At 42.8% G+C, this 288,358-nt stretch overlaps 3 protein-coding genes across 11 annotated transcripts in view; 1 reads left to right on the top strand and 2 right to left on the bottom strand.

Moving 5' to 3' along the window:
• LOC137372936 (sterol O-acyltransferase 1-like) overlaps positions 1-11,407 on the bottom strand; it is a 107,767-nt gene extending 96,360 nt beyond the window's left edge. For 2 of the 3 annotated variants that reach the window (XR_010975530.1, XM_068037447.1), the window contains exons 1-2: positions 11,291-11,395; positions 10,540-10,671 (exon numbers count right to left, since the gene is read on the bottom strand). Coding sequence is in view for 2 of the 3 variants with exons in the window: in XM_068037447.1 (XP_067893548.1) it covers positions 10,540-10,660 (121 nt within the window). In the remaining variant the exon portion in view is untranslated. Of the gene's footprint in view, positions 1-10,539; positions 10,672-11,290 lie in introns of all 3 variants that reach the window. The other variant, XM_068037448.1, reaches the window with a different exon arrangement.
• Positions 11,408-72,294: 60,887 nt separating this feature from the next.
• On the top strand, positions 72,295-198,057 carry abl2 (c-abl oncogene 2, non-receptor tyrosine kinase). 7 transcript variants are annotated; one of them, XM_068037445.1, is made up of 13 exons: positions 72,295-72,914; positions 160,227-160,397; positions 169,479-169,774; positions 180,577-180,849; positions 183,505-183,589; positions 184,513-184,690; positions 184,927-185,111; positions 186,796-186,948; positions 189,493-189,582; positions 190,262-190,423; positions 191,524-191,757; positions 192,046-193,493; positions 197,455-197,535. In XM_068037445.1, exons 1-12 carry the CDS (start codon positions 72,743-72,745, stop codon positions 193,236-193,238), a joined length of 3,192 nt encoding a protein of 1,063 aa, XP_067893546.1. In that variant the 5' UTR covers positions 72,295-72,742; the 3' UTR covers positions 193,239-193,493; positions 197,455-197,535. The 7 variants fall into 7 exon arrangements, with proteins under 7 accessions (XP_067893546.1, XP_067893545.1, XP_067893542.1 ...); XM_068037444.1 differs by having other exon boundaries at positions 191,521-191,757; XM_068037441.1 differs by having other exon boundaries at positions 191,524-193,493.
• A 49,033-nt stretch (positions 198,058-247,090) lies between these two features.
• On the bottom strand, positions 247,091-274,526 carry tor3a (torsin family 3, member A). The gene is made up of 6 exons (XM_068037438.1): positions 274,254-274,526; positions 270,550-270,672; positions 269,223-269,488; positions 268,131-268,306; positions 252,106-252,230; positions 247,091-251,502 (listed from the first exon to the last, which is right to left on the bottom strand). The coding sequence occupies exons 1-6, from the start codon at positions 274,420-274,422 to the stop codon at positions 251,255-251,257; spliced, it is 1,107 nt and encodes a 368-aa protein (XP_067893539.1). The 5' UTR covers positions 274,423-274,526; the 3' UTR covers positions 247,091-251,254.
• Between the last annotated feature and the right edge of the window lie 13,832 nt (positions 274,527-288,358).

Here is a 288,358-nt window from a genome sequence, read left to right as displayed (position 1 = left end):
AATGACAGAGATTTATGAAAAATGCTTTTGCTCTCCACGGTCCAATTAATAGCTCAGCTGGCAATGGGCACAGACCAGAAACATTTGGCCAGTAGCTCCACTATGTGTTGAATTTACTGATCTCAGCTGGGGTGGCAACTGGGTCCAATAATCTGGCAAAGGGGGGGGGGGGGGGGGGGGGGGGGGGAGAGACTAACGTGTTGGAGGTGGTTAATGGTGGGGGAGGAGGAAAATCAGCCTGATTTCATGTTTCCAAGGATAGAGATTCCACTTTGGACACAATAGAAAAATTGCATCCAAAGCGTTAAAACCAAGTTTCTGCTAAAATCTGCATAATCACAAACGCAAAGTTCCATCCGCCACCTGCCAGTAACCTGACCAAAAATAAAAATCACTGAAAAAACTTTATAAACCAAGTACAACCATTTAATAGCTTCACTGGTGGACAACTCATTAGTTTCAAAGTCAATTAAGTATTTTTTGATGCGAGAAAAGTTTTTTTAAAAACATGCCTAGCGCCCGTGCCAAGAAAACATTAAGAACCTTCCCAAAGAATCTTGCAATTTTGACCCAAGGATGAAGTCAGTTTTGTGGGCAGGGCCTAAATCAGGCGAACTGAATGTTGAACCAGAATTCATACATTCAAAATTTCTCGATACTTTGTGCTTGTTCGGTCGATGCTGCGTGGGTTGCACTGACACTACTAAACTCTAACCAGGAGCAACATCAAGAGAGGACAGCAACAGGCTCAACTGTGATAATTCACTCACTTAGGATAATACATGAAGACCAATGACCACCTTTGTATGTGACTGCATCAAGCTGCACGTAGACCCTGGTATACAAATATCAAGCGTTGCTAAGTGCTGAGGATCTATTTGTCCCTAGTGTTACAAAGGATGGGTCCGGCCATGTTGCGTGGAACACTCCATTCAATTGGGCCTTGCCGTACCACCTGTCCCTTGTGGAAAAGTTTGCACAGAAAAACACATTTGACCACAAGTCCATCAGGCAGCTATCCACACGTAAAGTCCTCAAGGTCCTGCGGGAAAAGGAGAAGGTGGATCCTGTCGGATAGTTCTCAAGCAGACTGTCAAACTCATTTGGCAGAATGTCTTGTCGTCAGAACTTTCAAACAAGCACGAAAACATAGCTTGACTGGTGGTGAGAAAGGCCCTCCCAGTCAGATCCTTGCTGCACACTGCCCTCGGGGCGGCTGCAGTGGGGAAGAGACTGTCGCCCACCTCCTTCTGGAATGTGCCTTTGCAAAGGAAGTCTAGAAAGAGATGCAATGGTTTTTGTTGAGGTTCATCCTGAGCAGCTTCATAATACAGGGCTCAGTACTCTATGGACTGCTCCAAGGGATGAACACTGAAATAAACATCAACTGTTGCTCAAAGACCATCAACTCGGTGAAACACGCACTTTGATCTGCCTGAAACCTGCTTGCCTGCCATTGTCAAGAGCAGTCTACGACCTAGTGTTGCAGACTGGCACATTCCAAGGTCCAAGACTACGTGCTGAGCAACACAGTAAAATTTAGGGCAGCCATCCCAAAGGCTTAATGGGAAAAGTCCACTGTAAGGCCCTCGTCATTGTATACTCAGGGGCTGTAACCTGTAAAACCCCTCAGGCTGTACGCACCAGAGAAAGTTTGACATGGAATGTAAATGTATGTTGTAAATATAACCTGTAAACGCAAGTGTAGTGGGGCACCTCAAATTATATTGAAAGAAACTGATCTGTATGGCACTATGTAACATCAAATTTGAACTGTTAACTAATGTATTTCCACAAATTTTAATAAAGTCTATTTTTTTAAAAAAACACATTGGCAAGGTACCAGCGAACCCAACACAAGGCCTGCTGGTTTGGAGTGGGGAAAAGGTAGTAATCTGGGAAATCAAATCCAATTAAGTCAACAAAACTACAAGTTAGAATTCAAGTGCACAAACATATGGGCAAAGTCCATCATATCCAATTGCAAAAGCAACCAAGAGACAAAACAGAATTCTCTGTTTCTAGGATTCTCTGGGAAGCTTGGGAGGAGATTGCAGAGCCTTTGTCCATGATCTTTATGTCGTCATTGTCGACAGGAATAGTGCCGGAAGACTGGAGGATTGCAAATGTTGTCCCCTTGTTCAAGAAGGGGAATAGAGACAGCCCTGGTAATTATAGACCTGTGAGCCTTACTTCGGTTGTGGGTAAAATGTTGGAAAAGGTTATAAGAGACAGGATTTATAATCATCTTGAAAAGAATAAGTACATTAGAGATAGTCAGCACGGTTTTGTGACGGGTAGGTCGTGCCTCACAAACCTTATTGAGTTTTTCGAGAAGGTGACCAAACAGGTGGATGAGGGTAAAGCAGTGGATGTGGTGTATATGGATTTCAGTAAGGCGTTTGATAAGGTTCCCCACGGTAGGCTATTGCAGAAAATACGCAAGTATGGGGTTGAAGGTGATTTAGAGCTTTGGATCAGAAATTGGCTAGCTGAAAGAAGACAGAGGGTGGTGGTTGATGGCAAATGTTCATCCTGGAGTTTAGTTACTAGTGGTGTACCGCAAGGATCTGTTTTGGGGCCACTGCTGTTTGTCATTTTTATAAATGACCTGGAAGAGGGTGTAGAAGGGTGGGTTAGTAAATTTGCAGATGACACTAAGGTCGGTGGAGTTGTGGATAGTGCCGAAGGATGTTGTCGGGTACAGAGAGACATAGATAGGCTGCAGAGCTGGGCTGAGAGATGGCAAATGGAGTTTAATGCGGAAAAGTGTGAGGTGATTCACTTTGGAAGGAGTAACAGGAATGCAGAGTACTGGGCTAATGGGAGGATTCTTGGTACTGTAGATGAACAGAGAGATCTTGGTGTCCAGGTGCATAAATCCCTGAAGGTTGCTAACCAGGTTAATAGGGCTGTTAAGAAGGCATATGGTGTGTTAGCTTTTATTAGTAGGGGGGTCGAGTTTCGGAGCCACGAGGTCATGCTGCAGCTGTACAAAACTCTGGTGAGACCGCACCTGGAGTATTGCATGCAGTTCTGGTCACCGCATTATAGGAAGGATGTGGAAGCTATGGAAAGGGTGCAGAGGAGATTTACTAGGATGTTGCCTGGTATGGAGGGAAGGTCTTACGAGGAAAGGCTGAGGGACTTGAGGTTGTTTTCGTTGGAGAGAAGGAGGAGAGGTGACTTAATAGAGACATATAAGATAATCAAAGGGTTAGATAGGGTGGATAGTGAGCGTCTTTTTCCTCGGATGGTGATGGCAAACACGAGGGGACATAGCTTCAAGTTGAGGGGTGATAAATATCGGACAGATGTGAGAGGTAGTTTCTTTACTCAGAGAGTAGTAAGGGCGTGGAACGCCCTGCCTGCAGCAGTAGTAGATTCGCCAACTTTAAGGGCATTTAAGTGGACATTGGATAGACACATGGATGAAAATGGAATAGTGTAGGTCAGATGGTTTCACAGGTCGGCGCAACATCGAGGGCCGAAGGGCCTGTACTGCGCTGTAATGTTCTAAATTCTAAAATTCTAAATTCTTGAATGGTATCAACTTGGGAGAAAAATACATAAGGGATATAAACATAGAATGTTTACAGATGCACTATGAGTTGAAAGACTGCTCATTTCAAAAAGGAAGCCACTGCACAACGAAATACCTTGTTCAGTGGTAAAAGTCCAAAACCATTTTAAAAGTCTCTAAATAGATTTTTAAATTATGCACATTTTTATTCTGTAAAGACAAGGAGAAGTGACTGACCACTCGTAAGGTTGGCTTGTTATCTAATGACAATATTGATAAAATTAATTAAAATATAAAGAATTTAAATATCTACTTTGGTCTGTTTGAATAGGCCAGAAAAGTGCTGGAAAAGGAACAAAAGCCAGACTTTTCTATACTAGGGCATCTAACAGCATCTGGCATCAGTCACACTTGTCCTGCACCTTCAGCTCAAAAAAAAAGTTTACCCATGACGTTGCTGAAAGTACGAGCTGGTAATTGCACATTGAGGGAAACAAGGCATCTAGGACCTGAGAGAACAGAGCAACCAATAGGTTATCTCCCCAATGAGGTTTAAGGATTGGAAAATAAGCACAGTAAGAATGGAGATGGAGGGTGAATCCAATGTCAAACCAGGTACATAAAGAGAAATAAAGAGCAGGAAGGAAAGACTGGATTGAGAGAGACAAAAGGAATTGAAATTTTAAAGCTTTTGATATTTTTAACATCTCCAAGAAATTCAAGACCTGAATGACAGATTCCACACTTGTAATCGTTCATTTTTGGTACCCGAGAGGTTGATTGGCAGTCAAGAGCACTCATCACGCAGGTGAAATCAGAGCCTAATGCCAGACTGGATTGATATGCGAGCGAAGAGATCAAAAAGTCAACCTGGCTCTCAGCTGAAATGTACCTTTGAAACTTGACACAAGTCAAAATATAAACATCAAGAATCACATTACATTGATCAAGTCACTGAATATCTCAGAACACTATTAAAAGGGGAAAGGTTAACACCAAAGGTTGGAAGGAATGGGGAAGGGAAGTGATGAAGAAGTGACTGAACACAATTCAAGAATATTTAGGGGACTCTGAATAAGCAGCAACAAGTTTATAGTGCCTTTCACATAGGAAAATGTCCCAATGTGGTTCACAAAGTGAAATCAGACATGAATTGGTGCCAAGTTAAAGGGGAAGATATTCAAAAGGATGACTCAAAACTTGGTCTAAGAGATAGATCTTAAGGGGATTGAAAAGGGCTTGCAGTTTAGGGAGGGAATTCCAGAATATAGGGCTGACACAGCTGAAGGTAATTCCGTCAATGGTTTGGTGAAGGGAATGAGGGATGCACAAGCGACCAGATTTGGAGAAATGCAGAGTTCTTGGAGTGCAGTACAGTTGAAAGTGGGTACAGAGATAGGGAGGGGTGAGGCCATGAATGGATTTGAACATTAGAGGGAAAATGTTGGATTGGAGGTGTTGGGGAACCAGGGCCAATGCAGGTCAATGAACTGAGGATGATGGATGAATGGGACTTGGCATGGATGAGGACATGGTTGCAGAGTTTAGGATAAGCTGAATTTTGTGGATGGGGAAAGATGGGAGGCTCACAAGGATAACACCGGTACAGCTGAATCTTGAGATAACAAAGTAATGGACAGGAATGAATGTATGGGAAAGAGAAACAAACAGAAGTGGTTTTGGAAGAGAGTTCCAGAGGGCAAAAACATAGATACTGAAATTATCCACTGTGAACAAGTTAGCTAAGGCCTTTCATTAAACCTGAAATCAGGTACGAGGGACCTCAATGGAGTACATTAATCCCCTGCAAAAGGAGTACAGACTTATGGGCTGGAATGGCAGGTTAAAGCAAGAGCTAAACAAATGTAAACCTAATAATCGATGTTATACTATAGTAAACTCTACATCTGATAGCAGTGATTAAAATTTCCTAGTCATAGCCACAGAGCTTTTACTAAAATCCCCCTCCACACACTAAACACTCACATTGAGAGAAACACATATACAGGTCATAGAGAATAACAGAAAAGGATTCATTGGCTCGTACAATATAAATTCACTGCTTTGCTGAAAGCATGAATGACATCCGACAGCAGGATTTCAAGCTCTTTAACTGCTGCCAAGTTTTGCTTACACAAAAGCTTTGAAATAAAATTACTTTTCGCACAATTTAGTGAAATTGCTGGTGCAATTATTAAATAATGAGAATAATCTGATGGAGTCTCATCTGAAACATTAACCCCAACTTTCATTCACAGCTGCTGATTGACGTGCTGCACATGTCAATTTCCAGTTTTACAGTACGTATGAAAATAGATTCAACACTGCAGAATAAAATGGTAGATCATGTGAAGCTGCCTGTAACAGGCAAGAAAGAAATGATTTACTGAAGAAAACAAATTTTGTAAATAGTTCAGAAAAAAAATGAAATCACTCCTGTCCTGATGGTTTGGGCGAGGGGGTGAAATGTTCCAGCAGTGGCTCAGTGGAGGATCAAATTACCGTGCAAGCCACAAGCAAGAACAGAAATCTCACTGGAGATGTTATTCAACAGAAACCACATTGCGCAAAATGGCCAGTCCTAGGAGAGCAACAAGGTTCCGCAAAACATCAATTCCAGAATTTAAAACATAGACCAGGGCTCTCAACCAGCAATCCACCAAATGAAGGTTGCAAGGGGTGCACCAAAACTTCCAGATAGTTTCTAAAATGATTTTGCATTGACTTCTTACTGCATTGAATTATCACCAGGGGTATTACTGTCAATGATGAGGTTCCTTAGAACTGATCATCTTTCTGTGAACAGGTGTGGGGCTTAAAAGATTGAAAACCCCGTCAAGGAATGACAAATGTCTCAGATAGATTTTAGCGTGTGTGTATGTAGAAGAGACAAAGCAGTCCAACTGCGCAGAAGCAGCCTACCGCCCAGGTGGAAGACAGACACAATATTGCTGGTCCAGCTGTTCCTTTGCCTTTCAGCATTCTATGATGCTGAGAGAGACTGACGTTGGGGAACAACCAATGTCACTCTTGTAACCATCTTATTAAATAAAATGATTAATTGATGAATGTGGCAGAGCAATGCAGAGAGAATCAGCAAGCATCTTACTTTGACACTTGTAACGATGATTTCCACGTGTGTTTTTGTGACACTTCATTTTAATGCTATACACTAGCCAAATGCCCATTAAATGATTTGCCAATCAGCCTGTGTAATGCAGTGGCAACCTGCCTGGCTTTAAATAGGATTTGTAATGCCAGGGTATTGATTTTGTAGTGACAGCTCGACAAACATCACAGTGTGATCTGTTTGATCTCTCTGTTTCATCTGAAAGAATAGCATCACATTTCCTGATATTATGAAGATGGATCCCTGGTTAAACAAGCAACATGTTAAAATATGAAACAAGTTTCAGCTTTAAAGCTACAAACCACCCCTTCAAATTGTCAATCCTATTTTTGTATCGCCCTGTTTGGTTCTCAAACTAACACTAATTATTGAAATGTTCGGTTCGACTGGTTTGGGATTTCAACAGGTTTTCAGATGCATGCAGCAGAATCCCAATTTATTCTGAGACTACTGCAAGGCGCGAGATTTTAATATTTATCCAATTGGGGTATGAAGATTCCATAGTCATATGATAGTTATCAACCATTTTAAAAGGTGCAGATTACTAATACACAAAATGTCAGGGTTTTTTTCAACACTGGTGCAGCTCTGATTAGAAAGACGAGTGCATTTATTAAATATTAGCTGCTTTCTTGCCATATTTCCAGTAAATAAACCATTAAAAATCCTGCCAAACACTAACAAAACCTTTTACTTCTCAAATTTACAAGTAAAATTTGAAACCATACAGCTGATAAATATGGCTAAATGATTGTGCTGCAGATTAAACACTCCTCTCCAATGTCTACATCTTGATCTCAACATGCCAGAATTAACCAAATCTTTGCTTAACTTGTGCATTGTCTGCAAATAAAGTCAGTTATTTAGCTCTAATGTTGGAGATTCGGGTGCCTGGCATGAGCAATGTTCCAAAATTATCAATAATTAACACCAATATTCTGGGTCACTCTCTTCATATTTGAGATATTTGGTGAGCTGTGTGGGATTTCTATGCATTTGTACCAAAATTGTATATCTGCCCTTTGTAAACAAATTCATGGTATGTTACATGAAGTACTGAGGCAGTCTGCCTTCCAAATGAACTGTTCAAAGGATGCACTCAGATTGCACAAAAGTGATGTATCCCCTTTCACAGAATCAGTGCAAAAGACCACCAATAACTCCATCATGTCTGAGGCAGCTCTTTGTTCAAAATAATAACTAATTATAATACATAAAAAATCTGCTAGGAACACCAGCAGTGGTTATGTTACTGGACTAATAATCCAGAGGCCTGGACGAATGATCTGGAGACATGAGTTCAAATCCCTCTATGGCAGCTAAGCAATTAAAATTCAATTAAATAAATCTGGAATAAAAAACTAGTCTCAGTAAAGTGGAGTTGAGGCCAAGATGAGATCAGCCATGATCGTATTGAATGGTGGAGCAGGTTCCAGGGGCTGAATTGCCTACTCCTGCTCCTAGTTCTTATGTTCTTATATAATAGTGACCATGAAACTACCGGATTGTTGTAAAAGCCCATTTAGTTCACTAATGTTCTTTAGGGAAGGAAATCTGCTGTCTTTATCTAGTCTGGGTCTATATGCTACTCCAGACCCACAGTATAGAAACATCGAAAATAGAATCAGGAGTAGGCCACACAGCCCCTAAGGCCCGCTCCGCCATTCAAAAAAAGATCATGGCTGATCATCTAATTCAGTACACTGTTACGGCTTTCTCCCCATATCCCTTGATCCCTCTGGCATTAATATACCTACCTCCTTCTTGAATATATTTAACGACTTGGCCTCCACTGCCTTCTGCAGTAGAGAATTCCACATGTTTACCACCCTGAGTGAAGAAATTTCTCATCTCGGTTCTAAATGGCATATCCCATATTCTGAGACTGTGACCCCTGGTTCTGGACTCCCCAGCCATCGGGATATCCTCCCTGCATCTAGCCTGTTTAATCCTGTTAGAATTTTATAGGTTTCTACAAGATCCGCTCTCATTCTTCTAAACTCTCATGAATATAGGCCTAGTCGACCCAATCTCTCCTCATACGTCAATCCTGCCATTCCAGGAATCAGTCTAGTAAATTTTCTTTGCGCTCCCTCCATGGCAAGAACATCCTTCCTCAGACAAGGAGACCAAAACTGCACACATTACTCCGGATGTGGTCTCACCAAGACCCTATATAATTGCAGTAAGACATCCTTGCTCCTATACTCAAACCCTCTTGCAATGAAGGCCAACATACCAGTCGCCTTCCTAACTGCCTGCTGCACCTGAATGCTTGCTTTCAGCGACTGGTGTACAAGGACACCCAGATCTCGTTACACCTCCCCCTTTCCCAATCTATCACCATTCAGATATTAATCTACTTTTGTTTTTACAACCAAAGTGGATAACTTCACATTTATCCACGTTAAGGAACTGCCTGAAGAGGTGGTAGAGGCAGGAACCCTCACAACATTTTAGAAAGCATTTTGATGAGCACTTGAAACACCATAGCATACAAGGCTATGGGGCAAGTGCAGGAAAATGGGATTAGAATAGCTGGGTGGCCGGCGCAGACACGATGGACCAAAGTGCCTGTTTCTGTGCTGTATAACTATGACTCTATGAGGGGTCCATGGAAGTTTTAAACAACACAGGAGGGCAGCCTCGGAAGCAAAAAGATTGAGAACCCCTGCCACAGACCACACCAGTACCCAAGTTTTTATAAACTTACTAGCCTATTCCAGAATATAAGAAAACAAAAATGACTGGGTCTCGACAGAGTCCCTTTCCACTAGATGTGGAAGAATACTTAAGTTTCTAACTGAAGTCTGGACCCTGATATCACTAACTAGAATTTGTATTTAAAACTTTGCTTAATTTTTTTTTTATTTGTTTCATAGATTGTGGGTGTCGCTGGCAAGACCAGTATTTGTTGCCCATCCCTAATTGCCCTCGAGAAGGGCAATACCAATGTTATCCAATGTTAGCCACTGTAACTAATGAGAATTCAGATATTTATTAAATAAATGCAATTAACCATAAGTACAGAGTTGTTGAGCGCATGATCGATACTCAGTCACAATGTTAAGCATGCATACTTTAACCATTTTGTGTATTTATTTATTTAGAGATACAGCACTGAAACAGGCCCTTCGGCCCACCGAGTCTGTGCCAACCATCAACCACCCATTTATACTAATCCTACATTCCTACCACATCCCCACCTTTCCTATGTTCCCCTACCACCTACCTATACTAGGGGCAATTTATAATGGCCAATTTACCTATCAACCTGCAAGTTTTTTTGGCTGTGGGAGGAAACCGGAGCACACGGCGAAAACCCACGCAGACACAGGGAGAACTTGCAAACTCTGCACAGGCAGTACCCAGAATCGAACCCGGGTCGCTGGAGCTGTGAAGCTGCGGTGCTAACCACTGTTCATATCCTAAAACTCAAAGCGGTGCTTCTTGATCATGGAGTGCTAAGCTTCCTTGGTTGATGATGGAAATATACACATGAAGTACTTATAGCTGTATTTTGCATATACATACAAGGTGTTTCCTACTAAAATTAGTGCGTGGCTAAAACGATGTTGCCCGAGTAACTTCCATTGAACACTGGTCCCGACCCAGGTGGTTTGATAAACAACTGATCTTCACTCTCGCCAAAATCGTGTGAAATATTTCTACGGATGGTTGTCAACTGCACCAGAATCTGGTGCCTACCTCACCAAATCTTCTGAACCAAACGAAAACACCTTTCCCTTTGGCACCACTTCGCATTTTTCTTTAAGTTTATAGGGTTTGCTATAATCGCAATGTGATGACAATGAATTTGAAGCTAACCGCCTCCATTATGCAACAACGTGTACCGGAGGCGAGGGAGGAAAAGGGACTAACTCACCATTACTGACAGATCGGACGTACCCATCCCTGGGTTCCTCAGAGCTTCTCGCACTGTCTTCATCCAAGGATTTCGCGGTGATACGCCGGCCCCTAAGCGCCATTCCTGTACCACTCGCCATTAGCTTCCTGCCTAGGGGAGAAGAAAGAGAACCAGAAAAATCACCGACAGAGCAAAGACACAGAAAATCAGGCAATCGAGCTTAAAGCTTTAACCGAACTAACAGTTCGCACTCGGCATGTAAAAAACGCAAAACTGGTGTGCCGTGGATACTTAAAATAATTAAGCCTGGTTAAATATTAGAATGTTATGTTTCATCCAAAAATATGAAACCGCAAAGTTCAGACAATTTTAGAAACAGATTCAAATATGACGTGGAAAGAGAAGTTAGTGGAGAGTTTCTACTGATTAACAGCTGAGCAAAAGCAAGCCCACTGGCTCTGGCCAGGCAGAAGCTCTTTGCCGCTGGGTCGGAGAATCGCAGGATACGAGGGATATCTGGAGCCGGCGGGGGAGGAAGGGGAGACAGAGGTGGGGTGGGGAACGCAAGAGAGTTTAGATGACGGAAGCTGCCCAGGTCCGGCGAGAGCAACAACAGTAGCAGCAGCCCCGCTCCTTGCTCTATCCGATACAATGTCGCGGCTACAATGTTAGAAAAGCATCGGCTGGCGGACATCCCCCACATATAAATGGCAGGCGGGTAAACTGCGGAAAGTACAGAGGAAATGAGTCAAAGAGCTGCTTTCCTCACCTTTCCCTTCCTCTGCTCACCTGCTCTGATACTTGTTATAAATGTTGTTGCTGCAATTCTCAGCCTTGGGAAAGAGAACGTGACCGGCAGCGTGCGCGTGCTAATGCACCCGGGGTGGGGGGGGGGGAGGGGAGGTGAGTCAATGCGCGTACTCCTGTCTAGTGCGCGTGCTAATGCACCCGGGGTGGTGGTGGGGGGGGGGGGGGAGGGGAGGTGAGTCAATGCGCGTACTCCTGTCTAGTGCGCGTGCTAATGCACGTGCTCCTGCCTCATGCGCGCGCGGTCCCGGGCCTCTCATGTGACGAGAGCGGCCTGCAGGCGCGCGCACACGAGTAGCCAGTCTATCTGCTGGTAACCTCGTCTCCGCAGTCAGCTGCAACTGTGTGAAGAAGGCAGCGGAAAGATTTCAGCACCGATTGATTGACTCATTCACTGTATGTCGAGCTGAATCACAACAGAACAGGAATAAGGAAGAGATAAAACAGCAAAAAAAAAAAGCAGGGGAAAAATGACATGAGTTAGCTGTTTATCTGAATAATACATTAAAAAATAGTTTCCTTCTCTTTGTTGCATGAATTTTCTGATGATAGGTCACAGACCTGAAATGTGAACTCTGTTTCATTCTCCACGGGTGCTATCTGACCTGCTGAGTGTTTCCAGCATTTCTTATGGAGTTCTGATAAAAGATCATCAACCTGAAACGTTAACTTTGTTTCTCTCTCCACAGATGCTGCCTGACCTGCTGAGTATTTCCAGCATATATTTTTTTTGTTTTTATTATTTATATAATCAATCAGAACTCGTTTTTTTACAATTACTATTCTTCCCTTTGATGACTCTTAAAAGGGTTTAGGCAACCTTACAGCACCTCACCAAAGGAATTAATGAATGGAATAAAAACAGAAAATGCTGGAAATGCTTAACAGAGCAGGCAGCATCTGTCATCGACCTTAAACATCAATTCTGTTTCTCCACAGATGCTGCCTGACCTGCTGAGTATTTCCGGCATTTGCTGCTTTTATTTTAGATTTCCTGCATTCACAGAATTTTGCTTTTGAATGAATGAATGAGCAGAGAACCAGTACTTGACAGCACAGTAAGCAACATGGTCCCAAAGTGTTGGCATTTAAGGTCCAACAACTGTCAAGAGGGGGAATCCCTTGTACATATCTAATCTTTCTGGTCCATCAGGAGGCTGGAATTCCTGTGCCGGGTAGAGTTCCTATATCTGACAGAAAACTAGGGGCCTTGACCTGGTAAATCCAAGAAAGGATCAGGTGACCCTCGGCTACGTAAACTTCATAGATGAGTCTTCAACTTCCTAATCTGTTGAACTAATCCTGAAATGATAAGAATCTGGAAGGGCAGTAAAAAATCTGCATTGCATTCATCATGTGAACACATGCCGTTACAGTCACTTATAGAGCCGTCTTTCCCCTGTTGCAGAAGAGATTGCAGTCACGAGGGAGAGGGAGGGAACTGAAGATGGTCCTCTACAGGTTTCACTTGACACCTGCAGAGGAGGGAGTGCTGGAGATTAGTGCCCTCCCTAACCATTGGAGATGGGAAGATTGGGACCTCCCAGCTACCTGATGATGCAATTAAACTTCAGAGACCCACATGTCACACAATACCCAGTCCATGTTGATTCAATTTCAGCAGCGAGTGAAATATGATCATCTTTGTACTGTTAATTGGCAACATTCTTGTCTTACCAATACTAATTCATATATTTTTTTTCTCCACCGGAGCCCTCACACGTGCATTAGCAATCAGTGGACCTTGCAGATGACGAGCCCTCAGAGGAGCTGATTCCTTCTGAGGGTGAACCATTACAAACTCATGCTTACCATGCACCAGCACAGACATTCGCACTTCAGTGGGACCAATTATATAGATAGTTGGGTTTTCACCTGGTGACTGACAGTTCACAAGTAAATCAGAACAGACAGTGGGACAGGGACAGCAGTGGAGAGTCTGTGTCAGGAGGCAGGGGCTGTGAAAATTAATCAAAGCAATCAAATCAATCCCTACAGCTGTTCACCATGGCCATGCAGACTCTGGATGCCAAAATGCCGAGCCCCCTAGGCCATACAGTGTATCATTGATATGCACCAAACTGCTCTCCAGCAGAGTAGTAGAAGTGAAATGTGGTCGTCCCATAAGAGGGATGCTGGTGAGTTGGAACTCCATTCAATGCTCCACCTTTCACTATTGCCACCCCAGTCAGTACCTTCAGATACTTTTCTCCTGATGACCAAGTCTGTTCCTGAAGAGATGCTGATGGAGCAGTCTTTGGCAGGGCCCTCATGGACTCCAAAACCAACAGCATCTCAATAGTCAGCACATGGATCTGAGCAATCTGCCTCTACCTCTGCTCAAGTCACAAAGGTTACACCATGTAGTGGTTGGCATCCTTCCATCTACAAAAGATGATGGACACGCAGCAAACAATCCATTTAAGTGGGGTGTCTTGGTGCATCTTTGCTGATGGCTGTGAAGGCCAATCCTTGAGAAGCAGATTCTGCCACAAGTGCTGCACTTGAAGCTGCCAAGTGATGATGTGAGTTGTTGTTTTTGACGTTGGCGCCTGTGGCGAAGCTGCTGTAGCAATTGGTCATCGTGGTAGTGCACACCAGTCCACAGGATGTGTCGCTATTTCCCTCTTTCACCAGCTAATGATTCCCAGGTGCGATAGTCAACATTTAGGGCCTTCATGTCATGCTTACAAGCATCCTTAAAGCGAAGCTTTGGGCGCCCGTCTGGCACCAGCTACCTCACCATACAGAAGGTCTTTGGGTGTGTGGCTGTCTTCCATCCTGCAGATGTATCTGACCCACCAAAACCACCTCTGTTTGATTAATGCCAACACACATGGGAAATCTGCCTTTGAGAGGACTGCTGCATTTGTGATTTTGTCCTGCCAGGATATACCCACAATGCACCGCAGACAGTGAAGATGGAAATTGTTGAGCTTCTTTTCCTGGTAGCTGTAAGTTGCCCGTGTTTCACATCCATACAGCAAGGTGCTGAGAACACAGGCGTAATAAACCGTCAGCTTGGTCCTAAGGGTTAGCTTGGTGTTATCCCATGTGCGTTTCATGGGTTGGCCAAAGATGGTAGCTGCTTTCCCTATGTGTGTATCGAGCTCTGCATCAAAGGACAGATTGTCTGTCACGGTGGACCCAAGGTAGCAGAATTTGTTAACAGCTTCCAGTTAGGTATTATTTAGTGTGATCAGGGGCAGAGATGCGATACCTTGTCCCATGACTACAGTTTTCTTGACACTTATAGTCAAAGAGAACAAGTTACAGGCATGGAAGAAACAGTGCATGAGTCCATGTAGCTGAGTTTCTGGGCTGGATTTTTGCAGGAGGCAGGGCTCCAGGTGCCGGGCCAAAAAGCCAGGGGGAACCCCACCTGTGCATTTTTTCAGCCCCCTGAAATGATCCTCCAGTCTTTTGCTGTCAAAGTTTAAGGAGGCGGAATCCTTTAAAGACTTCATAGAAAATGGGATCCCGCCCCCAAGAGCTGCTGGCCAATCAAAGGGCCGCAGCTCAGCAGTATCAGCAGCGCCACCAGGAGCAGAGGCCACTGCCGGTACTGCAGAGCCCTCGGACCCAGGCCCAGCACTGGAACCTCGGAGAAGATTAGATTTTTAGATTAGAGATACAGCACTGAAACAGGCCCTTCGGCCCACCGAGTCTGTGCCGAACATCAACCACCCATTTATACTAATCCTACACTAATCCCATATTCCTACCAAACATCCCCACCTATCCCTATATTTCCCTACCACCTACCTATACTAGTGACAATTTATAATGGCAAATTTACCTATCAACCTGCAAGTCGTTTGGCTTGTGGGAGGAAACCGGAGCACCCGGAGAAAACCCACGCAAACACAGGGAGAACTTGCAAACTCCACACAGGCAGTACCCGGAATCGAACCCTGGTCCCTGGAGCGGTGCTAACCACTGCGCCACTGTGCCGCCCCTTGAGGTAGGTGAGGTCACCAGGGCCAGTCTGGAAGGCCCCGGTGCGTTGCGTTGCGGTGAGGTGGGGTGGGGGACTAGGCGATTGGTCCAGGGGGAGGTGGGTCCCAGGGGGTACAGTTGTTCCCGGTGGGGGTCCTCCATGGGCTACAAATTGCCCATGAAGGAGGGAACCTCCTCCCCCCAAGCCCACAGGGAGGGCGACTCATTTTGCAAGGTGTTCTCCCTGCGTGGCAGAGACCCCTCCACCCCATCACTGGTAAGATCCCAACGGCAGCGGGAAGAGGCCCTTAAGTGGCCGTTAATAGGCCACTTAAGGGCCTCAATTGGCCTCTGGGCAGCAGGCCATCATTGGCTTACCCCGCCCCTGGGAATCCCAGCTTTGAGTTCCATAGCGGGCGATTCTGCCATGATTCTCCGGCAACCACCCCCCCACAACCCCCACCACAAAACCCACCGTTGGCATGAGAACAAGATCCAGCCCTCTGTGTGAGTGACTAGTGCTCTGTCATCAGCATAGAGGAGTTCTCTGATCAGGATGCGGTGTGTTTTTGTCTTCGCTTTCAGCCTCAATAGATTGTACAGCTTGCTGTATGACCTAGTGTGCAGGTAGACCCCTTCCATATCTGCAGGGAAGGTGACGGTCAGGAGCATGGAGAAGAAGATGCCAGACAGAGTGAGGTCTGGATCACAACGCCGTTTCACTCCATTCTTCATGAGCACCATGAAAAAGCGGTCAGAAAAGAGTCAAGCTTTGTAGTTGCACATGTGTGTATGAGAGAATGTTATGTTTTTCCATTTCCGTTGTTTAGTAGAATCACATAAAATTTATTACTTTGCATCATTTTCCCATGTTGCCCATTCTTGATTGCTGAGTAACAACCTGTCTTTTCAGCTGCTTGTTCGTGAATGCAGAGAAATGAACAGGGACCAATGGGAGGATGTGCAATGTCTGGATGATTGGTTACAGGACTGTTTTGTGTCAGTGGGATTTGGGAGAATGGCCATTTGATGTGATCATTACATCAGTCCAGTGGTGGTAACTAGCTGAACTTTAAAGCTATAAGGGAATCACTGGGATCCTGGACAGCAATGTGAGCTGCTGGTGCTGCATTGGAGGATCACCATCTTCATCTCCTTGTCCTCCTCCTCTACTTCTGCTTTTTTCTTGTCCTCTTCCTCCTCGGATTCCTCCATAGATGATGGGTGCCTTGTTCCTCCTGCAGCTCCAATCCTTTCTGCTGCGTAATGTTGTATAAGGGTGCAGTTCACTATGATCATTCTGGAGACCCTGGCTGGCAAGTACTGGAGGACATGTCCAGAACTGTCCAGGCACCTGAAGTGCGCCTTGAGCATGCCGATCGCTTGCTCAATCACATATTTGGTTATCATATGGCTTCTGTTGTACTGCTCTTGGGATTTATTGGTTAGGTTTCTCATGGCTGCAGTCAACTGTGTTTGAAGGGGGTATCCTTTGTCTCCTAGTATCCCTGCTTGCATGTCCAAAGAGGTTGGGGAGCTTGGATTTCTGCAGGATGAAACCATCAAAGCAGTCCCCGGGGTATCTGGCATGTGCCTGTATAAATCTTTTCTTGTGGTTGCACACCAGCTGAACATTGATGGAATGGAACCCTTTGTGGTTTACGAATACTCCTGATTGATCTGGGGGCAGGTGGATTACTATTTGCATGCAGTCAATGATGCCCTGCACCTGTGGAAAAAACAGCCAGAGACGCAAACCTGAACACCTCATTCTGATTAGCGTCATCACTGGTAAAGTTGACACAATTGCCAGCCCTGGCAAACAACCCATCAGTGACCTGTCTAATGCATTTATATGCAGCTGACTGGGAGATGCTGGATATTTCTCAGTAGCATCCTGGAAGGAACTGCAAGCAAAAATTTGAGGGCAGTAGTCACTTTCACAGACATTGGTAATGTGTAACCACCAAGTCCAGCAGGGTGCAGGTCTTATAGGAAACTACAGATGTCTGTCACCACCTGATGTGACAACCTCAGCATCCAGAAGCATTGCTGTTCCAAGGGGTCGAGGAAACAGCCTCTGCCTGTACACCCTGTTGCGCAGATGGTGCTTCTTGCAACCTCGGTCTCTCTGCTGTTCCCTTCTCTGCTGTCCCCTTCTCTGCTTCCCCCTTCTCTGCTGCCCCCTTCTCTGCTGCCCCCTTCTCTGCTGCCCCCTTCTCTGCTGCCCCCTTCTCTGCTGCCCCCTTCTCTGCTGCCCCCTTCTCTGCTGCCCCCTTCTCTGCTGCCCCATTCTCTGCTGTACCCCTCTCTGCTGTCCCCTTCTCTGCTGCCCTCTTCTCTGCTGCCCTCTTCTCTGCTGCCCCCTTCTCTGCTGCCCCCTTCTCTGCTGCCCCCTTCTCTGCTGCCCCCTTCTCTGCTGAACTCCTGCACGTCTCTCCACAGGAGGCTGTTGCTGCTGATGAGTCTTGTTGGCCCTCATCTGGGGTCAAATCTAAGGCAGCTTGATCTGATTCTTAATGCCTCCAAAGTGCAGAAATGAACTCTCACCACAAGCACGCTCAATAAATATTTTTCCAGAGGTTGGTAAGAAGGCTGCATTTGGTGGTGCTGCAACTGCAGAGGGTGCACTTCCCGCCCATGCATAGTTGTAGTGCCTGTTTTTTTCCCCAAAAAATATACTTTATTCATAAAAATCTGCAAAAAAAATGCATTACAAAATATTTCAAAACAGCACCAAGTTGACATTCCAAAAAGTGCAAAGGAAATCAGTTTTCTTCGATACAGGAGTAAGTTGCCTCACAACCCTTCCATTCCATTTTACATGCCATGTACATTTTACAGCAAACCCATATCTGGTGTATACAGCCCGAAGGGTTTCCCATGGGTCCAGTCCCTCATTTCACTTTGGTGGGAGGACCTTACACAGTGGACTTCCTCCATTGAGCCTTTGCGGCGTTTGCCCCTAGCTTTACTGCATCCCTCAGCACTTAGTCCTGGACCTTGGAATGTGCCAGTCTGCAACACTCGGCCGTGGACAACTCTTTGTGCTGAAAGACCAGCAAGTTCCGGGCAGACCTAAAAGCGTCTTTCACTGAATTGATGGTCCTCCAGCAGCAGTTGATGTTTATCTCGGTGTGCGTCCCTGGGAACAGCCCGTAGAGCACAGACTCCTGTGTTACAGAGCTGCTTGGGATGAACCTCAACAAAATCCATTGCATCTCTTTCCACACCCATTTTGCAAAGACACATTCCAGAAGGAGGTGGGCAACTGTCTGTTCCCCATCGCAGGCACCTCGAGGGCAGTGTGTGGAGGGGACGAGACTCCGAGCGTGCAGGAAGGATCTGAAGAGGAGGGCCCTTCTCGCCACCAGCCAAGCTACGTCTTGGTGCTTGTTTGAAAGTTCTGGTGATGAGACATTCCGCCAAATGACTTTGGCAGTCTGCTCAGGGAACCATCTGACCGGATCCACCATCTCCTTTTCCTGTAGGGCCTTGAGGTTATTCTGTGCAGACCACTACCTGATGGATTGGTGGTCAAAGGTGTTTTCCCGACAGAAACTTTTCCACGAAGGATAGGTGGTACGGCACAGTTCAACTGGATGGAGCGTTCCACGGCAATGTGACCAGACCTATCCTTCGTAACACCGGGGACAGATAGAACTTCAGTAGGTAGTGACACTTGGTGTTTGTATACTGGGGCTCTACGCACAGCTTGACGCAGCCGCACAGGATGAGGGCGACGTTGGGTACATTTTTCCCGCCCTTATCCAGAGGTTTGAACATCGTGTTCCTCCAGACCCAGTTGATTTTGCATCTCCAGATAAAGCGGAAAATGGCTCGGGTGACCGCTGCAGTGCAGGAGTGGGGTATGGGCCAGACCTGCGCCACATACAGCAACAACATGAGTGCCTCACACCTGATGACCAGGTTCTTACCCACAATGGAGAGAGATCACTGCTCCCACATGCTCAGTTTATGGTGTACCCTGGCCGCTCGCTCTTTCCAGGTTTTGGCACATGCCCCAGCCCTTACAAACCATATCCCCAGCACCTTCAGGTAGTCTGACCTGACGGTGAAGGGGACAAAGGATTGGTCGGCCCAGTTCCCAAAGAACATGTCCTCACTCTTGCTGTGGTTGGCTTTGGCTCCTGAGGCCAGTTCGAACTGGTCGCAGATGCTCATCAGTCTGCGAACGGACAGCGGATCCAAGCAGAAGATGGCGACGTCATCCATTTTACAGGGAGGTTTCTACCTGAGTGCCTCCACTGCCTGGGATTGTCACCCCTCTTATGCCTGCATCCTTCCTAATGGACTCAGAAAAGGGTTCAATACAGCAAACAAACAAGACCGGGGAAAGAGGACAGCCCTGTCTGACTCTAGGTTGGTTCGGGAAACTTACTGATTCCCACCCATTGATTGAGACTGCGCTACTGATGTTTGTGTAGAGCAGTTTGACCCAATTGCAGATTCCCTCCCCAAACCCCATTTTGGAAAGCACGTCCATCATGTAGGTGTGCGATATCCTATCAAAAGCCTTCTCCTGGTCCAAGCTGATGAGGCAGGTGTCCACCCTCCTGTCCCGTACATAGGCGATCGTATCCCTGAGTAGCTCGAGACTATCAGAGATCTTCCTGCTGGGTACAGTGCAGGTCTGGTCAGGGTGAATCACCAACTCCAGAGCAGACTTGACTCAACTGGCGATGACTTTGGACAGAATCTAGTAGTCAACATTAAGCAGTGAGATGGGCCGCTAATTTCTGATTTCCACCCTCTCCACCTTCCGCTTGTAGGTGAGGGTGATGATGCCTTTCCTCATGGATTCTGACGTGCCGCCGGCCAGGAGCATACTCTCGTATACTTCCAGCAGGTCTGGGCCAACCCAGTCCCACAGGGTCGAATACAACTCAACCGGTAAGCTGTCACTTCCGGGAGTTCTACTTGTCTCAAAGGACCTGACGGTGTTTGTCAGCTCATCCAGAGTTAGCAGTTTGTTCAGACACTCCCTCATGTTGTCATCTAAGACCTCTGAGATAGATGACAGGAAGGACTGGGAAGCTGTGCTGTCCGTGGGCTTCATGTCGTACAGCCCAGCATAAAAGGATTTGATGATCCTTAGTATGTCGGACAGTGAAGACGTTACCGAACTCAACGGAGCGGACTCTAGACTGAAAGATGATTTTGGAGGCCTCCGTGGCAAAGAGCGAGGCCTGCTGGCTCTTCACCTCTTGGAGATTCTCCTTGACCTCGACCCCCATTGACTGCAGCCGGAGCAGATTTTGCATTCTTTTCTGGAGTCGGGACATTTCCCTCTGTCTCTCCCTTGCTCTCTGCACACCTTTGAAGATAAGGAACCCTTGATCGCCTCCCACAAGTGAACTGGAGACTCAAAGGGGGGTTTCACGGATCTCCAACCTTTGTGATCCCTTTTGAGTTCCTCAACCTTCTCTGGGGTTAGCAGAGTAGCATTGAGCTTCCATCTCCCCTGCCAACCTGTTGGTCATCCTGTAAGTGACGGTCGGCCAGTAAGAGGCAGTGGTCAGAGAAGAACACCAGCTTGACGTCGGTGGATCTGACCGTGGCAGCACGGGACACAAACAGGAAGTCAATCCTGGAACAGGCAGACCCATCCGATCTTGACCAGATGTATCTATGCTGCGCTCCGTCTGCAGGTTTGCTGAAGACGTCATGCAGCTTGGCATCTTTTACTGTTTCCATTAGGAATCTGGACGTAGCGTCCAGTTTGCTGTCGTCACTCCCGGATCGTCCAGCTGCATCATTGATGCAGTTGAAGTCACTGCCTAGGATGACCGGCCTGGACGTCACCAGCAGCAGTGGGAGCTGCTGGAAGACGGTCAGCCGCTTGCTGCATTGAACTGGGGCGTACACGTTTATCAACTGGAGCGGAGCATTGTTGTACATTACATCTGTTACGATGAGGCAATCGCCCACCACCTCCTTAATTTCAGATATGGTGAAGTTACCTCCCTGCAGCAGAATACCCAGACCGGAGGAACGGGAATCATTACCCCCTGACCAGATCGATGGCCCGTGGAACCACTACTGCAACCATGGCCTATAGATGCTGAGGTGTGGTATTCCACACTCCTGCAGAAACAGTAGGTTGGCTTTGAACTTGGTGAGGTATTCCAAGGTTGCATGGTGGATTTAATGCTACACCAGCTGTTTCACGTTCGTTGGGCTCAGAAACTCCTCCTGGTTTCTCATGCAGGATTTGTTCTGCTGGCGTGATATCGGGGGGCGGGGTGGGTCTTGTAGGCAGCAAGGCTTGGGCTATACTCTGCTGTTGGTGTCTTTCCCCTCTGTACCTCCTCCAAGACATCACTGCTCCTGGCTTCCCGGAGCTGGAGTGTGCCAGACGCTTCTTTGTTCTGTGTCCCGGAGCTGTGACGCGCTGGGCATGTTGCTACATTCGGCGCTTTGGGTTTGGGGCATGCTGGGCCCATCACAGCTTCCAGTGCTTCAGAGCTGGGGGGCTTTATCTTCCAGCTCCTTTGAGTTCTGTCGCTTCTTTTGCAGGTGCCGTCGTTCCGGCCCTTCCTCGTCCAGTGAGGAGCAGCTGCCGTAGTCTGTCTCAGACGGTAGCCTCCTCTTGCCACTGGTTTGGGTGGTGGCATGTTCCTTTTTTGGAGGTTTCTTCTTTGTAGTTTTCCTTTGAACCACTTGCCACTGACCTGTTTGTCCATCTGCTGCCTCCTCCTCCATTGATTCTGTCTGTAGAGGAGGGGTTTCCGGGCACGGGGTAGATGTTGGGTCGCTGGTTGCAGCTGCCTCCCCTTTCTTCTCCTTCTCAGGTAGACTTTCCTCGTTGTGGAGAGGGTTGCTTGTCTCCTTCCCAACACCAGACGCATTCGCCGTTCCTTCTCCCAGCCTTTCCTTGGACCTTGCTGCCTGAGCATAACTGAGGCAGCGTGTGGGGCAGGTTTTGTCGAGGTGGCCTGTCTCACCGCACAGGTTGCAACACTTACTCTGCTTACAGTCCTTGGTCTGATGGCCTTCCTTCTTGCAGACAACTGTGCTGCAGTTGGCTGCCACATGACCAGATTTGCCACAGGTGCGACAAACTCTGGGCTGCCCCGCTAGACCAAGAAGCCTCAGCTGCCCCCGATAGCGAAGCTGGAGGGAGGATGGATGATGGCTCCATTGGCATCGACCTTCAAGGTCGCCTTGACCTGCCGCTTGCTGGTCCAAATCCCAAACAGGTCCTTGACATCAGTGCTGCTGCTGGCCACCTCGACGTATCCAGCGAGGAAGGTGAGTACATCCATGACAAGAACATGGGGGATATAGAGGTGAATAGTCACCACCCAGTCAGCGTGAAGGGCGGCTCCACTGTGAGGATCGACAGCGGCGCCTGGTTTCCCTTCTCCTTGAACACATTCAGGAACATGATGCATCCCGCCACATTCTTAAACGTCACGTCGAAGTATCCACTGCTGGGGAAGTCCTGCAGGCAGAAGATGTCCACTGCTTGGAATCCACAGCAAAATAGTTGTAGTGTCTGTATTAATGATATAGCCCACGTACCTTAATATACCACATACCACAAAGGATGCTTAATCCCCAATAGTACTCTTTTCCCCAACCCCATTACGTTTACTGGACTGGATTTTAAGGAGCCCTCATCGTCGGGATCCATGGCGGGGGGAGCCTGAAGATGGCCCCGGATGAGGCCAGCCACAGACCTCGACACAGCAGGGCCCGGCCTGATGCGGCGGCGGGGCGCCATGGTGCCACCCGCCCCACCCCACCCGGCTGCTCGGCAACGGGCGTACAATGACCATATGCAAATAAAGTAAATAAATAGATTTGCATGTATTTACCATTAATCTTGATGTCCCATTGCAATCTTCAGCCCAGCGGCTGCACTCCTGTGCCTTCGGATCCCTGTCTGGGAAAACGAGGCACAACGCTGGTGGGGAGGGTGAAAGAGGTAAATTTGTCAGTAGGGGGGTGGGGTGGGAAGGGTTGTAGTTTAAAGTTTGTGCAGTTTGGGAGGGGAGCAGGTCAGATGGTAAAGTTAAGTGTTTTGGGGGGAAAGGGCAAATAATTAATTTAATTATTATGGGGGGGTGGGAGAGAGGCAAAAGAAATGTATTTATTTAATTTCATTAAATCTTTCTTTAAATATGCGGGCAGGGTTAACAGCCCTTTAAAAATGGCATCAGCGCCTATGCACAGGCAGCTGTGCCATTGCCTGGGATGGACATCCTGCCCCCTCCACATGCTTGTGGGGGGGGAGGGGAGTGCCCCACCCTGGCTATTTAAATGAGGCACAGCGTCTGGAACCGCGGCAGCTCTTTGGCGTGCGGGCGGGCTGCCACTTCTATCACCTGCCGCTTATTTCGGCAGCAGGATTATAAAATTCAGCCTACTATGTTTAATCCTCATTAATCTATATTCTGTTATACCATAACATACTCTGCTTAATACCCATTAATATACTTTCGACTGTATCAATACATTCTATTCTTAATTCTCATAAACCTATAATTAACATATCCGTTTCACATTTTATTTCCTCCTCAATTTCCTGTCATAAAAATTGCTTAGGCGAGCTGGTAAGAAACCTGTATCCCACTCAAATGGCACATTCTGTATGGTTTGTGGTACTGTAATTGATTAATACATAATAATTGATCCAATTTGGCATCTGATCACTGTTCGAGATACATATAATAAAAACACTACAGTAAGGTTTTACGCCCCCTGATATATACTAAATCAATCGAGAAAACTGCGCGTGTGCGGGCAGATGCAGTGTGAGCAGTTGCACATGTGCAAATATGTGCATTCGCAAAGACACCTTCACTTCGGAATCTAGAGATACGGTGAGGTAAGAAAGCAGCTGTGAGTATTGACTATTTGTTGCTGTTTTAATCAGGCCCATGAGTTGACATCTATTCACAGAATCACAGAATCGTTACAGTGCAGAAGGAGGCCATTCGGCCCATTGTATCCACACCAGCTCTCTGACAGAATAACTCCCTCAGTTCCATTCCCCTGCCTTCTCCCTATAACCCTGCACATTCTTCCTTTTCATATAACTGTCTAATTCCCTTTTGACTGCTTCAATTGAACCTACCTCCACCACGTTCTCAGGCAGCGCATTCCAGGGTTTACCACTCGCTATGTGAAAAAGTATTTCCTCATGTCACTTTTGCTTCTCTTACCAAATACTTGAAATCTGTGCCCTCTCATTCCCGATCCTTTCACGAGTGGGAACTGTTTCTCCCTATCTACTCTGTCCAAACCTCTCATGATTTTGAATACCTCTATCAAATCACCTCTCAACCTTCTCTTCTCCAAGGAAAACAGTCCTAACTTCTCCAATCTATCTTCATAACTGAAATTCCTCATCTCTGAAACCATTCTCGTGAATCTTTTCTGTATTCTCTCCAATGCCCTCATGTCTTTCCTCAAGTGCACTGCCCAGAATTAGACGCAATACTCCAGCTGAGGCCGAACTAGTGTCTTATACAAGTTTAACATAACTTCCTTGCACTTGTGCTCTATGCCCCTATTAATAAAGCCCAGGATACTGTATGCTTTATTAACCGCTCTCTCAACCTGTCCTGCCACCTTCAATGACTTATGCACATATACACCTAAGTCCTCTGCTCCTGCATCCCCTTTAGAATTGTATCCTTTATTCTATATTTTCTCTCCACGTCCTTCCTACCAAAATGAATCACTTCACATTTCTCTACATTGAACTTCATCTGCCACCTGTCTGCCCATTCCACCAACTTGTCTATGTCCTTTTGATGTTCTACACTATCCTCCTCACAGTTCACAATGCTTCCAAGTTTTGTATCATCTGCAAACTTTGAAATTGTGCCCTGTACACCAAGGTCTAGGTCATTAATAGATATCAGGAAAAGCAAGAGTCCCAACACTTATCCCTGGGGAACTCCACTACAAACCTTCCGCCAGCACAAAAAACATCCATTAACCACTACTCTTTGTCTCCTGTCACTCAGCCAATTTTGTATCCATGTTGCTACCGTCCCTTTTATTCCATGAGCTACAAGTTTGCTCACAAGTCTGTCCTTACCTTAGTTTCAATGGCAAGTTTCAGGAAGCCCAGGAAACCTGTGCATGCACATTAAACTTAAATGCCAGTTAAAATATCGCTGCATTTCAGTGAATTAAATATTTAAACTGCTAACTCCCCCTCTCCAAAGCAGGTTACACACACATAGCTGAACTTGGCACTGTTATTCCTGGAAGAGGGCACGTTGTTGCCGTCTTCCAGATGTGTTGACATTTTCGCTGACTTTAACCATTCACCCAGCCCTAAACCCACACGCTCCTCAATGTCAAAATTTCCCCCATCAAGTGTGCATGAAAAAAGCAAGACCTCCACTGATGCTTCTGTAGATAAGGAACCTGTAGAATCTGCTACTGAGCCACACACAACAGAAGGGCAAAGGTTCTGTCCTGAGATGGTTATCTCGTTTTAGAAACTGAAAATGGCCTCAGTACTACTTGTCTATGCAGAAGAAAAACAGCCATCTCTTGCTGGAAAGTACTCATAGGCACATCAGGTCAAAGAGAGGACAGTTAAATGACAACTTACATTCATATAATGATTTTAACACAGAAAAATATTCAGAGGCTCTTCACAGAAGCACAACAAAAAAATGGACACTTATGGATCTGAGGTTTACTGAGAATGGAGCAGAGCAGAGCAGCCAAGAGAGCATCGAATTGTTGAGTCTTTTGATAACAGAGATTGAATAAGAGTTTTAGCTGCAGAAAGGCTGAGGCAGGGGTGGAGGCAGACAATGTTACAGAAGAGGAAGTAGGCAGTCTTTGTCATGGAGAAGAAAAGGGGCCTGAAAGTCAGCAAAGGATTGAATTGAATGCTGAGGATGCCAAATGTCTGGTTCAATCTGAACCAGAGGGGAAAGAGTCAGTGGCAAGTATACAAAGCATGTGGTGGAGGTCAAGGATGATGGCTTTGGTCTTCTCATTATTTAGCTGAAGGAAATTGCGACTTATCTAAGACTGGATGTCAACAGTGGAGGAGCCAAGAAAGGTGGTGAAGAAAGAAAGCTGGGTGTCATCATCATATAGGTGGAACCTGAGCCTATGTCTGCGGATGTTGCTATGGTCGGGGGTAGCGGGGGGTGGTGTGGGTAGCAGATAGATGAGGAAGAGGAAGGGGTCAAAGATCAATTCTTGGAGAATTCCCAAGGAGCTGTCACAGGGTTGGGAAGGGAAATTGTTGCTACTGCTAGTTAAGTAAGAATGGAACCAAGCAAAGTAATCCTACCAAGCTTGATAACGGAGGACAGGCATCAAAGGAGGATGATGTGATTGACCCAGTCAAAGGTAGCGGGAGGAAGATTTTGAAATTATGAGGGGAAAACAAGGCAGGAAAGTCAGCCTGTCACTAGGCATCCATCAATGAAGCTTTGAGTCTGTCAGGTGGTAGGTGAGATTGGCTAGAGGTAACTCTCCAAATGGGATTCCTGATTCAGGAGAACAGGGGAAAATGGTGTGAGGAAGAAAAGATTATTTATTTTTATTTATTTAGAGATACAGCACTGAAACAGGCCCTTCGGCCCACCGAGTCTGTGCCGACCAACAACCACCCATTTATACTAATCCTACAGTAATCCCATATTCCCTACCACCTACCTACACTAGGGGCAATTTGCAATGGCCAATTTACCTATCACCCTTGCTCATTATTTTCCCAAAAGATTCAATGTGTAACAAGAACAGAGTGAACAAGAACAGAATGATTAGACAGGGTTCACAGATCACACAGCTAGTATCCTGTTGTGTATGACTCATGAATGGTATCCTGTTGTATAGAAAATTACACGTGGAGCACTGCAGCTGAAACTGATCTCTAGTGACCTTTCAATTTCACATGACACAAACAGTAGGATTAGGAAACTGTGTAATAAGTTTTGCATAAACTACTACCTAACTGCAGAACACCTAACATCAAGCTGAAAATGTTTGACCTTCAAAAATTAAAGTGAAGTGATACATGTCTTTCAATTAAACTCTATTTAAATATATCATATTGTATATAACTCTATTAACAAACTACTTTTTCAATAAATTACACCACAACAAGCAATATGCATCTTGCTCAATATTGTTTGCTGAATTCCGTGATGGCTTATGAAAGGTACTGTCTACCACTCCTTCAATAGCTCAGTGAGTACCAGGTGCCAGGTATAAATTTACTTCGTGCTAAATTAGGTAATCTCAGACCAGGTGGCAGTAGGGACCAGTATAATCTGCCCGAATGATTTTCTGTTCCCTAATCTAAATCCAATCAGGATTTCTACTGCTGATCGCTTGCAGCTACTCCTGCTGGAAGTGCATTTGGTTGGACATCAGCTGAAGGCTAGGGTTCAGCTATGATACATCCACTCTGATCAAATGCTCAGATGACACTAGCACTCAAGAATTACACCTTAATAATGATGACTCAGTGGAGGTAATGGTTATTCCCAAGTCCCTAGGGAACAGTACTTCAGGAAGGAGTCAATACCTGAAGGAGAGGATGGAAGGAAACAAAATTGAAAAAATATTTGTCACCAGTGTAGATTAAGCATCTAGATTAGATTTTATACCCAGCCTGTGTTGAGACATCTGATCTTAGTTCAGGCAGCAATTGAGGACTAGATGCCCCATGCAGTCAAATAACCTGCCAACACTCGTGTTCTAAGGCTTACACATTAAGAATGGTCACTAGCTTGACAACTACTTGTGGAACAATACCCCCATAAGAAGCTTCAGGAGATAAGGCAAGAAAATTTGGAGGAAAGCAAGGGAAAGGGAAAATTGGACTATTCTCATGTAACTGAGTAAATGGTCCTGTGCCTTTCTGATTGTAAAACAGGTTTTTTCCCATCCCTCATTACTCACAAATAATATGTATCACAGGTGAATCACATTAAAGCAGGAAAAAACATATCTTTAAAAGATAGAGAATGCTACTTCTCCAAAAAATACATAAGATGATTTAAAAATGATCAAAAATGAGTAATGCAGATCCTGTATGGACTGTCTAGAATAGAACGTTCAACAATAGAGCTGAACTTCCTCAATGAAAATGGGAAAGTTCATGTTTTTCACTATAGTATGTAAGCTGCTCTAAAGATTGCATTCTCAGAAATTACAAAGCTGCATGTTCCTGTAATTTCATCACTGGGTCAATATTTACATAGAATTTATAATTTTTCATTAAAAGTTTTTCATTTCATTTCATTCAACAAATAAAAATGTTCATTTACACTCTTCTTAGGGTTTCTTATAAAATGCAGAGCTCCTTCAAGAAATTTGCTGTTGATCGATAAAATAAATAACTGTGTAAATTTACTTGCTCACCCTTGCCAGCAGGATTTCCTGTTCTTGCATTGCTGAAGTTTGGCCCATATGTTGATGGTATCACCTGAATAAAGGCTGACGGACCCTCTTTCTCTTGGCTGCAGATCAAACAACTTCTACCAAAGATCACCGCCACAGAGATTAACGCTGCGAATGTTTGGCGCATCTGAATTGAAATTGTTTTAAAGTCATGGACTCTGTGGTGCAATGGATTAGAACACAACTATTTTACTTCTAGGATCTGTCAATGAGTCGCCTGGAGGGGGCATCAGGCTCATGTGGGTCCTTTGCCTGAGAACCTGGATAAAACAGTTGTTGATGAGTAAACTTGATATGCAACAGTGCATTCAACATCTAAAATGTCAAAGAAGGTGACATGATGAATGGTGCTAGCTGGAGGCCAAACATGAGAACACATACTTATTAATCCAGAGCTGATTGAGTTTCATTGTCCCATCAACTGGTGGAGCCACTATCTGGCAGGGTACAGTGTGTGTCCATGCTGTGATCAGGTGGACTTTTTAGTGAATTGCTCTCCTCACCATGCCATGAGGAACTACTAGGGCCTGCTGTCCATTCAGGTAAAACAGTTGCTGAAAAATTGGTTAGTGATTCTCTTCCTGTTTAGGGTTATTAAGGTAATTGGGGCTTTCTTTGGGGTCGAGGAGGCTGTAAGATAACACAGCTCCCTGATGGAAGTTTGGAACTAAGTCAACTCCCTGTGGCTACCTTGATTTCTGAAACGGGCAAGTTTGCAGTATTCCAGGGCACTGGTCTCCAGCTCAGTGGGAGTGCCATCAATTGATTCCTCACTTATGTGTCAAATGGTAGCCAGAGTATCTCCAGCAATTGTTTCTCTTCCTGTCACCACAACATTACCTCCAGAGCTCCAGAAGGATTAATCCTTGACCCTGGCTCCTTAGCAGTATCATCCAAAGACATGGCATGAGCTTCCACATGTTCACCGACACCCAGCTCTACCTCTCTCCACTCCTCCAGTGCCTCTGTTCTGTCATACTGCTTATCTAAGATGTAATCTTAGATAAGCCGCAATGTTCTCCAGTTAAATATTGGGAAGACTGAAGCCATTGTCTTCGGCCCCTACCACAAACTTGGTATCCTTGTCACTGATTACATACCCCCAACCCGGCCTCAGGTTGAACCAGACAGTACCCTCTGTGTCCAATTTGACCCCGAGCCGCAGCTTCCAACCCTATTTCCTCTCCATCACAATGACTGCCTACTTCCACGTCTATAAAGTTGCCCACTGACTCAGCCAATCTGCTACTGAATCTGTCATGCAGACATTTGTCACCTCTAAACTCAACTATTCCAAACAGCCTTCCATCCTCCATGGTCTGTAAACTTCAGCTCATCCAAACTCTGCAGCCTGCTGTCCTATTTTGCAAGAAGTCCCATTCACCCTTCAGTCCTTCCTTTTCTGACCTACATTGGCACCTGGTCATCCAATGCATCAAATTTAAAATTCTAATAATTGTATTTATATCTCTAAATGACTTGAACCTTATGTCTGTACCACCACTGTTCCTCAATCTCTGGCCTCTTGTACATTCTTCCCTCCATTCACTCCACCATAAGCAGTTGTGCTTTTGGCTGCCGAAGCCCCTTGCTCTGGAATTCCTTTCCTAAACCTCTTTGCCTGTTAACCTTCCCTTCCTCCTTTAAGATCATCTCTTACCAAGCTTTTGGTCACATCTCCTAATATATCCCTGTCTGGCTCAGTGTCCATTTTTGTTTGATTATTCCTCTGTGAAGAGTTTCTGGATGTTTTTCTATGTAGACGCAATACATGAAAGCAAGTTGTTGTTGTTACTATTGATATTGATTAACCAGTTTCTTTCAGTAATAGGAGTCAGAGAGGTCGCCCTGTCACTGGGGATTGGAATTTGACCCACTCAGCAATAATTAATCAGACAAGCCAATACCGAAACAGGTAAGGTGGTCCTTTCTGCACAAGCACAGGAAAGTCCTGCTGTATGTCCACGAGAGTCCACCCTTTGAATAAACTGCGCTATTTTAGCTGGTTAAAATCTAGCAGTGGCCTTGTGGACACTTGGGAGTTCCTAAGCTTTGCAAACCTGCCTTTAACCTCTCTTGGTAATCTTTATGGGTAAGTGGGATGTGCCCTATAGGGAGATAGTATGCACTCCATATTTGTTAAATCTACAAGTGCAGATTTCTCAGAAGTTCAGAATGGTTCAGAGACTCTAAAGTATGATGATGAGTTCTCTCACCTGGCTGACCAAAAAAATCTTTGGGATTTGGGTGGATCTGCACCCAGGAAGAACTGGGTGAGACCACCTAAAACATATTCACAATTAGCAGCAAAGAGATATTTCTGTTCCATTAATCTAGAATGAATTAGAGCCCTGGTACTGGAGACGAAAGGACTGCTTTAATTGATTGCCGGAATTATACTGCACCACAACAGGAGTTAGTGCCGAACAATGGCATCTAGTGGTTATGTTGTGTATGACAACTGACATTGAAGCTGTGCATAAGAACCTGCAGTTAAATTTAAATGATTTTGAATGATCCCTGAAAAATGCAGGTGACACTGGACCAACAATGGTAAAAGACTAACTCCCAAGTGAGTGTCTGACTGCATTTTGAATTCTCATAACACCCTTGTCCCTTATACCTTGCCTGGGAGATTGTTTCAAACATTTATCATGGTTTGTGTAAATAAATAATTTCGAGTATCTATGTTGAATTCACGTTGAACTCAGTTAAATTCATGTCCACTGGTCCAACTGACCTAACTTACTATGAAGTAATATCCTGTGTTTGCATTGTCCATATTACATTGCACAATCTCTGTCTTAACAAAATCTATTAAATTGCTCGGTCACTGGCAAATCATATAAATTTGTGGAAACCTGATGTTTAGCTGAGAGCCTATTACAACTGAGTCAGGAGATTTAACTCACTCAGAACCCATTCATTTATTCAAAGTTAAACTCGGGGCCCAAGGAAAAAGTGGATCGTTCTTTGTTACAGAAGCAGAATATCACTATATTTCAACAATTCTATTTTTTTGTTAGGAAAATGCAGCTTCCTTTTACTTTGCAGTGGCGCAGGAGTTGATGCACTTCCAGAAAACCACATCAACACCCAATGCAGAACTGGCAAAATTCCAACAATGGAAAAGCCAAGCTACCCCTCCAGAAACCCTCTCTGCTCAGCATGATTTTTGCCAGATTTTCCAATTCACCTACAATTCAATGGTGACATCCTCATTCTGAACAAGCAGCTTCTTTTTAAATACAAGTACAAACACTTAGCATTTACAGATAAAATACAGAAAGAGAAATAAGGAGGGAAAGAAAGATTGGATTGGGAGAAAAAAGTGAGAAAAACAGTTAAAATTGAAAAAAATCTCAAACAGTTTACTACGTGAAAGAATGAGACTGCACAATTTAAATTGTTCCCTTTCTTGACTGGACAGGTTGTTTGACATTGCAGGAACATAAATCTTGTAATTAATAAGTTGTCAAGAATGAGCTCTAACATTCTACGGTGAACTTACTTGATGATTAATATGCAAAATAGATGTAGAGAAAACTGAATCATAGAATGTTGAATGGTTACAGCACAGAAAGGAGCCATTCTGACTGTCGTATCAATGCCAGCTCTCTGCAAGAGCAACTCAGCTAGTCCCACACCCCTGCATTTTCCCCATATCCCTGCAAATTTTCTCTCTTCAAGTGCTTATCCAATTCCATTTTGAAAGCCACAATTGAATCTGCCTCCAACACAATCTTAGACAGTGCATTTTAAATCCGAGCCATTCGCTAGCTAAACTAGGTTTTCCACGTGTCGCTATTGGCTCTTTTGCCAATCACCTTAAATCGGTGTCCTCTGATTATTGACCCTTCTGCCAATGGGAACAGTTTCTCTCCATCTGCTCTGTCTAGACCTCTCATGATTTTGAGCACCTCTATCAAATCTCCTCTCAACCTTTTTTTCTGTAAGGCAAGCAACCCCAGCTTCGCCAATTTAGCCATGTACCTGAAGCCCCTCATCCCTGAATGATTTTCGTAAATCTTCTCTGTACCCTCCTCAATGCCTTCATATCACTCTGAATCAGTCTACCATTGGTGGCTATGCCACATATGTCATTCCTGAAGTCACATACAACATTGTTACTCAACACAAGTAGTTTTAAATGTGAGGTCACACATATGGTTGCGTTCCTCATGATGTGAAGGATTGCATCATCACATTATCCCTCCCACTGAAGGTGAGTGAATTTGTCCTCTCAGATCCACAGACTCATCTCATACAGCAATATCAATTTTGTGAATATTTATACCCACTCAATTGAAATGCCTGCCTATTAGAGACTCCCTGGTCTCTCGAGCACTTAGAGCCAAATTACACTCAGCTTCCTTTCCCTGATCATCATGTGACTGATGCCCAGCTTCCCCATCAGAAACTTCATCATCATCTGATGACACATCGCGCTGACTTTGATCATCCTCCAGGGCCTCTCCATTTTCAATCACCAGGTTATGCAAGGCACATCAGACGACACTGATTCTTTAAACACTTGATGATGCATACTGCAGTGCTTCACCAGAGCGGTCAAGACACCTAAATCTCATCTTTAGTAGGCCTATAGTTTGTTCGATTGTCACTCTGGTGGCCGCACGGCTCTCGTTGTATCGTTCCTCCGCATTACCCCTTGGATTCCTCACTGGTGTCATGAGCCAAATCTTCAGAGGATAACCCTGTCGCCAAGTATCCATCCCTCCATTCTGTCAGGAGGACTGAAAAGTGCAGGCACCTGGGAGTTTCTGAGAATGAAACATCATGACAACTCCCAGGGTAACATGTGCACATCTGCATGATTATCTTCCGATGATCACAGACGAGCTGAATGTTCATTGAATGGAATCCCTTGCGGTTCATGAATGCCCCCGATTGGCCTGCTGGTGCTCTAAGGGCCACATGAGTACAATCTATCACGTCCTGTACCATTAGGAAACCAGATATAGTGCTGAAACCTCTGGCTCTCTCAGCCTGACTAGTGTTGTCCGTCTTGAAGGTGATGAAATGGTTAGCACGTTGGAACAATGCATCAGTCACAACGTTTATGCAGTGGTGCACTGCTGCTTGTGAGACACTGCACAAGTCTGCCGCTGAGGCTTGGAAGGAGCCACACACATAGAAGTTAAGAGTTATTGTAACCTTTAGAGTGACCGGCATTGGATGGCCACCGATACACAAAGAGATGTGACAGTCTCCCGTGACAGCCACAGTCTTCTTCTGCACTGGCGTTCTGACAGCTGCAGGTAGCTCAGACGCGGTTGGTATGCCCTTCCTGCTGGGTAGGCACGTCTCCTGACATGTGTTCGCTCCCGGGTGACTCTGCCACCTGCTCTCCCTCCAACATTACAAGGATGCACTGGGGCAGCTTTTGCACGTTCCCCCGCCCATTTGGCCTTCTGTCCCTCATTGAGTCACAGTCCTCCTCATCTGATGATCCACCTCCAGAGTGAACAATTCCCATTGTTGTACAGCAGACCAGATGCTTTGACCACAGGTATTAGCTTCCAGCTGTTAGGACTGGCTTACGAAAGCCCTTTCCTTTCACCCAATAACTCAGAGTCGATGGGTCCCGATCAGCAGTGCATAACATTCAGATGAACCCTCCTGCACAAGCTGCAAGTGACACCCCTTGTTAGGACACAAAAATAACATCTGAATTACTAAAGAGCAAAAATAAAAATTGTACCTCCAACTCCCTCATTTATCAATGCCTGCTGCCCTTTTGAACCTGCCGGGTTCCCGAGATGCCCCACAACCCAATTTATGGCCGTAAAATCAGACTGCATGCGTAAAATTGCTGTCAATTGCTTTTTCAAGTACCTTAATGAGCTTTCAATTGCTTGTAATCGGGCGGCGAGCGCAGACTTGATCTCGCCCGACTTCCTACGCTGGTTAAATGGCGTCTGCGCGTAATGACGCTGGGGACCTGGCCCAACGTCATCATGCTCCATTTTACCTTCCAGACGCCTCCGATGGGGCCCAATTCCTGATGGAAAATTCCCGCCAATGTCTCCTTTTGTGGCTCGGTGTCATACTTTGTTTTATAATACGCCTGTGAAGAGCCTTGGGATGTTTTATTACGTTAAAGGCGCTATATAAATTTAAGTTGTTGTTGGATATGCTGTTGGAATTAGATGAAGGGAAAAGGGAGGAGGCTCATATGGCGCATAAATGTTGGAATGGACCAGTTGGGCCGAATGGTCTGTATCTGTAGACTCTATGTAATTCTATATAATTTTAGTTTTCTGGTATGCTTTGCATTAAAACAGAATAAATGGCAAGTTTGTAACAGTTCATCACTCTGAGCACCTAAAGCTGCCCTTGAATCCCCAGTCAGTTTGGCTACACCTCATTCCTTTTGTATTCAGTGAGACTGAACCCTTACAAAATTTTCCTTTGGTTAGAAGGCCTGCCTCCCATGTTTTCATTCATAGTAAATATTTTATTTAAAATTTTCTTCTGGTGAACTTTTATGCTCACCAAAAAAAGTACTGGGGTTGAGCAATTGAACACACTTATTCCATTCTTAGCCTCCAGCTCTCCCAGATCAGCTAGTTGCTCCCTCTGCTCCCTTTATGCTCACCCAACAATGCATTGAGTTAGCTGCTCCCGGGTGAGGTGGTGCCCTCAGTTAAGAAGGGAAAAATTAGCCAAGGTTCCTGCGCTTGATCAGTATCCAGCACCAACTGCATGAAATGTGGCATTGAGTGACAGCAGGATTGTGTGCAGCTGAGATGTTCTTGTAGTTGATTCGCCTGCTGAATAGTCACTGTCAAGACTCACATGTGACCTGTAATCACCTGATTAAGGTACCAGAGAGGAACTAGTGCTCAGAAACTATCAACTGGTTTGGGATGGCGGGGATGGTGGTGGTGGGGGGAGATGCATGGCATTAGGGGAAGAGAAAACTGGTGAGAAAAAAATCTCAGTGTATAAAATAAGGTAACTTTATTGTTGTTGGTCAATTGTTATTTGGATTTACAGCCACAGGGTGTTAAACATTAGCAGGACCAGTAAAATACAAATAATCACTGAGGACATGTAACAGGACTTTTGAATACACATTGATGGACTCAATAGACTGAATAGTTTTTGAAGAAGGGTCCACACCTGAAATGTGAACTTGTCGATTCTCTCTACAGATGCCGACTGACCTGTTGTCTATTTCCAGCATTTTCTATTGTTGTTTTTAAGTTTTGATAGTGAGTTTGAATGACATACCGAGCTTTATTCAACCTTAAAGCATAATTTTTTTTGTCTTTGGATGAACTGAACAATTTTCATTTGCATTTCAAAATATCGAGATTAGGTATCGTTGTATGGCATTAATCTTTCCAACTTGATTCGGTCACAGCTAGCCTACTTTCCACAAAAACCTTTTTAACCTTCTAATTACACTATCTTCCTTGTTGATCCTCATAACCTCTGATCTGACCACAACAGGTCCAACTGAATACTTACAGTTGTTCAACAGCCACCATGGACCAAAAGGCAGCACCGCAAATTTCCCCAAAGCTCATTAATGCTGATGTTTAGCAATTGTTCTGAAAGCATTGGCTTTGTGTTTTTTTCAATAATGCCCATTATGAATCCAACTGCTGTACAAACATGACTGATAGTCAGCATAATTGCACTGGTTATTTTTTAAAGGATCACTCCAGGGAAATAACAATAATTATACCATTCAGCCTTACCTGAGTATTTTGCAATTGCTTAGGAAAAAATGATCCTTTTGAAATTATATGAGTGTTAGATAATGAGTCTTGAATGAGTAATGTCAGTGCAGTACCAGGATGACTATAGTTGATCCATGCAAAGCAGGATAGTTTTCAAGGTTCAATCCCTGGGCAGTACTGAGTTAGCGAGACAGTACCTGCAGGCCAGGGAGGGAAAAATTCATGCTCTTGATCAGTAATCAGCACCCACTATGTGCACACGTTGTGACAGCAGATGAGGGCAAGGTACGGCTGTGATTTCCTTGTGGTTGACCAGCCTGCTAAACAGTCACTGTCATGACTTAAACTTGAACAGTAACCACACTACAATGAGACAGTATAATGAGGTGCGCAGCTGCACTACTGACCTCAGCACTGAGTAGAGCACAAACTTTACCTCCATGCTTGTCTCCTCCTCTGTCAAAGGTGCTGATTCATGCCAGATATAGTTTGACAGGTGCCAGCAGCTATCTGGTACATCAACAAAATAGCCCTCTTCATATGTGAGGCTAGATTAGACAGAAGAACTCTTCAACCTATTTGATCTCATTCTTCCAGACTACCAGCCATACCGTCTTCCCATTACAACTTTTTTGTGTCTATTTGCACTTGTTATTTGAACAAAAGACTGCACCTCTGACAATACAGCATACCTCACTATTGCACAGACTGTTACAATTTGGATGCACTCCAGATATCTTTTCTCATGTCCAGTGATTGCAAAAGTAGCTTCCACAGGCAAGCCCACTGTTCTTATGAACTGATAATTCATTTTATACAATATCAGGCAAAGAGGGCCACTGTGTGAGGCAGTGCAAATTACAGGTAAGCCCCATGAAATCCTAATTGTTCCAACTGATGAAAAACAACATTCTGGCAGGCTGTATATATTAGGCTATAAGCCTCAAATTAGGTTTATTCAGAAATGAAATTAAACAGAAGCAAATTTGCTTCAAGCCATACACGATCCTGATTTGGAACTATATCACCGTTCCTTCACTGTCACTGCGAACTCCCTAACAGCACTGTTGGTGTACCGATGCACCAAGGACTGCAGCAGTTCAAGAAGGCAGCTCACCACCGCCTTCTCAAGGGCAATTAGGGATGGGCAATAGAGGTTGGCCAAGCCAGTGATGTCCACATCCCATGGACGAATAAAAAAAGCAAAACACGTCATATTTAATAAGATGGTAAGTCACATAACTCAGTGCCTTCCAAAACAATAAAATTTCAAAAGCTTTAACTGTTCTTTGCAGTACAGTACACTCTTCGCATATTGATGAAATGCTTTTACATGACAAAAACATTTGCCTCCACCCACGCAAACTATTGAACTAGTAAAAAGCCCCAATATACATTTCCCTGTCAAGCTTTGACAGTGGACCTATCAATCAACATTTCCCCAGACACTGGGCGGGATTTTCATTTGATTGAGAGGGCAGGATCTGGGGCGGGCGGTTGCTTAAACCTGCCCCTTGAGTCGGTACACTGGTTTCCCGATGCGAAACAAATATGTTCCAAGTTTAAAAGGCTCTGCCCAGAGCCAGAAGAGCTAACCTGCCTGACATCGCTAAATGGCCAGTTAAGCCACTTAACAAGCTTGTTGTCAGCTTGATAAGTGCCAGTTTAGAAGTCTCATTAGGAGGCACGGGATCCACACAAGGTCCAAACCACAACAGGGAGAAGGGGGTGCAAACAAAGTGGGAAGCCACTTAGAACGGTGGGACAGCAGCAAGAGGTTCCATCAAAGAGGGAAGGCTCAGAAAAGGCCCTCAATCACAGGCAGCCAGTCCCACAGAGCCAGGAGAATTATCTGTCACATTTCCTCACTCTTGACAAGAACATTTTGGAGGGATAGCAGGCTTTGGCAGGGTGCGGGGTGGGGGGGGGGGGGGGGTGGTGGGTGTTGGACAGGCCTCTCTGATTAGGGGCCTCATTTTTTTTTCCAAAATATACTTTATTCATAAAAATCTAAAAAATACATGACAAAACAGTTCTAAACAGCCCCAAATCAAAAAATACAAACAGTGCAAAGGAGGTCAGTTTCCTTCAATACAGGTGCAATGAGTTGCCTCACTACCCTTTCATTTCATTTTTCATGCCATATACAATTTACAGCAAATGAAAATTTTCCCGATACAGTTCGAGGGGTTTTCCATGGATCCAGTCCCTCAGTTCAGCTTGGTGGGGGGACCTTACACTGTGGTCTTTCCCCATTGAGCCTTCGCTGCGGCTGCCCCAAGCTTTAGTGCGTCCCTCAGCACATAGGCCTGGACCTTGGAATGTGCCAGTCTGCAACTTTCGGTCATGGACAACTCTTTGTGCTGGAAGACCAGCAAGTTTCGGGCAGACCAAAGGGCGTCTTTCACCGAATTGATAGTCCTCCAGCAGCAGTTGATGTTTATCTCGGTGTGCGTCCCTGGGAACAGCCCGTAGAGCACAGACTCCTGTGTTACAGAGCTGCTTGCGATGAACCTCGACAAAAACCACTGCATCTCTTTCCACACCTGCTTTGCAAAGACACATTCCAGGAGGAGGTGGGCAACTGTCTCTTCCCCACCACAGCCACCGCGAGGGCATTGTGCGGAGGGGGTGAGACTTCGGGCGTGCAGGAAGGATCTGACAGGGAGGGCTTTTCTCACCACCAGCCAAACTACATCTTGGTGCTTGTTTGAAAGTTCTGGTGATGAGGCATTCTGCCAAATGACTTTGGCGATCTGCTCGGGGAACCATCCGACAGGATCCACCATCTTCTTTTCCCGTAGGGCCTTGAGGACATTCCGTGCAGACCACTGCCTGATGGATTGGTGGTCAAAGGTGTTTTTCCGCAGAAACTGCTCCACGAAGGATAGGTGGTACGGCACGGTCCAACTGCATAGAGCGTTCCGCGGCAATGTGACCAGGCCCATCCTTCGCAACACCGGGGACAGATAGAACCTCAGCACATAGTGACACTTGGAGTTTGCGTAATGGAGGTCTACACACAGCTTAATGCAGCCGCACATGAAGGTTGTCATCAGGATGAGGGCGACATTGGGTACATTTTTCCCGCCCTTATCCAGAGGTTTGAACATAGTGTCCCTCCGGACCCAGTCCATTTTGGATCCCCAGATGAAGCGGAAAATGGCTCGGGTGACCGCCACAGAGCAGGAGTGGGGTATGGGCCAGACTTGCACCACGTACAGCAACAACGTGAGCGCCTCACACCTGATGACCAGGTTCTTACCCACAATGGAGAGAGATCGCTGCTCCCACATGCTCAGCTTGTGTTGTACCTTGGCTACTCGCTCCTCCCAGATTTTGGTGCACGCCCTGGCCCTTCCGAACCATATCACCAGCACCTTCAGGTAGTCTGACCTGACGGTGAAGGGGACAAAGGATCGGTCAGCCCAGTTCCCAAAGAACATGGCCTCGCTCTTGCAGTGGTTAACTTTGGCTCCCGAGGCCAGTTCAAACTGGTTGCAGATGTTCATCAGTCTGCGCACAGACAGCGGATCCGAGCAGAAAACGGCGATGTCATCCATGTACAGGGAGGTTTTAACCTGAGTGCCTGATTAGTGGCCTCATGGGTGTATGAGTGAGGTGGATTAGGCAGGCTAAACATTCACCTGGTATATTCAGTTACCAGTCCTGACTGTCTTGCAGCCATGTCTCAGTAATGGTTGCCGTGTCGTACCCTCAATTTCCACCTGTAATTCATTCCCATTTGTTTCTTATACTAGGTCAAAGAGGCAAGTTTTAAAAAATAATGTAAGGAGAAAAGAGAGGTAGAGAGGCAGAACAGTTTAGGGAAGGAATTACAGAGATTAGGGCTTTGGCAGCTGAAGGCCTGGCTGCCAATCGTGGTGTGATTAAAATGGGGGATGTGCAAGAGGCCTGAATTCAAGGAAAGCAGATATCTCAGAAGGTTGCAGGGCTGAAGGAGGTTTCAGAGAGAAGGTAGGGTAAGGCTATGGAGGGGTTTGAAAACAAGAATGGGGATTTTTAAAACGAGGTGTTGCTGGGAAACAATGTAGGTCAAGGAGTTGTTATGAAGTTGCTTCTATTTTTTAAAAATAAATTTGTGGATTCGTGTGTTAAAATTGTGGCGATGGATTCATTAGAGAACTAAAATAATTCCATCGATGTTGGACTTTGTTTATTTTTAAGAAGAGGTCACTGGAAGGACACTTGAGGTCTTGTTTGAAAACAACCTTTAGTGGAAGTCACATGCCTTAAGCCCACTAAACAGAAACCTTGGTGACTTGGTGGAGATGTTTACAAAGAAGTGACATGTCATGATATATGAGGATCAGGAGGTTCAGACATGCTGTTTGGTTTCGCTTCGGAGATATTGTTTTGGTTCAGTTGGGAGTGTGGACTGTGTTTGAAAGCAGTTGGAGATCAACCTGCCAAGAGAAAAATACCCAGCTTATCCCCTTCCTCTTGTCTCTGTGAAATGCTGAGTTTTTCCTGAGGAGCTGCTGGAAAGCTTGCCAGATTAATTCTCGATGCCCCCTGAAAAGAACTGCTCCAGAAAAGATCCCAGTGACCCATCTACATGTACCCGGATGCCAAACTGTATGCCACTTCATGACACAACGTATCTCCTCTGTTTTCTTCAAGAATTAAGTATTTGGCCAAAATATTCTTTTTTTGGTTTCTTTTTGTAAAAGAGCTCTGCAGAGAAAATCTCTTTATTTTTCAGTTAACCGGTGTGTGTATGTTTTTGTGAGGGGCAAAGGTGAAAAGGGAACTTTCATATTTCAATCTGTGTGTTAACACTTTGCTTCATTACTTGACAAGTTTTGTTTGATAATAAACTGATAATTTTGTTGTTCATTAAAGAAACCTGGTTGGTGTATGTTATTTGGGGATAAAGAGTAGAGTATATGAACTGGGTAAACATTTAAATATATGTTGTGACCTGTGGAATGTCAGAGAGACTTCCAAGCCTGTTTGTGAAGAACACACTAAGACTTGGATGCTTTAGTGGAGATGGTTTATTGCTTACCACAAAAGCTTACTTCTACACTCCTAACACCCACAGCTAATGCTGACTGGCTCTTCTTTATATATACACACATTTGAATACAGTTAACTAATTAACACCCAATACCTGTTCATTTTGAACCTATTATTTTGAACTACCAGGTATTAATCATCCATTAGCAGAACTTCAGACCCTAACAGATTTCCCTTTTTCTTAAAATTAAATACAAATATATAAGAAAAAAAACAATGATACATTTTTCTGTATCTTACATTATCATTAACTTTCAACAGCACCAGCCATTAACATGCTGTATATTCCCCCTTAAAAAAAAATCTTGTTTCGAGAAAAAGTGATCTTATCATAAAAGAAGTCCACATTTTCCCAACTTATAACACAAGATGGCCCTCTTCAAGGACATCCAACAATTTATTCAAATGAGCACCTCTCTTGGTAAAACAATCGACAACTGATAACTTGCGCGACCCATTTTATCTTGGAAATTTCTTTTCTTTCCAACATTTCTTTTATACTCGCGAGATCAATCCTCAACCTCTTCTCCATGACACTTTCTGTTGAATGGACATTGTCCCAGAGAGAATGATTATCATTATAGCATTCTATAGGAAAACATTTCTCCGATTGCCCCTCATACCTTCCTTTAAAATACTCGATAAATACATACCCATATCTATCAGTGCAATTGTCTCAGCAGCTCAGGTACTTTTAACTATCCTCTTTATTTTCTTTGATTCCCAGGCTAACTGACAACATTTATCCTTTCATCCCACCAAAAATATAATGAACCCTGCTGCGTTCAAATAACCATCAGGAAGATTAGCGTGTGAGGCGTCACTAAAAATAACCAATTTCATTTCTTCTGGGTCACCCAATTCTGGAAACTTGAATGTACATTTATCAAAACTCAATCTCTTCAATGCCTTATTTGCTTTCAGCACTTCCCCAACAGTAGCATGTTTCAGCATGGTGCTCAGTTCTAATACATTGTAGCAAACATCCAGCCTAGTTTGTGTGCCCAACCAGTTTAAGTGCCCAATTTAGCTCCTTAACTGGTCTCCTCTCTTCCTTGGTCGCAGAGTCTTCCTTTTGTGAGGATCTGGCCCGATTTATTGGGATCCTATTAACACACTCTAGGTAAGACTGTTGATTTAGGGTTACCCCCAATTGAGTCTGCCTAATATTCAACCCTATATATTAAAAGCTCTGGAAGCCAGACTTCAAATTTTAAATTCCTGCAGAACTTTATCTAGCACAAATTTCTCAAATGCCTCAGCTCCTCCCCACAGAAAATCATCCACATGCATCAAGAAAATGCCCACTAGTTTTTCTTCATCGTACCAATAAAACATTGCCGGATCCACTTTTAGCTGAATACAACCAGCTTTTAGTAGAACAGACCTAACTGAAAGATACCACACCCTGGATGCATCATTTAGCCCATGAACACACTTGTTCAGCTTTCATAATTTCCCTTCTATATCTCCAGCTTCTTTTGGTAGCTTTTCTCCATTCACTAGCCCCTTCTGGCATATATGTCACTCCAGTCCCAACTTTCGATAGTTGACCTTTGGGATAAATGGCCTTATCTGGATCGTCACCATCACTTTGTCCATTCTCGGACAGCACATTGTCTGCCACAATCTGTTGCTCGCAAAGGTCTGATGTATGTGCATGTGAAGTACACGGTGCATCATCAGTGTCCATCATTTGTTCAGCTCCTGTCAATGTATAATCAGTGTCAATAAGCCTCGAGGAATGTAATCTAATGGTTTGGCTGCCATGTTGCAAACTCACTGTTTTGTCATCAGTGCCTATAACCTTTCCTGGGCCTCTCCATTCTTTCTGCCCTTCTCTTTTGTAATACACCATATCTCCGGTATCAAAATTCTTATCTGATGTCCTGATCCGATACCTCAAAGCTCTCCTGATTTTTTCCTGAAACCTCTGCTTTAATAAATGCGCTTCTCCCTGCATGCATTGCATTCAAATGTTCTGCAAAAATTGAACTAATTGTAGTCCCCTCTAAAGCTGGGGTGGGGGAGGGGGGGGGTGATGATCCCACATTACCAAAGGTATTTTCGGATTCCTGCCATAAACTAAACTAATTGATATGGGAGATAGCCCCCAACCATTTGAAGTGAGTTTTTCACATGTACTACCCATGCCAGAGTAGTTGTCAATTTACAATTTGGTTGGTCGGCTAAAATTTTTCAAAGCATTTAGTCAATCACGGCATGATTTCTCACAAATCCCATTACGAAAAGGACTTTCTGCTGCCGTGTGCATTGCTACAATATTCATATTTTCACACATACTCCTGAACTCATCATTGGCAAATTCCCCTTCATTGTTAGTTAGAAACCTAGCCAGTGCCCCCAGTCCTGTTCCTATCCACCTTTCCATTATCTTGTCCACTATTACTTTTTTGTCTTTACCATAAATTACCGTCAACAGACAGAATCTAGTCGCTACGTCTATAAAGTGTAGAAGAAAAATGTTTTTTTCTTTATCCCACACCTTCTAGTCTATCACTATGGTTTCATTAAAGTCCCTTGTTAATGGGAGACTCACTATGGGTCGCGATGGCATCTTCCTGTATTTTTTTTTTATACAGAGATCACATTTTTCACTGATATCTTCGATAAGATTAGTGTAGTCATCATCTATTACCCCTGCCTCTTTTAACAGAATCTTCAACCTATGACAAGTTGGATGTACAAACTGTGGATGTAATTTTTAAATAATTTGCCTTTTCTTTAATGCCATTAATACTTCTTTAACATCTTGCTCAGAGATGTTAGATCTCACTAAAGGAACACAATAATGTCCCAACTGTGTAAACTGCAAAGCTACAGATTTCCCAAAGACAATCACCTTATTATGTTCCATATCCAATTTCATCTGAGCATTTTTCATAGACGGTTTACTTAACAGCAAAGGTATTTCACTGGATACTACTACTGGATAATAAAATGGTTTACCCCTGCTATTTTACATGGAATTACCACTCTTTATAGTGATTTCAACGTGTTGTCACCCCAAATCTGAAACAGGTAGAACTGTCATATTCTTTGACCTTACTTCGGTCTTCCTTACTTAAAGAATCCATGTAACATCTTTTCCAGTCTACTCCACATACTGTGGACGTACACCCACTGTCTAGTACAGCTCAATTGAATGAATCTGCGACTAGCCACTCTATCAGACTGAAGCTTCTTTTGACCAGTACAATTCCTTCTGATTGATCAGTAGTGTTATCCTTGCCTTTTGCGTCATGTGTCATCTCACAAACCCTGTTATTCCTTTTTGGATAATGCAACGCATAGTGATACTTTAAGTCACATCGGAAGCACCTGTTGACCACCCCTTGGTTATTCCTGGGGTTCATCCTTCTACCATAATTGCCCAATTCCTGATGTCTGTTATAACTGCCAAAAGGGTCTCTATCCTCATTTGTTTTGTGTGTGATTCTCCTTTTGTATTGACGTTTGGGCTCCATATTTGAACAGTCTCGAAATGCTGCTAGCATTGTACCAAGAGCCCATTTGCACCATGAAAGCAGCTGGAAAGAAATGTTATCCCAAAAATTTTTTTTAGGGCATCAGGCATTGGATCAAAAAGTATATCTCTTGCTTTTAATCTAACTCCAGTGAATACCAAGTTCCTCCATGTTTGATATCCTGGCACAATCCAACAATTTGAAGGCAAGTACTGATCCAGGGATTTCCAAGCAGAATCGCTGCAACCTTGCTTATAGTCGGTTAAACTTCATAATATATTCTTCTATGGAAGAAACATCAATTTTTCTAAATTTATCAAAGACCAGCCATGCCTCATAGGCACTCAATAAGTCATCTTTCATATAAATTTTATCCATAAATTTCAAGAGTTTGTCCAAACCTTCCTCATCATCCAAATGATGAGCCTTTACCTCGGAGAACACTTTGCGCCTGATCTTGCTTCTGGCGGGAAGTGAAAGTGCAAGGGCTATTCCTTGCTTCCTTTTTGGTAAAGACGTAACCCGTGTCCACAGATCAACTTCATCCTTCCATTGTGTGTAAGATTCAGCTTCACAAAACAGTGGTGGAAAATCATATCCAGACACCTTACACATGGTTTCAGTCATTTTTTTCAAAAGAAAAACTCCATTTACAGCCTTCTCAAAAAAAAATTAACTCCAATACTAACCTCCTGTCTGAAAACAAATCTCAGTTTCCAATCTTCACTTTCAGGCAACCATCCTCTGCTACCAATGTTAGAGAGTTCCAAGCCTGTTAGTGAAGAAGACACTGAGAGTAGAATGCTTTGGTAGAGATTGCTTACAACAGAGCTTACTTCTACACTCCAGTGCTGGCTGGCTCTTCTTTATATATTCACACCTTTGAATACAATTAACTAATTAACACGCAACACCTGTTCACCCTATTATCTTGAACAACCAGGTATTTATTATCCATTAACAGAACTTCAGGCGCTAACATGGAGAAGTCGAACTGGAAAAGACAGTGCATCCCTCCCACCTTGGTCATAACAGAGCACAAGGGTGATGGATGAACGGGACCTTGTGCGAGTTACAACATGGGCAGCAGAATTTTGGATGACCTGAAGTTTATGAATGCAGGTATTGCCAATAGAAAGGTCATGAGTGACCTTTCCTCCATTATAAGGTCAGCAGTTGGGATTTTCTTTGATGATTCTATGCTACTCAACTTTATTCAGATCTCATTTGATAATGAAGTAGCTCATGCCAGTCTACCGCATAGACACCATCCAGGCTTGTGCTGACATTCATGCCAGGTAATGACCATCTCGAACAAGTTAAAGCCCAGCTGTCTTCATGACTTTCATTGGCATTACTATTGGTGAGACACCCACCAGCAACACCTTTGATGGGAGAGGGGTGCTAAGGATTCACCAGAAGCTGAACTGGATCAGCCACGTCAACACTGTGCCTAAAAGAGCAGGACACAGTCTGGATATTCTGCATTGAGTAGCCCTTCCAACCTTCCCACCAGCTACAAGGCTTAAGTCAGGGGTGCGATTAGAGTACAACTTTTTATGTGTATGAGGATCTCACAAGAGCACTTACTCATTGGAAGCAGGTAGAAGCAAAACCCTGGAACTTGGTTCATGTATTGCCAATAGAAACTTTGTCATTGTGTTTAAATAGTTTGCTCATTGTTGCTAGGCCAAACATCTGCTGCTCTTTGCAGGAGCGTGTCATTATTCTGTTCAAAGACCAGGTCCAACAGTTGCGCATGCATGACTGTGGTGACATTTCTGTGCATTGGTCAGGTCCTAACATCGATATCCCCTGTACGGAGCTAGCTTTTGGATCCAGTCTTTACAATTTGCATCGTGACATGGATGTACTCTGTATCTTGCTTAATCGTGTTATTTGTTTATTCTGCTGCTGGCAGAAAAGAGAAAAAACATGAAAGTTTTTCTTCTGTCCTAACTCTTGCAGTCTGTTGCCAACATTTTTCTCTCACCTTCTTCCCTCTGGCTATTTCAATTACTGTTTCTGTCTAGCTTGCGCCTTATATTTGTAACTCTGTCTCACTGTGTTGGGCTCACTTGTTCTGTCTCAAACATTCAGAGATTCATTTGTAAGACAGGGAGACTGTCAGGTTCCAAGTATTCTGGACAGATGCATTCGAAGGAACAAAATACCAGCTAAAAGAGAATCAGGAAGAAGGTAGGCAAGAACAAAATAGAGCAGCAACTGAGTTTCAAGAGAAGGAGCCATGTTAAGTGAGTATTTGGCCAGATAGCTAACCAAAGAGTCGGTAGGGCACATGGAGAATAGTTGGGCAGAAAAGCCAGAAAGCAGACGAGAAAAGCAGAGATCTGGTTCCGAGAAGCCCAGAGGCTTTGAAGTTGGCTCCACCTAGATGCAGCAGAGGGTGCTAGAAAGAAAAATAGTAAGTTTAACACATACCTCAGCCTGTTTGGTTAATCAGGAGCCCTGTGGACAAATACTGTAAAATTGTGCTGCAGCTACGATGGGGCAGAAATTAAATTAATGTGGGATAAATTGTAACAAAGTACAGGATTAGTCCCAGTTCTAAACTAGAAAAATAGAAAAAGTTTAAAACACATTAGGCCTAATCTTCCAGAAAAAATACTGATGAATTCACGACGCATGCTGTTATTAATGCACAAATTGGGCCAATCAAGCTTTCTAGCCCATAAAGGAAACAATACAAACTGTTGATTCTCATTCCTGCTGATAGTAAGTTCTTCTTAAAGATTTCAAAACTTCAAATTTAATTTTACCTTTCATTTTCCTTTCTGTCTTTTTTGCTTCATTCTTAATCCAATCTTTCTTTCTCTTAATCGTTTGGTAGTACAGAACTTGAGTATTTCTGAAAACAGAAACACTTTGTTGAAGCTTTTTGTCTTGCACACATCAGGACAATTCACAAGAATACCAATGTAAGGGAAAGCAACAAATTTATACTGTATGAGAGTGCTGATTGATTGGCAAGTGGACTCTGATTGGAAGATTGGAAGAGGCATTGCCATGGAGAATGCACCAGTCTATGGTGACTGATAGTTAACTACCAAACTTTGTTTGAAATGTAAACCAGGCAACTTGAATCTGATTGGTCAAGGCATTGCCCTGAGGAATGAACCAGCGAATGGCTGTCACTTATTTTGTTTAACTGAAACAGGTGCAATGTGTGTATATGTTCTTTCTGTCTGCAAAGAACAGGGCCCTGAGTATTAATATATGTAGCTTCCAGTACGTGCAAATGTGCCACACTGCGAGCCCGACTGACAATCTTAAATTGGTTGTCAGCGTAATTCTTAGCACATTTTCTTTCTCTCTTTAATTCTCTTTTCATATGACTCTAGTCATTTGACTCTAGTTCACCCACTCTCATTCACCCTTCTTTTCTGCCATTTCTCTATTTCTTTCTCCATCCCTAAATCTCATTAGGTAAGGATTTACACTGTTGGTCCCACCATTCACTTTGGTCCCAAGTACCTCATTGCTCCCATTACCAGCTTGCACTTCTAACAAGTTACTCCCCAATTCAAACTGAAGGGTGCAGGAAAATGTCTAACTAATGGTATACATGAGAGAATCTGGAATTATATAACTTTCTTCCCTGATATTTGGAGCTTGTTTAATACTCAAAATAGGCCTGTTGCAAACTCTGCTTAACCTTCTAAGTGGGGTAATTGCTTTATTTTCTGTTTTCCAACTTTCTCCCCATGTGTTCTGAAGGTGCTGAATCTTGCTAGGGTAGGGTTTCAATAGCACTGGTTGTCACTCATGTACCATATCCAAATAAACATTGGCTAGCACCGCAGCCTCACAGCTCCAGCGACCCGGGTTCAATTCTGGGTACTGCCTGTGTGGAGTTTGCAAGTTCTCCCTGTGTCTGCGTGGGTTTCCTCCGGGTGCTCCGGTTTCCTCCCACAAGCCAAAAGACTTGCAGGTTGATAGGTAAATTGGCCATTAGCAATTGCCCCTAGTATAAGTAGGTGGTAGGGAAATATAGGGACAGGTGGGGATGTGGTAGGAATATGGAATTAGTGTAGGATTAGTATAAATGGGTGGTTGATGGTCGGCACAGACTCGGTGGGCCGAAGGGCCTGTTTCAGTGCTGTATCTCTAAAAAAAAAAAAAAATATGGGAGCCTGGACAGTGACTGTCAGGTATGGCACCACAGTCAAGCACAATCTTGTTTTACTTCCCTGTTTATTTAATCTTTTGGAGAAGTGAGGCTTTATTCCAAATGAGCACTTAAGAGCCTTCGCTGGCACAGATGCTGACTCACTGATTTCTCTCAATTTCTAAAAATGCCTACTGCTACAAAAACATAAAAGATTAATGGTGCAGGTAATGGCTCAGCCTGAGAACTAAATTCTTCGTGTCAATTTCTAAGCAAATTGTCACTGCTTCAGCCAACCAATTCTCCTTGATTCAAGAACCCTGGCTGATTTGTCTGACCATTCTGCAGCCCAGAAGTACTGAAGCCGATTTCAGAACTCCAGCTGCTGCTCTCTGTTGAGATGTGCTAACTCATTCCATACCAGGAATCTGAATGAGAAACAGAAAGTGCTGGAAATACTCAGCAGGTCAGGCAGCATCTGTGGAGAGAGAAGCAGAGTTAATGTTTCAGGTTTGTGACCTTTCATCAGAACTGGCAAAGGTTAGAAAAGAATTAGGTTTTAAGTAAGTGCATGGGGGGTGGGGAGGGGGGTTGCTGTTGGTGGGGAAGAGAACAAAAGGTAAGGTGTGTGACAGGGCAGAGGGCAGAAGAGATTAAATAACAAAGCTGTCCTGGTACAAAGGCGAAGAGTTTGTTAATGCTTGTGGTGAAAGACAAAGCATTAGTCCAGAGAAAGTGTTAATAGCGGAATAATGAGCAGCTCTGTCTACATGAAAAACAGGCACATGGTTAAAAAATAAAATAAAAAATATAAAAAATTTTTAAAAGGCCAGTTATGCTCTGAAATTATTGAACTCAATATTCAGTCCGCAAGGCTGTAGAGTACATAATCAAAAGGTCTGGTGCTGCTTCTCAAGCTTGCGTTGATGTTCACTGGAACACTGCAGCAGGCCAAGGACAGAAATGTGGGCATGAGAGCGGGGGGGTGGGGGGGGTGGGTGGAGAGGGGAGTGTTGAAATGGCAAGCGACTGGAAGCTCGGGGTCATGCTTTCAGACTGAACGGAAGTGGTCCGTAAAGCGGTCACCCAATCTGCATTTTGTCTCTCCAATGTAGAGGCGATCGTGAGCAGCTAATACAGTATACTAAATTGAAGGAAGTACATGTAAATGTACTTCACCTGTAAGGAGTGTTTGGGGCCTTGGATGGTGAGGAGAGAGGAGGTAAAAGGGCAGGTATTACACCTCCTGCGATTGCATGGGAAGGTGCCATGGGAAGGGGACGAGGTGTTGGGGGTGATGGAGGAGTGGACCAGGATGTCGCAAAGGAAACAATCCCTTCGGAATGCTGGCAGGGTAGAGGAAGGGAAGATGTGTTTGGTGGTGGCATCACGCTGGAGGTGGCGGAAATGGCGGAGGATGATCCTTTGGATGTGGAGGCTGGTGGATGGAAAGTGAGGACAAGGGAAACTCTGTTAAGGTTCTGGGAGGGAGGGGAAGGGGTAAGGGCAGAAGTGCGAGAAATAGGTTGGACACGGTTGAGGGCCCTGTCAGGGGGTGCAGGGGTGGGGGCAGTGGTGGGAATCCTCGGTTGAGGAAAAAGGAAGACATGTCAGAAGTGCTGTTGTGGAAGGTTGCATCATCAGAATAGATGTGTTGGAGATGGAGAAACTGGGATCGGAATGTTGCACCTTCTAGGTCTTTACAGTTTAGCGTTACACCAGACAATGCCTTCATCCACTGTGCTGTCAGAAGTGACACTGACACCATTAGATCTACTTCAATGAAAACTTACACCCTGGTGACAATTCATTGCACACCAGAAATGGGAATCTGATGAATCCCACCCTCCTGCTTGTAGTTCTGACTGCTGCATTGTAGCACAATTAATGATGTGCTTTTTCCCTTATCATTAGATTTGCCTATCACCATCATCATCATTGGCAATCCCTCATGTTGAGGATGATTCTTCCTTGTGGATGGCTGGGTGGAAGTGAGATATCAGTGTTGGCTGTGGGTTTGCAATTTTTCTTTTTCATTCATGGGATGTGGGTGTCGCTGGCCAGGCCAGCATTTATTGCCCATCCCTAATTGCCCTTGAGAAGGTGGCAGTGAGCTGCCAACTGAGTGGCTTGCTAGGCCATTTCAGAGGGCATGTAAGAGTCAACCACATTGCTGTGGGTCTGGAGTCACATGTAGGCCAGACCAGGTAAGGACAGCAGATTTCCTTCCCTAAAGGACATTAGTGAACCAGATGGGTTTTTACAACAATCGACAATGGTTTCATGGCCAGCATTAGACTAGCTTTTTAATTCCAGATTTATTAATTGAATTCAAATTCCACTTTCTGCTGTGGTGGGATTTGAACCCATGTCCCCAGAGCAATACCCTGGGACTCTGGGTTACTAGTCCAGTGACAATACCACTACGCCACCGCCTCCCCTATAAGCCGTATCTTAGCCTTCCAGGCTCTCCCACAGTAAGGCCAATGGTTGTCACCCGGTAGAGGTGGTGACGAATTGTTGTCTTGAACAATTGCTCTCTCTTTCTGCCTCTCTCGCTATTCTCTGTCAGTAGCTCCTCTTGTTGATTGGAAGGTCTTGACATTATTTTTGATGATGGATTGCCATTTTGGTGATGATTGAGCATCTACTTCCCATGTGTTGATGTTAATAGAGCAGACCTTCATGGAGGCTTTGAAATTGTCTTTGAAATGTTTCCTTTGGCCCTCATGTGAATGGGCTTGCTGGCATAGCTCTGAGTACAACACCTGTTTGGGCAGTCTTGAGTCAGGCATTCTGACAACATATGTCATCCATCTAAGCTGATGTGAGATTATCATGGCCTCTATACTTGGCATGTCTGTGTCTTGGAGAACGCTCATGTTTGTTCTTTTGTCCTCCCACTAGATTTGATAGATCCTTCTAAGACAGTTTTTTTTAATTAGAGATACAGCACTGAAACAGGCCCTTCGGCCCACCGAGTCTGTGCCGACCATCAACCACCCATTTACACTAATCCTACACTAATCCCATATTCCTACCAAACATCCCCATCTGTCCCTATATTTCCCTACCACCTACCTATACTAGTGACAATTTATAATGGCCAATTTACCTACCAACACCAACAGTGTTGATGATGTTTTAGGGCCTTGATATGGTGTCTAAGTTGTCCAAGCTTCAAACACTGCAGAGAAGCATGGAGAGAACAACTGCCCGATAGACTTTGAGTTTAGTGTCGGGTCTGATATAGCAATTCTCAAAAACTTGAGTACATAATTTACCGTAGGCTAAGCTAGCACATTGGATTCAGTGGTGTGCCTCTTCATTAATGTCAGCTTTTTAGAGTGGATAGCTTCCAAGTTATGTGAAGTGAGGGACATTTTCCAACACTTCACCATGAATCTCAAATGAAGACATTGGATTTGATACATTTGGTATGGATTGGTACAGGACTTTGGTCTTCCTGGTGTTCAGGGCAAGTCCCATGCTCTCGAAGGCTTCAGTGAATATGTCAACCCTCTGCTGTAGTTCTTCTTCAGAGTCAGCACTAACTTATGCATCATCAGCACACCGTATTTCTATTACAGAAGTGGTTGTTATCTTGGTTTTTGTCTTCACCTGGTTGAGGTTGAAGAGTTTACCATCAGAACAATAAGTTATTACTACACCTGGTGGGGAGTCTATCAGTAGTAAGTTGCAGCATTTCTGCAAGAAAGGTTGAAAATAGTGTTGGTGTAATGACACACCCCTGTTTGACACTTGTTTTGACAGGAAAGTGGTTTGTTGTGGAGCCTTTGCATAGTACTGTTATTTGCATATGGTCATGTAGGAAATGGATGATGTTTGTGAACATAGCTGGGCATCCATGTTGCTGTATCACCATCCAAAGGGCAGTACAATTCACCGGGGTGAAGGTTTTTGTGAAATCTAAGAAATCCATGTACAAAGGGATGTTCTGCTCTCTGCACTTTTCCTGAAGGTGCCGCACTGTGAAGATCATGTCACTTGTTCCTCTAGTGAGTTGGAAGCCACCAAGGGACTCTGGAAGGACCTCCTCTGCAATTGGCGAGAGGCGATTAAGAAGTAACCTAGTTACGACTTTGACAACAGTTATAAGCAATGCTATACCCCTGTAGTTGCTACATTTTGATTTGTCTCCTTTCTTGAAGATTGTTATCATGGCATCGCTAAGGTCACTTGGCGTTTCTTCATTCTGCCAGAGCTTCACAAATAGAGCATGTATCCGAGAGATCAGTATGGCTCCTCTGTGTTTCAGTACTTCTGCAGGGATATTGTCAGGACCAGAAGCTATGTTGTTTTTCATCTGGTTGACAGCAGTTATCACTTCGACGAGCTTTGGATCATCGTTTAGCTCACTACTGATTGTATGTTGTGAGAGGTTCTCCAGTATGTCCACTGTGGAGTTCTGATTGAGTAATTCTACAAAGTGCCCTTTCCATTGGGTGTTGATACTGTCTGTGTCCTTGAGGAGAGTCTTGCCATCTCTGGATCTTATCGGTGTTGGTCTGTGTGTTGACAGTCCATAGATCTGTTTGGTTGCCTTGAAAAAGATGCACGTGTCATGCATGTCAGCGAGGAGTTGAATTTCTCAGCCTTCTCTGTCCACCATTTGTTCTTCAAATCGAGGGTTCTTCTTTGGACTTCCACTTTGGCTGTCTGGTGGATGAGCATCTTTTCTGTTGCTCATGGGAATAACAGTTTGGAATACTGTCTGTTTACTGTTGATGAGTTTACATATTTCTGTATTGCTCTCATCAAACCAATCTTGGAGTCTTTTAGTGGTATGTCAGAGGACTTCTTGCCATGTATGAGCAATGATGGATTTCGATGATGGATTTCAACTTGGATGTTGCTTGATGAGGTGATCATATTTCCTGGAGCTTCCAATTGATTTGTTCTTGAAATTTCTTGAGCTTGGTGTCTATGGACATGCCAGAGATCTCAAACTTTCTCCATACCTCTGGCAGCTATCCATTCCTTTTTTGGGGCTGTCTCAAGTGCTGATACTGAGCAAATGAGTCAGTGGTCTGTCAAGCATTCATCAGCCATAACCATAGCACATGTAATATGCACACCTATTTGATCCCTGGTCCTATCACATTGTCAATTAAGTGCCAGTGCTTCATTCTTGGATGTTGCCAAGATGTCTTGAAACTTTTTTTTGGCATAAAAGGTTGTTAGTGACCACAAGATAGTGTTCAGCACACAGGGTAAGGAGGCATACACCATTAGGATTGGACTTTCCAATTCCATGCTTTCCAGTGGTGTTCGGCCAAAGGGCATGATTATCCCCACTCTGGCATTGAAATCACAGAGAAGTATGATCTTTGAATGTGATGGTACAGCTGCAAGAGTTGTGTCTAGATTTAGCTGCACTTTTTAATTAAAACTGGAAGACATTGTTTCGATGTGAATGTGGAGAAAGAAATATATTGTGCAAATATGAAGCTGTCTATCATGTTATGAAGATGCTTCTATATTTTTTGTTCAGTATTTTTTGAGGACTCATTTAAATAGAGATGGATTCATTGGAAGGCTGAAGATTTCATAAATGCTGAACTTTGCTTTGTTGTTGACAGTTCACTGAAAGGACACTGAGATGTTGTTTAGAAACAACCTTTGCTGGAAATCATGTGCTTTGGGCTCAGTAAACAACAGAAATATTGGTGACATGGGGAAGTTGTTTACAGAGAAGCCACATGTCAAGGTTTATGGAGTACAAGACGTTGCCTTTCTGTTTGAGGTTTGGATATTGTTTACAGTTCATAGAGACATAGAGTCACTTACGGCACAGAAGGAGACCATTCCACCCTTCGGCTCTCCACTGAGCTGTGCAATTAGTTCCACTCCCTGGCTCGATCCCTGTAGCCCTACAAGTCGATTTCTCTCAGGTGGCCATCCAACTTCCTCTTGAAGTCATTGATTGTTTCCACTTCCAACAGCCTTGTGAGCAACGAGTTCCAGGTCATTACCACAGACTACGTAAAATATGCTTCCTCATATTCTTTCTGCATCTTTTGCCCAAAACCCTCAATCTATGTCATTGGGGTGTGAACTGTTTTGAAGACAGTTGGTGTTTTGCCTGCCAACTCACCTCTTTCTCTACCTTTATGACGAAACCCTGCAAAGATCCAGGGAGGGAGAGCTAAATTCCTTGCTGCTGCATCTCTCCTGAGAAGCTGAAAAAAAACTGCCAGATTAATTCTCAATGCTGCCTAAAAAGAACTGCTTTAGAAAAGATCCCAGTGACTCATCTCCGTATACCCGGAAGCCAGACCAAAAGGACCAACTGACTTCCTTCCATATCTTCTCTTTTTACTTTTAGACAGTATTTGGCCAAAGTATTTTTTTTGCAACAGACGTCGAGAGAGAGAATTTCTGTATTTTTTTCAGTATGTGTGTGTGTGTATGAGTGTGTGTGTAGGGAATTTTAAAAGGGAACTTTCATATTTCAATCTGTGTGTTAATGCTTTGCTTCATTACTGGATAAGTCTTGTTTGATAATAAACTGATAATTTTATTGTTTATTAAAGAAACCTGGTTGGTGTATTTTATTCTGGGATAAAGAGTAGAATATATGATTGACCGCATCAGTAATTGGGTAAACATTTAAATATATGTTGTGACCTGTGGAGAAGTGCAACTAGAAAAGACAGTGCACACTTCCCTCCTCAGTCATAACATATAACTTGGGGCTCTATGTGGGATAACCCAAAGCCGACGAAGTGCAATTGTAAGTGGGATAATAACAATTGAAAAGGGAAAAGGAAAACACCAGGTTTCTTGTACATTATGTTACAAGGAGGTGAGGACGGGGTCTAGGACTCCTCTCTCAGCTTTTTCCTGGTTTGGCCGTAACAGGGTTTAATTTTTAAAACACCGTGTTTTCAGCTTTCCCTCAGTGAATCCTTGCTCACTGCTCTCTAATTGTAATAGCAAAGAAATCAACCAGACAGGTTTTCTCAGATTTAAACAAGAAAGGTGTAAGTTTATTGACCTTAAAACTCTAACACAGTTAAAACCACTAAGAATACAAAACGCGACCATGCTACCATTCACAGGTGATAAACATAGACACAAATAGAGACAGAAAAAGAGAAAGAATCAAAGGGGAAAGGTTTGAAGCAGTAGATGAAATTTAGTTACTGGTTCTGGACTGAATGTATAGTCTTTGATTGAAGTTAAGTCTTGCAGTTCTCATTGGGGCCCACTGCACACTTTCAAACTTGTTTTGCTGGTCTTCTGTCTTGGGGCTTAGGTTACATCCGTGGGTCCCTGGAACTTTGCGTGAGAGAGATGGAGAGAGAGAGAGAGGTGCTGTCCTCTTGAAGTCCCAAACTGTTCTGTGTCAGGCACAATTCAAAAAACTCCCGGGTTGGCCAGCAGGTTAGTCAGGTGACTAGCTCCTTGTTTACAGCAGCCTCACCTGGGAGATTTGTGGATTCCTTCAAGCTCACCAGACACTCAGTGGGGGGATGTTGGGTCAATGACTCTCAATGTCTCTTGATCATCACAATGGATAATATCCATCTGGCTAATTGAATCAGGGAATACTCCCATTGTCTTCTTCATGCAACTGTCTTTTAGAATGCAAATGTGCAGCCACGTTTTCAGCCATTGTCGTTGTCTTTTTAAACAAGTTATTTCAAGTCCAGTAACAGCTAAAAAATAATGTTCCATATGACAAAATTAATATGTCTCATTTTGGCAGGTGTGGTTTCCGTCACAATTAGAGTAAAGCTTACACTACCAGAGTGGCTACTTTTGATGTAAGTGTGTTTGTGCAGCAGCCTGGAATAAATTATGAGTCTTCAAAGGCATGGTCCACTGATGAGGTGTCAAGTGTGGTGGAGCACTTGAAATTCGAGATTAGACCGAAAGCTATGCAGGCTGAAATTGAGAAACTAGAGGCCAGACAGCTGGAGATTGAAGTGAAAGAACCAGAGGGACAAGCAGAATAGGAAGAAGCCAAGATAACACTGGCAGATATTCAGTTGGACAAGAAGAAGTTCGAGCTAGAATTTCAGACAAGGGAAAAGGAAAAAGTAAGGATATTCCGAAGGGAGCAAGCAGAGTGGCAGGAGAGAAAGGGCAAGAGAAAGAGAGGAAAAGGATACAGAAAGGGAATACTAGATTATAAGGCTGGAACTAGAGAAAAAAATGGATGCCCTTGACCCAATGAAAATTTGGGTGGGGAAAGACCTGTCTCCGGCCCAGGATCCCATGGAAATCTGTTTACATTTTTGCAAACCCTCCTGAAGCTTGAGGAAAGGGATATAGAGGCATTTTCATTCCTTTTGAAAAGATAGACAGATGAAGTGGCCAAAGGAAAGCTGAACACTGCTTATGCAAATCAGGTTGATGGCAGAGCTCATGAAGTTTACGCCATGCTTTCTGAGAAGGCTTCTGCAGATTATGAGATGGCAAAAAAGGCTATTCTCACTGCTTATGAATTGGTCCCTGAAGCATACAGGCAGAAATGTCAGAACCTCCGGAGACAGTCTGAGCAGACCTGTATAGAATTTGAGAGGGTAAAGCAAATTATTTGCTCATTGGATACGGGCACTAAAGGTAGAGGCCATGTATGAGAATGTTACTGGAATAATTCTCATGGAAGAATTTAAAAATTCACTCCCTCCATTAGTAAGAACGCACATAGAGAACCAGAGTATTTCAACAGCCAGACAGGCAGCCAAAATCGCGAATGATTACAAACTTGTTTACAAGCCCAAAGCCTTTGTCCATCACCCCCATAAACCCAAGAAGGATAGAAGGTGGGAGAGTGAAAGGAAGGCAAGTAGCCGGGGACAAGAAGGGACAGCTGGGAACACTTCAAGATCTCCTCTTCAGGCCAGAAAGGAAGATGCTGAGGGTGGAAGTGAGGTACGAAAGCCTAAGTGTTACAATTGCCATCAGATGGGACACCTCCGTGCAGAATGATGGCAGTTGAGAGGTAAACTCATGGGACTCATTGGGGTACACAAGGCCAATTCAGAGAAAGGAGCCCTGACTAAGATTACGACAGATCAGGCTGTAGCTCTGACTACAACTTGAAGGCCAAGTACAAAAACCACTGTGAGTGTGGGGGACGTGAACAAGATACCTGCGAGTTACAGGGAATTATTGTCAAAAGGAAAAGTAACTCCTTATCCCTCAAGTGAGGCAGGTAAACCGATAGTTTTACTTAGGGATATAGGAGCCACCCAAATTTTTTGCTGGGGACTTTTCCACCAGAGAGCACACTGAATGCCAAAGTTTTAATGAATAGTATCAGCGGGAATATATACCTGTACCTTTGCATCGGGTGCACCTGGAATGAGACCTAATGTCTGGAAATATAACCGTAGGAGTTTATTTTCATGGGATGTGGGCGTCACTGGCTATGCCAGCATTTATTGCCCATCCCTAATTGCCCTTGAGAAGGAGGTGGTGAGCTGCCTTCTTGAACCTCTGCAGTCCATGTGAGGTAGGTACACCCACAGTGCTGTTAGGAAGGGAGGTCCAGGATTTTGACCCAGTGACAGTGAAGGAACGGCGATATAGTTCCAAGTTAGGATGGTGTGTGACTTGGATGGGAACTTGCAGGTGGTGATGTTCCCATGCATCTGTTGCTCTTGTCCTTCGAGGTGGTAGAGGTCGCGGGTTTGGAAGGTGCTGTCGAAGGAGCCTTGGTGCGTTGCTGCAGTGAATCTTGTAGATGGTACACACTGCTGCCACTGTGCGTCGGTGGTGGAGGGAGTGAATGTTTGTGGATGGTGTGCCAATCAAGCGGGTTACTTTGTTCTGGATCGTGTTGATCTTCTTGAGTGTTGCTGGAGCTGCACCCATCCAGGCAAGTGGAAAGTATTCTATCACACTCCTGACTTGTACCTCGTAGATGGTGAACAGGCTTTGGGGAGTCAGGAGGTGAGTTACTCGCCTCAGGATTCCGAGCCTCTGACCTGCTCTTGTAGCCATGGTATATGGCTACTCCAGTTCAGTTTCTGGTCAATGGTAGCCCTTAGGACGTTGATAGTGGGGGATTCAGCGATGGTAATGCCATCAAATGTCAAGGGGAGATGGTTAGATTCTCTCTTGTTGGAGATGGTCATTGCCTGGCACTTGTGTGGCGCAAATGTTACTTGCCACTTATCAGCCCAAGCCTGTATATTGTCCAGGTCTTGCTGCATTTCTACACGGACTGCTTCAGTAATTGAGGAGTTGCGAATGGTGCGAAACATTGTGCAATCATCAGCGAACATCCCCACTTCTGACCTTATGATTGAAGGAAGGTCATTGATGAAGCAGCTGAAGATGGTTGGACCTAGGACACTACCCTGAGGAACTCCTGCAGTGATGTCCTGGAGCTCAGATGATTGACCTCCAACAACCACAGCCATCTTCATTTGCGCTAGGTATGACTCCAACCATCAGAGAGTTTTCCCCCGGATTCCCATTGACTTCAGTTTTGCTAGGGCTCCTTGATGCCATACTCGGTCAAATGCTGCCTTGATGTCAAGGGCAGTCACTCTCACCTCACCACTTGAGTTCAGCTCTTTTGTCCATGTTTGAGTCAAGGCTGTAATGAGGTCAGGAGCTGAGTGGCCCTGGCGGAACCCAAACTGAGCAGGTTATTGCTAAGCAAGTGCTGCTTGATGGCACTGTTGATGACACCTTCCATCACTTTACTGATGATTGGGAGTAGGCTGATGGGGCAGTAATTGGCCGGGTTGGACTTGTCCTGCTTTTTGTGTACAGGACATACCTGGGCAATTTTCCACATTGCCGGGCAGATGCCAGTGTTATAGCTATACTGGAACAGCTTGGCTAGGGGCGCAGCAAGTTCTGGAGCACAGTTCTTCAATACTATTGCCGGAATATTGTCAGGACCCATAGCCTTTGCAGTATCCAGTGCTTCAGTCGTTTCTTGATATCACGCGGAGTGAATTGAATTGGCTGAAGACTAGCATCTGTAATGCTGGGGAATTCAGGAGGGGGCCAAGATGAACCATCAACTCGGCACTTCTGGCTGAAGATTGTTGCAAATGCTTCAGCCTTATCTTTCGCACTGATGTGCTGGGCTCCCCCATCATTGAGTATGGGGATATTTGTGGAGCCACCTCCTCCAATTAGTTGTTTAATTGTCCATCACCATTCACGGCTGGATGTGGCAGGACTGCAGAGCTTAGATCTGATCCGTTGGTTATGGGATCGCTTAGCTCTGTCTATTGCATGCTGCTTATGCAGTTTGGCATGCAAGTAGTCCTGGGTTGTAGCTTCACCAGGTTTTTAAAATTTTATTTAGAGATACAGCACTGAAACAGGCCCTTCGGCCCACCGAGTCTGTGCTGACCATCAACCACCCATTTATACTAATCCGACACTAATCCCATATTCCTACCACATCCCCACTTGTCCCTCTGTTCCCCTACCACCTACCTATACTAGGGGCAATTGATAATGGCCAATTTACCTATCAACCTGCAAGTCTTTTGGTGGTGGGAGGAAACCGGAGCACCCGGCGAAAACCCATGCAGACACAGGGAGAACTTGCAAACTCCACACAGGCAGTACCCAGAATTGAACCCGGGTCGCTGGAGCTGTGAGGTTGCGGTGCTAACCACTGCACCACTGTGCCTCATTTTGAGGTATGCCTGGTGCTGCTCCTGGCATGCCCTCCTGCACTCTTCATTGAACCAGGGTTGGTCTCCTGGCTTGATGGTAATGGTAGAGTGGGGAATATGCTGGGCCATGAGGTTACAGATTGTGGTTGAGTACAATTCTGCTGCTGCTGATGGCCCAGAGCGCCTCATGGATGCCCAGTTTTGCATTGCTAGATCTGTTCAAAATCTATCCCATTTAGCACGGTGATAGTGCCACATAACACGATGGACAGTATCCTCAATGTGAAGGCGGGACTTCGTCTCCACAAGGACTGTGCGGTGGTTACTCCTACCAATACAGTCATGAATGGAAGCATCTGCGGCAGGCAGATTGGTGAGGACAAGGTCAAGTGTTTTTCCCTCATGTTGGTTCCCTCACCACCTGCTGCAGACCCAGTCTAGCAGCCATGTCCTTTAGTACTCGGCCAGCTCGGTCAGTAGTGGTGCTACCGAGCCACTCTTGGTGATTGACATTGAAGTCCCCCACTCAGAGTACATTTTGTGCCCTTACCACCCTCAGTGCTTCCTCCAAATGGTGTTCAACATGGAGGAATACTGACTCATCAGCTGAGGGAGGTGGTAATCAGTAGGAGGTTACCTTGCCCATGTTTGACCTGATGCCATGAGACTTCATGGGGTCCGGAATCGATGTTGAGGACTCCCAGGGCAACTCCCTCCCTACTGTAGACTACTGTCCCGCCACCTCTGCTGGGTCTGTCCTGCCGGTGGGACAGGACATACCCAGGGATAGTGATTGCAGTGTCTGGGACATTGTCTGTAAGTTGTCCATAGTTTGCCTGTGGACAGAGTTGACCTACTCCTGGGGAATGATTTGGTTGGAGTAAAGGTAGTAGCTTCTCCAGTAGTCTCAGAAAAACCAAGTGAAGTTAAAGAGACAGAATAGTTGCAGGAAAAGGTTCCAGGAATTTTTCCTTCATGTGTCATGACCTGAGCGATGGCTAAATAAGTTCCATTGTCAGAGGCCAAATTGGCACCACAGATAGCCGAATATCTGAAACTTTCTTTGGGGATTTGGATAATCCAAAGGAAATGTTCAGTAAGTCTTCTCTGATCAAGGCTCAGCAAGCTGATCCAGAGTAAAGTGGCACAATTGCCTCTAACTGAAGCTGAGGCAAACGGAGTTCCAGAAGGCTAATGTATTAAAGTTGGGATTCTGATGAGGAAATGGAGACCTCATCACAGACCTGCAGATGAAGAATGGATGGTTGTTCATCAGATAGTGGTACCACCCAAGTATTGTCAGGAAATATTAAGGATAGCCCAAGAAATTCCTACAGAGGGACATGTGGGGATCTGAAAGACCCAATCACATATAAGTTAACGTTTTTACTGGCCAGGTCTTTCCAAGGATGTGGTACAGTTTTGTACGACATGCCATACGTGCCAAATGGTGGGAAAACCACAACCTGCCATAAAACCAGCACCTCTAATTCCCTTACCATTTTTTGGGGAAACATTTAGTGGGGGATTGGTAGATTTTGTAGGACCTTTACCGAAAACAAAAGCGGGGCACCAATATATACTCACTATCATGGATATGGCTACTCGGTTCCCAGAGGCCATTCCTTGAGAACAATTTCTGCTAAGGTAGTGGTAGAGAAATTAACCCAGTTCTTCACTCGATATGGATTACCAATTGAGTTTCAGTTGGATCAAGGTTCCAATTTTATTCCTAAAATGTTCCAGGAAGTTATGAATAATTTAGGTATAACACAGTTAAAGTCTTCAGCATACCATCCACAGATACAAAGAGCTTTATTTATTTTTATTTTATTTAGAGATACAGCACTGAAACAGGCCCTTCGGCCCACCGAGTCTGTGCCGACCATCAACCACCCATTTATACTAACCCTACAATAATCCCATATTCCCTATCACCTCCCTACACTCGGGGCAATTTACAACGGCCAATTTACATATCATCTGCAAGTCTTTGGATGTGGGAGGAAACCGGAGCACCCGGCGAAAACCCACGCAGACACAGGGAGAACTTGCAAACTCCACACAGACAGTACCCAGAATCAAACCCGGGTCCCTGGAGTTATGAGGCTGCGGTGCTAACCACTGCACCACTGTGCCGCCCATAAGAAAGGTATCATCAAACCCTCAAAACGATGATCGAGGCATACTGTTATGAATATCCCTATGATTGGGATAAAGGACTTGAATTTCTTTTTTAATATATAATATAACATAAAATAAAAATAAGAAATGCTGGAAATACTCAGCAGGTCTGGCAGCATCTGTGGAGAGAGAAGCAGAGTTAATGTTTCAGGTCAGTGACCCTTCTTCAGAACCTTCAGAACCCAAGTTTTGAAGAAGGGTCACTGACCTGAAATGTTAACTCTGCTTCTCTTTCCACAGATGCTGCCAGACTTGCTGAGTATTTCCAGCATTTCTTGTTTTTGTTTCAGATTTCCCGCATCCGCATTATTTTGCTTTTATTTTAGTATCGAATTTCTTTTGTTTGCCACTAGGGATTCACCTAATGAGTCTACCGGTTTTAGACCTTTTGAATTAGTTTATGGACATGAGGTCAGAGGTCCTCTAAAACTAATCATAATAGAGGGATGAATCTTCTGTGCGAGATGATGTATCCATGTTCCAGGAGCATCTCACGAGAGCCTGCAAAATGGCTCAGGAAGCTTGCCAAACAACAATGAAGAAATGGGCAGACAAGCATGCCAAGACCCAAACATTTCAACCAGGGGATGAGGTATTAGTATTACTGCCTATACAGGGTGAACCACCAAAAGTATGGTTCAGAGGTCCAAATAAAGTGGTCAAAAGAATTGGTAAAGTAAATTTTGATTTAGATTTGATTTAGAGATACAGCACTGAAACAGGCCCTTCGGCCCACCGAGTCTGTGCCGACCATTAACCATCCATTTATTACTAATCCTACACTAATCCCATATTCCTACTACATCCTCCTGCAAGTCTTTTGGCTGTGGGAGGAAACCGGAGCACCTGGAGGAAACCCACACAGACACAGGGAGAACTTGTAAACTCCACACAGGCAGTACCCAGAATTGAACCCGGGTCGCTGGAGCTGTGAGGCTGCGGTGCTAACCACTGCGCCATTGTGCCGCCCCAGATGGCCAGAAAAAGAATCGCTGTGTCATATCAATATGTTGAAACAATATCATCACCGGGAGGAGGATAAGCAAGCACAGGTATGTCAGGTAGTAAACATGGAAACATAGAAAATAGGAGCAGGAGTAGGCCATTTGGCCCTGTGAGTCTGCTCCGCCATTCATTATGATCATGACTGATCATCCAACTCAGTAACCTGTTCCTGCTTTTCCCCCATATCCTTTGATCCCTTTTGACCCAAGAGCTATATCTAACTCCTTCTTGAAAACATACAATGTTTTGGCCTCAGTAGTGGGGACAGTGAAGGATGAAAGGGAGAAAGGGATAGTGAGGATGAGGCAGAAGGCAACCTGGACAATTTTCAAATTGAACCTCCTACCATCCGGTTAGCTAATACTGAATTGTTAGAGAGATTGGACACTATGCTTTCATATTTAGATGCAGAACAATGAGAAGATCTAACAAGGCAACTCTCAGCATTTAAAGAAGTCTGTAGGGACAAACCAGGATGTACAACTTTAGCCACACATGATGTCAATGTAGGGGAATCCTTTCCTATAAAACAGCATCCTTATCGCTTAAGTCCAGAGAAACAGGTGCAGGTAAAAGCAGACATCCAATACATGCTGGAAAACCACCTAATTGAACCCAGTCAAAGCAGCTGGAGTTCCCCAGTCGTGTTATTGACTTAACCTGACAGTTCAACTAGATTCTGCATGGACTACAGAAAGGTTATTGCAGTATCAAAGGCAGACTGCTGCCCAATTCCACGCTTGGAAGTCTGTATTGATTAGAGTGGGCAATGCCACGTTTCTTACAAAAATAGATTTGTTAAAGGGATACTGGCAAGTTCCTTTAGCACCCCGAGCTAAATAAAAATTTTGGCCTTTGTCACACCAGTCTTTTCCTATGCCGAGTGATGCCATTTGGGCTAAAAAATGCCCCAGTCACTTTTCAGAGACTAATGAACCACATGGTAGCCAGTTTTCCTAACTGTGTGGTTTATCATGATGATGTGCTGGTATACAGTGACACTTGGAAGGACTTGGAACAACAAATAGTTCTGTTTAGAAATTTACCATCAGCTGAGTTGGTGATAAACCTTGCCAAAAGTGAATTTGCAAAAGTGAAAGTAACCTACCTTGGGCATAGAGTAGGGCAAAGATATGTATTGCCAAGAACAGCAAAAGTACAAGCATTGGTGGAGTTCCCTACCACTAAGACTAAGCGTGAAATCATGAGGTTTTTGGGGATGTGTAGTTTCTACCACAAGTTTCTATCTAATTTTAGTACTGACAGATTTGCTACAAAAAAAAAAGAAAACCAAGGTAGTGTGGTCAGGGGACTGCCAACCAACTTTTTAGAGGTTGAGAGCCATTTTGATTAATGAACTAGTGTTAACTACTCCAAATTTCACGAAGCCCTTCAAGGTAGCAATTGATGCTAGTGACCCAGGGATCGGTGCAGTCCTGTTACAAGATGATGAATCAGGCACAGAAAGGGCCACTGGGATACTTTTCCAAAAAGCTAAATTGACACCAAAAAAGATATTCAACAGCCGAAAAAGAAACCCTGGGCTTATGACTAGCTCTTAAGTATTTTGAAGTCTATGTCTGCCACGACTACAGAGAAACACTGGTATATACTGATCATAACCCCCTAGCCTTTGTGGAAGAATTTAAAAACCAGAATGCCAGACTATTCTGATAGAGTTTACTATTGCAACTTATCACTTAAAGATTATCGACATTGTGGGGCAACATAATGTAATTGCAGATGCTTTGTCTAGAATCTGACATTGTTTTGAGTTATCTTGAGTGCAAAGATGGTACAAAGCAAAACTGTACTAGCTACAGGTAGAGTGAATAAGAATGGGTGTGTAAATGTCTTTTAATATTTTTCATCTTTTCTTTTTCACTCTTTCTAATGAAACACATTTAAAAATAGCATTTAATTCCTCCAAAGATGAAGATGCTTCTCTACTTTTTGTTCCATATTTTTTTGAGGACTGATACTTAAATTGTGGAGGTGGATTCATTGGAAGGCTGAAGATTTCATAAATGCTGGACTTTGCTTTGTTGTTGACAGTTCACTGAAAGGACTCTCAGATGTTGTTTGAAAACAACCTTTGCTGGAAATCATGTGCTTTGGGCTCGGTAAATAACAGAAACCTTGGTGACCTGGGGAAGATGTTTACAGAGAAGCCACATGTCAAGGTTTATGGAGTATAAGAGGTTGACTTTCTGTTTGGGGTTTGGATATTGTTTTCAGTTCAGTTGAGGTCTGAACCGTTTTAAAGACAGTTGGTGTTTTGCCTGCCAAGGAAAAGGAAACAACCCAGCTCACCTCTTTCTCTACCTTTTTGAAGAAACCCTGCAAAGATCCAATGTGGGAGAGCTAAAATCCCTGCTGCATCTCTCCTGAGAAGCTGAAAAAACCTGCCAGATTAATTCTCAATGCCACCTGAAAAGAACTGCTTTAGAAAAGATCCCAGTGACCTGTCTCTGTATAGTCAGTCGCCAGACCAAAAGGGTCATCTGACTTCCTTCCATAGCTTCTCTTTTTTTCTTCAAGAATTAGCAAGTATTTGGCCAAAGCATTTTTTTTTTTGCCTTTTTTCGTAACAGATCTCTGGAGAGAGAATTTCTGTTTTTATTTCAGTCTGTGTGTGAGTGTGGGGAATTTTAGAAGGGAACTTTCATATCGCAATCCGTGTGTTAATGCTTTGCTTCATTACTGGATAAGTCTTGTTTGATAATAAACAGATAATTTTGTTGTTTATTAAAGAAACTTCGTTGGTGTATTTTATTCTGGAATAAAGAGTAGAATATATGATTGACCACATCAGCAACTGGGTAAACATTTAAATATATGTTGTGACCTGTGGAGAAGTGGAACTAGAAAAGACAGTGCACTCCTCCCACCTCAGTTGTAACAATCAGTAGTAAAAGCTGACAAGCCCCACTGAATTCATTTTCACTGCATTGAATGGTGATTCTGAACTCAGCTCTCAGCAGGAGTAACTGGCCCACTTGTACAGGGGAAGTTTTTCGACATGTATTATCGATTTTCACTGAATGCTATCCAGCACAGTAATTTTACTCACCAATCTACAGTGGAGATGAGTTTTCAAGTCATGTTAAATTCAAAATGGATCAATTTGAACTTTAGTCAGAGATGAGTGTATGATTCATATGCGAGGATTAATGAGCAGATATGCATGATTCCTAGAGGTTCAGGTGCCATCAGGTTCCATGAGGATGAAGCTTGAAGTTTACTGCAAGTCTACCAGCTCATCTGCATTCAGTGAAAAACTTGAGAAACTGTAAACTCTCACATCAGGGTTATGATCCCATTGAAAAGTCAGAAAAAAAGAGAATATTACAAATGCAGGACAGTTGTGGCATTCACAGTGGTAGTGAAAGAACAGTATTAAAGCTTTAGGTTGGATATTTTTACTTGAGGGTTATCAGTGCCACTACTGATGATGGGACGGCCTTAACTTTAAACCTACAAACTTGTAAAATTAAATGCTGTAAAGAGAGAAATCAAAAAGCAAAGACCAAAAAAAAATGAGTGAGGGAGAAGAAGAGTGCTTTACTGTCACGTGGCTGTCCTTTCTGACTCATATGACGGATGCAGGTTGCATTTTAACCACATTTGTCTTATGACATGAGTAGGCAGCTCAAATACATGACATGCAAATGAAAATTTCACAGCAAAGACTTGACTGACATGTTTCATTTACCATTAGTTGAAACCCCTTATGAGATTATTCTGAGTAAAACCAGTCAGGTTCTGAGGCATTGCTTAAGCATAAAAATTCTGTCTGTCCACGTCACAAGATAATTAATGGCTGAAAGCCATTTGGAACATATAAATTCATCCATCAGAAAGATCCTAAAGTGTGCCCATCCCACCACCCCCCAATTGCTACACTTGTTTCTTAAATATTTACTAGGTTTTTCCTCCATTAGTTTATTTGGAAGTTGATTTTGTGTGTTGATCACAGCACTTCTTGATCTCAGTCAAATTTCCATTTCACTAGTTTAATCCAAGTCCCCTTGTCCAACTCATGGAATTTAGTTTAAACTAATATTCCAAATGTACTTTTCCCATTCCTTTATTTATCTTATATACATCAATCTAATAACATCTTAGGCTATTCCTTTCTTGGCTAAAAAGCCCCAATTTCTTGAGACTTCCCTCTCAACTGAGCCTGTTAACACTTGGAATCAGTTTTGTGTTTCTTCTTTGCACTGCCTCCAGTGCTTGAATGTCTCTCTGTATCCCAGCGACTAGAACTGGACACAATATTGAAAGTGAAGCCTAGTTATAATTTATAGGCTACTGTTTTGGCTCTGCAGTTCAACATCTTATTGGCTTTCATAGAATCAAAGAATGATACAGCACAGAAGGAAACTACGTGGCCCATCGTGCCTATGCTGGCTCTTTGAAGGAGCTATCCAATTTGTCCCACACCCTTGCTCTTTTCCCATAGCTCTGCATTTTTTTCCTTTTCAAATATATATCCAATTCCCTTTTGAAAGTTAATATCATCTGCTTCCACTACCCTTTGAGGCAGTGCATACCAGATTCCCTTGATCATTTAAAAAAAAACTCAATTATATCCCCTCAAACGCTATCCTTCTCCAACGAAAGAAGCTCTAGCTTTAAAAGCCTCCAAGACCAGGTAAGAATATCCCAGGTATGGGGGGACTCCCAGATCCCTTTCCTGATCCATCATACTCACTAGTATTACTGACTAGCAGAGACCCATGAAACATCTGCAGTCAAATTAGTATCTTTATTGCAACAGTACTTCTTTAAATACAGGATTTCTAGTTATTCTTTCACCAAAGACTTTAACAGAATCAAAACTACAGAGCCTAGAAAAAGCGACACAAAGCTGTGCATGTGTAAAGACAGGCCTAGGAATATAAATACAAATTTTGTCAAGAGTCTGGCCTTGTGATTTGTTTATACTCATCGAATTTGAAAATCTAAGTTTTCTCCTTAGTTGAAAAGGCAGGTTTACATCGGATGGGCTCAATATGATTCAAGGAATAAACACTCTATTTCCTTGAAATCTGCCTGTTATAATTTCAGCATCTATCATCGAAGGAAACAGCTTCCTAACTACCAATCTTTTTTCCATTAGAAGTCTTTGTTTCGGATTCAAGTGCTGTTGCAAATTTATAACTGCTCCTTCCTTGAGTCCAAGTTTGTGTGGTGGCATGGCCATTGGAGTTAGACTGTGTAGAAACTCTGGAGGCTATAGGCTGTTATTATCTTTGTCTATAGAATCAAACCTGATGTCTACTTTTAATTCACCTGACAGCTTTTTAAAAACGTTTTCATTCAACTCTAGTGAATCTTCATATTTAGCACGAAGAATAGCCTTTGAATAATAAGTTGTATCAAATAATTGTCTCCGCCATTTGGCCACACTTAACCAATTCCATGATCTCACCCACCCTCCCATGCGACCCATCCCATGCCATCCCCTCTCTCCCATCCCATTCCATCCTATTGCTTCCATCCCTCCCATGCCATCCCCATCCAATCCCTAACAGAAAAAATCTCTCGAACCAGGTTAACTTTGTTGTTGGGCTCCCCTTAACTTGAGCTTTTTTTCCCCCCCACCTAAACACCTCCCCCGCCCGCTGGTGCTGGCACCAACCGTTGGCAGCCGCACGTCATGCCTTCCAGTCCTCCGCACACCCTACTTGCCTCCGTGCGCACCAGACACTGCCCACCAAATAAACTCACCAACAGATGCACCACTTAAACTGACCAATCAGCAGAGTCCAGACAGAGAAAAAATGAGTACCAATATTATAAATTGTTGCTCATCATTGATTGGATAAATTTAATGTTAAGACTACTAAGATCCCCTTGGTCTCTTCCAACTTTACCTGTGGCTATTACAACACCATTCATGGAGTATGTGTGTCACTTTTCCTTCTTTCCTCTGCCTTCTTCTGCTCAGATATATTTTCTCCAATTCATTTCTGAGCTGTTACCTCCGATCCCCCACAAATTTGGCATCATCTGCAATTTTACTACTTCACACTGAATCCCCAGGTTATTTATGTAAATTATGAACAGTAAAAACCCTTAAACTGAGCACCCAACACTTTACTGTCCCCCACCTCAGCGCAAGTCCTCGAATGGGGACTCATTTTTCACCATTCAGTTTCTTGTTCATTCACAGGGTTTAGCCTGCATTTACACAGCTCTGTGCTTAACTAAGAACTTTTCACGTTCTTTGTCAAAATGTATTTTGAAAGTATTGGTACATTATGTTGTATAGCTTTCCACAGTCCATTTAGGATGTTGTTTCGTCAAAGTCATCGAAGAGTTTGTTCAGACAGAAATCTCTCCCCCAAATCCATATTGGCTCCAGCTAACTAAGTTTATTTCTGATAATCAATTTCATTAGTTTACATGAAATGAAAATTAGAGAACTTGCTCAGTACTTGTCCTTCTATTTTGTTACCATGTTTGAATATGAGCATCATGTTGGCCTGTTTCCAATACAACAACAGCAACTTATATTTATATAGCATCTTAATGTAAAAGAACATCCCAAGGTGCTTCACAGGAGCATAACAAAACAAAATTTGACACTGAGCCACAACAAGAAGCATTAGGTCAGATGACCAAAAGCTTGGTCAAAGACATAGGTTTTAAGAAGTGTCTTAAAGGAAGAAAGTGAGGTGGAGAGGCGGAAAGGTGTAGCGAGGGTAATCCAAAGCTTAGGTTCTAGCCAACTGAAGGCGCAGTCCAATGGCGGAGTGATTAAAATCAGGAATAAAAACAAGAAATGCTGGAAATATTCAGCAGGTCTGGCAGCATCTGTGGAGAGAGAAGCAGAGTTAATGTTTCAGGTCAATGACCCTTCATCAGAACTGTATGACTTTTCAGCTTCTATTTGCATTTGGTGAAATCAAAATATTTAAACTATTTCAAAGAAATAGTCATTGATCACCTTTCTTTATCTCATCAACTTTCTTTCAGCTATTACTGTATCCATACCACATACCTGATATAAGATTCTACTGTGATCTTCTCAGTTTTTTAAAACTGTATTCAGGATAATGCGGATTTAACCTAATATACAAAATTATGAAGGAAGAAAGACTTTGACAATGAAAGGGATGATGCCTTGCAACTACCATGCAACTTTGCAGCTTTTGGACAGCTGGAAACTATTTTGAAACAGGAATTTGATTAATATGTTGATTTCATCAATGTTATACATGCCTTTACAAGATAACACTTGTTGATAAGCTCCCTCACAAAACTAAATCAAACCAGGCCTAAAAACAGAAAATGCTGCAAATACTTAGCAGGTCTGGCAGCATCTGTGGGAGAGAACTTAATGTTAATGAAGGGTCATCGACCTGAAATGTTAACTCTGTTTCTCTCTCCACAGATGTTACCTCACCTGCTGAGTATTTCCTAATTTTCTGTTTTTATTTCAGATTTCCAGCATCTGCAGTATTTTGCTCTTGACTCATGGCCTGGTCATTTTCTCATGTATCCCATGGATTAATCAGCTCACTCAAAACGACATTCAGACACTTAGTTTTTAGATGGATGGCACAAACAAAAATGATGCTCGAGTCGAAGGAACCCTTTGGCGGCTTTTACCACGATTGCAATTGAAGTCCTGGGCATTTCCCTTTTGTTGACATGGCAACTGTCACTGCATTTCCAAACCAATCTTTTGAAAAGCTCTTCCAAATATTTTTGACGGGATAAGGTAATATATCTATCAAGACAAGTCTGTCATCGGCAATTAATACTCATTAAAATGTTACATTTGAGAAGTAGGTACTACAAAATTTTGGGAGCTCAATTTGCTGCAGAATACTCTGAATTTGCCAACCATGAAATAAGCCCGAGAGGCGCAACTGAGGCCACATTTATCTGTCCCCAAACCCTTCGCACACCCAACACTTCAAACTGATGGTTCTGTATAATCCAGGATTCCGCAGCACGGCGATATCATCTGCTTAGAGGAGTAATTTGTCCTTCCAAAGTCAGAAATAGCCATTGATATTGTTAACAAAATTGATAAAGATCCCTACGTCGGCACCGTCGTTAAAAGATCAGCTCCGAAAAGCAACTGCAAAGAAACAGCTTGGAGGACCATTTCGGAGGACCAGTGGCAGATCGGAGGCTCGGAGGACCATTTTCGGAGGACCAGTGGCAGAGCAGAAGCTCGGAGGACCATTTTCGGAGGACCAGTGGCAGAGCAGAGGCTCGGAGGACCATTTTCGGAGGACCAGTGGCAGAGCAGAGGCTCGGAGGACTATTTCGGAGGACCAGTGGCAGAGCAGAGGCTCGGAGGACTATTTCGGAGGACCAGTGGCAGAGCAGAGGCTCGGAGGACCATTTCGGAGGACCAGTGGCAGAGAAGAGGCTCGGAGGACCATTTCGGAGGACCAGTGGCAGAGCAGAAGCTTGGAGGTCCACTGGCGGAGGAGTGGCTTGGAGGACCGTGAACAGAGTGCCTCGTTGTGGCTTGGGGCACAGGCGGTTGCAGTGGGACAGTAGCGGATACGGAGTTGGGGGAAGTGAGCGTTTGCTGTCTGATAGCCGAAGGGTGACCGGGCCCCCTCCGCTGCGCTGTCGGGGCCTGTGCTGTGCATTAGTCATAAAGAGACACCAACCCCCGACCCCCTCCCTCCCCTCTCAATAGCGAGGGAAGGGGTACGGGTCCCGGCCGCAACCCTTGTGCATCTATATCAGGAGCGGGGTGCCGGGCCGGGCAGAGAGTGACACAATAACCCCGCGGAGCAGGAGGAGAGGACAGCGAGGGAGGATGTAAAGGAAACGGCTCCGAAAGAGCGGGATTTGGGGCGGACGCTCTTGGAGAGGCCGGGGATGGGGCAGCAGCAGGGCCGCGTCGGCGGGGCTGCTGGTAGTGGTGCGGGTGGGGAGGCAGGCCAGCCGGGCAGGGGTAGGGTTGGCACAGCGAGGCCCGGACACGGGGGTAGGAGGCGAGACACAGCAGCCAGAGGCAGTGAGGTCGCTTGTAACATCTTCACTCACCACGGTAAGTCTGTAGTTGTTAATAAACAGGGAAACGTGTGTTGGGGCCAGGGGCACATCCAACTGTTTTTAATTACAACACAGATTCACCCAAATCGATTCCCCATTGTTTTTATTCCATGACTTTCTTCACCATTTGTTTGCTGAAATAATAACTACCCGCACGAACATCACTGCGGCTCACCTCAGATGATTGCAGTAAAGCTATACAAAATGAGCACAATGAATGGAGCTGTAAGATGCATTTTCTCTGAGAGGCTGTATACCCCATCTTTGGGCAGAGATGAATTTTCACTTGGGCTTGTATTGGGTCATGATGACTGGCTGACATGAAGAAAAATTCAAGACTTAATGAGCGGATTAAGTTGAGGCCCAGATCGCCCTGTAACATTTTCAATATTTTATGATGGCCATTACTAAGACTGCCTATTTCCACCTCTTTGACATTGCTGGACTCGACCCCTTAATCAGCTTATCTGCTGCTGAAACCCTCATCCATGCTTTTATTATTTCTAGACCTAACTATTCCAATGTATTTCTAGCAGGCCTTCCACATTCTACTCTCCGTAAATTGCTGCCCATGTCCGAACTCGCACCAAGTCTCCATCCCATCCCATCCGTGATTATCCCTGTCTTCACTGATCAACATGAGCTCCTAGTTGAGCAATGCCTCAAATTTAAAATTCTCACCCTTGTTTTCAAATCCATCCATGGCCTTGCCCCTTTGTATCTCTGATCTCTTGCAGCCCCACAACCCTCTGAGGTATCTGCACTCCTCTACTTCTGGCCCGTTGAGTATCCCCGATTTTAATCACTCCACCATTAGTGGTCATGCTTTCAGCTGATTGGGCCCTAAGCTCTAAACCTCACCAGACAAGTGTCTTTCCTCCTTTAAGATGCTCCTTAAAATCTATCTCTTTGACCAAGCTTATGGCCATCTGCCCTAATATCTCCTTATATGGCTCAGTGTCAAACTTTGCTTTATATCGTTCCTGTGAAGTGTCTTGGGAAGTTTTATTACATTAAAGGTGCTAAATAAATATAAGTTATTGTTCCATATGTTTTGCTGCCATCCATGAATCATTGAGATAAGAGCACTGCAGATGTTTCTATTTTACACAATTTAAATTGTTCTGTTGAATCTTCATTTCTATGTAGGTGCCCCAGCTTTGATATAAAACAGTTATCATCAGCCTGCTTCTGCAGTTACTGGGTGTGTGTTTTGTGCCATAGCGTGGTTGTGTTGGGGGTTCTTATGGTGAGATGATAATGAGAATAGAGGTAAAATTTGAGTAGGTAACTGTGCCTCTTGAGTGTCTCCAAGAATCTGAATCGAGATGTTCAGAGACTCTAACGATGGAGAAAGGCCAAGTGGAAATATTTGAGTAGTGTGTTACTGGGTTTTGTTGAGTCTCTCCATTGGGTGCCTGTGGTTTTTGGGACCACTTCCTTCATGCAACTATTATTTTTACGAAGTCTCCGAGATATGCAATGTTTTTACAAAGTTGTTATTAGCCTTGGCTAATTACATGATGTAAGAAATTGTGCTTTATTTAAACTTAATTTAATAAACATCTGAGTTACAAAAGAGCAATATGAATCGATGACTCCCAAGGACCACAATGATCTAGAATTTGCATTTTATTTATACTAGTGTCCTGGTATGTCTTTTGCTTATGAATCCCTTCTAGTTTGTTGGGAATTTACTTCTTAAATCTGCTGCTCTCCATTTCTTCTTAATGGGGTGGTATGCAAGCAACCTTGCTCGCAAATCTCTATCAGTGCCATGAAAACATGCCACAGAAAGTAACCAATAAAGGCAATTATATGACTGCTTCATTATCCTGCCATTTTTTATTCAGCCCTCTGCTTGTGGGAAGAACCTGGCCTCTGCTTAGCATGTAATGGCAGGATGGCTGAGATTGGACAGTTGAGGTATAGGATAGGAAATTGATGCACATTCATGTCCAAACACTCTGGCACAAGGCTGTTAATTGATTTTTGTTTCCATGGAAGAGGGAATGGCAGATGATTGGCACTGCAGTGCCTGGAATTAATGTTGCTGAGAAATTCATTCTGATAAGGGTCCACTGCTGACATTAAGCATGTCTTGTACTAGAAAGAGCAATAGGAAAAAAGCAAGGCAGAAGGATTGAGGGGCGCAGACTTACAAGTTAACATCCAAGAGATATTGGGAAGATGATGGGGTTTTCTAGTAAACATCACAAGTATTTTAGATGGCAAATGACATCAGTTCAACCTTTGTAGCTTTAGCTTCCAATTTTCCTTGACGGAGGGTGGATTGATGGAAGCATTAATGAGGCAAACCAATGCTGACAAAAGTAACCACAGTTTATTTGGAATAATTCTCAGGTAGTTTGTACTGGACAAGATTTAAAACTTCTGCCTAATTTAGCAAGGTAGGCCTGGTGATTCCCACCATAGTCCAGTGAGGTGGTGAGGTGGGCAGGCCCCAGAGGAACTGATTTCAATAAGGTCAGATTTAGTTGATCTTGGCAGTCCTGAGTTCGGGAGGAGAAAATAATTTATGGTTTCTATGTCGGGTAAGGATAGGATTGGTTGTGATTAGTGACGTGAAAACCTTCTTGTAGGAGGTGTGGTCGATCCATTATAATCGGAAGAAGGAGCAGACAGACGCTAAGCTTATGAGCCATGAATTGACATTTAAACATTTTTTGGTCATTTTCAGCATTATGCACATGGCAGGTGCATGCTGGGCAGGACCATTTTTGTTTACGTGTTTGCAGTGAAATGACTGAAACGAAGGGGCACTCTGCTTCGTGTGGCAGCTGATCCTGGGTGTGGGGTGTTATTGGAGGGTGGCGATCAATTGTGTCTGGGAGCAGCTGAACACTTTGTCACAGTGCTCAAAGTACAGGTTGAGGGGAGAGACTTGGATTGATTTGTTTATAAGTTTAAACAGCCACCGGATGAGAGCTATCCTCGTGATGCTCATTTGGATGATGTAATTGAGTAGTTTATAATGGCAAGTATGGGCCTGATTTTTGGACGAATGTGCTTTTTGTTTGCTACAAACTGGTTTATATTTCTGAGCTTATTTGAGGTAACTCAGTATAATCATATTTAGATTAACTAGTATCTCATTTACATAAATAATGGTCTGATTGCTAGTTAGTAAATTACAAGCATTCCGTCAATGCTCTTGGCTAGGTTATGTTCAGCTTTGTTAATGAGCATTTTGTTACAATGGCTAACAAATGTAAATCTGCAGGCACATGTGTTCTGTTGCAATTCATAATCTGCATCTGTCCATTGATTTCACAGTGACTTAAAGCTGCAATATCATACAGATGCCCAAAAATTGAACCAGTCCCTGTGAATGTGTAAGAGCTGCAGATGTGTACCTCAGTATGGTCCTTGTTAATTTTCTCTTTCTCCACCTTCTCCCAAGGGCATTGCCTCAGACTGAAGTCAGATCCCACAGGTGCTGCCTGGAAAATTCACATGAGCCTACACAATGTCTGGCAGGAGGCTATTCCGTTGGCTGGGGGCGAGGAATGGGCGTCACAGCCATTTTTGTCATTGCCCAATATTCACATTTTCACTTTACAGTAGGGGGTCACTTTGGCAATTACAAGTTATAATCCATCCTTTTTTTTTGCCCATCGTCTCCAATCAATTTGAGGGATCTACCATAACCCCAGTGGGTTTCAACTCAGCTTGAACCTGGCTTGTATAACTCAGGTCCATGCTGGGTTATGCAGTAACTGAGCTGCCAGGTTGGCTTTACTGTTCTTTTTATTGTGCAGTCTGTAACTGCTTTTCTGTTTTCTGCTTCAATTTTTTTCATTGTGGAACTCATAGTGTGTAGGGTTTAGCTGCATTACTGAATCTTCACTGCAGGACCTTTTGTTGTACGTAGGCAGTATGAAGATTTCCTCAGCTGTTAGCTATAACTGAGGCATGTTTTAATTATGAACCATTTGTACTGGATGGCAGTTTTGAAGCAGACTACTGAGGTTGTCACTGCAAGATGCAACATGCATGACGAGGCTGGGTGTACGTACACGATAAGGGGCTGTGTGCGTGACTCCTAACAGACCTCTGAAATGAAAGCAAAATACTGCGGATGCTGGAAATCTGAAATAAAAACAAGAAATGCTGGAAATACTTAGCAGGTCTGGCAGCATCTGTGGAGAGAGAAACAGAGTTAACGTTTCAGGTCAGTGAACCTTCTTCAGAACTAGCAGATATTAGAAATGTGAAAGCTTTTAAGCAAGTAAAGCGGGGGTGAGGCAAGAGATAACAAAGGAGAAGGTGTGTAGATAGGACAAGGTCACAGAGAACAACCGACCAGAAGGTCATGGAGCAAAGGCAAACAATATGTTAATGGTGTGTTGAAAGACAAAGCATTAGTACAGATAAGGTGTTAATGGACTGAAAACTGAACAGCCACAAGCACAAACATGAAAAGAAAAGTGGTTAGGCAAACTGAATAAAATAAACACAAAAAAAATTTAAAAAAGAAAAAAAAAACTAAAAAGAAAAGTAAAATGGCCAAGCAAGCCTCTCAGTTGTATTCAAGAAGTTGGCTCATCACCGTCTTCTCCAGGGCAATTTGGGATGGGCAGTAAATGCTAGCCTTGCCAGTGGTGCCTGCATCCTGTGAATAAATTTTTTAAAAGTGCCATGATGCCATGTTTCTGTGCCACAGCCTGGGAAACCGAACTACTTAATTGGATCCCTCTAGTATTCCTTCCTTGTGAGTAAGCTTTGAGACTCGACTCAATTCTTCCCAATGGCAAGACTAATATTGAGAAGTTTCTGTGAAAGGAAGTGAAATGATATACTTGGAACTCTGAACATAAGCAGCTGTCTTAAAAAGAAATAAGAAACTTGCACTTACATAGTACCTTTCATATCCTGGCTACATCCCAAATGCTTCAGCCAATGCAAAAGTTTTGAAGTGCAGTTGCTGTTGTTTTGTATGCACACGTAACATAAATGACCAGATAGTCTGTTTTGGTCTTGATGGTTGAGGGGTGACCATTGGCTAAGACACCAGACAGCAGCATGCTCTTCGAATAATAATAGCATGGAATCTTTTATATCCACCTGAACTTGCAAACAGGGCCTTGGTTTAACATGTCGTCCATAGGATGGCACTTCCACCTTCAGTACTGCACTAAAGTAACAACACATGATATGCTTAAGTCCTGGAATGATGTTTGAATCTGCAACTTTCTGATTTGGATTCAAGAGGGTTAGCACTGAGTCAAGCTGATGTATTTAAAACAAGCCTTTATGAAGAGCTGCTGATTAGGGCAAGTGACTTGATATGGTGTCACATCCTTAAAGAAACCCCATGAATTTGTGCACTTTCCACATGTAACGTAAGTTCCCAAGTCCCAGAGGAGAGTAAATGTTGGAAACTGTGTGGCAAGAAATGACTTGCTTTACTAGCATATTAACTTCAAGCTTACATCCTCAGTCTTGGACAGAAGATAATGTTATTTTACAAAAGCATAATACTGCAGATGCTGGAAACCTGAAATAAAAACCGTAAATGCTGGAGTTACTTCAGTGGGCCAGGCTGCATCTGTGGAGAGAGAATTAATGTTTCAGGTCACTGACCTTTCTAATCAGCAGCTCTTCATAAAGGCTTGTTTTAAATACATCAGCTTGACTCAGTGCTAACCCTCTTGAATCCAAATCAGAAAGTTGCAGATTCAAACTTCATTCCAGGACTTAAGCATATCACCTGTGTTGCTACTTTAGTGCAGTACTGAAGGTGGAAGTGACTCCCTATGGACGACATGTTAAACATGATTGATGAGGGAAGGGCTGTAGATGTCATATACATGGACTTCAGTAAGGCGTTTGATAAGGTTCCCCATGGTAGGCTGATGGAGAAAGTGAAGGCGCATGGGGTCCAAGGTGTACTAGCTAGATGGATAAAGAACCGGCTGGGCAACAGGAGACAGAGTAGCAGTGGAAGGGAGTTTCTCAAAATGGAGACGTGTGACCAGTGGTGTTCCACAGGGATCCGTGCTGGGACCACTGTTGTTTGTGATATACATAAATGATTTGGAGGAAAGTATAGGTGGACTGATTAGCAAGTTTGCAGACGACACTAAGATTGGTGGAGTAGCAGATAGTGAAGGGGACTGTCAGAGAATACAGCAGAATATAGATAGACTGGAGAGTTGGGCAGAGAAATGGCAGATGGAGTTCAATCAGGGCAAATGCGAGGTGATGCATTTTGGAAGATCCAATTCAAGAGTGAACTATACAGTAAATGGAAAAGTCCTGGGGAAAATTGATGTACAGAGAGATTTGGGTGTTCAGGTCCACTGTTTCCTGAAGGTGGCAACGCAGGTCAATAGAGTGGTCAAGAAGGCATACGGCATGCTTTCCTTCATCGGATGGGGTATTGAGTACAAGAGTTGGCAGGTCATGTTACAGTTGTATAGGACTTTGGTTCGGCCACATTTGGAATACTGCGTGCAGTTCTGGTCGCCACATTACCAAAAGGATGTGGATGCTTTGGAGAGGGTGCAGAGGAGGTTCACCAGGATGTTGCCTGGTATGGAGGGCGCTAGCTATGAAGAGAGGTTGAGTAGATTAGGATTGTTTTCATTAGAAAGACGGAGGTTGAGGGGGGACCTGATTGAGGTGTACAAAATCATGAGAGGTATAGACAGGGTGGATAGCAAGAAGCTTTTTCCCAGAGTGAGGGATTCAATTACTAGGGGTCACGAGTTCAAAGTGAAAGGGGAAAAGTTTAGGGGGGGATATGCATGGAAAGTTCTTTACGCAGAGGGTGGTGGGTGCCTGGAACGCGTTGCCAGCGGAGGTGGTAGACGCGGGCACGATAGCGTCTTTTAAGATGTATCTGGACAGATACATGAATGGGCAGGAAGCAAAGAGATACAGACCCTTAGAAAATAGGCGTCATGTTTAGATAGAGGATCTGGATCGGCGCAGGCTTGGAGGGCCGAAGGGCCTGTTCCTGTGCTGTAATTTTCTTTGTTCTTTGTAAACCTAGGCCCTGTTTGCAAGCTCAGGTGGATATAAAAGATTCCATGCTATTACTATTCGAAGAGCATGCTGCTGTCTGGTGTCTTAGCCAATGGTCACCCCTCAACCATCACTACCAAAACAGACTATCTGTTCATTTATGTTATGTGTGCATACAAAACAACAGAATTGGCCTGCTGAGTATTTCCAGCATTTTCTGTTTTTATAATCTTTCTTCGGTTACTATTAGAATAAAGAACAAATAGTTCATAATGCTTTGAGAATGAAAAATAATCACGTTATAATATAGTACGATAGAATTGTATGGTAGAGCAGGAGGCTATTTGGGTGATTGCCCTGTGCTGGCTCGCTGAAAAAACTGTTCTTAGTCCAGCTCTCCCATATAAACAATGTCCATTGCAGTTCCTTTATCAATAAATCTTGTTTCTCCAAAGCAATTTATCAAATTTGACAGAAGTGACTTGCCTTCTACAGATCCATGTTGGCTCTTGTTAATTAACCCAAATCATTTCAGATGAGTATTAATTTTATCCACTATTATGACCTCTAGAGGCTTATCCACTACTGATAAGCTGATTGGTGAGTAATTACCTGATTTATCCTTTTCTCTGTTTATGAACAGGTACACTACTTTCGTTTCCAACAATGTTTGAAAGATTGTTGCCAGAGCATCTGCCTTCTCTCTCACTTACCTGAGAATTTTGGGATGCATGCCATCAGGGCCCATTGCCTTTTCCATTTTAAGCTCTGCCAGCTTTTTTAGTCATAGTTACCTATATTTATATTACCTAACTGCTCCATCTTTTATCATCCCCACTACGATACCTGTGCGAAAACTGAGGCAAACGACTCAGAAAAGGTTGAAGTGACTGAAACGCTAAATAAGATGGTTTGTATTCAATCAGATCTACCCTTTAACTATTTTAGTTTTTTGCATGGTTATAAACATTTTTACTACTTCCCTTAATGTTGCCTACCAGTTCATGCCTCCTTTTGCTGATTTTTTTTTTTTGCCTACCCGTTGTATTTTCTTTTTTGTGTTAGCCCTAGATTTTCCATCTTATTTTACGTCTTTAGCACCTTTCCCACTAATTAGAATGTGCTTAATCTGTACTCTAATCATCTGCTTTATCATTTCCTATTTTTTATGCACAGTCTTAGTTGCTAGTTTTCTTCACAGTTTATCTGGGCTAATTCCATGTTAAACCTTTATCCAGTCAAGGTCCTTTTACCTCTGTTGCTTCTCTTCACTTTTTATACTGAACTTAATTATGTACAGTTTGCTGCTTTCTTGATATTCCCCCTACCCTTGCATTACCGACTTGGCCCATTTCATTTCCTGGAATGAGATCCAGCTGTGCTGCTTTCCTTGGAAGGAGAAACAGAGTTAACGTTTCAGGTCTGTGACCTTTCATGAAATCTGGTGAAAGGTCACAGACCTGAAATGTTAACTCTATTTCTGTCTCCACAGATGCTGACAGATCTGCTGAGTATTTCTAGCACTTTTTGTTTTTATTTCAGATTTCCAGCATCTGCAGTATTTTGCTTTTATTTTAGTGCTGCATTCCATTTTGGATTAGAAATATACTGAAATAGAAAGGTGTCCTGGGCACATTGTAAAACATTATTCTTACCCCACCCACGTTTCTTTGGATAATTACATTCATCCAATATTATCGTTCTGTTGTTCCTGCATTTTTTCTCGAATTCGTCTACATACCTCTAACTTTGTATCCTTTCTACTGTTCATTGGTTAATATGCTCCCAATAGTGTAACACTATTTCTTAATTCTAACTAAATTTGTCTTTTTTATTTGAGGAACTATTTTTCTATAGATGATGGAAGTTGGTGGTGTGATTTTATTGTACAATTATTTTTGCATTGTTAGCACTAAGTAAAGCTCCCATTTATCTCCTCCAGCAGTGTGCCATGAGCCCTAATTCAAAAAGAGTGAACCATTGTAACTTCTCCCATTCCAATACCAGCTAGCTGTGCCTTCTCCAAGTGAGATAAACAATTGTTTTGTTCCAACCTGTGACAAATTTAAGGTAATTTTGTTAATAGCTGCCCAAACTGATTTGAAATAGGTTTCTTCCAACCGTTAAACAGAGGGAAGAGACGTTAATCTCAACAGAGATTTGAAGCTTCAAAGGTTAAAAGTTAAACTGACCCACTGCAATGCCCAGATTCAGTGTGTCTAACTTAGTTGCAATGTTTGACTTGATTTCCCATTCATCTCTGATGACAGTAGGTAAATTTGTGTTTGGCTTTGGAGTTTCATTGTGTTTTGCTGTATTTCTCAGGAATCTTTGGGGAAAGTAGCCTTGCAACATGCCTTCCTCTCATGGGATGTTATGTTACTGAGTATTTTCTCCACACTACTTGCCTTTTTTCCTGTCATGTGCGTCAACACCACAATTGAAGATTCCACACCCAAAGAAACAAGCCAGGAACGTTTCTAACTCAAATAGGTTAAATTGTTTGTCTGAAATCTTAAAGTATTTATAAGTGTTGAAGAAGGTTGTGGATTTATCTAGTCTTAATTATTTGAATTTCACTCTCCTGTTTTGACTCCCTTTAGTATCTAAGCTATTATGGCTTTATAGTTTAATGTAATGGATATTAAGACATAAACTGCTTATTAATTGTGATTAGTCTAGGTTTGAACCCACCTCTCTTTTTTGGGGGGAGTGGGATGTGTCAACAACAGCAAATAACTCTTGAGGTTGTAAAAGGTTAAATTGTAATTAATATCGTCATACAAAGTTTAGTGAGTGATTCTCTCATTACTGAAACTTTATTTGCAGCCCTCAGATGGACCTGAGTTCCTGAAGGATTGCATAGGATCATCCAAGGGTTGGACTGTGAAATGAGACAATAACACACAAAGTGGTGGGGATGATGTCTTAAAACATAGGTGATGTTTGAGCACTTGGCAATCATCTCAACATTGTAGCATGTTATGATGTAACACACTGCAGCTTTTCTTGATCATAAAGTGTTCTGAAGTGTTCAATGATCAAGGACTGTTACCAAGAGGAACCCAAGGTTGGAACTTCGATCTTGGTCTTGGGTCGTAACAGCAGTGAGGACTCGTGAAGTGAAATGGCCAAAAAAAGAAAAATTGAAGGTCAAGTGCATGAACAGAGGAATAAATGCTTTGCTTTTGAAATATGTGTATATTTGAAATGAAGATTGGCATGCCAGTGGAACATGACACTTTGTGGGGAAACAGGGATTCACCTTTACCTAGAGTGCTGTGACTGACATCTTGTTCCTCTTACACAGGGATATTCTGTTTGAGGTGTGTGAATTTTTATCTGGTAATCTTGCTGTTTGAGTTAGAAAAGTAAATTAATTGTCAGCGTATGTCGATGATGTGCAAAAATTATTATTTTCAATCTTGTTGCTTATTCTAATTTTTGGGATAGTAGCAGGGCTGATAAGACTGTATTCCTGCAGTATCATTAAAAGTGTATGAAAGCATGCAGGAAAGACTTGGATTTGTATAGCACCTTGCAAATTCTCAGGACGTTCCAAAGTGTTTCAAAGCCAATTTATTACTTTTGAAGCAAAGTCAGTGTTGTGTTGGCAAACATGGCAGCCAGTTAAGTCCCACAAGTACCCATGAGGTAGCCGACCAGTTAATCTGTTTGGTTTTGGTTGAGGGGGAATGTTGGCCACGTTGCCAAGAGGATCCTCGTCTCTTAAGTCTCATGGCTCTTTTGCAGCTCCTGAACAGATGAGTCCTTGGTTTAAAGTCTTATCCTAACAACAGCATTTCTGATAATGCAACATTCCCTCACTACTCATGTTCCACTCTAAATGTTATGCCCAAATCATGAAATGGGTCGTGAATCCACAACCTCTGACTTGGGAGAGAGTGCTACCATTAAGTCAAGCTGATCAAATACTAGGTATTGTGCTTTACTGTGAGTCTCCTGTAATAGCTTCACATTTTACATTGTAAGAATTTGCTATTGTGTTCACCAATATGCAGCCATGCTTTTGTACAAGAATTCTAGGTAATATAGATGAGCCCTCAGTATCTTTTTACTTGCGTATTGTTACGATCAACCGCTCCAGTCAAAGCCCCCAATCCAAATATACGATTCTGATTGTGGTGAAACGCACTGTTAATTCAGTCCCATCCCTCCACAGATCGCCTAACATATCATTTAAAACTTTTCAAATGAAAGAAAAACCCAGCCAAATTGTACCATCTTTTAACACCCGAATGAGGCTAACCAAACCAGGTGTCTTTAAATGAACAAATTAACCGTTTAATTAGAAAAACTAAATTCTTAAACACTATGAAGATATAAAGAGCATTAAAAATAGAAAAAATTAGAGTCCTTGCAAATTTACAGTCCAGTGTTACTTGAAGTCCTCACAGCTGTCCGATGGGGAAAAAAAGATTCTTCAACAGTTGAACAGTCCGTAGTCTAATTCCAGCAACAAGTAATGCTTTCCTTCTCCAGTGATGAATTTCAACAATTAACGACATGCAAACACTTTTAAATGAATCTATTTGGCTTTAGAATTTTTGAGGAATAAAAGATTATCACAGCCTAACTTCCCTTCCTTCAGTTGAAATTATCAGAGATCTCTGTTTTGGTTTGACTTTGTTTAGAATTTTGAGAGATAATTAAACAGACTAAATTCTTTTCCTTCAGTTTAAATGGCTGAGAGCTGCTCTTTCAGGTGCTAACACCAGCTGTCTGTCTGTGTCCTCTGTTAGAACAGTCTGTTTGCACTATAAGCCAGTTCAAAATTGAATTATAACAAATGTATCTCTCGATGCTCCATCCCAGTGGCTGTATCCAAAGCACCGAGATTGCACTTTCTCGTTCACTCCTGAGGCCTGCTTATTCCTAAAGCAGTACTGATCCTTTGCTGTTTTAAAGACACACCACATACTTCCTAAAAAAAAAACTACAGGATCATAATATCTTTTATAATTTACTGAGCAAATTGTTGGAGCTGCGAGCTGACAAGTCCCCAGGACCTGATGGACTTCATCCTAAGGTCTTAAAAGAAGTGGCTAGTGAGATGTGTTGGTTTTAATTTTCCAAAGTTCCCTAGATTCGGGAAAGGTTCCATTAGATTGGAAAATAGCCAATGTAACTCCTTTATTCAAAAAGGAAGGGAGACAGAAAACAGGAAACTACAAGCCAGTTAGCTTAACATCTGTCATAGGGAAAATGTTAGAAGCCAGTATTAAAGACATTATAGCAGGGCACTTCGAAAAATTCAAGGTAATTAGGCAGAGTCAACATAGTTATTTGAAAGGGAAATCATGTTTAACCAATTATTGGAGTTCTTTGAGGGATTTACATGTGCTGTGGATAAAGGGGAACCAATGGATGTATTGTACTTAGATTTCCAGAAGGCGTTTGATCAGATGCCATATCAAATGTTATTGCAGAAAGTTAAAGCTCATGGTGTCGGAGTAACATTGTGGCATGGATAGAAGATTGGCCAGTTGACAGGAAACAGAGAGTATATATAAATGGGTCATTTTCTGGTTGGCAAGATGTAACGAGTGGTGTGCCACAGGAATCAGTGCTACGGCCTCAACTTTTTACAATTTATATAAATAACTTGGTTGAAGGGACCAAAGGTATGGTTGCTAAATTTGCTGATGACCTAAAGATAGGTAGGAAAATAAGTTGTGAAGAGGACATAAGGAGGCTACAAAGGGATATAGATAGGTTAAGTGAGTGGGCAAAGATCTGGCAAATGGAGTACAATGTGGGAAAATGTGTAATTGTCCATTTTGGTGGGAAGGATAAAAAGAAGCATAATATCTAAATGGTGAGAGATTGCAGAGCTCTGAGATGCAGAGGGATCTGGGTGTCCTAGTGCATGAATTGCAAAAGGTTAGTATGCAGATACAGCAAGTAATTAGGAAAGCTAATAGAATGTTATCGTTTATTGCGAGGGGAATTGAATACAAAAGTAGGGAGGTTATGCTTCAGTTATACAGAGCATTGGTGAGACCACATCTGGGGTACTGTGTACAGTACTGGTCTACTTAGTTAAGGAAGGAAGTAAATGCATTGGAAGCAGTTCAGAGAAGATTTATTAGACTAATACCTGGAATGGGCGGGTTGTCTTACTAGGAAAGGTTGGACAGGCTAGACTTGTATCCGCTGGAGTTTAGAAGATTAAGAGGCGACTTTATTGAAACATATAAGACAAGGGGTCTTGACAGGGTAGATGTGGAAAGGATGTTTGCTCTTGTGGGAGAATCTAGAACTAGGGGGTCACTGTTTAAAAATAAGTGGTCGCCCTTTTAAGACAGAGATGAAGAGAATTTTTTTCTCTCGGAGGGTTGTGAGTCTTTGGAACTCTCTTCCTCAAAAGGCGCTGGAAGCAGAGTCTTTGAATATTTTTACGGCAGGGGTAGATAGGCCCTTGATAAGCAAGGGGGTGAAAGGTTATTGGGGGTAGGCGGGAATGTGGCGTTGAGGTTATGATCAGATCAGCCATGATCTTGTTGAATGACGAAGCAGGCTTGAGGGGCCGAGTGGCCTACTCTTGCTCCTAATTCGTATGTTTGTATTTTGCTCGTCATTATTAATTTGTGAGCCTTGACATTGCCAACACAATATTTATCTGTAGTACATGATAGCTCATTCAGTCCTGTCCTTAGTTCATGTCATTGTACATAAACTTGCAGCAAGCATTGCTGGATAGTGATCAGGAGAGCCAACCTTAGTCTTTTTTTTCCTCCCCAGCCAGGCATTGAATCATATCTGACATCAGCGAACTAGGTAGACAATTTGAACCTGGCACTATATTCAATTTCTTGAGAGATGTTTGTCTTGATTTCTCCTTTTACTTGAACACTTCTCCAATTTAGATTAGATTAGATTAGAGATACAGCACTGAATATGAGGGAGTCCTGAGACATCCTCAAATTGACAGTCCTCTCTGGCTTGCATTATATTAGACAATAATTGATTCTTGGTAAAATAGATTAATGTATTTTTGAGAGTGATTTCAAGGCAGTAATTTTATTTGAAGGATTCAGGTGATGTAAGCATCTAGAATAGAGATTGAGTAGTTTTGTAATAGTTATCTGGATCCTGCTATTGGATTTTGTCTTATTACTCCGACAATTAAAAAAACTTTCACTATTGTATGGGGATTTATACCAGTCTGGATCCTTTTCTGTGCTGGCAGCTGCTGTCTGTAGAAGCACTGACTGCATACTCCATGTCATTGAATCATGCTGATTTGCCCACTGCAGGATTTACTGTCCTCAAGCTGGTTGGTAATCTGCAATTGATTACCAGTGAACCAAGGTCTTGTATAATGAAAATTTTTATCTAAACTTCAAGATTTTGTTACTAACTTCTGGCACGAGAATTAACTGAAACACACTTTGGTTTCATAAAACAAAATATCAGTCTTTTGTGTGTGTGTGTGACAGCCTTGTGCTTGCTTTGTCATACATGGATACGAGCATGTGGTGATAGCAAGTTGAGTGATTCAAGAGTGTATATTGGGAAGGAAATTACTATGAGAATATTTGTCATTTTGATCTATTCACAAATTCTGGCAAAAAAAAGTATTAAAACCAATTAAAATATAATATGGAAAGCATAATTTCTTAATGTATCTGACACAACTATTTCATCTGTAGTTCTATGTGTCAGTGGTATACAGTGTAGAGGAAAATGGTGACACCATACCCACCTCCACAACCTACCCGTGCCGCTTTCCAGGCAAGAGGCTGTCTCGCACAGTTTGGTTTAAGCTTGGGTGCAGCATAATTCCAGCTCCTTGTGAAGCAACATTTTAAATACTTAAGCAGTTCATTGGACCTTGAAGTACTTAATAAACCTAGTGAAGTTTTCAATGTTGAGAGAAAGCAGATGCTCCTGCTTGCTCCCGAACTTGAAAAAATAATCACCGAGGGAGCAGAGCTCTTCATGCATTTGCTGTTTGCTTGGGTATTGCACTCGGTAGATAGCAGATGAAGTTTAACCACATTGTGACCATGACCCAACTCATTCCAACAGCACAGAGGGAACTCATTCAGCCTGTTCCATTTATATCACTTAATCCTATTACCCTGCTCTTTTCCTCGTACCTTCCTAATTTTTTCTTTTTCAAAAATTAATGTGCATTTTTAGAGAAATGTGTTAAGGATTCTGCATCCACCACTGTTCCACGTATGAGCAGACATCCACGTGATTTTTGACCACTTGGGGGTTTTAAGCAATAAAGGGCTTCCTCCTTTTACAAAGCATTACAAGAAATTATAGGCTCTGAAGTATCATTTCATAATTATGATTTTTAAATTTTTTTTTGTCATATCAGATTTGTAACTGGTGTAGAACCTCCTATATTCAGTGTCCATTTCAAATTTAAATTTTCAGTTTTGGGTACTTGTTATAAGTGTTCTTGAATAATTTCTATGTGTTATAATTAGGATAGAACAAAATATTATGAAGTAAAAGTAAAAAAATGGTAATACTAAATGACCGGTGTATAATTTTTAAAAGCAACATTCTGATGAACTTTGTGTTGGGACTTTTTCTGTGGTAGTGAAGTGTAGTGAACCAATAAATGTGTACAACTCCTGCATTTAAATGTACAAAAATGACTACAACTTTGAGAAACAAATAAGGAAGAACTTGCATCTCTAGCGTACCTTTCAGTCCTCAGGATATCCCATGGCACTTCAGGGTCAATTGAGTACTTATGAAATGCTGTCACCATTACCACACCAGTCAATTTTTGTGCAGTGAGGCCTTGCAACTCATGAGCTAGGTAATCAGATCATCTGTTTCCATTGTATTAGTTTGAAGGATACATTTTGGCTGGATCATTGGGAGAACTCCCCTGATCATCATGAGATCTTTAATGTCCACCTGTGCAGATAGGGCCACCATTTAACACAGTCGTTACAGCACAGAAGGAGACCATTTGGCCCATCAAATCCATGCTACCTCTGTTCGAGCAATTCATTCAGCCCCATTTCCCTGCTCTATCCCCAAGGCCCTGCAAGTTTATTTCCCTCAAGTGCTCATCCAATTTCCTTTTGAAATCATTTCATCTAGAAAACAGTATTTCTGACAATGCAGTGTTTTCTCATTACTGCACTGAGATATTAGCCTTGTGCTCAAGACTCTGAAGTGGGACTTAGAACTAACACCTTCTAAATTAGAGGTTCAAACGCTCCTGACCCAAAGCTGACACAGTACAGTGCAGCATTCAACAAAGAGGCTGCTTGTAAATGTTTATACTATTTCTCACCATTGACTTTTTGCCTAAATACAGTTTAACAGAGCTTGACTGTCCCCCCAAGAACTCACCCAAGTAAACATTATTTACTCATGAACCTTTTCAACTGGTGACATCTCAGCTGAGCCTGATTCTTTACTTCACCAGCTACTGGTGGATGGATCTCAGGACTAGAAACCCTCGCGTTTTTTTTCTTGCCCCTTTCGTGACTTGTAGCAGTGGCACCAGTTGAAGTGCCCCTGTCACCTCTGGCTGAGATAAGTTAACTCTGCACAGTTCGGGATAAATCTGGAACCTTTCTTGCCGGTTGCTGTATATATCGTCTATAGGATGCACTACATCAAGCTTAGAATCATCGAATGGTTACAGCACAGAAGGAGACCCGTTATGTCTGTGTCAAATCCTAGAACACCTTCCAGCTTTGTGACTTGTATCACCAAGATCAAAGAGCATCCTTTCCAAGTTTATATACTGTTCGATCAGGGATATGCATTGTCATTCTCTTATCACTGGATCAATATCCTGGATTTCTTTACCTAGCACCATGGGGACACCATCAGCTGAAGGATTGCACTAGTTCATTTAAGAATGTCCACCAATACTTAATCACTAGAACTCGGGATGAGCAGTAAATATGGGCTTGGTCCCATTCATATCGTGAGAGCAAATGGAGATAGAGGGGCACTATTTTGTCTCTATGGCTCAGTTGTTAACTCAGTAAACTATTTTGAGTGGGGAAGGAACAAGTAAACAAGTGTTTACCAACTTGAAATGATGTCAGTTATAGATTTTGTTCCCCCTCTCTGGCTCCTCAGATTGTAATTGTTTTGCTGCTTTCTTGGCTTTATATTCTCACTAGTTAATGTGAAATTTTGGTGAAATATTGGCTGGAAAGCTTTTTATCTTGTTTTGCCTTAACATGATAACTTACCTAAGTAGAAAGAACTCTTGTACTTCAGTACTTAGCTCTGTGGACTTCAGTTTCCTGCAATTGCTTGTCAGATGAACGTGATGGTGTTTGTATTAGAACCTGCGGGTAAAATGTGAGGGCGCCAGCCATATTTTTTATTCATTCGCAAGGCCAGCATTTATTGCCCATCCCTAATTACCCTTCAGAAACTGTTGGTGAGCCACCACAACTGAATGGCTTGCTAGGCCATTTCAGAGGGCGGTTAAGAGTCAACAACGTTGTTTTGGGTCTGGAGTCGCCTTTAAGGGCGACAGATTTCCTTCCCTAAAGGACATTAGTGAACCCAATGGGTTTTTACAACCATCTGGTAATTTTATGTTCACCATTACTGATGCTAACTTTTTTTTCCCCAGAAAACAGTTTATATATTCCCAGTAATGAGTGGATAAGCCCTGCTTCCACTCTGGACAATCCATTTCTGTGACGAGCCACCAGGAAGTTCCCTGGAATGACCTGTAAAATAGTTAATAACTTTTTTCCTTCCTTTTTCATGGACACCGATCAGCATGGACCCTACAATACAAAGGGGAGATTGTCTGTTACTGAAAACAGCAAGGCAAGTGGTGCAATAAATCAGTATATTACCCTTGGATCTCTATAGCCTGGGATTGAATCCTTGCCAGTCTGAAGGCTTAAAGTTTCCTTTGTTTGCCAACTTTAAGGTTTCCACTGAAATTTGTTTTATCATCTTCAGGCCAATTCCAAGTTGACCTTGCTCACAGCACAAGTTACTCCAGTTTTGGCAATATTCACATCAGATTGGCTTTCTTAATCAGAAAGATGACATGGATAGTGGGTATAGAAAAAAACACTCCGGATTGGGTGGTGATCCTTTGATGTTGGGCCTAAGAGTACAAGGTGCTTTACTCTACATGTGACCTCTGCTGTAGTTATCATAAGAATGCTTGACACCAGCATTGGGATCCTGAAATTAACATGTAAAACAGGGTTGTCCAACATCTGGCCTGCGGGTCACAATCTGGCCCGCCAATCCTTCATAACTTGTGAACAGAAAGTGACGAGATTGATTTTGTTCCATTTGTGTCCCCGTTATTAGTAGTAAGTGGATGGACAGTTGGAGCGAGCAGCAGTGACGCGGGTGGTCGTGGTGGGGGGGATGGAGAAATGGGTTGTGTGGGGGCAGAATGATGCTTGTGCAACTGACTTGGAAGCTCAGCAATCAAAAGTGTGAACAGTTTGCCTGTGTGCGAGCCATTGTCGAATAGGAGCGTGGGGGAGGCGGGACTTGCTGCAAAGAGTTGTGCCATCAGTCGGGGATGCTGACCAATGGGAGCAAGTTTGGGGGCGGTGGTTGGTGAGCTTGCACCGATGGGGGTTGGTGAGCATGCAGAAACACAGACAGTGGGGGTGGGTGTGAGCACGCAGAGACGATGGCAGTGCTGGCAGAGGGAGTTGATGCGTGATTCACAGTGCGGGGCCGTGCCAAGCAGCAGTGTGTTTCTCCTCCTGGTGTATGGTGGGCAAAGGGAGGAATTGTTGGAAAAAAGAGGATAGTAATTTTTTTTTACCCAGTATGCCCCATTTCTAATGCCTTTTTCTTAAATTTGCTCACTGGCCCCCTATGTAGGACAAAAATTGTAATGTGGCCCTTCATGTAAAAAGGTTGGACACCCCTGATGTAAAACCTCTTCGGTCATAAAAATTCAAAAAATTTGTTTACATGCTTTATTTGGAAAAGAAACTGGTTTTCTCGTGTTGTTAAATTGGGATTTTTATCCTTGACATGTTAATGCGGAAAAGTGAAGACCATTCTGGTGAACAACATATTGCTTCTTTTTGTTTTTGCCTGTTGAGCTTCAAAAGAGAATTGAATGAATTCTTGAAGTGGAAAAATTGCAGGGCTATGGAGAAAGAGCAGCAGAATTAGACTGAATGGATAGCTCTTTCAAAGAGACAGCAAAGATGTTATGGACCAAGTGGCTTCCTTCTGTGCTGTATCATTCTATGGTTCTACATATTCTGCAAACGAACTTGAAAACCAACAGACTTCACTTAATGTGTGATTTTTCTAGTATCTAAGTTCCGTTAATCCACTGCAAATTAATGGAAACCACTGAGTTATGCTGCTATAGGCCAGAGTTAAATATCACTTAATACCTTTTGTATGAGCCAAGACTGAGTGATGGCAGGTCAACGCCCTGTCCTTGCATGATGTCCACATGTGTACATGTGCCCGTACCTCCAGCAGGGTCAGTATTTGCTAACAAGAACCTGGGCACTCTCCTGTTCACAGTCCCTAGCTTAAGCCAAATTTACTGCCCCAGCTGCCATCCCTAGCTGAACTTGTACTGAGCAAGAGTACAATGGTCTTATTGGACCCAGTTCCAATGAAGTTAAATGATCTCAGCTGGAACAGTAGAAGGGTCCTGCAACTAGCCTTGGTGCTGTAGACTTGGGAAAAGTCATCTGGGCTCCCTCTTGCCAGTGGAACCTTTTTGGGTTATCATTTATTTCAAATTGAGGTTTTTTTTTCTCTGAATTGTCCATCAAATTTATGATTCCATAAGGCATGTGTACATTATTTTTTAAATGGAGTGGATGTACTGGATCATGTTCCACTCAATCAATTTTTCATTAAAAGCAGGTTCAAACTTCATGCACCCATGTTGTTTCCTGAACCCTCTTTGTTATTTAAGTGTTCTTTTGAAAGTGCCCAAAATTGCACTTCATATTTAGGTGCAGTTTTACCAACTAGTTCTATACAATTGCACTAAAATATACTGACATAAAATAAATGTATCAGAAATTCTAATAACAGTTTGACTTGACTGGATACTTTGTGAATTGTCATTACTCGCATTCAAATTTTTCTCCACCTTTTCTAGTGACTGTATACTTTCTGTACACATTTCATGTCGGTTCATCAGCCACTACCTACTCTATCTTCACATTGATTCTTTTTAGTGAATGACCAGCTGTTATTCCACCCTCATTGTTTAAGTAACCAGATGGGGGTCATCGTCCAAAATGATCAGTGAAAGTCGACAAATTCTTTAAATAACCATTGACAGCATCCGAAAATGCGTGAATATTTAAGTTTCTGTTGCTTCTCGTATTTTATAAAGAGATGAATCAGAGCTCTACCCCAGTACTCTTAAGGATTCTGGGGTGTATCTCATCTGTAGGCATTTAATTCATGCTTTACATTTTTATAAAATGTTTTCCTTTGTCTATTTTGTACTCATGAAACTGTCAGATGCTGGTGCTGGGGGATAGAATTTTGGGCACTCGTGTATCATCGTCACTACCGATAAAAGCCCCAACATTTCATCATTTTAGAATTGAAATCACTTCTCATTGGTGAAAGTCTAATATTTAATCCACAGAACCACTCTTGCGTTATTGGGTTTTGAGCCTGTGTAGATGTGGAATTTACTCAATGTTTTCATCAGTTAAGACTGAGTTGAAAATGACATGGCCTACAGGTCAAATATAGTCGAAGAGTCTGTGTTGTTCCTGTGAGTTCTGTGCATAAAATCAACTTTAAGTGCTTTAAAGTTCCTAGCCCTCCAGCATTGATAAAGGCTGCTACCTGTTCAGTTAAAATCCACAATTCAAGGAGCAGCTTTTACCAGTTTTCCAGGCTTAAACTTTGAGAAGCTGAAGTTTTCAGGCTTTGGGTGAAAGGATGGGTGGGGGAGGTGATCGAGGACTTGCCTTGTGTATGGGAAGGTTTTGCTTCGTTTTCGAACAGGATGGTGACTTTGCATTTTCGGTCTACGAGGGCTAGTAGCTCATTCACTGGCTTTGACCTTTGTTGCTGGCAGCAACTGGAAAATTTGGACATCCCGACCTTGAAGAACTTGCCAATTCTCTAACCCTCTGATGATACCATCTAAAACAAGGTTTACTCTGATGGAAAAAGCCCCATATTGCTTTTGGGCAAAGTTGAACTTTTTCTCTCTGTTTGGCATGTCTGAACCAGTAAATGTGTACTTTGAATTTTATCTCTAGCATTTTGCAGTACTTGGAGAATCTGCTTGCATTGCCGTGTTTTATTCTTGAAGCATCAGCTAATCTGAGCCTATTTTGGCATGAGATTTAAAGGAGAACAGATTAGTTTGTGTTTCAGGTGTTAACCCTTCCCAGAAACTTGTTTTTCAGATGCTGCCTGACCTACTGACTGAATCCAGCATTTTCTGTTTTTGTTTGATTTCCATCATCAGTTTTTTGCTTTTTGTTTGGGAATTAAGTGGTCTGCTATTTCCTTAACATATGTCTATCTTGTTTTCTTAAGAACTTTGGGGTAATGAGGTGCAGTGGGAGGAGTGGGTCAGCTTCCAGGGAGAAAAAATGTCTTGTTTTAGCAACTAAGAGAAAGATTTGCATTCTGTTGAATGTTGCTTTTTAGTTTGTATCCTGCGTTACTCTTGCAGCATACTTTAGATACTGCATATAAATGTCAGAGCTAATCTCAATTTATGTTCAGATTTAAAGCATGATGCTGTAGTGACTTTGGATGGTTTTTTACACTTTTGAAAGTCTGACTGGCATTGATCAGAAGGCTGGTGATAGCATGTTTTGGTGTTGCTGAATGAAAGTGGATTTGATACTTCAGTGGGTTTAGCAGTGTTTTGTGTTATCGAGTTGAATTTGTATTTCTTGTTTGATATAAGCATGAAGGGCTTTCAGGGAGGAGAGTGGGTGAAGGACTATTCTTTGCTCTTTGATCATGGGATGTGAGTGCTGCTGGCAAGGCCAACATTTGTTCTCCATCCCTTTATTGCCCTTGAGTAGGTGGTGGCTACCTTGAACTGCTGCAGTCCATGTGGTGTAGGTATACCCAAAGTACTGTTCAGATGGGAGTTCCAAGTTTGGGACCCAGAGACAGTGAAGGAATGGCAATATAGTTCCAAGTCAGAATGGTATGTGGCTTGGAGGGGAAACTTGCTGATGTTGGTGTTTCCATGTGTCTGCCCTTGTCCTTTTAGGTGGTAAATGTCGTGGGTTTGGACGGTGTTGTCGAGGGAGGCTTGGTGAGTTGCTGCAGTGCATCTTATGTATGATGCACATTGCTGCTACTGTCTGCTGGTGGTGGAGGGAGTGAATGTTTAAAGTGGTCGATGGGGTGCCAATCAAGCAGGCTGTTCAGTCTTGGATGATGTTTAGCTTCTTGAGTGTTGTTGGAACTGTACTCATTCAGGCAAATGGAGAGCATTCCATCACACTCCTGACTTGTGCCTAATAGATGATAGACAGGCTTTGGAGAGTCAGGAGGTGAGTTACTCACTGCAGAATTCCCAGCCTGTGAACAGCTCTTGTAGCCACAGTATTTATATGACTGTGCCAGTTAAGTTTCTGTTCAATGGTAACCCCTCCCCCAGGATATTGATGATGGAGGATTCAGCGATGGTAATGCTGTTGAATGTCAAGGGGAGATGGTTAGATTCTCTCTTGTTGGAGATGGTCATTGCCTGGCACTTGTGTGGCATGAATGTTATTTGCCACTTATCAGCCCAATATTGTCCAAGTCTTGCAGCATGCGGCCCGGACTGCTTCAATATCTAAGGAGTCACGAATGATATTGAACACTGTGCACTCATCAACAAATATCCCCATTTCTGACCTTATGATGGAGGGATCTTTGGAATTTTTTTTTTGTATTTACATGAATGCGATTTTAATTTTTTTTAAAAATTTCCTCTTTGTTGAATCTCCCGAGCCAAGCACGTCCTTGGTATTATGGTGATAAACCTGATTTCCACATTCTGCCAATGTCATTTTAAAACTGGCAATGAAGAAGGTGGTGAGTATGATTTAAGGTGATATTCCCTCCAATTTTGATTTGGTAAAGCCGCCTGTCCTCCACTTGGACCTTTTTGGAGTAAAGTCAATCATGTCGCAACATTGAGAATCAAGGATTCTCAGTGTCCCAGTTCTCTATGCTTTGCCATTTGGGATCCCAGAACCTACCATCCTATGTTGTTTTTCTTATTTGGGACAACTAGGAGTAGATTATTTTGCTGAGTCTGAACGATGAGTTGAGAGACAATATGAATTTAAGTAGCAGCAACTTTGCAAAGCATAACTTCTCAGTCATGTATCGAAATTTATTTGCTGTGGTAAAATAATTTTAATGATGTTAAACCAGAGGTTGCTGTGTGATTCCTTCACCGTTGTGCTGTTTATTTTCACTGCATGACCGCTGCCTCTGGCAATGTGCTGAGAATAGCTTTGATCACAAACACAAATGCGACTTATCACAGAGGATTGTATTAGTAATAGTGTGTTTAAAACTATCTGCTGCACGGCATGCTGCCTAGTTAAGAGCATTTAGCTTTGTGTGCAAAATGTCCTGAAAGTGATCAGCCATTGTGTTCCTTCCTATGTATTCTGGGAAAGTTAACTGTCAAGTCCTGCAGAGCAGCTTAATCCTTCAAACTAAAGGCTGGCTCGGGTCTGCAAATGAAACCCAACCTGAGCCCGACAGGACCACATCCGACCCCGAGCCCGACCCGGCCCAAGTCCTTCCATTTTTTCCCGCATCCGACACGACCATCATTAACCTACCTTCCGTTTTTCACTTTGTTGCTGATCTGCACAAGCTTAAAATAACTAACAAAACCACCTTTCTAGTCAAAAAATTACATTAACATTGGAGCCACTTACCTGAGGTTGTGATAGAGCATGTCCGACCTGGTCCGGCATTCGAGCTCGAATGCCGGACCAGAAGTGTGACCCGACCCGAACTGAACCCGACGCGTGTCGTCGGGTCCCGTCTGGTTCAGGTCGGGTAGCCGGCCTTTACTTCAAATCTGTTAATCTTGAATTTTTTTTCTCCCCTTCGTAAATAAAAGGCTCTGTTTTTCCATCAAAATGGGTTTGGTAGATTATTGAAGTGCATCATTTTGCACAAAGATTGCACAGTGGTATTAAATTGTTAAGTGATTGTGTCTGGAAAAGAATTGTATTTTTGTCATTTGGAAAACTTGGCAGTATTTGACCACTGTGATTAATTTGAGTGATAGAAGAGATGTTTTTATTTTAAAACTCGTCCGGCAATAAATTTGCCCTTTTGCAGAAAGTGTATTTTGATGCATTCAGTAATGATTACAGAAAATTCTTTGGAAATGCAACAAGATTCAGTAACAAATTTACTCCTAAATGAATGAAATGGAAATTGAGCTTAATCCATTTGATGTGTATGATAATTAAGAGTAACTTAGAGAATCAAATGCAGCCAAGCTCAAATTAAATGCTGTCATGCTGGACTGCAGTATACCATAGAGAGTGGTGAGATCCTCCTACCATATCGCAGGATATATTCCCAAACTAAGCTAGCTTCTTAATTTTCTTCTCCCCTGTTCAGTACAGGGGAAGGCAATTTGAGAGTTACTCAGCTAGACTCCTGCGCATTTCATTAGGCATTTTTACAGTGAAGGCGTGTAATTCATGGTAGGTATGTGGTACTTGTGTCGCCAATCATACTGTCTCAAGCAGGGTACTGCAATTCCTGGGCCTCCTGCAGTGCAGTTAGGTCATAACTTAAATCTAGAATTGCAGAGCTAGATATGGAAGCTTTACACGCATCATTTTTGTGACATTTGTCTCGAATGGACATTGATTCAACCATTGATTTTGGAATGATGGCAGGAAGGAAGAAAGATCCATACTGCGGAAAGGTCTATTGTTCATATCTCTATTGAGTTCCATTTGCTTGGACTTCTGCTTAAATATAGTAGACAATTAGAAAGCAACGTTAGCAGAGGGTTGGGAAACATTTACATGCCTAGTATATGGCTGGAAAGTGGCATGTGGGTTTGGAGTGAAAATAAATTGGGAAGCAGAGCCAAAGAAAAGAAAGTAAAGATGATGGCATATTGCAAAAGGTGGAACCACACACCCCCCAATTCACCCCAATTAATCATAGGGATGTGCTGTACATAAAAATTAAACTTGTTGAAACAAGCAGCTCATTCAAAACAGGAAATTTAGAGTGCAGGATTGAGTGTTGGAGTTGCATTCACCGAGGCAAGTTATTCGTTTGTGGGACGTGAGCGTCGCTGGCTAGGCTAGCATTTATTGCCCATCCCTAATTTCCCTTGAGAAGGTGGCGATGAGCTGCCTTCTTGAACCACTGCAGTCCTTGGGTATAGGTACACCAACAGTGCTGTTAGGAAGGGAGTTCCAGGACAGTGAAGGAACGGCAATGTAGTTCCAAGTCAGGATGGTGTGCAGCTTGAAGGGCAACTTGCAGTTGGTGATGTTCCCATGCATCTGCTGCCTTTGTCCTTCTTGGTGGTAGAGGTTGTGGGTTTGGAAGGTGCTGTTGAAAGAGCCTTTGTGAGTTGCTGCATTGCATCTTGTATATGGTACAGCTGCCACTGGAAGTTGGTGGTGAAGGGAGTGAATGTTGAAGGTGGTTGATGGGGTGCCAATCAGGTGGGATGCTTTGTCCTGGATGGTGTCAAGCTTCTTGAATTTTGGAGCTGCACCCATCCAGGCAAGTGGAGAGTATTCCATCAGGCATCTGACTTGTGCCATGTAGATGGTGGAAAGGCTTTGGGAAGTCAGGAGGTGAGTTACTCGCTGCAGAATTCCTAGCCTCTGATCTGCTCTGGTAGCCATAGTTTTTATGTGGCTGGTCAATTTCAGTTTCTGGTCAATGATGTTGATGGTAGGGGATTCATCGATGGTACTGCCATTAATTGTCAAGGGGAGATGGTCATTGCCTAGCACTTGTGTGGCTTGCCATTTATCAGCCCAAGGGCAGTAAGGGATGGGCAATAAATGCTGGCCTTGCCAGCAACGCCCTCAGCCCAAGAATAAATTTTTAAAAAAAGGAAAAGTAGTCAATAAACAATTGGGCAGCTTGCCTTGAGATGTGCCATGATATCTCCTTTAATTCGGTTTGATCCCTGCTCATGTACAGTGAAGAAAACAAATAAAATGCTGTGATGTGTGGGTAAGGGTATTAGTTAAGATTTTATTTTATTTTTTTTTAAATTTTATTTATTATTTATTTAGAGTCTAAAGAGATAACATTGAGCTTTTACCTGTCAATGCTGAGGTTCCATCTGGAGTACTGTGTCTATTAGGAAAGATGCATCGTGACATAAAAACCTATAGATGCGCAGCTTGCCTCTAAACGTTTTAGCTCTGCTGATTGGCAACAGGCCAACATTGCTGGAAATCTTGTGCTGACCATATCCACTGTATCAACATAATCATAATGCTACTTTACATCATGATGTAAACACAAGTTAACAGCCTGATCAGAAAGCATAGTGTGCATGGTGGCAAATGGTGAGACTTGAGAAAATCTGGGTCTTAACTGGTGGTGGATGAACATAGACTGTTTTGGTAGTACTGATGACTGCATGGGACCCAAAGGCACTATTATAATAAAGCACCTTTTCTGGTGTTTGTGCCTTGTTACTGTGTCTATGTTTTAAGATTGTTGGTTAGAGGTAGAAAACCTTCATTGGAGAGTTCCTTCTGCTTTGGCATTATAACATTTTTACATTACAGACCTGGCTCTGGAAATTGACTCACCTTGTGCTGTTCTGATAGATGATACAGAAGAGAGCAAATCTGAAGCAATCCTTTTTGGCCCTTGACTCTGGCCTTAATTCTATTTAAATCACCAGCTGGCAGTTCGCTGAGACAGGAACTCTGTAACCTTGGCATGATGCTTAATCCTGAGCTCAACGTTTTCCTGCAGATTTGCTCCATTACCAAGGTCACTTTCTTCCACTTCAGCCCCTGCCTGTCCAAAACCCGAGTCCACATTTTCATCACCTTGATTGACTTCTCTGCCCTCCTAGCCGGCTCCCTGTTTCAACCCTCTAAAGGCTTCAATTCATCAAAAATACTGCTGCCTGGGTTCCCACCAGCACCTAGTTCCAAAATCCCTTACCCCTATGCTCTTCAAGCTCTACTGGTTCCCTGCTTCATAGTGAGTTGACTTCAGAACTCTCATCCTCATTCTCTGTTATTTCTCCATAGTCTTTGCTCATCTTATCTTAGTGCATGTCTCAAACCCCTGTCTACACATTCTTTTCTTTTAACGGGGATTTCTCTCTTTTCCTGCTGTCTCTGCTCTACCATTAGTATCTGCTTGTTCAGCTGCTATGTGTCTGCCCTGCAAAGCTCCCTGTCCTGTTCTCTCAGTGCTTCTTGCTTTTTAAAACTTGCTCAAACCTTTTGTTTGACTTTGCCATTGTTTTTTCCCACTTTCCCTTTTGTTTAGTCCTCCAAGCACTGAAATGTCTTCCTACATGTCACTGCTATACAAATGCAAGTGATTTCAGAATTGGTCTGACCTCAGACTGTCAATTGAAGTGGGAGCTTTTGATAATCAGTTGGAGACAAATGATTGGAAGGAAAGTTAGAGGAAGGAGAATGCCTTTTTAAGTTGATAATGTGGAATTGCCTCAGGCAGAGTGGGGGGGGCGGGGGGTGGGGTTCTGGTGGTAGTGGGGTGTGATGGTATTAATTATGCTTGGGCTTTCCAGTTTATTTTTGCACTGCATAATTTGGCATTGGTAGTTCGTGATGAGTTTTGTGTTTTTTCTGTTTAAGGAGTTGTAAGGAAGGAAACTGAGTGAATTGGCAAGTTTATGATGCCGTGTACTAATCTGGAATACAAACCTGGTTGGAAATTGAAGCTAAGTTGAGTGAGTGGGCTAATGTTTGGCAGATGCAGTATAATGTGGTTAAATGTGAGGTTATCCACTTTGGTGGCAAAAACAGGAAGGCAGATTATTATCTGAACGGCTATAAACTGAGAGAGGGGAATATGCAGCGTGACCTGGGTTTTCTCGTACACCAGTCGCTGAACATAAGCGTGCAGGTGCAACAGGCGATAAAAAAGGCAAATGGTATGATGCCCTTCATAGCGAGAGGATTCGATTTCATGGGGCATGGATGTCTTGCTGCAATTATACAGAGCCTTGGTGAGGCCACATCTGGAATATTGTGTGCAGTTTTGGTTTCCTTATCTAGGAAGGATGTTCTTGCTATAGAGGGAGTGCAGCGAAGGTTTACCAGACTGATTCCTGAAATGGCGAGACTGACGTATGAGGAGAGATTGAGTCGTTTAGGATTATATTTGCTGGAGTTCAGAAGAGTGAGGGGGATCTCATAGAAACCTGGGTAGATGCAGGAAGGATGTTCCCGATGGTGGGGGAGTGCAGAACCAGGGGTCATAGTCTAAGGATACGGGTTAAACCTTTCAGGACTGAGATGAGGAGAAATTTCTTCACCCAGAGAGTGGCTAACCTGTGGAATACGCTACCACAGAAAGCAGTTGAGGCCAAAACATTGTATGTTTTCAAGAAGGAGTTAGATATAGCTCCTGGGTCTAAAGGGATCAAAGGGTATGGGGCGAAAGTGGGAACAGGCTACTGAGTTGGATGATCAGCCATGATCATAATGAATGGCGGAGCAGGCTCGAAGGGCCGAATGGCCTAATCCTGTTGCTATTTTCTATGTTTCTATGTTAAAAACAAAAAGTGCTGGAAATACTCAGCAGGTCTGGCAGCATCTGTGGATAGAGAAGCAGAGTTAACGTTTCAGGTCAGTGACCTTTCATCAGAACCTTAGTATTTTGCTTTTATTATTATGGGAATTGAAGCTAATACTGATAGGGTCACGGAGCTTGGGTAAAGATGCAAATGTTCAAAAAACATCTTTGGGGTGATTTGTAGGAGATTAAGCAGTAAAATGGTCTCTATGTGCAGTCTGGAGATCTGTGCAACAGAATCAATGTAGAGGTTCGCATCAGTCACATTCCCACTGGCACTTGGTCTTGGGTGAATTCACAGGTTTTGACCTCGGGAACTGTTGTGTTTGAGTCTTGTACACAGAGACCCCAATAACCTGAAAAAGACAGTACCAATGCAGGGCATTTGCATGCTACATTTGAGGCAGGGATTGAAAGTCGTTCATTTATCCAGAAACCTTTTGGAACAGGAAGCAGCCTCAGCACAGTGCAAAATTTGAGGTCAGGAACAATGCTTGTGGGAAAGTTGAAGGTGACCGTATTGAAAATGCTTGTCCCTTTAATTAAACAGGACTCATTTCAGTGTTCATAGAGAGCAGGTGATGCTCATTACAGTTTTGCATTTAAGGGCTGGGTTTTTGTCCAGTTGGCGATTTACCTCTGGACAGAGAGTTAGTCCATAAGGGAAGAGGGAGAACAGGTATTTGGACTGAACTATGAATTGCCAATAAATGAGTTGTGGATCAGAGACCGTCATCGGCTTGCTCATTTTGGTGAATGGACATCTGCCTGTGTAACAGAAGGAACACTTTCAACATGTTTTTCATTTGCAATGACAAAGCTACGTCCCATTTTAGTCTCCAATTTGCGAATTCTAACTTAGGTAATGACTGTCAGCAATTTAAAAAAAATAAAATGCCAGTAGGTGGATCCTAGAGGCAATTCTAAGGAGTGTTCTGTTCTGTGAGTGGTCACAGTGGAGGACAAGTACAGACAGACTTAATATCGACAGCAGAAGCTACAATCTCAGTTACTGAAGTGGAACTGGTGGATGACGGAAAAATACATTTAGTCCCTTTGTAAGATAGGAACACTTAAACCAACAATCTCATGAGACTTTCGACAAAACAGGTAGCAGGGCTTGGACAGGAGGAAGAGCAGATCAACAAAGATAAATTCTAACAGGTAGGACTTGTTGGAGGCAGAATTTCAAGCTGACCTGTGGGCAGGAAGAGGAAATTGGTTGATTGGCAGAGGTTGTGAAGAAATGCGGAAGTCAACTGGGAAATTGTTTCCTCTAACTCAACCGTGAATCCTAGCTTGTATGCTTTGCCTTATTACCCAGAGAAGATCAAAAGGAAAACAGCTTTCATTATTGAGTTTCTTTTTTCATATTAATAAAAATTTGAAAGCTGTAGCTGTTTTATTTTGAAACCTGGAGGATTGACTAAGCCACTTCAAAAGATAGTGAAGCGTCAACTATGTTGCTGTGGAGCCATGTTGAGGCCAGGCAGACCTGGTAAGACCACCTCAGACTTTTAGGAACAGTATACTTGAGTACACACAAATCAAGTCTTCTGATTTTCTTATCCATTGAGTTGTAGTTGAGGTCTTTTATTCCCTAGCCTTAATCACAGGGCTTGCCCTTCAAATAAAACGACAAGCCATGCAGTTAATGAAACTAAATTGATTCAAGGCGAATAGTATAAGATTATTGCTGAGAAAGGACCTATATAGCTACAAGATTTTAAATTCTTTCTCAAGATGTGGGCATTGCTGTTAAAGCTGGCACTTATTGCCTATCCTGAGTTGCCCTGACAATGTGGTGGTGAGCCAAATGAGTGGTTTACTAAACTATTGCAGAAGGCATTTAAGAGTCAACCACTCTGATATGGAGCCACATAGAGGCTAGACCTGTTAAGAACAGTAGGTTCATTCCCTAAAGGAAGGACATTATTGAACCGGTTGGGTTTCATGACCATCCAGCAGTTTCATGGTCAAGTATACTGATACAAGCTTTTAATTTCTACATTTTTAAAAACTGAATTTTCATCTTAAGTGAGATTTAAACTTGCATTTTCTAGAATATTAGTCCATGCTTCTGAATTATTAGTCCAGTAACATAACCAAACAAAGCAAGGGAATACACAATAAACAGGAGGATATTCAGAGGGCTAACGGAAGTGAGAGACCTTGGAGTGCAAGTCCACAGCTCCCTGAAGGTGGCAGGACAGGTAGATAAAGTGATGAAGTCATATGGAATGCTTTCTTTTCTTGACCCAGGTATAGAATACAAAAGCAGGGATGTAATGCTGGAACTGTATAAAACATGGTTAGGCCACAGCTGGAATATTGCGTACAGTTCTGGTCACCACATTACAGGAAGAACATAATTGCTCTGGAGAGAGTACAGAGGAGATTTACAAGAATGTTGCCAGGGCTTGAAAATTGCAGCAGAGGAAAGATTGCACAGGCTAGGGTTGTTTTCCTTAGAACAGAGGAGGCTGAGGGGTGACTTATTTGAGGTATACTAAATTATGAGGGACCTAGATAGAGTAGACAGGAAGGATCTGTTTCCCCTAGCAGCGAGATCAATTACCAGGGGGCACAGATTTAAGGTGATTGGTAGAAGGGTTAGAGGAGACATGAGGAAAAACATTTTCACCCAGAGGCTGGTGCGTGTCTGGAATTCACTGCGCTGATCAGAGTTGGAGGCAGAAACCCTCAACTCATTTAAAACGTACCTGGACCTGCACCTGAAGTGCTGTAACCTGCAAGGCTATGGACTGGGTGCTGGAAGGTGTGATTAGAATAGGCGGCTAGTTTTTTCAGTCAGCGCAGACATAATGGGCTGAATGGCCTCTTTCTGTGCTGTAACATTTCTAGGGTTCTAACCACTACAATATCACACCAACTATGCAGAAACTACTGTTTCTTATTGCAAAGCAAGGTCTTGGTTTGATCACATGCTGTCAGTAGTTGATCTGAGATATTTGCTGAACAGATTTCCAGGGATTGTCCATCCCCACCTGGTACTTGTCCTGTAGGGAGTGCCCGTTTATCATTTCATATCCCTCTTTCGTTAGCTGAGGGAGCTATAAACTACTAATGAGTGTGTTAGACCTTCAAGTTAAAGGGGACACAGAAATGTAACTTGTATTTATATGGCACCTTCAACATCGTAAAACATTCCAAGGGATGTTGAGGGGCGGCACAGTGGTTAGCACCGCAGCCTCACAGCTCCAGCGACCTCGGTTCGGTTCTGGGTACTGCCTGTGCGGAGTTTGCAAGTTCTCCCATGACTGCGTGGGTTTCCTCCGGGTGCTCCGGTTTCCTCCTACATGCCAAAGACTTGCGGGTTGATAGGTAAATTGGCCAGTGTAAAAATTGTCCCTCGTGTAGGTAGGTGGTAGGAGAATTGAGGGAATGTGGGGATGTGAGAGGGAAAATGGGATTAATGTAGGATTAGTATAAATGGGTGGTTGATGGTAGGCACAGACTCGGTGGGTCGAAGGGCCTGTTTCGGTGCAGTATCTCTGTGACTCTAATAGATTCAAAACTGAGTTCATCTTAATAGGTTTATTGTCTGCACAATCTACTGCTACATGAGTTCGTCCAGATTGAGTTTAAGTGTAGTAAATGGCAGCTATTTTTTAAAAAAATGTCTTGAGATGATTGGTCAAATGAACGAGATTGCACTCTGACATAGGGCCTCCCATATCTTGGTGAAAACTCTTGTGGATTTCCATTGGTTGGATGCTGATTGCAATTTCACATTTTCAGTTGTCCAGCAAGAATGCTTAACTACTTACATAGTTTCAAGCTTGTGTTGTGCAGGGCAAATTCTGCTCGATTCATTCTTGGGGAAATGTGTCCATACCTGTTTCTTGTTAATTATTGCTGCAATTATGCAGTAAAATTTGCTTCTCAAGTCTTTTTTTTGCCCACCTATTTTTGTGTTTTTCCATTTTATCTAGTAAGATATAAAAGAAGACTTTTGTCATGAATACGGGATAAGTGGTTATGCTCAGCACACTGCAGTTTGGCACAACAGTTGCAATGTGTGATGGTTCTAGAGTATAGCTGTTCATGTAAGCATGCATATTAATCAAGGTATAAAGAATGAATACAGCCAAGTTACAACCCTTAATGTGGATGTTAGTGGTTGAATTTACAGTTCAATTTTTTTCATTAAAGGAAGTTATCCAGTTCATATATTCAGAAATATCCAGTAGGCTTCTTCCTTATTTAGGCTTCACTGCTTGTCACATTGGATCAAGCAGAATGCTGTGAGAACATTATGAATGGAACATTTTCCCACTCAAAACATGATAAATATTTATGGAACTGCCTGATCTATGGGCATGTTGGCTGGTTTTGAAGGCTTTTAAAAGCCTATCACTTAAAGCATGATAACTTACATCTCAGTGAAGTGTGAAGGGATATCTGTTGTGGAGATTGGCCATAATTCATGAAATCAATTTGGTTTGTTGATCTTCGGGAACCTCTATTTATGCCTAATTTCAGATATATTAGATGGAACTGCCATTACGCCTAGATTGATGTCGAGTAACACAACTTTACTGACATCTTTGCACATCATGTTAGTCAGATTCACGTGTTCTATTATTTTGCGTCTCTGTTCCTTTACTCCTACTTATTTTCCCTTTCTGATATGTTTGAAGTTGCTTTTTTGGTGATGGTAAGGATTATTGACCAGAGTGCAGATTTTTCAGTCCTATTAGTATACAAGCGATGTAAGATAATTGAATCAAAAAGCTGAATCTAAAGCACACTAGTGCAACCTGCTAGGCTACTTGCAGTACTACATGCGACATTAACCTATTTAAGAATGAGATTTATGATAAAGCAATGCTTGGAGTAAATTATTATGATAACTCCTGTTTGTATAAGGGTGACATGGGTACTGGTTGCCCAAAACCTCACCCAGCAGCCCATTCTTCATATATGAAATTAGTGAGTGTTGGTAGGCAATTCAACCTTGACAGCAAGCTCCATGCATGCAAAAAAACACAAATGATCAGAGTTTGTGACACGCCATAAGATATCGACATAAATCAGAATATGTCTTAATTCTGAAAATTCTGAACACTTTCTTGGGTCTAAGAGTTAAAAGTTGTTTAAGCCTTTCGATTATGGGTAACCTGTTGGTGCAATTATGCTGTTTTCTTCATTGTTGAAAACACTTTTGCTTGAACTGCTGAATTCGTACTATTCCAAACAAGAATTGAATCTGGAATGATCTTTCACTACGATGAATTGATGTTTTCAATCAAAATGAAACCTTGTTTGGTCTGTAGTACCCAGGCGAGGGCATTGACTCTAACATCTTGTTAAAGTGTTAATCAAACCATAATATCCTAATGCCACGTATTGGAGTTCATCATTCCAACCATTCCCATGACCTGATCAAGCTGCCGTAAAGGTCCTCTGAATCTATACACCAGTCACGTGGGACACATCGGCATTGCACCAGAGCATCTCTAGTATTACCATTTGTGTGAAAATCAGCGGTGTGGTAACGGGAATCCGAGCACTGTCTAAAAACGGTGTTCGTTTGCTTTCTTGATTTAGCCCCCCTCCCCATTCCACCCCCTCCCACCCTCACTCCCATAGTTGTAATGTACCTGTCTGGAGTCAATGGCCTTGGCCCTGTAGTAGAGCTTTTGAGAGAAGAATGATGCATCAACAACCTCGTACCAACTGATTATTGCAGTCATTTAGTTCACCAAATCTTCGAGACTTTTCAAAACAATGTTAGTTTTTCTTGGTTAGATGTAGCTTAAATTACAATCAGTTGAGCAATATTCTGAATGCTATCCTGCTCCCCGAGTGTGGGACATTTACGTAACAAGTTGAGCATCTCTTATCACTGCTTTGGAAGCAGTTCTGGTTGTGACTCTGGGTTTGTTGTATAATTTCAGTGTAGGTGCAAAGCAGGTCTAAATAATTAAAATGTAATTTTTGGGACTGGAATTCTAAGCAGAACTCTTTGGCACTGGAATTGAAGTTGCAACCAGGCAATGTAAATGGGGTATAAAAACAAAAAGTGCTGGAAATACTCAACAGGTCTGGCAGCATCTGTGGAGAGAGAAGTAAGTGTGTGAAGTGTAAATGAGGTACCAGCTGGCTGAAACCCAATCTGCAGCTACTGGTCTCAGACCACCAGCTGACATCCATTTAATAACAAATATATCAGTTCTTATTAAGCATTTGGGCTAAGAAGTGATGGCAGGGAATGATCATGCTTTTGCTTTCTTTGATTTGTGTGAGCATTAGTAAAAACAGATCAACACAATGAAACTTAAGGTATTGGAATTCAAGGTTATGTAGTAAACTGCTACATTAAGATTCCCTGTTAAATACTTCCTCTTTAAGTTGACAGTATTGTGGACCATTATCAGTGATTCACCAACAGAGTAGATGATGGTGCCAGATTCCATTTCTACATTTTGGCAAAGACATTTATTGCTGCGCTGCCTGCAAACTGTGGAACATGCCTGAATGTTTCAATGCTGGCTGCCACATGTGGGAGATACCACTATTTATTTATAATTGGCTGCCAAAATTCCTGAGGGCAAGTGGAAGAAAGTTACTCAATCCTCTAATTCTTATGTGTTGATCGGAATGGTGGGTTCAAGCCTCCCTCCAGCGTCTTAAGAACATAATCCAGGCTGACAGATCAGTGCAGTACCAAGGGAGTGATTTCACTGTCTCAGATGCTGTCTTTCAGATGAGACTTCAAGCTGTAGATCCATCTGCCCCCTCAGATGGATGTAAAAGATCTCATGGCGCTATTTGAGGAAGAGCAAGGGAATTATTTTGGTATTCTGGCAAATACTTATCCCTCAAATAACATCGCTAAAATATGCTCATGTGTCTCATTGCAGTCTTTGGGACCTTTACTATAGCAAATTTGCTGCCATGTTTCCCTACATTACAACAGTGACCACACTTCTAAGGTACTTCATTGACAGTAAAATGCTTTTGGAAGACTTGAGGACAAAAAAGGTGTAACGTGCAATTTTTCTCTTCCTTTATCTTTCCTTATCCTTTTTTCCTTATCCTTTTCATTTTCCTTTTCTTTCCTTGTGATTCATGTGCACATTTTTGCTTGTGTTTTGGGATGAATAGGCAATGTTGATCAGTCATGATTGAATCTTAGAAATACAGGACAAGGGTGTGACATGGTGCAGATAGCAAGGTTCACTGCTGCGTAATGAGCGTCCATCAGTGAGATAGAAATTGCTGACAATGTTTGCCTTAGATTGCCAGTGGACAACAGCCGGGAACAATTTTGGAATCCAGTTGTGCATATATTTTTTTGTAAAATTGTGATCCATTGATTATCTCGTTTTTGAACATGTGTTCATGATTCTGTAACTGTGTCGTAGTTTCTGTACGTCATAGTAGATAAGTCCCTAGCTTTTCAAAAAGATTTACATTTTTGTAAATAAATTGATAGCTAAACCTTCAATACTGTATTTCCAGCTGTGATACTGAATTACTCTACGCTATTATTTTACATTCAGTTTGAGTGAGAGAAGAGTGGGTCCAAGACTAGTATTTTAAACTGAAATAAGGGCAATTATGAGGGCATGAAAGCAGAGCTAGCTAAAGTGAACTGGCAAATCAGGTTATGGGATAGGTCAATAGAGATGCAGTGGCAGACATTTAAGGGAATATTTCAGAATACACAATAGATACATTTCAACAAGAAAGAAAAATCCCAAGGGTAGGACCCGCCATCCGTGGTTAACTAAAACAGTTAAAGATAGTATCAAACTTAAAGAAAAAGCCTATAATAGCATAAAGATGGGAGGCAGGTCAGAAGGTGGGACAGAATATAAAAAACAGCAACGAATGACCAAAAGATTGGTAAGGAAAGTAAAATTCGAGTACGAGAGAAAGCTAGCGAGAAATATAAAGACATACTAAGAGTTTCTTTAGATATTGAAAAAAGAAGAGTTAACAGAGTGAGCGTTGGTCCTACAGAGAGTCTGGGGAATTAATATTGGATAATAAGGAGATGGCAGATGAATTGAACAGATCTTTTGCACTGATCTTCACTATTCAGGATACAAGTAACATCCCAGTATTAGCTGTAAGTCAGGAAATGGAAGGGAGGGAGGAACTCGAGAAAATTACAATCACCAGGGAACTGGTCATGAACAAATTGTTGGAGCTGCGGGCTGACAAGTCCCCGGGTCCTGATGGGTATCATCCTAGTGTGTTAAAAGAAGTGGGTAGTGAGATAGTTGATGCATTAGTTTTAATTTTCCAAAATTCCCTAGATTCAGGAAAGGTTCCGGAAGATTGGAAAATAGCAAATATAACTCTTATTCAAAAAGGGAGGGAGATAGAAAGCAGGAAACTACATGCCTGTTAGCTTCTAAAATTTTCCCTATGACAGATGTTAAGCTATTATTAAAAACATTATAGCAGGGCACTTAGAAAAATTCAAGGTAATCAGGCAGAGAAAACATGGTTTTGTGAAAGGGAAGTCATGTTTAACCAATTTATTGGAGTTCTTTGAGGGAGTAATATGTGCTGTGGATAAAGGGGAACCGGTGAAAGTATTGTACTTCGATGTCCAGAAGGCATTTGATAAGGTGCCACATCAAAGGTTATTGCAGAAAATAAAAGCTCATGGTGTAGGGAGTAACATATTGGCATGGATAGAAGATAGACTAACAGGAAACAGAGTAGGCATAAATGGGTCATTTTCTGGTTGGCAAGATATAACGAGCGGTGTGCCGCAGGAATCGGTGCTGGGGCCTCAACTTTTTACAATTTATATAAATGACTTAGATCAAGGACCGGAGGTATGGTTGCTAAATTTGCTGATGACATAAAGATAGGTAGGAAAGTAACTTGTGAAGAGGACATAACGGGGCTACAAGGGATATAGATAGGTTCAGTGAGTGGGCAGAGACCTGGCAAATGGAGTATAATGTGGGAAAGTGGGAAATTGTCTACTTTGGCTGGAAGAATAAAAAAGAAGCATATTATCTAAATGGTGAGAGATTGCAGAGCTCTGAGATGCAGAAACATCTGTGTGTCTTCGTGCATGAATCACAAAACGTTAATATGCAGGTACAGCAGGTAATTAGGAAAGCTGATAGAATGTTATCGTTTATCACGAAGGGAATTGAATACAAAATTAGGGAGGTTATGCTTCAGCTATACAGGCCATTGGTGAGACCACATCTGGAGTACTGTGTACAGTATTGGTCTCCTTATTTAAGGAAGGATGTAAATGCATTGGAGGCAGTATGGAGAAGATTTTACCAGACTAATACCTGGAATGGGCAGGCTGTCTTACGAGGAAAGATTGGCAGGCTAGGCTTGTATGTGCTGGAATTTAGAAGAATAAGAGGCGACTTGTTTGAAACATATAAGATCCTGAAGGGTCTTGACAGGGTGGATGTGGAAAGGATGTTTTCCCTTGTTGGAGAATCTAGAACTAGGGGGTCACTGTTTAATAATAAGGGGTTGCCCATTTAAGACAGATGAGGAGAATTTTTTTCTCTGAGGGTCGTGAGTCTTTGGAATTTTCTTCCTCAAAAGGCACTGAAAGCAGAGTCTTTGAATATTTTTAAGGCAGAGTTCGTTAGATTCTTGAGGAGCAATGGGATGGAAGGTTATTGGGGGAAGGTGGAAATGTGGAGTAATCAGTTCAGCCATGAACTTATTGAATGGCAGAGTAGGCTCGAAGGGCTGAGTGGCCTGCTCCTAAGTCGTATGTTCGTGTTACTTTATTCAAGCTGAGGCAACAATTGGAAATGCTGAAGTATAGCTCAATAATTTCCCAGAACCATCAAGGGGAAAAGTTATTCTGCCCCTGTTTGTTACTTTTCAGAAATGTACTTATGTTAGTGAGGTGAGGATTGTATCAGGCTTTTTGTGATACCTCCTGTAGTCAAAGAACCTGCCAACACACTCTGTCTGGGCTCTGATATGGAGATAGGGGAAGGATCCTACACCAATGTTGCTATGTTTTTATTCGTGCTGCGTAAATCTCTTGCAGATAAGTAGGGAGAAAGATGGGGGTCAGAGGAGTCACTGTAGCTGGCAGTTACAGTAGATACCGCTGTTCAGCCTGATGTTTTTATATTACGCTCACCATTATTTGTGCTCCTGTCTCTCAACATGCAGGTGCTGTACATTGGCTGCAGTCCCAAAGTCAACTTAACGATTCACAAAGGCTGATTACTAGAAATATACGATTATTAGAAAAGTAATAGGCATCACCAAATCCCACAAGCTTATTTGGCATTTTGCGCAGGCTGAACAAGACCCACATAAGGGGAACCTGTAACAGTGGCATAAATCTCTTTCAATAAAGATGAGTTGTATTCATGTCCAAGGTACAGAATGTGTGGTTGCTTTTGTTTTTCTCTCAGTTGGTAATGTTACGACTCAGATTCTTATTTTGTTAGGCTAGGAAAGGTTAAAATTGAATCTACATGATTCGAGGTTAGCCGGTTATTGTTTTCCTGTTTATGCAGCTGTTAAACACATTTGCTGACACTGTACAAGATTCCCTGGCTTTGCAGTCCCTTTTAAAGGAGGTCAGTTATACTTAATCAGAAGTGTCTGCTGTGTAAGTTCATGGTAATGTTTTGAATGCTCCGACAATTTGAAAGAATTTTTCTGTCTACTGTTGTGCAAGCAGAAAACATTTTTAAAGCAAACTTAGTTGCCCATAGGATTTTGGTTGCTTTGCATCATCTAGATTGCATTCATTTTCAGTTTCAAAGTGTTAAAAATGTCACATTGTTGGGCAGTCCTTTATGGTTAACTGGTTAATTATTTAATACAGAGCCAAACAGGCCTGAATGTCCCAGGTCCTGAGCTAATTAATCTCAGCCAGGGCAAAGAGAAAGGTACCAAAACTGAGATCAGCATTCCTGGCTAGAGAAGTGAAAATGGGTCAGTATGCCTCTTCCTGGTCATTTGCTCAAGTACATGTGTTGGGTGAGCACAGTTAGAGACTTAGCTGTTAAGGCCACTAAGTGTTCTTACCTGATGAGTGAATATCAGGTTAACAAAAAAACTGGCATTTATGTTCCAAGGCACCTCAGAGGCTTGATGTGGTAAAATTAGAGGAGATATTAGCGGGGGTGGCCAAATGCTTTGCTAAAAGATGGATTTTAAGGAGGATTTTGAAGAGTGGGAAGTCGAGAGGCAGAGGAGTTTGACTATGGCATTCCAGAGAATGGAACATCAGCAACTGAAAGCATAGCCATTGGTGTCAAAGGGAGGGACAATTCACAGCAACTGTGAGTCAGATAAACAGAGTTTGAGAAGGTATCCTGCCACTGGAAGATGATAGACATTGGCCTTTATCTGCTATCTTGAAAGCAAATGCAGTGGGCAACTTGTGCAAATCAAGGTCTGACAAATATCCTTGGGGATCCTGCCATCTTCCATGTGGTTCACATGGCCAAGCCATCTCAAGCGCCACTGGCGCAGTAGGGTGTATATGCTGGGGATGTTGGCCGCCTCGAGGACTTCTCCGTTGGAGATATGGTCCTGCCACCTGATGCCCAGGATTCTCCGGAGGCAGCGAAGATGGAATGAATTGTGACGTCGCTCTTGGCTGACATACGTTGTCCAGGCCTCGCTGCCGTAGAGCAAGGTACTGAGGACTCCGGCTTGATGCACTCAGACTTTTGTGTTCCGTGTCAGTGCGTCATTTTCCCACACCCTTTTGGCCAGTCTGGACATAGCAGCGGACGCCTTTCCCATGCGCTTGTTGATTTCTGCATCGAGAGACAGGTTACTAGTGATAGTTGAGTCTAGGTAGGTGAATTCTTGAACCACTTCCAGAGTGTGGTCGTCGATATTGATGGATGGAGCATTTCTGACGTCCTGTCCCATGATCGTTTTCTTGAGGCTGATGTTTAGGTCAAATTCGCTGCAGGCAGCCGCAATCCTGTTGATGAGCCTCTGCAGACACTCTTCTGTGTGGGATGTTAATGCAGCATCGTCAGCAAAGAGGAGTTCCCTGATGAGGACCTTCCTTCGCTCTAAGACGGGCAAGGTTGAATAACCTGCCATCTGATCTTGTGTGGAGAAAAATTCCTTCTTAAGACATGAACGCATGTGAGAGCAGCAGTGAGCAGAAGATCCCAAACAGTGTAGGTGCGAGAACACAGCCCTGTTTCGTGCCACTCAGGATAGGAAAGGGGTCTGATGAGGCACAGCTGTACTGAATTGTGCCTTTCATATTGTCATGGAATAAGGTGATACTTAGTAGCTTTGCTGGACATCTGATCTTTGCTAGTAGTCTTTCTGCAGCGCTTCTGGCAACTTTAAGTGCTACGGATGTTAACTCGCTGGGGGCTTTCTTGTAGTTCAACACTGCGCTAGGCTGTTCCAGCTCTTCAAAGTTAGATTGAAAGTAGTCTGCATTCTGATTCTCACGTTTGCCAAATGTGGTCATTGCTGATTCATAGATGGCATCTCTGATGTGGGCCCACTTGGTCTCTGCATCCCCTGCAGGAGTGTTTTGAAGGGCTTTTTCAAGTGAATTTAGAAACTTATGTAACAGCTGTGGATAAGAAATTCTGTTAGTGTTGATGCGCGGGTGGCCCTTCTGCTTGGAGTGATGCAGCTTTTTTGGTTTGAGTCTGACTTTGCTGCATGCCAGGGAGTGGTCGGTGTCACAGTCCGCACTGTGGAAGCTGCGTATGATTTGGACACTGCTTATAGAGGTTTGCCTTGTGACGATGAGGTCAAGCTGGTGCCAACGAAGTAATCTTGGGTGCCTCCATGAAACATGGTGACGGGTTTTAGTATGAAAGAACGAGTTGGTGATGCAGAGCTGATATGATAGGTACACAACTCCAGCAGTCTCTGTCCATCCTCATTCATCCTTCCAGTGCCATCAATGACGGTCAGAAAGGTTCTGTCCCGCAACAGTTCACCTGCTTCAATGGGTGCTTGGAGCTCAGGGTCATTGCCTGACAATTGGACTGTAACACCGCACCAAACAGCACGACAAAAAAAGGAAAGAAGGTACCAGCCCTTCATTTTGCAAGCTGGAACGTCAGAATTGTGTCCTGGCCTGTCGGAAAACCTTACACAAATCAACGACTCTGGGAAGACCGCCATCATTAACAACGAGCTCAGTAGACGCAATGTGGACATTGCAGCACTTCAGGAGACACGCCTCCCCGCAAGTGGATCTCTAGCAGAGCAAGACTACACCTTCTACTGGCAGGGTAGGGATCTTGAAGAACCAAGGCAGCATGGAGTGGGCTTCGCCATGAGAAACTCTTTGCTCAGCATGTTAGAGCCGCCTTCACATGGCTTGGAACGCATACTGTCCATCCGACTGTTCACCGCCTCTGGTCCAGTACACCTACTCAGCATCTCTGCTCCCCATCTGAAGTTAAAGACCAGTTTTACGAGGAACTCCATAATATCATTAGTAGCATTCCTAATACCGAACAGTTGTTCCTGCTGGGGAACTTGAACGCCAGGGTTGGGGCTGACCATGACTCATGGCTCTCCTGCCTTGGGCGCTATGGCAGATTACAAACAAAGCTTGGCAATTAACTGTCAGTCACTGTAAACTGGTGCATTCTCCATGGCAACGCCTCTACTAATCAGAGTTCACTTGCCAACTAATCAACACTTGCTTTTCATGGAGTATTAGTTGTTTTCCCTTACGTGGATTATTCTTGTGTATCGTCCTGATGAGTGCATGACGAAAAGCTTGGACAACGTGTCTATTTTAAGCAATTCTCAAGTTCGATAATCTGCTCTGACAATGAAGTACACCATTAGAGTTGTTAACCGAGATTATGTCCTCAAGTTCTATAGTCGGACTTGAACCGATGATTTTCTGACTTGGAGAATGCTGCTACTGAGCAAAGGTTGACACCATGATGTGGATAGATAGCTCCTTGTTGAATTAGTACTAATTGCTGCTGATCAGGTGCTATTTTTGCACCCTGTTGCAGTTTGTGCGTTTACAATATGAATAGAAGGATTCTCATCAGATGCCTCCTTGCAGTGGCTGAAAGACCCCTCTCTGAGTCGAAATGTGGATTTCACCCCCTGAGGGGCACTACAGATAAGATCTTTACTGCAAGGCAAATCCAAGAAAAATGTAAGGAGCACCATTAACTGCTATATGTGGCCTTTTTTGGCCTCATGAAAGCTTTTGACTTGGTCATTCATGAGGGTTTACGGAGAGTCCTCAAGTTTGGCTACTGAGAAAAATTTGACACCATCCTTCGCCTGCTACATGATGAGGATTACGGCTTGCATGCCAACAAGATCACTACAGACCCCATCTCAGTGAAGACTGTTGTGAAACAAGACTCTTGTCAACTCACCAACCCTCTTCCTTGCGCAGTTTTGCACCTCACCTCCCGCAAGCTGCTCAGAGGAGTGGCGATAGCTTACAGGACAGACGTTGCCTCCACTCCAAAACAAAGGTTACTCCAACTTCAGTCATTGAGCTTCAGTACACGAAGAATGTTTATCTTTGTGTTCACTCGGAGACTGAGCTCCAAGTCATCATCGACTCCTTCACTGAATTATACAAGAGGACGGGCCTTACTTTACATAACTGGAAAATTAAGGTCCTCTTCCTTTCTACTCCCGTAGCAAAACATTATCCTCCGTCGATCAGGATCCATGGCGAGACGCTGGAAAACTTGGACTATTTACCATATCTCGGGAGTTTCCTCTCAACAAAAGCAGGGATAGATGATAAAATCCACCACTGGCTTCAATGTGTCAGGTGTGCCTTTTGGCTGACTGAGGCAGAGAGTATCTGAGGATCAGGATCTCAAACTGGGATCAAGATTATGGTGTACTGGGCAGCAATGGTCCCTGCGCTCTATATGCTTCGGAAACGTGGACAATCTACTGAAGGCACCTCAAGGCACTGAGGAAATACCACCAACGCTGTCTGTGCAAAATCCTTAGCATTCGTTGGCAGGATCGGCAGTCTAATGTCAGCATCCTCTCCCGCTTTGCTGGGTGGGCATTCGCATACCTGACACCAGGCTCCCAAAGCAACCTTTCTACTCTGAGCTTTGCCGCGGCAAGACTCCCAGGAGAACCGAGGAAATGCTTTAGGGACGTTCTCCAGGCACCGTTGAAGAAATCCAACACACCCACCAACTCATGGGAGTCGCTGTCCCTCAACTGCTCAGTGAATAAGGTGCATTTGGGAAGGTACCGAGCAACTCGTGAGATTTAGACGGGAGCATGCAGAGGCCATGTCCAGGCAGTGGAAGGAGCGCACAGCCCCCTCAGTAGTTCACATATCCAACTCTTCAAACGCCACCTGCCCCACGTGGTAGAGTCTGCGGGTCGCAACTCGTTAGCCATGTTAGACCGCACTGAACCAGAGTGGGAGCAAGGCATCCTCAGTCCCGGGGGACTGCCTGAGAAAAGAAGAGATAGTAGAGGTATTTTAAGACCTGGTTTGATGAAATATTTTGTCAGTAAATAATGTGCATGTTAGCCAGCTAGTGACATGCTCTTATGCCCACTGCCCTGGGACTTGCGTTCGGCAGAGCAGCAGCATCCACGTATATATGGCATTGATGCACTCTTGTTTGTTTAATCACTGTAGTCGTGATGACTTTGCCTTTGCCAGCCTCTCTTGACAACCATTTCTTGTTTTGTTTCCATTCATGCATGACTTGGCATTAATGGGAGTTTCGATGCTTATTCGAGAGCAAGAAAGCTATGTGCTTGGCTGTGATTACTTCACAGAGTAATTTAAGATGCTGGGGAAAAATCCAGAACTTAACATCTCAGGCCAGCTATAGAAAGTAGGCTGTCCAGCTATCTGTACCTATCCCTCGCTCATGGGCTTTTACAAAGAATCACAAGAAAAATAATCTTTTCTACATTTGAGGTGCTGAGCTTGGAAATGTAAAAGCTTTTTAGCAAAGCAAAAGTTATGTTCTATTAGAATGTAGGGTATGTAGGTAGTTTGATCTTGGAGTAGGTTAAAGGGTCGGCACAGCATCGTGGGCCGAAGGGCCTGTACTGTTCTATGTTCTTAAACAAATGCTATTTATTTTGTTAAATATGTTCCAGGAATTTATTTTCAAGTCTTTTGTGTTCTCCTATAATGCACTATGCAATGAACAAAAAACTGAATATAACAGATGTTTTATAATAATATACAAGATAAAAATACAGTTTAAGTTTGGCCAATAAATGATTTTGAAGACACAGACTTAAATGTAGAACTGCACATTATGTAAAATTATTTACTCTAAGTCTGTGCTGGAGCATGTAGGATCCTGTACTCATTTGTGATGCCGTGTTACTGATTATCCCACCCGCCTGCTTCAGAATTTCTTGTGAGAAGGCACTGAATAAAGGCTTCCCACCACAAGGAGAAAATCTGGAATTCGCATTACTCCTGGCCAGGTGGAGAGGAGTATTTAAGAGTCAGCCATTCCGTAGCCCATGCTCTTACTGTGTGGTTTGGGAAAGACCTCAGTGAAAAGAGAAAATGAAAATAATTGACAATTATTAGTGCTCAAAATACTGACGATACCAAATGAGTACCATATTCCAAGCATTCACTTCACAAATCTGATGGTTTCTAGCATAATAAGTAATGCAAAATACTGCGGATGCTGGTAATCTGAAATAAAAACAGAAAGTGCAAGGAATACACAGCAGGTCTGGCAGCGTCTGTGGAAAAAGAAACAGAGTTGACGTTTCAGGTTTGTGGCCTTTCATCAGAACGCCATGTTTCTACCACTTGGTATGTGCTGCTGCAGTTTCAGTTTGTAGCGTTATTGGATACTGGGAGCTGATTCACTTGTCACTCACCCACATGCTTTCACCATTACCTCAGCACGGTCTGTGGACCAAAACAGGGACATTCTTGGTCTGTGTGACTCTTCACCATCCCATGGGTTACCCATTGCCAAGTGGGGAGCCTGCTTCACGATTTATACTCTGTTGTAATTTTTTTCACTCTTGAGAAGTGGCATTGCTGGCATTTATTGTCTATTTATAGTAGCAGTTGTGAAGGTGGTGTTGAGCTGTCGCCTTGAATCACTGCAGTTTGTGTGGTGAAGGTACTCCCAACAGTGTTAGCTAGGGTATTACAGCATTTTGACCCAGGGATGATGAAGCTGATATATTTCAAGTTGATGTGGTGTGTGACTTGGCGGTAGTGGTACTCGCATGCAACTGTTGCCCTCAGTCTACTAAATGGTGGCAGTTAAAAGTTTGTGAGGAGCTGCCAAAGAAACCTTGGCATGTTGCTGCTGTGCATCTTGCAGATATACACGCTGTGGCTGTGATGAATTAATGGTGGAGGCCAAGGATGTTTACGTTAGTGGATGCAGTTGCACCCATCCAGGCAAATAGCAAGTATTCCTGTATTACTCACATTCCTGACTTTTGCTTTCGAGGTGGTAAAAAGACTTTGGGGTGTCAGGGGTGAATTACTTGCCACAGAATTCGCAGCCTCTGACCTCTTATAGCCACAGTATTTATATGGCTAGTCCAATTATGTTTCTGGTCAATGGTGATACCGCTTCCCTGCAAAGTGGTGGTAATCCCTTTGAAAGTCATGGGGCGGTGGTTGGATTCTCTCTCATTGCAGTTTGTCATTACCTGCATTTGTGTTTTGGGAATGTTATTTTTCACTTATCAGCCTGGATGTTCTTTTGATACATGTTAAATTTCCCCCACCCAGGGGAGCAAGAGCAAAAAATGTACTCTGGTTGGGAAAGTCCCTGTGTATCAAAAAGAATGGCTTGGTACTATTACAGTATCACCACTGACCAAATCCTGAAGGACGTAACTGCCAGACTGTAGTGAGAGAGCCAACGTTTGTCGAGGGTGTATGGGTGGTAAGAGGTAATCAAGAGTAGTCCGTGCCCATGTTTGACCTGAAACCAAGAGACTTAATGGCGTCTTGGAGTCAAGATTGAAGACTGCCAAGACCATTCCCACTTGACTATATCCCACTGTTACCCACCTCTGGCATGTCTGTCATGCCAGTGGGACAGCACCTACTCAGGGATGGTGATGCAGGAGTCTGAAACACTGGCTCATGGGTATAAATCTGTGTATGACTGTCAGGCTGTTTCTTGACAGTTGTCCAAACTTAGGCATCAGTCCCCAGATGTTAACGAGGAGGACCTTGCCTGGTCAGCTGGGCTGGGTGTGCTGATTTGATGTTTATGTTGTAGCCGAGTAGTTTGTTCAGTTTGATTCTTGCTTTTCTTTCAGGTATTTTGGTTGTGACCACTTAACAAGGCAGTTAAGAGTCAACCATGGTGGTGTGGGATTGGAACCCTATGTAGGACGACTGGGTATGGACAACAGGTTTCCTTGCCTAAAGGACATTAGTGAATCATTAGGTTTGAAGACAATCCAACAGCTTCGTCGTCAATTTTACTCCACTTTTTTTTTAAACCAGTATTCAAATTCTCAAATAGCCATGGTGGGATTTGAATTTGTTCACTCTGGTTTATTTGTCCAGGCCTTGGGATAATGAATCCAATAACACAACTTATGATGCTCTACCCATGGCTGTAAATCAGTTTGCTTGTGCCTTTTATTCTCTCCAATTTTTGGTTCACAAATGGTGGTTTACAAAGTACTAAATCAAAGCAGCTGTCATTCATTGTTCTATATGCATGTCAACTGATTAAATGAGTTTTTATCAAGTCCTAAAAGGTAAATATTTATTGTTTTGCCCTATCTACATGAGTTATTTGGTCGTAGCTGTTTAATATATGAAATACTTTCAGCTCCTCTTAACCTTTTGAGAAAGCCAGTAAAGGAACAGAGCACCCAGTGCTGTGTTGCCCCATTTAGTTTTAAGGTTGAATGCTTGACTCTGATTGCATGGTTAGTTACAAACCCCAACTGTGAGTGTTCATTCTTCCCAACCCCCTCAGTTGAGGAATTCCCTTCATTATCATTTAGCCCTTTCAGTTGGTTTCTTGGCTTTCTCCAGGTTGAGAGTTTTGTTGTCCTCCCCTGCGCCCCTAACTGGTGATTTCCTCTTATTTCGCATCCCAGTTCAAATTGAGGTTTTCTCATCAGCCATTTCTCTCAGATTTTTAAATCAGCTTATAGGTTTTAAGTCTGACTTTGTACATTTAGAAAACTTCTAACCCTGGTTGACCTGAAGACTTGCACTTGTCGACTCCCTATGTGCAACACCATAGAAGGTAGACTAGTTTTTTCTAAGAAGCAAGTGGATAAATATTTGAAAAAGAAAAAAAAATTAAACGACACTTGGAAGAGAGGTGAAGCTGATGTGATTAACTGTTGCACAGAGCTTATGCAGTTATGGTGGCCAGTGGTTACCTTCTGTATTTTTTTTATATACATTCCTACTTGCATTGATGTCCTTGTCCTTGATTGAGGTGGCCCATTGAATGTAGATTGTTGCTGAATAGAGGATAATTTTGCTCTGTGTTTCTGGGCGCTGAATGGAGTCTGTCCCAAATTCCTTTTGTACCTGAACAGAGACTCCCTTTGCGTACAAACATTCATCCTAACGATTTGGATTCAAAAGCAGGTCTCTGAGATGAAAGCGACGGTATGTAAACTGACCAGTCCATCTGCCTGGTCTACTTCGTAACTAACTTCAATTTTTTTTATATTTCGCTCAAACACTTTTTAAAAATGTATTTAGATTTTTAGGACTTTTGTTCACAGGATTGATAAAGGTAGTGATGAGCAGAAATCTGTTACCTCCTGCAGTTCTCTTGAACAAAATTGTTATTGTTTAGCTGTAGAATACACAAACTACAGTACAAAACATTTAAACTAACATTTTCTCAGTCTCTCCCCTCCCCAAAGCAAACTCCTCCTGAAGTTTGTATCGAAGGAGGTAGCAGCTAGCTGAGTTGATAGTACTGGCAGAGGCACTCTAACTCTTGGTTTGCACTTGAGAAGGTGGCCTCTGGTAATCATACGTTGACTTTGTTTTGTCTTTCTCTTGCAAGTCCCATGGGCCTAGCTGTGCTTGCAACTTATTCAGACGGTTTGTGTGATGCTGTTCTGGGAATTTGCAATGTATGAAATTAGGCACTTTGAAAGATTGCATTATTCTCAGACTAAATGCTTCGCAATCAGCTTTGCTGCATAACAGTGCTACAAATACACAAGAAATTTTCCTGCAGATGTTCACACTATTTGCGCATATTTAAAGTGGCCTCTGTGTTAGCCATGTGGCCTCTGATATTCTGTGGAAGTTTGCCATTATATCATTAAGTAATGATACAGTTGTCAATGAAAACTTGTGAAGATCTAGCCTTTTTTGAATAAAAACAAAATACTGCTGATGCTGGAAATCTGCAATAAAAACAAGAAATGCTGGAAAGACTCAGCAGGTCTGGCAGCGTGCCTTTTTTGAAATTGTGTTGCATTAATGTATAGGATATGTTAATAATCACATTCATGGGCTTCATCTTGCAACATGTTTGTAATATTGTGTGTGCAAATTGTGCTTTCCTTTCCATATTGCAGTTCTTTAGATTTTGATATTAAGAGTGAGAGTGTCCATATGTGTCATTGTTCATGTAATGCAGGTCTGATTGTGAACATCCTGCCTGGTAGATTGATGCTCATGACTGCAGCTGCCTGTTCTTTCATGTCTTGCAGCAAGGTGGTGCTGTTCCCCATCAAATTTCATGCTAGACAAAGTATTGTATTACAGTGTAGTTCATTTGCAAAAACAGTGTGGAAATATTGGCTCGAAAGTAAAAATTCTGTGGTTGCTTGAAATTTGAAATAAAGACAAAAAATTCAGGAAATACTGAGCAGATCAGGCAGCATCTGTGGAAGGAGAAACAGAGTTGACGCTTCAGGTCGATGACCTTTCATCAGAATGAAATGTTAACTCTATTTCTTTGTCCACAGATGCTGCCTGACCTGCTGAGTATTGTCACCACCATCTTCTGTTTTTATTGGCACCATTGACAATTGTATTTAGCATTACGTTTATGGAATGTGTGCATTACAATACTTATCTTTTACCCTGGTCATTTTCACCAACCAACTATATAATTTGGTGTTGGAGGATTTCACAATTTATGGGACAAAACTGTTCTGACATATTTGGAATTAATGGATTATTTGGCTTCATTGAGTCTTAACTGCAATAGAAAACCTCATTGATTTAGTATCCTTTACCAATATCAGTTATTGGAAGGGATTCTGAGAGACAGGATTTCTCTGCATCTGAAAAGGCATGGTCTGATTAGGGATAGTCAGCATGGCTTTGTGCGTGGGAAATCATGTCTCACGAATTTGATTGAGTTTTTCGAGGAGGTGACCAATAGGATTGACGAGGGTAGGGCGATGGACATTGTCTACATGGACTTTAGCAAGGCCTTTGACAAGGTCCTGCATGGTAGGCTGGTCCAGAAGGTTCGAACACATGGGATCCAGGGTGAGCTAGCAAATTGGATACAAAATTGGCATGGTGATAGGAGGCAGAAAGTTGTAGTGGAGGGTTGTTTTTCAGATTGGAGGCCGGTGACCAGTGGTGTGCCGCAGGGATCGGTGCTGGGCCCACTGTTGTTTGTCATATATATTAATGACTTGGATGTGAATGTAAGTTGGCAGATGACACCAAAATTGGTGGTATAGTGGACAGTGAAGAAGGTTTTCTAAGGTTACAACAGGATATAGATTAACTGGGAAAGTGGGCAAGGGAGTGGCAAATGGAATTTAACGCAGACAAGTGTGAAGTGATGCATTTTGGGAAGTTAAACCAGGGCAGGACATATACAGTGAATGGCAGGGCCCTGGGGAGTATTGTTGAGCAGAGAGACTTTGAGGTGCAAGACCTTGAGTTATAAAGAGCGATTGGATAGGTTGGGTCTGTTTTCCCTGGAGCGAAGGAGGCTGAGAGGGGACATGATAGGGGTATATAAAATTATGAGAGGCATAGATAGGGTAGATAGCCAGAGTCTGTTTCTCATGGTAGGGGTGACTAAAACTAGAGGGCATAGATTTAAGGTGAGAGGGAGGAGGTTTAAAGGGGATCAAAGGGTAAATTTTTCACACAAAGAATATTGGGTATCTGGAATGAGCTGCCTGAGGAGGTGGTGGAGGCAGGAACAGTAGCGACATTTAAGAGACATCTGGACAGGTACTTGAATGAGCAAGGATAGAGGGATATGGAATTAATGCAGGCAGGAGGGATTAGTATAGATAGGCATTATGGTCGGCATGAACGCGGTGGGCTGAAGGGCCTGTTTCTAGGCTGTACGACTCTATGGGTACATGATAGAGTCATAAAGTCAATGTTTAAATTCATTTCTTCTCTGTTTGGTTAAGAGATTTAAGTATTTTGAAGTTTATCTAAAAGGGGTCATGAAAAGTCATTGGCAAACAGGATTAAGGAAAATCCCAAGGCTTTTTATACATATATAAAGAGCAAGAGGGTAACCAGGGAAAGGGTTGGCCCACTCAAGGACAGAGAAGGGAATCTATGCGTGGAGCCAGAGGAAATGGGTGAGGTGCTAAATGAGTACTTTGCATCAGTATTCACCAAGGAGAAGGACTTGGTGGATGATGAGCCTAGGGAAGGGAGTGCAGATAGTCTCAGTCATCTCATTATCAAAAAGGAGGAGGTGTTGGGTGTCTTGCAAAGCATTAAGGTAGATAAGTCCCCAGGGCCTGATGGGATCTACCCTAGAATACTGAGGGAGGCAAGGGAAGAAATCTTTGCATCCTCATTGGCTACACTTGAGGTCCCAGAGGACTGGAGAATAGCCAATGTTGTTCCTTTGTTTAAGAAGGGTGGCAAGGATAATCCAGGAAATTATAGGCCGGTGAGCCTTACGTCTGGTAGGGAAATTATTAGAGAGGATTCTTCGGGACAGGATTTACTCCCATTTGGAAACAAACGAACTTATTAGCGAGAGACAGCATGGTTTTGTGAAGGGGAGGTCGTGTCTTACTAATTTGATTGAGTTTTTTGAGGAAGTGACGAAGAATATTGATGAGGGAAGGGCGGTGGATGTTGTCTATATGGACTTTAGTAAAGCCTTTGACAAGGTCCCGCATGGCAGACTGGTACAAAAGGTGAAGTCACACGGGATCAGAGGTGAGCTGGCAAGATGGATACAGAACTGGCTCAGTCACAGAAGACAGAGGGTAACAGTGGATGGGTGTTTTTCTGAATGGAGGGATGTGACTAGTGGTGTTCCGCAGGGATCAGTGCTGGGACCTTTGCTGTTTGTAGTATATATAAATGATTTGGAGGAAAATGGAGCTAGTCTAATTAGTAAGTTTGCGGACGACACAAAGGTTGGTGGAGTTGCGGATAATGATGAAGATTGTCAGATGATACAGCAGGATATAGATTGGTTGGAGACTTGGGCGGAGAAATGGCAGATGGAGTTTAATCCAGACAAATGTGAGGTAATGCATTTTGGAAGGTCTAATGCAGGTGGGAGGTATACAGTAAATGGCAGAACCCTTAAGAGTATTGACAGGCAGAGAGATATGGGCGTACAGGTCCACAGGTCACTGAAAGTGGCAACGCAGGTGGATAAGGTAGTCAAGAAGGCATACGGCATGCTTGCCTTCATTGGTCGGGGCATAGAGTATAAAAATTAGCAAGTCATGTTGCAGCTGTACAGAACCTTAGTTAGGCCACACTTAGAATATTGCGTGCAATTCTGGTCACCACACTACCAGAAGGACATGGAGGCTTTGGCGAGGGTACAGAGGAGGTTTACCAGGATGTTGCCTGGTCTGGAGGGCATTAGCTATGAGGAGAGGTTGGAAAAACTCGGATTGTTTTCACTGGAACGACAGAGGTGGAGGGGCGACATGATAGAGGTTTACAAAATTATGAGCGGCATGGACAGAGTGGATAGTCAGAAGCTTTTTCCCAGGGTGGGAGAGTCAGTTACTAGGAGACATAGGTTTAAGGTGCGAGGGGCAAAGTTTAGAGGGGATGTGCGAGGCAAGTTTTTTTTTATACAGAGGGTGGTGAGTGCCTGGAACTTGCTGCCAGAGGAGGTGGTGGAATCAGATACGATAGCGACGTTTAAGAGACATCTTGACAAATATATGAATAGGAAGGGATTAGAGGGATATGGGCCCCGGAAGTGCAGAAGGTGTTAGTTTTGGCAGGCATCAAGATCGGCGCAGGCTTGGAGGGCCGAATGGCCTGTTCCTGTGCTGTACTGTTGTTCTTGTTTTTTTGTAAATCCTTCACCCCAGTGTGTGAGCACTGTTGAAGGGAGAAAGAAGTTCTCTCCTTCCCTTTCTCCTGAATACTCCTTGCTCGGGCATCGTTTCACAAGCACAGTTCTTGACTCAGTCAACTTATCCGTTAGCATTCTTAATGTGCAGTCCTTGACTGTCAACGGGTTGTTTGACTGTGGAGATGTCACAGACAGGCCTAATGCTGCCATTACTTGATTATTTGCACACATTTCCACAAGGGGCCATAAGAAAGCTATCAAGAGTTGGGACCCCCAGTCCCTTCTCTCACTAACCCAAGGCTGATTGTTGTGGCCCAGCTGTTCCAGTGGCTGAGAACTGACTCACTGGAGACGAGATTGAAGCTGGGATCTCCCTCTCGCTTAGGTAGTCAGTGGATAAACCAGCCTAACCATTGGGAACCTCTGACCTCTGTTAGAAATACCCCTTATCCATTGAGGGAGAAAAAATATCTCATCTGTGGAAGCATGGACTGTGAATAGCTTTGTTCATCCTAAAGTGGATTGGAAGGGTGCTGTGAATTTGGAACATGCCTGAGAGTTGATTGCATGCTGCCTGACCTCAGGGCAATACATGTCCAACTGGGCACACTTTCTGTCCCTTTTAAATAAAAACACACACATTTAGTCCCTCTCTGTACAGTTGTCACTGCCATGGTGAAAATGATCAGCCGATATCTCAACATTTGTTGAAGCACCCTGTATCCTCAATATAGTGTATCTGTTCTTGGATGAATTTAAACAGAGACAACATTCAACCATCCAGTTAGTCCACTGGAGCTTTGAGCACTTTGCTCAAATTGCATGTGAGATATTTAGCTGAATAACACATTACTTCTGTTCACACCAGTTGTTATACCCCAGTAAAAATTAGTCATTTTTTTTCTATGACCTCTGGAACTTGCTCCTCTAAGTGCTTTCATCACAATTTTACTGAATTGCTAATTGGAAATCTTTTTTAAAAAGTAAAAGCATTCTTTGTAGAAAGTTAGTTATTTATGTAGAATTGGTCAGTCACCTTATGGTGAGGAATTGTCAATCATGAATTCTTTGATGTGAATGTTTTGCCATTTATATGGACTGAATATATAAACAGATGCATACCAAACAACTTAAATATATCAAACTACTAAAATTATCTCTGCACACTTCATGTCAACTTTGTCTATTATTAATTCTTCTGTCCCCATTTGTGATGGCAACTGCCTGAGACAGTGCCGTGCTGTAATTGCACCCTCTTGCCAGCTGATGTGGCAGTGCCACCAATAACAAACTTCTAATAACAATGTGACAAGTTGATCTGGGCAGTTTCCAGTAATTGATAGGACATAAGAATTTATAATGGAAATACAAAAAGAAAGATGGATTGTAGATTGAATTGCATCTGCATGCCTTGGTCCAATAATCTTGCATTCTCTGACCCTTGTCCAATTGAACATTGCACTTGGTCTTGACTACCCGTGTGCAATACCACAGGAGATCAACTAATAATGCAAAAACGATATATGTCTCTCACATTTCCTGTCTGTCTATTCCCTCAGACTTCGTGTTGTATTCAAATTTGTTATATTTTGAAAGAAAAAGCATGAAGAACCAAAAGTCATCATTTGGCCTATGAGCCAGAATGCAACTTTTGAGTGACCTTGCCAATTACACTTAAAATACAAAGAAAGCCAGAATTGCAACTTGCAACCTTAAGAGCAATCAACCCCTGACTGAAATTAGCAATTGCGCTTTGAGGCTTTTAAGGGACGCAGTTTCAGTGTGTATTGCACTTCTTTTTTAAAAGGCATTTTTATTTTTCAATACAGATGTTTATGCATCAGCAGAGCTTTGATCTGACAATTGGCCATCCATGTATACCACATGTTTAAATACTGCTTTATTTTAAGATGTCTGTTCTTTTATCTTAACAGCAAAACTGGTGATAATTTCTTATACCTTGTAGTGGCAAAGAAATCAACAAGACGGGTATTCTCAGATTTAAACAAGAAAAGTGTAAGTTTATTAACCTTAAAACCCTAGTTCAGTTAAAACTACTAAAAAAACGCGATGCGACCATGCTAGCACGCATACGCGATAAACACACAAAAATAGAGACAGCAGAGGAGAAAGAATTAAAGGGGAAAGGTTTGAAGTAATAGATGGAGTTCAGTTACTCGTTTTCTGCTGGATGTAAAGTCTTTGAAGTTAAGTCTTGCAATTCTCGTTGGGGCCCAGTGCACACTTCCAAACGTGTTTCGCTGGTCTTCTTTCTTGAGGTTTAAGTTATTTCCATGGAACTTTGAGTAAGAGATGGAGAGAGACAGAGAGGGGGAGTACTCTCCTCTTGAAGTTCAATTGCAGTCTCTTCCAAAAACTGTTCTGAGAGCACAGATCAATTAACTGCAGGTTGGCCAGCAGATTAGTCAAGTGATTAGCTCCCTGTTTGAAACAGCTCCTCCTGGCAGGTTTGTGGATTCCTCCAAGCTTACCAGACACCCTCAGTGGTGGTGGGGGGTGTTGCGGTGGGGCGGTGGAATGCTTGCTCTTGAACAGTTAATGACTCTCAGTGGTCTTTTGATCATCACTATTGACTTTACTCGTCTGGCTAATTGGATCAGGGAGTACTCCCATTGTCTCTTTATGCAACTGTCCTTTAGAATGCAAATTTATTTTCGGCCACTGTTCTGTGGTCTTTTTAAACAAGTTTGTTCAATGTCCAGCAACAGTTCAAAAATTATGTTCCATATGACGAAATTATTATGTTTCATTTTGGCAGGTGTGGTTTCCATCACATCATATATACATTCAAACAGTTCTGTTGGCTGAGTCTTCAGTCAGTCATTTAAATAGGTTGAGGACTGATCTCAGTTGAAAGCACAGAATGATGTCAGTGCAGAAGGAGGCCTTTCAGCCCATCGTGTCCGCACTGGCTCTCAGAAAGATCAGTTCCCTCAGTTCCATTCCTCTGCACATCAAACAAGGTGCGCTGCTGAGAATTATATTGCTTAAGTAAGCAAGCAGTGAAGTTAAGTAATTCAGTCGGAACATTAAACAAAACTTCAGAATGGAGCAAAGATGCCACTACATGAAAACTGTGAACTAGCCGAATAATCAACGGCGCACTCAAAATGTCGATACGTTTATAAAAAGAGTTATAGTACGAAGCCAGGTTTTCCTGCTCTTTGCCGTGTGAGCTGATCCCAGCTGAGTAGCAGCAGCTGATGCTACAATTGGTCTTGGTGTTAGTGAACTAGCAAAGAGGGGGTGTGTTCCTGCTGATGGCAATCCAGCGACCCATGCTGCAATGTGTTTGAATATCTGAGGAAGGTAAGGTCAAACGTGGCCATGATAACGCACTCGGGTGATTCAATTTCCTCAACCAATGGTACTCACTGTTCACACCTGCAGAATGTCCTTGGAATACCGGAGCCATATGTGGCATGAGTTAATACCTTTGGAAGGCAAGTGAGAGAAAGGTACAAGTAGAAAAAGATATGTAATTTGAAATGGGGCTAACAAATTAACAACGGCTTTGGTTGGTAAAGTACAGGTGCTTTTTGATTATTTTAATCTTATTAAAATTGAGGCTTATGTCATAATGAGCTGGTGCTTATCTTGAATGTTGTAAAATAAAACAATGATTTTTAAAATAGCTCTTTAAAGAACTAAAGGCAGAATTGAAGGACTAAATTATTTCACAGCAATAGTGATCAAAGGATACCATCCTGGCTAGTTCTGAACCTTAAAATGAATGTCTGTTTAAATTACAAATATCATAAGAAATCCAACCCCTGTAATTGGTCAAGTGATTGGTGACAGCTGCCTGGGTTAACCTGAGACAAGAGGGAAGCAAAGAACCATTTGACCATAAGTTTGAGCTACTGAAAAACAGTAATTTGGCATCAGTCCTCATGCTGTTGGAAGTAACATTTTTTTTAAGGTCTAGAAGTGAAGAGAAAAATTAAATGCACATTGAAATTTGTTGGAAATGGAACATGCTGCCATTTTGAAGTTGGCATGAGCAGGATCAAAAATTATCACCATTTAAACAAGAATTCCCCCAAACTATTTTTGTGCTTCTATCATGAGGTGCAGCTTCTTGTTGGAGTACAATTCCACGGGCATCACATGGCTCAAGCAGCCATTCTTCACATCGCAATCTGGATGTTGTGCGTTGGCAGATTATTCAACCATGTTGGATGTGCATCTAAGCCTGATCCTGTTGACACTACTTCCACAGCCAAGACCATCCAGAAGAGTTACTGGACAGTCATTGAGAGAACACGCACTGTTTTTGCATTTATCTTAAGAACTGCAGCTTGTACCCTGGCATCAATCTGTTGACTCGTCACAGACTCTGGCTTTAACCTGTGATTTTCCAGGCATGTACAACTTAATACAATACTGAGTGATATATTTTCTTACCAAGAAGCTCCTTGATAATTACACACAATCTTTAGAAAAACTGTAAGGAAAGTTAGACCTAATGTAAGCTTTGGGCAATGTTTTTTGTTGATTGAAACTTTAATGTACTTCTCAGAGGCAGGCTCCATTGTTATAAATATGGTAATTTAGATACTTGACAGAATGCATGTCACAACTGGAAATCAACACTTGTTATTACAGGTCCAGCACCAAAAACTCAGTACTACCATCAGCAACACAGGATTTCCATTTCTACCATATGATAGTGATGCATACTTAAAGCTCTAGCAACCCTTAACAAAATATAACACTTCCATGCAAACATAGAACAATAAATATAAAAATTACCAGTTATCTAATTGTTCTGATGCTACTTGCAAGAGTTTTTGCCCTTTATCCGCAATGCCTGAATGTGTGAAGCATTTTGGCTCCACTACATTTTTAAGTGCTATGGAACAAGCATATTTAAATTTAACTCCTTAACTTAATAATTACATTCAAAATGTTGTGGTTAGCAAGTGTTGCAGGTGGAAAGAGAAACAACTGAGAAAGTGGGAATCCTCTGGAAAACGCTGCCCGAATGTCACTCTGGCAAGGCTCCATTGACGAAATATAGCAGCTCACTTTAACCATGTGGAGAAAACACGACTCCTGAACACCAAAGGTGTGTTGACCATTGGAATTGCTCAGGGTCTAAAATCTGCTCTCCAGACACTGAATCCATGTTCCTCAGTGAACTGTCTCAGGCTCAACCAGACTGTTCCCAGTCTTGGCATCTTGTTAAAGCTTGAGTTGAGCTTCAGACCTCATATCCTGTTCATCACACAATTTATCTCCAGCTCTGCAACTGTGTTTTCCTCTACCCTAACTTCTGATTGATGGATGGAGCATTTATGATGTCCTGTCCCATGATCATTTTCTAGGGGCTGATGGTTAGGTCAAATCGTTGCAGGCAGCCGCAATCCTGTCGATGAGTGTCAGCAGACACTCTTCTGTGTGGGATGTTAATGCAGCATCGTCAGCAAAGAGGAGTTCCCTGATGAGGACTTTCCATACTTTGGTCTTTGCTCTAAGATGGGCAAGGTTGAATAACCTGCCATCTGATCTTGTGTGGAGGAAAATTCCTTCTTCTGAAGACTTGAACGCATGTGAGAGCAGCAGTGAGAGGAAGATCCCGAATAGTGTAGGTACGAGAACACAGCCCTGTTTCACGCCACTCAGGATAGGAAAGGGGTCTGATGAGGCACCGCTATGCTGAATTGTGCCTTTCATATTGTCATGGAATGAGTTTATGATAATTAGTAGCTTTGGTGGACATCTGATCTTTGCTAGTAGTCTGAAGAGACCACGTCTGCTGACGAGGTCAAGGCTTTGGTGAGATCTATGAAAGCAACGTAGAGGGGCATCTGTTGTTTGTTTGCAGCATTTCTCCTGGAGCTGGCGAAGGGAGAAAAACATGTAAGACGTGGAGCTCTGCTCGAAAGCCGCACTGTGCCTCAGGGTGGACACGCTCAGCCAGCTTCTGGAGTCTGTTTAAAATGACTCGAGCAAAGACTTTTCCCACTATGCTGAGCAGGAAGATTCCACGGTAGTTGTTGCAGTCACCGCGGTCACTCTTGTTCTTATAGAAGGTGATGATATTGGCATCAGGCATGTCCCCTCTGGTACTGCTCCCTCATCCCACCACAGGCAAAGCAGCTCATGGAGTGCAGAGAGTATAGCAGGCTTGGCACTCTTGATTATTTCAAGGGTATTTATGGCGGACAGCCATAAAGGCGGGGCTAAAGAGTGGCGAGTCGAAGAGACTTAGCAGTTGGCAGGAAAAAAGACAGAAGTGCAAGGAGAGCGCCAACTGTGAAACAGCCCCGGCAACCAATTATATCTGCAGCGCCTGTGGAAGAGTCTGTCATTCTGGAATTGGCCTTTATAGCCATTCCAGGCGCTGCTCCACAAACCACTGACCACCTCTAGGCAGTCACCTATTGTCTCTCGAGACAAGGAGGCCAAAGAAGAAGAACCTCTGACATGACTTTGTCACCACCAGACTGGATTTCTCCAATATTCTCGTTTTCTTGATTTCCACCCTTCACCCTCCATAAAGTCCATTTCGTCCAAATTTGCACATAACTTGTCCTGCATTCCCGTCACCTCCATCCTCTGACTCCTCCCAATGCCTCAAATTTAACGGTTATCTGTAAATTGCTTCATGACCTTGCCTCACTACCTTAGTCTCTTGCAGCCCTATATTATCCACGCTCCTCCATATTATTTCTCTGACTGCAGCCTACGTTCATTCTCTTTACCTTCGCCTCATTAGTGGTGGCAGTCTTTAGCCCCCTACTCCTACCTATCTGGAATTCCATCCTGAAGCCTATCTGCCTCTCCAGCTTGCCTTCAAAAAAACAACTCCTCAAAACCCTTTGTCACTCCTCCTCATCACTCACTTCCTGACTTGGTACCTGTTTTCTATACACCAGAGTGTGAGGTGCATTGGAACTTTTTTAATGTTAGAAATGCTGTATGCTTGGAAATACTTGACATGAGAGATGTCTGTCCTCTTCCAGGTTGTAATTGGACCAGAACGATAAAGGTGCTAATGTTTTCACTATTTCCATTTTTCTGCCAAGAAAAAATACTGCACCTCAATATCCTATCCAGTGGCAAAGCTTCAGCATGGAATACCAACTGCTCAATGTACAATTGTATGTGCACAGTAATTATCATTTATTGAATCTGGATTGTTACAGCATGCAATTTTGCTTGCAGAAATATTGTCACTATCCAGTGGTATCCCAATATAATTTCTCCGTATTCGACTGTCAGCAGTCAAACAAGGTCAAATTTATTAGCTGTGACAACACCCTTCAGGTTATAGGCCATTGTGCTTCAAGAACAAGAAAAGTTAATGTTACAGTAATTTAGGTGCTTCAAGAATGGAACAAGTACATCATTGTTTCAAGTAACATAAGTACAAGATATAAGGGGTCAGTATGAAGTGGTGTTGGCTGTTGTAAAATTTTAAATATGGTGTTGTAACTATCACCAAATCTGAGTAGTTATCCATGTCTTCCAGTGATGTATTTTGCAAAACTTGCATACTCAAGCATGCTGAATTTGTGATACCTGGTGGAATTTTTTACTGCACATTTTATTGTGCTGAAAGAACAGTTGGAATATTTGGTTGTCTTTTTGTGATTGTTTTGATCAAGCATGCGATTGAGTGACTTGTTTGTGAATACTGTTGACTCGATTTGAGTTGGAAATGTACTTTTGGGAATGGTTAAGGCATCAGCTTTCAAAAAATTCCCTCTTGGAAAAACATAAATTTTCAATGCTGAAAAAATTAACGGGATCATTGTATTGAGTTACCTGGTTGCACCCAGGCGGCAGGATGACTTTTCGTGGCCTCATTGCATTTGGCTATTGAGAGTGGGGTGGAGGAGGAGGAGCAAGGGAATCAGCTGTGGTCGCTCCTGCTGAAAAAATAGTTTTAAATGGATACTGTCTGAAGACAAGATTAAATTTGCCCCCAACCACCCTGTCCCATCACCAGTGACGGTTAAATACCTGTTCACACTCGTTTGTGCACGCGTAGGAAGGATCCACATGAGTGAATACCAAAGTAAACAGTTAAATTGTCTGTCTCGCACCCCCCACGCAACCTGCCCAGCATGTTTTGGGGAGAGGAGAAAAGGGAAATTGGAAGGAAAATTGTGTGGCTTGGTTATTAGGCAACTCAGTTGTAAATAGAGTCATAGAGTTATACTCTGGGTGGCGCAGTGGTTAGCACCACAGCCTCACAGCTCCAGCGACCCGGGTTCAATTCTGGGTACTGCCTGTGTGGAGTTTGCAAGTTCTCCCTGTGTCTGCGTGGGTTTTCGCCGGGTGCTCCGGTTTCCTCCCACATGCCAAAGACTTGCAGGTTGATAGGTTAATTGGCCATTATAAATTGCCCCTAGTATAGGTAGGTGGTAGGGAAATATAGGGACAGGTGGGGATGTGGTAGGAATATGGGATTAGTGTAGGATTAGTATAAATGGGTGGTTGATGGTCGGCACAGACTCGGTGGGCCGAAGGGCCTGTTTCAGTGCTGTATCTCTAAACTAAACTAAACAGCGCAGAAACAGGCCCTTCGGCCCATTGTGTCCCAGCTGGCCATCAAGCACCTATCTATTATCATCCCATTTTCCAACACTTGGCCCGTAGCCTTGTATGCTATGGCGTTTCCAGTGCTGATCTAAATACCACTTAAATATTGTAAGGGTTCCTGCCTCTACCACCCCTTCAGGCAGTGTATTCCAGATTACAACCACCCTCAGGGTGAAAAATGTTTTCCTCAAATCCCCTCTAAACCTCCTGCCCCTTACCTTAAATCTATGCCCCCTGGTTATTGACCCCTCTGCTATGGGAAAAAGTTTCTTCCTATCCATCCTATCAATGCCCCTCATAATTTTGTATACCTCAATCAGGTCCCCCCTCAGCCTTCTCTGCTCTAAGGAAAACAACCCTAGCCTTTTCAGTCTCACTTCATAGCCGAAATGTTCCAGCCTAGGCAACATCCTGGTGAATCTCCTCTGCACCCTCTCCAGTGCAATCACATCCTTCCTATAGTGACCAGAACTGTACACAGTACTCCAGCTATGGTCTAACTAGTGTTTTATAAAGCTGCGTCATAACCTCCCTGCTCTTATATTCTATGCCTCGGCTAATAAAGGCAAGTATCCCATATATCTTCCTAACCACCTTATCGACCTGTGCTGCTGCCTTCAGTGATATGTGGACAAATACACCAAGGTCCCTCTGTCCCTCTACTTCCTAGGGTCCTACCATCCATTGTATATTCTCTTGCCTTGTTAGTCCTCCCAAAGTGCATCACCTCACACTTCTCAGAATTAAATTCCATTTGCCACTGCTCCGCCCATCTTACCAGCCTATCTCTATCGTCCTGTAATCTAAGGCTTTCCTCTTCACTATTTACGACACCACCAATTTTCGTGTCATCTGCAAACTTACTGATCATACCTCCTATATTTACGTCTAAATCATTAATGTACATTACAAACAGCAAGGGTCCCAGCACCGATCCCTGCGGTACGCCACAGACTTCCACTCGACTGTCACCTTCTGCTTCCTGCCACTAAACCAATTTTGGATCCAATTTGCCAAATTGCCCTGGATCCCATGGGCTCTTATAATCTTAACCAATCTCCCATGCAGGACCTTATCAAAAGCCTTACTGAAATCCATGTAGACTACATCAACTGCTTTACCCTCATCTCCACATCTAGTCCCTTCCTCAAAAAATTCAATCAATTTGCTCGACACGATCTCTCCCTGACAAAGCCATGCTGACTATCCTTGATTAATCCCTGCCTCTCCAAGTGGAGATTAATCCTGTCCCTCAGAATGTTTTCCAATAGTTTCCCTACCACTGATGTTAGACTCACTGGCCTGTAGTTACCTGGTTTATCCTTACTACCCTTCTTGAATAATGGTACACATTCGCTGTCCTCCAGTCCTCTAGTACCTCTCCTGTGCCCAGAGAGGATTTGAAAATTTGTGTCAGAGCCCCTGCTATCTCCTCCCTTGCCTCACATAACAGCCTGGGACACATCTCATATGGGCCTGGGGATTCATCCACTTCTAAGCCTGCAAAAACAGCTAATACTTCCTCCCTTTCAATGCTAATTTGTTCAAGTATATCTCAGTTGTCCTCCCTGATCTCTACGTCTACATCGTCCTTCTCCACAGTGCGCACAGATAAAAAGTAATCATTTAGAACTTCATGTATGTCCTCCAGCTCCACACACAGATTGCCACTTTGTTCCCTAATGGGCCCTACTCTTTTCCTGGTTATCCTCTTGCCCTTAATATACTTATAAAATGCCTTGGGATTTTCCTTTATCTTGCCCACCAATGTTTTTTCATGTCCCCTCTTCACTCTCCTATCTACTTTTTTAAGTACCCCCCTACACTTTCTAAACTCCTCTAGGGCCTCCACTGTTTTCATCTCTTTGAATCTGCCATAAGCCTCCTTTTTTTTTCCTTGTCCAATCTTCTATATCCCTTGACATCCAGGGTTCCCTGGATTTGTTGGTCCTACCCTTCACCTTTATGGGAACAAGTACCTGTACTTGTAGCTGAAGTCCAATGAACAAAAATGCAAAAGCAAAATACTGCGGATGCTGGAAATCTGAAACAACAACAGAAAATCACATCCAAGGTCACTGTTTTTCTCCACTGATGCTGCCTGACCTGAATATTTCCAGAATTTTCTGTTTTTGTTTCCGATGAACAAATTTGTTTAGAGGCAAACCTTCCACTAAAGGATGAGTTTCCACAGGTTTGATTTGCTAACAAGCGTTAAACAATAGAAACATTTCCCCTTTGGTAAACAAGCCCTTTTTAAGTTTGTGGTTGCGTATAATGAAACTGTTTGGTGAGCTGACTGTACATTCACATGTTGATTGTGTGATGTAAATTGATACATTGTTCAACCTGAAAGGAATCTTTTGAAGCATGCCAAGTGTACCGTATCTAAGGGTGTTGGCTGAATCAGTCATCTAGTCAGATGCCATTTCAGAACTGCCTTTTAAATACAGTCAGGCTGGTTTAATAGATTGCAAAATAATTACTAATGAGAGGAAAGTCATTTGGCCCATGTAAATTCATCCATCCAATGAGATTATAGCATCCAATTGCGAAATGATTCTTAAATTTCTAACCACTCCTCATAATCTGCTAACTTCTAAATGGCCTCATGAACAAACTGGATCTATTTTGTTTTAGTTACCATTGCTACACCCTATTCGCCAAACTGTTGCTATTCGAATAAGTTGAGCTTGTGGTTTGCCAGAATTAAGAACATAGGAACAGGAGTTGGCCATTCAGCCTCTCCTGTTGCTCATTCTCTTAGATCATGGTTGTTCTGTATCTTAACTCCATCTGCCCACCTTGTCTCCATTACCCTTAATACCCTTGCCTAACAAACATCTTACCAATCTCAGTTTTGAAATTTCAAGTGATCCAGCCTCAACTGCTTCCTGGAGGAGAAGAATTCCTGATTTCCACTACCCTTCATGTGGATAATAAGTGCTTCCTGATATCGTTCCTGAATTGCCTAGTGCTCTCTTAAAATTTATGCCCCCTTGTTCTGGACTCCCTCAGCTGACGCAGTAATTTCTTTCTCTCATATTGAGGGTATATGATTTGGAGCTAATAGTAGAAGTGATTTGTGTAATTGATGATTAATTGTAATGTAAATACTCAAGAATTTGGTGTTTTTATTGTACATTTTTAAATCTCTGCCATGTATGTAAAAACAGTGTTAAATGTTGGCATTTCTAAAAGTAGCTTCTTATGGCCAACTTCAGATAGATTTCAACAAAGTATTAAGATGCTACTTCAGGTCCTATTAATGTTTAGAAAGTATGATTGAAAGCATCCTTACTCTAAACATTTAAATTGAATCCTCATAAGCTTAAGTGCTCACAAGGTCAAAGGATCTCCGAGGTTGAAAACAAATTGGAGTGTATCTCATGCAGTTTGAGGCTTCCTCCTTCAGTATTCCAGGCACTGCTTTGTTCCAGAATTAGGTGGCTGTGATTGCAACTTTAATACAAACATTACTGCAAAATTGGAAGCTGCCTTGCAGCAATGTTTAAGTATAAAAGTACCTGCAGAAACCCACCTCTTATGTTGGAATAAATAGGAATGTGGGCTTTTTATTCTGCTCCTGTATTAGCAAGACACAGCACTCGAGGCAATTGCAGTAGAGTAGCAACTAAAATTTATTTTAAAACTGTATTGCTGCCTCTTTATTTCCCTTTGCAATTTACCTGGGCTATGCACCAACTAAAATAAAAATGACAAACAACATCCTCCTAGGCCTGTGTCGTTATTGCGATAAATTGGTCACTCGTAAGTCCACAAGAGTATGGCACTGATTTCAGGTGATGACCCTCTCCTGAGGAATGGGGATGCTAAAATACTTGGCCTATGTTCAGCGTTCCTCATATTACCACAGCTGAGATCAGGCACTTAATTCTTGATAATTATAAGCAGAAACATCAATCTCATTTTTAAAAAAGTTGCAATGCCCCATTCTTGGCTGATTTTACCACTTTTTCTGCTGCGTTCTGCAACTGCAGATATTCATATTGAAGGTTGCAGGAGTCACAGAACTATTGATAGCCATTTGGAACTTCGTTCTGGACATTCCTAAGCATTTACCTGAAGGAAGTTCCATGGAATTGAGCAATTCTTATAGTAGAAAAATGGAAAGTTTCAAGCCATTTTTTTTTAAAAAAGAAAAGATCGTCACATGTTAAAAACAATATTGCAAATCTGAATCCCACCCCCCCCCCCCAAAGAAAATGCTGCGAGCACTCTACAGGTCAGGCAGTATCTATGGAGGGACGGAGGAAGGTAGGGCTAACCTTTCAGGCTAATGATCTTTCATTGTAAGGTCATTGACCAGAAATATTGACCCCACCTTTCCCTCTCCACAGAGGCTACCTGACCTGAGTGTTTGCAGCATTTTGGAGTCAGAGAGAGATAAAGCACTGAAACAGGCCCTTCGGCCCACTGAGTCTGTGCCAACCATCAAGCACCCATTTATACTAATCCTACATTAATCCCATATTCCCTACCACATCCCCTCAATTCTCCTACCACCTACCTACACTAGGGGAAATTTACAATGGCCAATTTACCTATCAACCTGCAAGACTTTGGCTGTGGGAGGAAACCGGAGCACCCGGAGGAAACTCACGCCGTCACAGGGAGAACTTGCAAACTCCACACAAGCAGTACCCAGAACTGAAGTATTTGTGCATGGACACAAAAAGGAAGTACTTTCTTTGAACAAACAATCACCTATTTCCAAAGAGTATCTGCATTGTACAGCTATGACAGAAATGCTGTGAGTAAGTGCCTGATTACCTTCTATGTTTGTTTGTCTCCATATTAACCTCGAGATGTGTATAAATTTATACATCGGGTGGAGTTAAGAATCTTTATGAATTTGGGAAGCGAGTGCATAGAAATTAGCTAACTGCATTGTATTCTATCATATTTGTTGAAATGGTAAAGCAAGGATAAACCCCTCAAAACTGCACATTCTAGTGGATCGATAAGAATTTTTTTAATGTTTGTTTAAATAGAGCCATTAAGGCACCATATAAATGCAAGTTGTTATTTCAAAGATAATTGTGTGCATGTGCGCCGTTATATTTTTCATGTTTTTTGTTAATTGAGAATAACTATTTTGTGAATTCACTGTGCAGATTTGTCACAGTTTGAAGAACAGTAAAGGAACTGTAAAAATGGTTTGTCATGTCCTGAGCAGCATGCTGTTTGCAGGGGGTGGGTGGCAAGATAGTCATTTCAAGCAGGTAACCAGTTTCAATGGTCGCACTTAATTGAAGTGATGATTTGGTTCACTTTTGTCTTCTGCTCTGTGTGTACATTGAAGGACGAGAGAAAATCTGGATCATATAGGCTTTCAGGAAGTTCAAGGACAGGGCCAACTTGTGTGCACTGTTGAGAGGCTGAAGTATGATTTTCATTGCAAGTCCTGTGCATTAGCAGTTGGTGTGTTAATGCTTTAAAGCTGGAATTCTGAAAAGCATGGTTGTGTGGAAAGTTTTGTGAAAGGTGAGTAAATTGAGAAGGAAAGGTTAGCAATGTCATGACAGTTTAAAAAAGAACCATGCCATCGAGCATAATTATTTTGAAGCTGTTTTTTGTAAAATAAAGAGAAGCCTTATCAGAAGCCTTATCAAAATGAGACAGACAGCCTAGTGTCTACATGTACCAAAATGTGAAGATAATGCAGGAGGAAAACAGGTGGTAATCTTGTATCAGCAGGTTGCTGATCAAGCAGGTTACTGAGGTACAGTTTGTCATTTCACTGGAAATGGTTAGGCATGGTTATTTGTTCTAAGCTAAGGTGCAGTGGGAATTTGTACATGAAGATTCAAAACCAGTCACTGAATCTATGCACTTCCCAAGCAAGCTCATGGTGTTAGAAGAAGCCAGAAGAATAGTAAGAGGAAGAAATATGAATGTATGTATCTAAGTCAAAGGCGTTGCTCAGGCAGGACTTCAAATAAAACCACAGTAACCATGATTGCTTTGTATTCTGAGTATTCCATTTGTTTTAATTTGAGAAATCCCGGTTTAAGGCCAAGACCTTGAGCACAATACACAAATCCCTGTGTTTTACTTTCTTTTCTTTTTTCTTTCTTTCTTTCTTTTGGGCCTCCTTATCTCGAGAGACAATGGATACGCGCCTGGAGGTGGTCAGTGGTTTGTGAAGCAGCGCCTGGAGTGGCTATAAAGGCCAATTCTGGAGTGACAGGCTCTTCCACAGGTGCTGCAGAGAAATTTGTTTGTTGGGGCTGTTGCACAGTTGGCTCTCCCCTTGCGCCTCTGTCTTTTTTCCTGCCAACTACTAAGTCTCTTCAACTCGCCACAATTTAGCCCTGTCTTTATGGCTGCCCGCCAGCTCTGGCGAATGCTGGCAACTGACTCCCACGACTTGTGATCAATGTCACACGATTTCATGTCGCGTTTGCAGACGTCTTTATAACGGAGACATGGACGGCCGGTGGGTCTGATACCAGTGGCGAGCTCGCTGTACAATGTGTCTTTGGGGATCCTGCCATCTTCCATGCGGCTCACATGGCCAAGCCATCTCAAGCGCCGCTGACTCAGTAGTGTGTATAAGCTGGGGATGTTGGCCGCTTCAAGGACTTCTGTGTTGGAGATATAGTCCTGCCACCTGATGCCAAGTATTCTCCGAAGGCAGCGAAGATGGAATGAATTGAGACGTCGCTCTTGGCTGGCATACGTTGTCCAGGCCTCGCTGCCGTAGAGCAAGGTACTGAGGACACAGGCCTGATACACTCGGACTTTTGTGTTCCGTGTCAGTGCGCCATTTTCCCACACTCTCTTGGCCAGTCTGAACATAGCAGTGGAAGCCTTACCCATGCGCTTGTTGATTTCTGCATCTAGAGACAGGTTACTGGTGATAGTTGAGCCGAGGTAGGTGAACTCTTGAACCACTTCCAGAGCGTGGTCGCCAATATTGATGGATGGAGCATTTCTGACATCCTGCCCCATGATGTTCGTTTTCTTGAGGCTGATGGTTAGGCCAAATTCATTGCAGGCAGACGCAAACCTGTCGATGAGACTCTGCAGGCATTCTTCAGTGTGAGAAGGAAGAAGGAATTTTCCTCCACACAAGATCAGGGGGCAGGTTGTTCAACCTTGCCCGTCTAAGAGCGAAGTCCAAAGTACGGAAAGTCCTCATCAGAGAACTCCTCTTTGCTGACGATGCTGCTTTAACATCTCACACTGAAGAATGCCTGCAGAGTCTCATCGACAGGTTTGCGTCTGCCTGTGTGTTTTACTAATTGACAAATATCTATTAAGCAGACAGTAACTTTATCGTGCAGATCAGGTTAGTAGATTTTAAGGAATTATATGTAATGAGGGTCAACACCAGCATTTCAAATGTTGAGTAATACACACAAATTTAAGCTTCAACTGAAATTCATGAGGATACATGATCATATTAATCATGGTGTTGCTAAGTCTGAATTGTTAATTGAATTTACATTTGAGACTTATCATTTGTTTGTGTTCTTTTGATGAAAAGGACTTGTTTGCTCCAGTGGATAGTTTTGCATATTTGGAGGCGCATTTCTTTGATAAATCCTCTCACAAGTTAACAGTACTTGGTACATATGTACAAATATGGAGAAGTAGATACGACAAATAGAACGATTTGTGGTTGTGAAGCTATTACCAAGTATTAAGCTATCAGAATTCTGTTGGGATTGACAGTTTAAAAAAAAAAAAACTGATGTTGCAAATGGTTCTAGAATGCTCTTAAATTGTACAAGACATCTCAGAAATGGGTCATGTTTGAAGTTGAACCAATTCAAATAGGAGAGGACAGTAGCAGGCTGAATCTGCCACCAGAGATGGTACTTATTTCAATATTCAATTGACCGTGTGTGCAGAGAATTCCAAAGACTCATACAACCCTCATAGAAAAAAATTTCTCATCTTGGTCTTAAATGGCCGATCCCTTATTTTTAAACAGTTACCCTTAGTTCTGGATTCTCCCACAAGGAGAAACATCCTTTCCACATCCACCCTGTCAAGACCCCTCAGGATCTTGTATGTTTCAATCAAGTCACCTCTTACTCTTCTAAATTCCAGTGTATACAAGCCTAGCTTGTCAAACCTTTACTCATGAAACAACTCGCCCATTCCAGGTATTAGTCTAGGAAACCTTCTCTGAACTGCTTCCAACGCATTTACATCCTTCCTTAAATAAGGATACCAATACTGTACGCAGTACTCCAGATGTGGTCTCGCCAATGCCCTGTATAACTGCAGCATAACCTCCCTACTTTTGTATTCAATTTCCCGTGCAATAATTGATAACATTCTATTAGTTGTCCTAGTTACTTGCTGTACCTGCATACTAACTTTTTGCAATTCATTTACTGGGACCACCCTGATCTCTCTGCATTTCAGAATTGTGCAGTCTCTCACAGTTTAGATCATATGCTTTTTTTTATTTTTCCTACCAAAAGGAACAATTTCACTTTTTCCCAGATTGTACTCAGTTTGCCCACTCACTTACCCTATCTATATCCCTTTGTAGCCTCATGTCCTCTTCGCAACTTATTTTCCTACCTATCTTTGTGTCATCCGCAAATTTAGCAACCATACCTCAGACCCTTCATCCAAGTCATTTATATAAATTGTAAAAAGATGAGGCCCCAGCACAGATCCCTGTGGCACACCACTCGTTACATCTTGCCAACCAGATAATAACCCATTTATGCATACTTTGTTTCCTGCTAGAGAACCAATTTTCTATCCATGTCAATATGTTACCCTCGACACCATGAGTTTTTATTTTCTGCAATAACTTTGATGTGGCACCTTATCAAATGCCTTCTGGAAAGCTAAGTACAGTACATCCACCAGTTACCCTTTACCCACAGCACATGTTACTACTTCAAAGAACTCCAATAAATTGGTTAAACATGATTTCCCTTTCACGAAACCACATTGACTCCGTCTGATTACCTTGAATTTTTCTAAGTACCCTGTTGTAGCGTCATCAATAATTTCTAATAATTTCCCTATGACAGATGTTAAGCTAACTGGCCTGTAGCTTCCCGCTTTCTGTCTCTCTTTTTGAATAAAGGAGTTACTTTCGCTATTTTCCAATCTAATGGAACCTTCCCCAAATCTAGGGAATTTTGGAAAATTAAAACCAACACAACTTATCAATTATCTCACTAGCCACTTCTTTTTAAGACCCTAGGATGAAGTCCATCAGGACTCGGGGACTTGTCAGCCTGCAGCTCTAACAATTTGCTCAGTGCCACTTTCCTGATGATTATACTTTCTTGAGTTCCTCCCTCCCTTCCATTTCCTGATTTGTGATAATTGTTCTTGATTTTTATGTATCAGTGATCTGGATTGGTGCATAGGGAACACATCAATGTTTGTAGAAACATAAGAGTACAATTAACTGAAGAGAATTGAAATCAACTTCAGGGACATGGAGAGGGGTCAATAGATTGTACAGATGTCAGATATGTTTCAATTATATTTTTATTCTTTAATGGGATGTGGGCATTGCTGGCAAAGCCAGCATTTGTTGCCCATCCGTAATTGCCCTTGACAACTGAGTGGCTTGCTTGGCCATTTCAGAGGGCAGTTGAGAGTAAACCATGTTGCTGTGGCAATGACCATCTCCAACAAGAGTGAATCTAACCATCTCCCCTTGACATTCAATGGCATTACGGTCGCTGAATCCCCCACCATCAACATTCTGGGGGTTACCATTGACCAGAAACTGAACTGGAGTAGCCATATAAATACCATGGCTACAAGAGCAGGTCAGAGGCTAGGAATCCTGTGGCGAGTAACTCACCACCTGACTCCCCAAAGCCTGTCCACCATCTACAAGGCACAAGTCAGGAGTGTGATGGAATACTTTCCTCTTGCCTGGATGTGTGCAGATCCAAGAACTCTTAAGAAGCTCGACACCATCCAGGACAAAGGAGCCGCTTGATTGGCACCCCATCCACAAACATTCACTCCCTCCACCAGCGACGCACAATGGCAGCAGTGTGTTCCATCTACAAGATGCACTGCAGCAACTCGCCAAGGCTTGTTAGACAGCACCTTCCAAACCCGTGACCTTCACCACCTAGAAGGACAAGGGCACTAGATGCCTGGGAACACCACCACCTGCAAGTTCCCCTCCAAGCCACACACCATCCTGACTTGGAACTATATCGCCATTCCTTCATTGTCACTGGGTCAACCTCCTGGAACTTCCTTCCTAACAGCACTGCTGATGTACCTACCTCACAATGACTGCAGCGGTTCAAGAATGCAACTCACCACCACCTTCTCGAGGGCAATTGGGGATGGGCAATAAATGCTGGCCTAGCCAGCGATGCCCGCATCCCATAAACGAATAAATAAAACCCTCATCCAAGTTACTGAACTCAAATTTTCAATTCTGATGTGCACGCTGACGGTGCAATCAGAATTTGTTTTATTGTTGATAGATCTTTTGTCCTTGTTAAGCAAGATGTTTTCTTCAAAATACTTCTCAGGTTGTTACCCTGAACAGAGCAAGCTTTAATAGTAGTAGAAAAGGAGAAAACCTCGGGTTGTTTAAAACCTGGCTATTTAAATGCGACGTGCTTAAAGTGTGCACAAGAGACTTGCTTTGCATGATTCTTTCCTTTTCTGAAATTAATTTCCTTGCTGGAGTAGGTTCCATGTGCACAGGCCAGACTCTAATCCTTTGACTGGGTATTCATTGTTTATGTGTGAGCCTTGATGAGTGCACTCAAACTATCTATTTGTGGAGGACATCACAGCTGAGTCGCATCCTGTTCTGCCCTGGAGCCCATATGTGTACCCTGACCCTAAGAGTTGCGATGTAGCAATTGGAGAGGGAAACCCTTGCTGATGGCTTTCCCATATCCAGGGACAAGGCAGTAACTTGTGGTACTCCTACCTGTTTCCTGGCTGAGCTGGGCTAACTCAGCACAGGCAGGGTCACGATCGGCTGCGGTAATAGGCCACCAGGTTTGAGCCTAGGACCTTTGTTGTTTTTACGGCTCAAAGATGGAACTGTTTGACATGTAGCATTTGTTCAAGTAGTTACGTCAATGTGTAGACCTGATTTGAACATTCCGACCACAAGTTCGCCTTTTTTGACCGTTGTTATTTCAGTTGATTGCTGACTTGTACTTTTACCCCAAACAAAATTATTTGTAAAAAAAAATTGAGTCAAAAATGGGTATTTTTAAAAAATGGACTCAATGAGTTATGGTAATGTGGTGACTATTTAAATTATGGCAATATTTTACAAAGAGGAAAAAAAAACATGCTTGTCATATCTATGAATACAGCCATATTAATAGATTAGTTTGGATCTTCATATTCACTGGTAATGTGGTTACTTCGCAGATGTTGTTCAGTGCTTGTGAGTGAAGAAATGATGGTTAAGTCAACACTGCATTCTATTTTGCCCTGTCTGGAACAAAAATGATTTGAGCAGATGGATATTTTATGGGCTGGACACTGCAGCTTGCATTCTCCAGAAATTTGAAGTGCAGCAGACTCTCCTCCAAATAAAGTTTTGACTGGGTCGCATTTTACTGCCACAGTGGACAGTGCATAGCTGAACTAACATTGCAACATAATTCCCATTTCTGGGACTGTTAGAACCAGTGATGGCTGTAATGGTGGCTTGCTAATGTGGAAGGTGTTTCCTATTTTTGCTGTGGATATGTCTGCCTAATGCACTGAACTTGGTGCAACTCTTGCAAAACAAATCAGTCGGTGCTCTTCATGAATTTGGCCATGTTGAATTTCACATCTCTTGACATTGATGTTAAATAAGAATGTCCTACTCTCAAAGGAATATTGGGGATTGGAGGTTGCGGTAATAACCTAAAGGAATTCAACATGGCGTTTGCCGTGATGGCATTACATGCCTGCGCTGGAAATCATGTATTTGTGTGCTGAGCAATGCCCATAATATTCCGATGTTTACATATCCCCTTTAAAGCTGAAATTGAAACCCTAATAAAAGGCAAGAGTATCTGAGTTTTAGAAATGAAAATTTGGATATGTATCATCTTAATGAATAATTATTCGTGCTGAAGATACGGTTAACTTAGAAAAAGACTACTGTTAGTGCAAGCCTGCACTTGTCCTTAGCAGCTGGGTAGAGTGAAGGCCTCTGAGAATTTACGTGAATAGTCCAATTGAAGGGTTATCAGGTGTTAGCTGCCGTTTGGAGTTGTCTGGGTCTGGTTCTCGTAGTTGGGGCATATGGATGCAGTATTGCATCAGGCTGTGACCAGCTGTTGGGAGTCAGGCTATGAAAGACCCTGTTGTTAAGTTGCGGCGCCAGCCAGGGTAGGTCATCAAAGAGACAGGAAGTAGTGCTTAAACACCCTAAGTATATACTTGCGCAGATATCCCCAGTCCATGCGGTTTGACAAGTGAGGAGTTCAGACAAACTGTTAGAGCATCAGCTCAGTTAAAATGGACTGGCGTTATTTGTAGTTCAGGGTCTTCTAAAATGGATTTGACACTTTAAGATTTGCTGGGAAAGTTTAAATGCTTCCATGAACATCTAGGATCCATGCACTACTTGGTTCTGGAGTGATGTACTGGAGGCTGATGTTATGCGACCTTACTGGAAGTGGGCTGTTTTCTTTTTGCAGAGGAGGTAAAGATCCTTGAGTTCTTATAATGGTTTTGTATATAATTGTGATTTTTGTATGTTTAACACTTAGCAATGCTGTTCATTCTGATGTAATGAAACTAGCGATGCTTTTGCTAATGCAGGTTTGAGTAAGCAATGGCTCCTGTCATTAATCTTTGTTCAGTCAAGATCTTTCTCCTTTTAATTTTTTTCCCTGTTGATTTTTCTCCTTTCTCCGCTTATAAAGGAGCAATTCAACATGCACTAAAAAGCCTTCAGTACCGTACTGGTCTCCTTATTTAAAGAAGGATGTAAATGCGTTGGAGGCAGCACAGAGAAGGTTTATTAGACTAAAACCTGGAAGGGGTGGGCTGTCTTAAGAGGAAAGATTGGACAGGCTAGGCTTGTATACGCTGGAATTTAGAAGAGTAAGAGGTGACTTGATTGAAACATACAAGATCCTGAGGGGTCTTGATAGGGTGGAAGTGGAAAGGATGTTTCTCCTTGTGGGAGAATCTAGAACTGTGGGTCACTGTTTAAAAATAAGGGATCGGCCATTTAAGACCAAGATGAGAAATTTTTTTCTCTGAGGGTTGTATGAGTCTTTGGAATTCTCTTCCTCAAAAGGTGGTGGAAGCAGAGTCTTTGAATATTTTTAAGGCAGAGGTAGATACATTCTTGATAAGCAAGGGGGTGGATGGTTATCGGGGGTAGGTGGAAATGTGGAGTAATCAGTTCAGCCGTGAACCTAGTGAATGGCAGAGCAGGCTCGAAGAGCCGAGTGGTCTTCTGCTTCAAGTTCGTATGTTCGTAGACAAGGAGCTATTTTCCACATGTAAAGCTTGATGAAGTTTGGCAAGCTATTCAGCTGTGAATGCATCGCAACTGAGCCTCATCATATCCTCAGCCAATATTCATAAATGTGCAGTACCAGCATGTGGATCCATATCTCATTTCTCTCCTGCCTGACCTGGGGTGCTGATGCCTGTTGAGCCTCACCCAGGGGAACGGAGGTCAGTTCCATTAAGATTGTAATAGTGAACACATGCTTTTTTTTTTCAATTTCCCACCCCTGGGGCTAAATTCTTTGCTCTGCACTTCGAAGGTGGCAACCCATGGTTGCACATAGTTCCATTCTTGCCTTATCTAAATGACCATTTTTAGATGTCATAGACATCTATGTCTATCAATGTCCATCAATATCGTAGACATTTTTCATGCGCATGCATAAACAGTGAATGTTGGTGATGCACCAAGGTTGTGAAGGACTATTGATCAGCAGCAGGAAGCTTGCCTAGTTTTTTTTTCCTTCCCATCCCTTGAAGCCAATTGTAGCACTTTTATTGCTGCCCTGGCTAAGTTTAACTCACATGCGCACGAGGACACAAGGGATTAAAGGTCTCTTGGAGCATGTTCAAAATGGGTGTGATCCTTGACTTGCAGGGCTGTAATTGATTGGCAGTGCAGTCCTTCAACAGGTGTTGAAGGACCCATCAACCACAGGGAATAGGGCCTTCCTATCCACTCGATCTGGACCCCTCACAATTTTATGTGCTTCATTTGGGTCTCGTCTCAGCCTCCTCTGTTCCAAATAAATCAACCGTAGCCTTTCCAATCTTTTCTCCAGAATAAAACTCTCCAGTCCAGGCAACATCCTTGTAAATCTCGTCTGTATCCTGTCTAGTGCAATCACATCTTTCCTATCTTGTGACCAGAACTGCACACAGTACTCCAGCTGTGGCCTAACCAGTGATTTATACAGTTCCAGCATAACCTCCCAGCTCTTAGATTCTGTGCCTCAGGAAAGAAAGGCAAATATCCCAAACTGCTTCTTGATCACTTAATATACTTGTCCAGCCACCTTCAGGAATATGTGGACATGCACATGTTCCTCTACACTTAGCAGTCGCCTATTTATTGTGTATACCTTTTCCTTGTTAGCCTTTCCCAAATGCATAACCTCACATTTCTCCCAATTGAACTCCAGTTGCCACTGTTCGGCCCATCTGACTAATCCATTGATATCTTCCTGCAGTCTACAGCTTTCTTCTTTATCAACCACACGACCAATTTTTGTATCATTGCAAACTTCTTAATCATACCCCCTATATTCAAGTCAAATCATTATTATATACCACAAAAAGCAAGGAACCCAGTACTGTTCCCTGCGGAACCCCACTGGAAACAGTCTTCCAGTCAAACAAATGACCATCGACCATGACTCTCCTGTTTGTGCCTTTGAGCCAATTTTGGATCCAACTTGCCACTTTGCCTTGGATCCCAAGGGCTTTTACTTTTCCTGACCAATCTGCCATGTGGGGCCTTATCAAAAGCCTTGTTAAAATCCATAAAAACTATATCAAATGCACTATCCTCATCAGCCCTCATGTTACCTCCTCAAAAAATTCAATCATGTTCGTGAGACATGATCTCTCAATAAATCCGTGCTGTCTTTAATCCATGTCTTTCTAAATGGAGGTTTAATTTCTGGTCGAGGGATAATAATTAATGGTAGGGGATTTGACAATTGTTACGACCGAAGTGGGAGGAGTGCACTGTTTATTCAGTCCCACTTCTCCACAGGTCACAGCATAACAATAAACATTCCCATGTACCAAAACAGCCAGTTAGATACTCTATTGTAACCAACCAGATTTCTTCAATCAACAACAAAATTAATTATTTATTATAAAACCAAGTCTTAACCAATAACCAAGTAAATCTGTAGAAGAATTGCGATATTTAAAAAAAATTTTTATTTAGAGATACAGCACTGAAACAGGCCCTTCGGCCCACCGAGTCTGTGCCAGCCATCAACCACCCATTTATACTAATCCTACACTAATCCCATATTCCTACCACATCCCCACCTTCCCTATATTCCCCTATCACCTACCTATACTAGGGGCAATTTTATAATGGCCAGTTTACCTATCAACCTGCAAGTCTTTGGCTGTGGGAGGAAACCAGAGCACCCGGCGAAAACCTACACAGACACAGGGAGAACTTGCAAACTCCACACTGGCAGTACCCAGAATTGAACTCGGGTCGCTGGAGCTGTGAGGCTGCGGTGCTAACCACTGCGCCACTGTGCCGCCCTTAAGCTCCTTATTTCCCTCGCCCTCATGGACATGCACATACATCCAAAAAAAAGCCGGTTAACTGGGGGGGTGGGGAAAGGATTTTGGTTTACAGCTGCTTCATAGGAATGAAAGGAATAATAAAATAACTTTGTCATGATCTGGAAGGAAGTTCTTCGGTTTGGTGAGGTGTCCCAAAGTCCAATAGTTGGATGTCACTCGAAGTCTTTCCAGGTGATATTGATGAGCAGTCTGTGATGGGTAGGCATTCAAGGAAATTCAACTGCAGCCGGTTTCACACATGTTTTCCATCGGTGGTGTAGCAACAGACTAGTTCTCTGTTACATATTCGATGCAAAAGTCCTTTTTAAAGAGCCAAGATTTCTGCAAGCATTCAGGGTTTTATAAAAATGCAGGAGGCAACAGGACCACTCTTGATGCAGGGATTCTTTACAGAGAGGTAATATTATTTCTGTGTCTTCTTCCAATCTCCAGGCAGGTCAGAAATTACAAATGCCTGCTTTTTGTCCAAACTTTTTAAACTGAAACTTCTCTCTCTTGTCACTCAGAGTAGGTCTGAGGTCAAACCCCTTACTGGTTTCCTTGAAATTACCTGCTTTCCTGTGCTTGTTTACAATTTCAGCTCCTGTTGAACTTCCTTTCTAAATATCCATAGAGTTCAGGTGTTTCAATATCCACTGAAATCCTTTTTCAGTTTTTTTTTAAATACACAGAATCGTATGTTTTTAATACAAAAACAAAATCTGTGTAACACAATGGCATGTCTTTGAGTGCCACAGGGAGCTGGTTAGAATCTTGTTTTTTGGAGATGATCATTGCCCAGGACTATGACTTGCGAGGTGTGAATGTTGCTTGCCACTTAGGCCAGGCCCAAGCAGGTTTTGCTGCATATAGGCATGGATAAAGCATGTAGGCTTAATTTTCTGAGGAATTGTAATTAATTTTGAACTCATCAGTGAACATTTCCCTGAGGAATTTCTGCACTGATGTCCTGGGAGTAAGATGGTTGGTCTCCGACATCAACAACTACCATCTTACTTTGTGCTTTATATGATTCCAGCCACTGGAAAGCTTGCCACCGATCCCCATTGACTTCAACAAAGCTCCTTGATGCCACGCTCGGTCAAATGGTGTCTTGACGTCAACGGCAGTCACTGTTGCCTTACCTCTGGAATTCAGCTTTTATAGCCATGTTGTAACCAAGGCTGTAATGAGAGCTGCAGCTGAGTGTTATCTTTGAGCAGGATATTTGTGAGTAAGAGCTGCTTGATGGAAGGAATCGTTAACACCTTCTGTTTTAGAAATAGTTTTTCAATGATTCAGCCAGGAACACAATTTAGACTTAGTAAAGACTTCCTCAGAAGTTAAGTTGATTAACTGAGATGCCTTGAGCATCTTGCTCGAAGTTTATTTGTTAGGTCTCAAGAAGGGCAGCAATTGGTGGTCCTTGTGAATGGCCAATAGGGACAAAGTGTCGGTCGCATAATCTCATTGAAGCCAGGAACTATCATTTATTCATACAACTATGAAATTAAATGTCCACAGGAACTTCTAATTGCTATAGTACCAATATTGCTAACTGTCAGTAAAAAGTCACTGTTATTTACTATGCGTTACGAAAGTGCTTCCATTGTTTGGTTAAAATTTTTTGAGGGCTCGTGTATTTTAGAATTATGGACATTGTTTTATCTGGGAAAACTGAAAAGAATTCCATGCATGTTTTTTTCATTGGGGTCATTGAAGGGATGCTGAGAGGTCTTTTTTGAGAACAACATTTACTGGAAGTCACCTGCCTTAAGATAAATACACAACAGGGGCTTTTAGACTTGGAGGAGATGTTTACACAAAAGTGACAGGTCAAGATTTATAGGGGTCAGGAGGCTTGACTTTTGAGATATTATTTTTGGTTTCGCTTTGGATAGTCAGCTGCAGTTTGGACAGTGTTTTGAAAGGAATTCAACAAAAATCAGCCTGCCAAGGACAAAACCCCAGCTCACCCTTTTTCTATCTCTTAGAAAAGCCTGCCAACTTTTCCATCGCTTTGAGAGAGTATAAGAAATAGAGAAATTGATGCTGCGTTCCTCCTAAAAGGCCTTCCAGAAACGCCTGTTGCCGCATATTTCCTGGAAAGCCTGCCAAACTGATCCTTAACGTCTCCAGAGAAGAAATTCTGGAAAGATCCCAGAGACAGCCATCTACGCATATTTCGGACACCAAACCAAAAAGGGAGAACTGACATCATTCCATCGCTTGTCTTTTTTCGTCCAGAATTAGCAAGTATTTGGTCGAAGTTTTTTTTTTACCTTTTTTTTGTAACAGAGTTTGAAAGAGAAAATCTCTATTTTTCGGTTAACCTGTGTGTGTGTTGGGGGGCTAAGGTGAAAAGGGAACTTACATATTTCAATCTGTGTTAATGCTTTGCTTCGTTACTGGTTATGTCTTGTTTAATAATAAACTGATTTTGTTGCTTGTTGAAGAAACCTGGTTGGTGTATTTTCTGTGATGAAGAGTAGAGTCTATGACCCTATCAGTAACTGGGTAAGTGTATATCTTGGGATCTGTGGAGAAGTGGAACTAGAAAAACAGTACACTCCTCCTGCCTCGGTTGTAACAATACCTTCTGGTGTTGTGGATGAGGATATTCATGGCAGGTTATGTTTGCAGGATGTGTTTGTGAATCCTTTTCAAAAATTGAATCGCTTCCTGGAAATTTACAAGGTACAACATTTAAAGCAAGACTGTATATCTGATTGAACCAGCCAACTTTTAAAAATTTTGTTGGGATTTGGGAGCAGTTGCAAGGTTGCAGTTATTATTGTCTTAAGAAAGTGGAGTTTGATCTTCTGTTTTGTTTGATAGCACTCCAGTAGTATGCTTTGGGTCAATTTGCAATGTTAAAGGCATTACATAAATGCAAATTGTTGCTTGAACTGGTGAAGACTTTGCTGATACTGCCACAGTGGTGTCAGATGAAGAATTAGTGGATTTTAACCCAGTGACCAGGAATGAACAGTGAAATATGGCCAAGTCGGAATGTTGTATGACTTACAGATGTTTCCATGAGTTCGCTGCTTTTGTGCTGCTTGGTGCTAGAAGTTGTGGCACTTGAAAGTAAGCTTGACATGCTGCAGCGCATACTATGGAGTGGCACTTTTCCATTGAGTTGTTGAACAAACAAATGATTTCATTATACTGTATTATTTAATAACCGTGGGATAAGGCGGCAAACCCCAGATTGTGTACGTGCTTCCGCCAAGCTGGTTTTTAGTCATCTCATAACAGCCTTGTAATAATTCAACCACCCAGTTAGATAATTTTGCAAACCACAGACTTCTTCCTTTAAAGCAATTAAGAACTCCATGTTGTATGATTCGTTTCATATCTACACAAGTCACGAATGCAGTTTAAAAAGAGATCGAAGGGGTGGTTTTGGAAAAAGGTAATTGCTGGAAAACAAAACTAAATAAAGAACTAAAAGTATGCTTCAGGTTGATCAGTGTCTTGAAGAGAAAAAAAAATGGCACCACAGGATTGCCCTACTGCACTTCCACTATTTTATGTTTATTCCTACAGACAGTGCCACATGCAGAACGGAAAGTCAGACAAAAAGAAAAGCTGGGGGGACAAAATATCAGTGACATACTATACTTTTTCTCAAATGTCTTAGAGAAAGCAATGCCTGAAAGGGTTTACTGTGTCCGTTAAAGGTAGTTTCGTGACCATTCTGATGGAAAAATGCCTTTCTACGTACATAATTATTTGTTATTGTATGACTATCCACTGAAGAATGTTCTGTGATGAGTTAATTTAGCTGGGTGGCAGGCATTTGTGTGTAAAAAAAAAGTATCAGTTGCGACATATCCATCTTCCCACGTGATAACTTCTATTGATCTAATGGGATAAGATTCGACCAGCCGAAACATTGTGAATTTTTTGGAATTTTACACCCACTAGTCTGTTGTCAAAGTTGGACACGTGAATGGTGCAAGTGAATGTTTTTACCGAATAACTTGAAACCCAACTAGATTATTGATAGAACATATGAAGATGAGCTCTGGAGCAGTTCTGCTGCCGTCCAGTAGTTTTGATGAAGACAGGCTTGGGCTAACCTCCTTCTGTGAGAATGCTTCTGAGCCCTTGCCCTTCCCTTCTGAGTTCTATATTAAAGGTACAGTATGAATAAGTTACTGTTAAAAAGATTGCAGTTTTTCTTAATGCAGAGTGCATTTTAATAATTGGACATAAAATCAAATTGATATTTGGCAGAATTGTTTTCACTTAAATTGCTAAATTAACAGAAATGCGCAATAAAATATAGAGAAATGTCAGATATATTGGAGAGATGTATAACTTTGTAACTATTCTGATATTTAACTACAGATTTTTTTTTTTTTGCAAAGCTGCAAGTGCTATATTGGGTATGTTAATCTTTATATGATTGGTTTTACTTTATTTATGTCTGGTGAGAGATTGCCTTTACAGAAATGCTGCTGTGATTGGAAGAGCATCAGGAGACTGTGGAATAATGAGCTAGGATGAGTTGAATGGCCTTTATCATCAGTATTTATCCTGTGATGAGGTGAACAGGAATGAACTGAGCTATCATATTTTCAGTAGCAGTGTAAACTCCTGTATATAGATTTCCTTTTCTGAATTTTAAGCCGAATTCGCCAAAATTTCAAAATGCAGAATGTTGTGACTTCTGCTTGATAGAAATGCTTCAATCATCTGTCATTAAGCTATTTTAACTTTACTGTTGTACCATTTGTTTCACCAATGATTAGAAGTTACAGGATTGTGTGTTTCAATGTTGACTCAGTCTGCCTTTGACTGTTTTTTAAAGTAGGAGCAGTCTTTTGAGTTGAATGCTATCTCTTCAACTACAGCAATGAATTCCAATTCAGTTTCCTTGATCTTTCCTTGTTTCCTTTCATATTCTTGGCAGTCAGAGAAAAAAAGATGGATAGACAGTTACGTGTCTCTGTGTCTTCCAGTAATTCACTCAGAGATCCCCTCACAGGCGCCAAGAGGAGGCTACTTGTGTTTCTGGCCACAAGTGGTGCATACTTCCGATGATGTATCCTGGAAAACTTAGAGGGATTTCATACCCTAAAATACACATTCAGTCTCACCCAGTATATATCAACAGTGCTCTATTAGTGAGCACCAATCAAAAAAATGAATAGATTACAGGTGTGACGGTTTCAGAGACACATTTAATCCTATTAGGTTAATTTGTTGTTATTTCACACTAAAGTTAAGTTGAAGTTTTTTAAAAACATTTTGTGTTTTAAGTGGAGTGAATTTTGTTGTGGTCAAGTTTGCTTTTAGTTGTTGAAGACTCCCCTGCGCAACCCATATGTGATAACCTGCCAGCTGTTCTTTCTCCAGTCTTCCTAAGAATGTGTGTTTTGATTCTGCAGTACATAAATGTTGAATATCAGATTGGAAGTGTGCATGGACCTCTTCATACCAGAGAGCCCTCAGCGAGGCACATTTTTCTGCTTGGATTTTAGGGGCAGTTTGTGTTTATATCTTTTGCCTAGAAATGTTATTTTTGGTTTAGTACCGACATTAGACAGAAACCTTTCTTGAAAATCATGGGCGCTTTTGTATGAAGTATGTAAATCTGATAGTTTTAATATCAAGTTAGTTACTGAGGAGGTGGTGGCATAATAGTAATGTCACTGTACTAGTAATCCAGATGCCTAGGCTAAGGGTCTCGGGACATGGCTTCGGGACACAGCAGATGGTGAAATTTGAATTCAATTAATAATTTCAGAATTAAAAGCTAGTCTAATGGGGGTTATGAAACCATTGCCGATTGTTGTAAAAACCCATCTGGTTCACCCATGTCCTTTAGGGAAGGAAATATGCTGTCCTTACTTGGTCTGGCCTCTGTGATTCCAGACCCACAAAAATGTGGTTGACTCTTAACTGCCCAGCAATCCACTCAATTGTATTGAAACTCTATAAAGTGTAAGAAAATAATTTTTATTTTATTAATTCATTGGATGTGGGCATCACTGGCCAGGACAGCATTTATTGCCCATCCCTAATGGTGCTTGAGAAGGTGGTGGTGAGCTGCTTTCTTGAACTGTTGTAGTCCTTGGAGCACCAACTGTGCTGTTAGGAAGCGAGTTCCAGGATTTTGGCCCAGCCATAGTGAAGGAAATCAGGATGGTATGTGGCTTGGAAGAGAACTTGCAGGTGGTGGTGTTCCTATGCATCTGCTGCCCTTGTCTTTCTAGGTGGTAGAGATCGCGTGTTTGGAAGGTGCTGTCTAAGGAGCCTTAATGCACTACTGTAGTACATCATGTAGATGTTACGCTGTTGCCACTATGCATTGGTGGCGGAGGGAGTTTGTGTTTGTGAATGGGGTGCCAATCAAGTGGGCTGCTTTGTCCTGGATGGTGTCGAGCTAGTTGAGTGTTGTTGGAGCTGCACCCGTCCAGGCAAGTGGAGAGTATTCCATCACACTCCTGACTTGTGCCTTGTAGATGGTGGATAGGCTTTGGGGAGTCAGGAGGTGAGTTACTCGCCGCAGGATTCCTAGCCTCTGACCTGCTCTTGTAGCCATGGTATTTATACGCCTACATCCTGGTAACCCCCAGGATGTTGTTAGTGAGGGATACAGCGATTGTAGTGCTATTGAATCTCAAGGGGAGATGGCGAGATTCTCTCTTGTTTGAGCTAGTCATTGCCTGGGACTTGAGTGGCGCGAATGTTACTTGTCATTTATCAGCCCAAGCCTGGATGTTGTCTAGGTCTTGCTGCATTTCTACACTGAGTATGCTTCAGTACCTGAGGAGTTGCAAATGGTGCTGAACATTGCGCAATTATCAGCGAACATCCCCACCTTGTGAATGAAGGAAGGTCATGAAACCATGTGAACCACCTGACATCGACCTAGGCACTGGAAACGACAGCGGCAAACCCAGCACTGTCGACCCCGCAATGTCCTCCTTACTAACATCTGGGGGCTTATTCCAAAATTGGGAGAGCTGTCCCACAGACTAGGCAAGCAACAGCGTGACAGCCTTACTCAGGAAATCATACCTTAAAGAAAATGTCCCTGACACCTGGGTATGTCCTGTCCCACCGACAGGACAGACTCACCAGCGGTGGTGGCACAGTGTTATAGTCGGGAGGGAGTTGCCCTGGGAGTCCTCAACATTGACTCTCAAGATCGCATGAAGTCTCATGGCATCAGGTCACACATGGGCAAGGAAACCTCCTGCTGATTACCACCTACCGCTCCCCCTCGGCTGATAAATCAGCGCTTTTCCATGTTGAAGACCAATCGGAAGAAGCACTAAGGATAGCAAGGGCACAGAATGTACTCTGGATGGGTGACTTCAATGTCCATCACCAAGAGTGGCTCGGTAGCATAACAACTGACGGAGCTGGCCGAGTCCTAAAGGACATAGCTGCTAGACTGGGTCTGCAGCAGAGGGCGAGGGAACCAACAAGAGGGAAATACCTACTTGACCTCGTCCTCGCCTATCTACCTGTCACAGACGCATCTGTCCATGACTGTATTGGTAGGAGTGACCACCACACAATCCTTGTGGAGACAAAGTCGCATCTTCACATTGAGGATACCCACCATCGTGTTGTGTGGCACTACCAATGTGCTAAATGAGCTAGATTTCGACCAGATCTAACAACTCAAAACTGGGCATCCATGAGGTGCTGTGGGCCATCAGCAGAATTGTATTCAACAACAATCTGTAACCTCTCAGCTATCCACCACACTACCATTACCATCAAGCCAGGGTACCAACCCTGGTTCAATGAAGAGTGCAGGAGGGCATGCCAGGAGCAGCACCAAGCATACCTAAGTGTGAGGTGTCAGCCTGGTGAAGCTACAACATAGGATTTCTTGCATGCCAAACAGCGGAAGCAGCACACCATAGACAGGGTTAAGCGATCCCATAACCAACGGATCAGATTTAGGCTCTGCAGTCCTGCCACATCCAGTCGTGAATGGTGGTGGACAATTGAACAACTAACAGGAGGAGGATGCTCCACAAATATCCCCATTCTCAATGATGGGGGAACCCAGCACATCAGTGCAAAAGACAAGGTTGAAGAACTTGCATCCATCTTCAGCCAGAAGTGCCGATTGGATGATCCATCTCTGCCTCCTCCTGAGGTCCCCAGCATCACAGATGTCAGTCTTCAACCAATTCAATTCACTCCACGTGATATCAAGAAATGGCTGAAGACACTGGATACTGCTAAGGCTATGGGCCCTGACAACATTCCAGCAATAGTACTGAAGATTTGTACTCCAGAACTAGCCATGCTCCAAGCCAAGCTGTTCGAATGCAGCTAAAACACTGGCCTCTGCCCAGCAATGTGGAAAATTGTCTAAGTATGTCCTGTACAGAAAAAGCAGGACAAATCCAATCTGGCCAAATACTGCCCTGTCAATCTACTCTCCATCATCACAGTGATGGAAGGGGTCGTCGACATGCTATCAAGCGGCACTTGCTGAGCAATAACCTGCTCAGTGAAGTTCAGTTTGGATTCCACCAAGGCCACTCAGCTCCTGACAGCAATACAACCTTGGTCCAAACATGGACACGAGCTGAACACCAGAGGTGAGAGTGACTGCCATTGACATCAAGCCATCATTTGACTGAGTATGGCATCAAGGAGCCCAAGCAATACTGGAGTCAATGGGAATTAGGGGGGAAATCTCTCCGCTGGTTGTAGTCATACCTAGGAAGATGGTTGTGTTTGTTGGAGGTCAGTCATCTCAGACCCAGGACATCACTGCAGGAGCTCCTCAGTGCAATGTCCTCGGCCCAACCATCTTCAGATGCTTTATCTATGACCTTTCCTCTATCAAAGTCAGAAGAGGGGATGTTTGCTGATCATTGCACAATGTTCAGCACCATTCGCGACTCCTCAGATAATGAAGCAACCCATACCCAGATGCAGCAAGACCTGAACAACATCCAGACTTGGGCTGCAAGTGGCAAGTAACATTGGTGCACACAAGTGCCAGGCAATGAGCATCTCATACAAGAGAGAATCTACCCATCTCCCGTGATGTTCAATGGCATTACCATCGCTGAATCCCCCACTATGAACATCCTGGGGTTACCTTTGACCAGAAGCTACAAGAGCAGATCAGAGGCTGGGAATTCTGCGGTGAGTAACTCACCTCCTGTCTGCCCAATGCCTGTCCACCATCTACAAGGCACAAGTCAGGAGTGTGATAGAATACTCACCACTTGACTGGATGGGTGTAGCTTGATGCAATGCAGGACAAAGCAGCCTGCTTGATTGACACCCCAGCCACCACCTTCAGCATCCACTCCCTTCACCACTGATGCACGGTGGCAGCACTGTGTACCATCTACAAGCTGCATTGCAGCAACTCAGCCAGACTCCTTCGACAGCACCTTCCAAACCTGTGATCTCTACCACCTAGAAGGACGAGGGCAGCAGATGCATGGGAACACCACCACCTGCAAATTCCCATCCAAGCCACACACCATCCTGACATTGCCGTTCCTTCACTGTCATTGAGTCAAAATCCTGGAACTCCCTTCCAAGCAGCACTGTGGGTGTACCTACACCCCAAGGACTGCAGCGGTTCAAGAAAGCAGCTCGCCATCTCCTTCTCGGGCAATTAAGGATGGGTAATAAATGCTGGCCTAGCCAACGATGCCCACACACCATGAACGAATAAATTTAAAAAACACTTTTGACAGAGTTTGTAGGTTTTTTTTGCTTTTGAGTTTACAGATCTCCACCTCTGCTTCCACTCCCTCCTCCCCATACAATCCACTTGTGCTGCAGTAATCATTCGCAGAGCTGCTCAAAGGATAATCTAAAGCATTGTGAGTAGCTTGGGGCTCTTGGTGGCAGGTATTGCTCACTCAGGCAAAAAACCCTTGCTAAAAAGCTAAATAGTTTATCACCAATTTTACCAAAATTTGAGCTACTCTTTTAATGTCACAGCACTAATTGCATTGATTAACTGTGTTAGTTGCTATGCTTGTTTGTGTACTGCTCACGAGTACTCAAATCTCTCCTTACAGAAGTTTTGCACCGTCCATTTGGTTCTGACATAGATTCGCAGACACTCAACGAAGCAGTGAGGTGGAGCTCGAAGGAGAACCTCTTGGGAGCCACTGAAAGTGATCCTAATCTATTTGTTGCACTTTATGACTTTGTTGCGAGTGGTGACAACACACTAAGCATTACTAAAGGTAAGGAGTGACATCTCTGCATGAACTGTTGTATGAATAACCACATCTTGTTGAAGGAGTTAGATACTGACACAAGCCTGACACATGCACACTTAGAAAGGCATCAGTGAATGTTGGTTTGCGACTGGTCTAAATGATCAGTGGATGCAGTAACAATCTGTATTTATTTAACTGCCTTTAACGTAGTAAAAAATCCCATGTGCTTCACAGGAGCATTATTCGACAAAATTGAACACAGATCCACATTGAGATATTAGGATAGGTGACTAAAGGCTTGGTCAAAGAGATAGGTTTTAAGGAGTCGTTTAAAGGAAAAGCGAGGCAGAGGGATTTAGGGAGCAAGTTCCAGGACTTGGGCCCAAGGCGGCTGAAGGTACGGCCACCAATGGTGAGGTGATAAAAATGAGAGACATGCAGTAGGCCAGAATTGGAGGAGTGCAGAGATCATGTAGGGCTGGAGGAGGTTACAGAGATCAGGAGTGAGGCCATGAAGGGATTTAAATGCAAGAGTGATGATTTTACAGTTGAGGTGTTGGCAGATGCATTGGAGAATAACTAGGCTCCCTACATAAGTTAGTTCTGCAGTGCAGCCACTGGTCTGTTAAACCTCTTCCACTCATGGCTTAGTTGTTTGAAATGTTGATATACAAGTGCATCTTTGAACTAATTTTCTCTAACCGACTTTCAATAAGTATTTGAGAGGACTGACATGCTGCATTACAATGCTGTTTGGTGTAGAAATTTACAGTACTTCTGGATTTCCTTTAGGGAGAATTTACTGGTATTTTTCCTCATATTGGTGGCAGTGAAGTTCAAAGTGTGGTTTCCCTGCTCTTGATTGCAATCAAGTGTGAAACTTGAGACCATTGGACACGACATCAGAAGGCCAAAATTTCGCACGACTCTAGATCTGCCATTAGTCTCAATTTGTAGTAAGATTTTGTCGAAGGACAAGAGTATTAAACCAATCATGGAGAGTGACGTCGGGATGTAGATCAGTTCTATTGAATTCTGTTGAGCAGAATTAGATGATTGGAAGAATGAATTTCTCACCAAGTACAAATGCTAGGAGATCCATGAAATTGAATTGCTTGCTGAGCTGATGAAGTTTAATTATTTTGTTTTAAATGTATCCTTCAGTTTGGTCAAGGTACTGGATGTAGGTTTTAATATATGGTCTGTTAAGTTGCATGGTGAAAGGGATTGAATGGCTCAACAGTTTAGTATTAGCCTTAGATCTACGGAACCCAAGTTTAAATCTAGCTCAGTTAATGGGATGTAAAGCTCCACTGCTAGATGGAAAGGTCCTATGTCATTTGAGTTTATCCTCCTGGGCATGGGCCTAGAGCGCAAAACTGTTCTTATTACAACATAATGTTAACAATCTTACAAATGTCATGAGTTCCATTACCCTGATAATAACATTGAAAGCTCACACAAAATTAGTGGCATGACAAAGACCTGGATATTAAACAGAAGCAAAATACTGAAAATCTGAAATAAAAATAGAAAATGCTGGAAATGTTCAGATCAGGCAGCTTTTGTGGAGTGAGAGAAAACCAGTTAACATTTCAGGTCAATAACCTTTCATCAGAACTGAAAAAAGTTAAAGATTCAACATGTTTTAAGCAAGTACAGAGGCAGGGGAAGATCTGTCGTAGGGCAGAAACAGGAGAGATTAAATGATGAAAGGGATGATTGTGCAACAATGGGAAATGGTAATAGGACAAGTGAAGCAACAAAAGATGGGTGTACAGGAGAGTAAATAGGAATAACATTCTGAAGTAATGGGCACAGAGGTTATGATCTGAAATTTTTGATCTCAATGTTCAGTCCAGAACAGAGTATAGAAAGATGAGATGCTATTCCCCAAGCTTACGTTGAGCTTCAATGGAACAGCATAAGAGGCCATGGACAGAGAAATCAGAGTGAGAATGGGGTGGAGAATTAAAATGGCAGGCGACTGGAAGCTCGGGGCCACGCTTGTGGACTGAAGAGTTGTTCGCAAAGTGGTCATCCATCTACGTTTCGTCACCCCAGTGGAGGTGACCGCATGATGAGCACCAAATATAGTATATTAAACTGAACGAATTGCAAGTAAATTGCTGTTTCACCTAGACAGAGTGTATGGGGCTCTGGCTGGTGTGAAAGGGGGAACTACAGGGCTGGTGTTGCATCTCCTCTGCTTTCATGGAGAATGACGTGGGAGGAGTTGGAGTTATTGGAGTGATTGAACCGTGGACCAGGGTGTCGTGGAGGGAACGGTCCCATCGGAATGCTGACGGGAGGGGAAGATGTGTTTGGTATCATCACACTGGAAATGACAGAAATGGCAGAGGGTGGTGAAAGGTGAGGACAAGGAGAACTCTATCATCGTCCGTGGAGTAAGAGTAAGGGGTGAGAACAGAAGTGCAGGAAATGGAACAGACAAGGTCAAGGGCCCTGTCACCCATGACAGAGGGGAATCCTTGGCAGTGGGAAAAGAAGGAAAGGAGGCGATGGTGCAGTAGTATTGTCACTGAACCAGTAACCCTGAGACCCAGGGTATTGCTCTGGGGACATGGGTTCAAATCCCAAGACAGCAGAGGGTGGAATTTGAATTCAATTTATAAATCTGGAATTAAAAGCTGGTCCAATGCTGGCCATGAAACCATTGTCGATTGTTGTAAAAATCCATCTGGTTCACTAATGTCCTTTAGGGAAGGAAATATGCTGTCCTTACCTGGTCTGGCTTACATGTGACTCCAGACCCACAACAATGTGGTTGACTCTTAGATGCCCTCTGAAATGGCCTAGCAAGCCACTCAGTTGTATCTAACCGCTACGAAGTTAACAAAGCAGTTAAGAAACCAGCATCAACCTAGGCGTGGGAAATGACAACGGCAAAACCAGCCCTGTCGACCCTGCAAAGTCCTCCTTACTAACATCTGGGGGCTTGTGCCAAAGTTGGGAGAGCTGTCCCACAGACTAGTCAAGCAACAGCCTGACATAGACATACTCACGGAATCAGACATTGCAGACTATGTCCCTGACACCGCCATCACAATCCCCGGGAACGTCCTGTCCCACCGGCAAGACAGACCCAGCAGAGGCGACAGCACAGTGGTATACAGTTGGGAGGGAGTTGCTCTGGGAGTCCTCAACATCGACCCCAGTCCCCATGAAGTCTCATGGCATCAGGTCAAACATGGGCAAGGAAACCTCCTGCTAATTACCACCTATCGCCCTCCCTCAGCTGATGAATCAGTACCTCCATGTTGAAACACCACTTGGAGAAAGCATTGAGGGTGGCAAGAGAATGTACTCTGGTTGGGGGACTTCACTGTCCATCACCGAGAGTGGCTCAGTAGCATCACTACTGACCGAGCTGGCCGACTGGGTGAGGGAACCAACAAGAGGGAAAAACATACTTCACCTCGTCCTCACCAATCTGCCTGCTGCAGATGCATCTGTCCATGTCAGTATTGGTAGGAGTGACCACTGCACATTCCTTGTGGAGGCCACGTCCCACCTTAACATTGAGGATACCCTCCATCATGTTGTGTGGCACTACCATCTTGCTAAATAGGATAGATTTCGAACAGATTTAGCAATTCAAAACTGGGCATCCATGAGGCGCTGTGGGCTTTCAGCAGCAGCAGAGTTGTACTCAGCCACAATCTGTAACCTCATGGCATGGCATATCCCCCATTCTACCATTAACATCAAGCTGGGAGACCAACCCTGGTTCATTGAAGAGTGCAGGAGGGCATGCCAGAAGCAGCACCAGACTTTCCTCAAAATGAGGAGTCAACCTGGTGAAGCTACAATCCAGGACTACTTGTGTGCAAAACTCAGTAAGCAGCATGCCATAGACAGAGCTAAGCAATCCCATAAACAACGGATCAGATCTAAGCTCTGCAGTCCTACCATGTCCAGCCGTGAGTGGTGGTGGACAATTAAACAACTAACTGGAGGAGGTAGCTCCACAAATATCCCCATCCTCTATGATGGGGGAGCCCAGCACATCAGTGCAGAAGGTAAGGCTGAAGCAATTGCATCAATCTTCAGCCAGATGTGCCAAGTTGATGATCCATCTCTGCCTCCTCCTGAAGTCCCCAGCATCTCAGATGCCAGACTTCAGCCAATTCAATTCACTCTGCGTGATATCAAGAAATGACTGAAGGCACTAGATTCTGCAAAGGCTATGGGCCCTGACGATATTCCAGCAATAGTACTGCAGACCTGTGCTCTTGAACTTACTGCGCCCCTAGCCAAGCTGTTCCAGTACAGCTACAACACTGGCATCTGCCCGGCAATGTGGAAAATTGTCCAGGTATGTCCTGTACACACAAAGCAGGGCAAGTCCAACCCGGCCAATTACTGTCCTATCAGTCTACTCTCGATCATAAGTAAAGTGCTGGTAGGTGTCGTTGTCAGTGCTATCAAGCAGCACTTGCTTAGTGATAACCTGCTCACTGACGCTCAGTTTGGGTTCCGTCAGAGTCACTTAGCTCCTGACCTCATTACAGCCTTGGTTCAAATGTGGACAAAAGAGCTGAATTCAAGCGGTGAGGTGAGAGTGACTGCCCATGACATCAAGGCAGCATTTGACCACGTATGGCATCAAGGAGCCCTAGCAAAACTGGAGTCAATGGGAATCGGAGAAAACTTTCCATTGGTTGGAGTCATACCTAGCACAAAGAAAGGTGATTGTGGTTGTTAGAGGTCAATCATCTGAACTCCAGGACATCACTGCAGGAGTTCCTCAGGGTAGTGTCCTAGGCCCAAACATCTTCAGCTGCTTCATCAATGACCTTCCTTCAGTCATAAGGTCAGAAGTGGGGATGTTCGCTGATGATTGCACAATGTTTAGCACCATTCACGACGCCTCAGAAATGCAGCAAGACCTGGACAATATCCAGGCTTGGACTGATAATTGGCAAGTAATACTCGCGCCACTTAAGTGCCAGGCATTGACCATCTCCAACAAGAGAGAATCTAACCATCTCTCCCCTTGACATTCAGTGGCATTACAATAGCTGAATCCCCCACTATTAACATTCTGGGGGTTACCATTGACCAGAAACTGAACTGGAGTAGCCATATAAATACCGTGGCTACAAGAGCAGGTCAGAGGCTAGGAATCCTGCGGCGAGTAACTCACCTCCTGACTCCCCAAAGCCTATCCACCATCTACAAGGCACAAGTCAGGAGTGTGGTGGAATACTCTCGACTTTCCTGGATGGGTGCATCTCCAGCAACACTCAGGAAGCTCGACACCATCCAGAACAAAGCAGCCCACTTGATTGGCACCCCATCTACAAACATAAACTCCCTCCATCACCGATGCACAGTGTGAACCATCTATAAAATGCACTGCAGCAACGCACCAAGGCTCCTTTGACAACACCTTCCAAACCCACAACCTCTGCCATCTGGAAGGACAAGGGCAGCAAATGCTTGGGAACACCACCACCTGCAAGTTCCCCTCCAAGCCACACACCATCCTGACTTGGGAATATATCGCTGTTCCTTCACTGTCGCTGGGTCAAAATCCTGGAGCTCCCTTCCTAACAGCACTGTGGGTGTACCTACCCCACATGGACTGCAGTGGTTCAAGAAGGCAATTCACCACCTTTTCAAGGGCAATTAGAGATGGGCAATAAATGCTGGCCTAGCCAGCAACACCCACATCCCATGAATTAATTTTAAAAAAACATTTTGGTTGCGAGAATAGGAGAGGCAATATGAAATACAGGATGCAATTCTAAACAAGTTGCAGGAACAGAGAGATCTGGGATGTATGTTCACAAATCATGGAAGGTGCCAGGTCGGGTTAAGAATGCAGTTCACAAGATCTTTGGTTTTATAAATAGAGGCATAGTGTACAAAGGCAAGAAAGTTATGATGAACCTTCATTAATAAGCCACTTGAGACCAAACCAGTATATTAAGTCCCATTCTGGGCACCACACTTGAGGAAGGATGTGAAGGCTTTCAAGGAGATGCAGAGATGAGAGACTTCAGTTATGTAGGCAGATGCAATCGTGGCTTTAAAAAGGGAATTGGTTAAGCACCTGAAGGAAAACAAATTGTTGGGCTACAGGGAAAGGGTGGGACTGGCAAAAATGCTCTTGCAGAGAGCTGGCATGGGCTCAACAAGCCAAATGGCCGCCTCCTGTGCTGTAACCGTTCTGTGATTCTGTTCCTTATCAGAAATGCTGGTATGCAAGGTGGCATCATCAAAATGGATGTGACTGCAGCAGAGAAACTGAGAATGGAATAGAGTCCTTGCAGGTAGCAGGGTGGGAGAAAGTGTAGTCAGGATAGCGATGGGAGTCAATGAACTTATAATGGATATTAGTCGATAGCCTAGCCCCAGAAATGGAGACAGAGAAGTTGGGGAAGAGACGAGTCAAAGGTGGACCATGTGAAGGTGAGGGAGGAGTGTAAACTGGCTGCACAGTTGGTCAATTTTCCAGTTTGGGGCAAGAACAAGATACTGCACTAATACAGTCATCAATGTACCAGAAAAAATGGTGAAGGGGATCCGAGTAATACTGAACAAAGAATGTTCCACATGTTATTTTCAAATCCCTCCATGACCTCACTTCACTATCTATGTAATTTCCTCCAGCCCCACAATGTTCCGAGATATCTGCGCTCCTGTAATTCTGGCCTCTTGAGCTTCCCCGATTTTAAGCGCTCCACCATTGGTGTCCGCACCTTAAGTTGCCTAGGCCCTAAGCACTGGAGTATCCTCCCTACACTTCTCTGCCTCTTTACCTCGCTTTCATCCTTTAAGACATTCCTTAAAACTGACCCATTTGACCAAGCTTTTGACATCTGACCTAATATCTCCTTTTGTAGCTCGGTGTCATATTTTGTTTTATAATGTTCCTGTGAAGTTTCTTGGAATGTTTTATTACGTTAAAGGCACTAAATAAATATCAAGTTGTTGGATATCCATTTCCACAAAAGGCATAGCTCGGGGCCATACAGGCTCCCGTAGCAGCACTCTTTATTTGGAGGAAGTGAGTGCCATCAAAGGAGATGTCGTTCAATGCAAGAACAAATTCAGCAAGGGGGAGGATAGTGACGGTTGGGAACTGGTTGAGCCCCTGTTGAAAGAAGACAGGGAGGGCTCGCAGTCCTTATGCACTGCCCGAGAGTGTGGTGGAGGCTGATTCAATCATGGCTTTCAAAGGGGAATTGAATCATTATCTGAAGAGAAAAGAATTACAGAACTACGGGGAATAGGCAGTGGAGTGGGTCTAGCTGAGTTGCTCTTGCAGAGAGTCGGCGCAGACATAATGGGCCAAATTGCTGCCTCCTGTGCTGTAAACATTCTATAGTTCTACCCTTCCTGGTGGGAGATGGAAGTGTAGAGAGCTTGGACATCGATCGTGCGAGAGATGGTCAGGGCCAGGAAGCTGTTAACAGGTAAGGTAGTGGAGGGTGCCAGAAGAGTTGAGGAAGTGGGTGGGAAGAAACTGGACAAAGGAAGAAAAAATCCTCAAGGCGGAAAGAAATAGGTTCCATGGGCAAGAACAGGCTGAAACAATGGATCTACCAACACAGTCCTGTTTGTCAATCTTGGGAAGGAGGTGGAAGCAGACTGCAGCGTTGGGGCACTATGCGGTTGATCTGAATGTTGCAATGCACAGGTCGGTGAAGGTCCATGACCAGAGCTGTGAGACTGTTGCAAAAGTAAATAGTGTTAGGATGTACATTGAAACATGTAAATTAGGGAGACCTAAGGGACTCTCATTAGGTGTCCTTCATTTGCAGGTGTCCTTATTTTCAAAATGTTGATTGTATGAACAGTAAATTGGATGAGAGAGCCAATCCTGGAATACCTGGGTCTCCTACAGCATTTCTTTTTTCTCATCCTTAACTGGGATCGTGCCCAGTTCTGGAGCCCTGCAAGTGGGATGTCATTTCAGTTCATTTTCTGTTCATTGGGTTTCCTAGCTCGTTGCCACCTCATGGTCCTTTTTCATCGAGGGAGGGTTGTCGTGATCCTTGAATCTGCTACGTTTGTAGCCTGCACAGCGTGGGGACGCTGCTTTAGCACCAGAATGCCTGGCAAATGCCAGCCAAATAGGAGTGGACGTTTAATATTCTGCAGACCCAGGGGTAGGGGCCCATTCCCTTCGTGTGCATCTGCTGCTAAAGTTTTGAAGTGCAGGGTGATGGACAGGAGGGCTGTACATTAGTACCTGATGTACTGGTGGATTGGGTTGCCAGATCTGGTTTGAAGCATTCCTGGTCTGACCATGTGGCATTGGATCACATGACTTCAAATGTTATTGGATTTACCATTGCAATTCAAACACAAAATGGGAAGTATTACTTTGTCTCTGTGTAAAACCTTGGTCAGGCTTCTTCATAAAATACTGTTGATTTTTAATTCTTGTTATGTGGTTGGGTGTGTTAGAAGCCCTAAAAAAGGTCAGAGAAGGACCACGAGATTGATAGTTCATTTAAAGGTTCTTGGGTACGATGATAGGTCAAGAAAGGTGGGGCTTTTTACTTAGAAAAACATTTTCTTTGTGGAATTTTGATTGACGTCTTTAACTTAATGAAAGCAATTAGACTTGCTCAATGTGGATAGGCTATTTGAGATTTTATTTTTCAAAAAGTCGTCAACTTCAGGAGCAAGTTGCTGGCACATACAATGAGTATAGATTCACTGTGAGCATTCAGAAGAAATTTGATGAGTTCTGGACTGTGGCCAGATTAGATGGGTGTTGGAAAGCCTCCCAGCTTTCTCTTCCCCCCCCCCCCCCCCCCCCTTCAATAAATTGTTATAAGGCATTTTTTCTTTTCGTCTCTCCAGGAAGTTGATTAGCTGGTGGGTGGGAGGGAGCAGTAGATGGGATTGATGGTATGCAGAAGTTACACAATGGCACTTCAGAAAAGGCTCAATCCACTAGCTTGTGATCTTCTGCCTTTCATTTTCATGTTCGTATCACATGATTGGAATTAGTTTTCCTTTTCCTTCACTGACAAGGGAAGCACTGAGAAGCAAAAAACATTTACTGGGCTTCAATAAAGTTATTGGAATTTTTGATCAGATTTTTTTCTAATTCAACAGGTGAAAAGCTACGCGTGCTGTGCTATAACCAGAATGGCGAATGGTGTGAGGTACGCTCGAAGAACGGGCAGGGATGGGTCCCCAGCAATTATATTACACCTGTTAATAGCCTGGAAAAGCACTCCTGGTACCATGGCCCCGTCTCGCGTAGTGCAGCTGAGTACCTGCTTAGCAGCCTCATCAATGGCAGCTTTCTTGTACGAGAAAGTGAGAGCAGTCCGGGACAACTTTCAATATCCCTCCGCTACGAAGGTCGAGTTTACCACTATAGAATCAACACTACACATGATGCCAAGGTAAACAGTGAAACTGTCTTAACTACACATCATCTCTGCTTTATTTGTAAACTTTCTCTCTTCAGATCGTCGGAACAGGAATAGGTCATTCAGCCTGTCGAGCCTACTGTGCCATTCATTTAGATCATGGCTGATCATCCACCTCAATGCCACTTTCCCATGCTGTCTCCATATCCTTTGATGTCATTAGTCTCCAGAAATCTATCGATTTCTGTCTTGAACATGCTCAACAATTGAGCTTCCACAGCCCTCTGGGGTAGGGAATTCCAAAAGTTCACCACCCTCTGAGTGAAGAAATTCCTCCTCATCTTAGTCTTAAATGTCTTACCCCTTATTCTGAGACTATGTCCCCTGGTTCTAGACTCAGTTGTTAGGGGAAACATCCTTTCCACATGCACCCTGTCTTGCCCTGTAAAAATTTTGTAAGTTCCAATAAGATCACCTCTCATTCTTCAGAACTCTAGAGAATACAGGCCCAGTCTCCTCAATCTCTCCTCATAAGACAATCCTGCCATTCCAACGGGTCTGGTGGACCTCAGTTGCACTCCCTCTATGGCAAGTATATCCGTCCTTAGATAAGGAAACCAGAACTGTACATAATACTCCAAGTGTGGTCTCACCAAGGCGCTATACAGTTGCAGCAAGACTTCTTAACTTCTGTACTCAAATTCCCTTGCGATGAAGGCCAACATACCATTTGCCTTCCTTATTGATTGTTGCATCTGCATGCTAGCTTTTAGTGACTCATGAACAAGGACACCCATGTCCTTTTGGACATCAACACTTCCCAACCCCTCTCCATTTAAGAAATATTCTGTTTTTTTAGCTACCAAAGCGGATAAGGTCACACTTATTCACATTATATTCCGTCTGCCATGTTCTTGCCCATTCACTTACCCTGTCCAAATCTGCGTGAAACCTCCTTGCATCCTCCTCACAACTTACATTCCCACCTAGTTTTGTCTCAACCAATATGGAAATATTACAATTGGTTCCCACATCCAAATCACTTATATAGATTGTGAACAGCTGTGGTCCCAGCACTAATCCTTGCTGTACCCCACTACTAACAGCTTGCCATCCTGAGAATGACCTGTTTTTCCCTACTCTCTGAATTCTGTCTGTTAACCAATTCTCAATCCATACTAGTATTTTTTCCCCCAATTCCATGTGCTCTAATTTTGCTTACTAACCTCTTGTGTGGGACCTTGTCAAAAGCTTTCTGAAAATCCATATACACCACGTCCACTGGTTCTCCTTTATCTGTGCTACCTCCAACAGGTTTGTCAAACATGATTTCCCTTTCGTAAATCCATGTTTCCTTTACCTAATTTTAATGTTATTTTCTAAGTGTCCAGTTATCACATCCTTTTATAATAGATTCTAACATTTTCCCCACTATTTATGTCAAACTAACAGGTCTGCAGTTCTCCATTCTCCCTCTCTCTCCCTTCTTAAATAGTGAGGTTACATTTGCTACTTTCCAGTCTGCAGGAACCTTTTCAGAATCTATAGAATCTTGAAAGATAACCACCAATGCATCTACTATCTCTATAGCCACCTCCTTCAGCACTCTGGGATCTACCTTATCTGCTCCAGAGGATTTATCAACCTTCAATCCAGTTAACTTTTCAAGCAAATTAAAAGCAAAATACGGCAGATGCTGGAAATCTGAAATAAAAACAAGAAATGCTGGAAATACTCAGGTCTGGTAGCATCTGTGGAGAGAGAAGCAGAGTTAACCTTTCAGGTCAGTTACCCTTCATCAGAACTGGCAAAGGTAATAGGTTTTAAGCAAAGAAAGTGGGGTGGGGACAGAGATAACAAAAATAAAGGTGTTGATAGGACAGAGTCACAGAGAATAACTGACCAGAAGTCATGGAGCAAAGGCAAGTGCTGTGTTACTGGTATGTTGTATGTTTTCAAGAAGGAATTAGATATAGCTCTTGGGTTTAAAGGGATCAAAGGATATAGGGTGAAAGCGGGAACTGGTTACTGAGTTGGATGATCAGCCATGATCGTAATGAATGGCGGAGTAGGCTCGAAGGGCCGAATGGCCTCCTCCTATTTTCTATGTTGAAAGACAAAGCATTAATGCAGAGAGGGTGTTAATTGACAGAAAAATGAATAGCCCTGGCCCAAAGCACAAACATGAAAAAAACAGTGGGCAGGCACAGAAAAATTAATGATGAAATAAAATAAAATAAAAATAAAACATGAAAAAAAAACTGAAAATCAAGAGGGGGGCCTGTAATGCTCTGAAATTATTGAACTCAATGTTCAGTCCGGCAGGCTGTAGTGTGCCTAATCGGTAAATGAGATGCTGTTCCTCAAGCTTGCGTTGATGTTCACTGGAACACTGCAGCAATCCCAGGACAGAGATGTGGGCATGAGAGCAGTGGGGTGTGTTGAAATGGCAAGCAATCAGAAACTCTGGGTCATACTTTCAGACTGAGCTGAGGTGTTCAGCAAAGTGGTCACCCAATCTGCGTTTGGTCTCCCCAGTGTAGAGGAGGCCACATTGTGAACAGCGGATACAGTATACTAAATGGAAAGAAGTACAAGTAAATTGCTGCTTCACCTGAAAGGAGTGTTTGGGGCCTTGGATAGTGAGGAGAGAGGAGGTAAATGGGCAGGTATTACAGCTCCTGCGATTGCATGGAAAGATGCCGTGGGAAAGGGACAAGGTGTTGGGGATAACGGAAGAGTGGACCAGGGTGTCCTGGAGGGAACGATCCCTTCGGAATGCTCCCAGGAGGGGAGGGGAAGATGCGTTTGGTAGTGGAACCTTTCAGGTACTACCTCTTTATTGACACTAATCTCTTTCAGTTCCTCATTTTCACAAGTCGCTTGGTTCCCTAATATTTCTGGGAGATTTTCTGTGTCTTCCTCCGTGAAGACAGACGCAAAGTAATTGTTTAGTTTCTCTGCCATTTCCTTGTTCTCCATTATAAATTCTCCTGTCTCCACCTGTTACGGGCCCACATTTGTCTCGGCTAATCTTTTCCTTTTCACATACCTAAAGAAGCTTTTACAGTCCACCTTTTGTTTCTTGCTAGCTTGCATTCATATCCTCTTTTCCCTTTATCAGTTTCTTGGTCACCCTTTGCTGGGTTCTAAATTGCTCCCAATCCTCAGGCTTACCACTTTTTCTGGCATCCTTGTAAGCCACTTCCTTTGATCTAATGCAGTCTTAAACTTTTGTTAGTCACGGTTGATTCTCCTTTCCCATTAGGTGTTTGTGCCTTAGAGGAATATATATCTGTTGTAGACCATGTAGTACTTCAAATACTAGCTATTGTCTGTCTACTGTCAAATCTTTGAGTATTTTCCCAATCCATCATAGCCCTTCATAGTTTCCCTTGTTGAGATTTAAGGCCCAAGTTTCTGAATGAACTATATCACGTTCAAACTTGATGTGAAATTCTAGATCATGGTCAATATTTCCCAAAGGCTTCTATGCAGGTTATAATTAGCTCTTTCTCGTTGCATAATAAATCTAAAATAGCCCAATCCCTAGTTCTTCAACGTACTGGACCAGAAATCCATCTCGTACACACTCCAGGAATTCATCTTCCACAGCATTAGTGCTGATTAGGTTTACCCAGTCTATATGTAAATTGAACTCACTCATTATTGCTGTATTACCCACATTACAGGCATCTCTAATTTCCTGATTTATACTGTGCCCAACATTACCACTACTGTTTGGTGGCCTATAAGCAATTCCCACCAATGTTTGCTGCTCCTTGCAGTGTCTTAGTGCCACCCAAACTGATTCTACATCTTGATCGTTTGATCTAAGATCCCCTCTCACTAATGTACTGATTTCATCCCTTACTAAGAGCACTACGCCACCTCCTTTTCCTTATTGCTTATCCTTCCTAAATGACAAATGTCCTTGGATATTCAGTTCCCAATCTTGGTCACCCTGCAGCCACATCTCTGTAATGGCAATTAAATCCTACCCATTTACCTCAATCTGTGCCTTGGAATCACCAACCTTGTTGCGAATGCTGCATGCATTCAGATAGAGTGCCTTCAATTCTGCCTTTTCGACATTATTCTGCATTCTGATCTTATTTGATGCTTGCCTTTGCTTCATCTGTCTTCTGATTTCACTTGCTACATTTCTACTTTTTGTTACCAATTTTGCTTCCCTCCAATCTGAGCTCCCTCTCAGGTTGCCATCCTCCTGTAAATCTAGTTTAAACCCTCCCCAACAGCAGTAGCAGATCTCCCTGCAAGGATATTAGTCCCGGCCCTGCTAAGATGCAACCCATCCATCTTGTACAGGTCCCACTTGCCCCAAAGCCAGTCCCAGTGCCTCAGAAATCTGATGCCCTCCCTTCTACACCAGTTCTCCAGCCACATGTTTAATCGCTCAGTCCTCCTAATGTACTGATCTCATTCCTTACTAAGAGCGCTACCCCACCTCCTTTTCCTTTTTGCCTATTCTCTAAGCTGACTCGCACGTGGGACTGCAAGTAATCAGAATACTGCTTTTGAGGTCCTGCTTTTTAATCTTGCTCCTCGCTCACGAAAATCTACTTGCAGAACTTCATCCCCCTTCCTACCTATGTCGTTGGTCCCAGTGTGGACCACCACCTCTGGCTGTTCATTCCCCCCCCCCCCACTACCAGAAGAATGTCCTGTAGTTGCTCAATGACAAACTTGACCCTGGCACCAGGGTGGCAACATACCATTCTGGAGCTGCGTCTACACCATGGACACCTGTCTGTTCCCCTAACTCATGAATCCCCTGTCATTGCTACTCTTCCACTCTGCTTCCTCCCCTTCTGTGCAGCTGAGCCACTTGTGGTGCCACAGACTTGGCTCTGACTGCAGTCCTGTGAGGAACCATCGCCCTCACCAGTATCCAAAAACGGAGAACTAATTAGTGAGCAAGATTGTCTCGGGACTTCTGCACTATCTGCCTGGCGGTCACCCATTCCCTATCTGCCTGCATGCTCCTAACCTGTGTTGTGACCACCTCCCTAAACAGGCTATCCTTGTCGTTCTCCACCTCGCAGATGCACCACAGTGTCTCCAGCTGCTACTTGAGTTCCGAAACACAGAGCTCCAGCTTGTGCAGCCGTTGACACGTCCTGCACATGTGTTTGTTGAGGACACATGGTGCATTCATGACTTCCCACATGCCACAGGCTGTACATTCCACTCGGCTGAGTTGCCCTGCCATACCTTAACATTACAGACTATTTTTATAAGTAGAATAACTTAACAGTTACTCACCAACCACCTCCTCCCGCTGCACCAAAGTAAGAACCAAATGCTGTTGGGTGAAAAATGTAGAAAAAAGGAGCACCTCCTCCCCTCTTCACCGAACTCCCCACTTACCAAACTCATATATGCATACTTTGCTGACATCTGCATTCAGGCACCCAACCCACCCACCCACCCAACTGTTTTCTTTCCTCTAGCAGAAATTGACATGTGTGACCTGCCACTATTGGCACCAGTCACCCTTCCATGCCTCAAATGGTCATTCTTCATTTCTGAACTTAAATAGTGAATGTTGATGGTCTGCTGAGGAAAATATAACAAGCCCAATCCTGTTCTCACTATTTGTACACACTTGCTCACAGAGGTCACCTGATAGGGCATGGGATCATGAGTGGAAATTATTATTCTTGCTCAGTGGTTTTGAGCCTAATTCAAGCACCCCTTGCCATTACAGCTACAATCAGTAAGATTGTAAACCAGTTCGTTTGGAAAAAAATAGCAATATCGTATCATAAAAAGCATTTACCTATGTTTATCTGGGGCGCCTTGGAAGTGGCAAAGTTAAAATACTGGATTACATAGTATTCTGAAAGCATGTCATTAAAAAGTTATGCAGGACAGATAAAATGAAAAGACTAGCTTTTTTCTCAGAACAGTTGTAGTCGTTAATGCTTTTTGTTCAATTCCTGTATGCTGAGAATTTTCAAGCTTCTGAGTTGTTAAATCATGCCTCCCCGAAACAAAAGTGGATCAGGTTATTGAGCAAGCCTCTATTACAGAAATCAGGGCAGTAGACTTGCAGTAACAATGCAATATCATTCAGCTATTACAAAATATAGGTACTCCCCAAATTATACTTGCGTGCCTGTTTTCAAAAGGATGGGTCATCTGTTGCTGTTTGTAATGAACGCTGCATTTATTTTACAGATTCCTACCGTCTTGGCTTCTGACAGCAGCTCCTGTGGATGTAGAGGTTGCCTAGTTTATATGAAAGGCAGTTTATTTGTCATTCCTCCTAAAACTGGTCAACCAGTTTTATATTAAAACCACTGCACATGCACATTTTTATATGTGGCATTGTTTCAAATTTACAAAAAGCTGCCATTTTCCAAGTGCTGCTGTCACCCCAATTTAGCAGTAGTGGGAGGGTGGGGGTGGGAGGGAACAGAAAAACAGTTAAGTTCTATACAGAGTAAAAGGTCCGAATTGCTCTGACAGTAGTTGCAGATAAGAATGTGACACAGATTAGTTCACTGACTGCCTCTGTCAGTGGTACACTTTTGATTTGTGTTGCTTTTGGGGTGGCACTGGTTCCTGTACAGACAAGTTGAAGCCATACAAAAGCAAGATGCTGGAGATCTGAAATCAAAGCAGAAAATGCTAAAAATACTCAGGTCAGGTATTATCTGTGGTGAGAGAAACCGTTAATGTTTCAGCCAGTGACCTTTCATCAGATCACAGAAGGTTGAAGCCATCTGTATTGTGATGACATGAGTATTTCCTGCAAATTGCTGGATTCATACAGACTTTGGAGCTGCTATTCAGAACAGCCAGTCAATATAAATACACTAGGTTGCTGCTTTGGTACACATGGGTGAAAACTGACCCAAATCATTACTTCTAGTGGCAGTAGTTTTGTTTTATTCAGGTGTTTTGTTCTAGATTCTCAGCCATGCAATTGTGGGTTTCTATCCTGGAGAACTAGTCACATGAAATTTATTTTGTTGGGCCAAGTAAATAGATGAAAGTGGGTAAGATGAGCTGAAAGGAACTATGGGGCAGGCATTCAAAACTGGGATCCATCCCAATTTTGATTGCTCATTAGTAGCTTGCATAGTAATTGCAATGACAGTGAGTCACCAACTTTGCTGTACTATAGTTAAAAAGGACTTTGCAAACAGAAGGTATCATTGTGATGTGTGCACTTGTCCTACCCAGGTACTGTTGCTACTACAGCAGGCTTTCATGTAGTGAGCTACTGACCTCACTTGTAGATCCTGTAGGAATTAGTAAACTCAATTATTATTTTTTTTAAAAAGACAGTAAATCAGACCCCTATTACTGATCAGCATTATTTGACCTGCTTAACAAGGCAAATGATGTCCACCAATTTCCACATATAATGTGTGATCTTATCTCAGCAGGTTGCACTGAGGCTTCTGTGTTAACAAGTTGTGAGTTTCAGCCCTATTCTAGAACTTAAATACATGTTATCTAAAATATTTCAGGGCAGTACTAAAGGCATGCAGCATTATTAGAGATGCCTTTTTTCAGACGAGGTGCTAAAATGATAGCCTTTTTGTCATTGAGCTGGATGCAAAAGTTCCCATGGTGTATTTGAAGAGCAAGGGAACTCTCCCAGATCCTGCAGCATTCCTTCCTCTGCCAACGTTAAAAAAAAAATTGACTGAGCTGTTGATCTAATTTGCTGTTTGTGGGATCTTGCTGTACATATTGTCTGCTGTATTAAGGAGACAAATAAAAGTAACTTCTTTATCTCCATTAAAATAAATTTCAAAACATAGACCTTTCCTTTCTATTTATCTTTGTGTTGCACATCACAACTCATTTTCCTTGCAGTTGGCAGGACAGATTGGGCTGAATTGCATTTCTTTTTGTGATCATTCGCAGTCGCCCTGTTTGAAAAGGAATTTTCCAGCAAGCGACCAGGCTGTTCGTTCTTTCAATTTTTATTTGACTTAAGACCACTGGTACCAATTGAGTGGCAGCATTTAGAAAAGAGAAGGAAACGATATGCCTCAAATAACCTTCAATGGCTTATTAAACTTAGAAGTATTTCCTTGTCTAGAAATAGAAACAGTTAAGTTTTTGTGTCCAGCCAGAAAAAATATTAAAGCAGTTTGACACGATGGAATAATCCCTAATCTCTATCTTATTTAATGAGTCAGTTTCTGCAGAACAATGTGAATTGTATTGAAGTTGCATAGTATTACATAATATCTATGCCACAAAAACACACCATTCAGCCAACAGGTCCACATGAGCTTGCTCCCACCCTTCTTCATCTAACCCCATTGACATTTCCTACTAGTTTATTTGGTTAGAAGCAATTCACAGGTAAAACTGATTTACAGCGACATATTGCCAGCATCAACTTTCACTTTACTGTAAAACTAAGGTACCTGAATGGTTATAATCGCAAACATGTATTCAAGATTGTAATTCATTTGTTCTGTTATGCTGAACTAGTTGCCCTAGTAGAGATTGATTTCTGTGTGAAATAATAACGTGTAAATGTCAAATGGTTCCCCTTAAATTGTCAGCAATGACTGGTGATCTTGTTTGCAGATGAAGGGCATTAAATGCTCCAGCACTGGTTGAGTGGGTGTTGGGGGGGGGGGGGGGGGGGGGGGGGGTGGCGCGGTTAGTGGTGTATTTTAAGAGTACTTAGTTGTTTGACTTTTGTAACTCTGGCATGGCAAATCAAATTTATTCTGAGATGCCATGACCCCTATAAGGAGCTGATTAGGAAATATGTTTAGGAAATTGCATGCACCTGTTCTAATGAAGGGGAAATCATTGATGTCCTAACTTACATTTTATCCAGAATGTTCAGCAATGTTTCCTTATCCATTGTATTTATTTTTTCCTCACCAGTTTTCTCCTGTATCTGATCTGTATTGCTCAGGTACTCACTGAACTGTACATACCAAGGGAGGGGAGAAAACCTTTTTTTTTATTCATTTGTGCAATGTGAATATTGCTGACAAGGCCAGCATTTATAGCCTATCATTATCCTGGAGAAGGTGGTGATGAGCGTCTTATTGAACTGCTGCAATCCTTGTGGTGTAGTTGCTGTTAGGGAGGGAGTTCCAGGATTTTGACTGTGAAGGAACAATGATATAGTTCCAAGTAAGGATGATGGGCAACTTGTGGAGGGTTTTGGGGGGAGCTTGCGGTAATGGTGGTCCCATGCATCTGCTGTTCTTCTTCTAGATGATAGAGGTCACAGGCTTGGAAGGTGCTGTTGAAGGAGTCTTGGCGAGTTGCTGTGGTGCAGATGTACACATTGCTGCCACTGTGTGCCAGTAGTGAAGGGAATGACTATTTAAGGTGGTAGGTGGCTGCCGATCAAGTGAGCTGTTTTGTCCTGTATAGTGTCAAGCTTCTTGAGTGTTGTTGGAGCTGCACTCATCCAGGCAAATGGAGAGCATTCCATCACACTCCTGACTTGTGCCTTGAATATGATGGACAGGCTTTAGGGAGTCAGGAAATGAGTTACACGCCACAGAATTCCCAGCCTCTGACCTGCTCTTGTAGCCACAGTATCGACATGGTTGCTCCAGTGAAGTTTCTGGTCAGTAGTTATCCCAGGATGATGGTGATGGGGGATTCAGTGATGGTAATGCTATTGAATGTCAAGGAGAGATGTTTAGATTCTCTCTTGCTGGGGATGGTCATTGCCTGCCACTTGTGTGGCGCAAAGATTACTTGCCACATAGCCTAAGCCTGAATGCTTTCCAGGTCTTGCAGCATGCGGGCACTGACAGCTTCACTGTCTATGGAGTTGCGTATGGTACTGAACACTGCAATCATCAGCGAACATTGCCAGTTCTGGCTTTATGTTGGAGGGAAGGGCATTGATGGAGCAGACCAAGATGGCTGGACCTCGGACACTACCTTGAGGAACTCCTGCAGTGATGTCCTGGAGCTAAGATGATTGGCATCCAACAACCACAACCATTTTCCTTTGTGCTAAGTATGACTCCAAAAGGTGGAGGGTTTTCACTCTGATTCCCATTATCTTCAATTTTACTCGAGCTCCTTGATGTTGCATTCAGTTAAATGCTGCCTTGATATCAAGGGCAGTCACTTTCACCTGACCTCTGGAATTCAGCTCTTTTGTCCATGTTTGGGCCAAGACTGTAATGAAGTCAGGAGCCGGATAGCCCTGGCAGAACCCAAACTGATCATTGATGAGCAGGTTTTTGGTGAGTAAGTGCTGCTTGACAGCACTGTCAATGGCAGCTTCTATCACTTTGCTGATGATTGAGAGTAGACTGATGACTGGGTTGGATTTGTCCTGCTTTTTGTGGACATGATATGCCCAAGTAATTTTCCACATTGTTGGGTAAATGCCAGTTTTGCAGCTGTACTGGAACAGCTAGGCTAGGGGTGCAGCTAGTTCTGGAGCACATCTTCAGTGCAACAGCTGGGATGTTGTCAGGGCCCATAGCCTTCGCTGTAACTTCTGAGGAAAACAAAATGAAAAGACAGTGATCCAAATCTTAAAGAAACCAACTATCTTTTAAACTGGAATTCAATTAAATCATTCTCTTTTTCAGTTTAAAAGAATTAAAAATTGTACTAAGAGTGGCATTCTAGCATTAATACCTGCTGTATTATTTCATCCAAGTACGCAATGCATCAAAATACAGTTTGGGGGCATCTTTAGTGGATATTGTCATTTGCTATCACATGTAAACTGTCCAAGTTTTGGGTAAGCAACCTGTATTACAAAAGTGCTGTAGCTTATTTTAACTACTTTACTCTTGGTGGAAAAAGCAGTTCCAGAAATGGTTGTTTTCTTTCCTCAGGTGTATGTGACAGCAGAGAGCCGGTTTAACACATTGGCAGAGCTAGTTCATCACCATTCCACTGTGGCCGACGGGCTGGTCACAACTCTGCACTACCCTGCTCCAAAATGCAACAAACCCACTGTTTACGGAGTCTCTCCCATTCATGACAAGTGGGAGATGGAACGCACTGATATCACAATGAAACACAAGCTGGGCGGAGGGCAGTACGGGGAAGTGTATGTCGGAGTTTGGAAAAAGTACAGCCTTACCGTAGCAGTAAAAACACTGAAGGTACGTATTTCATGAACAACAATGTGCTCAGATGTATTGTCAGTTGTTCTTTGGCAACATATCAACACCACCTTATATTTATTTAACTTCCTACCATCTGCTCAGTGTGAAAGTAACTGGAGAAATTAATTTTCCCATGTCTGTTTTGCTGTGCAAGTGTGCACTTGGTTAAGAATACCAAAGTACTGTATGTTATATAGGGACATTGCTGAAAAATCATATGCATCGCGAGGATTTATAATGAATTATTATAGCAGTTTGGTATAGATTATAAGGGATTAATGGCTCAAGCATGAGGGGGATTGTGGCAAGAAGATGCAACAGTCTTCTGGCTAAATTACATTTGTTTTAAGTTGAAAGCTTTAGGTTGAGACTGTTTTTTATTCTAGGTTTCAGATATATGGAGAAAAACACGGGCGAAAAATGTTTTATCCAGTTGAAGATGTAAGATAATCTGTGAACTAATGATTCAGCATTTATATATGTCTTTAAAAAAACAAGAGCCTGGGTGGTGGTGGTCATTCAGGATGTTTTGCATTTTCATTACTACGTGAAAGGACAGTAGGTTACAGGTTTACGGCGCTGGTGTGAGTTCCCGTTCTTAGCCGTGGTGTGCTCAAGTGCAATGTAGAAGATAGGCATTTAGGGAATGAAGGGAGAATGAGAAAGAGGCAGCTCCTGTGAGCCTCCTTTTGGGTGGTTGCAGTGCAATATTATTGGCAGAGGACTGGAAAGTTGTCTCCAAGATGACGATTGATGACGTGGAGACACGTGGTGGGGGATGTGGAGGGAGTGAAAGTAATTTCAGAGTGAATTTCCTGCGCTGCTGATCATGCTTTCGCAAGATTGTTTGTTTTATAATTAGGAACTCTGTACATTTCAGATTTTCTGTAATTTGTAGTTTGATTTGAATATAGGGCACATAGTGTTTAATTTTTTTTCGTGTCTTCTCTGTAGGACTGTTTTTTCGCTAACCTATCTGTTTTTACTGGTTTTTACCTTTATTTGAGCTGCATGTTCAGATGATTAAAGTCCCTGGTTACTTAACAAAATCAAGAGTGTTGTGCAAAATAAAGTTCTATTTTTGGTGTTTAGTTCTATTCAGTTTGTTTCTAATGAGTAATTTGATCAATTGTAACCATTTTTGTTTGAGAAATGAGTTCTGGCTCCATCTAGTGGTCGTTGCACCTCCTCAATTCTCATCCTCCATGCACCGTAAGGTTAGCAGAACAAGAAGGGTGGAGTTAGGGCTGAATCCCAAGTTTTTGAAAATGCTTACAGTATAAGGGCATTGACCACATGGCTTTGTTTCTTGTTAGCGTTGTTCCCATGGGCTTTGTTCCTGATAGTCAGCTCCAGCAACCTGAAGAAATTTTCTTTAATGTAAATTTTGCCCATGAAGTTCAAGTTATGGTTTGTAGCTTTGAAATTTTCTAACTAATGCTGTATGTTGCTGTTTAAGGACAATTTGCATACCCATTATTTTTCAGCCATCTCTGGTTTGAGTATGCAAAATATGCTGAGGAAAGTCTCAAAATGAGAAGGCAGCCGACAAAGATGAGTGCAAACCCTAAAGTGATATTGATACCATCGAGGCAATCCCAGGGACTCTTGCGTTGTCAACGGCAAGGCACTAGCCATGTTGACTTGCACATCACTTCATCCAACTGGCGATCCGCTGTTAGCTAGCGCGCCCTAACTTAGCTGGACTCTCCTGCCACACTATCAGCTGATGGCAAGAGTGAAGTGTAGGGCATCACAACCATGTGGCATCACTGTAGACTGGCACCAGAAACCGGTCCATATGGGTTCTAAAAACATTCCAAATAAATTTGCTTAGGAATGCAAGAACTTTAACAGATTTGCAAACAAACTGAAATGATAAGTGGAAACTGTTTATGGGGTTCAGCAAGAGACTCTGCCAATATGTATTGTGGCAATATTGTCTCAGCCTGCTAAATTTATCTCCCTGGTGTTGTAAATCAAGATGGTGTACTGGTGTCTTTTGTAAATAGAATGTAATTTGACACAAGAATGCAGCCACCAAGCAAATTTGGGGCAGGAAGTGTGATTTTACTCATTTTGCTTGCCTTCATATGGCAGGGGTGGACAGAGCCCAGACACAGGGAACAGAAATAAGATGAGAGCATGCTATGTCTGTGCACTAGCTGGTTTCAGGATAGCATTGAGGAAAGCCTGGAAGCAGGCTATCCAGCCCACACTCTAGACTAGAGTAGTACATGGCACAGATTAGCTAACTCACGCTTTTGGCTAGGATGCGTGCACGGCGTGCAGGTTATCTAGCCGATACTCTTGCCAAGGTTAATCTATGACATACATTATCCAGCCAGCATTCTTTCCTAGCGTTAGTACTTGGTATATGGAAGATCAAGAAAGCAGAGGAAGATTTCCTTTTTTTTAAAAACCTGTTAAAATAAAACTGCTTTAGAAAAAGAGTAATGATAAACAATTGAAGTGTTGAAATAAGTCTGTGTGTTAGTGAAAAAGATTCCACATTATCTGGCATGCTAATTTTATCTTCAGTGACGAGTAAGAATAGCCAATTCTGGTTTGTCGATGCTTCAAAAATTTGCTATTTATGTCAAGTATGGTGCATTTTCTTAGTAACAGATTGTCTCTTTTTTAAAAAAAAAGGAGGACACAATGGAGGTGGAGGAATTCCTGAAGGAAGCTGCTGTAATGAAAGAAATTAAACATCCAAACTTAGTTCAGCTACTAGGCAAGTGTTTCCGGACTCCGTTGTCGTCTGATGCGAACTAGTCCTGTGTTGACAGTAGTGCAGTTCACCGTTTGGCTCTTTCTTGAATATTTCTTATATTCCATCCTGCCAACTCTTTCCCTGAGAAAAAACAACTGACAACACATGAATTGTCAGTGCAGTGAGTGTGATCAAATAAGTTTTTATAATATGTATTCTGTTTATGCTGCTTGTTAAATGTTAAAGCTTGCAAACATTTCAAGTAGTGGCATGATTTTCATGTAGTTAGAAGCTATGTGAGTATTATTTGAGCCATTGAGGTGTGATAAGTGTTAATGCTATGATCATTCTTTCCAAATGTATATTGTCAGCCTTGACTCAGTGGTAGCATTGAGCCAGAAGGTTGTGGCTTTGAGTCCCACTCCAGAGTTTTGAGCACATAATCTAGGCTGACATTTCAGCACAGAACCGTGGGAGGGCTGAACTGTCTTAAGTGCTGTCTTTTCGATATGACATTAAACTGTCTGTCCCCTCGGGTGGATGTAAGAGATCCCATGACGCTATTTGAAGAAGAACAGGTCAGTTGACACCAGTTTCCTGGCCAATATTGATTCCTCAACCAACACGTTATCGGGCAATTATTTTATTGCTGTTTTGAGACCTTGCGGTGTGCAAATTGGCTGTCGCATTTTCTACATTACAATAATGGCTACATTTCATCAAGTATTCTGTTGGTTGCAAAGCGCTTTGGGGCGACCTGAGGTTATGAAAGGCTTTACATAAATGCAAGTAGTTTAAATCATTCAAAATGGGTTTTAGACAAGTTATCGACAGTATGTGCAACCTTGTGCCAAATAAAAACAAGGTTGTTTGTGTTGCAGTTTACTTGGTGAGTGTGTGCACATCAGTTATGATGGAAATAATGTTGGATTTTTTGTTTTTAGGTGTTTGTACTTTGGAACCCCCTTTTTACATTGTCACTGAGTATATGCCCCATGGGAATTTGCTGGACTACCTGCGTGAGTGCAACAGAGAGGAGGTGAATGCTGTGGTGCTCTTGTACATGGCCACACAGATCTCCTCTGCCATGGAGTATCTGGAGAAAAAGAACTTCATTCATAGGTCAGGAACATTAAAGAATATAAAGCATACTGTTGGAATAGCACTGAGATGATTTGCTGGAGTCTCTCCCAAATATGTTGGCATGATGGATAATATAAAAAATCTCAGAAAATCTATTAAAGTTAAAAAGTTAATATATATTTAAACTTTTTAAGTGCTAATTGTTATTTTGTTGAATCAATTAAGTAGACATTGTGTAAGTATTTTGTCATGTTGGTTTTGGCTCTTTGTTCCAGAGACCTCGCTGCACGTAACTGCCTAGTCGGTGAGAATCATGTGGTGAAAGTTGCAGACTTTGGTTTGAGCAGGTTAATGACTGGAGATACCTACACAGCCCATGCTGGAGCTAAATTCCCAATTAAATGGACTGCACCAGAAAGCCTTGCCTACAATACCTTCTCAATAAAATCTGATGTGTGGGGTATGTACTGTATTTAATGAACAATGGACTCAATGACAGAGTGCAGAGTATCATTAATCAGAGCTGACCTCGTTTGCTTTCACCTCTGGACTCCAGGTTAAAATCCACACTAGGTGTTTTTTGGTGGGGTGGGAAAAGAAAAGAAACTTCTGTTTAATTCTTAAATTCTGCACCTCTCACACTGCCCAATTCCACTCCTGTGGTAAAAACATAGTGTCACAGTTTGATTCTTTGGATGTAGTACTTGCGGAAAAGAATGGAAGATAGTAAAATCCTGTGCTATGACCGAGGTGGGAGGAGTGCGCTGTCTTTTCTAGTTCCACTTCTCCATAGGTCACAATATATATTTTAAATATTTACTCAGTTACCGATATGGTCAATCATATACTTTACTCTTTATCCCAAAATAAAATGCACCAACCAGGTTTCTTTAATAAACAACAAAATTATCAGTTTATTATAAAACCAGACTTATCCAGCAACGAAGCAAAGCATTAACACTCAGATTGAAATATGAAAGTTCCCTTTTTAAATACCAGGCACACAAACTCACATACACACTGAAAAAAATAAAGTAATTCTCTTTGCAGAGCTGTTATATACAAAAAAATGACAAAAAAGAATACTTTGGTCAAATACTTGCTAATTCTTGAAGAAAAAAGACAAGATATGGAATGAGGTCAGTTGTCCCTTTTGGTCTGGCGTCTGGGTATACGGAGATGGGTCACTGGGATTTCTTCTGGAGCAGTTCATTCTGGAGATGTCGAGAAATAGTCTGGTAGGTTTTTCAGGAGAAATGTGGCATCAGGGGTTTCAATTATCATCACTGTGGATTCACAGGGTCTTTTCAAAGAGGTAGAGAAAGAGATGAGCTGGGTGTTTTTCTCTTGGCAGGTTGATCTCCAGCTGCTTTCAAACACAGTCCACACCCCAACTGAACCAAAACAATATCTCAGAAGCAAAACCTCAAACAGCAGGTCAGAACCTCCTGACCACTCATAAATCTTGACATGTCACATCTCAGTAAACATCTCCCCCAAGTCACCAAGGTTTCTGTTTATTTATCTTAAGGCATGTGATGTCCAGTAAAGGTTGTTTTTAAACACAACATCTCAAGTGTCCTTTCAGTGAACTATCAACAAAAAAAGTGTCCACCATCTGTGAAATCTTCCATCCAAAATGGATTCATTTCCACAATTTAAATAAAAGTCATCGAAAAATATTTAACCAAAAAAATGGAAGCACTTTCGTAACACATGTAATATGTTCTTTAAAAAACACTCACTTCTAGCCAGGTTTTTCCATTATTGGGACGGTGTAATGGCACATTTTGGTGGGAAGTTTACATTTTAAATGTAGAATTAAGAATTTATTATGAAAATAGTTGAATTATTCTCTCCCACTGTCCTCGTTTTCACCTGAAGACTAGATTTGCGCAGCGCCACTGGAGATGAGCTAATGTATTAAAAGATTGTTAATAACTGTAGGCGAATTTTGTTCTAATTAAATGTGATTTCCTTATATCATATGAGAGACGAGAAAATAGTGTGTTTGTAAGGCATTGAATTTCATGTAACATAGCATTGTCAGTGAATGCAGGTGACTCTTCCAAGTGATGGTTTATGGTATATTGGAAAGTTTAGATGGTGTTTATCAAATTGCCTACTGTTATGTTTCTTCTCAGCGTTTGGAGTGCTTCTGTGGGAAATTGCCACATACGGGATGTCTCCATACCCAGGAATCGATCTATCTCAGGTTTATGATTTACTTGAAAAGGGATACAGAATGGAGCAACCTGAGGGCTGTCCACCCAAAGTCTATGAATTGATGCGATCATGTAAGTGACAGTGCCATTTTCACAATGATTGTGGCAGGTCTGACAACAAGCATTAACTGTGTGTTTAACAATGCAAATATATTTTGAATAATCAGTAGGAATCACATTTTACTCTCATAGGAGCAGTAGGCCGTTCAGCCCATCGGGCCTGCTCCACCATTCAGTTAAATCATGGCTGATCATCTACCTCAACGCCATTTTCCGTGCTATCCCCATATCCCTTGATGTCATTAGTATCCAGATATCTATCAATTTCTTTCTTGAACATGCTCAGTGATTGAGCTTTCGCAGCCCTCTGGGGTAGAGAATTCCAAAGATTCACCACCCTCTGAGTGAAGAAATTCCTCCTCATCTCAGTCTTAAATGGCCTATCTCTTATTCTGAGACTATGTCCCCTGATTCTAGACTCAGTTGTCAGGAGAAACATCCTATCTACATCGATCCTGTCACGTCCTGTAAGAATTTTGTAAGGTTCAATGCGATCACCTCTCATTCTTTGAAACTCTAGAGAATACAGGCCCAGCCTCCTCAATCTCTCCTCATAAGACAATCCTGCCATCCCAGGGATTAGGTTGGTGAAATAAAAGCAAAATACTGCGGATGCTGGAAATCCGAAATAAAAATAAGAAATGCTGGGAATACTCAGCAGGTCTGGCAGCATCTGTGGAGAGAGAAGCAGAGTTAACATTTCAGGTCAGTGACCCTTCTTCGAAGAAGCGTCACTGACCTGAAGCGTTAACTCGGCTTCTCTCTCCACAGATGCTGCCAGACCTGCTGAGTATTTCCAGCATTTCTTGTTTTTATTTTATATTCATTTGGTGAACCTCCGTTGCACTGCCTCTGTGGCAAGTATATCCTTCCTTAGATGAGGAGACCAAAACTGTACACAATACTCCAGGTGCGGTCTCACCAAGGCTCTATATAATTGCAGCAAGACTTTACTCCTGCACTCAAAATCCCTTGCTATGAAGGCCAACATACCATTTGCCTTCCGAATTGCTTGCTGCACCTGCATGCTAGCTTTTAGTGACTCGTGAACAAGGACACCCTGGTCCTTTTGGATATCAACACTTTGCAACCTCTCATCATTTAAGAATACTGTGTCTCTGTTTTTTCTACCAAAGTGGATAACTTCACACTTATTCACATATTCCATCTGCCATGTTCTTGCCCACTCATTTAGCCTGCCCAAGTCCCCTTGAAGCCTCCTTGCATCCTCCTTACTACTTAAGTTCCCACCTAGTTTTGTGTCATCAAATTTGAAAATATTGCATTCGGTCCTCACATCCAAATCACTTATCTAGATTGTGAACAGCTGTGACCCCAGCGCTGATTCTTTGCAATACCCTACTAGTAACAGCCTGCCATCCTGAGAATGACTCGTTTATTCCTACTCTCTGCTTTCTGTCTGTTAACAATTCTCAGTCCATTGGGTGGCGCAGTGGTTAGCACCGCAGCCTCACAGCTCCAGCGACCCGGGTTCAATTCCGGGTTCTGCCTGTGTGGAGTTTGCAAGTTCTCCCTGTGTCTGCGTGGGTTTCCTCCGGGTGCTCCGGTTTCCTCCCACATGCCAAAGACTTGCAGGTTGATAGGTAAATTGGCCATTAGAAATTGCCCCAAGTGTAGGTAGGTAGTAGGGAAAATATAGGGACAGGTGGGGATGTGGTAGGAATATGGAATTAGTGTAGGATTAGTATAAATGGGTGGTTGATGGTCTGCACAGACTTGGTGGGCCAAAGGGCCTGTTTCAGTGCTGTATCTCTAAACTATACCAATCTATTACCACCAATCCCATGTGCTCTAATTTTGTTTGCTAACCTCCGATACGGGACCTTATCAAAAGCCTTCAGAAAATCCAAATACACCACATCCACTGGTTCTGCTTTATCTATGCTCTAAGTCACATCCTCAAAAAGCTCCCAACTGGTTTGACAAATATCATTTCCCTTTCATAAATCCATGTTGACTCTGCCCAATCATATCATCATTTTCTAAGTGTCTTGTTATCACATCGTTTATCATAGATTCGCTTAGTTCTTTAGTGCAGTCCATCTAAATATAAAGCCATTACAAAGGAGTGATCCTTAAAGTTTGATGAATTCAAATAGTCGCACCTTAGTTTAAATGTTAATTTTAAGATTGTGTGAGTTAGGTTTTCTGGTCATAGTGCGAATAGTCACCCGTGTTAAATGAATGGTGACCGGTAACTTTTTGATTGGGAAACCTAGGCCCATTTCCGATTTGTAACAGTAATCCTAACGCAGAGGTGCTGTTTGATTTATATATTGAATGAAATAAAATTTGCTAATCATCCTGTGCTGTGACTGTACTTAACAAATTCATCAGGAAGGTTCAGAGCAGCTCATCATAAATTTGTTAGTAACATCTTAAATTTGTCCTGGAAATGTCATCGTAACTTATCTACTGTATTGCACTTGACTTGGAAAACATAATTAAAGTGCTACTCAAAAAGTGAGAACTGACTTTCATGTGGAGAGATGGCATGAATCAAAGCTGCTTCATATGTCTTTTTTTCTCACTTAGGTTGGCAGTGGAATCCTATGGAGCGTCCATCATTTGCTGAGATCCATCAAGCATTTGAGACCATGTTCCATGACTCCAGTATTTCAGAAGGTAAAAGATCAATGGTTTTTGTTAACGTGATTCAGTAGTATACTCCTTACAGGACTCAATTGTGGCAGTCAGTTCTTCTTTGTTCCAAGTACAAACAATCTTGCTGTCAATTAGTGTCACGAATGTGAGCTTCAAACTTGCTTTTTGATAGAACTTTGTTTCTAGCTACTTCGCTGTAGAATTTCGAAGCTTCTTGTTCCTCAAAGGAAAGAGCAAAACAAGGTCAACAATGCCACAATCAAACAAACTGCTTCTAATTCCTGAATTAGCAATTTGTAAGCAGAACAGCCGGAGTCTTTTTGAAAAAAGGAGTTGAGTTATTGATGGGCTATCACTTTGTACTCAGTGGTTACATATGTGAGCCTTTTAAGGGCTGCTGAAGAATTTGTGCAATCAGTTCAATGCACTTTTTAAAAAATCTCTTTGAAGAGAGATATAAAGAGATAAGCATACACAAGGAAAAAAGGGTGTGAAAAGGCCAAGTTATTCCATGCTCACCCTATACATTAGATGGGGTATTCTCAGATAAACCATGTGCAACTGCTGCAATGCTTGGTCATGTGCTTTCTGTCTTTTGCTCTCTATTACTCCTCTATCTGACTTTTATTTTATATTTTTCTACATTTCGAAGACTAAAACCAGAAATTTGAATTTGTCAGTGCTCCTTTTCTTTTGGCAGAAGTTGCAGAAGAACTTGGAAAAACTGCTTCTTCAACTGTGATCACCCACCAGCTTCAGTTACCCCTGCTCCCAACAAAGACTCGAACACTAAAGAAAAATGCAGAAAATAAAGAAAACATGGACATGGATCATCCTGCTGTAGCTCAAACCATGGTGTCAGGTACTTAGTCACCTATTGTTTTTTTTTTACCTTTTGTCCTTTAAATTTGCCCCTCTTAGTCCTCCTTCCAGTTGGATGATGTCTTCCCTGCAGCTTCCTTTAGCTAAGATGGTCATTGAACAAGTCACAGACATGCACCCCCCCCCCCCCCCCAACCCCTCCCAGTGATTGCCAACACATTGTTGTATTATGTATTGGACCAAATTAGTCTAAATGGCAGTCCTCTCATTTTCTGCAATAATATTTTTTTAAATCCTAGCTAATGTTCCTTAAAGTTTTATTATGTGCAGTTAGACACAAGATGCAGTGGGTGAAGTAAGCAACTTAATCACAATTCTTTGCAATTTACTTCATGTTTAACATTTGGATACAGTATAAGTCTCTAAGACTGGGGTTGATTTTAAAAGCCACACTTCTCTGGAGAAATTTGGGGTCAAATATATAATGATGGGGGAGTCCAGAACCAGGGGTCATAGTCTAAGGATATGGGGTAAACCTTTCAGGATTGAGATGAGGAGAAATTTCTTCACCCAGAGAGTGGTGAGCCTGTGGAATTCGCTACCACAGAAAGCAGTTGAGGCCAAAACATTGAATGTTTTCAAAAAGGAGTTAGATAAAGCTCTTGGGTCCAAAGGGATCAAAGGATATGGGGCGAAAGCCGGAACAGGCTACTGAGTTGGATGATCAGCCATGATCATAATGGCGGAGCAGGCTCGAAGGGCCGAATGGCCTACTGCTGCTCCTGTTTTCTACGTTTTCTATGTAATTGTAGGCTAAAAATAGTCAAACACTAAATGGTACATTCGCTTGACTGTAGTGTACAGAGAGACAGTTCTGGTGGCATTCGGAATTTAACGCAAAGATAACCCATTTTTAAAAATAAGCAAAATATGCAGTATTACTAAGTGAGTGGTTATGACATAGGAGCATTTAGAAGCTAGAAATAGACACAAGTTTGTAGGGCAAGAAAAAGGCTACCAAGGAGTAAAATGAGAACATAAAGAGAGGCTGGGTACAGAAGATGATCGAGCATTGATTATACTCATATATGTTTTCTTCCATCTCAAGTTACATTTATTTTGTTTCTCTTTTCCCAGTAGGAATGGGAACAAACACAGCCCCATGTAGCATCTCCCCAGCATTGCCTCGTAAGCAGAGAGATAAATCTCCCAGTGGCCTCCTGGATGATAGCAAAGAGACCCTGTTCACTAGAGATAGAAAAGCTGGTTTCTTCAGTTCCTTTATGAAGAAGAAGACTGTCCCTATGCCTCCTAAGCGCAGCAGCTCCTTCCGAGAGATGGAGAACCACCCACACAAAAAATACGAGATAACGGGTAACTTTTCTTCTTTCTCGTCTTTTCAGCACTCAGATGGTCTTACATTTGTCCAGTCGCATGCTGATGGTAATCACGCACAGGCTAGGTGCTGTGGAAGGGGTTCTGTGCAAAGAAATGGTGGTGTAACTAGTGGAGGGTGGGCAGGATTTGCTGGATTTTTCACTCCACGCTTAATAAAAAAGACACTTGGCTTAAAAGCTGGGAAGCCTTCAAGTAATGATGATTCAAGCTTGGAAGCCACCAAACCTTTCCCTCGGTCAAATTCTACTTCTTCCATGTCTTCAGGGCTTCAGGAGCTGGATCGACTAGCCTTGACTCTTCCTAGAAATTGTCATCGCAACAGAATTCAACTGGAACATCCAGTCCCCATCAACTCTAAAGAGGAGGGACCCGGGAGGTTGACAGATCCACTGCATAGAAAAGTGGAAGATGGAATTTCTTCATTGAGAGATAAATCAAAAGCAAAACTTTTAGCGAGGGGTGCTGCAACACCATCTCTCAGGGCTCATGCAGGCAATGGAGACAGTGATGCTTCACAGAACCTAAACTCAGTGCAAGTTGGGCGTGGAGAATCCAATAGTAGTCATTCCGGACCATTAGGCGTGAAAGAGGATGTGGAGAAGACAGGATGGTCCTCCCCAGTGAAGATTGCTGCCACACTCCCAGCAACTCATAATCACAAAGTACCTGTTCTGATATCTCCAACTTTGAAGCATGCTCCTGCAGAAGTTCAGTTGATTGGAACTGATTCTCTGGGAAACAAATTCAAACTCCTGTCAGAGCACCAGGTTACATCAGAAAGGGAGAGGCCAAGGCTTGTGAAACCAAAATGTGCACCACCCCCACCCCCTCCACCTCCACCTTCTCTAAAACTATTGCAGCCTCCTTCTAGCACAGGTCTCAACAGCACAGAAACAGCAGAGGACTTTGAGAGCACTTCGACAGCACAGAAGGAAGTTGAGATTAATGGCGAAAGTGGAAAAAGGCCAACGATGGCAGTGTTTGGGAAGATCTCCAGACCCTCTCTGCCACCCCCTCAAGTGCCTCCAGCTTCATCCATTCCCATGGCAAGTTCCTCCAAACTTGCAAATGGTGCCTCTGTAACTACAGGTGCTAGAATTTCCTTGCGCAAAACCAAGCTGCCACCAGAGAAGGTGCCAACAGACAAAATCAGCAAAGAAGCACTATTAGAGTGTGCTGAGCTTCTCTCCAGTGTCATCGACACTGGTTCAGAGTCCACCTCCAATAGCCAATTAGTTGAAGCGGGATACCGGTTGCTCGATCATTGTACTGGTTACGTGGACTGCATTACGCAGATGAGGAACAAGTTTGCTTTCCGTGAAGCTGTAAACAAATTAGAACAGAGCCTGCATGAGCTTCAGGTATCCTCCACAGCTTCTACTGGACTTCCTACAAACCCTGTGCTCAGTAACTTACTGACTTGTGTTAAAGAGCTAAGTGATATTGTGCAGAGGTAGCCAAGAAGGCCATACTCTGTGAGGTTTAGTGACTCAAGTTTATTATCTGAAGTACCTCAGCTCTTCAATGTTTACAGATTCATCTCTTTCAGTCAGTGGAGTCCTGGTTAGAGCTGTCTGTGCACAGTGAGACTGCAGGGTGGGGGGAGGGGGGGAAACACGATCTCCACCATTTACTGGGTGGAATGCTACTCCTGAAATTCAATACATTTGGTGGAAAAGGTCCAAAACCAGCTATTTTGAGTCAGGGCCCAGGTAAGTTTTTTTTTTTCTTTTCCTTCCCTCCCCGCGCCCCCCCCCCCCCCCCCCCCCCCCCCCAACCCCTCCCTGACGAGACAGTCCTAAGGGACTCTTCCCTTTTGAAAAGGAAGTCAAGCCTAACAGTTAGAATACCTAATCACATAGCTGTGATCAATTACTTAAGTGCAAAATCAACGCAACAGTCTTGTCATTGGACTTATTTTGTATTTTTGCAGCAATACACTATCACAAAAATACTATACTTAAACCAGTTTGATTTAGTGTTGTCCATGTGCTGCTTATATGGTACCGTTAATGCATCACCAATTATTCCCATCACAACCAACAGTGGTGCAGGTACCAATCTGCAGGCACCAACATGTCATCCGATTCGTACATGGTACAAAACTCCGTCCAGCTACACCAAAATGTCAAAGGACATGTATAATCTGCTGTGCCATGTGATTTTCATAGTTCAGGTGGACATAGTATGAACAGTCATGCACCTACTATTGATCTCTACTGAAATGCTAGTGACAAGACTGCAAATTAAAGCTTAGGCATATTGACTTCCTCTTCATATTTGCTGATATTGCTGATGGTAGTTTCGTCTTGGAAGTGCTGTTTTCAGGGGAAGCCAGGCAAAACGTAAATCAGCTGACCTGTAAATTTACTTCAGGTCGGTAACTATTTCTGTGATCCCTAATGTAGCAGTATTTTCTCTGTTGCAACATCCTGTGTTTTTTGGCAGCAGTATTGGAATTCCATGGGAACACTACTTGAGAAAGTCCCTCAGAACTGTCATGGGGATAAAGACGTACCTCTGTAATGTTGCTTTTCAGAATGGACCTCGTTTCTATTTTTGGTGAATGAAAAGAAAAGTTACATGGCAGAATCTGCTGCGACTTCAGAATGACAATGTGAATTGTATTATCTTGGGATTGCTAAGTGAATCTACTGTGTTTGCTGTGAGTGTAGAAAATGACATCCCTAAATCATGCACACAGTCAAGTCAGAGCTCTACTACAGTCGATATTTATGATAGGGAACCCCCTCTCCCCCTGCCCCAGGTACTCTCTCTGTGGTGCTAGAGCATCTTGAAGGTCCCACAGGAATATTGCATCTGTTTTTTCTCTGTTCACAGCAATAGATTATACAAAGAAAAACGCACATATTTTGGGATCACTTCTTCCGCCATGTGTCCTGTGCAGATACATAGTTTCTCTGGTGCAGGAAATTTAGTCAGTGACAAATATTGGTGTTTGACACCATGTACCTCAGCTGTTTTCACATTGTGATTGTTCAAGAAAAAGCTTTTTAATCTGGCGGTTATAAGCAGTTAGCTCTGGGAAACAGCTGATTGTCTAATTAGTGACCACAAGAATAATTTTTCCATTGTCCCTGAAGAACCTTCCTCGAAACCTTGCAGCATGCAACTATTTTACCATGAATTTTATCAGTTTTTAATGTTAATGCAAGCCTAATGAGTGTGCCTACTCTTATGAACGTGTATTTTTCTACCCCATCATATTACTGCTCCTGAATGTATGCTGGTTCTTTAAGGTGTTCTGATTAATTTCATGCCACCAGAGAATTTTTCAGTCTTTACCATACCCTCACACACATTGCTGTTTCCTACAATAGCCATATCGCATGTGCACCAGTGTCAGACAAGGTCATTTCTGTTAAAGTCATATATTTAATGAGGGCAACATTTTTTCTTACCAAGAATTTATGTTGAAGCTTAAGCTGTGCTTGGACCAAGGAGACAGTCGGGTGCATTTTATCAACGTTAGGATTTGAGTTGTGACTGTATGCACCCATTAATACCAAGGCAGCACTTCGTAATACATGGTGTTCAAGTTTTAAGAAAAAGTGCGTCTCTTTGTACCATAGAGTACGGATCAAAAGGAACATGACAACAGCCTCTCAGTTCACTTTTCCTCACTGTACGCTATTGTTTGTGCTAAGACTAGGGGAAATACTTCTTCTGAAAACATTAGAATATCCTTGCTGTGTCCAGTGAAATGCAGAATTTTTATCTTTTTATTTTTGAGTGCTGTGACCGATCGTGTTTGCAGTATTACTGTGGACTGTCGTTTCAGACTGTTTGCTGCTGATAATTTTCAGAAATACTTCTGTGTGCATTTATACCAAAGGCCACTTGGTTCAGTCATTTTTTTGTGCAATTTAGGCTGGGTCAAACTCATTTCTGGTTTCATGGGCAGATCTGCTATTAAATTTTATAGGATAATGGATCCTGATTGTGTTGATTCTTTCACCATCCCGAATCTTCTTTGGGGCCACAACAAAAACTTCATTATATGTCCCTCCAGCCATATGCAACTCGTCATTAAAGATGTTAACATTCAAATTATTAAAATCCTTACAATTTGTAAAATCATTAAAATTATCCCTTGGTAAAGGTAAAATTAAAACTGTTAAGAAATTGAGTCCCGGAGCCACCATCGTTGTCCGTGGGACACATGGTTTCATGATAGCTGTTGTCCTCACTATTAAGTATAAAATGAGCATCCACCTCCTTGAAACTTCAAGTCCATTAATCTGATTAGTCTTTTTAAAAGATGTAATAAAATCCTCATAAGTTTGTGTGTATGAGGACGTTAAAATGGGCATAACTACCCTGGTAGGTGCAGCTATAGGTTCATCCTAGTCAAAACATCTCATACATCTAATATCCTTAGTCGCTGGAGATATTGTTTAACTGGTTCATATCCCATCTGGATGGGTTCAGCTGAGAAAAACTATCCATAGTTTTCTTTACTGGCCTTAAAGTTCCCCCCACTCTGTAGGGATAATGGTTTCCACAAACCACAACCAATCGAGTTGACTTTGCACAGACCAATCATTTTGCCAGCATGACAGAGATCACAACTAAAATCAAGATCAAAGGTCAAAATCCAACCGTGCCATTACTATTGGGACTTTAAGGAGGTACAATCTGCTATGAATAAGATGTCGTAACATTCACAGCTTTCCTCCTCCAATGATAAACTTATATTATCTTCATTTCGTTACAATATTCTGTCACAATCACACTGTTCCATAGATGTAAATTTAGAGCAGAATGGGGCCCTTTTAATCTGGATTCGGAATTGAAATTGTTCGAAAATCTTTGAAGTTTACGATCCAATTCTATAATGACTATAACCAATGGAGATTATAATTACAAAATTTTTAGGTTATTAGTCAAATACTGTAAAATCCTGAATGGGTGATCACAAACAGGGTCAGCATTGACTCAGTTGTGGCACGCTTGCCTCTGAGGCAGAAGGTCTGAGCTCAAGACCCATTCCAGAGACCTGAGTGCATAACCTAAACTAACATTTCAGTGCAATATAGAAAGAGTGCTGCACTGCCGGAGGTGCAGTCTTTCAGGTAAGAAGATACATCTTAGACCTCAGCTGGACACTACTCAAAGAGCAGGGTTCTCCTTTTGTCCTGGTCCACATCAGCCCCTCAAACAACATCACTAAAACTGATTATCTGGTCGTTGTCACATTGCTGTTTCTGGGACCTTTCTGTGTGTAATATTAGCTACCACATTTCCCTACATTATATTAGTGATTACCCTTCAAAAATACTTCATTGGCCATAAAAGTGCATTGGGACATTGTGAGATCATGCAAGTCCTTTACGATGAGGTTTAGGGAAACTGTCACAAGATGGGTAGGGTTGGGATTTATTGCCATCACCTCCCAGCAACACCTTCCCCCCCACCCCCCCCCCCCCCCCGCCCCCCACCCTTCCCCTGACCTCTGGTCAAATTATTTTCCTTTTGCATTAGAAATTTAAAGCAAAAACGTTGTCTATTTGTGGCTTTTAACTTTATTTTTTTGGATGTAACTGCAGAACATAAGTGTCTGAAGTTGATTGCCATTTTATAAGTTATTTCGTCAGTTATACTGATCAATTAGAAACCTTATTGAAAGACGTTTCATTTATCCTTTATTAGCATTTGTGAACACCACTATGAGACTTGTTGCAGATGGAAGTTGGAGACATGCCTATGGTTTTCTGAAGTGAAGAACAGCGTTGGCAAAGTGCCTACGATCATGAATGTTGATGGGTTACTCCTGGAAATTTTCTATTATTTTAAGCAACATCACTTAGAGAATGTAATGGTGCAGTACTGCATCTTTGTGTGCCAAGGGTTTAGTGATTCACTGCAACACAGATGCAAGCTTATATATTCCCATACATTCGAGGAATGGGTTAATCTTCAATTCAGAACTGCAAGTTGATGTGTGAGGTGAGGCCTGGAACCTGGTTCTTAACAAATTGACTAAAATACTTATTTTTTGTGTGTGGGGGTGGGGGGGATGGTGGGAGAGAAAGACTATTGTGTTAGATATGGATATATGTCAGGTTTTGCGAGAAAACGGAAATGAACTTATCCCAGCCTTTTAAACACTCTAAGATGTGTAAATATGTGAATTAACAGGGGTTTGAAGGATGGCAGAAAAACCAGAATGAACACTCTAAATGGCGAGCAGTATTTTGTTCTTTTTGTACTATAAATATGTTTGAGTTTGTAATTAAATTATCTCTGAATTACTGTTCAACTGAGTGCTTTTGGCAGTGTTGGCTTGCTGTAAGTATTTTTGATGTATCCATATGGTCAGAATCCATAAGTAACACATCATTCTCTATTGCATAGTTAAAAGAAAAAGTTTCAGCATTTAAAACATCTTAAAATTAACTGTTTTATTGCCAATCAGCAATTATGGGTATTTTCACTTTTACAATGCTCCAAAATGTTTAAATATTTATATCTATTGTTACAACCAGGTGAGAAAGAGGTCTAGGATTCCCTTTCAGCCTTCACCTGATCTTAGTGTAACAGGGTTTAATTTTAAACACACCATGTTTTAAGCTCCCCTTTGGTGAATCGTTGTTCACTGCTTTCCAATTATAAGGCAATGAAACCAGCACAAACAGGCTTTCTTCGGTTTAAAGAAGAAAAGTTGAATTTTATTGAACTTAAACTTAAACTCTAATTTGGTTAACGCCTACAGTTACACGCCGCGCCCCAGACTAGCATGCATATGCAATACGCACATGCAAATAGAGACAGAAAAGAGCAGAAGAAAAATAAAGTGGAAAGGTTTGACGCAATATCTGAAAAGTTGTTGTTATACTTCTTCGAGCTCACTAGTGTCCTTGATTGTGGGTAGATCTTGCTTTTCATTGGGGCCCAGCATTCATCTTAAACCTTGTTCGCTGGAGGAGACTTTTCTCTCTTGGGGTTCATGTTTCTTCAGTGGATTCAGAGGCTTGTGAGAAAGAGATGGGAGCAGACAGGAGAGTGCTTCTCAGTCCAGGAGCAAACAGCTTTCTGCCCAAACTGTTGGTATAAATTCAAAAAACTCAGGTTGCCCTGCAGGTTAGTCATATGACTAGCTGGTTTGACCATGTCCATTTGTGTATTCGGCCATCTTAGCAGTCAACCTGCAATGCGAGTTACCCCACTTTCAACATCTGATTATCAAAAGTCCATTGTGGGTTGAATGTGTCAGGGGATGGCTGCTTTGTCCTTCCAAACGCTGTCTGTTAATATGCAAATGTCTTTTTCAGCCATGGCTGATCAGTTTAATAAGTCCACTCCAGTAACAGTTTAAAAATCAATGTTCGTGGAAAGATTCATGTGCCACATTCTTGGCAATTGGGGGCCTAGCATGACACAATGCTAAGTTCAAGGTGCTGAAAACTTATTTATTTTTATTATGGTTGCAATGATTGGACCCACACCAACATGTCAGTGCGCTTTAGTGTAATATATTATTTCTAAAGTGCATCTGCCTGAAATGTGCTTTTTTCTGGAGAAAACTTTGCAGTAATTTTAAATTGATATTTTGTTAATTTGTTGCATGTTTAAATGAGTTTTTTTCTAAGATATAAGATATGCTGGTGCTATTAAAGATCTCCCCAGTTATGTAAAAGTTGTTGGACACCACACCGTCGACAACGATCTTTCTACACTCTGTGCTTAAGAATACCAATGAAATTAGTTTCAAACGTCATATGGCCAAGGCTACTGCTGCATCCCACGGTGAAATATCTCAAATGCCATCCCCGGTACATGATTTGGACTACTTATCGGCTATTTTGCAATATCCAGTAGGGTATGCCATGAAACATTATAATATCAAATATATGCCAGGCACATCTGGTCACATTTCATGCAGAATAAAATGAGATTTTTAGAAGCACTTTTACATGTTACAGTTAAGCTTCCAGATCTCTTGAAATAATTAATGCAGACCTGAACATGGTAAAGGAACAGGAATTGCTGCAGCACTGCAATATGCTCAATGCAAATTTAGCAGCCTAACACAAGACCAGTTACATTCCTGTTAGGCTTTGAAAAACTTTTTTTGTCTATTTTGACAAGACAAGTGGCTGCAAAGTAGATTGAATGAAATGTAGGTTCAGAATATTGCCAAAATGAGTCCAATTCTAAATCATAAATTTAAGCAGGAAGTTATGTCACCTTTGTGATAGCTTGGTTCAATTGGAGTATGCAATGGAATGTTCAGTTACCAAAAGCCTGACTGGTTTGAATTCAGATCCCTGATGTGCTGCACTGTTACCTAAAGCTGTTATGAACTTGACAGGTTGCTGTATGTGGCTAGCTGTACATCTGTCTAGATATCTGTTCTGATGAAAGATAATAGACCTGAGACATGAACTCTGCTTCTCTCTCCACAGATGCTGCCTGACCAGCTGAGTATTTCCAGCACTTTGTTTTTATTTCAGATTTCCAGCATCTGCAGTATTTTGCTTATATCTAAATATTTAACAGTCTTGAGTCTAGCTTGTGTCTGTCATACTGGCACGTCTCTGTCATTGTTTCAAAATTATTTTATAAACCCAAAAAACATTGCGCTGGAACTTTAAATTTAGAAGGAGTTAGAAATGTGACCTTGCTTATCTGTCTATTTAGCCTTGAGGAACAGACCACGTTTGCAGCTTAAAATAAAAACCATATACCAGACTACTGATTACCCAGAAGATCTGCCAGCTTTCTGAAGTTTTCTCTTAGCTGGAATCAGATTTGGGGCTCAAAACTAATACAAACATTTGATAGATTTTATTGAATGAATGGCAGAGCCTCTAGAAGAGTATTATCATTTATTGGAGGGTGGGAGAGAGGAGAAGCAAGAAGGTTTTCAAAGACGTATTTTATAATGGTGCAGGTGGCCGAAGTCCACACTGAAGAATGGCCCCATATCTTCTTACACTGCCGGTTTAAAAAAGCACGTAGAGTTGAGGTAATATACTTAGCATGGATAGAGGATCGGTTAACCAGAAAACAATGAACACGTCACTTTCAGGTTGACACACTGTTACCGATGTCTGTGAGCGGCTGCAGGGCATTCTGAGGGGGGAGGGCGAGCAGCCAGTTGTCATGGTACATATCGGTACCAATGACATAGATTTTTTAAAAAAGGATGAGGTCCTACAAGCTGAAGATAGGGAATTAGGGCGTAAATTAAAAAATAGGACCTCAAAGGTAGTAATCTCAGAATTACTACCAGTGCCACGTGCTAGCAAGAGCAGAAATAACAGCATATATCAGAATGAATACGTGGCTGGAGAAATGGTGTAGGGGGGAGGTATTCAGATTCCTGGGACATTGGGACCAGTTCTGGGGAAGGTGGGACCAGTACAAGCTGGACGGGTTGCATCTGGGCAGGACCGGGACCAATTTCCTCGGGGGGTGGTGTTTGCTAGTGCTGTCGGGGAGGGTTTAAACTAAAATGGAAGGGGGATGGGAATCTGAGCAGGGAGACAGAGGAGGGGGTAACAAGGATAGAAATGAAAGACAGAAAGGTAAGAAGTAAAGGTGGAAGGCAGAGAAAATAAGGGCAAGAAACAAATGGGGCCATAGTGCAAAATAAAGCTAAGGTGACTAACAACGTTAAAAAGACACGTCTAAAGGCATTGGTGTCTTAATGCCTGGAACATTCGCAATAAGGTAGATGAATTAACAGCGCAAATAGATATAAACAGTTATGATGTAGTTGCGATTACAGTGACATGGTTGCAGGGTGACCAAGGATGGGAACTGAACATTCAGGGTATCCAGTATTTAGGAAGGACGGGCAAAAAGGGAAAGGATGTGGGGGAGCATTGTTAGTAAAGGAGGAAATCAATGCAGTGGTGAGGAAGGATATTGGCTTGGAAAATCTTGATGTGGAATGTGTATGGGTGGAGCTAAGAAAAACCAAGGGACAGAAAATGTTGATGGGGGTTGTCTACAGGCCCTGTTGGGGTGGAATGACTAAATGAATCACTCGACATCCAGGTCCGATTCAACCGTCCAAGAGTTTATTGTTTTACACTGGTGGGGAGCAAGCCTCTAGGTACCTCTCCACTGAACACAAGAAATTACACAGTTTGCATACAGTTACTCAGCCCATATCAGCTGGACATTGTCCAATTGAATAGAGGTCTTATCGCGTGGATGCGTGATTAGGACATGTTCTACCCCGTATTCTGAGAGTCTCATCTTATGATCAAGTCCTGTTGTACCCCTTATCTCTTTAGGTGAAGAAATAACAGAAGTAGAACTTTAAGCTTGTTTTGAACAATGAGACCCTGTATCCGTGTGTGCCCAGGGCCTCCTGTTATCTCACTGCAGTCTGGGTTTGTCTATGAGTATGCTTAGCTGCCTTGTTGTACACATTATTTCTAATCTAGTTTCTTTCGAGACAGCTAATTAATCTATTTCTTACTACAATTTACTATGCGGTACACATTACTATGGCAGGCAATGATCTGCTGTTAAAGCCAAGTACCAGCTTCAGCCATTTTGTAGCCATCCCTGTCATTTTGTTTATTTAACTGCTGCTTCTGCCATGGCTTGCCCTTCAGGCCCCCAAACAGTAGTGGAGATGTAAGGGTGATTAGAGACGCATGCAATAAGGGTACAACTGTGATCATGGGTGACTTTACTCAACATGTAGATTGGTCAAACCAAACTAACAATAATACTGTGGAGGAGGATTTCCTGGAGTGTGTACGTGATGGTTTTTTAGACCAATATGTTGAGGAACCAACGAGATAACAGGCTATCCTAGACTGGGTATTGTGCAATGAGATAGGATTAATTAACAATCTTATTGTCTGGGGTCCTTTGGGGAGGAGCGACCGTAACATGATAGAATTCTTCATTAAGATGGAGAGTGAAGTAGTTGAATCCAAAACTAGGGTCCTGAATCTAAATAAAGGAAACTACGAAGGTATGAGGCGCGAGTTAGCTATGGTAGATTGGGGAACTTTACTAAAAGGGTTGACAGTGGACAGGCAATGGATAATACTTTTAAAACGTGTGCATGAATTACAACAATTATTCATTCCTGTCTGGTTCAAAAATAAAACCGGAAAGGCGGGTCAACCGCGGCGTACAAAAAAATTAGGGATAGTATTGGATCCAAAGAGGAGGCATATAAAGTTGCCAGAAAAAATAGCAAGTCTGAGGATTGGGAGCAGTTTAGAATTCAGTAAAGGAGGACAAAGAAGTTGATTAAGTGGGGGGGGAAATAGAATATGAGAGTAAACCAGCGGGGAACATAAAAACTGACTGCAAAAGCTTCTATAAATATGAGAAGAGAAAAAGATTAGTGAAAACAAATGTCGGTCCCTTACGGTCAGAAATGGGGGAAATTATAATGGGGAACAAAGAAATGGCAGAACAACTAAACACATCCTTTGGTTCTGTCTTCACAAAGGAGGACACGAATAATCTTCCAGAAATGTTAGGGAGCCAAGAGTCTAATGAGAGGGAGGAACTGAAGGGAATCATTATTAGTAATAAAAAAAAAATAGTGCTAGGGAAATTAATTGGGTTCGAGGCTGACAAATCCCCAGGGCCTGATCTACATCCCAGAGTACTAATGGAAGTGGCCCTGGAAATAGTGGATGCAATGGTGATCATCTTCCAAAATTCTATGGACTCTGGAGCAGCTCCTACAGACTGGAGGGTGGAAAATGTAACCCCACTGTTTAAAAAAAGGAGGGAGAGAAAAGAACAGGGAATTACAGACCAGTTAACCTTACATCAGTTGTGGGGAAAATGCTAGAGTCTATTATAAAGGATGTGATAACAGAACACCTGGAAAGCATAAACGGGATTGGACAAAGTCAACATGAGTTTACAAAAGGGAAATCCTGCTTAACAAATCTACTGGGGTTTTTTGAGGATGTAACTAGTAGAATAGATAAGGGAGAACCAGTGGATGTGGTGTATTTGTATTTTCAGAAGGCATTTGATAAGGTCCCACATAAGAGGTTAGTGTGCAAAATTAAAACACATGGGATTGGGCTAATATACTGGCATGGATTGAGAACTGGTTGGCAGACAAGAAACAAAGAGTAGGAATAAACGGGTCTTTTTCCGGGTGGCAGGCAGTGACTAGTGGGGTACCGCAGGGATCAGTGCTTGGGCCCCAGCTATTCACAATATATATTAATGACTTGGGTGAGGGAACTAAATGTAACATTTCCAAGTTTGCAGATGACACAAAGCTGGGGGGAATGTGAGCTGTGAGGAGGGTGTAAAGAGGCTCCAATGTGATTTGGTCAAGTTGGGTGAGTGGGTAAATGCATAGCAGATGCAGTATAATTTGGATAAATGTGAGGTTATCCACTTTAGTTGTAAAAACAGAAAGGTAGATTATTATCTGAATGGTGATAGATTGGCAAAGGGGGAGGTGCAACGAGACCTGGGTGTCCTTGTACACCAGTCGCTGAAAGTAAGCCTTCAGGTGCAGCAAGCAGTTAGGAAGGCAAATGGTATATTGGCCTTCATTGCAAGAGGATTTGAGTACAGGAGCAAGGATGTCTTACTGCAATTATACAGGGCCTTGGTGAGATCACATCCGGCGTATTGTGTGCAGTTTTGGTCTCCTGGTCTGAGGAGGATGTTCTTGCCATGGAGGGAATGCAAAGAAGATTTACATTTGAGGAGAGATTGGGTCGACTAGGCCTATATTCACGAGTTTAGAAGAATGAGAGGGAATCTCATAGAAACCTATAAAATTCGAACAGGACTAGACAGGCTAGATGCAGGGAGGATGTTCCCAATGGCTGGCAAGTCCAGAACCAGGGGTCACAGTCTCAGGATACGGGATATGCCATTTAGAACCATGATGAGAAATTTCTTCACTCAGAGGGTGGTGAACATGTGGAATTCTCTACCGCAGGAGGAAGTGGAGGCCAAGTCATTAAATATATTCAAGAAGGAGACAGGTATATTTCCTAATGCCAAAGGGATCAAGGGATATGGAGAGAAAGCGGGAACAGGGTACTGAATTAGATGATCTGCCATGATCTTTTTTGAATGGCGGAGCGGGCCCAAAGGGCCGAATGGCCTACTCCTGCTCCTATTTTCTATGTTTCTATATAATGGGTTGCTACAAGGATCAGTATTGAGACCTGAGCTATCTATAATCTCGATTCATGACTTAAATGAAGGGACTGCAGAGTGTAATGTAGTCATGATTGCTGACAATACAAATCTAGGTGGAAAAATGCATTGTGAGGAAAGCACATGGAGTCTGCAAAGGGATATAGACAGGCAATGTGAGCGGGCAAGAAGGTGACAGATGGAATATAATGTGGGGAAATGAGGTTATTCAGGAGAAAGAATAGAAAATATTTTTTTTAAAAGTTATGAACATAACGTAAGAAATAGGAGCAGGAGTAGGCCATTCAGCCCCTCAAGCTTGCCCCACCATTCAATAAGATCATGGCTGATCTGTCCCAGTGCTCAACTTCTGTTTCGGGCCTGCTCTGCCTAACCCTCGACACCCTGAGATTTGGAAATCTATCCACCACCTCCTTAAATACATTTGGTGACCTAGCCTCCACAGCTCTGTAAGGCAGAGAATTCCAGAGATTCACCACCCTCTGAAAGAAGAAACTCCTTTGCATCTCAGTTATAAATGTGTGCCCCCTTGTTCTGTAACTATGTCCCCTAGTTTGAGATTCCCCCACTAGGGAAGCATCTTCTCAACATCTACCCTATCAAGCCCCCTTAAAATCTCATGTTTCTATAAGATCATCTCATTCTTCTAAACTCCAATGAATAAAGGCCTAACCTGTTTAGCCATTCGTGATAAGACAGCCCCTTCATCTCAGGAATCAGCCTAGTGAACCTTTTCTGAACTGCCTCCAGTGCTAATATATCCTTCTTTAAATAGGGGAACCAAAACTGTACACAGTACTGCAGGTGTGGCCTCACCAACACCCTGTACAGTTGTAACAGGACTTCCCTATTTTTAAACTCTAACGCCGAGCAATAAAGGCCAAAATTCCATTTGCCTTCCTAATTACTTGCTGCACCTGCATGCTAACCTTTTGTGTTTCATGTACAAGAACACCCATATTTTGTAGTCTTCCTCCATCTAAAAAATAATCTGCCTTTTTATTCTTCCTACCAAAGTGGATTACCCCACACTTACACCCCATCTGCCAAATTTTTGCCCACTCACTTAACCTATCTATATCCCTTTGCAGATTCTTTGTGTCTTCATCACAACATGCCTTCCCACCTATTTTTGTATCATCAGCAAATTTGGATACACTATACTCTGTCCCTTTCTCTAAGTTATGAATAGATGGTAAATAGCTGAGGCCCTAGGACCGATCCTTGTGGCACCCCACTAGTTACGGCTTTCCAACCTGAAAAAGACCCATTGATCCTGACTCTCTGCCTTCTGTGTATTAGCCAATCCTCAATCCATGCCAACACATTACCCCTAATACCCTGAGCTCCTATTTTGTGCAGTAACCTTTTATGTGGCGCCTTATCAAACGCCTTCTGAAAATCCAAATACACAACATCTACTGGTTCACTTTTATCCACTCTGCTTGTTATATCCTCAAAGAACGCTAACAAATTTGTCAAAACATGATTTCCCTTTGATAAAACCATGTTGACTCTGTTTGATTGCATTATGTTTTTCTAAATGTCCTGCCATTTCTTACTTCATAATCGACTCAAGCATTTTCCCAATAACAGATGTTAAGCTAACTGGTCTATAGTTTCCTGTTTTCTGTCGACCTCCTTTCTTGAATAGGGGTGTCACATTAGCGGTTTTCCAATCCGCTGGCACCCTACCGGAATCCAGTGAGTTTTGGGATATTATGAACAATGCCTCCATTATCTCTGCAGCCACTTCTTTTAAAACCCTTGGGTGCAGGCCATGAGGTCCTAGCGACTTGTCTGCCTTTAGTCCCATCAGTTTGTCCAGCACCTTTTCCCTCGTGATAGAGATTGTTACGAGTTCCTCCCTGCCATTTACAAATTGCTCATCAATTATTGTTGGGATGTTTATAGTGTCCTCCACCATGAAGACTGATGCAAAATATTGGTTTAAATTATCTGCCATTTCCCTGTTCCCTGTTATTAATTCCCCAGTCTCATCCTCTAAGGGCCCCATACCTAATTTAGCTACTCTCTTCCTTTTAATATACCCATTGAAGCTCTTACTGTTTATTTTTATATTTCTTGCCAATTTGCTCTCATAATCAATTTTCTCCCTCTTTATTAGTTTGTTAGTCATCCACTGCTGGTTTCTAAAAACTTGCTAATCCTCTGGCCTACAACTCGTTTTTGCCTCATTGTATGCCATTGCTTTTGATTTGATACGCTCTTTAACTTCCTTTGTTATCCACAAATGGTTCATCATTCTCTGAGTCCTTCCTTCTGACTGGAATAAATGTTTGCTGAGTGTTATGAAATATCTGCTTAAAAGTCTGCCACTGCTCATCTCCTGACTTCCCCCGTAGTCTATCTTTGCAACCCGCTTTAGACAACTCTTTCTTCATACCTCCGTAATTGCCCTTGTTTAAGTTGAAGACACTGGTTTGAGACCCGAGTTGCTCACCCTCAAACTGAATTTGAAATTCTACCATGTTGTGATTGTTTCCCCCGAAAGGATCCTTAACTATGAGATCGCTTATTAATCCTACCTCATTACACAATACCAAATCTAAAATAGCCTGTTCCCTGGTAGGTTCTGCAACATATTGCTGTAAGTAACGATCCGTGAGGCACTCTACAAATTCGTCTTCCATGCTACCCTTGCCAATTTGATTTGTCCAGTCTATATGCAGATTAAAATCACCCATGATAATTGCAGTGCCCTTCTTGCACGCCTCCATTCTTTCCTGATTAATATCATGTCCTACAGAGAGGCAACTCTTCAGGGGCCTATAGACCACTCCCACTCGTGATTTCTTTCCCTTGCGATTCCATATTTCCACCCAAACTGATTCTACATCACGATCTATTACACCTGTATCATTACTCTCAACTGCATGGATCCCTTCCTTTAATAGCAAAGCTACCTCACCTCCTTTTCCTTTCTGCCTATTGTTCCAGAATGTTGAATGTCCTTGAACATTTAGATTTCAGTCCTGGTCATCCTGCAACCACGTCTCAGTGATAGCTATCAAATCATATTCATTTATTTCTATCTGTCCCGTCAGCTCATCTGTCTTGTTAAAAATGCTACGTGCATTCAGATAAAGAGCCTTAAGCTTTGACTTTTTACCATTTTTACCTACTCTGGTTCTAATTTCTGCTGTCCTCTTGTGTTTGTATTCTGTCACTTCCTGTCACTCTCTGATTAATGTATGTTCCTTCACTATCCTGCACCTCTGCTCTCTTGTTACTATTCTACTTTTAAAACTTCTCTTCAATTGAACCCTCCCCCCCACTATTTAGTTTAAAGCCTTATCTACAACCCCAGTTATACGATTCGCCAGGACACTGGTCCCAGCATGATTCAAGTGAAGCCCATCCCAACGGAACAGCTCTCTTTCCCCAGTACTGGTGCCAGTGTCCCATGAATCGGAATCCATTTCTCCACGCCAATCTTTGAGCCACACATTTACCTCTCTAATCTTATTTACCCTGTGCCAATTAGCAGGTGGCTCAGGTAGTAATCCGCAGATTATTACCTTTGTGGTTCAGCTTTTTAATTTGGCCTCGAGCTGCTCATAGTCCCTGAACAGAACCTCTTTCCTAGTCCTACCTATGTCATTGGTACCTATGTGGACCACGACAACTGGATCTTTTCCCTCCCACTCCAAGTTCCTCTCCAGCCCAGAAGAGATATCCTTAACCTTGGCACCAGGTGGACAACACAGCCTTCGGGACTCTCTATCGTTGCTGCAGAGAACTGTATCTATTCCCCTAACTATGCTTATCCCCTACTACAACTACATTTCTCTTTTCTCTCCCTACTTGAATGGCGCTCTGAACCACAGTACTATGGTCAGTTTGCTCATCCACCCTGCAGCCTGTGCCCTCATCCACACCGGGAGCAAGAACCTCGTACCTATTGGATAAGGGCACTGGCTGAGACTCCTCCAAAGCTAAATCCTGGCTCCCCATACCTGCCTCACTCGCAGTCGCACCCTGTTGTCCCTGACCACAGTCCAGATTGGATGTAATTAATCTAAGAGGTGTGACTGTCTCCTGAAACACAGTGTCCAGGTAACTGTCCCCCTCTCTGATGTGTTGCAGTGTCTGCAGCTCGGACTCCAGTTCCAACTCTGAGCCTAAGTTCCTCAAGCAGCCACACTTGCTGCAGGTGTGGTCACCGTGGCTCGCACCGGTGTCCACCAGCTCCCACAAAGTACAGCTGTAACACTTTGCCTGCCCAGCCATCTCTATTCGATCTAATTAATTAATTTGGATCACAATATTTAAGAAAAAAATTATTTAAGTGTACTCTTAACCTGTAATGACGTCGCCTGATTTAAATTACTTGGCCAAAACCAAGAAAAAAACAACACAAGACATGGAAGAAGGAAAGAAATACCAACCATTCACTTACCAGCCCTCCTGTGATGTCACACTTAGATTTTTTTCTGGTCAAGTAGTTCCACTGAACAGAACAGAGCGTCTCTCACCGCTGCCGCCGCTGCTTCAGGTGTCGGGCCTTGGCTCTCCGCTCCTTTTATACCCCGGTTCCCCCCTCCACCGCCACTGCTGCTGCTTCTGGTGTCAGGCCTTACTCTCCACTCCTTTTATACCCCAGCTCCTCTGCCACCACTGCTGCTTCTGGTCTCGGGCCTCGGCTCTCCGCTCCTTTTATACCCTGGTTCCTCTCTCAGTCGCCGCCGCTGCTTCAGGTGTCGGGCCTTGGCTCTCCGCTCCTTTTATACCCCGGTTCCCCCCTCCACCGCCACTGCTGCTGCTTCTGGTGTCAGGCCTTACTCTCCACTCCTTTTATACCCCAGCTCCTCTGCCACCACTGCTGCTTCTGGTCTCGGGCCTCGGCTCTCCGCTCCTTTTATACCCTGGTTCCTCTCTCAGTCGCCGCTGCTGCTTCTGGTCTCGGGCCTCTGCTCTCCGCTCCTTTTATACCCTGGTTCCTCTCTCAGTCGCCGCTGCTGCTTCTGGTCTCGGGCCTCTGCTCTCCGCTCCTTTTATACCCCGGTTTCTCTCACCACCTCCACTGCTGCTGCTTCTAGTTTCAGGCCTTACTCTCTGCTCCTTTTATACCCCAGTTCCTCTCACTGCCACCACCGCTGCATCTGGTCTCGGACCTCAGCTCTTCTCGCCACCGCTGCTTCTGGTCTCGGGCCTCGGCTCTCCGCTCCTTTTATACCCTGGTTCCTCTCTCAGTCGCCGCCGCCGCTGCTGCTTCTGGTGTCGGGCCTCACTCTCCGCTCTTTATATACCCCGGCTCCACTCTCCGCTGCCGCAGCTGCTTCTGAACTATTGACTGCTGATGTTCAGAGTGATTTTGGTGATCTTGTACACAAAACACAAAGTTATTATGTAAGTAGAGCAAGCAATTAGGAAGGGCAAATGGTATGTTGGCCTTCATTGCAAGGGTAGAATACAAAAGTGAAAAAGTCTTGCTGCAATTGCAGAGCTTTGGTAAGACACATTTGGAGTACTATGTACAGTTTTGGTCTCTAGCTGAGGAAGGATATACTTGCCTTAGAGGCGATGCAACAAAGGTTCACTAAATAACTTCCTGAGAATAGAAAGTTGTCCTATGAGGGGAGTTTGAGTAGAATGGGCCTGTACTGTGGAGTTTGGAAGAATGAGGTAATCTCATTGAAATATATATGATTCTGAAAGCTTGGCAGAGAGTCCAGAACTGGGGCACAGTCTCAGGCTAAAGGGATAGCCATTTCGGACTGAGATGAGAAATTTCTTTGCTCGGAGGGTTGTGATTCTCTGGAATTTTCTACCGGAGAGGGCTGTGGATGCTCAGTTGTTGAGTACATTCCAAGCTGAGATTAGTGGATTTTTGGGCTTCAAGGGAATCAAAGGATGTGCAGATTGGGTGGGAAAGTGGAGTTCAGGTTGAGGATCAACCATGATCTTAAGTGGTGGAACAGGTTCGTGGGGCAGTATGACCTACTTATGCTTTTTCTTGCATTCTTGCAAGCTCACCAATAGCAAACCATTACTTTATCAGGACAAGAAGGTACATCTGCATAAAATGTGTTTATGTTCAGTGACCAAATAAATGTATATTGGATGCAGAGGGAACAAGTCTGAAAAGAGCCACCTTTATCCCAATCATTTTGTAAATTTTCATGCTCTATTGGACATTTCAATGCTCTAATATCAATGGATTTTTGGTAAATGCTGCCACGAGTGGCATTTTAAGGTTAGAACAAAATACACAGGCAACAGCAGTGTTCAATACCATTATGAAAACCTCTCCGTACTAATCCTGTTAATTTCTAAGCAACCACTGCTTTAAAGCTATAGTCACCCAAAGATTGCTGTTTTCGCTCATTACCTCTGAGAAACCTTACTTAGGTTAGGTCATTAGGTTAGTGCCAAAAGATGGGTGGTGGAGGTCCTGGAGCCAACATCCTACTTCTTGACCACAGTTATTAGTCCCAACTGGACTTCGAGAGTTGGAGATGGGTGATGCGTAGATTTGTTTTTTGAAGCCCTCCTATCAGAAAAAAAAACATAACCTTTCCTAATATTGTCCAGTTTGAAATACTTTTCATTTGCAACACATCTGTGTGCCAAACTGTGTAAGCAGCATGCGATAGACAGAGCTAAGTGATCCCACAACCAGCGGATCAGATCTATGCTCTGCAGTCCTACCCCATCCAGCTGTGAATGGTGGTGGACAATTAAACAACTGACTGGAGGAGGTAGCCCCACAAATATCCCCATCTTCAATGATGGGGAAGCCCAGCACATCAGTGCGAAAGATAAGGCAGAAGCATTTGCAACTATTTTCAGCCAGAAGTGCCGAGTTGATCCATCTCTGCCTCCTCCTGAAGTCCCAGCATTTCCACGTGCCAAACTTCAGCCAATTTGATTCACTCCATGTGATATCAAGAAACAACTGAAGGCACTGGATACTGCAAAGACTATGGGCCCTGACTTGTGCTCCACAATTTGCCGAGCCCCAAGCCAAGCTGTTCCAGTACAGCTGCAACACTGGCATCTACCCTGCAATGTAGAAAATTGCCCAGGTATGTCCTGTACACAAAAAGCAAGACAAGTCCAACCCAGCCAATTACCGCCCCATAAGCCTACTCTCAATCATAAGTAAAGTGATGGAAGGTGCCATCAACAGTGCCATCCAACGGCACTTGCTTAGCAATAACCTGCTCAGTAACACTCAGTTTGGGTTCCGCCAGGGCCACTCAGCTCCTGACCTCATTACAGCCTTGGTTCAAACATGGACAAAAGAGCTGAACTCAAGAGGTGAGGTGAGAATGACTGCCTTTGACATCAAGGCAGCATTTGACCGAGTATGGCATCAAGGAGCCCTAGCAAAACTGAGGTCAATGGGAATCGGGGAAAACCTTCCGCTAGCTGGAGTCATACCTAGCGCAAAGGAAGATGGTTGTGGTTGTTTGAGGTCAATCATCTGAGCTCCAGGACATCACTGCAGGAGTTCCTCTGGGTAGGGTCCTAGGCCCAACCATCTTCAGCTGCTTCATCAATGACCTTCCTTCAATCATAAGGTCAGAAGTGGGGATGTTCGCTGATGATTGCACAATGTTCAGCACCATTCGCGACTCCTCAGATACCGAAGCAGTCCGTTGTAGAAATGCTGCAAGATTTGGACAATATCCAGGCTTGGGCTGCTAAGTGGCAAGTAACTTCCGCGCCACACAAGTGTCAGGCAATGACCATCTCCCCATGACATTCAATGGCATTACCATCGCTGAATCCCCCACTATCAACATCCTAGGGGCTGCCATTGACCAGAAACTGAACTGGAGTAGCCATCTTAATACCATGGCTACAAGAGCAGGGCAGAGCCGAGGAATCCTGCAGCAAGTAACTCGCCTCCTGACTCCCCAAAGCCTGTCCACTATCTACAAGGCACAAGTCAGGAGTGTGATGGAATACTCTCCACTTGCCTGGATGGGAGCAGCTCCAACAACACTCAAGAAACTCGACACCATCTAGGACAAAGCAGCCCACCTGATTGGCACCCCATCTACAACATTCATTCCCTCCACCAACGTACAATGGCAGCAGTGTGTACCATCTACAAGATGCACTGCAGCAATGCACCAAGGCTCCTTAGACAGCACCTTCCAAACCCGCGACCTCCACCAACTAGAAAGACAAGGGCAGCAAATGCATGGGAACACCACCACCTGCAAGTTCGCTTCCAAGTCTCACACCATCCTGACTTGGAACTATATCGCCGTTCTTTCACTGTCGCTGGGTCAAAATGCTGGAACTCCCTTCCTAACAGCACTGTGGGTGTACCTACCCCACATGGACTGCAGAGTTCAGGAAGGCAGCTCACCACCACCTTCTCAAGGGCAATTAGGGATGGGCAATAAATTCTGGCCTGGCCAGCGACGCCCACATCCCATGAATGAATTTTTAAAAAAAGAAAAAAAAACATCAGTTTTGGTCAGGAATTGAGCAAAGAACAAATGACCGTGGTATCAATACTCAAAGAAAAGCAGCTTTCAACATTAAAGTTAATATTTTGCTACCAGCTAAGAATTGCATGCATTTTAAATGACACTTCCTTCACACTATACACTAATGAAAATTAGTTTTGCAGCAATTATGGTACAGATCAGTCTTAAAGTGCTTAATTGTATGCCATAGGACTGGTAATCTGCAATGTTCATGTAGTAAACTCTCCACATACAAATGGCTAGGTTATTTCTCAAGCTGGGGTGGAGGTGAGTGTTCATAGTTGGGTTCCTGTTGCTTTGTGATTTTGCTTCCATCTATACAATTCATCTAATTCCTGTTCTGTCTACCTTTGTTGTATTTGGTGCCCTTCATTCCTTTTGTCCTTCAAAAAGATGGCAGTGTAGATTTAACTTGGAGGATTAAGGCTACATGTTCTTAACTTCAAGTGCATCATTGTATCCAGATCAGATGGAGAACTGAGAGGCAGATAGGGCAAGAGGTTTGGCAAGATGATTGATCTATGCTTGAGGAATCAAAGGGATTATACCTTTTGGCGCACAGTGCAAGTATTGTTTTATCCCGTTTTTTTTTTTGAGGACGCTGACCCACACTACTCTGCAGCCCTGCAGTACTTTGCCCATGTGGCTATCTTTAATGTGTGGTCCTAGACAATCAGCGTAAGCAAGCCAATAAAGCAGAGAGATATTGCCAAGCTGGATTCTGTCCTCAGCTGAAAATGGGGTTCTGTTACACGATTGGGCCAACTCAGTGCTAAAATTTCCATCAGCTTAATTGTCAAGAATAAGGCATTGTATTGTGCAAGTATGCGGATTACTTACAGCAGCCTTTTAAGTGGCATTAACAGAAATCCTTTCGAATATTATCCCATGGAGTGGCCATGGCATGTGAAGTGAGCCTCAACCTTTCTTGGTATGACAGGTTGCATAAAGGGTAAGAAAGAAGGTGATGGTACCAAACCAAAGTAATGCCTGATTTGCTTGGCAAATGTTCTTTGTTTCATCTATAGATCTATAGTTCAGGCATCAAACATCACTAAAGTCATCATGCCTTTACTGTGGGTAAAATCTTACCACCATAGAAACATAGAAAATAGGAGCAGGAGTAGGCCATTCGGCCCTTTGAACCTGCTCCGCCATTCATTATGATCATGGCTGATCATCCAACTCAGTAACCTGTTCCTGCTTTCCCCCCATATCATTTGATCCCTTTTGCCCCAAGAGCTATATCTAACTCCTTAAAAAAAAATACAATGTTTTGGCCTCAACTGCTTTCTGTGGTAGCGAATTCCACAGGCTCACCGCTCTCTGGAAGGTTTACCCCATATCCTTAGACTATGACCCCTGGTTCTGGACTCCCCCACCATCGGGAACATCCTTCCTGCATCTACCTTGTCAAATCCTGTTAGAATTTTATAGGTTTCTATGAGATCCCCCTCACTCTTCTGAACTCCAGCGAATATAATCCTAACCGACTCAATCTCTCCTCATACGTCTGTCCCGCCATCCCAGGAATCAGTCTGGTAAACCTTCGCTGCACTCCCTCTATAACAAGAACATCCTTCCTCAGATAAGGAGACCCAAACTGCACACACTATTCCAGGTGTGGTCTCACCAAGGCCCTGTATGATTGCAGCAAGACATCCCTGCTCCTGTACTCGAATTATGAATTTGGTAGGGACAAACTTATATACAATTTTAGGCATAAGTAGCTGTATTTTTAGGTTGGACACATGCGGTTGGTATGTGTTGATCAATGCTCTTATCTGGCTATGGATTCATCAGGATTAACATCTTTTCTAGGTCTTGTGAAATAAGGTTGAGAGATTGTCATAACTCTTGCAAAAAGAACTTGGGCACACTTACTATTCCAGGTAATGAAATGTGTTTCCAGGTAACTCGACGTCGAAGGCATTAATCAACTTCTTTCAAGGTGAAGATCACACCTAACTTTATACATTGTTACGACCAAGGCGGGAGGAGTGCACTGTTTGTTATCGTCCCACTTCTCCACAGGTCGCGACAAATATTTAAATTTTTCAGCACTTTCTGATACGGTCAATCAAAGACTCTATTTTTTCCCAGAATATAAAACACCAACCAGGTTTCCTTAATATCAACAAAATTATTGGTTTATTATAAAAGTCTTAACCAGTAATGAAGTAAAGCATAAAAACACAGATTGAAATATTAAAATTCCCTTTTTACCTTCCCTTCACACACGCACACATATACAGCAACGAGCTGGAAAAATGAAAGGGATTTTGGTTTTACAGCTCTGTTACAAAAAAAAAAGCACTTGGATTAAATACTTGCTAATTCTTGAAGAAAAAAAAGATTTGGAAAGATGTCCTTTGTTTTAGTTTGATGTCCCAAATGCATATAGATGGCTGTCACTGGGATCTTCCTAGAACAGTTCTTTCCAGGCAATGTTGAAGATCAGTTTGTGTAGGCTTTCCCAGAAATGCAGCAACAGAGGTTTCACTTCCCATACATTTGATATGCAGAATTTCTCTCCAAGAGAGAGATGAGCTGGGTTTTTCTTGGCAGGCAAAAACCAGCTGTCTTGTGTAACAATTCAAAGTGAGGCCCAAAACATTCCAGAAGTCAAGCCTCCAGACCTCCATAAATCTTGGTCTGTCACTTCTTTGTAAACATCTTCCCAAGTCAAAACAATAAGCTCCCTGCTGATATTTTAGCTGAAAACAGGTGCTTTCCAGTAAGGGCTTGTTTTCAAGCCAAGTCCAGGAATCCTTCTGGTGACCTCTTTTTTAAAAAAGCACACAGAGATCAGCATCTCTTCAAGCTTCCAGATGAATCAGGCTCCATAATTCAACTATAAATCCGTAAAAACATATTTTACAAAAAATAGAAGCACTCTCATAAACTTGTTGAGAATGAGTCAGAAGATTCTGCATCACTGTGAGCTATTGCGTACAAAGACTTATGAGGTTCTTGCACCAAAGCTGTGACATGGCATCCACGCATGGTGTGGGAATGAGTTTACACACTTCAGTTCAGTAGTGAAATGTATCCGGACTTGCTAGTTTCATGTAGACTCATTTTAAGGAACTGAGCTAGCCACCCTGCTTAAAGTGGCAGCCTGTATATATATATATATTGCAATGAGTTGCATGCCCACACACTAATGTTCTATCCTCCTAGGAGATGAGCAAACTTTCATGTTAATATAGCTTTGGTAACAGGGCCAGAGATAGTTGAAGTCCTTTAAAGATGACACTCGATCAGTTTCTGACTATCTCCTGCTTTACCTTGATAGCTCAGGCATTATTGATTTGAGAAGTATTTAATTCCTGTAATTTCATGTTCTCATTTTCCTATTTTCTTTCAGTTAACAAAGATGGCTTGTAGTATGAGCCTCTTGATCTGCAGGTGTTGTGTAGCCTATAACCTGAGGCAAGGTAGAGTGTTTAAACTGAGAGATCTAATAGTAAAGTATACCCAGAGTTGTATGGAACTTGACATCTCTGAAGGACAAATCTTGTGCTAGTCCCTGTTGAGTTTTCTTTCAAGCCTCCCTAGTACACTTTCCTGGACTCCAATCTGTATAATGTTGCAAGAGAGCCCTGGGAGCACTCTTTATGTACAGGTAAGTGTGATTGTCTCATGGTAGAAAAAAAAATTACCACAATGGAAAAGCATACACTGAAGTGAATCCAAATTGGAGAGATTTGCAATATGTTCTGCATTTATGTTCTCACTTACAAAATGCAAAATGCCAGCAGGCTTTCCAGGAAGAGCATTGGTACCAAGCAGGAAATTGAAGAGACTGTTGATTTGTTCCAGCTACATTGAACCTTTGGTACTGATGGAGCCAGTTTGGGTTAACTGCATGTTATTTCACTGAAATCCGGCCTTCTGTATCTGCTGGGTCCTGTGTCGAATGAGATTAGACAGCTTCCAGTGGGTGTAAAACACCTAACCTGTCAGCTTGGTGGGGAAAGTTGTGAGTAGCGCAAGCATTGGTCCACTAAGTATTGCTCCTTTAAGGTTAGAGCTAAGGTTGGGTCAGGATAGAAGAATCTTTACAGCAGAAACGGAAGAAAAACATACTAACAGCAGTCAAAGCTGCAGCGAAAAGAACTGGAAGGAAGTTGCTTTTTAAAAAAAAAGATGCAAAAGGCTGAGAACACGAAAATGATACCAACAGCTTATTTGTTCCTTGGCCTTTTTTATGTAGTGGAAGCACATTTGGGTATCAACAGGAAAAACAACTGAAATGTGGGGAAAGTGTGATGTACAGGAAATGTCTGTTCAGGATATTGGAGCACTGACGTACAGCAGGGATGGAAATGGGCCATTTGAACAACCTTGCTGCATGTGGTGTCAAGACACTTAAATGGATTATGTCCCACTGGTTGGCCTCCTCCTGTAATAACTGACTGTGTCTGTGATCAACACATGAAGCAGAGTTCTAAATGAGGGCCACTCCTGAAATCAGGTTATATTTTAGATGCTGGTTGATGTATGCATTTTCAGCAATTTCAGTATTTATTTCACACATATCTATTACATATTTATATCCCAAAAACTGAAATTTTCCATTTTGCACAATTGGAAACATAACTTTGAGTTTGTTAATATGGAACTGTGTTAATGCCTTTTGCAAGCATAGGTACAGCACATTGTCGGCCTTCCCACAGTTCACTAGGCATGTCACCTCTTTAAATAAATCAAGCAGGTTAGTCAACAACATCTTCCCTTCTGAATTCATATTGCCTGCTGTTTACTGAAGCTACTTGTGTGTAGATAATTTAGTCTTGATAGGTAATCCATTATTTTACATACAATTAAAGCAAGACTAAGGGAACTTTATAGTTGTCTGATTTTATTCACCCTTTTGAATGCAGTCACCAGGTTATCTCGTGTCCAGTAATTACAATCTCATTGTAAAAGCCTCACCAATATCCTCGCTGGACTCTTAATTCTCTGAAATAAGCAGAATCTTTCCTTGTCAATTTATTTTTATCTCTTGCCAAGGGCATCAATCTCATTTATATCATTAACTTTACCTATGTTTGCTTGTGTGTGGAAATGTTGCTCAAGTCTTCCCTTATGAAGCCTGGCATCGTGTCCTTAGATGATGATGCCAAAGGGGAACATGCACATGAGAAATGGGGAAACAAGCATAGATCCTTGGGCACTCCATTTCTGACTATGACATAGATAAGAGTGGAACCAAGCAAGGTCAGCCCACTGCACAGATCAATGGAGGAGAGGTGTTGGAGGAGGATGGTCTGTTTAAGCGTGGCAAAGGCTGCAGACCGGTCGAGATGGATGAGGAATGATAGTGCACCGTGGTCACAGTTATATGACTTTGATTCAGAACTCTTCAGTGTTGCGGCAGGGTGGAAACATGATAGAGATTCAAACTTGGAGGGTGCAGATGGTATGGTAATTTGCAAGAGCAGAGGGTTCAAAGATGAATATTTTGAGGGGTGTGATGACACCAGATTTGTAAGGGAGAGGAACTGCACATGAGGAAAGAGAACTGTTTATATCAGCTCGTCCAGCCACCTGTAGATAAAAATATACTTCACATCAGGAAATTTGTGTTAAATGCACAAAATATTGTATAGCATTTGGAGCATAAGTAGGCATTTAGCCCAACTAGTCTATGTCAGTTGCTCCACAAGTCTCCTCCCATGTCTAACCCTATCAGCATAACCTTCTATTTCTTTCTCTCTCATGTATTTATCTTGCTTCCTAAATGCATCTCTGCTATTCACCTCAACTAGTCCGACAAGTCTTCACACAAAGGCTACACTTGGCCTTGACTCTAGTACGTAACATCACATGAGACTGACCAGTATGTATTAATAGCTTTAATATAAATAATGAGTGTTTTCCCTTCAGCAGAAAATATTTCTTTTTGTAAAGAGATCGCTTCAGAAACGTTTTCCTGCAAGGACTTTATTTCTTGGAATATTCTGGAGTGCGCTCCATCTCTGTGATGCTTGTCAGTAGCAAAACCTTTCAACTTATGAAGCCAAATTTTATTTAACTCAATCAATCATGGTGTAAGCAAAATTGTTGATTTGTGACAAGTGCAGGTTTTTAATACTTGTGTAAGATTCAAATACAGTGTTACAGGGAGTAATTTATTGAATGGCAAAAGTACAGTGGTACTATGTATTTGATGTACAGTGCTGAAATGCAATTTTATGAGCTGTTGGCGCATTTCAGACTTTTGATTTGTAAATATGTGAAACTTCCACTTGAAGGTCAAAATTAACATTTTAACACTGCCCCCCAATGGCACCCAAATATTTTTTTTTTAAATGTTCCGGTAGTTTTACAGACAGACCACCTTTAGTTGTTCCGTTTAAATTTGGGGGGCCGGGGGGTGGGGGTGGCTTGGGGAGCGCCAGCCTCAGTTGCTTACACGTCTCTCAAGGTGAAGTTTCTATTTTTATCATAATGCTGTTAACTTGGTGAAGGTGTGACTGAAGACCTAGATACTTGCAGTTTGTGAAAATGATTTATTTTTATAACCATGTGAACCCTGTTCCAAGGCAACAAAACTGATGCTAAAGAATGCTGGTGCAAAGCCCATTTTAATGCTGCTTGTCTTCTCCATGTCATTAGTTCTGTAACCACATTTTGCGCATTGTTCTGAGTGCTGGAGACCTCCAGTGGCATAGAAGGGGTACAGTAATGTTAATTTACCAAACCAGAGTACAAACAGCTGGGCAGTAAGGAACAAATATTAAAAATTGAGAGTGCAAGTATCCTTTGGGTGTAATGTTTCCCCATGATGTGATTAAAGGAGGATTAACACAAGGAGAAATTGTCACATTGACTACTCAACTCTGGTTCCTTCTGTGAAGAAAGAATGAATTAAAATTTCTATAACACGGTTCGCAGTCTCTTTGGTATTTCACCAATTAATTACTTTTGAACCATGGTCACTGTTGTAATATAACCAATTTGTACACAGCAAAATTCCACAAACATCAATGAGGTAAATGACCAGGTAATCCGTTTTAGCAATATTGGTTGAAGACTGAATGTTGGCCAGGCACTCTAGAATTCCCCTGCTCTTCCCCCATTAGTGCATGGAATCTTTTATCTCCAGCAGAGGGGGCAGACAGGGTCTCCATTCAACATCTCATCCATAAGACGGCACCTTTGAATGTGCAGCACTCCCGTAATGTGTCTTGAAGTGTCAGTCTGGGTTATGCACTGAAGTGTTGAGTGAGGCTTGAATCCATGGCCTTCCGACTTGGATGAAAGTTCTATCACTGAGTGAAGGCTGAGTCCTGCAGTATTTATGGTAAGTATAAGATCAAATGAAGGTACTAAACTATTTTTGAGAATACTTTTCTCTGTCCTATATCCTAGTGCACAATGGTTTGACACTTGCCTTCAGACAAAGTTCTAAACCAGGATTACAAAAGCATGCACAATTACATCTTGTAAGCCATCCACCAGAGCCCACGCTCCGGTTTTTGCTCCTTAATCCCTCCTCCATCAGTCCATTTATTCTCCTTTAAGGCTCCCACTAAAACCCACTTCTTTAACCAAGCTTGTGATCACTCCTAATATTTTCTCCTTTGGTTTGGCATCCATTTTATCCTCGTACCTCTGAAGTATCTTGAAACATTTTTTTATTTTAAACACTAGACACATGGCAGCATGATCACATTGCTATACTGGAAACTTGTGTCTGAAAGAGGGACAAAAATGGCAGCTCAACATCCCCGGATATAGAGTTTTCAGGCAGAATAGAGAAGGGGATAAAAAAAGGAGGGGGTGCAGCATTATTGGTTAAAGAATCAATTACAGCTGTCACAAGGGATGATATGCTAAATGAATCATCAAATGAGGCCATATGGGTTGAGCTCAAATAAAAAAAAAAGGGGCAGCCACATTACCAGTAGTGTACTATACACCCGCAAATAGTGAGAGGGAGATAAAAGAACAAATATGTAGGCAAATTTCTGATTACAAAAACAATAGGGCAATAATAGTTGGGAATTTCAACTACCCAAAAATCAACTGGGGTACAAAGAGTGTGGCGGGCACAAAATTCTTGAACTGCATTCAAGAGAACTTTTTTAGCCAACACATTTCAAGCCCAAGAAAGGGGGCGCAATTCTAGATTTAGTCTTAGAAATGAAGCTGGGCAAGTGGATGAAGTAGTAGTGTGTGATCATTTTGGAGATAATGACCATAATACAGTTAGTTTTAGCATTATTATGGAAAAGGACAAGGATAGAACAGGAGGAAAAGTTCTAAATTGGGGGAAGGCAAATTTTATGAAGCTGAGAGGTGATCTGGAAAGTGGACTGGATACATAGGAACAGGCCATTCAGCTCATTGAGCCTGCTCCACCATTCAATACGATCATGGCTGATCATCCACTTACACTGCCTTTTTCCCACACTGTCCTCATATCCATTTATGTCATTGGTATTTAGAAATATGTCAATCTCTGCTTTAAACATACTCAATGACTGAGCTTCCACAGCCCTCTGGGGTAGAGAATTCCCAAGATTCACAATCTTCTGAGTAAAGAAATTTCTCTTCATCTTGATCCTAAGTGGTTACCCCCTTAGTGTGTCCCCTGATTCGAGACTCCCCAACCACGGGAAACATCTTGGCTGCATCTACCCTGTCTATCTCTTTAAGTATTTTGTAGGTTTCAATGAGATCACCACTCATTCTTTGAAACTCAAGAGAATACAGGCCCGGTTTCCCCAATCTCTCTTCATAGGACAGTCCCGCCATCCCGGGAACAAGTCTGGTGAGCCTTCGTTGCACTCCCTCTATGGCAATAATATCCTTCCTAAGGTAAGGGGACCAAAACTGCACACAGTACTCCAGGTGCAGTCTAACCCAGCTTCGATACAATTGAAGCAAGACTTTGCTACTCCTGTACTCAAATCCTCTTGCGTTAACGGTGAACATACCATTAGCCTTCCTAATTGTTTGCTGCACCTGCATGCTAGCTTTCAGTGACTTATTGACGAGGACACCCAGGTCCCTTTGTACATCTACACTTTCTAATCTCTTACCATTTAAGAAATACTTTGCACATCTATTCCTCCTGCCAAAGTGGATAACCTCACATTTTTCCATCTGCCACATTCTTGCCCACTCAGTAATCCCCTTAAAGCTGCTTTGCACCTTCCTCACTAGACACATTCCCACCAAGTTTTGTGTCATCTGTAAACTTGGAAATATTACATTTGGTCCCGACATTCAAAACATTATGTAAATTGGCTGGAGTCCAGCTGGATACAGCTACTTGAAGGCAAACCAGTGGGAGGCATTCAAAAACAAAATTCTACAGGTGTAGACCTGTTCCTACAAACAGCTGATCAGATGTACAAGATTACTTATGCGTGGATGAAGATGATGTGGGCAGGGTTCTTCATGAGTACTTTGTCTCTGCCTTCACAAAGGAGAAGGATGATGCAGACATTGTAGTTGAAGAAAAGGAGTGTGAAATATTAGATATGATGAGCATAATGAGGGAGAAAGTACCAACGGGTCTGACATCCTTGAAAGTAGATAAATCACCAGGGCCGGATGGATTATATCCCAGGCTGTTAAAGGAAGCCAGGGAGAAAATAGCGCATTCTCTGAGCATCATCTTCAAATCCTCTCTAGATTTGGGGGGGGGGGGGGGGTGGGTGGGTAGGGTACCATAGAATTGGAGGTCTGCAAATGTTGTACCGGAGAATTGGAGGTCTGTGAACATTGTGCTATTGTTTAAAAGGGTGCGAGGGATAGACCAAATAATTATAGGCCGGTCAGTCTGATCTCAGTAGTAGGTAAATTATTAGAATCAATTCTGAGAGATAGGATAAACTGTTACTTGGCCACTGATTGATCAGGGATAGCATGGATTTGTTAAGGGAAAGTCATGTCTTACTAGCTTAGTTGAATTTTTTGAGGAAGTAACCAGGAGGATTGATGAGGGTAGTGGAGTGGATGTTGCCTACATGGATTTTAGTAAGCCATTTGACAAGGTCCCACATGGCAGACTGGTCCGAAAAGTAAAAGCCCAGGGGAATGTGGCAAGTTAGATCCAAAGTTGGCTCAGTGACAGGAAACAAAGAGTAATGGCCGACGGATGTTTTTGCGAATGGAAGGCGTTTCCAGAGGCATTCCACAGTGCTCAGTGTTGGGTCCCTTGCTGTTTGTGGTATATGTTAATGATTTGGACTTAAATGTGGGAGGAATGATTGGGAAATTTGCAGATGACACAAAAATTGGCCGTGTAGTTAATGGTGAAGAGGATAACTGTACACTCCAGAATGATGTCAATGGATTGGTTGAGTGGGTGGAAAAGTAGCAAATGGAATTCAATTGGGAGAAGTATGAGGAAATGCAGTTGGGTAGGGCAAACAAAGTAAGGCAATACACAATAAACGGGAGGACATTGAAAGGGGTAGAGGAAGTGAGAGATCTTGGAGTGCATGTCCACAGATCCCTGAAGGTGGTAGCACAGGCAGATAAAGTGGTGAGGAAGGTATATGGAATGATTTCCTTTGTTGTCCGAGGTATAGAATACAAAAGCAGGGATGTAATACTGGAACTGTATAAAATGCTGGTTGGGCCACAGCTGGAATATTGCGTATAGTTCTGGTCACCACATTACAGGAAGGACATAATTGCTCTGGAGAGAGTACAGAGGAGATTTACACGAATGTGGCCAGGGCTGCAAAATTGCAGCTATGAGGAAAGATTGGATAGGCTAGGGTTGTTCTCCTTAGAACAGAGGAGGCTGATGGGTGACTTAATTGAGGTGTGCAAAATTATGAGGGGCCCAGATAGAGTAGACAGGAATGACCTGTTTCCCCTAGTGGAGAGCTCAATTACCAGGGGCAACAGATTGGTAGAAGGATTAGCAGGGACATAAGGAAAACCTTTTCATCAAGAACGTGGTGGGTGTCTGGAATTCACATCCCAGAACGGTGGTGGAGGCAGAAACCCTCAACTCATTTAAAAGGCACCTCAAGTGCCATAACCTGCAAGGCTACGGACCAGGTGCTAGAAGGTGGGATTAGACTGGGCAGCTAGTTTCCTCAGCTGGTGCAGATACAATAGGTTGGATGGCCTCTTTCTGTGCTGTAACTTTTCTATGGTTCTTCTATGGTATAAATGCAAATAGTGATCCATTACTGCATTGAAACACATAACTAGATACTTATTGTTAAAACTGTTGCTTTGAAAGCACAAGAGCATTTATGTTCAAGACTAATTTTGGTGTGGATAGATTTCTAATTTTCATACTTTCCTGATCGCTACATGCTCGCGACCACAGTAGGTCATGAAGTGCTGAGCCAGGATGGTAGAATATGCTGTTGCTCCAATGCTAACTACAGTGGAATGACAGAACATGGATTCATTCCACTTGGTCCCCATACAGTGCATTCCAAAGCTCAACAAAGTCTTCGGGCTAGTGGCAAGCAAAGGCCAAGTAATTTTGAGCTGTGTTCAGACTCTTCCTGGTAATTAAAAGCACCTTTGTGTTATGATCCCCGTGGAGCTCAACAAACCAATAGAACCGAATTTATCTAACAACCCTAAATAGAAAAAACAAAGACAAGGTTTCACTTCTATAACTTTGAACAATCATGCCAAAATTAGCATAAATTAAACAGGAATTAACAGACAAATCGCAGTCGGTGTATATATATATTACAAATTACATAGTAACTATTGGCTACAAAAAAGATAGATATCATTGATTTACTGGGCAGTGTACTCAGTATGTATGACACCACAAAGTTCTTCAAAGCTCTGAACTTCCTTAGGTAGATCTCCAGCTTCTTTCTTCCAAGATGTAGCCACCGATTTTCATCTGACATCAGATCCCCTTTTTAACCTGAACTCCATAGTTATGGTCTTCAACCAAAGCAGAGCAGTTCTCCAGAATGTTTTCAGCTCTGCTCATGATGGGCTTGATGGTGTGGATCCACCAGTACTACCTTTATCCAAGCTCTAAAGTGGCAACCCTGTTCATTTATGGCTCTGTCTGCTGAATCAGTTACTCTAAGTAACAGAAACAGCTCCTGGATCCAGCCTTAACTTCCTTCAACCTGCCTGCACTGCATACTCCTGGTATCTGGTTCCAACCAGTTACAGTTTCCCAAGAAAACTGAAGTTTTTGTTTCAATTTCTGTTAGGACAGTCTATCTCAGTTCCCCACAGCCAGTCTTAAAAGAAAAAAAGAAACAAGCTTTGCAACCAGGGTTAATGCACCTAACAGAACATTTGACAAGTTATCGTTCAGACAACAGCTCACACATACTCTCCCCATGGATCTCGCAGACTGCAGGTTCCATGACATTTGGCAGAACCCTAGTTAAGCAGATCCTGAGTTTTTTTTTAAACAAAGGATGGTATTTTACGCACCCATGTTTCGGCAAAAGGATAATACATCCTAATTTCCCTTGTGTCTTTTTCCAGATTCCACCATATTAGGGTGGAGCATTTTCAGTGAGCTTTGTATATTAAGCGAGATATGTTACTGCTTCGAGTGAAATCCTTCCATTTCCACTTTCTATGCCCCCTTCATAACCTCGCAAGTCAGATATAACACAGCCCGGAGCAAAAGGAAACCTCTCTGCTCTGCTTCAACAGAACTTGGCTTTGCCCCAATCTGGATAAAACACCTTTGGAATGGCAGAGTGGTTTTAATGGGGGATTTTAATTTGGATAAAGATTGGGATAGCAGACTAGCACATGTCAGAAAGGTAGCGAATTTCTTGTGTGTGTCAAGGATAGTTTTCCTGCAACAATATATTCTAGAACCAACAGGGAGGCAGACCATATTAAATTTAGTTAGCAGTAATGAGCCAGATTTAGTTAACTGCGTGAACATTTGACAAATACGATCATCATATGATCGAGTTCAATCTGTTGTTTGAAAAGACGAAACCATGGAATAACCTCAAGTTCTAAATTTAGGTAAGGCTAACCTCAATGGGATGAGACAGAGACTGTCCACAGTGAAGTTGAAAATCTGTTAATGGGTAAAATAACATCATCAGTGGGACGTGTTCAAAAAAGAATTCAATGTGACACAGCGACAAGAACTCGACTCCACAAAAAAGACAGCTTTGGACAACGAAAGAAGTAAGAGACAGCATAGGTCGAAAAGAAAAAGCATACAAAAATGCAAAAAATAACAGTTCTGATATAAAATAATAGTTATGATAAAAGGTCACAGACCTGAAACGTTAACTTTGCTTCTCTCTCTCCACAGATGCTGCTTGACCTGCTGAGTATTTCCAGCACTTTGTTTTTATTACAAAAAATAACAGTTCCTGGCCAATGGCAAAGATACAAAGAGCAGGAAAGGATGACAATGCATAAGAGCTACAAAAAGGGATTCTAAAAAGAAACTTGCAAGGGATATCAAAATCAACACAAAAATCTTTTACTATTATACTAGGAAAAAGAGTGGTCACAAGCCATGTGGGCTCCATGAAAGCTGATAACGATGTCAATGGAAATGAAGAATTGGCAGACATGCTGAATAATTACTTTGCAGTAGTATTTTCAGTAGAGGAAGAGGTCGGCATGCCAGGCATCACAAAGAAACTTGTTGAATCAGGAACTCAACAAAATTAATTTAAGTAACAGTGATGGAGGAAATAATGGTATGAAAGAGCATTAAATCCCCAGGACCAGATGGTTTCCATCCCAGGGTTTTAAATAAGTGAATGAGAGCATTGCATATGTCCTAACTATAATTTTTCCAAGTCTCTTGTTTCTTGAACCATTTCTTCCAATTGGAAAATTGCACATATCACTCCACTATTTAAGAAAGTTGAGAGAGGGAAACCAGGGAATTGTAGACCTGTTAGACCAGCATCTGTTGTTGAAAAATTGCTGGCATTCAAAATTAAATATGAAGTGACTGAACACATGGAAAATTTTCAGCTGATCAGAGAGAACCAGCATGGATTTGTGAAGGGTAGGTCATGCCTGACAAATCTAATTGAATTTATTGAAGAGGTGACTAAAGTAGTGGGCAAGGAATGCCTATGAATGCTATTTATTATTTGGGATTCCAGAGACACTTGATAAAGCTTTTCATAAGAGACTGCTGGCTAAAGAGCGACGTCTCAATTCATTCCATCTTCGCTGCCTCCAGAAAATCCTTGGCATCAGGTGGCAGGACCGTATCTCCAACGCAGAAGTCCTCGAGGCGGCCAACATCCCCAGCTTATACACACTACTGAGTCAGCGGCGCTTTAGATGGCTTGCCATGTGAGCCGCATGGAAGATGGCAGGATCCCCAAAGACACATTGTACAGCGAGCTCGCCACTGGTATCAGACCCACCGGCCGTCCATGTCTCCGCTTTAAAGACGTCTGCAAACGCAACATGAAATCCTGTGACATTGATCACAAGTCGTGGGAGTCAGTTGCCAGCGTTCGCCAGAGCTGGCGGGCAGCCATGAAGACGGGGCTAAAATGTGGCGAGTCGAAGAGACTTAGTAGTTGGCAGGAAAAAAGACAAGCGCAAGGGAAGAGCCAACTGTGCAACAGCCCTGACAAACAAATTTCTCTGCAGCACCTGTGGACGAGCCTGTCACTCTAGAATTGGCCTTTATAGCCACTCCAGGCGCTGCTTCACAAACTACTGACCACCTCCAGGCCCGTATCCATTGTCTCTCAAGATAAGGAGGCCAAAGAAGAAGAAGAGGTCATGCCTGACAAATCTAATTGAATTTATTGAAGAGGTGACTAAAGTAGTGGGCAAGGAATGCCTATGAATGCTATTTATTATATGGGATTCCAGAGACACTTGATAAAGCTTTTCATAAGAGACTGCTGGCTAAAGTTGAAGCTCATGGAATTGGGGGCAAATTATAGATCTGGTTCAGAAATCAGCTGAGTGGAAGGAGACAGCACGGCTTATGGCAGGTTCTGTAATAGGCAGGATGTGACTCGTGGTATCCTGCAAAGATCTGTTTTGGGCCTTCAACTGTTCACTGTATCCATTAATGACTTGGATGATGTGATAGCCACACATCCAAATTTGCCGATGAAACAAAGATAGATGGTATTGTAAGCAGTGTGGATGGAAGAGTAAAATTATAAAGAGATATTGATAGATTAAGATAATGGGCAAAACTGTGGAAAAAGGAATTCATTGTAGGCACATGAGGTCATCCACATGAGACCTAAAAAGTACAAAACAGGATATTTTCTCACCGGTGAAAAGTTACAAATAATGGAGGTCAAAAGAGACTTAGGGGGTGGGGGGTCCAGGTACATATCATTAAAATTCTATGAACAGGTATGGAAAATAATCAAAAATGCTAATGAAATACTGAATTTTATATCTGGAGAACTAGAATACAAGGGTGTAGAAGTCATGCTTCACCTATGCAATGCTGTGGAGTACTGTCAGCAGTTCTGGGCACCATACCTTAGGAAGAACATAATGTCCTTGGAGGGAGTGCAGCATAGATTTATGAGAATGCTACCTGGACTCCAAAGGTTAAGCTGCGAAGAGAGATCAAATGAACTAGGGTTGTATTCCCTTGAATTTAGAATGTTAAGTGGTGATTTGATCAAAGATTTCAGTATAGTAAGGAGAACAGATAAGGTAGATAGGAAGAAACTATTTCCAAACTATGGGTAGTCTAGGACTAGGGGGCCTAATCAAAAAAATTAGAGCCAGACCTTCCAGGAGTGAAATTAGGGAACACTTCTTCATGCTAAGGGTGGTAGAAGTTTGCAACTCTAATCTAGCATTAATTGCCATTTGTGGAATAGTCATCAATTTTAAATCTGAGATGGATAGATTTTTGTTAGCCAAAGGTGTAAAAGGATATGGGGCAAAGGCAGATATATGGACTTCGGTTGCAGATCAGCTATGATCTCACTGAATGATGGAACTGGCTCAAGGGGCTAAATGGCCTGTTCCTAGTCCAAGTGAATTTTTCCATTTCCCTCACCACCATCCTTATACCCTCTGTGAATGTGATTGCCAGTGGAATGTCAAAGAAGTTCAACTCTGGAAGAGTTGTTTATTAAGCTTCAAGCTTTCAGTTGTAGGTAATGTGCAGTATAAATCATCCAGTGGCAGAAAAATTGGTGTTTGTCCACCTTTCTGCTTGGAGAACTGTGCCTGGAACAAAATGTTGAGCCTCCAGGATTCAATTTAAGGCGATATCTGTGGACAGGTACAGCCATCTTTTCAGTCAGTTAGCTAAGCACACCTGTGATATATTAAGGAACCTTCTGATCGAGTCTTGATACAAAGTAAGTGCAATGTTTTTCCATACAACTGCTTTGGAAGAACTAACCAATGTAAGCAAGATCATCAATACATGGTTTTAAAAGGGTTTGCATAGCTGTTTAGTGATTTCTTTTATGTATGGCATAGGATAATGGTTATATGAAAATTAACTTGTATAGCCATCCTATTTGGCAAATGATTAGATTTGCAAAACTCTGAAATGAGACTATTACTGGACAGAAACAAGAAATGCCGGATTCACCCAGCAGGTCTGGCAGCATCTGTGGAAAGAGAAGCAGAGTTAACGTTTCGGGTCAGTGACCCTTCTTCGGAACTGACAAATATTAGAAAAGTCACAGATTATAAACAAGTGAGGTGGGGGTTGGGCAAGAGATAACAAAGGAGAAGGTGCAGATTGGACCAGGCCACATAGCTGACCAAAAGGTCACGGAGCAAAGGCAAACAATATGTTAATGGTGTGTTGAAAGACAAAGCATTAGTACAGATTAGGTGTGAATATACTGAATAATGAACATCAGCAAGTGCAAACCTGAAGAAAAACAACCTGAAAAAAACAGTGGGTAAGCAAACTGAACAAACTAAGATGAAATGAAATAAATGCAAAAAAAGATTGTAAAAAATGTAAAAAGGAATGCAAAAAAAAAAGGAAGAAAAAATAACTAAAAATGACTAAAAATGAAAGTAAAGTGGGGGGCTGTCATGCTCTGAAATTATTGAACTCAATGTTCAGTCCGGCAGGCTGTAGTGTGCCTAATCGGTAGATGAGATGCTGTTCCTCGAGCTTGCGTTGATGTTCACTGGAACACTGCAGCAATCCCAGGACAGAGATGTGAGCATGAGAGCAGGGGGGAGTGTTGAAATGGCAAGCAACCGGAAGCTCAGGGTCCTGCTTGCGGACTGAGCGGAGATGTTCCGCAAAGCGGTCACCCAGTCTGCGCTTGGTCTCCCCAATGTAGAGGAGACCACACTGTGAGCAGCGAATACAGTATACTACATGTATACTACAGTATACTATTACTGGACAGTGTGTGTATCATATTGATGTTTTATATATTCTTAAGGCCACATGGTGAGGGGTTTGGGTGGTTCCACTGTTGAACTCCCACCTGACTGTAGCAAGTGTTTATTGTTATGAGGGTTTAACACTTGTGTTTTATTTGTCAAATGAACAGATAGTGACAGGTTTTCTTGTGGGTTTAAAACAGAAAATCAATTATTTATTGATCAATACGCCTTATCCCGAAATTGTCGCAACTACATCCAGTCATGCATTCACTCGCATGCGTGTGTGCACGCACATACAAAGAAACAGAGTGGAAAAGGGGTAAGTGGTTGTAAGTAGGATAGGTTTCAGGGTCACAGTAAACCAGCTGAATTCTCCTGGACTTCAAGTTCTCGTTGGCTGCAGCCTTGAGGCGTTTGTAGGTTTCTCTCTTGGTTGAAAGTTCAGTTGAAGATAATTCACTTGTAATTCACTGCTGTATAAGTAAAGATGTAAAATTTGTCAGGCAAGCCCCCACCTGCCAAGAATGGGGAAAATTAATTTTGCCACATGAACATTGATTGTAAACTGCTGATGGTGAAAAAAGAACTTGTTTTAAAAAACAATTGGAGATTTTGGCTGGGGAGAGACATTAGCATATCAACAGGCAAGTACTTCAAAGGACAAAGGAGCTATTTCCTGCTCCAATTTAATCCACAATGGATTTTAGATTACCAGATGTTGAAGCATTCCAGGTTAACTACTAAAATGGCCAAATACACAAACAGCCGTGGTCGGGCCAGTTTGGTCACATGACTGACTGACTGGAGTTTTTTGAATTTGAACTTCCAGCAGGGAATTTGAAATCAGAAAGCACTTTTCTCCTGGACTGAGAAGACCTCTCTCATGTCTGCTCTCATCTCGCTCTCACCAGCTTCGGAAACCATTGAAGACATATGAACCCCAAGAGAGAAATGTCTCCTACAGTGAACGAGGTTTAAGAATAATACTGGGCCCCAACAAAAAGTAGGAACTGTCTACAATCAAGGACTCCAAGGCGAGCTGGAAACACAAACAATAACAAGAAACCCCCTTTTAGAGACTGCTTCAAACCTTTCCATTTTCTTTTTTCTTTTTTGTTGTCCCTATTGCATGTGTGTATCGCGTGTGCATGCTAATATGGGCGCGTCGTATATCCGTAGGTGTTAACCATATTAGAGTTTAAGGTTTAATAAATTTCACTTTTCTTCTTTAAACCTAAAAACCAGGTGTGCTCATTTCTTTGCCTTATAATTGGAAAGCTGTGGACAAGGATTCACAAAGGGGGAGCTCAAAACACAGTGTGTTAAAATTAAACCCTGTTATAACAAGACCAGGTAAAGTCAGTAAACGACCCCGAGACACCTTTCTCACCTGGTCGTAACAAATTCTACATCAGGGTGCTTCCCTTCTGGCATGCTGGATTTCTCCCAATCCCTTAGCTGGAATCAAGCTTCTTGGTGAGACTTCTTTCTGGGTGTCCCCCTCTCTCTCTCCAGGGAGCTACCAAAAATGGTTTCACAACTTTGACTCTATTGGGAGATGTGGATCTCCCTCCATGTCGTGACCAACAATGGCCTATGATATGGCTACTTCACACCTTCTTTGTTTCAGAAGAGCCCATTCAATTCAAAAGTGTCTCTTGATGGGCTCTGGATGAGAATAATCCAGTTATAATGTTTCCACTTTATCCCTTCTTTATTTCAGAAGATCCCATTCAATTCAGGAATGTTTCAGGATGGGTGTAATTGACCCTTCCCAGCTCAAAAGGTATTCCTTTGTCCCTGTCAGATGTTTGAATATACAAAGGCCAAATCGTTTACCTTCAGCTGCCATTTTGGGGCACATTGTTCACTTTTTACAAGAAAGGTCCATTTTTTCAAAGACCGTGTCAATTTGTATAACTCTTCAGTTTGAGTCTTTATTTTTACATTGTTGCACTTGCATATGTGACAATATGCTCTTGCATGTGTGCATTTCCTAAGTTAGAAATATTGTGTAGGTGTGAATTACCTATCTGGTAACACTTTCCTGTCTTTTACTTGTATCATGGTTTTCTGTCATAATTAAATTGACCATTTGGGTGTTGAGCACATAATCTAGACCAATGCTTCAGTGCTATTCTGAAGGAGTGCTGCCATGTTAGAGGATGAGAACATTTGGATGAGACATTAAACCAAGGTTATGTTTACCCCTTTAGGTGAATGTAGAAGATCTCAAGGTATTGAAGTGAGAGTGACTGCCCTTGACATCATGGCAGCATTTGACTGAGTATGTCATCAAAGAGCCAATGGGAATTGGAGAAACGATCTGCTTGTTGGAGTCGTACCTGGTTGTGGTTGTTGGAGGTCAATCATCTCGGCTCCAGGGCTACAGGAGTTCCTCAGGGTAGTCTCCTAAGCCCAACCATCTTCAGCTCCTTCATTAATAACCTTCCTTTGATCATAAGGTCAGAAGTGGGGATGTTCGCTGATCGCACAATATTCGGCACCATTTGCGACTCCTCAGATACTGAAGCACGTCCGTGTAGAAATGCAGCAAGACCTGGACAATATCCAGGCTTGGGCTGATAGGTGTCAAGTAACATTCGCGCCACACAAGTGCCAGGCAATGACTATCTCAAACAAGAGAGAATCTAACCATCTCCCCGTGATATTCAATGGTATTACAATTGCTGAATCCTCCACTATTAACATTCTGGAGGTTACCATTGACCAGAAACTGAACTGGAGTAGCCATATAAATACCGTAGCTACACAAGCAGTTCTGAGGCTAGGAATCCTGCGGCAAATAACTCACTTCCTGACTCCCCAAAGCCTGTCCACCATCTACAAGGCACTAGTTCGGAGTGTGATGTAATACTCTCCATTTGCCTGGATGGGTGCAGCTGCAATAACAATCAAGAAGCTCAACACCATCCAGGACAAAGCAGCCCGTTTGATTGGCACCCCATCCACAAACATTCACTCCCTCCAACACTGTTGCATAGTGCCAGCAATGTGTACCGTCTACAAGATGCACTGCAGCAATGCACCGAGGCTCCTTAGACAGCACCTTCCAGACCCGCGACCTCTACCACCTAGAAGGACAAAAGCAGCAGTTTCATGGGAGCTCCACCGTCTGCAAGTTCCCCTCCAAGCCATACTCCATCCTGACTTGGAACTATATCACCGTTCCTTCACTGTTGCTGGATCAAAATGCTGGAAATCCTTTGCTAACAGCACTGTGGGTGTACCTACCCCACCTGGACTGCAGCGGTTCAAGAATGCAACTCACCCCCACCTTCTCGAGGGCAATTAGAGTTGGGCATTTAATACTGGCATAGCCAACGCTGCCCACACCCATGAACAAAAAAAAATTACTCGAAGAGGAAGATGTTCTGGTGTCCTAGTCAACATTTATACAAGAAAGACAGACATGTATTTATTTTGCACCTTTCATGATCACTGGTCCTCACAATGTTTTACAGCCAATGAGGTACTGTTGTAATGTGGTAATCAATTTGAGCACAGCAAACTCGTACAAATGCTATCTGGTCATATCAGATTCCTTTGTTTTTTTTTGGTGATGTTGATTGAGGGATAACTATTGCCGAGACACCAGGGATATGTCCCTGCTCTTGTTCGAAATTGTGCCATGGGATCTTTTACATCCACTCAACCAGGCAGATAGGGCTTTGGTTTAATATCTCATCAGAAAGACAGCATCTCTACCAGTGCACCACTTCCTCAATACTGTACTGCAACGCCAGCTTTGATTTTTGTGCTGAAGTCCTGGAGTGGGACTTGAACATGGAACCTTATTACTCAGAGACAAAATTGCTACCGACTGAGCCACAGTTGACACCAACATTTATCCATCAAGCAATATCACAAGTTTAAAAAAAAAGATAAACTGCTTATTTATCTCATTTGCTGGTTTGGGACCTTGTACACTGCCTATATAATAACAATGATTATTGTTGGTTTTGAAGCACTTTGGGGCATCCTCAGGATCCTGCATACATGCAAAATCTCGTTTTAAATTCCAGGGCTGTGCTGCAAAACACTTAACTCTGCCCTAATTCAGCCAATCTGCAGGATTAATCCCTCTAATACCATTTTAATTCAGCCAATCTGCAAGACCTCTCCTTCCTTTGCAACCAGGTACAAGCCTCCCTCATTCCTGCCAGTGTCCATGAAACTTCCTCACCTACTCCCTGCCCTTCTGTTCCTTCCTAAATAGTAAATGCTTAACATACAAACAACATATGAACATACGAATTAGGAGCATGAGTAGGCCACTCGGCCCCTCAAGCCTCTTCCACCATTCAATAAAATCATGGCTGATCTGATTGTAAACTCAACTCCACATTTCCGTCTACCCACAATAGCCTTTCACCCACTTATCAAGAATCTATCCACGTCTGCCTTAAAAATATTCATCGCCTCTTGAGGAAGAGAGTTCCAAAGATTCTCGTCCTTTGAGGAGAATTTCTCCTCATCTCTGTCTTAAATGGATTATCCCTTATTTTTAAACAGTGGCCTCTAGTTCTAGGTTCTCCCACAAGAGGAAATATTCTAACTTATTACATCTTCACTACAATTTTGCCTATTCTGAGCTTTATTAAAATCTGTGAGGTAAAAAGGGTAACAAGGGAGTCAAAGGGTATTGGGGGTGGGCGGGAAAGTGGAGTTGAGGCCACAATCAGATCAGCCATGATCTTATTAAATGGTGGAGCAGGCTGAAAGGGGCTGAATGGCCTACTCCTGCTCCTAATTCGTATGTTCGTATAGGAACAGAATTATTAATCCTGTTTTAATCAGTATTAGCAATCAAGAGCATAGTTTTATAGTCTTCAGAAACAAATAGACATTTACAGATTCCTAAAATACTGACAGGAAAATCATGCATTTAAAAAAAACTAAATTCACTCATACAGTATATGAACTTTCTTAGCATTTCTTCTTCTCCTGAACTCTGCTCTTTTAAGTGTACAAGTTTGGACATTAATAAATCATCTGGTTCAATAAAAGCAGTACATATACGGAATTTTTTTAAAACAAAAAGCAAAGGAGATGGATTAAGGTTCAGAGTGCAGGACACCACCAAGGTTGACGAAATGGAAGAGTTGATGAAGTAAGTTGACAGGTAATGACTAGGCGCTACCAAGCTTGAGGTTAGAAGAGATGTTGAGACTGAGACTATTAATGGATATGGGAAAGGGTTGGCAGTTGTTGATCAAACTTGAAAGTGTTTGAATTGAAAGGAACAAAATTCTCATTACTGAATCAAAAATCATGGCAGCCGAGATGAAGATAAGATTTCGTGATTCAGAAATTGCCTTGGAGAAGAATTGAGGACTGTGCTCACAGAGAGCTTGCAATTGGAAGGAAATTGATGAATGGGAAGTGAAATCGTTAACACAAGTGTGTGGATCAGGTTAGAATATAACCCTGGAGAGCTACTGAGTTAATGGATAAGTCAGAGCAAAGTCATCAACTACAGCAGAAGTAAAAAAAATGAAATTAAAGTAAGCATAATTCCCTTCCCCTTTTCAGGCTGAATGACAAGGAACTGCTCTCTCAGCCAAACTCAAAATCTGTTCATTTTTGGATACATTCCATATTTTTAAAAAATTACGTTTTCAATTTTCATTGTATTTTGAAATCTGTCGGAACTTAGTGCTCCTTCCTGCTTCCACTAGTTGACCTTAAATCACTTGGAAAGGTCTGTGACTGAATTGCACATTCACCATTGTGTCTCAACCAGTAAAACCGTCAAGGTCTCCCTGTTACAGGCATTGTTTGATGTCTGAAGATGATGCCAATTCCTGTACCTCTTACTGTAAGGCAATCCATCAGCAGCAGGGGACTCCTTGTCCTGGATCATCATTTTCCCTGCACAGCAAAACATGCATTGCTTAATTAAATAATGTCAAGACTTCATTTTAATTGCTTCATTAAGTGTAGTTGTACATTGAGGGCTCATTTTGTTATTCTTTCATGTGATGTGAGTGTCACTGGCAGGGCCAGCATTTGTTGTCCATGCCTAATTGCCCTTGAGAAGGTTATATGCAGTATTTGTATAGAATAACACAAAGCTAGCAGTCCAGAGTTGTTCTGGCATCCGAATGCAGTTTAACTTTAAAGATAAGAGTGCTGATGGTGTCAGCTCTCTCATTTAGCTATGTAGTGAGGAATGTCTGTTGCCTTTGTGTCCATCTGATGGAGGACAGCTTTTTCGGTAGCTTCTTTCAAGGAGGTGATGGACCAAGTCGCCTTGGAATGTGGGCAGTGATTGAGCTGGCCTTTAAGAAGTCATGTTCAGAGAGTCCTAGTGTCAGTCTAAGCAATACCATGAGTGATGTATGTGACCTTATAAACGGGAGTGGCTGCCTCCAGGAACGAGATAGACCTGATGGGAGAAGTCTCAAGTTTCCCCAAAGGAAGGAAATGAGCCAATTATTGTTGTGGCTGACGTGTGAAAATATAACTGTTTTTACCTCAGTATTGTAAAAGTTTCTTACTGCATAACACCAAATGGGTCATTGTCTTTGGCTTGCACGCGTTCCATTTTCACCAATTCGCTTATTGATTGATGCTGAATCCCAGAGCAACTTGTATTCCAGAAAAGCACTGAAGTCACTTCTTAAAAATTTCTGAAATAGATATGCTGTAAGATGTACTAGTGGTAACAGATAAATGCACAGCAGGATTTTGTAGAGAAATCAATAAGTCAAATAATATGAACTTGTATTTGCTCCTGTGATGAAATCCATGAACCCTCTGCCCTCTCCAAATATTTTCAACAGTATTTCTTCAGCAGTTGTGAGAGGGCAAAAGAGTTTGTAAATTAAATCACTCTGACAGTATTTGCCTATTGGACTTAATCATTGAAGCTAACAGTACAGCAGTACTTGGCCAAGTCGAAAAGCAAGATGCAAATATGAAAATAGACTGATTTCTGAAGCTCTCTCCTAATTGACCTCATTGCAGTTAGTTCCAAGCTAGATGTATGGGAATTGAATTTGTTTAATGTTACTCCCTGGTGGTGCAATAAGTCAAGTATTGTACTAAATCATACAGATTAAAAGCTTCAAGGTCCCAGCTGCTGATTTGAGCTAGAGAAGCAAGTGGAGTACTTGCTCAGTGTCCTTTTCCAATGGAGGGGAAGAATCAGCCAGGGTTCACATTCCTGATTGCAATTACTAGAAAGTGCCCTTGTTTGGACTAAACCAATTTTGTTTGTGATGCTGTCAACAGTTGAGCAGCCTATTGGCACTCATAATCCAGTTTCACATCCCAAATTGCATCTTGGGTGAGGTACCAGAGGGCTGCCAAAACCATATCCCAGCTCCAGTCAATGTAGAGGAAGAAAGAGGGAATACTTTTATGTTGACTTCTTCACTATGTATTAAATTGTATAAGTTGCTGCTGTTTGTGCAGCATTCCTGGCATCTGCTTTTCTCTGTCGTGAGGGCTCTAACTGCATTCACCAGTTGTCTATATTACTATTCTCCTGGAGAGGGCATTGATCCTTGGCGAGGTTGATTCTAAGACGATGTACCAAGTGATGGAAGCAAGTCAACATTCTGTTGGGGAGTTATTAATCCAATACTTGAGTCAGCCAGACCCCAGTAGCCAGGACACTGTTGGTTGACCAGGCTGGCTCACTATTTGGACCTATTATGTGGGCAGCTTGCATTTTAGTTCTCTGTCCACTTGTCTGTTTGTGGATGAAAACCATTGCTGCTCTAGCTCTGCCCCTCACTAACACACCCAGCGCTGACCTGATGCTGTTACTTGGACAGAGCCAAATGTGCTGCAACCAAGGGCGGAAAGCTCTCATCTCTCAAAACTGTAGTGGGTTGAGGAAATCGTGTCTGTACCCTGCACAATTTCCTGCATGGAGCAGTATCTCTGTGAACTGGGGGCTGGAGTGAAGGACCGTAAACTGGAAGGGAAAGTGTCAGTGTGATATGAAAGCCAAGAAAGGCTTTGTTAAATCAGACTGAGAAAGGTGTGTCTGCATGGACTAGGAGGAAATAGTAGGAGAACGGATGCTTTAACTGAGAAATGAGTGGGAGCAGGGGATAGGCCTGAATTGAGTAAGTTGAAATTGAAGGTGGAGTACATGCCGGGGGGGAAAGGGGGTAGTGGTAGAGGAGTGAATATAGGAAAGCTCCAGCTTTAACAGGGGAGAGGGGTATCTACACAAATTTAGGTGGGTGGGGAATGTCTCTGTCACTATGATAAGTATATGACAATCTTAAAACAAGTTAATCAAGTTCAGCAATAGAGAATCAATACAAATCTACAGTTGGCATCAATTTCTCTGCAAGGTGCTAGGGTCCTACAGTTTTTGTCACTGTCTACCACCCTGCAAGCAAAAATTGTGGCCTGTAAGATAAATTATGTTGATCCCATGCCCTCTTGCATGTACAATGTGACAAGTCATAGGTTTATACCCAGACCTGTTTTGAGTTGTTGCTTTTTATTTTTAAAAAGCTGTTGGTTAGATTTTACTAGTTTTCCAGTTTAGTTTATTTGGAACTATCCCTTAGGAGCTAGTATTCTTTGCACTCAGCACCAGACAGCTTTATAAAGCAGTACAAAGAATGGTTATAGCACATGTTACAACCAGGTGAAAAAGGTGTTGAGGGGTCGCTCTCAGCCTTCACCTGGTCTTATCGTAACAACATTGGGGTAAACTAGAATTGCGTACGGCCCAGACCAGGTAAGGAGGGCCGATCTGGCGTTCGCCAGAGCTGGCGGGCAGCCATAAAGGCGGGGCTAAAGTGTGGCGAGTCGAAGAGACTTAGCAGTTGGCAGGAACAAAGACAGAGGCGCAAGGGGAGAGCCAACTGTGTAACAGCCCCGACAAACACATTTTTCTGCAGCACCTGTGGAAGAGCCTGTCACTCTAGAATTGGCCTTTATAGCCACTCCAGGCGCTGCTCCACACACCACTGACCACCTCCAGGCGCTTACCCATTGTCTCTCGAGATAAGGAGGCCAAAGAAGGAGACAACCAGGTGAAAAAGGTGTTGAGGGGTCGCTCTCAGCCTTCACCTGGTCTTACCGTAACAACATTGGGGTAAACTAGAATTGCGTACGGCCCAGACCAGGTAAGGAGGGCAGATTTCCTTCGCTAAAAGACATTAGTGAGCTAGTTGGGATTTACAACAATCTGCCAGCTTTAAGCTCACTTATATTAGCACCAGCATTTCTTTTGTTAACAGATTTTTTTCAAAACTGTATTCCAAGTATTATGGTCAGATTTGAACTTTCATTCTCTGGGTTACTAGCATAACCATTACCCTATTAAACCAACAGTTATTAATATTTCTGGTTTATCTATAATTCACCTGTATACAGTCATCACTTTGAAGTGATTAATGTTGGTCAAGTTTAATGGGTTTATTGACAGTCATTTATAGAAACAAATATGTGAATTTTTGAAGATTGTCCAAATAACTCATCTTTGAATTACTTTATGAAAGAATGAAAGGGTCAAATGTATTATTTTAGCTTTCTTTATAGAACTTTCTTTTAAAAAAAAAATGGACCAATGCTTCTCAGAAGGAGTGCAGCCATCTGATCTCTAGTTATTTTTTTTCTGAATTGCATTTTTGCAAAACTGCAATTTTTAAAAAAATTATTGCTACTTCGAGAGCTGCTCTTATATCCCCATTTGTTGTGCCCTGGTTATAATTATAACAAACTGGTACATCAGAAGTGCTGAACTCTTGTTGAGGGAGAAAATCCTTCAAAATACAAGTCTGCCTTTTGACAGGTCAGTCTGTGGAACAGAGGTACTTTAGTCAATTAATAGTTAGCAGACCCCATACTCAAGCAAAGGCATGCCAAAGACCATAAGCTGTCTTCTGTGCTATTCCAATTATATTATGTCAATAAATAATGGTCTTGTGATGCATGTTAATTACTACTAGGACTGGGGTGCATGGTGATTGCTTATACATGTGCATACATCTGCCAGTAATCAACTGCAATGACCTGACTGATCATTTCTTTAGATGCACCAAGTATACTAAAGATTATGAGCCATTCTTGCACCATGCAATTGCAGAAGTCATTCTGAAGTTTCGATCTTCCTGAAAGAAATGGGAGACCCCATTTAACAAAATGACTTGGAATAGGATCAACCTCTGAATCTTCACACCTTTTACTAATTGATTTTGCCATTGTCATCCAAATTATAAGAACACATTTTCAAAAGCGCTTTTTGTTTACATTTGAGAAGCATAAAACATCGTGCTACCAACATTTAAAATGCACAAAAGCAGCAATATTTTTAGAAAATGTTTAATATTTGTGCTTTGGATAGACAGTTTGAATATGTAGAAAGCTATGTTTTTAAACTGCCTACGTGAAGCAAAAACGTTTTTTTTTAAAGTCAGTGAATTGAAGGTCATGGGAGTGAATTGCAAATGTTGGCTGCACTGTACAGTTCAGCTGTAACAAGGCCAGATGATCCATGAGGGTTTTGCTGGCGGTTGCTGGTGGCAGAGAAACGCATGCAGAAATTTTATTGGAATAATGACAATTTCAATGATTCTCTGTAGCTTAACATGCTTCAGCAACTTGGTTTGGCAAACTATTAGAACAGAACAGGGCACAGAATAAGAGCATCTAACCCATCATACCTCTATCATGTCTAAATTTCTTGTCCCGTGCCCCTATCATTTCACATTCCTTTGCAAATTAATATGCTATTTTAAAGAATGTTATAGACACTAACTAAGTAAAATTCTCATCTTTGTGTTCAAATGACCTCCGTATCTCTCCCTTCTCTAGCTTTGTAACTTCCTGCAGCATTACAACCCTCTGAGAACTTAGAATCCTCCAATTCTGGCCACCTGTACATCACTGATTTCCTTTACCCCACAGTTGGTGGCTGTGCCTTCAGCTGTCTTGACAATCAACTCTGGAATCCCTTTCCTAAACCTCTCTGTCTCCTGACCACTTTCTCCTCTTTTAAGATGTTCCTGTTTGACCAAGCTTCTGATATCTCCTGATGTGTCTCAGTGTCAAATTTTGTCTGAATGCTTCTGGGAAGCACTCGGAAATGTTTTACTATGTTATAGGTGCTATGCAAAATACAAGTTTTTGAAAAGCAATCCTTGTTTTAATGACTAAGAGAAAGTTCTTGTCGCTTCGCCCTTTGTTTTTCAAGTGAAAATTCTCAGTCTGTCCTTTTATTTGCCAGCTATTGGAAATAATCTTTTGCCATTTATCCTCTGAAAGCCTTTGATAATTTTTGAAAACACCTATTAAATTTACCTCCTTGCAGTGAATGTGATTGCACGTGTGTACACACTATACACATGAAGAAGGGTCACTGACCCGAAACGTTAACTCGGCTTCTCTTTCCACAGATGCTGCCAGACCTGCTGAGTGGTTCCAGCATTTCTTGTTTTTATTTAAGTACATTTTATGATGCTTTGTGTTCTGGAGAATATTAAACAAGCTCAATTTGTTTTGTTGCCAATGCATCAGTGTGAACAAGGGGTAATGTTTGTCATGCCAGTATTTCAAGCTACCCTCAGTCAGTGCTTCAGAGAGTGCGGTGGTGTTATGGTTATAGGACTGGACTAGCAACCTAGCTACTGCAAGTTCAGATCCCAACACCACAAGTTGTGAAATTGAATGTGCTCTAAAGCTGGCATAGATTAAAAATAACCATGAAAGTTGCTGGCTTGCCATAAAAAACCCAGTTGGTTCATAATGTCCTTCAGGGAAAGGTATCTGCCACCTCTCCCCAATCTACCCTACATCAAACTCCAGTCCCACTGCAACATGGCCTTGCATCCCAAGTAATTTGTGTGTCAGTTAGGTCTCTCATACTGCTGGGTTCACTGTCTGGTCCTTGCAAATTCTCCTTACAATGCCATTAACCTTTACCATTAAAAAAGAGAATGTTAAATCAATGGAAAGATATAAAACTCCCAGTACAATCCTTTGTCTGTGTTTTAAATAAAGGTTACCCCAGTCTCTCATTACAGGACTCCTTTGTATTTTAAATGTAGGGAAAGCAGGGTCTGTAATTCCTACATGACTATCCACCATATGATTTTAAATGGTTGTTTGAAACATCTTGAATGATATTGTGGGAGCAATTCTTCATCTTGGCATCCATAAAGGTTTATTTGCTTCTGTCAATTATCTGGGTAGATGACCAATTGTAGCCTGTAATTTTTCTTCGCAAACTATAGTTGTGGAATTCACATCCTACCAGCATAGCATCACACTGGATTTTCAGGAATGGCTGACTTTGTGAAGCTCTTTGGCTCTTTTATGAGGTGATTTCAGAAAACCAATATGTAGGGGCTGTTGAATGGAATTAATTATAGCCCTGGAAACTGTCGTGCTTCATGTTTGGAAACTAGAAATGATATTGTCTGGGATTATAAGCAAACTGCTTATTTGTAGCTGTTCATGAGAAGTTTCCACTTACTTTGGGCCAACACTAGCCTGTGCAATCCTTTACTTTGTACTTAAATACAATTAGATATAATTATATGTCCCAAACCTGAAATTTGCTGATTTCCTAAGGGACTTAAAACAGGAAACAGAAATGAATGAAGTGAAGTACTGCACAGGTCAAAACAAATTGCTGTCTCCAAATTGAGAAGAGGTATTTTTCACATTAAACATCCCGACCATTTAAAATGGGAGCATGAGGGAAAAATCGTGGATTTATGCTGAGGAATTCACATTTAACATTTTCAGTCTCATCTCGTTGTTAATGCAGAAGGAACAAAGAGGCACAACTCTTTCCCCTAGACCCCTAACTGAGGCAGCAATTCTGTTTATTTTTATTTAATATCAAGCATATAGATTCCCTATTTACACCTACTTTACCCACACCAACACCACCTCCCCATCCTCCACCCCTGCCCCCATCCTCCTCTCCTCCACCCCCGCCCACATCCTCCTCTCCTCCACCCCGCCCCCATCCTCCCCTCCTCCACCCCCACCCTCCTCTCCTCTGCCCCGCCCCCATCCTCCGCTCCTCTTCAAACCCACCTTGAGTTGAGTGGCAGCAGACTTTGAAAGAGAGGGAAGCATCACAGTCAAGTCTACCCCGGCCTCACCCAAAGTCCCCACATATGTTTTCAACATGGGACTTTGGATCATGCCCAGCTATAGGAGCTCTGGGTAAATAAAAGCAAAATACTGCATATGCTGGAAATCTGAAATAAAAACAATGTGCTGGAAATACTCAGCAGATCTGGCAGCATCTGTGGAGAGAGAAGCAGAGTTAACGTTTCAAGTCTGTGACCTTTCATCAGAACTGGCAAAGGTTAGAAATGTAATGGGTTTTAAGCAAGTGGGGGTTTGGTGTGGAAGCAGAGTTAACATTTACCCCCATCCCCACAAAACCTTTTTAACCTTTGCCAGTTCTGATGAAAGGTCACTGACCTGAAACGTTAACTCTACTTCTCTCTCCACAGATGCTGCCAGACCTGCTGATTATTTCCAACACCTTTTGTTATGATAGGAGCTCTGATTATTTTACTTTCCCCCTTTCCAACTCAGGATGGTGGGATCAATTGTGTTGGTACTGGCGCTCTGACAAAGGTCAGCTAACTCACACTGATTAGGAATTGAGCCTTTGATCTTTCTAGACTGAATGGCTCAGCTACTCTTTGGCAGCAGTAGCTAAGCCAATGGGGTGCTGAGAAGACGCAGAGGAATTGCTGATTGAAGACAAACTCTGGTCAGTCTAGTTCACCTTCCACCATCCTAATAATTGATGATTGATTTGATGACTAATCACAGTAATCAGTCTCTATCAATTAGCTTACAACAGACCCAGGGTAGAAATGAATCTCTTCTCATTCATGTTTTTTCCCATCACTTTTATCTCCAGCCTCCGCACTAATGCTTTCAGCAGGCAAGGAAACCAGACAGATGAACTAGTCATAGCCTTTGTCCGTTTGCTGCATTACAAGCTGCATTATAATTTTAAACTTAGTGCTTCAGTCCATTTCCTGTTGGGTGCAAATCCACAGCATAAAACTGCTCCGAAGTTTAAAACTACTTGAAGCAAAATTGGCGCTTTCCCTCTGAGACTGGGATGTGAGCAGCGCTGTCAGGGCCAGCATTGGTTGCCCATCCCTAACTGCCCTTGAGAAGGTGGTGGTGGCCTTCTTGAACCACTGCAGTCCATCTGTGCTGTTAGTAATGGAGTTCCAGGATTTCGATCCAGCAACAGCAATACAGACCCAAGACAGGATGATATGTGACTTGGAGAAGAACTTGCCAATCATGGTGTTCCCATGCGTCTGCTGCCCTTGTCCTTCTAGGTGGTAGAGGTCGTGGGTTTGGAAGGTGCTGTCAAAGGAGGCATGGCAAGTTGCTGCACTGAATCTTGCTGATGGTACACACTGTTGCCACTGTAAGCTGGGGTTGGGGGGAGTGAATGTTTTTTAAGGTGGATGGGTTACCGATCAAGCAGGCTGCTTTGTCCTCGATGGTGTCAAGCCTCTTGAGTGTTGTTGGGGCTGCACTCATCCAGGCAAGTGGAGTGTATTCCATCACACTCCTGACTTGTGCCTTGTAGGTGGTCAACAGGCTTTGAGGAGTCAGGAGGTGAGTTACTTGCCACAGAATTCCCAGCCTCTGACATGATTTTGTAGCCACAGTATTTATAAGGCTGTTCCAGTTAAGTTTCTGGTCTATGGTAACCCCCAGGATGCTGATAGTGGGGGATTCAGCAATGGTAATGCTGTTGAATGTCAAGGGGAGATGGCTAGATTCTCTTTTCTTGGTCATTGCCTGGTACTTACACGGCATGAATGTTACTTGTCACTTATGAGCCCAAGCCTGAATGTTGTCCAGGTCTTGCTGCATATGGACATGGACTGCTTCAATATCTGCAGAGTCGTGAATGGTACTGAACACTGTGCAATCATCAGCGAACATCCCTACTTCTGACCTTGTGATGGAGAGAAGATCATTGATGAAGAAGCTGAAGATGGTTGGGCCTAGGACAGAAGCCTTAGGAACACCTGCAGCAATGTCCTGGGGCTTAGATGTTTGGCCTCCAAAAACCTCAACCACCTTCCTTTGTGCTAGGTTTGACTCCAACCAGTGGAGAGATTTTCCCCTATTCCCATTGACTTCAATTTTGCTAGAGCTCCTTGATGCCAGACTCGGTCAAATGCTGGCTTGATATCAAGGGAAGTCACTCTTACTTTATCTCTTGAGTTCAGCTGTTTTGTTCATGTCCGGACCAAATAATGAGGTCTGGAGCTGTGTGGCCCTGACAGAACTCAAACTGAGCATTGGTGAGCAGGTTATTGCTATGTAAAGACCACTTGATAGCACTGTTGACGACACCTTCCATGACTTTGCTGATGATCGAGAGTAGGCTGATGGGGTGGTAATTGGCTGGATTGGATTTGTCCTGCTTTTTGTGGGGAGGACATACCTGGGCAATTTTCTGCATTGTCAGGTAGGTGCTAGTGTTGTAGTAGTTGGTATTAGTTATATTAAAAAATGACACTGGCACAACTGGATTTTTTTTTGAGGTTGAAATTACATTTTTGTGGGAGTGTCAGTAGAGAGGGAGCTTTACACAATCTCATCCAGATCAGAAAGTTTGCATATCAATCTCCAGTAATACTTCATTTCAAAGGACTGGAATTTACTGTGTATGCTAACCTAGCTGATTGTGAGTCCAACTGAGCTATTAAGGAAACATCAGCCAGACTTCCTGCTTTTGATTACCAAGTACAATTCTCTGATACACTTTCACACTCAAAGTTCATGCATGAAGAATGGGCACTTGGGCAAGATGTTTGAGGACTTCTGACACCAGTAAGTAAATACCCCAGTATGAATTAGTGTCTTCAAATGAAGAGAGAAGGAAGTTGTACAGGAGGCTGGGAATTTAAGAAAACTGCCAACTAAATATGGATGCACATGTCTTGTTGATACTTCAGAAGTTATTACTTGCTTTCAAATTATTTTAATGCTGTTGTACAGATGAAATATGGTCAAAAGCCTTTTACAGCAGGTACTGGGTTAATACTGTACTGAGCAACATCCATACATTTGTCAGAACAGTCATCATGAACCAAAGATGTTACAAATAACTTTTGACCTGAGTCAAACATTCTCTCTGCTCTTCCAACATGGCCGATTTCTCATTCCCGCTCCTTTCACGCCGCCATCAGCAGTTGCTCCTTCAGTCAGTAGGTCTGGACCCTCTGCAGCTCCCTTCCTTAGCATCTCTGCATTGTCACCTCTTTCCCACCTTCAAATATCTTCTAAAATTTCTCCTTCTGCCCTACACTGTGCTCCCCACCTGCATCCATTACACGCCCCCACCGCCCCCCCCCCCCCCCAAAACCCTTCCCACCCACTCTCCCAACTGCTCCCCGCTCTGTGTTCACTGTCCTGTAAAGCAATCTGGGATATCTCTACCCTTCAGCAGCATTATAGAAATGGACATTGTTCAGTGAAGTTGATTTGGAAACTCACCAGAAACCTGCATGAGTTATGGGTGTTTCACAAGTGGAGACCTCGACTGTATCACACATCCTATTTATTATAATTGGTTTTTAACAAAAATTATTTAAATATTATTTTGTAGTACTAGAGAAAAGGCTGAAGCTGTTTTGCTATTTTGTTTTTTTACATTGTCATCCAATCTCACAGAAGAGCTGGACTTTCCAGTATGCTAGAAAATTCAAAACCACAATAACCTTTTGTTTAAGTGTTCTACTTTATTTTAAAAAACAAAAGTTTCAGAGACTGATGCATAGTATGGGCATATTGTGCATCATAAACAATACAGAATCAGCTCTTTGCATACTTATAACCTAATCCAATCATTTTTTTTGTAAAGCTACCAGAAGGTGGGATTTGAGCAGATGGTTGTAATAGTGCCTGCACTGTGAAATGTAAACAGTACAAGAAATTATGAAGGTACGAGGCGCAAGTTGGCTATGATAGATTGGGGAACAAAAACAAGAAATGCTGGATTCACTCAGCAGGTCTGGCAGCATCTGTGGAAAGAGAAGCAGAGTTAACGTTTCGGGTCAGTGACCCTTCTTCGGAATAGATTGGGGAACGTTACTTAAAGGGTTGACCGTGGATAGGCAATGGATAGCATTTAAAGATCGCATAGATGAATTACAACAATTGTTCATTCCTGTCTGGCACAAAAATAAAACAGGAAGGGTGGCTCAACCATGGCTTAGAAAGAAATTAGGGATAGTATTAGATCCAAGGAGGAGAAATATAAAATGGCCAGAACAAGCAGCAAACCTGAGGATTGGGAGCAGTTTAGAATTCAGCAAAGGAGAACAAAGGGCTTGATTAAGAAGGGGAAAATAGAGTATGAGAGTAAGCTTGCAGAGAACATAAAAGCTGACTGTAAAAGCTTCTATAGATAGGTGAAGTGAAAAATATTAGTGAAGACAAATGTGGGTGCCTTACAATCAGAAACGGGGGAATTTTTAATGGGGAACAAAAATGGCAGAGCAATTAAATACATATTTTGGTTCTGTCTTCACAAAGGAGGACACAAATTACCTCCCAGAAATGTTGGGGAACATAGGGTCCAGTGAGAAGGAGGTACTGTATGAAATCAATATTAGTAGGGAAATTGATGGGATTGTGGGCCTATACATCCCCCGGGCCTGATAATCTACATCCCGGAGTACTTATGGAAGTGGCCATGGAAGTAGTGGATGCATGACTGGTTATTTTTCAAAATTCTATAGACTCTGGAACAGTTCCAATGGATTGGAGGGTAGCTAATGTAACCCCACTATTTAAAAAAGGAGGTACAGAGAAAAGAGGGAATTATAGACCGGTTAACCTGACATCAGTAGTGGGGAAAATGCTAGAGTCTATTATAAAAGATGTAATAGCTGAGCACTCGGAAAACAATGACAGGATCGGACAAAGTCAACATGGATTTATGAAAGGGAAATCATGCTTGACAAATCTATTGGAATTTTTTGAGGATGTAACTGTAGAATAGATAAGGGAGAACGAGTGGATGTGGTGTATTTGGACTTTCAGAAGGCTTTCAATAAGGTCCCACATAGGAGGTTAGCGTGCAAAATTAAAGCACATGGGATTGGGGGAAAGGTACTGACATGAATAGAGAACTGGTTGGCAGACAGGAAACAAAGAGTAGGAATAAACGGTCTTTTTCCGAGTTGCAGGCAGTGACTAATGGGGTACCGCAGGGATCAATGCTAGGACCCCAGCTATTCACAATATATATTAATGATTTAGATGAGGGAATTAAATGTAATATATCCAAGTTTGCAGACGACACAAAGCTAGGTGAGAGTGGGAGCTGTGAGGAGGATGCAGAGAAGCTCCAGTGTGATTTGGACAGGTTGAGTGAGTGGGCAAATACATGGCAGATGCAGTATAATGTGGATAAATGTGAGGATGTCCACTTTGGTGGCAAAAACAGAAAGGCAGATTATTATCTGAATGGCGATAGATTGGGAAAGGGGGAGGTGCAGCGAGACCTGGGTGTCCTTGTGCACCAGTCACTGAAAGTAAGCATGCAGGTGCAGCAGGCAGTTAAGAAAGCAAATGGTATGTTGGCCTTCACAGCGAGAGGATTCAAGTACACGAGCAAGGATGTCTTGCTTCAATTATACAAGGCCTTGGTGAGACCACATTTGGAATATTATGTGCAGTTTTGGCCTCCTTATCTCAGGAAGGATGTTCTTGCTATGGAGGGAATGCAGCGAAGGTTCACCAGACTGATCCCTGGGCTGGCAGGACTGACGTATGAGGAGAGATTGGGTGCTGAGTTTGGAGGATGATTGTATTAAATGGTGGTGCAGGCTCGAAGGGCCAAATGGCCTACTACTCCTCCTATTTTTCTATGTTTCTATCCCTTGGAGGTAGTCTCCATTGCATTGACACAGACTGATGCCATTAGCTTCATTCCGCATTCGCAGATCACAGAAGGCAAAGGAACCGGAGCCAAAGTGCAGTAGGGAAAGGGGATAATGAATTTTCGGGATTTATTGTGGGATCGAGATAACTGAACTTTTGACAAGTTAAAGTTTATGGATAATGGAGCATGGGAAGTCAGCAAGGAGGACATTGGAAAAATCAAGTGTAAGTGAGTCTGAGGTATCAATGAAGACAGGCAGATTGTGGAGGTGGAAATAAACAGTCTTGAAACTCAGCTATGAGTTGAGAAAGATGTGCTAAGGTTTCAGAGAGTTTTGCTCAACCTGGGGCGACGGATGCAATCAGTGGTTTTGGGAGTGAAATTTAGGACAAGAACCAGCGATGGTGGTTTCAGTCATCCTGATGTTCAACTGGACTTGTTGGACAAACAATCAGATGGCGCAAAGGGGTTGAGGAGTAGGATTAGTCTCATTATCAAACACCTGAAAGGAGAACAAGGGGTAATATGTCGAAGTTAAACCACTTCTGGAGAGATGCCAGATGCATTTGCACAGGTAGGATTGAAGCTTATGAAAGCAGTGCCTCATAAATGAACAATGGAGGAGGCTAATGTGGATCCCATTATCAAATGCTGCAGAGAGGTTGAGGAGGGACAGGATGAAGCATGGTTACAGTCGCAGAGGATGTCTGTCATTGTAAGACACGGAAGGAAGATGTAACATGGACATTTATCTTTGAAAATCAGATACCAAAGATCTGATTTTTTTTTCAGAAGTTTCTATATACACCATTTAGCAAATCTGAACATGTTATAACACAAAGGTGCCTTCAAATATTTTGAATGCACAATCACACCTGAAGCACGAACAATATCCCAATGGTATTGCACTTAAAATTCACATGTCAGAAAATATTTTATACTCAAACACAACTGTAAGATATAGTTAAAATTATTACAAAATATTTTTTTCTATGTCACTGCACCATCTTCTCACTGCTGCTTCCTTTCATTGCCAGGCCAAGCAGCCATGGTCACTATGAATTCCTATTTCAGGTTTCCATTGGGTAAGGTAGGCAACACTAATATTTTCCTCTCTGCCTGAAGTAGAGGGAAAAGTAAAATTATGTGAGGCAAGACAGGGTAATGTTCAAGTTCACCTTCATTTTGAGAATTTGAGTGACTGCCAATGCTGGGCCTTGCTGATGGGAAAGCATATGGACTAGTGCTTAGAAGGTTCTGCATCAAGGAAAAGTTCCATAAATAATAAAGGTGCGAATGGCATAATGCTTCCACTAGGTTTTCACTCACTAAAGAATCCAGGCTGACACACCAGTGAATTCACAGCACCAACCTACCCTATTCACACTGAGAAAATTGGAAAGAACAGATTGTAACATTAATACACACACACACAATGGTCAAGACTCAGCTAACCAGAATACAATTCTCCTTGTCCTTGAATTGAGTTAAAGGGCACCTTTATTTTCTGTTCCTTGAGCCAGATTTCTGTTCTGGTCCTCAAGAGAAATAAAGCCATGGCTTCTGTTAAGTGTTGGACAATTTATTTTTGGGCTTCATGTTCCATAGAAATACTTCACCGTGTTCTCATTAGTTGTTTCTTGAACTCCTTAAAGCTTCAAGGCAGAAAGAAATTGACCCGTTGTGAGACCGATTTGCAGCCCTGTGCAGAGAAGAGCTTTTCCTCCTTTGGAATATACAGCATTCCCTTAGCTACTTCATCTAGGATGTCCACCTTGTACTTGATTCCTCTGGAACGAAGAGCATCACGCACACACAACTTAACATGCTTGTACTCCAGAGGTAAGAAAGGAATGAAGAAGTCAATGAGGTTCTCAGTCACAAGGCCACTATGTGCAAATCCCCCTGGAAACCGTATACAAGAAAGGTTATGAATACTTGGTTCTTCCTAATCATTTGCCTCATTAGTGACTTTTTAATGCTTTATTAACAGAGCTGTTGGTATTCTAAATTTATTCCACTTACACTGTGGGATGGATTGGAATGGATACATACATCAGTTCCAAAGTAACATTCATGACTTTACATTCTAATTCTGACCTTCCCTGACACCAGGGTAAGATCCCGACAGACCAGCAACCTTAATGTTTTGCTGGCGGATATGGTACTGACCAGAATCAATCTGTTTCTGGTGGCTGTTTACCACTTGTATTTGTTGCTGCCATTGAGTTGACTCTGGATGTAGGAGTTAAACCATCTTGATTGTCAGTGCAGGCACCCTTTCAATCACTGCTACACTTCCACTCACAACCCGATTCCTTAAAATGCTTTTTTGCCCAGTTACCTATTGTTGCTCTAACTGCCCAATTCTCTTGGCATGCCCGACAGGGTTCCATCACCTTCCCAGGTCCAGTATTGTCACCATTGCCCATTCTCCAGAATCTCTCAACTTGCTCCCCTGTCCTATTGCTTTTTCATTCACTCCAATTCTATCCCAATATAATTTACCTTTTGAGGTTGTGGCTTCTCTTTGGATCCGGTGTTCCAAATCTTCCATCGTGATCTCCTCTCTATTTTGTCCAGCTCGCCAAAATTCCAGTGTCACCCTGTTTATGGAATTTCCTCCTATATTACTATAAAGCAGAGGATGTTTGAACATCATTAACATGTGATAACAGAGTGGTGCAGGAAGCTGGTATCAGGATTTTGTATTGTTTGTACATTGTCATTAACAAGTTAACAGCCCAGTGGCTGAGTTGTTGAATCCGACTGCAAGTATCACAGTTAATGTTTCTCCACACAGATTTTACAGTTGGCTTTAAATCGAATACAGGATACCTGGGAATGTCTGAGACAAGAATGTTGTGAAGGGGATTGGAGTACAAGTATATGGAAGTCTTGCTCCAATTTTTTAAGGCTTTAGTGCGACCACACCTGGAGTATTGTGCACAGTTTTGGATTCCATATCTAAGGAAGGCTACATTTATCTTGGAGGCGGTGCAGCGAAGGTTCACTAGATTGGTTCCTGGGATGAGAGGGTGATTCCTGGAATGGGAGGGTTGTCCTATGATGAGAGGCTGAGTAAATTGGGCCTATACTCTCGGGTTTAGAAGAATGAGAGGTGATCACATTGAAACATACAGGATTCAGAGTGGGTTGACAGGGTAGACACCGAGAGGTTGTTTCCCCTGGCTGGGGAATCTAGAACATGGGGGGGCAAAGTCTCAGGATAAGGGGTAGATCATTTAGGACTGAAAGGAGGAGAAATTTCTTCATTCAGAAGGTTGTGAATCTTCAGAATTTTCTACCTCAAAGGGTTGTGGATGCTCCATTGTTGAGTATATTTACCTTTGAGGTCAATAGATCTTTGGTTTCTAGGGGAATCTTGGGATATGGGGAGCAGGTGGGAAAGTGGAGTTGAGACAGGAGATCAGCTATGATCATATTGAATGGCGGAGCAGGCTCTAAGAGCCCTATGGTCTGTTCCTGCTACTGTTTCTTTTCTTATGAGTTCAAAGATCATATATTTAAAGAAAGAATCTCAAGCCATTTGAACATTCATCTGAGCCCTAATTTAGATCACTATACTGTAATCTTTTTTTTATTATTCATTCATGAGATGTGGGCATCGCTGGCCAGGCCAGCATTTATTGCCCATCCCTAATTGCCCTTGAGAAGGTGGTGGTGAGCTTCCTTCTTGGACCACTGCAGTGCATGTGAGGTAGGTACACCTACAGTGCTGTCAGGAAGGGAGTTCCAGGATTTTGACCCAACGACAGTGAAGGAACGGCGATATAGTTCCAAGTCAGGATAGTGTGTGACTTGGAGGGGAACTTGCAGGTGGTGGTGTTCCCATGCATTTGCTGCCCTTGTCCTTCTAGTTGGCAGAGGTCGCAGGTCTGGAAGGTGCTGTTTAAGGAGCCTTGGTGCATTGCTGCAGTGCATCTTGTAGATGGTACACACTGCTGCCACTCTGCGCCCGTGGTGGAGGGAGTGAATGTTTGTAGATGGGGTGCCAATCAAGCGGGCTGCTTTGTCCTGGATGGTATCGGGCTTCTTGAGTGTTGGAGCTGCACCCATCCAGGCAAGTGGAGAGTATTCCATCACACTCCTGACTTGTGCCTTGTAGATGATGGACAGGCTTTGGGGAGTCAGGAGGTGAGTTACTTGCCACAGGATTCCTAGCCTATTAGCCTATAACCTGCTCTTGTAGATATGGTATTTATATAGCTACTCCAGTTCAGTTTCTGGTCAATGGTAACCCCTAGGATGTTGATAGTGGGGGATTCAGTGATGGTAATGCCATTGAATGTCAAGGGGAGATGGTTAGATTCTCTGTTGTTGGAGATGGTCATTGCCTGGCACTTGTGTGGCGCGAATGATACTTGCCACTTATCAGCCCAAGCCTGGATATTGTCCACATGTTGCTGCATTTCTACACGGACTGCTTCAGTATCTGAGGAGTCACGAATGGTGCTGAAGATTGTACAATCATCAGCGAACGTCCCCACTTCTGACCTTATGATTGAAGGAAGGTCAATGATGAAGCAGCTGAAGATGGTTGGGCCGAGGACACTACCCTGAGGAACACCTGCAGTGATGTCCTGCAACTCAGATGATTGACTTCCAACAACCACAACCATCTTCCTTTGCGCTAGGTATGACTCCAGCCAGCGGAGGGTTTTCCCCCTGATTCCCATTGACCTTAGTTTTGTCAGGGCTCCTTGATGCCAAACTCAGTCAAATGCTGCCTTGATGTCAAGGGCAGTCACTCTCACCTCGCCTCTTGAGTTCAGCTCTTTTGTCCATGTTTGAACCAAGGCTGTAATGAGGTCAGGAGCTGAGTGGCCCTGGTGGAACCCAAACTGAGCGTCACTGAGCAGATTATTGCTAAGCAAGTGCCACTTGATGGCACTGTTGACGACACCTTCCATCACTTTACTGATGATTGAGAGTAGACTGATGGGGCAGTAATTGGCCGGGTTGGGCTTGTCCTGCATTTTGTGTACAGGAGATATCTGGGCAATTTTCCACGTTGCAGGGTAGATGCCAGTTTTGCAGCTGTATTGGAACAGCTTGGCGAGGGGCGCGGCAAGTTCTGGAGCACAGATCTTCAATGCTATTGCCGGAATATTGTCAGGGCCCATAGACTTTACAGTATCCAGTGCCTTCAGTCGTTTCTTGATATCACGCGGAATGAATCGAATTGGCTGAAGTCTGGCATCTGTGATGCTAGGGACTTCAGGAGGAGGCCAAGATGGATCATCAACTCGGCACTTCTGGCTGAAGATTGTTGCAAATGCTTCAGCCATCTCTTTCGCACTGATGTGCTGGACTCCCCCATCATTGAGGATGGGGATATTTGTGGAGCCACCTCCTCCAGTTAGTTGTTTAATTGTCCACCACCATTCACGTGGCAGGACTGCAGAGCTTAGATCTGATCCGTTGGTTATGGGATCGCTTAGCTCTGTCTATTGCATGCTGCTTACGCAGTTTGGCATGCAAGTAGTCCTGGGTTGTTGCTTCACCAGGTTGACACCTCATTTTGAGGTATGCCTGGTGCTGCTCCTGGCATGCCCTCCTGCACTCTTCATTGAACCAGGGTTGGTCTCCCGGCTTGATGGCAATGATAGAGTGGGGGATGTGGTTGAGTACAATTCTGCTGCTGCTGATGGCCCAGAGCGCCTCATGGATGCCCAGTTTTGCACTGCTTGATCTGTTCGAAATCTATCCCATTTAGCACGGTGGTAGTGCCACACAACACGAAGGAGGGTATCCTCAATGTGAAGGCGGGACTTCGTCACCACAACGACTGTGCGGTGGTCACTCCTACCAATACTGTCCTGGACAGATGCAGCTGCGGCAGGCAGATTGTTGAGGACAAGGTCAAGTATGTTTTCCCCTTTTGGTTCCCTCACCACCTGCTGCATACCCAGTCTAGCACATACGTCTTTTAGGACTCAGCCAGCTCGGTCAGTAGTGGTGCTACCGAGCCACTCTTGGTGATAGACATTGAAGTCCCCCACCCAGAGTACATTCTGTGCCCTTGCCACCCTCAGTGTTTCCTCCAAGTGCTGTTCAACATCGAGGAGTATTGACTTATCAGCTGAGGGAGGGTGGTAGGTAGTAATCAGCAGGAGGTTTCCTTGCCCATGTTTGACATGCCATGAGACTTCATGGGGTCCAGAGTCGATGTTGAGGACTCCCAGGCCAACTCCCTCCCTACTGTATACCACTGTGCCGCCACCTCTGCTGGGTCTGTCCTGCCAGTGGGACAGGACATACCCGGGGATAGCAATGGCAGTGTCTGGGACATTGTCAGGTATGACTATGTCAGGCTGTTGCTTGACCAGTCGGTGGGACAGCTCTCCTAACTTTGGTACAAGCCACCAGATGTTAGTAAGGAGGACTTTGCTGGGTCGACAGGATTGGGTTTGCCGTTGTCGTTTCCGGTGCCTAGGTCGATGTCAGGTGGTCCATCCAGTTTCATTCCTTTTTATTGACTTTGTAGCAGTTAGATACAACTGAGCGGCTTGCTAGGCCATTTCAGAGGGCATGTAAGAGTCAACCACATTGCTGTGGGTCTGGAATCACATGTAGGCCAGACCAGGTAAGGACAACAGATTTCCTTCCCTAAAGGACATTAGTGAACCAGATGGGTTTTTCCAACAATTGACATTGGTTTCATGGCCATCATTAGACTAGCTTTTTAATTCCAGATTTATTAATTGAATTCAAATTCCACCTTCTGCTGTGGTGGAATTTGAACCCTTGTCCCCAGGTCAATACCCTGTGTTACTAGTCCAGTGCCAATGCCACTACGCCATCACTCCATGATGTAAATTATTAAACATAAGAGAATGACTTAATTTCACTTTTGACTTGTTTTCTGCTCAAGCAGTCAATGCTGGTGTTTTTAATTAGAACATTAGAGCGCAGTACAGGCCCTTCGGCCCTCGATGTTGCGCCGACCTGTGAAACCATCTAACCTACACTATTCCATTTTCATCCATATGTCTATCCAATGACCACTTAAATGCCCTTAAAGTTGGCGAGTCCACTACTGGTGCAGGCAGGGCGTTCCACGCCCCTACTACTCTCTGAGTAAAGAAACTACCTCTAACATCTGTCCTATATTTATCACCCCTCAACTTAAAGCTATGTCCCCTCGTGTTTGCCATCACCATCCGAGGAAAAAGACTCTCACTATCCACCCTATCTAACCCTTTGATTATCTTATATGTCTCTATTAAGTCACCTCTCCTCCTCCTTCTCTCCAGCGAAAACAACCTCAAGTCCCTCAGCCTTTCCTCGTAAGACCTTCCCTCCATACCAGGCAACATCCTAGTAAATCTCCTCTGCACCCTTTCCAAAGCTTCCACATCCTTCCTATAATGCGGTGACCAGAACTGCACGCAATACTCCAGGTACGGCCTCACCAGAGTTTTGTACAGCTGCAGCATGACCTCGTGGCTCCGAAACTCGATCCCCCTACTAATAAAAGCTAACACACCATATGCCTTCTTAACAGCCCTATTAACCTGGGTAGCAACCTTCAGGGATTTATGTACCTGGACACCAAAATCTCTCTGTTCATCTACACTACCAAGAATCTTCCCATTAGCCCAGTACTTTGCATTCCTGTTACTCCTTCCAAAGTGAATCACCTCACACTTTTCCGCATTAAACTCCATTTGCCATCTCTCAGCCCAGCTCTGCAGCCTATCTATGTCCCTCTGTAACCTACAACATCCTTCGGCACTATCCACAACTCCACCGACCTTCGTGTCATCCGCAAATTTACTAACCCACCCTTCTACACCCTCTTCCAGGTAATTTATAAAAATGACAAACAGCAGTGGCCCCAAAACAGATCCTTGCGGTACACCACTAGTAACTAAACTCCAGGATGAACATTTGCCATCAACCACCACCCTCTGTCTTCTTTCAGCTAGCCAATTTCTGATCCAAAGCTCTAAGTCACCTTCAACCCCATACTTCCGTATTTTCTGCAATAGCCTACCGTGGGGAACCTTATCAAACGCCTTACTGAAATCCATATACACCACATCCACTGCTTTACCCTCATCCACCTGTTTGGTCACCTTCTCGAAAAACTCAATAAGGTTTGTGAGGCACGACCTACCCTTCACAAAACCGTGCTGACTATCGCTAATGAACTTATTCTTTTCAAGATGATTATAAATCCTGTCTCTTATAACCTTTTCCAACATTTTACCCACAACCGAAGTAAGGCTCACAGGTCTATAACTACCAGGGCTGTCTCTACTCCCCTTCTTGAACAAGGGGACAATATTTGCTATCATGCAGTCTTCCGGCACTTTTGCTGTCGACAATGATGACATAAAGATCAAGGACAAAGGCTCTGCAATCTCCTCCCTGGCTTCCCAGAGAATCCTAGGATAAATCCCATCTGGCCCAGGGAACTTATCTATTTTCACACTTTCCAAAATTGCTAACACCTCCTCCTTGTGAAACTCAATCCCATCTAGCCTAATAGTCTGAATCTCAGTATTCTCCTCGACAACATTTTCTTTCTCTACTGTAAATACTGACAAAAAATATTCATTTAACGCTTCCCCTATCTCCTCTGATTCCACACACAACATCCCACTACTATCCTTGATTGGCCCTAATCTAACTCTAGTCATTCTTTTATTCCTGATATACCTATAGAAAGCCTTAGGGTTTTCCTTGATCCTATCCGCCAATGACTTCTCGTGTCCTCTCCTTGCTCTTCTTAGCTCTCCCTTTACATCCTTCCTGGCTAGCTTGTAACTCTCAAGCGCCCTAACTGAGCCTTCACGTCTCATCCTAACATAAGCCTTCTTCTTCCTCTTGACAAGCGCTTCAACTTCTTTAGTAAACAACGGCTCCTTCGCTCGACAACTTCCTCCCTGCCGGACAGGTACATACTTATCAAGGACACGCAGTAGCTGCTCCTTGAATAAGCTCCACATTTCGATTGTGCCCATCCCCTGCAGTTTCCTTCCCCATCCTACGCATCCTAAATCTTGCCTAATCGCATCATAATTTCCTTTCCCCCAGCTATAAATCTTGCCCTGCGGTATATACCTGTCCCTGCCCATCGCTAAGGTAAACCTAACCAAATTGTGATCACTATCACCAAAGTGCTCACCTACATCTAAATCTAACACCTGGCCGGGTTCATTACCCAGTACCAAATCCAATGTGGCATCGCCCCTGGTTGGCCTGTCTACATACTGTGTCAGAAAACCCTCCTGCACACACTGGACAAAAACTGACCCATCTAAAGTACTCGAACTATCGTATTTCCAGTCAATATTTGGAAAGTTAAAATCCCCCATAACAACTACCCTGTTACTCTCGCTCCTGTCGAGAATCATCTTCGCTATCCTTTCCTCTACATCTCTGGAACTATTCAGAGGTCTATAGAAGACTCCCAACAGGGTGACCTCTCCTCTCCTGTTTCTAACCTCGGCCCATACTACCTCAGTAGACGAGTCCTCAAACGTCCTTTCTGCCGCTGTAATACTCTCCTTGATTAACAATGCCACACCCCCCCTCTTTTACCATCTTCTCTGTTCTTACTGAAACATCTAAATCCCGGAACCTGCAACATCCATTCCTGCCCCTGCTCTACCCATGTCTCCGAAATGGCCACAACATCGAGATCCCAGGTACCAACCCATGCTGCAAGCTCACCCACCTTATTCCGGATGCTCCTGGCGTTGAAGTAGACACACTTTAAACCAAGCTCTTGCTTGCCAGTGCCCTCTTGCGTCCTTGTAACCTTATCCCTGACCTCACTACTCTCAACATCCTGTACACTGGAACTACAATTTAGGTTCCCATTCCCCTGCTGAATTAGTTTAAACCCCCCCGAAGAGCACTAGCAAATCTCCCCCCCAGGATATTGGTACCCCTCTGGTTCAGGTGAAGACCATCCTGTTTGTAGAGGTCCCACCTACCCCAGAAAGAGCCCCAATTATCCAGGAAACCAAAACCCTCGCTCCTACACCATCCCTGCAGCCACGTGTTCAACTCCTCTCTCTCCCTATTCCTCGCTTCGCTATCACGTGGCACGGGCAACAACCCAGAGATAACAACTCTGTTTGTTCTCGCTCTATGCTTCCACCCTAGCTCCCTGAATTTCTGCCTTAAATCCCCATCTCTCTTCCTACCTATGTGTTGATAGTGTTCCTTAACACTAATGTCCAAAGACACTAACTGAAGGATAAATGATTGGGAATTAACTTTTATCATAATTTGTAGTCAATATGGATTGTACTCATTGCAGTCAGTCAATGTCACTTCAGAATGAGGCCGTGCAACATAGCAAAGAAAATGTGTTCAGAGTCCAACCTGGGTCAAGAAGATCGAAAACAGCAGTGCTGAATGGCCAAAAGTCTCCGCTTGTGTCTGACTATTGTATTGTTTAAATCTGTACAGATTTACATTTCAAAACCATCATTTCAGGTCATGAATTACAGAGATTTCTGTACAATGTCAGTATTTTATATTCAGGTGCAGTGCTTGGGAAATAATTGGGCAGAAAGTTAACCAAAGTCTGTTTGTCCAAATGGAGGGAAATTGATTTTCACCTGACAAGACAAAAACTCATTCACCTGACAAGATAAAAACTCATTCACCTGGCAGGCTGCCCTTGGGACACCTATAAAGTTACACAATTTTGGGATGTGGAAAGTTCTGGTTTCTTGAACAGTAATTTCCCCCCCACTCCCCTCCCCCCCCCCCCCCCCCACTCCTCTTCATTAAATGGCGCAATAACTGAGTACAGCATGCAAGAAATAATTATGAGGAAGACAATTGTCTCATAAAATTGGCCTTAATGGTTGTTGGATGAACTGAGTCTTGGAGAAATTGTATTGAGTAAAAGCTGCAACTGATTTCACCCCCCCCCCCCCCCACCCCGTCATGGCTTAATGCATGTCCCAGAACCCTGTTTCCAGCAGAGTGCAGAGAGCAGAACTGGAGTCTGACTCTGTTGTCGGGAGCTCTTTGAGAGTTTTTTTGGCACATGGTTGCCAACTCTGGTTGAAAACATTTTTGGTGGTCTGATCACATGGTGTTCTGAGCATTCCCCTGAGCTCCCAACCCCATTGTCTGTCTCGCTCTCCCTCTGCCAAACCCCAATTTCTCTCATTCAGTCTCCTTCTCATCATTCCCCAGTCTCCTCCTTGAATACTTTCAAGTTAGTTTCCAACACATTGACAGCATCAAAACAGCCCTGGTCAAAGTCATCAATAACTTCCAATGTAACTGTGACTATGGTGCATTACGTCTCCTCAATGTCCCCATGTCTATAGATAAGGCCAATGACTTTGTCCTCCTCGACTTTGTATCCTCTGTTGCACTTCCATGACACTGCCCTACAAGGGTTCCAGTCTGAGCTGCTGCAGGACAGCTATTATATCTCCTCCAAAAAGCTTCTTTCTTACTCATGCAATTACCTGTGATGTGCTCTAAGGCCTCATGCTTTTCCTTCTCCTCATCCTCTTTTGTGTGCCTCTCTTCAGTAGTAAATGGGGTGTATTTTTGCTGGGATTCATCTGACTGTCCATCGGAACTTTGGCAAAAAGAGCAGAAACCCCAGGAAAACAGTGGAAAGCCACTTATGCTGGTTTTCTGGAGTTTGGCCAATGGGTGGGAGAATCTCCAAAGAAAGGAGGACGTCCAATACTACCTCTCTGCCACCACTCTTAGCTCCATGATTGTCGCTGTGCTACCTAATTGCCTCTGCAACGTCATTATTGATAAGCCGACTCCAACTCATGGACATGTTAGCTGCTTACATCCAATCCCATATACTCATCTCCCATGTCCTCTCTAACTCATTGACTCCCCATGTCCAGTACATCCTTTCTATGCTTCTATGCCCCTGTTTTTACTTCTTTTTATGGCCTTACTCCACTCTAACTTTGCAATCTTCTCCAATATTATGTCCTGGGAGAAAGTCTCCACTTGTCCAACTCAACTGTACTTTGTGTCACCTTTCCCCAGTGCACACCTCCTGGGCTCTTCATTGGTAGTGGCCAAATATTCATCCATCATGTCTCTGCACTCTTTTCCTGAATTTGTCTGCCCTGCTACTAGCTTCAGAAGCCTTTTCAAAAGCTACCCGTTGAACTATGTTTTCAGATACCTTCCAGTCTCACGCATTTTCTTCCTTTGATTTCCCCTCTTGCCACACCAGTAAAGCGCTCTCAGATGTTTCATTCCATAAAAGTGCAAGTTGTGAATGTGAATGTAAACCAGCTGGAGGCATCACTGATCAACCTGTTTCAGTCTTGAGTCAAATACCACACACACAAATTTTCCAATAGAAATCATTGAATGGCATTTAGGAATGGGAACCCAGCCTAATTTTTTGTGAGGCCGATTATAGCATGTCACCAATGCATCAGCTGAGGAGGGCTTTTTTTCTCTCGTGCATTGGTTGCTTGGGAAGAGTGGATGAGAAGAAAGGTAAATTACGAAGTTGTGATGAACCAAGACAGGGGGTGGGGGGAAGGAGGGAGTGATAAACAAGAATGTAGAATTGCCTCAGATGAGGCGGTGGTGTAGTGGTATTGTCACTGGACTAGTAACCCCAGAAACCCATGGGTTTGAATCCCACCATGGCAGAAAGTGAAATTTGAATTCAATTAATTTAAAAAAAATCTGGAATTAAAAAGCTAGTCTAATGATGATTGTCGCAAACCATCTGGTTCACTAATGTCCTTTAGGGAAGGAAATCTGCTGTCCTTACCTGGTCTGGCCTACATATGACTCCAAACCCACAGCAAAGTGGTTGATTCTTAAAATGCCTTCTGAAATGGCCTAGCTCTGGAACTACAATGACAAACCCAGCCCTGTTGACCCTGCAAAGTTCTCCTTACTAACATCTGGGAGCTTATGCCAAAATTGGGAGAGCTATCCCACAGACTCGTCGAGCAACAGCCTGACATCTTCATACTCACTGAATTATATCATACAATGTCCCAGACACCACCATCACCATCCCTGCCAGGACTGACCCAGCAGAGGTTGCAGCACAGAGGTATACAGTCGGGAGGGAGTTGCCCTGGGAGTCTTCAACATTGACTCCGGACCCCATGAAGTCACATGGCATCAGGTCAAACATGGGCAAGGAAACCTGCTGATTACCACCTACTGCTGTCGCCCCCTCCCCCTACCCCAACTTTCAGCTAATGAATCAATACTCCTCCATGTTGAACACCACTCGGCGGAAGCATGGAGGGTGGCAAGGGCGCAGAATGTACTCTGGGTGGGGGACCTCAATGGCTGTCACCAAGAGTGGCTCGGTAGCACCACTACTGGCCGAGTCCTAAAGGACATTACTGTGAGACTGGGTCTGCGGCAGCTGGTGAGGGAACCAACAAAAGGAAAAACCTACTTGACCTCGTCCTCACCAATCTGCCTGCCACAGAAGCATCTGTCCATGACAGTATTGGCAGGAGTGACTGCTGCACAGTCCTTGTGGAGACCAAGTCCCGTCTTCACATTGAGGATACCCTCCATCATGTTGTGTGGCACTACCACTGTGCTAAATGGGCTAGATTTTGAACAGATCTAGCAATGCAAAACTGGGCACACATGAGGTGTTGTGGACCATCAGTAGCAGCATAATTATACTCAACCACAATCTGAAACGTCATGGCACAGAATATCCCCCACTCTACCATTACCATCAAGCTGGTGGTTCAATGGAGAGTGCAGGAGGGCATGCCAGGAGCAGCACCAGGCATACCTCAAAATAAAGTGTCAACCTGGTGAAGCTGCAACCCAGGACTACTTGCATGCCAAACAGCGTAAGCAGCATGTGATAGACAGAGCTAAGCAATCTCATAACCAACGGATCAGATCTAAGCACTGCAGTCCTGCCACATCCAGTCGTGAATGGTGGGGGGCAATTAAACAACTAACACGAGGAGGTGGCTCCACAAATATCCCCATCCTCAATGATGGGGGAGCCCAGCACATCAGTGCAAACGATAAGACTGAAGCATTTGCAACAATCTTCAGCCAGAAGTGCCGAGTAGATGATCCATCTTGACATCCTCCTCAAGTCCCCAGCATCACAGATGCCCGTGTTCAGCCAATTTGATTCATTTCATGTGATTTCAAGAAACGACTGAAGGCACTGGATACTGCTAAGGCTCTGGGCCCTGACAACATTCTGCCAATAGCACTGAAGACCTGTGCTCCAGAACTTGCCGTGTCCCTAGTCAAGCTGTTCCAGTACAGCTGCAACACTGGCATCCACCTGGCAATGGTGAAAAATTGTCCAGGTGTGTCCTATACACAAAATGCTGGACAAATCCAACCTGGTCAATTACCACCCCAGCAGTCTACTCTCGATCATCAGTAAAGTGCTGGAAGGTGTCATTGACAGTACTATCAAGCGGCACTTGCTTAGCAAAAACCTGTTCAGTGTCGCTCAGTTTGGGTTTCGCCAGGGCCACTCAGCACCTGTCCTCATTACAGCCTGGTCCAAACATGGACAAAAGAGCTGAACTTGAGGTGAGATAAGAATAACTGCCCTTGACATCAAGGCAGCATTTGATCAAGTATGGCATCAAGGAGCCCTAGCAAAACTAAGGTCAATGGGAATCAGGGGGAAAACTCTCTGCAGGTTGGAATCATACCTAGTTCAAAGGAAGATGGTTGTGGTTGTTGGAGGTCAATCATCTGAGCTCCAGGACATTACTGCAGGAGTTCCTCAGGGTAGTGTCCTAGACCCAACCATCTTCAGCTGCTTCATCAATGATCTTCCTTCAATTATAGGAAAAACAACAAAGAACAGTACAGCACAGGAACAGGCCATTCGGCCCTCCAAGCCTGCGCCGATCTTGATGCCTGCCTAAACTAACACTTTCTGTACTTCCGGGGCCCATATCCCTCTATTCCCTTCCTATTCATGTATTTGTCAAGATGTCTCTTAAACGTTGCTGTCGTATCTGCTTCCACCACCTCCCCTGGCAGCAAGTTCCAGGCACTCACCACCCTCTGTGTAAAAAAACTTGCCTCGCACATCCCCTCTAAACTTTGCCCCTCGCACCTTAAACCTATGTCCCCTAGTAACTGACTCTTCCACCCTGGGAAAAAGCTTCTGACTATCCACTCTGTCCATGCCGCTCATAACTTTGTAAACCTCTATCATGTCGCCCCTCCACCTCCGTCGTTCCAGTGAAAACAATCCGAGTTTTTCCAACCTCTCCTCATAGCTAATGCCCTCCAGACCAGGCAACATCCTGGTAAACCTCCTCTGTACCCTCTCCAAAGCCTCCACGTCCTTCTGGTACTGTGGTGACCAGAATTGCACGCAATATTCTAAGTGTGGCCTAACTAAGGTTCTGTGCAGCTGCAACATGACTTGCCAATTTTTATACTCTATGCCCCGACTGATGAAGGCAAGCATGCCGTATGCCTTCTTGACTACCTTATCCACCTGCGTTGCCACTTTCAGTGACCTGTGGACCTGTACGCCCAGATCTCTCTGCCTGTCAATACTCCTAAGGGTTCTGCCATTTACTGTATACTTCACACTTGCATTAGAACTTCCAAAATGCATTACCTCACATTTGTCCGGATTAAACTCCATCTGCCATTTCTCTGCCCAAGTCTCCAACCGATCTATATCCTGCTGTATCCTCTGACAATCCTCATCATTATCCGCAACTCCACCAACCTTTGTGTCGTCCGAAAACTTACGAATCAGACCAGATACATTTTCCTCCAAATCATTTATATATACTACAAACAGCAAAGGTCCCAGCACTGATCCCTGCGGAACACCACTCATCACATCCCTCCATTCAGAAAAACACCCATCCACTGATACCCTCTGTCTTCTATGACCGAGCCAGTTCTGTATCCATCTTGCCAGCTCACCTCTGATCCCGTGTGACTTCACCTTTTGTACCAGTCTGCCATGCGGGACCTTGTCAAAGGCTTTACTGAAGTCCATATAGATAACATCCACTGCCCTTCCCTCATCAATCACCTTCGTCACTTCCTCAAAAAACTCAATCAAATTAGTAAGACACGACCTCCCCTTCACAAAACCATGCTGTCTCTCGCTAATAAGTTTGTTTGTTTCCAAATGGGAGTAAATCCTGTCCCGAATAATCCTCTCTAATAGTTTCCCTACCACTGACGTAAGGCTCACCAGCCCATAATTTCCTGGATTATCCTTGCCACCCTTCTTAAACAAAGGCACAACATTGGCTAGTCTCCAGTCCTCTGGGACCTCACCTGTTGCCAATGAGGATGCAAAGATTTCTGTCAAGGCCCCAGCAATTTCTTCCCTTGCCTCCCTCAGTATTCTAGGGTAGATCCCATCAGGCCCTGGGGACCTATCTACCTTAATGCTTTGCAAGACACCCAACACCTCCTCCTTTTTGATAATGAGATGACTGAGACTATTTACACTCCCTTCCCTCGACTCATCATCCACCAAGTCCTTCTCTTTGGTGAATACTGATGCAAAGTACTCATTTAGCACCTCGCCCATTTCCTTTGGCTCCACACATAGATTCCCATCTCTGTCCTTGAGTGGGCCAACCCTTTCCCTGGTTACCCTCTTGCTCTTTATATATGTATAAAAAGCCTTGGGATTTTCCTTAATCCTGTCAGAAGTGGGGATGTTCGCTGATGATTGCACAATGTTCAGCACCATTCGCGACTCCTCAGGTACTGGAGCAGTCCGTGTAGAAATGCAGCAAGACCTGGACAATAACCAGGCTTGGGCTGATAAGTGGCAAGTAACATTCACGCCTCACAAGTGCCAGGCAATGACCATCTCCAACAAGAGAGAATCTAAACATCTCCCCTTGACATTCAATGGCATTACAATCGCTGAATCCCCCACTATCAACATCTTGGGGGTTACCATTGACCAGAAACTGAACTGGAGTAGCCATATAAATACAGTAGCTGCAAGAGCAGGTCAGAGACTAGGAATCCTGTAACTCAGTTCCTGACTCCCCAAAGCCTGTCCACCATCTACAAGGCACAAGTCAGGAGTGTGATGGAATACTCTCCACTTGCAAGAAGATCGACACCATTCCAGGACAAAGCAGCCCGTTTGATTAGCACCCCGTTCACAAACATTCACTTCCTCCATCACCGACGCACAGTGGCAGCAGTGTGTACCATCTACAAGATACATTGCAGCAATGCACCAAAGCTACTCAGGCAGTACCTTCCACACCCACGACCTCTCCCACCTAGAAGGACAAGGGCAGTAGATGCATGGGAACGCCACCACCTGCAAGTTCCCCTCCAAGCCGCACACCATCCTGACTTGGAACTATATTGCCATTCCTTCACTGTCACTGGGTCAAATCCTGGAACTCCCTTCCTAACAGCACTGTGGGTGTACCTACTGTACATGCACTGCAGTGGTTCAAGAAGGCAGCTCACCACCATCTTCTCAATGGACAATTAGGGATGGCCAATAAATGCTGGCCTGGCCAGCGACGCCCACATCCCATGAAACGAATATAAAAAAAAAAGCCTGAACATCCTGGTGCTTTTGGAGGTTATCTGGAGCTACACGCATCAGCTGCAATAACATCGATCTGGGTAGTTCCACATCTACAGTTTTTTAAATGGGGTTGTGACACTGAAACTACAGTATTTGATCTTTGCGCAACATTTATCAATTGTAAATTTGATTTGAGTTGGCAGCTTTCAGCCGTCAGGTTGTCAGCTGTACAGAGATTGGTGTTGGACTTTTGTGCAATTTTTGGGTTCAATTGGTTTGATTTTGTTTACTGTAATAACTACGAAATAGAGAATTGGCTAGAGTCACTGAATAACACTGCAACTCAAAAACAAACCTTACCTTCCCCCATGTCTAGCCAACTCTGAAGTCTAGTCATCCATTTATGCTACATCCACCATTGGCTGAATCCCAGAGGTTCTCCATCGACCTCTGAGCTAACCCAATAAACAACAGTGTGACTGGTTCCTTCCACTAACTACAAATGCAATCGCATAATGTAGTTTGGAAAAAAAAACCCTCCTCTCCTTCAAAACTTCAAATATAACAAGACTTAACAGCCAAAACATGCTAACTTATCCAGTGCAAAGCAGCTATTAACTGACTTTGTGGTCATTAGTAGAATGTATATTATCCCTGTGAGTAGAATTTTGAGTTCACATAAATATGTTGGTGCATTGACCAACTATCTATCCTTATCTTGATATTCCTGTGGAGCCAAGTCCTTGATCTACCAGACACACTTCAGGAAAGAAACCCAACATTGCACAATTAGATCAGGAATCTGAAAGACTCTTCTGGGCCCATTTATATGACAGCCGAGACAGTCCTGATGTTGACATTGGTGCTCTTGCTGCCAAATGAGCCAACAACCATCTCCAAGGTGTTTTTTTAAAGGCTTCTGCACCAATGGTAGCTGTAACTGGTAGTACTGGGCCCTGCAATTTTTCAGGCTGGGAACTGATTAAGCTGCATAATTATTTTATCTTTGAATTACCTTAGGAAGATAAACATGGACTTTCTGAAGTCCACCCCATCCACATGGTCATAGTGATCAATGTAAGGCTTGATGGCATCAATGAGGCCTTGATGCAGTTTTTCTGCCTCATCAAATATAAACAAGGATCGTTTGCATTGTTGTACAGCTGTCAGAATAAATTGCCGGAGTTGAGCCTGAAAGAGAGAGCAAAATAATTGTGGGGGTTCCCAACTTTTTATATTTCAGGTTCATACCTTCCCCTGTCCTCTTTCTCAGTATGGCAGTCCATTTTCTGTTCATGTATCCTCACTCTGAGAGGAACAGTATGAATGATGTGACTGCCATCGACACCATCTAAATATAGCATGTCAGACTAGCAAAGATAGTCTCAATATATTGTTCTGAATGACCGACATCAAGACTTGAACTCTCACCCTTCAGCTCAGAAGTCAGTCCTCAGCCACCTGATTGGCAGACCATTGCTAAACTTCCCTCACACTGAATAATACATTTGAAAGTTTTAAATAATACATTTGAAAATAGTTTTAAATTACTTTAAAGTTGAAAGACTTTTAACTCTGTTAAACACAGGTCTAACTGAAATAGTTCAAAGGCTCAACAATTAGGTCAAATTTTCCCTTCTTCCTCTCTCAAAAAGGCATACATTTGGCCTTAGTGAGGTTTCCCACATGTACCATTGCAGACTGATAGATACACTTTTTGGTAAGTTTGGGGGACCAAAGCTCACTTTTACCAAATACATTTTTGTAACTAAACCCACTGGACCTGTTTAGAAATGTATAAATATAATAGATGTCATCTTTGAATACAAGTATTCCCCACTGCTCAATACCTTCTAACAGAAACAGAAAAATGGTTATTTTTAATCTCCACTTCCCTTTTTCAAGGTTTTCCCATACTTCTCCCTCTTTCCCTCATGCTCAATATTCATGCCTTCACTTCCCTCAGTTGCAATTGTGCTCTATCAATTATATTGAACAAGCATCTGTTTTTGGCTGGCAGATTTGAGTGACATTGGGCTGATAAATTGACATACAACATATGGTTAAGTGTGTTGGATATCCATTTGTTCCATTTAACTCTGTTTACCTTGTAAATGTCAACCATGTCGGCATGTGGAAAATGGAAGGGAGCGATGTAGAAATGCACACACTCGCTTCTCAGCCCATCTCGGTACAAGTTGTCCGCTATCATTTTGGCCACAAAATTCTTGCCAGTACCAGACCAACCATGGAAGGAAAGTGCCAGTGCTTTCTCTGGGTTTTTGGTTGCTAAGAAACCTTTCACTGCTTTCACCACAACTTCCTTGGCCAGGTGCTGCCCATGCAACTTTTTGCTCAGGTCGTGGTCAAGCCCTGTTTAGAAAACACAAAACCAAATCTTATTGCACCTTTCCATTCGTCCCTTAGAAAAAATTCTGTTCACAACTTCTTTGTCTGAATGGAATATTATGGAGGTGGAATTATGCTCTGTAGCACCTATTTGTTGGATGCTGCACAGCCTCTTAAACTTCAAAAGTGGCATCTGCAACACGCTCTTCCAACACTGCATTCCTAAAGGAATTAATGTGTATCCACCTGTGACTACTGGCAGCATGCAGAGCAGGCCGATCATACCGTCAATCAGTGTGAAGTTATGGGTTTTTCCCTGCAACTGCCCACACAGCGAGCTCCCACTTTTAGTCTTGCTACTTTGGGCAGTTGCAAAGTTGTGCATAAAAGAGGGGAAGAAAATTTTAGGATCCATAGTTCCTTTAACTGGTTCTAATTTGATAAAGGCAGGGTTTATGTAAGAGAAAGGAACAGAGCAGATTTGTTGAACCTCATGACTTATTGCTGTTCCTAAAATTTCTCAGGGGCACTTCAATGGTATAAAAGGTGGGATAGACCTCCCTCCGAAGAGTATTCCCTCACCACCTTTTGTTGGACAGCTAGAAAAGGGGTGGCAAACCACAGGACCTCCCAGTTCAATCAACACTCCACAGTCAAGCAGCTTATTAACAACAGCCCAGAGGCACATGGAGCAGTGAGTCTGTTGAGGTCCACAGTTGAAGGAGAGGTGGGACCTCAATGGTACCTTCAGAATATATTGTGAGAATAACTGCTGGGCACCATTATGCTTGGCCACCTAGCCCTTTTCAACACAGTTGATGTGAATATCTTAGCCTGTCATCAGTACTAGTGGGCACAGTGCCAGTTGTTTACAAGAAACTGCTGTGTGTCAACCACAGGACAGAACATGTTCTCAAAGGTAAAGTAAAGGAACTAAATTTCATAAAACACAACAGACACAGAGCCTGTGCTCGTACAGCTGAAGGATGGCAAATACTGCTTGAAATTAATAGGGTACGACTCAGGTACATTGACTGTCTCCTCCATGCCCCTAACACTGTACAGGTCAATTCTTATTTACAAACCTGTGATGTTGTTAATTATCCGGCAGTCTCCTGACTCACAGCACTCATGTACACTGCAGTACCAGTTTATTATTTCCTGGTAACCATCCTGGATTAAAAAAGACAATGCCTCCAAAGTGTTTGCTGAAATCAAAGAAGAAAAAATGTTTTATACCAGTAAAGAGGAGTATTTTTTGATTGAGTCTCTTACAAGCCTCTTTATTTTAAAAAACACTTGTTAAATTCACCAAAATAACAAACTTGCTTGGCTATGCTGCAGTACTGTTTGAGGTGGTTGTTTCATACAGTGAGTATTCTGCACATTTCAGTTGATCCCAGATTCTCCAGAGAATCTATCACCTGCACAGGGGCAGAGACCCACATTCCTGATGCTGTCCCAGCTCCAGTTTCATAGTGACTCAGATAGGAAAATATCCCACAGGTTCATGTTGAATGAGAGGGTGCAGTCTGCTTGCACGTCTTTATTGTGATGTTCTGCATTGTTACACTAGCTATATTATGACACCACACTATACTCATGAGCCTGAACATTCCTGCTGTTGGTGGATTTGCAGTGAGATCGTCCCAACACTCGCCAATGTCAGACTGCTAGTAACACCATTTTTTTCTCCCATAACCACCGTTAGCTATAAAGGGAGATTTGAAAGCCAGAAAAATGCCCTTGCTGGGCTCACCAACTTTGGAAGGGAGGAAATACAGTTCTGGTGCTGCCTTTAAAAGGTTGCAGCAATTTAAAGGGGAAAGCTTCCATTTGCAGCAAGATTGCTCTGAGAGTAGCACCAAGGCTTTCAGCTCTATCGGTGATGGTTCCGTTGACAGAAGTTTATAGAAAGAGGAACCATCTCATGGCACTAAGAGCAGGAAACCCCACGATGCAGGCTATGTAGAGAAAGGTAGCAAGAGGCCAGTGCAACCTTCAGCACCTTCACGACTGCCACATAGAGTGGAAAAAGTTTCATTGGCCTCACAGGAGTGACTGTCAAGGTGATCATGCCAACACATGTCTTTTACCACTGCTGGAGCCTTCACTCACCACCTGACCTTTTGTATGCTTTCCCTCTCAACACATGGGTGTCAGGAGAACTCAATCATGCAAAGGGAAACCATGTCAGACATTCAACTACCAACTACACTTACTGGCCACTCTTGTGGCTCATCTGTCATAAATGCTGCTGCTAGTCTTCAATTCTCATCACTGGGCTATATGTGCTCATGGGTAGCGTGTCCATGCTACTTTTCGACTTCTAACGTAGTCTTCCTCTAATGGAAAAACGGACCTGCTATCAATACCAAAGAAATACCACCTGGGTAGGGCCATCATAGTGGAAGATCCTATGTCCAAATTCTGGGCAGACACATAGGGGAGTCTGTGGGAGGGGACAAGGTTGAAGTTACACTGGCAGCAGAAGGTTGGTGAAGGCAGAGCAAAGCTCATCAAAATACACCTCGGCTTCATGTGCTTTCCCAGAGTATTGCGGACCCTTGCACTCAGCTTGCAGGAGGAGGGTGGCCACTCAGATGAACACCCAGGCACTGCTCCTCATAATGAGAAAAGAAAGGTGAACCCATGTTTAGAGTGATGAGCAGTACTAACAGCAGAACTAACTACAAGTTACAGCAAAAGTCGTAACTCTACCTTAAACTACTTTAAAGAATGCTTTGCAGGCAAAAAAGCACCACCTGTTCAAATGGCCTCCTCCTAAGTTGTAGTTACCTCAGGAATTTCTGCTGCAGACTCTGCAGCAAATGGATCTTTGGAGCTGGCCATGGACCTTTGATCTAATGGGTCATAAAGAGGGCTGGAAGTGTTTTGGGAGGAGAATGCAACTGTGTGGTGATACTCTCAATGGCATTAGGAGAGAATTCCAGAATTGCTACAATTTAGGGGAGTAAATACTCCAGTAGTTCTACATACCATTTTTGTCATGATGAATGGAACATAATTATATTTTTGTGACAGAATAAAGTGAAAGATGTCACTGTAATGTATGTTGATAAATGGCAAGAAGAAAGGTTTTGGCTGAGAAATTTACAGGACTAATGTATTCCCATATATGTATCTCAATTCACTTCACAATGAATTACTTTTTGAAGTGTAGTGGGTTTTATGAAGGTAAATATAGCAGCCATTCTGCACCATCAATGCCCCTCAAATAGCCAAGTAGAGTAGGAATAATTAATCTTTTTTGTGTTTGTTGATCGAGAGGGGACTGTTGGCCTGAAGATTAGAATAATGTCTTTCTCTTCCATAAATAGTGCCTGAAAAGGTGGACAAAACATTGGTTTAATTTCCCATCTGAAGGACGATACCTCTGACAATGCAGTGCACTTTCAGTATTGTACTGGGGTGTCAGTCTGGCTGAACATTCAGCTCCTAGTGTGGGATTTGGATTCAGACACTTCTGGTAATCACAGTCAATCATATCTTGATGAACTTACAGTAATGACAATCATGTTCATCAAGATGGTATTGAGCACTCAGTGTTAGCAAGAAAATGGATAGAAAAAAATGGACTAACCATCCCATGATCTTTATAGTTTCCAGTCTGTTATAAACAGGCCCTGGAGTCATTCCCAGGCATTTTGATATAAACTGATGCAGCTCCACTTTTGTTGTTTCACTGCATTGGAACCCTGTAACTTGACTTGCTTTCCAGGCATCCCTTGTCCTCTGTCTAAGCCATTTAATCAAATTGAAATCTTAAAATAACTCCTGGGAATCATGTGATTTGAATGCAGCCTGTAATTCACTCCCAGATATTCATTATTTTATTCTCCAGCTAAACCACCTGACCTTGATGGAATCATAGGGCTGAATTCTATAAGCTCGCCACTGGATGAAAAAATGTGCCGGCCTGCCCATGCAGGCCGCACGCCAAAGAGCCGCCACGATTCCAAGCGTGGCAGCTCACTTAAATAGACAGGACGGGCCAAACACCCCCACCCCTACCCATGAGGTGGAGGTGGCGGACTGTCTGTCCCCTGCAATGGTGTCAGCTGCCTGTGCACAGGTGCTGACCCCATTTTTAAAGGGCTGTTAGCCCTACTGGCATATTTAAATATTTAAAGAAAGAGTATATGAAATTAAATACAACTCTTTTGCCCCTCTCCCACCCCCTCAATAGCAATTAAATTCATTATTTGCCCTTTCTCCAACCCCCCCAAAACACCATCTGACCTTCCCCACCCCAACTGCACAAACTTTAAACTATAACCCTTCCCACTATCACCTTCACCCATGATGTTAATTTATCCCTGTCCCCCCAACAACCACCCCACCCCCGCACTGAGAAACTTACCTCCTCCTCCCTCCCTACCAGTGTTGCGCCTCGTTTCCCCAGATGGGGATCCGAAGGCGTGGCAGGGCCGGTCGCCCGGTTGAAGATCACAGCGGCACAGCAGGTGACGGGGGAGTAATTAATGCAGGTGTTTTAATGTATTTAAATATTTAAATTGAGGCCTCGTCGCCCAGTGGTAGGGGGTCGCCATGATGCCTCACCACCATCAGCAATATCGGGCCGGGCCCTGCTGACGTTGAGGTCCGTGGTGGGCCTCATCCGGGGCCATCTTCAGTGACCGCCCCACCCCCCACCCCCCCGTCACAGATCCTGACGGCAAGGGCTCTTTCGAATCCAACCCATTGTCTGTAACTCGCTTCTAGCAGATCTTTTATTCTCAACACATATACCTTTTCATTCACTCACCGTTCTGCTTTGCGATGTCTGTCAGCTCTTTAGTCTCACAGTCTGAATTCCAGAACTGACCAGGAAGAAAGTGAAAAATCTCTGAAAATGTCCCCAGCTGCTCCTGAAATATGTTTCCTTTCACCACCTGCGACCACCCGCAGAACAGGAAGAGCCATTGGAAATTCATTGGAGAAAAACAGAATGCTCTTAAACCAGAAGTGTTGAGCTTGCAGGGATTAGGGGCAAGGAGAGAAAAAGGGAAAGATCCCTTTGTACCAGTAGCTGCATTAAATACTCTTCATTCTTTGCTAATATTTACCTCTAATATCACATTCAGTTAATCACGTGAACTGCAATCCTCAGGTTAGCGACCCTTATCAAACCAGGCACTTTTCCAATCTATCAACACAGTAAGCATGTTTACTGTAGATGTGGGAGAAGCGAGTGTGTGTCACATGCTCTATACCTCAAAATTAGGTGTGTCAAAAGTTGATGAAAATAAGCTAAGAGGTATAAGAAGGGGCGGCACAGTGGCGCAGTGGTTAGCACTGCAGCCTCACAGCTCCAGGGACCCGGGTTCGATTCTGGGTACTGCCTGTGTGGAGTTTGCAAGTTCTCCCTGTGTCTGCGTGGGTTTTCTCCGGGTGCTCCGGTTTCCTCCCACAAGCCAAAAGACTTGCAGGTTGATAGGTAAATTGGCCATTATAAATTGTCACTAGTATAGGTAGGTGGTAGGGAAATATAGGGACAGGTGGGGATGTTTGGTGGGAATATGGGATTAGTGTAGGATTAGTCTCAATGGGTGGTTGACGGTCGGCACAGACTCGGTGGGCCGAAGGGCCTGTTTCAGTGCTGTATCTCTAATCTAAAAAAGTGTATATGAGTTATTCCCAACAGTTTCCTCCACTCTTTATTCATTCATGGGATCCATCAGTGGCAAGGCCAGCAATATTGCTCATCCCGAATTGCCCTTAACTGAGTGGTTTGCTGGACCATTTCAGTGGGTCTGGAGTCAAACAGGGTAAGGCCCTCAGGTTTCCATCCCGAAAGGATATTAGTGAATGAGCTGGGTATTAACAATAATCTGGTAATTGCATGATCACAATTACTGACACCAGCTTTTTATTCCAGATGGATTTATTGACTCAATTTAAATTCCCCAGCTACAAAGGTAGTATTTGAACTGTTTGGATTACGAGTTCAGTAATGTAACCACAATACTATCATTCTCTTGTAATAGCCAACAACTTTCCGAAAGACCCTGACTCTTCCTGTAATTTCATCTGTGTTGACTGACCTCCAGTGGATCACTCAACAAAGTGAGTTTTGGGAGTCCATTCAAGTACAAATAGCCTGAGGGCTGGGTCTCATCCAATATTAACACTGCACATTCAAGCTAAACAGCCATCTGAAATGGGGTCCCATCTCAATTTTATCCTTTACCTTGCCCAGGAATGGAACATTTACTCAGACTCATCAGGGAGTTGCTTATATAAATTTATATATAAAACACTCAAATCTTATCCTAAGTCTACTTTAAACTCTTTTGTTGCCATATGATGACCCTGATCCAACAGGTATATATATATTGAAAACCAGAGAGGTATAAGAGACAGAGTAAAACACAGAGCTTTAGGTGAGTGATTGAAAAAGGCACATGGGCTGGAGTGCACTAAACAGATAATAATGAACAGACTCGGGTCTATCACAGACGATAATGTACAGACTGGGGTCTGTCACAGAGAATAGTAAACAGACTGGGGTCTGTCACAGACAATAGTGAACAGACTGGGGTCTGTCACAGACAATAGTGAACAGACTGGGGTCTGTCACAGACGATAATGTACAGACTGGGGTCTGTCACAGACAATAGTGAACAGACTGGGGTCTGTTAAAGAAAAGCGACCCGGGTTCAATTCTGGGTACTGCCTGGTGGAGTTTGCAAGTTCTCCCTGTGTCTGCGTGGGTTTCCTCCGGGTGCTCCGGTTTCCTCCCACATGCCAAAGACTTGCAGGTTGATAGGTTAATTGGCCATTATAAATTGCCCCTAGTATAGGTAAGTGGTAGGGAAAATATAGGGACAGGTGGGGATGTGGTAGGAATATGGAATTAGTGTAGGATTAGTATTAATGGGTGGTTGACGGTCGGCACAGACTCGGTGGGCCGAAGGGCCTGTTTCAGTGCTGTATCTCTACAAAAAAAATATAATGAACAGACTGGGGTCTGTCACAGACGATAATAAACAGACTGGGGTCTGCCACAGAGAATAATTAACAGACTGGGGTTTGTCAAAGAGGATAATGAACAGACTGGGGTCTGTCACAGAGAATAATGAACAGACTGGGGTCTGCCACAGAGAATAATGACCAGACTGGGGTCTGTCAAAGAGGATAATGAACAGACTGGGGTCTGTCACAGAGAATAATGAACAGACTGGGGTTTGTCAAAGAGGATAATGAACAGACTGGGGTCTGCCACAGAGAATAATGAACAGACTGGGGTCTGCCACAGAGAATAATGACCAGACTGGGGTCTGTCAAAGAGGATAATGAACAGACTGGGGTCTGTCACAGAGAATAATGAACAGACTGGGGTCTGCCACAGAGAATAATGACCAGACTGGGGTCTGTCAAAGAGGATAATGAACAGACTGGGGTCTGTCACAGAGAATAATGAACAGACTGGGGTTTGTCAAAGAGGATAATGAACAGACTGGGGTCTGCCACAGAGAATAATGACCAGACTGGGGTTTGTCAAAGAGGATAATGAACAGACTGGGGTCTGTCACAGAGAATAATGACCAGACTGGGGTCTGGCAAAGAGGATAATGAACAGACTGGGGTCTGTCACAGAGAATAATGAACAGACTGGGGTCTGTCAAAGAGGATAATGAACAGACTGGGGTCTGTCAAAGAGGATAATGAACAGACTGGGGTCTGTCACAGACGATAATGAACAGACTGGGGTTTGTCAAAGAGGATAATGAACAGACTGGGGTCTGTCAAAGAGGATAATAAACAGACTGGGGTCTGCCACAGACAATAGTAAACAGACTGGGGTCTGTCACAGAGAATAATGAACAGACAGGGGTCTGTCACAGAGAATAATGAAAAGACTGGGGTTTGTCAAAGAGGATAATGAACAGACTGGGGTTTGTCAAAGAGGATAATGAACAGACTTGGGTCTGCCACAGAGAATAATGACCAGACTGGGGTTTGTCAAAGAGGATAATGAACAGACTGGGGTCTGTCACAGAGAATAATGAACAGACTGGGGTCTGTCACAGACGATGATGAACAGAGTGGGGTCTGTCACAGAGAATAATGAACAGACTGGGGTCTGTCACAGAGAAGAATGTACAGACTGGGGTTTGTCAAAGAGGATAATGAACAGACTGGGGTCTGTCACAGAGAATAATGAACAGACTGGGGTTTGTCAAAGAGGATAATGAACAGACTGGGGTCTGTCACAGACAATAGTAAACAGACTGGGGTCTGTCACAGACAATAGTGAACAGACTGGGGTCTGTCACAGACGATAATGTACAGACTGGGGTCTGTCACAGACAATAGTGAACAGACTGGGGTCTGTTAAAGAAAAGCGACCTGGGTTCAGTTCTGGGTACTTCCTGGTGGAGTTTGCAAGTTCTCCCTGTGTCTGCGTGGGTTTCCTCCGGGTGCTCCGGTTTCCTCCCACATGCCAAAGACTTGCAGGTTGATAGGTTAATTGGCCATTATAAATTGCCCCTAGTATAGGTAGGTGGTAGGGAAAATATAGGGACAGGTGGGGATGTGGTAGGAATATGGAATTAGTGTAGGATTAGTATTAATGGGTGGTTGACGGTCGGCACAGACTCGGTGGGCCGAAGGGCCTGTTTCAGTGCTGTATCTCTACAAAAAAAATATAATGAACAGACTGGGGTCTGTCACAGACGATAATAAACAGACTGGGGTCTGTTAAAGAGAATAATGAACAGACTGGGATCTGTCACAGAGAATAATGAACAGACTGGGGTCTGTCACAGAGAATAATGAACAGAGTGGGGTCTATCACAGACGATAATGAACAGACTGGGGTCTGTCAAAGAGGATAATGAACAGAGTGGGGTCTGTCACAGAGAATAATGAAAAGACTGGGGTCTGTCACAGAGAATAATGAACAGAGTGGGGTCTGTCACAGAGAATAATGACCAGACTGGGGTCTATCACAGAGAATAATGACCAGACTGGGGTCTATCACAGACGATAATGAACAGACTGGGGTCTGTCACAGAGAATAATGACCAGACTGGGGTCTATCACAGACGATAATGAACAGACTGGGGTCTGTCACAGAGAATAATGAACAGACAGGGGTCTGTCACAGAGAATAATGAAAAGACTGGGGTCTGTCACAGAGAATAATGAACAGACTGGCGTCTGTCACAGAGAATAATGAACAGACTGGGGTCTGTCACAGAGAATAATGAAAAGACTGGGGTCTGTCACAGAGAATAATGAACAGAGTGGGGTCTGTCACAGAGAATAATGAACAGGCTGGGGTCTGTCACAGAGAATAATGAACAGACTGGCGTCTGTCACAGAGAATAATGAAAAGACTGGGGTCTGTCACAGAGAATAATGAAAAGACTGGGGTCTGTCACAGAGAATAATGAAAAGACTGGGGTCTGTCACAGAGAATAATGAAAAGACTGGGATCTATCACAGACGATAATGAACAGACTGGGGTCTGTCACAGAGAATAATGAACTGACAGGGGTCTATCACAGACGATAATGAACAGACTGGGGTCTGTCACAGAGAATAATGAACAGAGTGGGGTCTGTCACAGAGAATAATGAACAGACTGGGGTCTGTCACAGAGAATAATGAAAAGACTGGGGTCTGTCACAGAGAATAATGAACAGACTGGGGTCTGTCACAGAGATTAATGAAAAGACTGGGGTCTGTCACAGAGAATAATGAACAGAGTGGGGTCTGTCACAGAGAATAATGAACAGACTGGGGTCTATCACAGACGATAATGAACAGACTGGGGTCTGTTAAAGAGAATAATGAACAGACTGGGGTCTGTCACAGAGAATAATGAACAGACTGGGGTCTGTCACAGAGAATAATGAACAGAGTACGGTCTGTCACAGAGAAGAATGAACAGACTGGGGTCTATCACAGACGATAATGAACAGAGTGGGGTCTGTCAAAGAGGATAATGAACAGACTGGGGTCTGTCACAGAGAATTATGAACAGACTGGGGTCTGTCACAGAGAATAATGACCAGACTGGGGTCTATCACAGACGATAATGAACAGACTGGGGTCTGTCACAGAGAATAATGAACAGAGTGGGGTCTGTCACAGAGAAGAATGAACAGACTGGGGTCTATCACAGACGATAATGAACAGACTGGGGTCTGTCACAGAGAATAATGAACAGACTGGGGTCTGTCACAGAGAATAATGAAAAGACTGGGGTCTGTCACAGAGAATAATGAACAGACTGGGGTCTGTCACAGAGAAGAATGAACAGACTGGGGTCTGTCACAGAGAATAATGAACAGACTGGGGTCTGTCACAGAGAATAATGAACAGACTGGGGTCTGTCACAGAGAATAATGAAAAGACTGGGGTCTGTCACAGAGAATAATGAACAGACTGGGGTCTGTCACAGAGAAGAATGAACAGACTGGGGTCTGTCACAGAGAAGAATGAACAGACTGGGGTCTGTCACAGAGAATAATGAAAAGACTGGGGTCTGTCACAGAGAATAATGAACAGACTGGGGTCTGTCACAGAGAAGAATGAACAGACTGGGGTCTGTCACAGAGAATAATGAACAGACTGGGGTCTGTCACAGAGAATAATGAGCAGATCGGTTGCCTCACAATTGGGAGAATGAAAAGACTAAACTTTCTTGTCATAGTTAATGCACTGGCTGCTGCTTAAATGGAGTGCCGTTCTGATCACATAGCGCTTGCTCTGCAGATTGGGGTGTGTCACATTGTGGATAATACACATTTGGGTGGTCGACTGGAGTCTCAGAGGATGCACCAGATGTTACACATTACAATGCAGCCACCGAAGATGGAGCTGAACTGACATCACAGTTCATAAAATAGAAGATTTAAACAGTTTATTAGTGTCTGCTAATGTCTAATTTAATCACCGTTTCCGTTGCCTGGAGTTCCATCCTCCTTCTTGCTCAGTGCCAAAGTGTGATTATCCAGCAGGCTGCATTTCTACAATTTGCATTTTATCGGGATATTGTCTTTAAAAAGGGATGGCTGCCTGGAGAATGTGATTTCTTCACAATGGTGCGCACAGCCTCTGGCAGTGTAATGGAGACCAGTTCAGCGCAAGAGCTACGCTACAATCCAAGAAATGAGATGGGCACGAATTTTATATGCTGTCCCCTCTCTCTTCCAACTGGCACGAGCAGGTCATAAATCATGTTTAATTTTCTAGATTTACCAAAAATATCATTGACTATCTTATTTACCTCTCGCAGATCACCTCTCGGACACTTCCTCCAAGCTCCCATCTTTCCTCTTAACTCTGACCTGACACAAGGCATTGGCCTCATGGCTCTTCATTGCACTACCACCAGGACTTGAATGTCTGCCTATGTCTTGCTGACCATAACTGGACACTGTGTGATCTGACCATGGCACTGTACAGTCTGATCACAGCTTCCTCTGGCTTGTATTGTAAGGTTTTGGCCACATAGCTGAACATTCTTTTGGCTTTATTGATTGCTGCTGCACATTGGTTGGACAATTGAGCATCAAGCTATGACTTGTAGCTCTCTTTCAACTTCATTCTTAGCTATTGCAACACCATTCAAGGAGCACATGTCACACTCCCCTCTTCCCAACCCTGCCGGCCACCCTTGCCACCATATTTTTCCTCTTATATATGGAGCACTTCACATCTGTGTGCATTAAATTTCATCTTCCATTATCCTGCCCACTTACATATCTAGTCAATTCTTTCCATCATTTATGCACTTGCATCTTCTGATTCTAATGCCCCTTCTAGTTTGGCATGATCAGCAAATTTTACCAATTTGCATTGAGTTTCTGAAACCAGTTTATTGATGTAAATTAGAAACATGAAACCTGGTCCCAACATGAATCCCTGAAGCCAACAAAACTCGTCAAAGCACCCTTTGCTTTCCACCCATTACTCAATGCTGTAGATCTCTCTAGCCATGGGTGGAAGTGACAGCCTTTTGTGTGGAACTTTGTCAAAGGCCTTTTAGAAGTCTAAACATATCACACTTTGAGGTTTCGAGAGTCCACTTGGATTGTCACTTGCTTGAAGAAGTCAAGAAGTTGCTCAGGCAAGATTTTCCCTTCTGAATCCTTTTTGATGGCTGTTTACTGGGTTGTTATTGCTTTGTATGATGTTCTCAAGTTTATTTCTGCTGTTTGATTTGTTCATTTTACATTAAACTGAAGTAAGCCAATTTGGTTTGTTGTTGCCTGCGTCTGTTTTGGTGGTTTGTGTCTTCCAGAGTACAACAAATTCCAGTTCACAAATGCCAATAAAGGCTGTTCTATTGAATCATGTGTTTTGCAGCATGTTTCCAATCAATCAGCATAGCTGACTGGACAACTTACAAAATAGCAAACAATTTCAGATCCGTTTGATCTGCAATAAAACCCAAAAATGAAGTTGGAAAGTCAACAGATTTTGCCCTTCTAATCTATGTTTGCTTTAAATTTCAAATGCAAAAAGAAAATTGATTGTGGGAGAATAAATCATATATTTAATGGCCAAGTTGAGTCATTTTAGTGGGAGTGGCTCATTGTCAAGGATAAATCCAAACCCCTGCCCATATTACGATAGCTTCATTTATATAGAGACTTTCATGACCTCAGGATCTCCTAAAGCAGGTTCCATCTAACAAAGCACTTCTGAAGTGTAATATGCAGCAGCCAATAGGTGCACAGCAAAGTTCCACATACGGCAATATGACAATAACCTGATGTTGGTTGAGGAGTAAACATTGGTCAGGGCACCAGGGAAAATTCTCGGGCTCTTCAAATCGGATCTTACACATTCAGCTGAAAGAGCAGACGGGCCTCAGTTTAATGTCTCATCTCTCAGTTCTGCATTGGAGTAGCAGCCTAGATTTTGTCCTCAATTGTCTGGAGTGGGACTTGAACCCACAATCTTCTGTAAAAATGATACCACTGAGCCATAGACATTTAATAAAATTCATGTGCCTTTGATTACCCTTTTCAAATGCAGACTGGGTGTGACTGACAATATTAGATATTGTATGCGTGCAGCACTAACACGCCAGAATATTCTTTGTTTTTTTATGAAGAAGATATTTATGGTTATCACTTTAGCATCATCTTAAAGCCATTTTGGTGGTGTGATAATTAATTCATGAAAACAGGTGGTGTTTCTGATCCCAGACAGGATATTTCAGCAAATGGAATAACTTTCCCATTCATATGGCTAAAACTTACCTTAATAAAAACAAGAAATGCTGGAAATACTCAGCAGGTCTGGCAGCATCTGTGGAGTGAGAAGCAGAGTTAACGTTTCGGGTCAGTGACCCTTCTTCGGAACTGGCAAATATTAGAAATGTCAAAGGTTATAAGCAAGTAAAGCGGGATGGGGCAAGAGATAACAAAGGAGAAGGTGTAGATTGGGCAAGGTCACAGATAGCTGACCAGAAGATCATGGAGCAAAGGCAAACAATATGTTAATGGTGTGTTGAAAGCCAAAGCATTAGTACAGATAGGGTGTTAACGGACTGAAGATTGAACAGCAGCAAGTACAAACATGAAAAAAAAACAGTGGGTAAGCAAACTGAACAAACTAAGATGAAATAAAATAAACATACAAATAAAAATGTAAAAAATGTAAAAAAGTAAAAATAACTAAAAATGAAAGTAAGACCGGGGGCCCGTCATGCTCTGAAATTATTGAACTCAATGTTCAGTCCGGCAGGCTGTAGTGTGCCTAATCGGTAAATGAGATGCTATTCCTCGAGCTTGCATTGATGTTCACTGGAACACTGCAGCAAGCCCAGGATAGAGATGTGAGCATGAGAGCAGGGGGGAGTGTTGAAATGGCAAGCAACCGGAAGCTCAGGGTCCTGCTTGCGGACTGAGCGGAGGTGTTCCGCAAAGCGGTCACCCAGTCTGCATTTGGTCTCCCCAATGTAGAGGAGACCACATTGCGAGCAGCGAATACAGTATACTACATTGAAAGAAGTACAAGTAAATCGCTGCTTCACCTGAAAGGGGTGTTTGGGGCCTGGGATGGTGAGGAGAGAGGAGGTAAATGGGCAGGTATTACACCTCCTGCGCTTGCAGGGGAAGGTGCCATGGGAAGGGGACGAGGTAGTGGGGGTAATGGAGGAGTAGACCAGGGTGTCGCGGAGGGAACGATCCCTTCGGAATGCTGACAGGGGAAGGGAGGGGAAGATGCGTTTGGTCGTGGCATCACGCTGGAGGTGGCGGTAATGGCGGAGGATGATCCTTTGGATATGGAGGCTGATGGGGTGGAAACTGAGGACAAGGGAAACCCTGTCACGGTTCTGGGAGGAAGGGGAAGGAGTGAGGATAGAGGTGCGGGAAATGGGTCGGACACGGTTGAGGGCCCTGTCAACCACAGTGGGGGGGGGGGGGGGGGGGGGAGAGATCCTCTGTTGAGGAAAAAGGAAGATATATCAGAAGTGCTGTCATGGAAGGTAGCATCATCAGAGCAGATGCGTCGGAGACGGAGAAACTGGGAGAATGGAATGGAGTCCTTACAGGAGGCAGGGTGTGAAAAGGTGTAGTCGAGGTAGCTGTGGGAGTCGGTGGTCTTATAATGGATATTAGTAGACAACCTATCCCCAGAGATGGAGACAGAGAAGTCAAGGAAGGGAAGGGAAGTGTCGGAGATGGACCATGTAAAGGTGAGAGAAGAGTGAAAATTGGAAGCAAAGTTGATAAAGTTTTCCAGTTCTGGGTGGGAGCAGGAAACGGCACCGATACAGTAATCAATGTACTGGAAAAAGAGTTGCGGGAGGGGGCCTGAGTAGGACTGGAACAAAGAATGCTCGACATATCCCACAAAAAGACAGGCATAACTAGGACCTATGCGGGTACCCATAGCAACACTTTTTACTTGAAGGAAGTGAGTGGAGTTGAAGGAGAAGTTGTCCAACTTTCCTTATTTCCTCAGCTGTCCCTGTACATTGGTTAACATTCCTGTAAAATGTGGGAATTCCCACAGGTATGCGTGCAGTGCAGTATTTTGATGCTTGATTCATACTGAAGATAATTCACACTTTGAGGTTCAATGTCACTTTAATACCATGCTAATGGGATAATAGTGAGATTGCCTAGCTACAATCACATTACAGGCAGTTTTGTGCTGTTGACTCATCTATTAAGAATTAAATTGAAGCTGCCCAGTTCATTCACTTGGAACCCTTAAGAAGGTATCACCTCAATTCCTTCAAATTCATAACAGCTCTGTTTATGTTGTCAATTCTGGATCAGAGAGTGTTTTTTATAACACCAGCGATTTTGTTTCATGTCAAGATACTAGTATTATGGAGGATATGAATCAATGAGAGGTGATTTACAACATATTAACTTATCCATATCGCCCCACTTATAAATGAATGAATAAAGGAGTTATTTGTTAATATGTGGTAAATAGAATGTTGGTTGAGGCAACAAGAGCCTTGTGGTTCAGTATCAATAACTGCACTGTTGGCCTGTGAGGTGCAGATTCACAAACGCAATCTTAACCTGGAGGGGTATGGGGCCAAAGGGATGCTGAAAGACTGCACTTCTACATCTGGAGATAGGAAGAGAAAATCAAAAGCAGGCTTTCACTTAACACTGATAAGTTTGACAGCAGCAATGGCAAAGGCCTGAGAGAGCAGCGAGAAGGGGAATAAATATAAATTACTGATAAAGGGATACATCGGAGATGCTATCTTTCGGATGAGACATTAAACTGAGGCTGATGTAAAAGATCCCCTGACACTATTTGACGAGGAGCTGGGGAGTTCTTCTCGGTGTCCTGGCCAATATTTATCCCTGAATCAATATCACAAAAGCAGATTGTTTAGTCATTATCACATTGCTGTTTGCGGGATCTTGCTGTGCATAAAATTACTGCTGTATTTCATACATTACTACCCCTATTTTAATTTTCCTTTTGTTACTTATATGTCTATAGCATACTTTATTATTTCTTTTAATATTCTTTGACATTTTCATTTCCAATTTCCACTTTGCATTCCTAATTATCTTTTTAACCTCTTTCCTAAGCTCATCATATTCCCTTTGATAATCCTTCCCTTTATTGTTTATGTACTTTGAGAATGCCTTTTTCATCAGATTTAATTGTATCATTTCTTTATTTATGCATGTTATCTCATTTTTGGCTAGTTTGTTCTTATTATTTAATAGCACATATTTCCATTGATCTCTCCTTTTATATTGGCCACCATTGTTCGATCTCTTTATCAATATTCTCGTCCAGTTTACCTCCCTTAGCTCCATCCTCATTCCTTCATTGTTGTTTTTTTACCGATCTATCACTTTGGTCTTTGTACTATCTATATCTCTCTCAATCATTATCTTAAACCTTATTATAATGTGACCACTATTCCCTAGATGTTCCCCCACACTTCCTTCCCTTGCCTGCTCCAGTTCATTGCCCGTAACTAGGTCCAGTATTGTTTCCTTCCTTGTTGGGCTTCTTACATATTGGGTCGGAAAAGAGTCTCGTACATGCTGTAAAGATTCAATCCTCTCCCTCTTTCATTCCCTCTCCCAGCCAGTTTACTTGGTGGTAGTTGAAATCCCCTATGATTATGATTCTGTTTTTTACTTCTTTCATATATTTGGCCATATATTTCTTCCCTGACTTCCTCTGGTGGTCTGTAGTATGCTCCTAGTTGCATGGCCAATCCCTTCTCGTATCCTTTATCTCAATCCATTTGGTTTCTGTTTCTATCTCTTTATGCCCTTTCTTACTACTGCTATTATGTTCTTTCTGATCCCTTTCATGTGGGGGCCACATTACAATTTTTGTCTTACATAGGGGGCCAGTGAGACAATTTCAAAAAGATAAATGCCTTAAAGATTTATTTTACTATTATTCCAAACAACAATAAATGTGCATTTTGTGAAGGAGCTTTAAATGGGAAGACTAATTTATTGACTTACTTTCTCTATGTTGAGCACTGATTTAGTGAGATACCTGGCATTTCTTTGCTTGCACAAGTAGTCAACATCTGCCTGCACACTTGTTCTAGCTATGCAGAGTATTCCAGATAGATGTCCATCTGTGAGGAATGATCTTGATCACTCTCTCTCCCTCCTCTCTCTCTGTCTGTCTCTCTTTCTCTCCCTACCCTCTCTCTCTGCCCTCTCTCTCTCTCTGCCTCCTTCTCTCTCTCTCTGTCCCTCTCTCTCTCTGTACCCCTTTCTGTCTCTCTCTCTGTCCCCCCTCTCTCTCTGTCCCCCCTCTCTCTGTCCTTCTCTCTCAGACAGTTGCAGAGGGCAGGAACGTTCAGCAGAGCAGATTTGTGGTTGATCAGTTTTTCTAAAAAATTGCAATGTCAGTTTCACAGCTGACAGGTGCTGGGAGTGGGAACAGAGGTTTCCAAACTTCAGATAGATTTGGGGTTTTCTGGCTTTGAAAAAAAAATCAGAACTTGCTGGAAAACCCCAAATCTGCCCAAAGTTTGGAAACCGCGGTTGCAGCTCCCAAAACCTGTTAGCTGTGAAACTGACATTGTGATTTTTTTTAACATGCAGGTCTGAAGAAGCCAATGGGAAATTTCTCATCTCTGAAATTACCAGTCACGGACCTCAAAATTTTTTACCAAGGACACTGGTGTCTGTGTACGGACACATTGCTGACCCCTGGTGAGGATGAGGAACGGCTCGGTACAGTTTACATCCGCGGGCCGGATGGAAACCTATGGCGGGCCAGATCCTGGCTGCGGGCTGTATGTTGGACAACCCTCCTCTATCCCTTCTTCCTCCCCTACCTTTTCTAAGTACATATAACCTGCAATATTTAACTGCCAATCCTGTCCTGTCTGCAACCATGTTTTCATTATCCTTCTCACATCTATTTCTTTATTGCTAACTATTGCCTCCAATTCTCCTGTTTTGTTGCTGATGCTTTGTACATTGCTTTACAAGCAATTTAATATGCCTTTATTTTTCATTACTGATACTTTATTTTTCTCTGATATTTTATTATCACTATCTACAACCATTTGGTTCCCTGAATTTTTTTGTCTCATTTTGTAATTTGACTAATCCCATCCTTTCTTTTCCTGTCTTTAGGTTACTATTGTACCTACTCAAACCCTCTTCTCCTTTATTAGTTTCTTACATTGTTACAGTCACTACAGTTCAAAAATACTTCATTGGCCATAAAGCACTTTGGAATGTTCAAGGTCATGAAAGGCACTATATAATTGCAAGTCTTTCTTTTTTAAACTCCTTTCTACAATTCTATTCACCCTTTCCAGTAGCACCATTGCCCAGACAGCTCAGGGATGTAGTATGCAGCAGGTACTCAGTACAACTTTAGTAAAAAGGGCAAAAGCCAAACAATTTTTGATTTTTGAGTCTCTCAGAGAGTTTGGGAAATAGAAGCGAGGGATTAATCATCAGCTGCCAAGCCACAAGAGAAGGATGAAAGCTCATTGACCTGAAACATTAACTCTGTTTCTCTCTCCACAGATGCTCCCTGACCAGCTGGGTGTTTCCAGCATTTTCTGTTTTTATTTCAGAGTTCCAGCACTCACTGTACTTTGCTTTTGTTTTTGTGTGGGAAAGCTTACATTCTGTTGAGCGCAGCTTTTGCCCAATAGTTACTTCGTTATTCACCTCACGAAGTCAATACTTACACCAATAAAACTTCTGGCCTTCATGGTTGCAGCGTCCAGTTACAAACCTCCACTTTAACAGAATGTAATACACAGGTTTAACTCAACCTTACATGGCAACACATTGTCCAACTTACCCCGATCAAGGCCATGAGAGATTTGCTCATTCTCACTCCCTATTTTTCAATTTGAATCTCGTGTGCTGCAAACTGCATCTTATTAGCCTGTTCACCCACAACACCATG

Source organism: Heterodontus francisci, chromosome 8, assembly GCF_036365525.1.
Source record: "Heterodontus francisci isolate sHetFra1 chromosome 8, sHetFra1.hap1, whole genome shotgun sequence".
NCBI lineage: Eukaryota > Metazoa > Chordata > Chondrichthyes > Heterodontiformes > Heterodontidae > Heterodontus > Heterodontus francisci.
This window is presented reverse-complemented; position numbering and strand designations above follow the sequence as displayed.

What these genes read in the sequence shown, in the direction of transcription:
- abl2 (XM_068037440.1), top strand. Translation starts at nt 72,743, where the DNA reads ATGGGGCAGCAGCAGGGCCGCGTCGGCGGGGCTGCTGGTAGTGGTGCG. An exon ending in TAACATCTTCACTCACCACG is followed by an intron (nt 72,915 to 160,226) that starts GTAAGTCTGTAG and finishes CTCTCCTTACAG; the next exon opens with AAGTTTTGCACCGTCCATTT. An exon ending in TGACTCCAGTATTTCAGAAG is followed by an intron (nt 189,583 to 190,261) that starts GTAAAAGATCAA and finishes TTCTTTTGGCAG; the next exon opens with AAGTTGCAGAAGAACTTGGA.
- tor3a (XM_068037438.1), bottom strand. Translation starts at nt 274,422, where the DNA reads ATGAATTTCCAATGGCTCTTCCTGTTCTGCGGGTGGTCGCAGGTGGTG. An exon ending in AGACATCGCAAAGCAGAACG is followed by an intron (nt 270,673 to 274,253) that starts GTGAGTGAATGA and finishes CTTTGATTTCAG; the next exon opens with CAAACACTTTGGAGGCATTG. An exon ending in TCCATGTTTATCTTCCTAAG is followed by an intron (nt 252,231 to 268,130) that starts GTAATTCAAAGA and finishes TCTGCTTTATAG; the next exon opens with TAATATAGGAGGAAATTCCA.